The sequence below is a fragment of the Cheilinus undulatus genome, linkage group 2 (genome assembly GCF_018320785.1).
Source record: "Cheilinus undulatus linkage group 2, ASM1832078v1, whole genome shotgun sequence".
Lineage (NCBI taxonomy): Eukaryota > Metazoa > Chordata > Actinopteri > Labriformes > Labridae > Cheilinus > Cheilinus undulatus.
Window position 1 is genome coordinate 44,825,091 of NC_054866.1, and position 288,358 is coordinate 45,113,448.

The window sequence follows — 288,358 nt, forward strand, 5'->3', positions numbered from 1 at the left end:
ATTTACAAAAACATGACCTCACTGTGAGAGCATGTTCAGTGTACTTAATCGGGCCAATATTTGGTTAATATTTGGTCTCAGCTTTCATCGCCCCACCCTGACTCCCCTGTCACTGTGGTTCATGTGAGGTCTGGGGTACCGCAGCGGTCATTATAGGGATCTCCGATGATTCATTGCATATCAAAAATACCACATTATTGCACCGTGTGATAGCTGACTCAGAATGTGATGCTGCCCTTTGGACAAAATTTGAGTAATTTGATAAATATAGTTATTATTTGAGCTGCTTTTTTAATCAGCTTTTAACATCTGTATAGGAAAAATGAGGGACTTTACAAATCAAATCAATCTTTTGGTCACATATGCAGCATTTCAACAACTGTGAAAATTTACTCCCTACTCCCCTCTCTTACTACGAACAAAAACCCACATGTGGATTAAGATTCAAGCAAATGTTGACATTATTTGTCAGTGTGTCATTTTTTACTCCCAAGACCACCAAAATAAAAGTCACCCCTCTCTTTTAATAATTTACAACAACATGATCTCACTGTGAGAATATGAGCAGATGACTATGTGGTAAATATTTGATTTCAGCTTTTACTGCCCCACCCTGATTTCTTTGTCAGACTTGTGGTTCATGTGAGGTCTGGGATACCCCAGGGGTCACAACGGGGATCCTTGGTGAGTCACTGCATATAAGAAATGACCACATTTCCACATTAATGGGGCCCCGCCTTCCTGTAAGACTAGACTCAGTGCAGTGTTGTTCTTACAGCTGATAATTGGCTAACTAAGACTGAGAATACTACTATTTAAGCTGTCTTTGTATTTATTTTGTGATTGGGGAATAGGGGAACTTAACCAATAAAATCAAGCCTTTGATTAAGTTTTTTGAAAGAAGCATTTCGTTTACATTGTTAGAGTGTTAAAGTGTCAAGACTGTGACAGGATGGCACCATCACAGCAGCCCTGGGGGATATCCAGGGCAGCTTAGGCAGTGGCCAGCACAGAAGAAGCAAACTGTGAGCCTAAATCCATTCTGGAGTGGACTGTTTGTAAGATAGGAATCACCAGTTTGAGGATAGTTTGAGGGATGCACAATATTATTGGCATGATATTGGTATTTGCAGACAATAGCGTAAAGATTTAATTATATTTGCAGACATTGGTGTTTCTGCTGATATTTACAACTGATGTATTGGCAGCTAATATAAGCCTTATGAATTTACAGGTTTAAGGCAGGACACACAAACCTGCATTAGCTGAAGTCTTCATGCATTTAAAGGACTAAAGTTTTTGGTCTAAACTGCATACAGTGTATAAGCTATATTGGTATTGATATGTTTTGCTAAAATGAGTTTGTAATCATTGGAATATCATATATTGGAAAAAAAAATCTAATAATGTGCATCCCTAGATGTCAATAAATTTTTTTTTGTAGCTCTTATTTTTGCCCCATGTTACTTTCTGTTTCTAGTGATCTAATGTCTAAATAATTCAATTTAAAATGTGTTTTTGCCTTATCTTTTGATGCTCCTAATGCAGGGTTATCCAAACTTTTTCCACTGAAGGCCACAAACAGAAAAACACAAGTCCATGGTGGTGCTGCAACTCTAAAATTGAATGCAGTCGAGCACAAGCTTCATGTAAGAGGTTGTTCTATTTTTAACTCTATAAAGCAGGTGGTGACTCGCTTTGTGTACAAATGCTCTAAAAGTCAAAGTACCTTTCTTGTCTAAGTTATGTTCCATTACTGCTTTTAAACTAAATACTGGTGTTAAAGAGGTTTGAACAGTTTGAGAAATAAAGGAATTTGCTTTTAATCTCAATATGTGTCACTAGTGTGGGGCAGATAATTGAGTTTAAATTTAGATAAGGATTTTGGCTCCCCGTGATCATGAAAACAAGATAAATGAGATTAAACAATTACTGAGCCGCATGCTGTGATGTGCTTGTATTGTCCCTGGGGATGTTGTTATGTGTGCATGTTTCTGAGTGGTTTGCCACAATAGTTCATCGCCACTTTCAAAAGCGGGATTTTATTTGTTGTTGTAATCATACGTATCAGTGATGGGCAACTGGCAGCTCAAGGGCCACATGCGGCCCTTCTTCTTAGTCATTGCGGCCCTCAAGTTACTTTCAATAACTATGTCTGCCATGAATACATCATTTTTTTTTTTTAATAATTATCAGGGGAAAATCCCAAAATTTGTGAATTTGGCCATCTGGCAGTGAGAATAAAAATTACGTAGCCCTTCAAGTGACCAAAGCTGCCCATCTCTGATCAGGCCTGCCCTCAAAACTGGATGGGCCCCTATCAAACCCAGTAAATGGGCCCACCCCAGTCGTGATTTATTGATGATATCAATGTATGTGTGTTGGATCAGTAGCATTGGTGCCAACAGTTTGGAGCTAAAAGTGTGTCAATCTATTATTGGATCTAATCTTAGCATTATTTATCCACGCTGCTTTTTTTTAAACGCCTTTTTCCCCTCTTTTATCCAGATTGTGCTGCTTTACCCCTTTTATTTACAACTTCCGACCCATTGGCTTTCATACATTTTGGCACTTTTTGTCCCTTGTTTGCCCATTTTTTAGCCACTTTTATCCCTTATTTTTGTCCCTTTTTGTTGACATGTTTAACCCGTTTTGCCAGTTTGTCCCTTTATTTGCCACTTTAACCCATTTTGCAACTCTTCTCATATTTGCTACTTTATGCCCTTTGCTGCAATTTCTTCAATTCTTTTTTTTTTTTTTGCCAATTTTAGCCCATTTTCCCAAATTTTTTGTTAACTCTTTATGCCACTCCCCCCCCAGCTTATGCTGCGTTCTGCCATGCTTAACCCATATTTTCCACTGTCTGTCCTTCTTTAAACTTTCAACACATATCAGCACTTTTTACACCAAGTTTTGCTTTAACTCATTTGTGCTGCATTACACCCTTAATTTAAAACTTCCAACACATTTTTGCAGCATTTTCTCCCATTTATGTCACTTTTTGCCTTTTGATTGCCCCTTTTTGCCAACTTTTTTTTTTTTTTTTGCCTTTTTTGCTGCCACTTTGTGTACCAATTTTGCCTGTCTTTTCCCATTCTTGCCACTTTTTGCTCTTTTGGAATGATTTTTTATTGCTTTTATTTTTGCCACTTTATGCCCATTTGTACCAACTTTTTGGCCATTTGCCATTTTTCTCAAAGATTAGCCCATTTTGACACATTTTTGCAATATTTAACTTTTTGCTGCTGTCTCCTTTTTTTCCTCCTTTTGCCCTTTTTCACCACGTCATGCCCATTTTTTTGCATCTTTTCACAATGAATTATTTTTTTTCCTTTAAAATTTTCTCCGTTTTTTCCAGTTTTTCCTGTTTTTTGTGCAGATTGTGGCTTATCCATAAAGTCTGACCTTCTGTCTGTCACATCTTTACAGGCCAATCAGAGCAACAAAATACTTGACGTTGTAGCCCCTACTGAGGAGTAAACTCCATAGAGAACTGCATAACAGGAACCATGGTGACTATAGACTTTTGTCGTTTTTGAAAAGAAAACAACTCAATACTATTCTCTGTTCTTCTTTTAACAAAGAAATATCATTGAGTTCTGATAAAACTGGCGCTTTAGCAGCATCCACACTAATCTCTTCTGCCATAATTGTACCAGCTTCCTGTGCCCACGTCACGACTTGGCGGCGCCCGACAGCACTGCCCCTTGACACTGATTGGTCCTGTCACTTTCTAACCAGGCCCAGTCTTTTCAGATGGGAGCTTTGCAAGATGGATTCGCCAGTGAGAAACACAGAAACGAGCGACTCCATCTGCTTTGCAAGGTTACGTCTTTAACGTTACAAAAAAAAGTAACTGTTTTAGGTAAGTGGGTATACGTTTAAAAAAGGTTATAAACTACATAATAAATAAAATCCATTGATGTTGCTTTGATAAGAGTGGTTAATACTCAGGTACAAAAAAATAATATGATTATCACAGCTTAACTTTTTAAATGACAATGATTTTGCTGACCACCATCGGCCCAAGAAAGCCCCCCCTTTATCCCCCCTTATGGGCGGCCTTGTCCCTGATATGTAGTCTATCATTATTTTTATAGAACTGTATTTTGTTGCTTATCTCCACACACTGCTTATTTTCATGCTTGTGTTCAGGTTGTTAGTGTATTTAATTTGGATGAATGCTGAAAGATTTTAGTAAGCAATCATGTTTTAATCATTTAAAATAATCGTTATATGTGTTTTACCTTGTAATTGAGCAATCTTGTTCGTCACTTCTTCCAGAGAAGGCTCTGGAGGATTTCAACATGAGACTGTTGTTGCTCATTGCATTGTTTCACTCCAGCATGCCTGTACACGCTGTGTTGCTGTCCCACATACATCTTTACCCCGGTTTCCGTGTAGGATCTTAAATCTAAATATAAATATTTTTTATCTTTTTATGTAGCCTATTCTGCGCAAAACGAGTCATCCATTGATCTAAAAGTTCGAGTCACTTCCTGAAGGGGCTTCCATGCTGCTGTAGTTTTTCCAGCCGATGCTTTTGCTTTTTTTTTTTTTTTTTTTTTTTTGCAGGACAATCCAGGCTCCTCCCTTGTGCAACGTCACCCGATGCCGATCTCTCCCAAAGCGTCAGCGATAGTCAGCAACACACTGTGGTGGCAGATCAGCGGGGCGGTGCGCAGAGTGGGATAAAGCTACACTGTATTTCATCTAAAAGAAGAAGAAGAAAAGGGGGGCTTATCCCTCCATTTCCACACTTCTAACAACTTCACCGGCCTGCTGTTTGGATCTCTGCGGCTCTGAGTGTCTGCACAAACCGGGAACTTAAGGAACTATAACAGGGACAGTGCCAGCAGATTATCCGTGAGGTGCTGTGACAATTGCGCAGACGGAAGACGAGGCGACATTACCCCAGGGGAACTCTCCAAGTGTTGGAAACTTCCCAGCGCAGCATCGATCGAGGACCTCCCGCCCACTTCACCTCCGATCCACGACCCTGGAAGTGGGGAGAGAGAGAGTCCTGCAGCGGCTGCGGTGGATGGAGCAACAAAGGCTGGATGTTTAAACTAGAAGAGCTGCTCACATAAAGAACAAACTCTCCTTTCTCTCCTCGCCTGCTGCTCCGCGCACTCACTTCATCACCTAAACGGCTCATCTGCAGCCGCTTGGATCTCATTTCGAGGATCCGGCCAGGTTCTACTTTGTGCAAACTCTCCGCCAGAAAGGGGAATCTGCGTAGACGTGAAATTGATGCCTTTGCCACGGAGAGAAGCGCACAAACGATCCTGTAGTTCTGCAAAAGTGTCGTGCTGCTCAGTGAAGGAGGTAGATCAGTAGTTGGGGTCGAAGTGGGATTTGCAGAAGTTACATGCTTGGTCTTTGTCGTGACGAGTGATCCAGATCATCCAGAGTCAGGTTATCAGAGTAGATCCGGATAGTTGAGGAGCCATGGCGATGTGTGTGGGGATGTGGATCCTCCTGTTAGCGCTGCACGTCCAAGGTAAGCTGCAGAAACACAGACTTCATCATCTGCCTCATTTTATTATCACCTCCCCTGTCCACGGTGGGTCTGTGCAGCGTGATACTTGGCATGAACACAGACGTGATTAATGCACGAATGGGTGGATCGATTTGATTGCTTGCTGTGTGTTTTGCAACAAGATGTGCAAATGAGTGAGAGAGAATTGGAAATTGTTTCAGTCTTGGACTCAACCCCTTCTCAAACGGCTGCAGAATACTTATTTGGCTGCAAAATAATGAAGTTACTCCTGCAGCAGGCAGATGGCGATATGAGCGAACCGTGCAGACAGGCAAGGCCAGCACTCTCCAAGTTTTCCAATATCTCATTGCAATGGCAACTCGGAGCCACAGAGAGCTCCTGAATGATAATTGAAACCTGTGGCCTCTCCAGCCTCTGCTCCCGGCTTTTAGTCTGCTGTTGAAAATAGAAAATATAGAGATTGAGCACGCATTGTGTCCACAAATCCTTCATTTTAAAGTGTGAATGAAATCCTCAGGCCTGTGCTCCCCTTATACTCTGCTCTGGTATTTTCAGAGGAAGAGTGACTCAGGTTGTGGTGACATTTGTCTTTAGCTTCAGTCATCCTCTGAGAAAATATCTTGGATGTATGATAGATTTAAGGTGCCAGAGAGACAGAGAGAAATGGAGTGGGTGTGGGGTGAATTCAGGGATATTGGGACGATTTTGGTGTTGTCTCTGTCGTGTAGCAGCTTTCTTGCCATGAATTTAAAGAAAAGGCTGAACACATTGTGTATTTCTGTAATACTGTAGATGTTCAGGAGAAAAGAAGGGTTTCATCATGTTACACTTTTGTGGAAACTAGTGCATTTTCTCCAGTAACATTTGGGTGATAGGAACAGAACATTTGGGTGATTGGGGCAGGGCATTTAATCACTGACAAAGGCTACTGTGAGCTTGTTCTTCTCATATGTTTGCTTTAACGGAGTCCAAATAGCGCTTGACTTTAACATTTAATTGAACACATTTTATTGGCAAGGCCATGTTGCTGTGAAACGATGAAGCAGACTTCTAAAGGCATTGTTTCCTAACTAGCAGCAAGCACAATCCAGGCTATCCGTGAATATTTTTAGAGGTCCTGATTACAATTTTGGGTTTCCCACTACCAAAATGACAGGATTGGCATCAACTGTTTACATTTAAAATGTGTGCCAAAGGTTGTCATGTCAAGCTGATATATTAGGATACCATTGAATAAAACATAATCTTAGATGAGGATGAATACAGAACACTAGTTTATGTCTAGCCACTTGTTAGGGGCAGATATGGGTCAAAAATGCCTGTCCCACTCCAGCCCTGGCAACAGATGATGGACAGGGTATATATACAGTACAAGAAAAAGGTACGGTGTGTAATTTTTAGAAGCATTTCGCAGAACAAACTTGATATGAAACATTATATTTATATGTTGAAATTAGTGCTTAATCTAGTGCTGTACAATTAATCTGATTGCAAATGGGATATCAGCTGTGCAATGATAGAGCAGCCTGCGTAACAGCCTGCAGTTATCTTTATTTTTTTATGTTAAGAGTAGATTAATCAGACTTCTAGATTCTCATTATTCTCTGCATTGCCTTGATAACCAGGCAAGCAGACTCATGATATCATTTATGTGTTATGTTGTAATTGCAATCGCAATATTGCCCCCTATAACTGTAATCACACATCATCAGCAAGTCATGCAGCACTCCTTTGATCACCTGAATGTGTGAAAATTTGGGCTGTCAAGATTAATCAAGTTAATTGTGATTAATCAAGTCACACAATTAGTGCACTAATTTTATTTAATCTCGATCAGTTGCGTGCTTTATTTTCCCACTGACACACTTTGGTTAAGAAACATCAGCTTCTCCCTGCAACAATAGAGGTGTAAAGTAAGTTCACAACCGCTCATTAATGTCTAATTTTACTTAAAAAACACTCACTGACAGCTCAGTGGACAAGTGAAAAGGCATCTGAACCTTGTATGATCAAATATTTACTTTTTACTGCATCCTGATATCCTGTAAATTCATCCATTTTCTGTAGTTAAGTTTGTATCATCATCTTAAATCTATCTATGAAAGCATGTTTGTATCCAAACAGGAAGTCAGTTACCCTATGTTTTATACCATCCAAAATGGCGCAAAAATAGTTTAAAATACCAAATAGTGGTATTGCAAAATGGGATAAAAAGGGTGCAATTTATTTCAATTCACTACAGATAATCTGAGATTAATCACAATTAAAAATGTAATCTTTTGACAACCCTAATAAAATAGTTTTGTTTTAACAAATTCATAATGAGCCTCTAGGAAGAGCCTCCTCTATGAACTCTTCCATCTTACATTGTCATGTTTCTACAGTAGAAGGGACCAAATAGCAGTTATGCATTCTTTTTATTCTACTGGTTGCCATGTTTACCACCGTAAGTGAGCATTACAGTCTAGAGTCTGACTGTAGAAACTTTGGTTTTGGAGACCTGGGGTCTGGGACCCCCCTGACCTCCAACCACTGTGTTAGATGCTGCTATTGTTGCCAATTTTACACATTGTACCTTGAAAATCAATAAAGAAACGTGATTAATAATCTCAGAGGTGATCAAAATAATCATAGTAATTGTAAAAATAATGACAGCTCTAGTGTGCACACTCAGAGGTTGGAAATCATTCATTTGCAGCTTCCATAGATGTTTTCTAATGCAAAATTGACCATTTTCTTCAAATTAAAAGCCTTGTTGCACAGTCCAAATCACTCAAAATCATGCTGTCCTGTCCACCCAAACCCTCTTTGGATGAAAGGAGGAACATGAATTCAACATAATTCCAATAATCAGTGAATAACATACACATCTTTAATGGTTTTGTAGCAAGTTTGTAGAAAAGTTTTAGCAATTTATTACCTTTGACATTTTTATGTCCTTAACAAATGCTTATGTCATTCATATTGTCATGCCCCTGTGGCTGCCTGCCCCACCTGCTTAGTTAATATAAATGCATAAATGTAGTTTTTAAATCATATATGTCATATTCAAACCTGATGCTAAACCCTGTTTTCACTCTATATTGTGTGTATTTTTTGGGCAGAGGATGAGCTAGAGGGAAGTACTGCTCGCTGATAGATGGAGTGATAATTTGACATTGATCACACTGACATTAAAGCTTCCTAAAGAGGGCCTAATCATTTAACACATGCATAAAAGGTGTATCTGACTTTTATTGGAAGAAGCATCATTATTCTGGTTCTATTGACAACCTGCTAATTGGGAGACCAAACAAAGCCAACTACAAAACCCCATGTATTTAACACTGCCCATGCATGTGTTTGTGTCTCTGTGCTCTGTGCTATGCAGAGGAGCTTTTTAAAGCTTAGCTGAACTTTTCTGGTTTGTTTTTATCTTTGACAAGTAAATTCCATGTGGCGCCCTTATTTTCTGCGAAGGAACAGACAAGGGTCAAGTGTGGCCAAGAAAAGTCAGATCTTGTCTGCAACTAATTCTCTAAAATCTTCAGTTTATTTGCAGCATTTTTACTCCGTGTCCAGCCTTGTGCCGACCTTGCTCTCTGTGCTTATTTTCTAGGCTTAGAGTACTTTCCAAGCAAACACGTTGTCACATCTTAACTATTTTTCTACCTCCCTTGAGCTCTGGAACAACCACGATGTCGACCTTGTTCGGAGAGAGGCTCCTTATAGCATCATGTGTTTAAGACTGATTGAATACTTTGATCAAAAGCCTCTGTCTGATTTACATTGAGATGATCCCTTTGCTTGTGCAGAAGATCAGGATTAACTGGTTCCCTTGGGATTCACGGTGGAAATCTTTTGAAGCTGTTCAATCAAGGGGAGTGGAAAAATGTCTTAAAATTGCTCTTAAAGCGCCCTGGAAACGTCTCACCGGAGGAAGCGGGAGGTGTTTTCTGAGTCTAATTAGACATCATATGAATACACTTTGCCCTTATCCCTGTTTTGTTCAGCTGCTGTAGTTTATTTAAAACCAGAGTGTCTGCATAAATCATGCTTTCAGACATCTTTACGCAGGGAAAAGCTTGGAAATAGTTTTAATCCAACGCCTTTCTTTTCACATGTAAAAACAAGAATGTGCCTTTTCACCCTGAGGTTAAAGGGCGTTGCCATAAATGCCCAGCGCCTTTGATGGCTTAATTGATATACAGCATGCTCCAGACTCTTCCCTTATTATCCCAGCGCAAACAAGAGGGGGAATGGTCCTAACAAATGCAAGTGGCTGCAAAGCCTGTTGCAGTCATCCATTTGGGAAAGCCATTTGTGCTTGTCATTGTAATAGCCATTAGTGGAAAACACAAGAGTGCCAAATTCATAAACAGAATATCCCGAGCTGTGTGCCAAATAGATTATCAAAAAGGAACATGGAGAATAATGGATCTGTGAGTTATAACAGCAGCTCTGTTGCTGCTTTCCTATATGAGCTCTTGCTCTCTCCACCACTGCACACTGATATTTAATTGGGTGTGAATTGAGTTTGCAGCCAGGTGGTTGTTTATGGCTTGGCTCCGTCCTGGGGTCCTGCTGCTGTACGAGCCTGTATAGATATCACTCTCAGCAGTGGGATGAGGAGATTTTCCTGCTTTAATTCCTCATCCTAGTTGGATTTAACATTTGGGAAATGAATGGTGAATTTGTGGTTGAGTATCTATGAATGCACCATTATCGGGAAATGAAAATAGTGTTGCTGTGAATTACAATCTTTGGCAGCATGCAGGCTCTGCTTGAGATCTCTATTGTGCAGATCTGTCAGTCTTTTCATGCATGAGTGTTTGGAAGTAAGCATCTCTTCTACTATCACAACACAGCTGCTTTATTTTGTGTGTCACTGCCCTTTATCAGTGTTTATTTCCTGCGTGATTCTCTCCTCATGTCCCCAGAGAGACGTGAACCACAGGTGATGTTTCCTGTTTAGTTGAGATTGACAGCTTTATTGTTTCGACAGTTCAGGGTTAATTGAACAGCTAACTGCCCATTTCTATGCGCGAGCCTGTCATCGGAGCCTGAAACCCAACAGTTGGTTTTGACTCATGACAAACAGTCACATGCTGAGCCTCTGCAGCCTCATTTAAGACTACAGACTCATTTAAAGCACATAGAAATCAGTGTGAGAAATGTCACCCATCGCAGCTCGATTGAATGATTGATTGATTGAACAGCCAGGGAGCGTGAGGACAACTGCTTCATGTTCATGTAAAGTGCAGAAGCAGATGTTTGATGTCGAGCGCTGAAACAGACAGGGAACCGTTTCAACAGATGCATCATGGGACGAAAGCTGCTGCGAATTTGGAACAGCATCATTAGCATTGTGACTTTGCTAATTCTCTCCGTCTTTTGAAGGAAACTGTAATTGCTTCTCTGCGGCGTTTTGCATTTCATCGAGCTGACAGTGAAACGGAGAGAGGCACTGTGGGATTGTTGGGCCTTGATGGTTTGAGTGCGGATGCAAATTGCTCTGATCTCGACTCCTTTGGGGAGTCTCCCTTTGGTCCCTGCTGAGGTGATGGATGGAGAGAGCTGTGAGTCCTGGGAGACTGGCTTGAGGGGAGCTGACAGGAGATTAAGCTTCTCTTTTTGCCAGAAGAACTAATGGAGGCACTGGGCCACTCAAACTTCATCTCTTTGAGCATTTAGCTCATTGTGGTTCTGCTGTCAGCTCTTTAGCAAATCCCTCTCACAACACTGCTCTAAATGTCTTTTTAAAGCGTAGTTTGGCTCATTTTTGTCTGCTATGAGTCTAGAAATGGATCGGCCCTTCACTTTTTTAGAACAAGTGATTTTTCTATTCTTTGGCTAAAAAATGTGGATTAGTAGGGCTGTGTATTGGCAAAATAACCCAGAAAAACCAGTGTGATGATGTGATATGTTGGGGTAATATAGAAAGGTGATTATATTGCACTTTTTTGAAATATAGTCCATTCTCTTTTACTATAAAAAACAGCATCCTTCAGTAATGCTGCTATTTCCCCCCTGTATGGCTGTCATGCATGGCGCGTGTTTGCAGTGCATGCGCCTAGCTTCCTTTTATCAGTCATGTGATGCGCTATTATTGTTAACGTACGGTTTAGTGGTCCTTGATGTCTAAGTATTGCATGTCAAAGGGACTTTCATTGATGAGCCAAGAGTCCAACATCCCTGCTTGTACTTCTTTGTACTTTGAACTGGACGATTATATGGTGTCACCAGTAAAAGTTCAAGGTGAAGGTCCTGCTAAATCATGTGTCTCTTTTCATATGCTCTAAATACAGGCTGGATACTTAAATTTCATTTGACCTGCACAGACAGAGTGACATCTGGTGTACTGTGCTATGCAACCTTAGCTTTCCTAAACTACTGCAGTGCAGCTTTGCATCCAACAAGAGGCAAATTAAGTCAGCTGTATTGGGGCATTATATGGCAACAACAATCACAATAATTGTTACTGTAATGGCTAGTTAAAAGGGAGCTGTCAGCATTAATGCATTAATCACAACCAATTAAGGTTAATAAAGGGTGCATTAATATTTTAATCATGATAATTGAATGCTATATTCCCCCTTTCAGCAAACTTTGATTATGCCACTGCAGCCACAGTGGTGTAAAATAAGTCCACAACTCTCCTTAGTGTCTCACTTCCCTTAAAAAATACACTCTAAGGCAGCACAGAGGACACGTCAAAAGTCGTCTGTTTCTTATTTTGTCAAACATTTCTCTTTTTCCTTTTCCTCCCATTACAAGTTCCTTTTTCTGTTGTAAAGTTCATGACGTAATCTTCCATCTACCCAAACTATGTTCTTCTGAGTCAGTTACTATAAGTGTAAGATAGTTCGTGCAGGGTGCTTCATTCAGGTTCAAATATGATTCAAGACCCTGTTGAAAATGAGATGCTGTACATCAAAGGGCTATCCTATGATAAACTCAGTTACGATTTTAGCTTCCTGCAATGATAAAATGATGGATAATCAGGGCTTCCTGGTTGTTCCAAAGTCGAGACTGAAGACTAAAGTTGATAGGGCTTTTTCCATCAGGGCCCCTTGACTTTGGAACAACCTGTCTGAGGAGATAAGGCATGCAGAATAAGTGTCATCTTTTAAATCACTCTTTAGCGAGTGTTGGCAATATTGTACCTCAATATACTGAATGGTCATATTTTTGTGAACAGTGAATAAAACTTTCAAGTTTAGCTACAATGTAAGTGCACCTTAGCACTAGAACCGCTGCCAGGTAAAACTTTCCCCAGGTTGTTCTCTAATTGTGCCTTACTGCTATTATTTTAAAGTCTGTCAGTCTCCTTAAAGTTTGTTGTGAAGCAACCGGTGTCACAATATAATATTTGCATAATTCCAAATTGAATCCATGTTCATCTAGAACAACCATGTGGGTAAATTTTACCTCTAAAGAAACCATTGATTTTCTCTCTGTTTTATTTCACGTCAAAAGTTTAACAATGGATGCTGTAATGGAGCAACTCATTCACTCTACTGCTACATCATCATAGATCAACCTTCAACATAGATACCATAGGCAAAAATTGACATTAACTATTGTGAAATTTCAGGATGGCGCCGTCAGTATGGCAGTTTTGAATGTGACGGATCATCTTCCTATGGTGATCTAGGTCTCTTTCTTTGGTTAAAGAGCTGCTGAGTGTCTGAGTTTAGATAATTGTGTTCAATCAGTGCTATTTATGAAAATTAAGACACTCTAATGATGGGTAAATTTTACCTGTAGACTGTTGAGGCATGAAGAGACTCCCGATGGTTCTAGTGTTAAACTGAAGCGACTGAACAGGCATTTATGCTCCGCAGGGAACATAGAGATGAAGTGAATATATTCAGCATTATTTGTGATTACTTAAATTTAGAACGGGCCATGCTTGTGTGGCATATCTTGCAAATAACATGTCAAGGTCTTAAGTGCCCTTTTTTGTCTAAAGCCAGAAATAGTCAACACATCATCTCAGCTCTCATCATCTGGGATTCAGCCGTTAACTGGCTAATGCATGAGCTAGCTGCACACCGGATACACTCGTGAGATCTCACTGTTTAGCGAGAGAGGTCAAAGTACCGCAGAGTCAAATTAATGCCTGCTGCTAACTAGTAGTTGTAGGGTCAACACACAACCACTTTCAGGTCTGCATCTAAACTATGAAGTAATATGGATTATTACAACTCTGAAGAACTGATAGGTTCATACATATTTGTGTATTTGGTATTTGATTACGCCCCTGTGCATTAGCAAAGTCTGCATCCAAATCTAAGTCATATTGTAATTTTCCCTGCGTGCTCATAATGCACGTTTTCAGCCTCTGTGGTCTCTGCATACAGGCAGCGTATCACAAAATAGATGAATAAAACATGATGATAAGCACTGAACTTAAATAATGGAAAGGTTATGCCAAAATGGAGTGTTCTCTGCGTGCGGGAGACAGCACAAATAGTATTAAGGTTTGAATGAATGTAAAATTAAGCTCAGCTCTGCCATTGTTTGGAGTTTATTTGCAGGCTTGTAGTCATGATGAGAATAAATAAATGAGTCATGGCTTATTCTCCTCCAGCATGTCTCTGTGATGATGAAGCAGTTTGGATCTGATCCCCAGCCGCTGGATGGAACTATTTAAGGGGAAAAGGAAGTTTAGTCAAATAACACAAGTCATGCTTGTCCCAGACAGAAGCAGTCTAAAATTACCAGAAGGCCTGTTTGGTCAGAACACAGAGTTCAACGTCATTTATTTCTTTATTTCAGGGTCTCTTCGGTGTCCTCTCCTGCTCTGTTACACCAGACAGTCTCCATGATGGATCAGGGGAAAAAAAACGTGTACCAGCATCCAGCAGCTGCAATTTTATGCTTTAAATTCTTCTCTGTTTCAACTCCTATTGCAGAATCAGCAAAGTAAGGCAAAAGGAAATCAATAAGAGGGATCAAATCTCGCCCTGAGCTGTTCTGATTTGGCATTAATCTGTCGAGTCGTTCTCTTTCTTTTAGGCCGATCCTTGTCAAAGGGATTAAACGGTTAAATTCTTGTTCTGTGTTGACTGACTACACTTGTTCCATATTTTCCTTGGAGTTTGTCAGATAGCTGTTTCAGCATCTGAGGAAAGGCTTATTATGGTTCCTGAGTGGATGTAAATCTCCTCAGTAGAAAGTAAATAATCTCACATGTTGGAGGGATTTTGACCGTCTGCTCTGTTTTTATGGGGCACTATCTTGGCTTGTAGACTTTCTTTTTCGCTGTTTCTCCTCTAGTGCTCGGTTACTCTGTTACTACCTATAATCAGTCATTTCTGTTAAAGGTGACTCATATTTATGTCTGTGCAAGAGAAGCATCCATTTTTGTGTTTTTCCATGAAGGGAACGCTGCCTTTTAAAACATCATTAAAACATTCTTATGCAGCCGTCTTGTATTTTCAGCTCCAGCGCTTTAAGAGAAGAAGCCATATGGGAATACCATTCTTTGCTCATTGTGTCGGGGTTTACATCTGGGGCACTTAGTCATGGGCCGATCTGGGATTGAGGGAGTGGATAATACCTGGTGTTTTTGCTGAGGCTGTATGCCTTTAAAATGAAGCAGATCTGATCAGCGCAGCTCCCACCCTCCCACCCGCCGCCCCTCCTGTGCGACTGCCTGAACAAGTCAATTTACACCAGGCAGCTGGGCTGATGTGCCTTTATTAAGGAACAAAAAGTCCTGATAACCAGTTAGCAAATAACCCCCTGAGTGTGAGAGGGAGGAAGAAAATAGAGCATGTAAGGTGGAAATGCATATTCTTTCACAGTAACTGAAATGTGACCTGATACTAGTGCTTCAGGAAATCCATCAAGTGGAGTCACAGACGGGAAACGGTGCATTTTGTGGTGTCTGATTGGTTAGATTAGCTGTGAGGTTTTCCCACTTTTGGTTTGTACTCTCTATGCCAAACACTTCTCTATCTGTCTCAATTTTCTGAACCAGTCCACTTGGGCTGGAACTGATTCTCAACCTTGATGGACTAGTTGCCAAGCTGCTGTTAAAGTAAAAAAGCATTTAATCCAAAGTTTAAGGACTGAGTAGTGAGTATACTGAGGAGTTATATGATCTTCCTTTTGTAGCAAGAACAACTAGAGAATGGATCTCCAACCAGGCTGGTCAAGTGAAATCACACGTCTATAATAAATGATAATAACAGTTTAATAAATCTAGATTTGTCCACACTACATAAACTTCACTTTTAAAATAAATATTTTACAATCTAACAGAGCTGCAGTGACTCTTGAATATCTGTGGTAAGGTGGGTCTGCTCTGGCAAGAAAAAAGCAGAGGGTCAACCTCATAGCAAGGCAATACAGATAAATAATTTATTTATTTATGACAGGAGACAGTACACATTAATTTACATGTGCCAGATTGTAGCCATAGGCTTATTTCCATCTGTAGATATTGGCAGGTTGATGGCATACATATAAAAGTGGACATCCATCATGACATAATGAAAATAAAAAATACACATAAAATCAGACAGAACAGTAGGGATTGATAACCGATGCCATCAATGCAATCGGTTCCTCTTTATTATTGTATTGAAGGAAATGATATTTTTTATGTTATCCTCATATTTAATCAGTAAAATGCACAAAAATCAAGAAAGTAGGATTTTTGTAGACTATTCTAAAAAAAATGGGGCTTGAATGTTTGCGTGATATGTTATGTGTAACATCACTGCTGCTGCAAAAAAAGTTTTAAACCTGTATTTAGATTTAAATTTCAGGTTAAATAAATATTGCAACTTCTCTGAATTGAAAACTGCAGTTGGCCATATTGTGATTTAATCTATTTTTTGATTAATTTCTAAGCCCTAGTCTGTAAAAAGAAATTGAAATCTTGTGCAAAATTAACAGTTCTTGTGCAAAAAGATGCGTGCCTTGCATGAAATCACTGTTCAGCAGACGTTAACATTGCTCTGCTACTGCCATTTTTCGAGAAATGAGCCACACTTTTTAGCGCTTTAGCCTGTTTTTGTGACTGCCCATATTTACATCCTCGACTTTTCTGCTCTTGTTCGCCTTGACTGCCTCTAGCAAGACTGTGTTTTTGCAGGGCATGTGGAAGTAAGGAATTGATAAGCGAATCAGTAAGATTAAATGTAAATGATGTCGATGGATTTAACCACGTGGAACGGGTTTTCAATTGGAACCAATTCCCATCCTTCGAGAACAAACAAAATAAACAGTACAGTATTATACAAGAACTCACATAGTAGAATACAGAAGGTGGCTATAATACTTTGCTATACTGACCAGTGATAAAGTGACTATTGCAGCAGAATGTGTAAAGTGTTAAAGTGCATAAGGCGGATGGTAAAGTGCTACAGTGCTAAAGTGTTGATGTATTGCACTTGGTCTGCTTATTTAAATTGCTAACATGCTTGCACATTGCCCTAGTAAACAGAATTTGCATATGCAGATGTGTTAATATTGCACAGAAGATGTATGCATAGTTGTATGTAAGTAGGCCTGCATAGAAATAATGAAATGATTAAACATTGTCACCGTTAGGCCTTTATGGACACCCACAGTCACAGGCAGGAACTCTTACTCAGTGGGCAACTTTACTCATGGTGCAGATGTGTCTCACATCAAAAACAACAACAATTGTCAGCTGTTTTTGAGGTGTTTTACTCACATAAAAGTACAGTTACTCTGGTTAAAATTTATGTAAGTAGAACTTAAGTTGAATTCAGTGAAAGTACTGATTTCAAAATGTACTTGAAAAAGTAGAAGTACTCCAAAGAAATGACTCAATTTCAGTAATTTGAGTAAATGTAGTTACCTTCCACATTTGCTTTGCACTCTCTATGCCAAACATTTTTGTATCTCTCTCACCTTTTTGAACCAGTTGACTTGGCCTGGAACTGATTCTCAAACTTTATGGACTATTTGCCGAGCTGCTGTCTTTTTACAGTTTGACTCAGTTGAATTTTGTGCTGACTTGTGCAGACTGTTGACAGTAGCTGGCCTGCAGCTCTGCTTCCTCTCGTCCTGTGTCAGAGCGATGTATCAGCTGCCTGAATGTTCAACCACTAAAGCCCTTATACTAAATATTTGATACGAGTTCCTCTCTGACAGCTGTGCTGCACTGAAGTTGCCCTTTGCCGATATACTACAATCCCCCAGTTTGGAAGTAGCACCAAACAGTTCAATCACTTAACCTAAAATACACTTTTCAAAGCTTTTTAGTTTCTTTCCTTTCATTCTGCTTCAAGCAATTCAAAGAGCTATTTCATTCTAGGTTTCTGTGAAGATTTATTTTGTTTTTGGCACTCAAGTGCAGAATAAGTGGCTTTTTCATCTTGCAAATTTTGACATTTTTTAAATGAAAGACCTTAAACTCATAAGGCGTTGAAACTTTGCTGAAATTGTCTCTACATTAAAACTAAAACATCCGTACCAGCTTCAAAAACCATTCCCGTCAATCCCATTACAAGCCGTCCTGCTCCCCCAACGCACATGCCATCCACTGATAAATACCCTCCGGGGCTGCAGCTGAAATTAGCTTGAAAACACATTTGAACCAAAATATTTCTTAAATTTAGCTGCATTTTCAGAGCTTCATTATGGAAATGTTTAAAATCAAAGTGCTTCCTAACATGCAACACAAAACCCTGGGTTAAACAAGGACCTGATCTCCTGCCAAAACTTTGTATTTCTCTTTTTTTTTTTATTTTCAACAAACTTAGATGCACTCCCGCCCCCTGAATCCTCTCCTCTCCCTCCTGACTCCCTGCTCTGCCTTTGAGGACGCTGCTCGCTGAGAGTCGGCTTGGTTAGCTCTTGATACAAAGGGGGTCTGTTTCATGAAATGTTTCCCTTTTTAATGAGTGATGGTGTTCGCTCATTTAATATTCCGCGCTGATATCTCTCCGGGAGTTGACTGCGCTTCAAAGCAGCAACGTGGTTGTAAATGGGAGTGGGTGGTGGAGGTATAAGGGAGGGAGAGAGAGAGAGAGCAGGGGGGCTGCTTAGAAAAACACAAACACAGGTTTATTTATTCTCCTCGACATATAGCTAAGCTTTCACTCTGCAAAGCTCCTTAGTGGCCCCGTCCTGTGCGGAAAGCAAAATATGAGTGATAACAGGTCAGCTCTCAGCTGTCATATTTCTGTCAGTGTGCGCCTTTCATTCATGTCTGCACCGTCCCCCCACTGTGATCGACTTTAGAGATAAGTGTTCAATCAAAAGGATTTCTATTGCCTATGTGTGAACATTACAGAAATATTAAATGCACTGTTTCTTTATTCTCTCTGTGCTGTGCCTGACATGACAGTTTCCCCGTGCTCATCGTTACTCTCAGATTGAGGTCAACCTACACGGGTGCTACGAACTCTCCAGTTTGCCTGCTTTGTCGGTCGCACATGGTGTAACTGTGCTGTAAAAGAGATGAAGATAAACACAGAGAAAGGCTGCAGTTGGCATTGATCCTTCCATTTTGTTAGTAGGGTCTATGCCAAAGCAACTAATGTAGTCTACTATTGATTCCACTGTTTCAAGCCTGGCTGAATTTCCCTCCAATGTTGCATTGTTCTCACAAAGCCAGGTGTGCCAAACGGCCTCCCCCTTCTTCCTGTATCTCTCTTTTTAACTGCATGTGGCTATCAGTGTGTTGCTATCTAAATGGGTGAGAGAAAGAGGTGAGTGGGTGGGTGAGTAATCGAACCAATAGCCCCACCTCAGAGCGAGGAGTGGGATCTGTATATCCCTTTATCTCTAGCTGTAACTGACAGAGTCTGCGTCAGCACTGCACTTGTTTAAACTATTGACTTGTATGCATAAAAGCAAAGCTGTGGAGTGCAGCTTGGCTCTGCTTCAACTATATTTACTCCTCTAAATGCAGTACACTACATCACTAATACGGAGCACTGCATGTCAGTAAAGGCAGACAACAGGAAGTGTTTCATTAAATTCACTTCTTGTTATATCTTGCATTCATTAGGAAGACCTTACATGGACATGGACCAAAGGGATTCATAAATGCACGATGGATATACCTGCCACTCCTGACGTGTCCATCAAAGAAGTGCACTCAGGGCTGCTGCAGTGTCTCTAATGCATTATGGGAGGGACTGACTGTCTGGAGAGAGGTTCTTCCTCACTTCTGTGTTCCTGTGTGTGTCCCCTGTCAGCCTCTGTATCTGCTGTGTCCAACTATATGTAAGGATGAGGCCAATTATTCTTGAAAAATGTATGTTTCTTAATAAAACATCAGGTTGCAACGGTTCTGTTATTACTTGGACAAGTGACAAAAAGCTATGTCAGTTTCAACACAGATAAGAGTCTCTAGCTGGATATCTTACAATTGAAAAGAATGGAAATTATGAAATAAAGGGAGTTTTAGATTAACAATAAATTTGTAATTTAGAATTAAAGCCAAATGCAGTTCATCACATTTATAATCTAAGGTTTAAAATGAGATTACTTTGCATTTCATAATGATTATTTTAAGACGGTATGTAGAGAAATTATTTTACAGTGCCCTGATTTGTGAATGCATTTACTGCGAAATATGTGTTTTTTTTTTAGATTTACTATTTGAATGAGTGCTTCTCTGCCAAGCCACTAATTATTTTGGTACAATGAGGCATACGCCGGAGTGCATGTACAAAATGACTCAGTGAGGTCTAATGCCCCTCTGTTAAAGTGACACTATTTACATGATTACATTGGCATGGTTGCAGATAGTTTGCTTTCTCTTTACACAGTTAAGGTTAACAATGAGCTCTCTGAGACTATATGACAAGAAGAGACACAGGTTATTTAAAGTTAAATAACCTTTAAAGTTAAATAACCTTTGAACTATGAAGCCACCTTTTTTGTGCTATTCTAATGATACTGCCCATGCCTTTGTAGTCCGTACAGAGGCTTTTTCTACCAAGCCTGGAACTTGGGTGACATTTCAGGGCATTTGGGGTTAAATCCACACCGGTAACTAAATTATCCACTTTCAGTCCATTTTGGATTGTTTGTGCAGCAAATGCTATTCACCAACAACATAAGCCTAAGAACTTGCTATGAATAGAAAATAAAAAGAAAATAGCCAAAGAGAGTGGTTAAAAAGGGACATGTTTGATATGGAAAAGGAGCAAATTACATCTGACTTGTCTACTGAGCTGTCTGAGAGCAGTGTCCTTACTTTCCATTACTGCGAGAGCAGGTTAAATCCAGCTACTGCCCTGTTATGGTTATTTATCTACAGTGTACATAGCATGACATAATGGCTTGTGATTTATGCGGATTAAAGATTTCAATCCCTTTATTGCAGACAGTTGCATTTGGATTAATGCGTTAATGCAGAAAGCCCTACAGTTTTGACTTAAAATAAACATTCAGGACAATTATAGAAAATAATATTTTTCTTTAAATGTTTTGCTGTACCTCTCGTGGTGAAAATTTACACTCAAATATCACTTAATTGCAGATAAGGAAATATATGTTAGTTGGGTCTATTAAGTAGATTTTCCTATGACATTGGGTCACTGGATCAGATATATAGATTATGGTTCAGGGAGAAGTTGTCATTATTGCTAATCATAAGTTGCACTGATTTGTGTTCAGAGGAAATGTAAGACAGCAAACTTCTGGCAAAGGATACAGAATGCTTCCGGTAATAGCTGACCTTTGTCTGACTATAAGTCAATGTTTCGTCTTCATTACTCTACTATACATTATTTCCCCTGAAGGAAATAATTTCTTTATGCAGAATAGATGCATTTAAAAAGCCTGCTCTCCCCCCTACCCACCCTCCTCACTTCTCCTTGCCTCTTCCAGCAGAGTTACTTTGCCAGAGGTTTCCACATGGGAGCCTCCACTCTGGCAGCTCACGTCTTCCTTGGCTTCGTGTATGCGGGTGGAATTAACCAGTCAGGAATCTGGAGAGCGCTGTGATAGCAGGAGAAGAATCACGCGGGGCCATTTTGTAGTTCACAGCAATTGTCAATTGAGCCATGAAGATGCCAAATGTCACGGCGGGCCATGGAAACAGCAGGTTGGGAGGGTCAAAGGTTTTTTCCTCCCACGCCCACAAGTGGAGTGTATGAATTCAAACATTTCCATGATGAGAAGTTATGCAGATATAAGTGGCCACAAGAACACCCACTCACTGACCCTGCACCCACATGGCTCAGAGAGTGAACAGAGCTTTTTCCTGTATTTATTGATGTATTGGGAGTTCAATTTCTCCCTCCACCTTAGGCATATGTTGTGTTCAAATGTAGCACGGGCTTGGAAAATATTTGTTTGAAATGTATTCAGTTTATCCCGGCAGCTTGTACCTTCTTTGTCAGCATTATGGAACTGAAAATAGCAGCTAAAGAGGAACAAATGTTGAAATGGGAAACTTGATACAGAGTCTGTTTAATACCGCAGCAAAACTCTAAAATACTTTCCCTCTTACGGCCTGCAGACTCATACCCTTCACGATGCCAAGTTTCAAATTGTTCTGCGGAGTGAGTCTGAGGATTGTGCCCTCCTTCCAAAGCAGTGGGGGGGAGAAATGGCAAAGGAAAATAAAGGCCTTAATGTAAAGAGGAAAAGGGAAATGGAGATTTACATGCAGACCCTGCGGGGGATGGGAGTTTGCAGAGGGTCACGCTGTTTCAGAGCAAGGCTTCAGTCCAGGGGTGACTCGAGTTCGACTTGAAATGGTGTTCTTGGCCGAGGTTCTATGTAGGCACGTTGGGGCTGCTCGCTGAAAGAAAGGACTTAAGCAAATAAAAGTTCATTCAATATTTTCCAGCTCATTAGGCCTTTTTTCTCTTTTTGTTCAGGGAGCCAGCGGACCCCCCGTCAAAATACCAACTTATATTCTCCATTAAAGCTATCTTCAAACACGCCTGTTGTATAATTGTAGGAATATTATTACACATAAAAAAGTAAATTAAATTAAAAGCTCCGTAGAGTGCTAAAGATCATATTGTCTGCTAAATGAGTTTAATTAAAGCTTTTCTTAATGTGAGTAATGAGCGCTTCAGAGGCTCAATCAGATTTTTATAACAAGTGGGTCCAAGTCAAGATGAAATGAAAGGGTTTCAATAGACACTCAGTATGTGATGAAGGCGGTCCAGGGATGAAACTGATTGGATTTGCCCTGCATAGCCAACGGGTGCCTTTCATCCCTGCTGTTTGGGATGTTTTGTTTAACAGAAAAAAAGAAGCCATTCCTTATGAAGTGGTGCTCCAGTGGGAATAGGTGCCATGAACAGTACTTTCCCCTTCCTGGTGTCTGATGTTTTTGCATATACACTTAAAAGTTTCAGATCATCAAACAAATTTTAATACTGGACAAAAATAACCTGAGTAAATTAAAAATGCAGTTTTTAAAGGATGTCGCCCTATGTGAAAAAGTAATCACCCCTAAACCTAATAACTGGTTGTGCAACCCTTGGTGGTAACAACTGCAAGCAATGTGTCTTTTACAATGCTATGGAGGAATTTTTTGCCCACTCTTCTTTGCAGCATTGTTTTAATTCAGCCGCATTGGAGGGTTGTCATGCACCAGCCTGTTTGCATGCCACAGCATCTCAATCGGATCTAAATCCAGAAGGTCACACAAACCATACACATAATACAAATACTTAGATATTATGCAAAAATCCCATGGAATTCATCATCGATACACAACAGTCCAAAAGTGTTCTGTATGTGTAATATCAGCAGTGACTACAGCTTAGACTATAGCTTGGTAGATTTGGCCCTCCTGGCATAAGTAAAACTCCTCCCTGATGGCAGAAGTCTAAACTCTGCATGCAGAGGGTGCTTAGCTTGCCCCAGGATGGCCTTTGAGTTCTAAGTGGCCCTCACTTGAAAATCCCAGCCAAGATCATTTAAGACAAAGCCAACAATCTTTCTGCAAAGTTTAATATTTCCCAGTGTGTTTTTGTTAGCCACTCAGAGATTACCAAACCAACAGATCATTGCAAAAGCCATCCAAAGGTGGACTTGCTCGTGTGTTTTGGATCATTTTCTTGCAGCATACCCAAGCCCTTGAGCCTGAGGTCATGGACTAATGGCCGGACATTCTCCTTCAGTATTCTCTGGTAGAGAGCAGAATTCATGGCTCTATCAGTTACAGCAAGTAGTCCAGGTTTTTTAGCATCAAAGCAGCCCAGCACCATGTAACTACCACCACCACGTTTGACTGTTGGTATGATGTTTTTTCAGGAAGTACTGTGTTAGTTTTATTGGGACTCACGCCTTTCTAAAGGTTCATCTTTTGTCTGGTGGTTTTGGCCCTGGAACTCTCCCATTGCTGCCATTTTTGCCCAGTCTCTTTCTTATTGGTGAATCATGAACACTGACCTTGAATGAGTCAAGTGAGGCCTGCAGATCTGTAGATGTTGTTCTGGGTTCTTTTGTGACCTCCTGGATGAGTCGTTGATGCACTCTTGGAGTAATTTTAGTAGGTCAGCCACTTCTGGGAAAAGTTCACCACTGTTCTAAGTTTTCTCCATTTGTAGATAATGGCTCTCATGGTGGTTTGCCAGAGTCCGAAAGCCTTAGAAATATATATGTTTTTTTAACCATTTCCAGACTGATAGATGGCAAAGACTTTGTTTCTCATCTATTCCTGAATTTCTTTCTTTGCGGCATGATGTGTTGCTTTTTGAGATCTTGTAGCCTACTTCACTTTGACAGAAAGGTTCTATAAAAATGATTCAACAAGTCTTTTGGTGTTTTCCCTTAATAAATGAGGTTTTTACATATTTGCTTGGGTTACTAGGTAACCAGGTTTGTCTAATATTAAAATTTGACATGAAACATTTAAGTGTGACAAACAGTACAAAATCAGGGAAATATATTTCCACATCACTGTAATCTCAGTAATGGGGGAGGTTCTGTATGCTGTTACGTGGGATTTAAGGGGTTAATCCTATTGATTGGGTGGTGGGTTTGCTGGTGTCATTCTGCAGGAAGTTTTTGTGACTTCTCACAGTTGGAGAGATCTGTCGTGAGGCATTCAGGGGCAGTTAGTTCCACCACCGCCCGCACCCCCTCCCTTCATGCTCACAGTGCTGAGGCTTTGTGACCAGTGTGGGGTGGGTATTTGTTTTTGGTAGAAAGACCCGGGAAGGAGTTCACTGAGGCATGAACAAACGCGTGCGAGTGCGCAAGTGCATACGTCCGTGTGCAGGCCTGAGGCAGCTTCGCGTTGCCGGGCCCTGCTCCCCTCCCACCCCCGATCCTGACCCACTTTCTTTTCCCCGCTCGTCGCTCCCTCTTTAATTGCCGCGCGGCACACTGAGGCCATCTGCTCGACTGAGGCCCGTCGCCATGGAGATGCTGGGAGGCTTTTCGGATTTGCTGTGGACTGACCAACAGGGAAATAGAGGTCAGGGAATGGGGGTAGGGTGTTGGGCATTCACAGGGGCACCACAACTGTGTGAGGAGATACTAGTTTGTCAATAGGGCACTTGTAACATCTGGAACATCTGGAACAGATCAACCAGCACACTCTTTATTAGAAATACACGTAGCTGTGCAGAAACAGAAACACATAACCAGCTTTCAGGATGATCCAGGGATTCGAAGAGGCCTGTGAAGTTCTACTGAACTGGAGGGAAAGAAAATATTAATCCTTCAATTTAGCTGGAGACACAAAATTAATGAAATTTGGAAATAGAAGGATTGGATCCAGCATCAGTGCTGAACTAGAGTGCCCCTCCAACAGGACAAATAAAAAGTTTTCATGGAACTTCTAAGTTTTTCTTTTGAGTCAAGAGGGAAACAAAAGTTTTCTTTATATCACAAATGAGTCATTTCATTTGAGCTGTGAGGCCTTTTTCAGACAACAGGCTATTTGTCTGAGTTAAGATTACTGTGTTGCCTCGGACAGATGTGTATTTAGCGTCATCTCATCTGCCGGCTCTGATCATATTGAGCCATGTTCTTTTATCCTCATGAGTGTCTTTGTATATTTTGCTGCTCCTGCTTCTTTCCTTTCCAATGACACGCCTCAGTGAGGAAGCAGTTGTGCCGTGTTTCCAATTAACACTCAGGCGTATTTCAGAGCCGCGGTCTGCACGGATAGGTCGCCGCTCGCTCCTCCGGCTGTCAGCTTCCTTTGCATCAAGCCCAGCTCTACATGTGGTTTACACGTTTAAATATTCCATCCCTGTTCCATGGGATCATTTCACCAAACAGCAAAATGTGGCATTTTATTGCAGGAGAATGTTTCACTTAAAAGGCTCTAATTGAGTCTTGGTATTGACCTCTGGCACGTGAACAGAGCCGAGCTTTGGGAGACACTCCTTGTATTTACTCCTCCTTTAAAGGTCAATATTGGTAGCTGTCATTTCTGAAGTGCCATTTATAGGTCAATAGCTCATTAGTAATCTGCTGGAGTGTGGATCAAATGCAGCGGCTGTCTTGTCTTCGTCGTTGAGCTGAAACCATTTTTCACTTTCAAGTTCAGAGCAAAGAGCAAAAGATTCTGTTATAGTAACACATAAACAAAGGTAAACAAGTCTGAAATTGTATTTCCTATTATACCTTAATATGAGGGTGTTGTTTCAATTAGGCTGACCTTTAAAATCCAGGAAAATGAGGAGATTATCCACCAAAAATATTGTGGATTTTCTCAACTGGGGATGTTCCGAGGCCACTGATTTAAAATGTGTTTAAGGGCTTTCACACGAGGGGCCCGGCCCCAGGTCCAAGTGTACTTGAGGCCAAAGTCCGGTTCGTTTTGGTAGTTCGAATGCAAATGCATCGGGCCCCGGCCCGCATGGTGAGGTGGTCTCAGGCAAGATTCAAGTGGACTCGGACTCGGTTCGGATGAGATGTGAATGTAACCATGCCCGGATACGGGCCAGAGCGTCGTATCAGCTTTATGACGTAATCATAAAAGCTAAACTTCTTTTCACAGCGCGGCATTTTGTTCACATTCCTCAATAAAGGGCAGAAATCATTCGAATCCAGTCAATAAACAGTCTGTTGTGACTCACCTTACGGATGAACACAAGTTAAAGTCAGTGAAAAGAGGTGCAAAGGCAATAAAAGTCTCCTGTCAACTCAAAACCCACTGTATCTGCCCATTTAATCCTCTGAACTGTAGTAGGTGTTCAGATACGAAGAGCGAAGTTGCTGGTATCTGATTTTAAATCATCCATGGCTGCAAGATGGACTTTTTGCCAGGTCAAAACAAAAACAGTCTTCACTTAGGTCATGACCCCAGTGGTTGCTATGGTAGCTTTTTCTTCCTCCTCCTTGGCGGGGTTCTAAACCAGCCACGTGCATACCGCCACCTGCTGTTTCAGACTGAGTAAAAACGCATGTGGGCCCGGGCACGGTTCGATGTTGCTAGTGTGAAAGCAAGCCAGCAGGGGGAAGGGGGAGGGGGCGGGGTTCGAAACAACTGGGCCTGACTATGCTGAATCCATCCATGCTTCTTTCCTTTTTAAACTTAGAAGCTGTAATAGAAACTGCACTGTTTTTTACGTGAATGAATTTCACATATTCCTGAATCATTTACCTCTCTGTGTGACTGTTTTCTCTGATTAACTTTCTTTTTTGTTTGTGTGAATAGTTACAATTGTACATTTTTGTTTTGTAGCTCGTATTTCAAAGGGCTGTGCCTTTGGGCAACAAATAATACTCTTGGATGTGCTGGTACTGGAGGAAAATGTTAAAAAACATGGCAAAAGAGAAATCCAAACACCAATTTAAATTATCTAGAAAGCCACAAAAAAGTAGCACCGATGAAAGTCATGGACTGAAATGTTTTTCTGCTTGTTTTTTTACCTTTTTGCACCTGTGACCAACGATTAGCCATGTCTTAATAAAAGAGACTATTTTTGCATCCATGTCAGCCTGTGAACTTTTTATTGTGGCTTTTTGGCCTGTTTGAATTGGTGCACAGGTATCTCCTCTGTCATTATTCTGTAACACAACATCATTAAAAAAATGAGGGAAACCTCAAGGATGCTCAATGTTAAAATAAACACTGCCACTGCTTTTGCTGACTACTTTAGGTGTGACAGTCCCACAATGCCAACATTTTCTCTCATGTTTGACCATGAACTCTGATCAGCATTTGTCCAACAGGTCACATCTTCTGCCCACTAATAAAGCTCTTCTTTAAATCAGTATTTAAGGTTGTTTTCACACCTGATAGTCTAGGGTTGCCTTTTCATGTGGTTCGGTTTACTTTCACGCTACGCTTGATCAAACTAACCAAACTGTCTGGAAAATGTCACGCAGTCATACAGTTGTGGTGCTAATGTCGCAAACAAATGGTAATGATAAAGAAAAGAAGACGTAGAAGAAGACAAAACAGCTTGTCTGTTGGCCAGGACAGAAAGCGATAGTTCCGCTGGCAGATAAACAGTTGGGCATCACCAAATTCATGCTGACGTGGGATTTCAACTCTTGGTTTTGAGTTCATATAGTATATGTGTTAGACAAGAAGGCACCCAGTATGAGCAGCAAGTGAGGCAGCGAGCTGTCCAGCATGTTGTTCTTTTTATAAGACAATTGTCATCGTAGGCAACTTTTCAACGGATTAGACCATATATATATAAAAATCTGTAGATCACTGCACTTTTTTGTCAGTTCCTGTTTTCCGTTCACAAGTTGGTATGCTTTGCTTTCACATCTTAATCAAACTGCGCCAGGGTTTGTTTGGAAGCAAACCAAGACCCACATTTTTAAACAGACCAGAGTTCACTTGTTTGGTGTGCACCAGAGTTTGAATGAGCTTTCACATGACTCCAAATGGCCTGGACTATCCTGCGAAATGGACCAGAGAATCCAGCACTAAATTTTTCAGGATGCAATTGCTAAACTTGTGTTACTGACATCAGCTCATGCCCAAATTCGGGTGAAAATTGCAGATGTTCATCAATATGGCTAATACTAGCTGATACCAACATAAGACTGATAAGTACTGATTACATTAAAGGAGAAAAGCCGTTTAAAAGTGACATCCCTGTCCGCTTTTCTCCCTCATACTTAGCAGTTCATCCCTGAAACAGAACCAGTGGTTCAAAGTTTTGAAAATACACTTTTTAGAGTGTTTTTTTATTGAATAGTTTCTGACACAACCTCAATGCTGACCAGTCACTGTACTTGTTGGGTTATAAAGCACAATGACAGCATAGCAGTAGCCATTTACCAGAGCTTCAGTGGCTCATAGTGACTAGCAGCTATGTTACAGTTTAGAGCATTTGACCTGAGATTATTGGTTTGAACTGATTAGAAATATGAATAAGTAGTTTAGTCAATCAGTAATTCTGGTGCCAGCTTTAATGGTTTAGTCAGCTCATTGCACATGCCCTTAGTCTAAACCTGCTCCTAATATGCTCTTGACATTGCTTTCACTGTAGTTAGAAAATTAGATTAAAAAGGATTAATTGATGCTTGACAGGATTCCAACTTCTTCGAGTCAACAGTCCACCAAAACAAGTGGCATTTCATCTGATTGAAAGAAAGCAGGAAACTCGTAAGAGAGGCTAAAAGCATGAAAGGAGCTTGTTATTCTCTGCTAATGTGCAACACAAATGGTTATTGCATTGGTCAATTAATCTTCAGCTTTTAAATTGGATTAAGTGTCACATTGTTCCAGCACTATAACTACCATTAAGCTACATGGGTCGATTAATGCTGCTGCAGCAGTTTACCATATCTTTAGTGGATGTTAATGTGGCCCATTACGTGTTTTGCTGGTAGATAACATGTCATGGCAGGCATTTTAAAGCATAAAAACAGATCTGCTTTTATGTCTCTGGTGCAATATGTTTCAGAGTTACACTGCATTGCTATTAGATTGCTGAACAAGAGTCAGACCTCCTACGAAGGCTGTCAGAATCCGCCGCCTTTGATGCCGTCATATCTGCATAGACGCCTCCGACAGCTTATTCTGCTCCTCCATCACCCGCCAGTGACAGAGTAACACAGGAGGCTGTGACAGCAGAAAAGGTAGCTCTGTCAATTTCAACTCCAGTGAGCGCTTGATCTCTGAGCTGCCCAAATGTACAGTCTGAGCCAGAGTTAACAAGACAATGTACCCAGCGCCTGTAATTGGACCGAGCCCCTTTTCAGCAGCGAGAAAAGATAGAGAGAGCCCGTCTGTCAGCCTGCTCTCCAGTCAAGGTCATGATGTTGTACTCTGGGTGTGTTGTATTTGCTACTGTGCCCCACGTCCTATCATGGCTTATCCAGCTGCTGCTGTGCTGAGGTGGGGTGGGGACTGCTGTGCTCTGTGGGCAGCACACTAGATTATGTGCTGGGTGAGATTAATAAAATCCTGTGAAGTTATGCTATCAAAGAGTGACCAAGGAAAAATTTCATCCAGCCTTTCTGCGAGTACATATGTGCCCCTGAAGCTTTGTTGAGTTTTGCTTTGTTTGTCCTTCCTGTCATTGCCAAAGGAACAGAACATTTATATCAGGACATGAAGTGGTGCAATAATGAAAAATAAATAGCCTTTCTAGAGGATTATGTCATGGTGGAGCACCGTGGATAGATCTAGTTAGCTCAAGTGATTTTCATAGTCCTTGTTGTGCCAAACTCCTGATTGCAACTTGAATGGAGGCCACGCTAAAGGAGAGCTCTAATTACCTCTGCTCTAGAGCACATGCTGACTGTGCACTGGTGCCTTTTTGATTGGCTTAACAAGGGATGTCTGCGTGCTCTCTCCTTATGTGAACTGAGCTTTATCACTACTTTTAGCGCCGTGACACTGCGGACTTTCTCCTGCGTTTGTGCGTGGCTGTTTATGCTCAGAGGCCTGCACTAAAAAGCATTTCTTTCCCTTTTCTATGGATGGCGGAGGGGAAAGAAAGAAAGGCTGTTCTCTATTCAACAGAATGCTATCCGCTTCACCACTCAACAGGATATATTTATTTATTTATTTGCCCACCCGATGCCATTTTGGTCTGCAGAATCCCCTGGAGAGGAAAATGCATTAAGCCACTCACTGTATTTACTTGCGTTGGATTGATGCTGATGTGTGAGGGCAGGCCACAGGATGGAGGATGGGAAATTGATCATTGGTGAATGAGTGTCAAGGGAATCTTGATATCCAGAACTGCTTTTCACGCATTGAGCTTGAAGAATCCATCAAGCAGAAACTGGGTGCCAAATGAGAACACAGCTACTTACCACATAGATTAAGACGCTGCTGTTTTCAGCCCTATGTGCATCAATGGGGGTTTTATTGGACTATATGAGATAATTGACTCATCCAGCTTGTTTGTACCCCTCATAACGCATTTCAAGCCCAACCATAGACAGAGCTCTGCCATTTCTACTCATGTGTTCTTCTCACATCTTAAAAGTGATAACATGCTCAAAAAGCATGAAAATAAGGCCCACCCTGTGCAGTACAGAGATTTGCAACAAGATGAGGTGAAGCTTACAGCTGCTTGCAGCAGGCCGCCCTGCAACATCCTGAGAGCCTGTCAATTCTCGTGACTGCAATGGGGGGAGACAGTGTATCCTTTCCATTGGAACGGCACTTTGTGTTTTAGTCTCCACTCCCATTTTTCATGCCCGTCTTGTAGCTAAATATGACTTGTATAAGGGTAGAGATTGTGAGCTATTTGGTTGCCAGAGGATCCAGATTTTGTAGACTTCTATGGTTGCTTCACCAAGTGCCCAGATGCCTTACACCAATGTATGCCATGCATCTGAGGCCAGAAATATCTCTCTTTAGTCAGTATTTCCTAGTTAATCCTTGAAAAGTTGCATCACTTAGAGCAGTGGTTCTCAACTGGTGGGTTAGGACCCAAAAGTGGGTCATGGGGCCCTTTTCTGTGGGCTGCAAATGTGTTTCTGAAAGCAAAAACTGTGCCAAAACAGCCATGTAGATATTTTTTTAAAACATGCTTGTTTTGTCCTGTCTCTTTGATTCATCACTTTTTTTTTTTTTACTGTAGAAGGTCAAAACTACTATTTTTCATTAGATAGATGCAATTGGTCAAAAAATATCAGAAGTTTGGATGGCAGTTTCTCATTGAGGAGTGAATGGTGCATCCTGAGGCTTCTCTACCGGTTCTCAACTGGTCTAGCATCTAGAAGTGGGAATCTTTAGGCACCTCACGATTTGATTCGATTATGATTCAAAGGGCTACCATTGATACATTTTGATGCACTTTTTTTTTTTTTTTGTTTACATTTCTATTGTTCTCACTGTGTCAAAACTAACTAGGAAGCACCCAGAGAGCGCAGACCTCTGCCATTAGCCCAAGTTCTTCCTTATGCCATTTCTGAAATTTCCTGAAGATTTCATCAAAATCTGTCCGTAACTTTTTGAGAACAAACTTACTAACAAACCCTGCCAATCACATAACCTCCTTGACGAAGGTTATAAAAACATTACATTTGTGTTTAGAAAAAAAAGATCGACTAAATTTCCATCCTTTAATGGCAGATGTGCGTAAACTGGAAAGTTATAATTGCACTGAACCAAATGTAGCAGCATCCTTTCTTTGTAACATCTCTGAAATTACAAACATAAAAATGTCCTTTTTCACAGATGAACAACTGGTAATCTAAATCTTGCTGTCACTTGCTGCGTGTCAGAGTTCCACCTTTTTGTGCCTGCTATTTCACAGTATTAAATATTTAAATTATTATCAATTATCGATTATTGGACATTTATAAATTGATTCAGAACCTTCCACCTCCCCTCCACATCACCATGTATCTAAGTATTGATTTTTTCTCCCACCTCTACTTGCATCATGACCCATCATCACTTCCTCAATAAAATATGTGATCCAAAGTTCTCTAATGTTTCAATCATTTCCAAATTATTTTAATGACATATGGCACAGTTTGTCTTCATATTGAACAGATAATATGATGAGATGGAGACAAACAAAATAAAAGCACATTACGGACTTATTGATAAGATTCACTCAAAATGGCTTTGCTGCTACTTTTGGGTCCCGAGTTGGGGTTTACCAATATCATTTTTTCAGGGCCAATACCAACACTGATTATTGGTAGTTTGTGAGATCAAAAACCAGTATTTGGAACTGATATGCATTTGTTATGAAATACAACATGTACTTTATGTGGTAAAAGTAAAACTGCATGGTTGAAAATGATGGAAAATAAACAAAGTTTCTCTATCTCTTCCAGTTTTAGAAATGCTAAAAAGCAGCACAGTAGTGACAGGAAAACAGGAAATGATTCTGAACACTCAGTGTCAGTGGCACCCAGGCTTTATAGTTGACTGGCTAGTAGTCATGTGACACATAGCCAATCAGATTGCGTTGTATGGAGGACATATGCAAGCCATTTTGCAAGACTTGAGAAGACATATCTTTCAGTGCAGCCAAAGTAATGCACTTTGTAATAAATTAATTTTATCAAATATCAGTAAAGCTAATTTCTGATTGGGTAGACATCACACAAGTACTAGCCAATCAACAGAGGTCTTACTTCTGACAAAATAGTGCATATAGCATCCTTCCCTTTTTCTTGTTGCTACTGTGTTGTTGCATTTCTTGTGTCGACAGACCTAGTGCTAACTTGTTCATTTGGTTTTATTTATTCACTCCTGTAAATGTACTCGTACATTTTATTTGTCATAATTAATTACAAAGAAGTTCTTGGCCTCATGAACTTAAAAGGATATCAGCCCTGAAAAAACAATAGTCAGTCATCACCTTAAGAGACTAGCTGACATCCTTTCTGGGCTCTGAGGAGCTGATTGGTTATGGAACACGTGGCGTTTTTATGTTCTAAAACCAGCTGTTGGCAGCTTTACAAACTAAATTACAGACAACACAGTCAGGTGTCATGATTCAAGCTGCAACAGCTCAGTTCACACAGCTGCAGGTGTTCCCTGCAGAGTCCTAAAACATGCTCATTGGTCATCAATCTTTGGTCTGAACTGAGCTTAGGCCATCCAACTCTATCTAAAAATGTGTATTTGGAAAATAATTGCACAGATCGTTAACTTAGATGTCTTCTAAGAGTTTATAGCTCTGAGTATGAAATGAAACAAAATGTCCTACCTGTTGAGGTCGGTGGTATTTGCACTGTCCAACTGATTTGCAGCACATTTCTGTGCGTTCTCCTGCAGAGAAACTGTCTTTTCCCTTCATTTCTCTGCAGTATATCAACTCCAAATCAACAAACATTGCCCTTTGTCTGGCAATCACTGTCAGTCTCTGCTCTTTTGCCAAGCATAAACACGGAGAATGTCAAATGTCTCGATGTATTTCTGAGACAAACAGCAGCACAATTAGACATCTTCAATCCCCGCAAAAATCAAAATAAACAACCATCACAGCAGGAGGGTGTGGTGTAATTACAGCCGCCTGTGAAGATGTCCACATCTGCTAGTAAAGAGTGGTATCAGTCAAAATGGAAAAGTGATGAGTGGATTAGCAGTTAGTACACTCCCTCAAAGAGCTCTGCTACTTCATTTGTATGATCGTGTAATGGTGGATCTTTCTATTGCATATAGGGATGACAGTCATGAATTTTCAAGGTAATCCCCGGAGCAAAGGTCTGGTTTATTTAACAATTACACAAAGAGCGTCTCCAAAACTAAGCACAGCTAAGAGTCTGTATTTTGCAAATACAGTTTGAATAATGAATGATATCCTTTTAAAATTCTCTGCCAGATAAACAAAAGGCAGAAATGAAAGACGGCTTATCTATGTGCCTTTGAGGTTTGCCTTCCCACACACCTTGAAAGCAGTTTTCATTTGACAAATCATTATTTTTTTAAACTCAGAAGGCCTGCAGAAATGGAAAAAGAGAGCCAGTGAAAACTACCATTAAAGGCTGTGTTATATTTTGAATTAAAGCCATTTCAAGGATGGGTAGCAGGCTCTCCCAGGCATGGATAAGCCCTTTGTGCTGCACATGTAGACTCATTTGTTTAGCTGGTCTAGATGTAGACAGAACTGATTTTCATGTGGTTGAAAAGAAAGTGGTGTTTATGAATAACGAGAGGATTACAGGCATTACTGTTTCGTGATAGTGCAAGTTTATATAAATCCTCATAATTGTAGATTATTTCCCAATCTTCACAGGTGTGTGAAAGCCGCTCCCACAGGTTTGATCCTAAATATGCACGCTGCAGCCGCTGCATTTAAAATTGCCAAGTCATTAATGTAAATCGGATTTTGTTCTCAGCTGATTTCCCCGCTTGAACAAAGGTTTAATTAAAAATTAAAAGCCGCATGCTGAATTACTGAACATATTTTGTTGCAGTTGCTTTCACACAACTCTTAAAGTTAACATCGTCCTGATTCTGCAGCCAAGGGCAGCAGGGATGACTTCTAGTACTCGTTTATTCACAGGATTAATTAATTTTACTTAATGAATATTCTCGCCTGGTTATATCTTCCAGATTATTCACCAGCATGGCTGGAACCTTAGATTTATGATTAATATTTATCGAAGAGTGTCAGGGGCTGTCGGCGTTGTATGAATCAACATGGCTTTCAAAACTCAAGAGCGAGTTGATGTGTGATAAATCAAAGAAAAATCCCACCAAGATGAATAAGAAAGAGCCCATTTAGAGGCGTGTAACCTTTCTGGAGGGAGACTTACTCTGTGATTTATTAATGCAAAGCTGTTTGCTCCTCCCCTTCCTATTCTATGTTTTAACTATGGAAGGAAATGAAAATGTCGGAGAGAGTGAATGAGCTCAGGCAGCATGCTCACAGCTCATGCATTACAATGGAGTTCGTGCACGCTTCCCCTTTCATGCAAAGTCACATAGAAACACATGCATGCACAAGAGTGAGCCACTACTATGCTAGGCAAGCCTCTAGAGTGTGCTTGCATGTGTGTGTATTTTTAGCCGCACACACACAGTGGTTCCAAACGCGATGTGTCAGGACAGCATCATGTTAAAGATTCAGTCAGATGGTCCTTAATGCTGCGCCCAGAGCTCTGCAGAAGGGATGTGTTTGTACCCAGCTCCGGAGGGGGGTCACGTGCTGACCTCATTGTGTGCACGAGTAAGTGCACTCTGCAGCATCAGTGTGCAGCTCCCCTTCATTTTATAAGGAAGTCACTTAGCTCAGTGCATACATAACAAACAGATTGATTGAATCAACACAATTATCCTACAACAGCAATTCCAAAAAAGTTGGGACACTATGTAAAAAGTTAATCAAAACAGAGTGCATTGATTTAAAAATGTCTTGAACCCATATTTTATTCACAATAGAGTATGAGAAACATATCAGATGTTGAAACTAAGACAATTTAATGAATAATATTGGCTCATTTTGAATTTAAAGACAGCAACACTTCTCAGAAAAGTAGGGACAGGCAGCAAAAGGCTTGAAAAGTAAGTGGTACGAATGACAAACAGCCATAGGCTTATATTGATATTGATTAGGTTGATATGCAGCAGGTCAGCAGCATGACTGGGTATAAAAGGGGCATTTTAGAGAGGCAGAGTATCTCAGAAGTAAAGTTGGGCAGAGGTTCAGCAATCTGTGAAAAAAACATCTTAAAACTGAAGAATAATTTCAGCAAAATGTTCCTTTGCGTCATATTGCAAAGACTTTGAATATCTCAGTGGCTCCCAAGCTGGGGGTTGGGATCCCCATGGGGGGTCACAAGACTCTGACAGAGGGTCGCAGGAAGGAGAAATTTAGTGAGATCAGTGCTTAAATGCAAGTAATGTATGGAAATACTCCTTAAAATGTAAATTTTTACATGATACTTTGTGCAACATTGTACACTTAACACCCCCCCCCCCCCACCACCATCCTACCATCTACATTATTTGATTGATTAATAGGTAAATACAGTAAAAGACCAGACTATTGCTATTATTATGATTATGATTGTTTTTCTAATTGTTTTTTTATTCTTAAGATAGATAATTCATAACAATATTTTATTCCGCGGCTGATTTATTTAAATTGATATTATTGACAGCTCTAATGATCATCATCATTATTATTTCTTCTTTTTTATCAACATGGGATGGAGATGTTTCCTGTACCATCCCTTGTACTATGTGGTCTGTTGTAATGTATTCAGTCTTCTTCTTCTTTCTCCGCCCTTATGTCAAGGACCCAATACTTTGTTAGTTGTTATTATGTAGGTGATATTGCCAGGATTTTGTGTATACCACCATCTACATTAAATAATGTCATGAAAAGATTGAGAGACTCTGGAGAAATCTCTTTGGACAGTATTGGATGCTTGTGATCTTTGGGCCCTTAGCACTGCATTAAAAAAAAAAGGCATGAATCTGTACTGAAAATCAACACGCTTCACCATGTCATCCACAAATGCAAGATATAGTTGTATCATGCGAAGAGGAAAGCTGATCCAGAAATGCCTCCATTCCCGGTGCCAAAGCCCATTTTAAAAGGATTTAGGGAAATGGAAAACTGTTCTGTGGTCAGATGAATCTTAATTTGAAATTCTTTTTGGAAACACGGCCCTGTCCCAACTTTTCTGAGATGTGTTGCTGCTATTGATTTTGAAATGAGCCAGTAATTTTCATGAAATGGTGAACTGTCAGAGTTTCAACATCTAATATGTTGTTTATTGTGAATAAATGTTGGTTTCTAAGATTTGATGTACACATTTTACACAGTGTCCCAACTTTTTTGGAATTGTGGTTGTAGAATGAGACTGATTTTAGTTAAAGAGATAACGACTGCTGTGAAATAAGAACTGTACCCATTCTCAGAAAACAACTATGCCATATTTTTATCCTTTAAAAGGAACTGACAGAGTTTGTTGCTCTTTGCCTCATCACCCATCCCCATACACAGAGCAGAGAGCTACTGTAGTATGGAAAAGCACTTTGCAATGACAAAAACACATTGCTCCTTGGTAATCACAGAGGTTAATGTCTTATTTACAAGCTGCAGCCCCCCGCCTGACACATTGGCACAAATGTCTCACTCTCTTCCCAGTCCAGGACAGACAAATCCATCTTCTGCTGTCGTCTTCTCAGTGTCTTAGCCTCACAGAATTCCCATAACCCCCCTCCTGGACCTCCAAAGACTGCAGCTGGCCGGCTTCCTTCGTCGGTACATTAACTCGTGCAGCTCAAACAGCTTCACTGGAGCAGATGCAGCCAGAAGAAAACAAAGCTCGCAGGCCAGGGGGTTAATCACACTCATCTAGAGGTCTGTGGTGCTGTTGCCAGGTGTGTCACACTTGAAGTAGACTTGGCTTCCTTTTGTCACTGCACGATCTTTGACCTCTGCCTTTCACACCAAGAGCAGTTTGTGAGCACGTAAAAAATAACAGGATCTGTTCAACGTTCAGGGCCTGATAGATTCAGTTACAGCTTATATGTGAAGTTTATATGCAAGGCGTGCAGAATGGGCAGGAAGGGAGTTTATAAGTGCTGGGAGTTCTCTTTGTTGTTGTGTTTTTGAAGAGCTTTATTGAATTAGTCACGATGCTCTTAAAATATTTAGTCCCTGGCATTGAGTGAAGGTCATTTATAGGCCTCTGAATCCTGCACTGTGTCTCTGAGGCTCGAGTGGAGCAATCTGACAGCAACATTATTTTACATTGGCCTAAAAGGGATTACAAAAACCTTGGATTTCCTTCAGATATCTGTGTTTTAACTTTGTTAAAGTTGCCGTTGGTTTCAGGGAATATGTTTTCTGTAACATTTGATTGCACAAAGTGTCCCAACATGTGTCACTTCCATGTCTGGCAGATTGTAACCCAGTACAGGCTGTCTGCCTACGTGCGTATCTGTAGGAAAAAATGTTATCCTTCACTGAATCCTGACATTTGTATTGTAACTCAGATGGTATTGCTTGTGACAGATTGTGTTTCACCAAGGCCAGAATTGTGCATCAATATGCCTGTGAGATTTCCTGTTCCATTGGCTCTTGCCAAGACATCGATGTTGTCTGCATTTGTCACCAGCAGAGACTAAAGTTGCTTTTTTAAAGAATCACAAACAAGTCGTTCTGGCATCCTCAGCTCATTAGAGGATGAGTTTGATACCTTCTCCACAACATCAAGGTTGTCTCTTGGCCTTGTATTGTCACACAATACAATGTGAAATTTTCCAAGCACGTTCAAATTCTTGTAAAGTCTGTTGCATGCATCTCGTTTCTCTTGGTTCCCACTGATGCATTTGTGTGGTAAAATGCCAATTCCCTCTTTTGAGTGCGTCTCCTAAGACACAGCTGCCTGCTTAGATAGCTAATGGCTGTGTTTTGTGCTGCAGAGCTGTGAGTCGAGCGTGGCGTGATGGCATTTGTTCTGTCTGCCCGAGGCTCGCTCTGTCATTGTGTATCAGGCCGGCCAGTGGCTGTGACTCACACATGAACCCTCTGGGTGCTGCGGCTCACCGAGGAAGACACAGGAGTTTAATGTCCAGCACTGGGAAGCACATATGTCGGAGGGTGATGGGGGGGTGCAGGGTGTTAGTGAACAGTCTTTTCTCGCCATCTTGATCTCGGCAGGATCATCACCAGTTTGTTCTGCATTTGTTAGACTTTTCTTCTGAAAGCAAACAGCCTGTCCAGCACGGTGGCATCTGCTTACTTGGATTTTCTGTTGATTCTGTTGATCTGTTCAGGCACTGGCCTTTCCTTCGTCTGCTTAGTCACACTGCTGCTCATCTCAAACCCCCTAGAGCTCCTGTTTGTATTCCACAAATTACTGTTTTCTGCTTTTGCAAACTTTAACCTTACTACTTTCTGTGCTGCACAAGATTTTTTTCTCAGGAGAAAGAGGAAACAGGAGACATGAAAGCTTTCATGACCCAGGCTGGTTCTCTTTGTGTTGTATGAACTAATGATAAAGACCAGAAGAAAAAAAAATTTACATAAATGAAAAGTCACTGATAATTCCTCTAAGCCAGGCCCCTGTGGCCTTTTTCATGCCCTCAGCATGTGTCTCTGTTTCCTCTGACGGCTCCATCTCACACACTGACAAATTTTCAGAATCATATCCATCAATAGATGTCTGGCAGAGGCCCCCCCTCCGCTCGCTGACAAAAACAGTGGCCGTGGTTAAACATCATCTATCATCCTGCGGCCTTTGTTCAGCATCCTGTCTGGTACAGGGGCTGAGCAGCCAGTGAGAGGGTGGCATTCTGTTTGACGTGCCAGTGCAGATGCTAAATGACAGTGACACAAAGAGGAGGCCCACCACGCAGGTCCTGACAGGGCTGTTTTCCATAGAGCACAGGCTTGACTTGACTTAAAGGCCCAACCCAAAATCAGATTACAGCCTCGCTCTTGACACCTCTTTGGCTCACTTTCCGTGTTTGTAATTTCCCCTGGATAGGAAACACTTGTCTCTTGAGATGATTTGACTGCTGGATGACAGATTTGAAATCTTCTTTGAAGCTCTCGGGGGGGTTTCTTTGCCTCTGGGTTTCTTCTATTTTGCTTATGTTGATACTTAGAAATTCCCCTTTTTTGTTTAAATGGAGGGCTGGATGATATGATCCAAAATTTATCTCATAGCATTTGTATTTTTGCCCTTTGTTGTATAGGTATTCAGGTCTGCCCACAGAATTGGCTGGGCCCCTGAAAGACTAAGAAAATGGACCCTCCCCAGTTGTGATTTATTAGTGATATTAACCTGTTTTTGCCACCTGTTGTCCCTTTTTCTATTTAGTAACCCATTTGTACTACTTTATCCTGCCACTTTTTTCTGATTTTTGATGCTTTTTGTCCCCTTTAACCCATTATTTAACCATATTTTGCCACTCATCGTCCATTTTTGGCACTCTATAACCCTTTTTCAGTACCTTGTCAGGTCTTTTTGCTACATTTTGCCACTTATAACCAAATTTTTGCCACTTTTTACCATTATACCCACATTTATACCACTTTCAACCCATTTTGCAATAATTTGATCATGTCTCCTTTAAAGTTGTTTCAGTTCCTTCTATTTTCTTTTCTGGAATCTTTAAATTTGTTCTCATCATGGCTTTGCTGAAAGTCTCACATTACTTTCCAGTTGGTTTAGTCAAAGTGTTCATCTGCTTAGTTAACATTACCAAAAAAGGTAATTCTGATTTAAGAAATGTAAAATATCATTATCACAGATTAACTCTGTGGTGTAACATGATTTGGCTGACCTCCTCATGGGACTTCCCATTTGACCAAGCCCCAGAGAGCTCTACTCTTTATCCCCCCCTTATGGGGCGGCTTTGTGAGTATGATGTTTAAGTATCCCAAAATAAGAGATAATGCATTTAAATACATATTCAGGCGCTACAACCCCTCTCCTCCCCCTGAAACAAACCTGTTATGGCATATTAAAATCATACCTGAGTGTTTCAAACTGAAATTCATAGCCCCCCCCCCCCCCCCGCAGAAGCCCTCCATTGTGCCATTTTAATGACACTATCCATGCCTTTGTAGCCCTTATGGACTTTCTAGCAAGGCTGGAACTTTGTTGACTTTCCAGGGTCTTTAAAGATTAAATCTACACTAGTAACTCTGATACTAAATGTCTTTTATTCATTTTTTTTTTTTTAATTCAATTAATGTGGATATCACAAGAGCTGTTACAGCCAGTGGCAGGCTGTGCTGTTCGGGAGGAGCCAGTGGAGAGAAAGAGAGCCCGTGTTGTGGCCCTCTGTGTCACTGCGGACAGGAGCTGCTTTGTATTATGGCACAAATAGAGTCAGTACAAAAAAAGTGCAAGGACTTTTTGAGGACTGATTGTTTTTCACTTTTTTGTCCCCAAGAGATGGGAGAACAAGTCTGTGCAAAAAAAATCTTAGTCATTGTTGTTTACTGTGTGTCACACATAAATAAATTTGAGTTTTGATTTCTGTTTAGTTTTTTCTTTTGTCTTTATAGTCCAATTTTAGGGCTTGACTGTGCACAACAGGGTTGATGTTTTACAAAATGGTTTGAAAATAGCTTAGGGCTTGAAGGGTTAACGTAGCTTTAGTAGCGGTGCTGACCACTGTGACAACGGCTGCCTTTGTGACCTTGTTTTGACACCACAGCCTGCTTCTTTTGAATCATCGTGGATTTAAAGCAAGTGAATCATAAGTTGAAAAATCTTTTAACAGTTGTTGAGGTCACTGCAGGACTGGACTAAAGCTGAACTGTCTTGAGCCCCAAATAGGCCAACAGAGATGCTATGCAAAATGAGTACACTCACTACATACTGCTGTTATTACAGACATAACTTGGATAGGAGAGAACATACCAATTACCTTGGTCCTGTGATTCAAATCAATTCCAAATTGACACAAACAGGTGGGATTTGGCTTGTTACCTGTTACCTGCCATAGCAAAACATGCTGTTGACTTGACTCAGACTGAGCTGTTGCCTGTCACATAAATCCATTCTGTGGCAGAAATTTTACCGGTTATGGTTCTGATCCTGGTTTACCACCCACCACTATTTTAAAGGATTACGCTCTTTGTTTGTTTTGGAGTTCATAGCTGAACATCAGCTTGACTCGGTTGTACTGCAAGTTATCTAACATGTAACATTAACTGTTTGTCCTCCTTAAGTGTCCTTGAGGTAGAAACTAAGGCATTGTCTCTTCTTTTGTTGTTGTCAACCTGGAGAAGAGCATTCACCACATGCCTCAAGAGTAAACGTAATGATAATATTCACTTTGACATTCCAGTTAACTTGTATCAATTTCCCCTGATGCCTTGAAGCAGAACTGCTGCTCCGATCCCTTTTGTCATGTGTTGTGCATTCAAACCTGCCGTCTTATATTGATACGTGTTACTCCACTGTGGTCAGATTACAGTCTTACCTTTTGCAAAGTAGTCTTTCTTGCCAAGGTGTGTCGACACTTCTTCTGTGTGTGCTTGTGCAGTTACAGTTTCAGCTGAGGGCTGTAATCTTTCAGGATTAGTGTCTTTTAAAACCTTTACTGTCTTTTATACTGCCATCCTCGCTGCAGTTTTCATGTGACACCGGCTCACATGTCCGGAAAAAAGTGTCCCAGAATATCCAAACGTATTTGGATGATCAAAAGTTCTTTTGGAGAGATATGTCACAATGTGTTGCAAATGACGTCCAACCTCAGAAAGAGAAGAATTACATTAATGGCCTCATTTCAAAGCTTTTTCTGGGCATCTTTGAAGTCCGGTCAGTCTCAGTGTGTAGGATCCATTAGCAGGAAGGAAAGCTTGCCTTGATTTGCTTCTAGTTAAATAAATGAAATATAAATGTGGGGTATTTATAGATCTGAGGTGGCTCTGTGAAGATGTTCCTCTTTGAACCCAACAGTGGTGAGAAACCAGATAAAAGCAGAGGATGTGCTGTGTGACACACTCGGGTGACTGATTGTCCACCTGGAGCTGACACGTTGATGCATGTGAAAGCTTCGTCATGGTCTGTTGGTACTCAGGTTTGTTGTCTGCGATCATCTATGTAATCTTAAGATCTGAGGTCACTTTGAGTTTCAGTGAGGAGTCAGATTTTAAAGGTTTCACATTCATCTTAAGTGGTTAAGGCTACAGGGGAAGAACAAATTAGTCCTTCTTTGTGTGGCCCTGAATCAAGTGTTTAAAAAAAAGATTAGATATCACTGATGGTGATTTTTAACACTAGTACTATAATCTACAAAACTTGTACCTTTGTTTGAGTGGAAAAAGCCATTTAGCCTTAATAAAAACTCTTTGTGCTTTCTAGCTGAAGCAAGATAGGGAAGTTCTTGACATTTATGTACTTAAATGGAGCTGCAAAGAAGTAGAGTTGAACATTCATGTGGAACCTTAAGTTTCTAAAAGTGTCTTGGACTCCCTTACTTTACTCTCTCTTCTCTTTTACAGATAAATAAAACAGAAATAAAACCTCTTTATCAAAATATAAAAATATAAAAACCTTGGTCACCATTTACACAGAACTAGTCTTGGTTTGGATGGACGCTCAAGGCCTACCAGCTCTACCTCTCAGACCAGGTTCACATCTTGTTACAATGCTACAATGTTATCTAGAAGATGCCTTTATCAAAAGCAATGTAAATATGAAACAAAGACAAGTATTCATGATGTTATGGGCCTTGACCAAGGATCCACACTTGATCCTGATTGCCCAGATGCCCATGTACCACGGTTGGTGATTTAAACCACTCGCATTCCACTCTCAACTCTCACCCAAGCCCCTACTGTATCACCGCCCAATTTGACCAGGGCTTGTTCTTAGGCAACTATTTCCAGCCCTGTTATTATTTATTGCAATGAAAAGATAAGTCTTAAGTTAAACACACAATATGCAAATTCCACCACAAGGGGGCTCTGAATCAAAACAATAACCAAATATATGGGGGACGCTCACAGGTCAAATGAAGTGTGATCGAACTCCCAACTATGACAGAGAATAATCATGATTATCACAAGTAAGAAGCATGCAACATGAATGAGGTACTTCCAGGCAGGCCTGTCCACAGAAATGGCTGGGCCCCTGAAACAAGCCAAATAAATGGTGTCCTCCCTTCATGGCCTGCTAATATCATTGTACGTAAATCAGTAGAGCTATAGCATCCTTGCTTACATTTGACAATTTGGCCATCACTGATCAGGTTTTTGTAGTAAACAAGTATTCTTGGGGCCAAAAGCCCATAGATGTGAATAATGAATGATTTTACTCTCCTTTCTTTTTGACTTTCTGTTTTTCCCTACAAGTACTCTAACATTACTGGACTAATACTTACATGTAATGGCATGCCTATTATGTAATAATGTAAATAAATAAAGGGTTACGACCCTGATGAAGGCCACAAACCAAAACATGTCGGTGTAATAAACTTTTCCTCTAAACTATAAGTGCTGCTGGAGCTTTTTGTCTCCTTCAAGACTTTATTCATCCTCCTTAGAAGTTGGTGAAGTTGTGCCAGATACACCTACCACAATAAATAAATGGTAACACCAGCGGAAGAAGAAGTGAAGTGGCTTGCCACTGGATTGATGGCACAATCTGTATCCAGTATGGGCAAGGTCCTTAATGCCATGAAAACCTGTCTTAGATGTGCATTGCCATTGACAAAGGTGTCTGCTTAATGATGTTGAAATACTGTACTTTTTTAGACAGACAACAGTAAATAAAACGTTTATTTAGTTGCTTTATTAAGTGTGAAAATGTTGTTTTTGGAATAAAATTTGGTGAGCATTGCCTATTTTAGGATGGATGTTTTACTAACAACCATGGCCCCCCTTATTCTATTGGACCCTGAATGGCTCCCGCCTTTCCCACCCTTATGGGCAACCCTGCTTCTAGGTAGGGGAGCATTTTGGCAATAGGCTCTGGCTGCTGCAGCTACGGTGGCTACTAGTAGTGGATGTCTGGGTTACAGTGTAGGCATAAAATTTGACCATTACTGTGGGTCTTCATTAAAGCTGGCCTGATTAGTTTGACTGACTGGTAATTCTGGTGCTGACTTTGTTTAACCAGCTAATTGCTCACATTCCAAATATAAATAAAGGCAATCAGCCCAAAAGTAAATCTTAAAAGAAAACTGGGTATGTTTGCTAGAGTTTGAGTGAGCATTTTTGACTCACAGCACAAAAAGAAAAACACTTTAAAGGAGTGGTACTAAGCTTTTGAAACTGGGTTCTTGAATAGTGACACAAAGGCACTGATGGCTTTAAAGCCACTAGTCATTATCTCAAAGAGCTGGGGTAGCCAATCAGGAGAGGAGGGGGTGTACATTCACAGACCAGGTTGTTTTAACTCAGCACAGACAGAAGGACTTCCTTTTGTTCACTTCTGAATGGATTTCCTCGTGTCTTGAAAGGTAGACTACTTTTGCATTGGTGGAAAATCCGACGACTGTCTCTTTCCCTGGTTTTAAAAAACATCTTTCTGCCCTATTTAACAGCAGCATTTCTGAGTATGACATAGCCACATTTCTGCTCAAAAGGGCGCTTCACTCTTGCCATTAGTTCAGATATGGATTTAGTGTGCAGCCTAGCGATCCACTATCTAGGAAAACGCCTCAGTATCTCCAGAGAAGTGCAGAAACTGCTGGTGTCAGCTTTAGCTTTTAGTTGCCTAAACGGCTGACATTTTCTGTAGCATTAGCTGCTTCTGTAGCTTTGGGGACTGTAGGGGTATAAAACAAGAGATTCCGGATGCTACAGGTCCTGCCATTATGTGACTTTGTAATGAGGAGTTGAGGAAATAAACTAAACAACGCTAATATCCTGCTCACTGCAGGGAAGGCTGACTCATCTGAAGAGGGCTCAGTTTCCTCCTTGGGGTAGTAGTTTTACAATTTTATTCACCAGACCTTCTGTCGTTTATTTATAGCCATAACCCAGGGAGACTTTGTAGTCCAGCTTTTTGTCAGCCTGCACCTGATCCTTCAACTGTAACAGCACCCCTCCACGCACCTTCATTCTCTGCTGCAGAGCTGAAATTTCAGCCTGCCTTTTCTCTAAGAGCACTCTGTGCTGATCCTTTTTTCATGTGCTGCTGCTTCCCTCCTCATTTGCATAAAAACGACAGAGCAAGTGGTAAATGATGTTTTCAAGAACAAACTATTAGTGATTACGCAGACATCTTTGAATAAAGGGAGTTTTTCTATTTCAGGAAATGAAGATTTTGTAAACTCGTGCCGCGGTTCGCTAATAGGCGACAGGTGAGAAGCGCCCGAGAAGCGAACGCAAGCTGTTTCCTGTGACAGCTTCATCTGTGAAACCATATTCTCTAAGGGCTCAAAGCCTGCCCAGGGATCACTGAGACCGTTTAAGATTACATGTCTGCTGGCAGGGAGCAGCAGATAGGTGAAAATAATTGGCTTCGTCACTACGAGCCTTTCCACCTCCCCTCCCCCCTGAGTTTTACTCCAGGTGGCAACAAACAGAGGCACACGGTGAAGTAAAAGAAGCCCACCTGAGCAGCTTGTGGAGTCTGGACTGGACTTAGCCAGCTCCAGTGGTTTATAATCAAGAGAGGGGACCCTGCTGCCCCCCGTTGATTGGGTGTAAAAGAGGTTGCAGACCTAGTTTCATGCAATTAGTGGAGGAATGCCAGACGCTAATGGAACACAGAAGTGTTGGCAAAGCATTATGATGGGAGTGTGGGGGCCACGGTGAGCAAAAAAAAGAGGACATTTGCCCAGAGGAAGAGTAGCACTGTACAGTATATGAAACAATAAAGTGGAGAAGACGTGGGGGAAATTACCCTCACACAGCAGGCTTTTGGGGCTCATAGGGGAGTGGCATTGTGGGAAAGTGAGGCCTCTCAGTAGCATGATAAATATTATTGAAGTAATGCAGATGGTTGGGCGCAGGGGAGCACTCATAAGAGGAAACAATAGTGAATGGGTTTCTTTCCGTAGCAATTAAGCTCTAATTTGTGGTGACGGCGAATCGCTGTTGATGAAGACTCCCGTCCAAATCTGATTGGTGACAGCAGAGGGGAGGAGACCTTTTGTGTTGACACAAAGCTTCTCAGAGGGAAAAATAAAGCTGAACATCACAACCTGGGAATTTATTTTGAAAGCTCTAAATGTCATGTTTTGAATATGTGAAGTGAACATCACAGAAATATGCCAGCGCTCTATTTCCCGTTTTAAAGGCTCCTTTAAAAGACCCGCCAGGTTGCTGCTGGATTGTGTACAATTACTGCAGGAATACTCATGTGCAAGTAATTTGGCTTGTTTATGTACTTTAGAATTAACAAGGCTCCCCGTTGAGTTTGTTGGGCAATCATTTTTTATTTCTCAGCAAACTTTTAAGTTGAATTTCAAGGGATACAAACAAGAGCAGCAACAAAGGGTGTGTTTAGTTTCTGATTTAGATTAATCAGATTAGGGGAGCTCATACGAGTGGCAGCGTCACCTCAGGAAAAGACCGCAGACGTCATCTTAATTCAGACAACAACATGCTTTTACTGACTTTGTCTAACAGAACAGTACAAAATGAGAACCCTACAGTAAAGACAACTGAATTACACAATGTGATACGTTAATTAAACTCCCAGCGAATTTATTAACATTAACATATTAACCAGGCTGAAAAAGTGTTAAGCCTATTCAACAGGCTAAACAGTGGCTAATAGTCTAATAAATAAAAAGGCAATACATCTCACAACAGTGACTTTATTCTATTAGGGATTCTAAAGCATTTTTTTCATATATTGGTAAGAAAAAAACAAATTCCACCTCTAATGTACAGAATTTATTCAAGTTTCTCTCATAAACCTACATTTCCTTTATTATTATTTTATTATTAACATTATGATGACGCTTTATTTACCTTGAAATAGAGGTATAAGATATCGTCATTAAGTGAAATTCCTGCTGATAGTTCAGCTGATAAATCATCTGTACATATCGGCAGACTGTACAAATAAGTCTAATGGAATAATATATAAATGAACTTTAAAGCAGAATCATTAGACCTACCTCAGCACAAGTTTTCTTTTCATTCTCATTCCTTAAACTTTAAAACATGTTAAAGGAACTAAATTCAAGGTCTGAACCACTGCTTCTTTACATTTTTGTATTTGATAAGAATGCAGTTTTGTGTTATTCAAGCACTTTTGAATTTCTGTTGGTTAAAAAAAAAAATCTTGTTATGAAAGAGAAAGATAATTGAAGATACTTGGAAACGCCACTTTTCATTCAGTGCACCATAAAGCTTAGTGTCTATACAGTGCTGTATGTAGGCCTCAAAAAGACAGATGAAGCCTAGCTTTACTGTTGTTTTAGATAATGAGCACAGTTCAGGTATAAAGTAGAATTTCTGTTCATTATAATAAATCATGTGTTTGTTTTTAGGTTAGAGATGCACCGATAGCAGTTATTTTCTGACTGATTAGAAGTACTGAACATTTAGCTAATCATTGGTACCAAGTACAAACATGAATATTTAATAATACTTTTACAACTCTTAAAATGAAAATGAAACATTTTAGAGGCAGTAGAGCTACAGATACATCCTGTTTTCACAGATGTACTTATAGTGGACAAATATGTATTTTGAATCTCTGACAAAAACTAAGTTACATTTAAATCTCATTTTAGTAATCTTGATGAAAACTAAACTTAGTTTTTGTCAGTTCTAGTCATCAAAGATCTATTTTTAGCTCATCTTTCTTATGGAAAAAAGGTAGTTAGCGAACATTTTTAGTCAGTTTAGTCGACGAAATTAACACTGGGATGCAGAATGTAGCAATAGTTACAAAGTAATTTTAGCTGACTCAGATATTCATACAGATATTTAGATGTAGTTAAGACTTAAATCTTGAAGCAAAAATGAACAGCTTAACAAAGTTCAGGCTTTAAAACACTTTAAGGTGTAAGGAATAATGATGATGAAGTAAAAGACCTCATCTGAGTTAGGCCCTTTGGCCTAGCCTAAAACTCTACTTACATATTTGATCATACAGCAGATATTTACAACGGATATAGGCAGACTTTACAGCCAAAATATTGGTCGGAAATATCAGCAGAAATTGTCATATCTACTGATTCTGATAGTGAACGTTTTGAGTTAATATCTGCTGATACTGATATCATGCCAGTAATACCATGCATCCCTACTGTTTGCAAATATTGACCAAATGATGTGACATGAACAGATATCAGATACAATCGTTGTGTGCAATCAATTTTATGCTGGCATCTTTTATATCTAACTTCTCAATCAAATAAGGGTTTTACAGGGCAGACCAGTTTTGGAACGTCTGATCTGTTTTTATGGTCAAATGTGGGAGAAAACTTAGCTGGAGGCATTCACCAAAAGAAGTGATGAAAATAAACATCAGCATCAGCTGAAATGTTGTGTTAAACAACAGTATTGGTATCAGCCCTAATTTTCAGTCCTTGCATGTCTATTTGATTATGTTGAAACACAACCATGGCTTGCCATCATGGCTGTACAGTATCTGCAAAATTACTTTGAAAGCAGTGTACTTTGGTGTGATAATCACAGCCAGTACTGGTATTGGCATTCCTAAGTCTGTATTGATATTTATATTGACCACAAGAGATTTGAAATATCAGTGGATCTGATTTTGCTATGAATCCAGCATAAATGAACAACTAGTTACTTCACCAACCCAACCATAAACATATTGTTAAATTTGCTAATTGTTTTTTATCTTGCTAATTTTGCAGGTATTTCAATGCTACATTACTACTGTTATGGGGGATCTTATCAGGGCTGCTTGGAGCTGAGTAAGATGATAATTACTGACCTACAGCAGCAGTATTGGGCGAGTTTACAGAGCTCTTTCCAAGCTGAGAGTTAAAGGTGCTTCATTTCAGTTTAATTTGATTCACAGTGCTGATGTTCATGATACTTACTGGCTGGATATTAGCATATACTTACACTACACCACACACTGGGCCTCTCTCGACCATAGACACCAGAGTATTAACCACAGGTGATCGCTTTTGCTTATTGGTGGCTAGTTGTATTAATTCTGATCTACTGATCACATATATTTAATGAAAACTGGCAGGTAGTGATTGTTTGCAGATCAATAGTGGAAATCTGTAACTGAAACCATATTGATTGAGCTCTAGTAAAGTTGACACTAAATTGTCTGTCAGTAGACTTATTGCTGTAGCGATTGTTTCAGACCTCAAGATGCAGGATGTGGTTTTCTGAAAACAAAAGTCAGACCCTCCTGCCATATTGCAGCTTGGTTATGAATAGCATTACCTGTGTGTACTGTTGATAGATGCTTAAATCTGCTATGTTTTATTCATGCGACGTCTATCAACAAGGAATGGTGCAATGAGCAGGCCCTGCAGAAATAAAGATGCACCATGGGACAGAAGTGGCACAGTGCTGGTTCAGCAGGAGTTAAGTTGAGGAGTAGATATTTGTTGGCTCGATTGTGTCCCTTTTAGCGGAGCAATTAGAACAACATAGCAACCAGGAAAACATGAAAGCTGCAAGGATAAATTGGGAGTTGTGTGTAGGTGTAGCAGATGTTCTGAGTGAGAGGGGATTGTAATATCACCACCTCTGCACCTATAGGGACATCTAAAGGATTCCTCCAGCAGCTCCCTCGGGTATCCTCTTGCTTTTTCCTCTTTGTTTGCCCTTCCCCCTCAAGAACACAGCCCTGCCAAAGTGTCACTGGGACTTTTAAATAAATAATCACGATATGCACTTATCAGATGACAGCACTGCATTCTCTCCACCCTCCCTGACACTCGTCTCCTGGAAGTTCAGGTTTGAGCTGTGACAGGAAGGACAAGTCCCAGCCTGTGCCTACATCACCAACTGTCTCCTAGCCACTGTTGAAACAATTACTCATAATTCCAGGAGCTCAGCCCACTGAATAGAACTGTTGTTCAGCTGTTGCCATGTGACTACTCCTCTCATGAATCATGCTTGTACTTCTTGCACCTTGACATTGGTTCACACTGATTTTAAAGGAAGGAGGTCAGATCAAACGAACTGTCATCTCAGAAAGATGAACAATAAAGCCATTTGTGTGGAATGAAACCAAACAGATGGGCGAGCAGCGAAGAGAAGGTGCTTCCCCCCACATATCCAGGCTCCGTTATTGCCTCTCTGTTTCCCTACAGAGGCACAGTGTCCTTGGTACAGATGTTGAGACTTCATGTGTGGTTTAGAGCATTTTCATTGCCTTTCAGACACAATGCTCCTGCAGGATAATGGTGCAGGATGGGCTCTGAGTGGCTGTCAAACCTTGAAGCTTGTTTGCAAAAAGCAGAGACTGAGACGCGTTTGGCTGGCAGTGGCGCTCGCTGGGGTTTCAAGCGTCTCATCTTGGCCGTGTCGCGGTTAGTGAAATGTGTAGAAATTATATGTGACTCTGGCCAGAGAGTAAGCTGCGGCGGAGGTGGCCACACCCGACTCGCCCACATGTCTGCACCAAACCAAAGTAAAAAAGAGAGCGTGAGAGAGAGAGTAGGGTAGTAACAGCAGGGTGACATCAGCTGTGGAGCTGTTTAACCGGTCTGTGGATGGGTAATGTAGAAAAGCCGTTAAACTCTTCCTCAGGTGGTTTGGACTGGTGTCTGTGTACGTTTGTTGAAGATGGAGTGTTTGTTTAGTATGTATGTCCATTAGGGAATTGTTTGAGTTTGGGAGATGTGTATTGAGCATACCATTTAGACTCCATGCAAGGGCGGGGGATTAGTTTGGTCGAGTTTGCACAAGTGGACCTGCCATTGCTAAATAGGGTCACAATGTGTTGTATTATAGAGGGGAAATGATAAACCTTTGTGTAGTAAGCCTACTGTTTGTCTTTAAGATCATCCTTAGTGAATCATGGTTAAAAGAAGCAGAATAAGTATATTAAGGCACAGAATTACCTCAGTAAGACCATCTTTTACTCTAATAAAAGGCGATTGAATGATGAAGGTTGCAGAAAATGACTTCAATGCCTACAGTTTGTACTTCACACTTAAAAATTCTTTTGAACCAAATGCAGAGCATTTCTAAAAGAAATGTCTAGACATCTTTTGACCTGCCAATCATCAGAAGTGAATGCTGCGTTAGCTCTCACTCCCACATGAACACACCAACTTTCCAATTTCTGTTCAGCAGCTTTCATTAAACAAGAAACTTAAACCATTCAAGCAATTCAAAAGATGCATAATTTTTATTTCTTTATTTTCAGTAGCATATGTGACATAGGGAAGGTAAAGTTCACAAGATGGCTTCAGATCTTAACTGATTTTCAAAACGTGAGATCGTTTAAGTAAGGGCAGTTTTAACTAGAGATGGACAGTACTGGATTTTTTGCTGATATCCATTCTGCTCTTGCTCAATGCCAGGCAGCTGCGCCCTGAAACTGGTCAATAAAAGGCAAGGGGGCAGGCTAAATGCTGGATTGTTTGTCTAGTTTTTATGTGAACCAGATGCAGCAGTATCAGACATCTTACCTGTTGAAGGTGTGTTTTAATCCATATTTCACATTGTTTTAGTCCTGGATAGATAAAAGAAGCAGACTGTGGCTGTTTCTCTACAAGCAGAAATGGTTTAATCCCTCATGTCTGTTAGCCTTGCGATGCTAAAGTTCAGTAAATTATCCATTAGCCGATAATGATACCAGTACTATTATATATATATGCCTAGACAGCCAATAATACCTGATGCTACAGTTGTGCATTTTCCTTCTGGCTGTTGCAATGACATGGTCCTAAATACCTGCTGGGGGTCAGGAAGTGGGGGGCGGCCATTAGCAATGGATGGGACCAATTGCAAATTAGATTGCAATTCTAAAATCTTGCTGATAATTAGCATGACATTCTGACAGATTTCCTTAAACTTGGTTTGGAGTGTGCCTCTGGAAAATCTTTGTTTCAAGTGCCGTATACCCCTAGGACTTCAGTGTACCCCTCCATTCCAACAAGAATCAGGACACCCCACCCCTGGATGTCAACTCACAAAACATAAGGGAGAAAGGATGAAGCCACTGTCAGCACGCTTTGCACTCATGATATCCCCAGGATTTCATCTTTTTCAGTATTCCTTGTGGCAGTTGTGTTCACTACCAGATGCAAAAAGCTTCATTTATCTGGTTTGTGATGCTTCCTAGTCATTGGCTGTTATGAATATTCTATCAGAGGCACCTCAATCTGGAATCATAACTATGAAACGTGTTTGATATTTACGATTTAATATCTGGGAGGCTCTGGCTGGTTTGGGAGGAGTTGTAAAATAGTTTTGCTGAAACTGCACACTTGAGGGTTATTTGGACAAACAATTTGTCACAAGAAGCCCTCGAGAGACAAATTAGGTGCCAGAATAGGGCCTGTGTGAGGCAGACCTAGGGGCTACCAGAGGACTTCAGAGGAGATGCAGTGGAAGACCATAAACCAGGCAAAAGGTGATTTGCTTTGCTGTGCTACTGCAGTGGTATAATAGATAGGCTTTTAGTAACTACAGAGGAAGGAAGATAGATCCTGGGATGAGGAAGAAAAAGGAAATAAGACCATGACTCAGGATCTTCCTGGATCGGTTCTGATGATGGCCACCATATGTAATCTGCAAAGAAGTGCCAGCTAATGACAGCAGGAAGCCATGTGAAGTGTCATATTGAGACTAAGGTTGGTGGCCACGCCAGGGAAATTTTTTTGACAGGAAGTGGAAGGAAATGCCATTTCTGAAGAAAGCAACTGAGGCATTTAGCACCGTAAATACCAAGGCAGTTGGGATTTTGGCATTGACCATGATCAAAAGCAAGTAGCAGGTTAAACTTAAGGTGGAGAATGATCTGCACTTCCTGTCCACATGCAACCTGCATCAATTGCTCATGCACGTTAAAGACAGACTCATTTAGTTAGTATCGCTGAAACCAATAAACTAATTGCCTCAGAAAGACTGTTTTTTTAAAAGAATATGCAGGTAATGATGTAAGATATCTTATAAAATGCGTAAAAATGAGATAGAAAAGTTCAAAATAGTTACAAATGTCATGTTCTTTCAGTGGAGGCTCATACTCCCACACTTTGAAAACCCCTGGCCTTATGTGTAGCCAGCCAAAGAAAACACCTTTTTTTCCTCAGGTCTGCAGAACAGCGTCCACTGTGAACAAACATGTCTTAATATGAGAGCAGGAGGATCAGGGACGAGCGGCTGCATTTTAATAGAACAGTTAAAGTAAAGCCAAAGGCAACAGGAGCACATTAAGTCACTTCATTATATCCTGTCTGCTGCTGATATGTTTACCTGAAACATTCATTTGGACAAAGTGGCATGAAAACACAATGGATGTCCTTCAGCGTTGAAGGATTTAATAGGGAACTCTTTCCTTTCCAGGACTGGCGACATGTTTTGAATGCTGCTGTTTGCTGTTTTATTTTCACTCTTGAATTTTTCTCCACACCTGAGAAACATGCATGCCTTCCTGAGGGATGAAACTTTCACAGAACACCAATGTCCCGCCAACACCTTTCAATTTTGTGCTCGAACTTGAAAATCACCATTTTCATACCATTCTGAAACATCACATCCTTAAACCACAGACTCTGAAGCAGCCATATCAGAGCAACCAGCCCTCTCCTTCTGCTGCTGGTAGGTTAACACTTCTCTCCCTTTCTCATTCATAAAGTCCACTTTAGCTTTATTAGCCCTAATAGAAACTCTTTACATCTGATGTATCATTCTGTCTGTAGGCTGTGTTGTGAGTCTATGACCACTTCCTGTGTTACGATGACCCCCATGTGTTGCTTTATTGACCTCCGCTAAAGCAAACACTGTCTCATTTCAGAGTTATAAAACAAGGACAGAAAAAATAGAACAAGTGGACATGCTTCTGTAGCTGTTTTCACTTATGTACTTGTAAAGATTTCTTCAAAATTTCAGATGCACTGCCCTTGAAATCCTTCTGGGATGGTTGCATACACCTCACAGAGGGAGAATGTCCCATTTAGATGGGGGCATGGTCTAAGGGGGCAGCAAATGACAGAAAAAGAACATGTGAAAGTGGCAGCAGTGTCCGCTGTATGACACTATAATGAAGTCTTGGTAGCACTATTTTATTGGGCCCTAATTACCTGAAATTCCGAGATGTCAAGTGTAACTGGCAAGTAAATTCTCAAGAATAAGATGGAAATTACCATTTAATGTGCTGGAATCTTACAAGTAATAACTAGGATATACGGTTAATGAAGGGGAAGTATTTACCTAGTGGTAATGTATTAAGAATCAAGTAATTCCTTGTAATTTGTGGCAGTTCTCTGATAATTAGGTGGTAGGTTACCCTTACCATAACCTTCTAACCCTAACCGTCATAATATTGTGATAGTTCACTGGTAACTTGTTGGTATTTTACCCTTACCCTTTCACCCTGTCCCTAACCCTCATAATATTGTGGCAGTTCTCTGGTAACTCTATGGTATTTAGCCCTAACCCTACCCTTAACCCTTTCCCTTGCAATACTGTGGTAATACCCAGGTAATTAAGTGGTACTTTACCCTAATTCTTACTCTTATAATACTGTGGCAGCTCACTAATAACTCAATGGTATTTTACCATACCCTACCCTACTTTGTAATACTGTGGTTTTTCCCTGGTAATTTGGTGGTTGTTAGCCCTAACCCTCATAATATTGTTGCAGTTCTCTGGTAATTTGGTGGTATTTTACCATAACCCTCTAAACCTGACTCTAACCTTCACAATATGCTGACAGTTCCCTGGCAATTAGTTGGTAATTTCCTAGAAATGAGATGATAATTTTCTATATAAGCTGCTTGATTCCCATGTAATTTTGTTATTTTAAAGTGAGTCCATTCTGAATAATTTTCAAGTTGTTTTTAGGGTTAGGTTTAGGGGGTTATGGTAAGTTTAGGGTAAGGGTAGGGGTAGGTATAGGGTTAGAGGGTTAGGGTAAAATACCACCTAATTACCAAAGAATTGCCACAATATTACAAGAAATTCCTTATGATTAATAAATTGTTACTAGGTTAGTACTTCCTTAATATTACCATGTTCCCAAGACATCACTTTGGTAAAATGCCAACTTAATACAGAGTAATAACCACCTAATTTTTGAGAAATTACTAGATAATTACCACTTATTGCGATAAACTTTCTAGGTAATTCGGGCCTAAAATAAAGTGCTACCAAGATTTTTTGTCCTTACATCAGTACAATCCTCCGCGCTTATTGTTCAGTCCTACTGTGCAGTCTGTATACTCTCAGTGCTTGGGGGCTGGCAGGAAAAAGAAGTCTTTTTAAATATCCAGCTGTTTGCATTCACACATGAGCTCACCCAGAAAAATTGATGAAATCTTCAGGACTTCTTTGCTTGTGTGAAATGAGGTTTCCGTGTTTTTTTTTTTTACACTGAGCGCTGTTTTTGTTCACACATTTTATTGGACAAAATTATAAAACAGCCTGCCTGCAGTTTAATAAACATGTTTTATGCATGTGAATATTATAATCCTGTGGGCTGTTTACTCATTCTTTTTACACCCACATTACACAGTGCAATTTGGTCTCAATGGCACATCTGTTGTGTGCATCTGTGAGGCGGGTGCCAAGGCTGGGAACCAGGTGTGCTGCAGAACAGGACCCAGTGTATTATTCAGAGAATTAGTTCTCATGTCTCAGACTGCTTTCATCCTTCCATCAGCAATGACTGCACAGCCTGTCAGCAGGAAATGCTCTAATAAGTCAACATGTTGACCTTTAGTTTTGAAAGGAACTCTGATTTTGTGGAATCAAGTTTCACCAAGGTTGATAAAGACGGGTTGTCAAGACAGACAGAAGCTTGTAAAATGTCAGTTTAACCTTTTTCTTCTTCCATGTTTGTTTACTGTATATTTGGTAGAGGTCTGAGCAGTTCACACAACATGATAACATACTCATGGCATGGGATGTATTTCACATCCATCTGGGCAGCACCCCATTGACAGACCATGCATTCATTTCAGGCTGTTACGACCAGCTCGTTGTGGGTAAAGGAAGTAACATAAAACCAGATGTAGTTGGTAATTTAAAGATATTTATTACAAAAGTAAAACTGTGCTTAACAAAAGTGAGGCAAAATGAAAGGACCGATGAGTGCTGTTCAACTAATAACCAAATAAAACAGTGTCTAACTAGTGTTTTAAAACTAACTAACTGGTGATACAAACTGAACATAACTCCTAACTAACTACACTAACTAACCAAATCTAATAACAAAAGAACAGCACCCCTAAACCTAGTGTGACTAAACAAATAGCAAAACCTACATGTGAATGTGTGCCTAACTAAACTACAACCTGGCCCAGTGCATCAAACAAGTGCCTCAAACAGAATCTTAACAGAAATTCAAAACACTAAACAAATCAAACACAAAGAGGCACAGTGGCGAGCTCAAAACTAAGGTGAAGCTGCCCAGACTGAAGGATGGCCAGGCTTTTATCAGGGATGGGCTGATTGGTGCTGTCTTCTCATTGGTTGATTGGTTTTGCTGCAGCTGTTCATTGATCACCTTAGCAGCAGCACAGGTGTCAGGAATCAACCTGGAGGAGCACAATCAGCAGCACCACTCTCACACACACACACACACACACACACACAAACACTTCACAAATAAAATTAGTTGCACCGGGGGGGGGGTGAGGCTTTGGCCGTAACACCCCTCCATTCCTCAAGCTCCCAATCACGCAACCCTCAAGTGCTCGGTACTACCTTGTCTTTAAACCAGCTGTGAAGCGATCCTTGGAAGCACTGCAAAGATGCCCAGGGAAGACAGGGCCACGTGGAAGTCTAACTATTTTATGAAAATCATCCAACTCCTGGATGACTATCCAAAATGCTTCATCGTGGGGGCAGACAATGTGGGCTCCAAGCAGATGCAGACCATCCGTCTGTCTCTGCGAGAGAAGGCTGTTGTGCTGATGGGTAAAAACACAATGATGCGCAAAGCCATCCGTGGTCACCTGGAGAACAACCCTGCCTTGGAGAAGCTCCTGCCCCACATTAAAGGAAATGTGGGCTTTGTCTTCACCAAGGAAGATCTGGCTGAAGTTAGGGACATGCTGCTGGCCAACAAGGTACCTGCAGCTGCCCGTGCTGGAGCTATCGCCCCTTGTGATGTGACTGTGCCTGCCCAGAACACTGGTCTGGGTCCTGAGAAGACCTCTTTCTTCCAGGCTTTGGGTATCACCACAAAGATTTCTAGGGGAACCATTGAAATTCTGAGTGACGTTAATTTGATCAAAACTGGTGACCCTCCCAACACAGGCCAATCAGAGCAACAAGACATATGAAATAGCAGGCGTGTGACCCTGCCAATGGGGATACGGCAACAAAGTAAGCAGTTGTTGTCGTGTTGATACATGATTCCTTTGCCAAAGCTGGTCAGAGGAAGAGCTAAAAACATCATGTTCTCCAAGAAAAACTTTAAGTGCAGTTCTTCAACACTCTTTTATTCATTGGTTCCCAACTAGGGATATGGTAGGGACTGGTTAGGCTTTGTGTGTCTTAGCTAAATTATATTTGCACAACTTATCTCAAATCATGATAAAACACTTGTTACAATGTTTGCATAATGACCCTTGGGGGTTGGCAGAGTCAAGCTTGGACACCTGGGCCCTTGGGACATCCACAACATGACCAAGTGCTTGTGGCAACCCTACTCGCCTGGACGGTACCCTAGGCTGTGCTTACTCACCACATCTACCCCTTACTCCATCTTAAAAGTGTGGACTTTGTCATTCTTTCTACAGATTATTTTCCCATGCCCCTGGTGATATGCAAGGACAACCAGAGCACGACTGGGATTGTGCCAGTCCTCCTTTCCATCCTAAGGTGCCCTTAGGTGGTTTATTTGCCAACTGTGCATTACCTGAAACACAGTTTTTGGCCTGAACATGCCTAAAAGTTCTGCACAGTACTGTATTTTTATCAGATTTTCAAAAGGCACGTCAAAACAACATCACATGATTCTTCTGAGGAAGACTGCAGGAACTAAACAGTCAAAACATGTCAAAGTAACACAAAACTGCTTGTGTGTCAGTAAGAAAACACAGAAAAAAATGCTAGTTTAGGAAAATGGTATGAATTTATTTGGAATTTTTTCCACACAGAAAGGCCTTGTTTGACAGGGATTAGATAAGGAACAGGAAAGTGGTAGCACTAACCACTGCATCACCTTGCAGCATGTGTGCTAATCAGACTTTTCCAAAAAAGTATGCCACTTCATTGTTTAAGAGAGTGGCACAGATTCAATAAAGCCCACCTTTTTCTCCTTAACTCTTAGTGATTGGTCTGGCCATTCTCTGACAGGGAACATTTGTAGAACCTGGAGGTTTTTCCATATGGACCCGTGTGATGACAGACATGGATTCTGTCCAGTTCACCTGCTTTTCAAGGTTACCGTTCACCAGCTACCGATGTAGCTCTTCTTATTTTTATAGGGCCAAGTTTGATGTTTCTGTAAAAGTTATCCTTGAGATTTGCCCTCCTTGTACATCGTAAAAATTCCTCCAACATTTTCTACATGTCTCAAATAAAAGCATATCGAGGGAAAGCATGATAGCACTGTTGCTGCTGGGTTTGAATCCACAGAGACTTGTGAACTATGCCAGTTAGCTACATTGCTAGCAACAAGGCTGCAGTTTCATGGTTTGCAGCATTGAACTTTCCTTACTCTTTGCGTCTGTGCTCTTGTTGTCTTGTTTGTCACTTGTGCATGCAAGCATCATGTCTGATCTTTTCATAACATTGACCCATGTGTGAAAACCAAAAGCTATTACTCTCACAGCTACGCGCTTAAAGAGGAATTGGTCTTTTTGCTGTAAGTCTGCTCTGTTATTTTCAATCATAAACATTCAAAAGGTTTTTCTTTTTGTTCAAAAGGACCACACATGTGAATGTGAGCCATGTTTACAATCAACAACTCCCACAGTCCTGACATGTAGGAGCTTTTTGGCGATGAAGTCTATGGAGACATTCCAGCACATGTTTACCCAACACAACAATGCTGGAAGATGTCTCTCACTAAAGCTGAGCTCCTGCGTATTATTGTTAATATGTGCATAAAATTAATTGAAATGTAGGTAAAGATTGGAATATAATGCCAGTGTAATTGTGCACACATTCCATTATAAGCACATATTTTGCTTGATGGCCCTTTACTGTCCTTTAATTAGCTTAATTAAATCATTCAACTATGTTCTCCGTGCGCTCTATAAATACGCCACATTTTTATTCAGCTGTTCCTCAAGGATATTTTCTGCTGCTTTGGTTCCATAATGCATTCCTAAGCTGTGCACTGATGCTCGTATGAAAATTTGATGCACTACACGCTTGGTTCTCCTCCATCGCTGCACAGGGGCAAAACAAGCCTCGCTGCCTCTCTCATCCCTATTTGATCTGTCACCCCAGATGTTCCTCTGCTCCCCCGTCCTCGGCTGCATCCACCTCCTGCTTCCTCTCTCCATTTTTCCTCCATTTTCACCCTGCTCGGCTCCCTTTTTTTTAACTGTGCAGGAGTTTTAACTTGCAGGCTTATGTGCGCCTCGGTGTGGTACTTGCAGATTTCAGGAGGGAGCCGGAGAGAAGCACATGTCTCCCCTTCATGAAAAATTCACCCTTGAATGACCTCTGAGGTGTCGGGATCTGTAGAAGTGCTGGAACATGGTTGCTGGGTGCTTTTAAGAAACTACCCAGGGGAAACTGCAACACTGTCCTAAAAATGCACTTAGTGTTGTGCTGTGGTGAATTTTGGGACTATTTTTTCCCATTAAGCATTGATTTCTGTGCAGTGGCGGACAATAACAAGTAAACATACTTGAGTACTGTACTTAAGAACAATTTTGGGTATCTCTACTTTACTAGGACATTATTTTAGGGGGCTACTTTCACTCCACTACATTTGGAAGGCAGCAGTGTTCATTTTTTGGCTAGAACTATGTCTAAAAATTGAAGCCTTTTTTTCATCAAAGAGACTAAAACGGATCTTAAATGTTGGAACTCATCTTGGTCAAAAGAGGCAATTGGACTTGACTGAGGATCTTATAGACATTACATTTTTTCTCCAAAATGTTTTGGAGGATTGAGTGGACTTTATTAACTAAAACTGGACTAAAACATCATTGAGTTCCCGTTGACTAAGACTAGACTAAATCTCTGGAGGTTTAAAAGTACTGAAATGTTTAAGAATATTTAAATCTTAAGGCTAAGACTAAAATTAAACACTAAAAGACAATAAATTGTGTTTGAATAGCTCTTTGTATGGTTTGTTTGTGTGGGTTTGCTATACCTCTACATTGATCTCTATGGACCCCAGGAAGAATAGCCAATGCTTTTGCTAGTGCTAATGGGGATCCTAATAAAGAAAGAAAGAAAGAAAGAAATGGTTGCACTAAGCAGCAACCTCCATTGTTTAAAATAAGCCAATGCAAAGTGCGAAAAACTGCTGTCATTCAGTTGCAGAAGCACCAGGAATCACTTGCACACCCCATGATAAAGTGTCAGTTTTGCATTAAAAAAACAACATATTTATAGCCTGGTTCATAAAAAAGATTTTGGTCAGAATAGTCAATAGCCTTTATGGGCACACACTGTAGAGCAGGTTTGGGGAGGAGGGTTGTGGGGGATTTTTATATAACTCATCCGTTTTGGTTTAAATAAGGATATTGGGTTATGCATAATTAGAGGCATGGCTGATGTAACTGCGAGCCGACACGATGTAGCCGTTCGTCAGGAGGCTGAAGGCCCGCTTCAGTTCCACCTCTTTGTTTTTAGGTTGATCTAAAGTTAGTTTGGGACTGTGTTTTTACATGGATTGGACTCAAAAACCTCATTCATTACTGAAATGTGTGACATCACTCAGCCCTGTCCAATATTTTCTACCATCAATGGTTGGAACAGAGCAAATGCAGAGCAAAAATAACTCAGATCAGGCAGTTCATGTAGTGGTGGTAATAATGGCCATGGCAGAGAAGGATGATGATACTCCTTCTCTGCCATGGCCAGAGCTTAAGCCCACGTTTGAGGTTTTTGAAATGATGAATGGTTCATATCCTTGTTAATGTACACTCTGTTTCATATTTCATATTATTGCCCTGTATAATCACATTTGCATATTATTACCACATTGTGCAACACTAGCTTACAGGCAAGACTTCTTCTGTGTGGCATTTACATCCACAAAGCCAACTGGCTTTAACTAAACAGCAAGAAGCAGATTTGTGGCCCAAGTTGAAATGTTTGATTTATTGATTCTTAGTTTCACTATAATACAGGTATCAGTGCAGAAATAATTGTTAGAATACCATCAAGGGAACTTATGTCATATGTTAGGGTGCACAATATTGTTGGTGTGATGTCAGTAGCGTCAGGTATTGGCTTAAAAGTCAATTATTCGTTTTCATACATATTTAAATATTAGTTGTATGAAATCAAACATATAGCATTAGTCCAGTCAAGTGCTGCCATATAAATAGAATCAGCTGATCTCACGCAAGCCCTCATTAGCTGGTGGCCAGCTGATTTGCTCCAAGCATGCTATTGGCTAACAAATACTGCCATGTTTAAACTGCTGTCTCTGATTTCTGCTCAACTTTTAAGCTGATTTTGCAACCCCCCTCCACCCAAGCTCCTCCTTTACTCTGCCTCTGACTGAATCAGTGTCATTCTGTTGTCATTGATGCCTGCTCTGCTCTGGGGTTTTTTTGATGCTTCTTTCCCTGCTCCAGGCTTCCCTTGGAGGCACAGGAAAGGCAGGAACGTGTGCTGTTCCTGCTTGATACTTTCTTTCCACGTAGGCTCCCTGAAGGGCACGGGGGTCACAGGACAGCAATACCACCAGATGTAATTTTGCACCTTTGTTCATACTTAAACATTTAAGTTTGTTGTAAGGATTAATGTTTTATGTCCCTATTTATTACTACAAATAAGAACTAATACTTTGACTTAAATAATGAAGCTGTGCATTTTGTTCATCGCTGTTTCTGAGGTGAAACTGACTTAAAAAGAACAATCAAATTAAAAAAAAAGAAAAACTGGCTTAATGATGCTTAACACATTCCTCATTTTCTAAAACAACATTGTCAACGTTTGTTACTGCTTTTTATTATAGAATGAAAAATCCCTCACACTTTCAGCTTGCCTGACACCTTTTCCTTCATCAGGAACTTTATTGTTTACAGTGTGGGCGTAGCACATTCACAAGGTAGAGTGCAGTATCTCTCTAAACACATAAAAGGAAACAAAGGAGACGGCAAATAGAAGCGGTGTCTGATAAAATGAATCTCTGAGGAATGAAAGTGCTCATCTGTGTCTTTCTCATCCCACCGTTTGTCTATTTTTGTGTCTCTGCCTGCCTTTTCTTTTAAAACTCCCCCGCCTCTTCTCATTGTGCCGTCCCTGAGCTGTTTAATAGTAGTGGGCTACTCTTATCCTCCGATGTGACGGTGTTTGGGTACTGTGAATGAGATTAAAACAAAGATGTTCCTCGCAGAAAGAAAACAAGGAGGTTTTTTTTACTTTTGTTTGTCTGTACTTTCTCTGGTTGTGCTGTCAGGAGCCCCTCAGAGGAGCTGCTACATGGCTGTGAAGCATGCAGAGCAGCCCGTATATTCAGTGTAAACATGTCAGAGCCAAATCTCAGGGTGGTAGCCCCCCTGCAAGGTCAGTGAAGGACACGCACACCTTACCAAGCAGTAATGCGACTGGTTTATCCTGCTCACCTTGTGTTGAAGTTATTGAATATTTACACTTGATGAAATTTAAATGCATGGCACTGTTGTTTTTATTCATTAGCAGCTCCAGGTTTAGAAGTGGGCCATTTAAGGTCAATGAATTCTAATAGAGTAGAACCTTATTTTCTCCTGCTTTAATCCTGACTGTAGGTGTTTGAATCCAAATGAAGCTTTCACTAAATCATGAACCCAGAGCAGAGTATTTCACTAATTTCTCTGAAATTAAGCACAGTTAATCTGCAGAGAGTATTTCTGTAATCTGTGTCCTTGAATGTTTTTCTTTTTTTTTTTTTTTAGACGGTGTGTGTTCAAGGGCATCTCTGTAAGATCTTCAAAGACAAATTGCATCAATTCTCCCAAGAAAGAATAGAAATAATAATGAGCCCCTCGGTTCATGGCGTGCTGCTATGAGAAGGAGGAAAAATGTGGAGAAAGTGTCATGCAAGTGCTCGACAGCAACATGTCGGATCGCTTCAAACGTCAGTGTGGCTAAAATAGAAATGTCAGCTCGCTGTGTGTCAAATTGTTGCCTCAGATGCGGGGCGAGCGCCAAATGCTGCAGCTTTCTATAATTCATGGCACAGTTTTGGAATTGTTATTACTTATAGTAACATGTTCTGAACTAAAGAGAGCTCATGGCTGCACTGAAATGTCCCACACTCCACTTGTTAAAGTGCGCCGATTCTCCCACTCAAAAACTCTTCAGACTTGGCTCACTAACTCAGGATCCAGCACTCAGGGACCGAGCAGAGCCGGATGATTAAAACGCCATCATTAGTTTGGCATTGTGATCATCTTTAGAGCATTTAAAATGGGAAGCTTTCATACTTTATGACTTAGAAATTATATTCTTTGGAGTTAATTTATCCCTCTGGCATTTTCAGTCTATAGAACATTTATATCCTTCAGAGTGCAGGAGGAGGTGCCTTTTCAAAATAAATGCCTCTGTATAATTATGCTCTAAGCCTGTACCTTTAACTGTATATTACCAATTCTCTATGGGTTCATGGCCCGGGGGATTCTAACACTTTTCACTTACAGGTGAAACAATGCTAAATCATAGTCAGTTTACAAGGATTTCAGACATTTTTACCTTAAATTCTCACGCAACAAACCTGTCTTGGCTGTGATTAATCAGTCACATCAATGCAGAGCCAAATAAGTGGAAAAAACATTCCTTTTTTCGTGTTTTGTAGCCATGCATCTCACAGTAGTTTATTAACAATGCAAAGCTTCATGTAAAGTGTGTTCTCTATGTAAATTTTATTGCCAGAGGGGTCTCAGTCCAAACAATAACAAAAGATGACCTTCATGGTTGCAGGGAGTCATGTGAGGGATTCCCTACAACTCCATCCCCTCTTGGCCCCAATGACAACAAACTCAGAAAGGACCATAGCCAAGAGAGGACGTCAGAACTCACAGCCAATAACAGAGAATAATTGCAGTCCATTATGTGTAAGCAGCACAAAACATGAAAAAGGTACAGCAACAGAACAGCAGCTTATAGCTGGAGTTCATGCTTTTTACACAGTCTTTGGTGTAGCATCTTAAAAGTCAAGCCATCATGGCAAATGTGGCAGCTATAACAAGACACATTCCATTGCCAGAGATGCACCAAGTGTCGACATTGACAGCAGTGATCTTTCATTGCTTCTTATGTTCTAACACTCGGACTTTGTGAACACTTTCTGTCATGTTTAACTGTAAAGTCAGACCAGAGTTGTCCCAACAGGTGACTTCTTTTGCCCAGTAAATCATCTCTTTATTTTATTTAGCATTTACTACTGGTATCTATTTATGCATTATTCATTGATGGCCAGTGTTTTTCAACAAGGCTGATATCAGCTAATTCAGTGTTTAACCAATGCATTGGTACATCCCTACCTGTTACAACTTTAAAAATCAGGATTTCTCCGGCCTTGCAAACTGTTGGAAACATTTGAAGAAATGTAGGTACCTAACTAAATAATACATAGCATTGGATTGTTTTTAAAAAATCTGTTTCGACATGATGAATAAATACTTAAATCATTCCAAGGTTCCTTTAGATCCTTAAAACGTCTTCATTGGACCTTGTTAAGTAAAGGCCATAGAAAGACTTAAAAAGTCTTAATTGGTCTTAAATGTTAGATGACTTAGATGTCTTTATCCAATCTTTATTTTCTTCCTACATTAATTCTATTCTAACTGTTCTTTTTTAAGCATATGTTTGTTGTGTATATTATGCTATCATCACTATGCCATATATATTGATTCAAACAAGGCATTAAATGTGACAGAAACCATCAAATTTGGTGGCTATACCAGATAATTAAGCCAGATCCGGTTTATGTTTTTGCAGCTCAGGTCTTAAAAAGTCTGAAATTTGATATTTTAAAGTGTTTAGGAACCCCGTCCTTCATGTAATAAATTTACTTAACATTCTTTATAAACTGCTTGAAAAAAACTGAAAAGCAACTTCACAACCAGTATTCAAGTTTGACAATTAAACTCTTGGTTTCTGTTACCTCAGGTGACATTAATGTAATATTTCTAATGGTTAAGTGTTTATAATGATGGATGAAGTCATACAGTCCAACCAAATAACAATGGTTGTGCAACAGACTTTGCTACCTTAAGTTAGCTTATGCAACTGTTGTCCTTCCATGCATAATAACAATTGACAGTATTTTACAGTGGACCAAGCTTCTTGGTCTCAGCTAAAAATTACAGCCAGTGTCTGTTGTGCAACCACTGTGCGAGTAGCAAAATGACATTACTTCATAAAATGAACGCTTGATAGAAATGTTTGTGATGGCTAACCATCCAGACAGACTTGAGCTTTGAGAAAAAAATTCTGTTGCCTCAGGTGACATTTATGGAATATTTTTAATGGTTAAGTGTTGTATAATGATAGATGAAGTCATACAGTCTAACCAAATAACAATGGTTGTGCAACAGACTTTACTGACTTAAGTTAGCTTATGCAACTGTTGTCTTTCCTACCCCTGACGGTCTAATACAGTGGGCCAGTCATTTCGGACTTCTGGTCCATGAAGCCAGAATTCCCCTTCAATGGGCACTGAAATTTTGTGTAAGTTACATAATCTTGGGCCAAGAAATGTACAGGGGACATGGCTGGAAGTGACACCACAACCTTTCTATTAACTGCAGCACAACTCAACTCATGCATAAAATGTCAGAGAGCCCTCAAAATGGTCCAGTCTACAGCAGACCTAATTCTTGAGTTGGTTTGGAGCAGAGTATCACAGTTCTGGAAAATTCAGTGACTGTACTTGTAAGTTTTTAGTTTCCTTTGTCTTTCATCTTTCCTCTTTTGATTTGCTGATCCAGTAAGAATGCTGCAAGAAGCCTAATTTGTCAACAGACTTGTCGATCACAGTGCTACATCTGGGCTTTTTTTTCTTAGATAGACCTCAAGTTTGAGAAAAATTTTCTAATGTATTGTTTAATTTTGTAGTTTTACCTGTGGCCTATCTGTTAACATAGAGGAGGACAGGTTAACAACCTATACTGCAGCCAGTCAGCAGAAGAAGCTCTAAAGAGCTCAGTGGTTCTTAACTAAAAGGGCATCGGGAGAAACTACAACCCAATTAAAAAAAAAAAACGCTCAACCAACAGGACAAAAGAAACATGTTCAAAAAGCACATCATTGCATAAGGACACGCATACATCTTATTCTTCAAATTTGGAAATTTCTCACAGGAATTCCTCATTATCTTTGGCTGTGTTATTACAATTAAAGAAGATAAATGGATAGAAATCTCAAGACAAATACTGAAATTTACTGGTCATCATAGGAAAAAAATCACGTCTGGCTTCACTCTGAGGCAGCTGTCCATCTGTCCATGTTAATATACAGTCTTTGATGATAACGGTTTCCCTTATCTGTGCTGGTTTTCTATTGATTTTTTTGTAGTTTATTGCCAGTAGAGAGGAGATGTGTTTATTTGAGCGCCTTCACAGAGTCCCCTGCCTCTATCAGACACATACATTATCACATAAATACATACAGTAGGCTTGTACATGAGACGAAGATATCAGCGGCCCCGCTGTTATCCAATCCAATTAAACTGCCACCCACCCTGAGGCTAATCAAACTTTTAATTCTCTCATGGTGCCTCATTCTGTAATTGGTTTATGTAGTGAAACCAACAAACAGTTCACATCTCGTGGAGTAATCCCCTGACAGCCGCACATGCTGAGTCCGCTGAATTAGATCTCAACAAATAAACAAGAAACTTCAGAAAAAACTTTGAGGATATCCGACCCTTGTTAGGTGGATGCGGAGGGCCGGCGGGGACCTGTCACTGACTGTTTGCAGAGGAGTTTACGGGAACGCAGGGATGAAGGACTAAGCTGGGAGAATAATTATACAGTTATACAGAAGGCTGCTACATAATTGGCTCTCTGTGTGATTTTCTTACTGTTTGCCTGGTTTGATTGTAACAACCTAGTATCCAGGAGAAATTAGTAATTTTCTTTCTTTTGAAGATAGGAAAAGATAATTTTAGTTATTTACCTTTTATTCACTCTGAAACCATGATTTTTTGCCTCTTGTAATCACCGGAGTTGTGCTGAAGTTGAATTTTTGAATCCAAACAACTTGCTTCCAGCTAAATCTTCATGGACATCAGTAGGAATGAATGCTTCTTGGTTTTGCACGCTTTACCTGAATGCAGTAATAGCACAGCTGCGAAATGGGTCTTAGCTGTTAAGCCTAGATGTGCTATCTTTATTGGAAATGGAAAGCAACAACAACAAAAGCAGTAGTTTGCATGAATTTTACTCTTCCAAGACATCAGCTCACAAAAACAGCCTCAGAAATGTTCTCTCCGTGCCGGGACATGAACAAGAATCCATCTTGTGGGAATTCATCATACCACTTTAAGAGCCTTCTTTGTATAATAAGCATACAGGGGTTTGGCAGCTTCATTCACTGTGGGATTTTTCTCGAGGTCTCTGTGAAAATGTACAGTTGCCTCACTGATTGCTTTTGTGTAGCAGTTCCCCATGACCCCAGCAGGGTGTTGGATTCTATTTCAGCAAACGTGAAGGCGGTTTTAAGTATTCTGTATGTTTCTTACCTGCAGAGAGGTAAAAAGAGCAGTGCGAAATAACAACCTTTCACACACAAGGGGCCCTATGTCACACCTCTCAGTTTGAGGTGAAAATAATCACTAAACGACCGGTGGAGAGAGCTACAGTCTGCTTTAAGACCCATAAATGGCTCTGATAGGCTCTTTTGGGAGGTAGAAATGGCACGTATGAGTGATCTGAATAACGATTTCAAAGACTTGAAATGTTTCAATTGGAAACTTTTCTTAAGAGGAGTTTCAACTCTGGTATCTGCCATCACAGGACTGACTCATTTTAGGTTGTGCAAGGTAAATCATGTCTGGGCAGGTTTGTGACGTTGTTTATGCTCCTCTTCTTGTATGGAAACACAAGCAGCTGGCAGTACGAGCTGCTACTCTTACATCCTGACAGTGGGGATCCTTCAGATGCTCACTGGAGTGTGTCACGGGTGCAGTCGAGCCAGCTGATATGAAGGTTGAGAGCCATCAGCGGAGTTCTACAATGTCTCACACTCTGAAAAAAAAAAAAGAGCAACACAAACAACCTTGGAGTTGTGTCCCGTCACAGTCCATCAGCCAAGCAAAGTCAAGCCGGCTGAGCTGTGGGAAAGAGGGGCGCGTCGCCTCAGCCTGTCCGGGCCTGCTCACCCTGCAGGGGAGTGGCAGCACATTAACAACAAAAAAGAAGTGGCTGACTTGGCCTCCTCGCCGGTTTGTCCTTCAGCCACCTAATCAGCCAAGGAGGAGGACACAGACCTGGCTGGCCCCTTTGCCCCGCTAACTAACTGTCAATAAGGAGCCCTGTGCAAAGTATCATGCTCTGCGCAGCCGTTTCTGCTTGGCTAGTCTCTTAGATAGAGGGCGAGCTTCGTCGTGTGGCGTTCCTCTAACTAGGTCACAACAAGTTTCATTTTAGTGCAGCAGAGCGAGATCAGCTTGTAGCTAGAAAATGGGTGTATAAATATTAAACAGTTTTTTTTAATTCATGTACTTTTTTCTTGCCACAACAACAGGATTAAAAAAGGGAAGAGACATTTGTATTCATAAAGTAAATTGCATTTCAAACTATAAAATTATGGCGAGCATGATAATTGCTAAATAACTAACTGTTCTGGGAATAGGAAAACAATACACTGTTAATTGCTGCACACCATCACTGTTCCCACCTCTCAGGAAATGAATGTCTTTGATCATAGCTGGAATAAAAGAAGGATGCAGTTACATCTAAATGCATCTGCTATTAATACTAGTTTGTTAGTTAAATCTGCTTCCATTAGAAACAATAAGCAGGCATATTACTATGCTGCTGCTGCTCTGGAGAGTCACAGAGGATCAGGCGTGAAGCCATGACTTTCCTTTTTTTTAAATGTCTCCTTCTTAAGCTCCATGAATTAGACTCCACCTAAAACATCCCTCAGTGTGACCACATTATTTACACCTCACATACATTGATTTTAATAGGTGACATGATTTCAAACAATAAGATAAAACATCAGCAATCATCTCAGAACTACAGCACCATCATTAGCCACCACCCTTTAATTATATATGTACATGTGGTCACCGGAGAGGCCGCTAATTAGCATGAACCATTCAAGCTTCATGAAACATCGCAAGAAATGTGTCTTATTGTCTCTGCCCAGCTACAACCCTTGGCCTTGAGCAACTGCAGTTCCACGGACACCGACACATCTATTATGTATGAAAGGCCAGCTGTGTCACTGTACAGCATGTGAGCATACATTTCAGTCATGCTGGAGTCAGATAAAAGCAGCTTTTAGAGCCCAGTCCTTCAGCTCAGCACTGGCCCTCATCTTTCGTTGGGTTTTATTCCAGGACAGTGGTAGCTGTAAAGGGTTTGCACGTATCCTTGCACTGTAGATAGTATTTTTTTTCACCGTCTATTATGCACAAGTATGTTTTTACACTTGTGTATTACTATTCAGCTTAGATAAGCGATCCTCCAGTCAGATTTTTCTTATTCTATATTAAAAGCAGCTATTTTTTTCATCCGCCCTGCTGTTGTATGTAGCTTAAGTCCTCTTTAAAATAAAATGATTAATGCTTTTATTTTTCCTGTTTTCTTTCCCTATCCAAAACATATCCATCATTCTGAAATTAATACAAGCTGTAATTACCGCGTTGATATGCATGACAGATTAATGCACCACACGGTGTAAAATTTTAAATAACTTTCAACAAGATTAAACACAAGATTATACCCACAAGGGATACACCTGCCACAGCTCACTGCCCTTTATTTTACCCTGGCCTGCATGCGGCCATATGTCGAGGCGAGTTCCTGGCATCTATGTGTAGACCTCTCCGAGTTCCAATGCACAAATCTACAGTCTTAAAGATGCCTGTTTTCCCACAGCTCTGCAAGTGTGGGATAGCTGGTGAGTGAATCCGTGGAGGGTGCAGAGAAGATGAGAAATTGTCACCAAAGCTGCAATTATTTGTAGGTAACAGATATGTGCTCTATCTTGTGCACTTCAGCTGAAAAACAGCAGCATTTATAATCCTGGTGGCACAAAGTACTCCCTGAGCATCCATAAAAATACCCAGACTGCACTGCAAAGGTGTGATCCTTAACTAATGAGAAACTATCTGTGTCTCATTGTTCTAATTGTCACTGGTGTAATTACATTGACTGCTACAAGCGATGGTAGAGATAACAGTATTCCTCGATGGTTCTATCAGGTAAAAAACACACAAAAGTAGCAGTACACCTGCTTGTCTTTCTTCTTGTAGCATCAAAATTGCAAAATGGCAGATCAGAATATCAGTCAGGAATATACTCATTCATTTTACTGCAAAATGGATATAGTCTTACTTGGCAGGGAAGACCCTGCTTAAAAGATGCTCCCTCGGTTAATCAAGCAGCATGCTTTGTCTTTCCAGGGAACATATAGCTAGAAACCCCCATACTGATAGATACATTAATGACAGTGCACTCTAAATACATTAAAATTAGTTCAAAAGCAATTAATCCATAGTGAATCTCAATATGAGAGTGCAACAAGCTTTATGCTATAAAGGAGGAGGCTGGGGTGGAGGTGGTTAAGCTTTGCCAGCAGCAGCAGCATAGTGCATCAGCATTAATGTATGCAGGGATTAGTTTGAAGTATAATGTTTAAATGGAACGCTGCATTGATAGAAAGAGCTGTGATTGGCTGTGGGAACTGGGAGGCGACAACTGGGATTAGCTGGCCGTCAGCTGATCATGGCTGGACACTTGACTACCATGTCCTACATGAACAAACGCTTAGGCTGATCAGTAATTTTAGTGCCAGCTACAAACTTAAATGGTTGAGCTAGTCCTAGGGGCTGACAGATTATCGACCCGGCTGATTGTTGATGCTGATATTTGGCTCTAGCTGATTATTGGTATCAGCATGTTATATTCCTCACAATCGTCCAGGATGAGTTAATTAACAGGTGTGCTACTTTCACTGCAGGGTGTGTCTACCCCTCTGGATTTGTTTTCACTGTATACAGTCTAATGTCCTGCCTTCAAGACTATCTGACTAGCTTGATGTCACACAACTATCAGCCAATCAGCACTGAGGCCTGGGTGGCACTGACACAGGGAGTGTATGGCTTTACTTCCTGTTTCCTGCTACTACTGCAATACTCTGTGCTATTTCTCAAGTTGACAGATAATACTAGATTGTTTACTTTCCTTACTTTTTTAACATGCAGTCTTACTTTTGCCACATTAACACATTTTCTTCATCATAATACAGTCATCTCAGTTCCAAGTACTGGTTATTTGTTGCACTATTAATAATCTGCATCAATGTTGGCCCTTAGCTAGTCCCATCCCTATTATGAGAACAGAATGGTATAAATCAGGGCTTAAGTGCACCCAAGTCTAAGTCTTAATATGAGATAGTTTCTCCTTGAGTGTCAGTACGATACCTTACTTTATTCTCTTACAGTAACAAGAGGAAAGTCTACAAACTTGCCATTGAAACCGGTCAATAAAGAAAAATAAGTAAATAAGACGAGAGATATTTTTCTTTAGCTCCAGGACACCACACATCCTCCTCCTTTTCTTTCTGACCTCTCATGAAAGGCAGCTCTTCTGAGTAAGAGAAAAAAAGCATACAAGAGAAAGGGCCAAAGAGCAGCTACAAATGGGAGATGTGACCTCGCACTTCACCAACACACTCACCCTTTCCTCCTGCAAACCCAGCTTCACACCTACGTGCAAACACTGCTGCACAAGTGTGAAGTCGCTCCTTTCACCTTACATATGTGCTACATCTTCATCAAATATCTAAATGTGGAAGCACAAAGCAAAAGTTGTGGTTCTCTGTGTTTGTGGCACATGATTGTGGTGGGTTACTTGGGAGGAAAAGTCATTTATCAGTTCATTAACAACCTTTAAAGAGCGAGATGTCACTGTAGATTACCTTTGTTGTCAATCAGTGGAGCTTTAACACTTAGTAGTAGATGTTAATCAAATAATTAATGGAGTCTTATCAATGCTCATTAGTGAAACAAAAACAAATTATGACACAAAATGCTCAGTAAAGGTTCTGTGTAGATGAGAGATGTGAGAACGTGAAGGTCAGAAACAGCAATAGTGCTCTTTGGCAGTGTCTTAAAAATGTCTTTGTTAGCTGAGCAAGTTTATTCAGCCACTTTATTTTCCCACAGCAAACACAAACAAGATTACAAAACATATTAATGTGATAAAAAGTGCAGCACAAAGCGCCTCTGTGCTCAGCTGCTGAATCATATCAAGACAGACCAGCCCGGTGAGTGTGCGGGGGAGGGATCTGGGAACCTGCGGAAATGGAAGTACTCGTGAGATGAAAGTAGTGATGAGTGGTGTGTGGGACACGGTTCGAGATATCTTTTGGTGAAAGTCACCAATCCCTTGAAGTCTTATCCCATGGCTAAAGCTGCAGTATTGGGTTTCATTTCACAGATAATTTTTGTGATACAATGTCTAAAGAAGAGCATTTTCTCTTCTGTGAAGCTGTGAGTGGAAGGGATGAAATCGGTAAGGTATCCACGGGAGCAGATATCTTAATTCACCATCATCCAAACTCTGGCTCAACTAAATTGAAATGTCCATTTCAGGATTACGACTCCAGAGAGCATGACCAGCAGTTTCAGCTTGTGATACCGTCTTTTTCTTAAAAGAAAAATGGCTACAGTGTGAGAGAAAACATGTACCCAGGACACCATAAACCTCTGTGATTCGGGTAACTTATTTGGAGAGGCTTCAAGTGAACTTCAAACATCTCTTTAATGATCTATAATCCTTTGGCAAATCTTCAGTGGGCAGTCCAGCTTTCAAAGTTATTTTTACTTGAATGTGGAAAGCCATGATGAAATTAGGTCTGAAGCTGGAAAAAATACATTGCAGTGTGCTTGTCGTCCTTCATTTTATTTTGGAGTTTTTTTTTTTGTTTTGTTTTCTTTAGCTAAACTAAAAGCTAGCTGCTGCCCTTGGTTGTTAGAAAATATGATCATCTCCCACAGTGAAAACACTTCCCTTTTTGACAGAATGAAAGAGAGAAGCACAAAAGAGGAAGACTCAGGTGAGAGGTTGTTTGCAAGCCAAAGTAGTGCTGTCAGGGGAGAGAAAAAAGAAGTCCAGGTTGAGTCTTAATGGAGCCATTGATCCTGCGCCAGCCGAGGACACACCCAGTAGGGGACTGGCTCACAGCGAGGAGACAGGTGTTCGCTCGATATCTGTCCCACTTCTCTGACCTTAAAGCTTTTAATCAGCTCTGCCAGGGAGCTTGTCAATCCTGTCAAACAATGAGCGGCTCACGGTATAGACACAGTAAGGGGAGGGCAACACCAGGCTAAGAGCTCCAAATAATGCTCCTGCAGCCCTGAGGAGAAAGTCTGCTCTCGCTGTGTGCAGCTATTTCAACTCGGCTCCCACTGGACAGGCCCTGGTGTCTCTGAGCTGGCTATAGCAGCACGGCAGTGTTAACTCTGTCAGCAGATTTCAAATGCTATTAATGTCAAAGTATAGGTACTCACGAGAGAGCTTTTACCTGGGAGAACTTTAGTTTGTGCCTACAAAAGGCTTTACGTTGACTTTTATACCATCAACCATAGACATAGGCATCATGGGAGATTGTTCCTGCACATTTTTACCACCAAAGTGTTCTAATCATCCATCCAATATATACTCTGCTTATCCCGTGTGTGGTTACAGTGATGGAGCCAACCCCAGCAGCTATTGTACAAGAGGCGAGTTTACCCTGGACTGTCCATCAGTCACTTACAGGGCCAGAATAAAGAGACTAGAGATGAGAGATGAGACCAATTCATTGATGTAACATGGTATTGGATGATATCAGTCATGTTGTTGCCTTTGGCAAATAACAGATATCAGTTTATCAGTTCATCAGCCAGTGTTTATCTGTTGAGTTCAATCAATTTAAAGCTGGCGTAAAGTACACCTAACTAATGATTCATTACTCTGCCAAAAATGTACTATGCCTGTTTTACAGGAAACTGTTATTATTTAAATACAGGGGTTTTAACTTTGATTGGAGCCATGTTGGTAAATTTAATAGGGATAAATGATTTATTGACACTATATCAGTAATTAGCTTTAAAAGTTAGTTTTAGTATCAGCAGATACATATTTGGCTAAATTGGATGTAACTATTAGCCTATATCTGCTGTAAATATTGGCCTATAGTGACTGTAAATATTGGCTTATATTAGCTGTAAATATTGCCCTATTGTAGCTGTAAATATTGGCCTATCTCTGCTGTAAATATTGGCATATATTGGCTGTACATATTAGCTTATATCTGTTGTAAAGATTGGCCTATATTAGCTGTACATATTGGCCTATATCGGATGTAAATATTGGCCTATATTAGTGGTAAATATTGGCTGTACATATTGGCCTATATCTGCTGTAAATATTGGCCTATATTGGCAGTAGATATTGACCTATATCGACTGAAAACATTGGCCTATATTGGCTGTAAATTCAACCTATATCAGTGGTAATTGTGAGCTTTAAATGTTGACCTATATTGACTGAAAATATTGGCCTTTATCTGCTGTAAAGTCAACCTATACAAGTTGTAAATATCAGCTTGTATCAGCTGTAAATATTGCCCTCTATTGGCTCTAAATATTGAATTTGTTAAGTTTAAGGCAGGACCAACAAACCTTCATCAGCTGATCTTCTTTCTTTATCCATATGCCCTAAAATTCATAGTGTTTTATGGACCAAAGTTTTGTGTTTAAACTAAATTCATGAATAACAGCACCAGTGTTGGTATAGCTTTTTTTTTCCACCGAGGAAAATAAAGAAATCAACATCACAATAAAGAAATAATGTCCAATTCTGATAAATCTGCTTCTATAGTTGGATCCATGCAACTGTCTTCACTGTCCTCACAGGCTTGGTCACCTGTAGCTAGGTGCCTCTTTCTCCTGAAATGACGCTGATCAGTCTGGTCACTCTCCACCCAGGAACAATGTTGGAGCTTTGAAGTTGATCCGCCTGATGACAGACATGGAATCTGGCCAATCCATCTGCTTTGCAAGATTACACATTCACACCTACGGCAGTTTAAAAAAACCAATTAACCTGGTGAGCTTTCTTTTGTCTGTGGGAGGAAGCTGGAGTACCCTGGCATGCATGGTGTTAACATGCAAGCTCCAAACAATTATAGCTTTGTCTAACAGGGAATCAATCAGAATCCTTCTTGCTGTGAGGCGACAGCGCTAACTCCTGCATCCCCACGCAGCTTCTGTGCTAATCAGACTTTCCAAAGAAAGTGTGCCACTTCATTGGCTGAGAGAGTGACAGAGATTTCAATATGGCCAAATTGAGTTGTTGAATCTCTCTGTGACTGCCTGCTTCACTTTCCCAGCCTCTGATCAATAGTAATACACTATTAAGATTTGTCAGCCGAATTTTTTTCTCTTTGTTTCATCAAAGCCCCACGAGTCTAAACTCGTTCTTTTCCTGCAGGCTCATTTCACAGAGCATCTTCCTGCATTTTTTTGAGTCCGAGCTGGCGCGCTGTGAAGTTTAACTACAGAATATCTTTTAACACACAGGGTAATTACGGTGCCGTTTTGATTGTAGTTAATAGCGCAAGCTGTCAGTGGAGCAGTCACACAGTAACAATTTGGCCACACTGAAATTGCATTGAACCGCACAATTATCTCCAGTCGCTGGCAGCTCTCTTTACCATTGTTCATTTTATCTGGATGCTACTTAGCATTCATTTTAAACTGAATTGTTCAGATTGGTAGCAAGTGATTGTTGATCCCACTGCTTGTAATTTCGGTTCAGAGTGTCGAATCCCACTCCGTTTTCAGCAGCTACATGTAGATAAAGCGGAGCTATGAGTTCATTTCCTTACATTTTTTCACCTCAAGCCCACAGCCCACCCACCGTGGAAAGAGGCCCAAAGACATTTCATGATTTTTACTCCTTTGATTGATTATGGCTCCTGTTCTTTCTCTTTTCAGTCACATTTCAGAAGATCTGCTGCTGATTTTCTTCCCTGTGTAAATCTTAGAGTATTCACAGAATGGTTTCTGTGTCCTGGGTCTTTGTGTCAATACACGTTGTTAGACTTCTGACGACCAGTGGAGACTGGAGTAACTCATACCAACCCCGGCTCAGCTCTCAGGCTGTTCTTTCCCCTTGCTGTGGCATTGTGGTTCCTACATATGTCTCCATTCCGGTTACTTTTCTTTTTAAAGGCCGGTTGCAGACCCTGCAGACGTTTATGTGCTGTTATTTCATGTGTTCTTTTAAATCTCTCCAGCAAAAATAGAGTCAAATATGAAGAATGAAAGGTGAAAAAGACTCTCCTGGAAATGACCTCTCCGGATATCATTAAGTCTTACAAAGTAGCTCAATTTTCCATCAGTGTTTACTTTGTCCTTATTGGTGTATAATCATTAAAGAAGGACGGGTGTGGTAGAAAAAGTCCAATCATTGTGGAGCCTGATGTGCTGAAATAACAATGTGAGCTGTGTGAACCAAATATGATGAAGCTGGGGGGCTGGTGGGAAAGACAACACTGGATCCCAGCTGGAAAGCACATGCAGCAGAATATGAACGCAGTCCTGAGATGTGGTGAGCATTCCAACAGCTCTATGTATGTGGAACATGAAGCCCCGCTCACATTGGAAAGATAGGCTGCGGTCGTGGTTTAGGAAATGGTTCAGGCCTGGTCTCGGAGTTCTGCCGAGAACCGCTGGATTTCATAGAGGTTTCTGATCAAAACACACATGAAAAAGGAGAATTTGGAAAAGGGCCGGAATCCAACATTTATGCTGAAACGCTGCGTGTTCCCATGTAGCCACCTCTGCCACATGTTAGTATCAATCTTGTCATTTTGTTTACATGTCAGACTTGATGTTGATGCTTGTACTGTGACCGTGCGTGTTGGGAGAAATCAGTCCGGAGGCTTGGTTGCAGAGAAGTCAGAGCAGAATAATCCTGAACAGGAAGTCTGACACCTCTGGATGATTGTGCAGCCTGTCAGTCGCTCTGTTTAACCGCATGAATGCTCAATGAAAATGTATATGCGTCACCCGTATGAAACGTTATTTAAATAACAAGATAAGATAGCATTTCCTGGGCTGAATACATGTAGTATCTAACTTTATCAGCTTAAGTAACTGTGCACATCCATTTCTCCAGTGAGAACATGATGCTAATCCATGCCAAAATGATGTGACTGCAGGGCAAAATTCATAATCGTGTTTATTTGTACTTAATTCCTTGTACACGTGCACAGACACGGCTGCTTGGTTATAGTATTAGGTTGATGCTTCTGGTGAGATGATTTTATTGCTGTTAGTTGCATTCAATGTTTCTGCTAAAGACCTTCACATGTGGTGAGCAGGTCAGTAATCAGCTGCAGAGTGGCTACAGTGACAACCCTTGTTTTCGGCAAATGTGCAGCATTTGTCAGAACCCCCTGGCGATCATGACTCAGACACATACTAAGTGTGCTTGTTAATTGATAGCAGACTGGGGCTTCAGCCCACTGCCCACTCCAGCTGGAGTGTGAATTCCCTCTCCTATATGTTAATGGAGCTGCTGTATAAATGGCCTGAACCAGCAATGCCGGAGAAAAATAGCAACAACAAGCGGAGCTGCTGCTCGATGCCCCTGCTGTCCTGTTTATGTCCCAACCACAATTAGTGATGCACTTTGATGACAGCCACTTCCTCTTCTTTTTTTCTGCACATCTTTAAAAATGTATGATGCACAACATTTATTTCTTTCAAGAAATCTTTGGGGGCTGTTTGGATATAATATGGAGGGAAAATGTCTGAAAAAGTCACAAGTGACTCTAATCAAATATTGATTATACTCTCTCTTTCCTTGCTTTAATAAGCCACCGGTCATGCAACAGTGCTTCTCACTATGCTTATACCGGACCTGTTTACCCCCCAAGGGCTTCCTCACTCCTGCATGCACGCAAGATATCAAGTGGCCTTTGTCAAAAAGAGGTGGAAAAATCTCACCACTAAAGGTCGACACAGGTCAGATGCCAAAAATGATATTCTCTGCTCACACTGAGTATTTCTAAAGGTCACCTTGAGCAAGGTGTGGAGATGTGATTTCACTCACCATGCAGAAGGTCTTCGCATCGCACGCTCACCCCTCCATCATGTGCAGCCAATATTTGATCGTCCAGTTTCGGCTGAATGCTTGTTTGATTATTGAAATCTCCATGTATCCAACACAAACACATGAAGTGCTCTGTGCTTGTACTTAGTGCAAGACTTATCTTTATTTGTGGACAATGGAACAGATGGTGTAAGAGAAGGATTTGTCATGCATGGTTGTCCAGGGCCAGACTCTTTCTCAGCACTTTTTGGCAGGACATTTCATGCTGTATTTACAGAGTGCAGAGTAGAGGTATGGGCTTCTGCTGCTGCTGTACAGGCTCTCACTCACTGCTTTTACATGCACTGTTAAACTGAGCAGCAGTTATTAAGATATGTTTCTAGACTACTGTTCTTGTCCCAGTACACGCACTGTGGAAAAACCAGTATATTAACTGACATCTAGCAGAGGTGGAAAGTAACTAACCACATCAACTCAAATCTCTGTAATTAAGTAGTTTTTTGCTTACTTTTTTGAGTACATTTTGAAATCTGCACTTTTACTTCATTTTTCACTGCACTTTTTAACTAGAGTATTTGTACTGTTACTTGAGTACAAATACTCTTGTACATTTTCAGCTGCTGGGCAAGGCCTGCGAGCTGCATGTTTCTGGTGGATTGTTGTTCATTTTTGGACACTTTGCACCATGCATGCAGCTGTCCACTGAGTGAGGACTCTGTATGACTTTAATTAACACTGTCAATTTTGCTGTGTATTTTACTTTGTCATAGAGGTGTGACTTTAACTGAACAGCCTGGTTGGATATTTATTCTGTTGTTGTTCTAGCCAATGAGGAAATATCATATTTAACTGTACAACAAGCATTTTTTTTCTTTTTTACCTTTACCTGAGTAGATTTATAGATCAGTACTTTTACTTATACTGGAGTAAATTTTAACCAGAATTACGGTACTTTTACTTTACAGTACAGTACAGTAGTCATACACTTTTTCCATTTCTGATGTCTAGCTCTGCTAGAGCTGACGTTATGACCTCTTTCATGTTGTAACTAACTATTAGACACAGTTTCCCTCAACCTTGCTGGCTTGGTTGCCAATTTGCATGCTAACATGTCAGGGCTTTCAGTATGCCTGATGGGCATCACATGCTCAGAGAATAGAGAATTGAAGGCAAAAGTGCAAAAAAAATGCAGGAAATGATAAATAGGTAGCCATATCTACCTTGTTTAAGCAGATATGTATGTCCAAATCAGTTGCACACAGGACAAACAGCACTTTCACACTTCTGGTTTATGCTTTTCAAATTAAAATACCTTTGTTTGGCATGTCGGTGAGAACGTGTTTTTGCAGAATATTGGTTTTTCAGGGCCAATACCCATGATTAGTAGGTTATAAGACTGATAACTGATATCTTGAACAGATATACATTTATTAAGGTGCACAAAATAAACTTAATATGCCAAAAGTAAAACTGCATAGTTAAAAAGTTAAGGAAAAAAACAGTTAAGCTCTATTTTTCACTTTCAGAATGAGAAACTGCACAGAGCCACGCAGTAGCAGCAAGAAACAGGAAGTGATTCCATACGCTCACTGTGTCAGTGGCACCCAGGCTCAAGTGCTGATTGGCTGATACTCATGACATTTAGCCAGTCAGATTATGTTGCATTTCATGAGACTGTGGAGATTGAAAACGGAGCCAGAGGGAAGGAGACACAACTTGAAGTGAAGGCAAAGTAGCACACTTTATTTTAGCAATTAGCAGTGAAGTAGATAATGCCAATAATCAGCCAAGTAATCAATAATTGACCGATCTGATGGTTGGTTAACCCCTCTATTAGGGTTCAGCTACAGTGAATCCAGGGAGATTTATTGAAGCAAGAGAGACAGGGCTGTGACGACAGAGACACAGATAACATGCAGCACATGTGTGGCATGGCTACAGAGCATGCACAGAAAGGTTTTGGTTGATCTCCAGCCTCATTTAGTTGGACGAACATGCTCAAATAAATTGTAAAAGTCCAGTTTTGGTTGGATTTTCACAATAAATCAACTCTCCTGTTCTATGTCCCACTCTAAGAGCCCTCTTATATAAAGTCCTACATATTTCATGGTTTGATGCATATTTATTGTAATTTTTTGTACTCACAGTTTGAAAAACAGCATTATTACTGACTCATACTGGCTATGTGGGCAACTGTCAAAACCAGTGGCGATTAATAATGCTGCAGCAAATGATTCTCTCATCCTGTCCAATATTTTCTGATGATTTTCTAATCTATTAAATGTCAGAAAATGCAAAATAAATTTTCATTTGAAATTCCCATGGCTGAGTAGGCTTAATCAGTCCAAAATCAAAATATATTAAAATCATTTCAACACAGAAAAGCAATAAATCCTCACTCAAAGGAGGTGGACCAGAAGATGTTTGACATTTTTGACGATAAGTGGCTTAAATTAATGATCCATGATTGCAACCTAGAATGATTTATTTAAAAATACAAGTGACGGAGGAGAAATCAGCTCATGCACCTTAAGGGACTTTGATTCCACCTTTAAATGGCGGAGTAATAGGAGCGTACATTTCCTCACACAGTGCATCATAACCTGAAGGTATGGTGTTGCTCCTGCAGTAGTTATGTTGTGCACTGACTCTAAAGCAGTGTGGATGAAGCCCTTGTGTCACCCCGCACTAATGCTGAGATTTCCACACGAGGTGTGTTGCCTGCAGCATCGTCTCGCCTCCGCTTTAATATCCTGAGTGCTCTAATCTGCTCACTGCGTCTGACCCACACACACTCTCACTGCTTTACCCTCCCCCGTCAACCCCCAAAATCCTCCACATCACATTAGTGTGACCCCACCCCTACCCTTACACCCCAACCCCCTCCAAGCTCAGAGCCCATCCCTGCAGCTGACGGGGTGCGGCCCAGTCTGGGACCATAATGCATCACCCTGCAAGACCCCTTTTTATTTATTGATCAGCACCCCCTTATTAAGACATCGAACAGCTGCCCCCAGTTTGAAAGCCTAGGGAAACTTTTAAATTATTAAAAAATAACCGGTGCATGAGCCTGGCTCTGTGGAAGAAAGGCTTTGTTGACTAATTGTCTGGTCTGTGCTCCACAGCCTGTTGGCTTGAGTCCTGTCTGATAAAACATATCATTATGTGGCTGCTTTTAAGACTCATCTCATCTGTGAAACTAGACTTTGTTCCCTCCAACACCTGGGTCTGTCCTCTGTTTTTAGCCCTCAGTTTCAGTCAAACAAGCACAAAGTAAAACGCTTACGGTCACTCATTTACCAGGCTAGCAGGAGGGCCTTTTGTTTACTGACAGTCGCTCTCTATCTAGTATCAGCAGGTGATGTCATCTCACCATTTGGTCAGGTAACGTCAGGGCTGTTTATTTTGTGTCATAGAACCGAAACCGTGATGGCCTTGTTTAGTTAAGCTGCAGGGGGGAGGGAGGAGGGTCAGAGCTCGCTGATACTATGTTTACACTCAATACATGCTCTACTCTCTGCCACTATCCCTCCCCTCTCTCTCTCTCTCTGTCGTCAGCTCTCTCTCTGCCGCTATCTTGCTAGTCCTCTCTCGCTCTCTCTCTGCTGCTGCTCTCTCTAGGGCAAATGCTTTATTTTTGGCCCAGCTTTATTTGTCACTGCTGCGGTCAAAGACAACTAAAATCCCAGATTACTTCCAGCATATTTCTATTAGACTAGGGCTGGGGAATATGTTGCGTTTTAAAGATGTATCAACATATTTTCACACAAGACATAGGGTAATACTATGTGAGGTATATAGAGAAATAGAAATCTATATATACATGCACGATGCACAATATTGGAACTGTGTCTATATACAGATATTTGCAAACTCCTTTCAACCAATACAGCAACAACAAGTGTTTACTGTGCTAGAGCTGCTGCAGGTAATAAAGAGACAAAGAGAGGCTGAGTCACTTTGAGCTGAGAGGGGAGTGGACAAGTAGACAACCTGGTATTTATTTTACATGTTGGGACTCAATTCAGGGCTCACCGTGGGACCCCTGGAGTGTATGAAGCCCTTAGAAACCTCCTATACCCAGAGCGAGATCTGATCTTATAGTTGTACAGTTTGCTGATATTTATGGCTGATATAAATATGCCAGTATTCTGGCTAAAAACATAATCACAATCATTTTGATTGGTTTTGAAATCATAATTTCCTTAGCACAATAACTCAGTGGCTTTACAACATCTGCATCTCATGTTTTTATCAAATTTAAGTGCTCTCAACACTTTGTAAAAACAAGCTATAGCTAAAAACTACACTAGCAAAATACTTTTTCTTTTGATGTCGAGAAATTCAACAATAAAAACTGAATCATTGTCCATGTTACAAAGCCCCTTAAGGGCCATGGGCTGAAGAAAATGAAAATGTAAGTGTATGTTGCACATGCAAACTTTCTTGTGCTCACCAGAAACAATTTCCTGCCCACAAGATCATTTCTGGTGAGCACGAGAAAGTTTCTTGGCAGCAGAGTATCTGGTGCATACCAGAGATGAACAAAATAAGTAAAAGGAAGCACACTGATTGTTTAACCACCATCGTCTGGTTGTCGTGATGTTTCCAAAATTGTGATTGAAAGTGAAACTCAATTAATTGTCCAGCACTAGCCGTATGCATGGAAGATGTATCAGCTGTGGATTTCAGTACAAATGCCCATATCTGCTGATATCAATATTTAACTTTTCAAGCATTTGTCTGCTGATACAGATATGATACATACCAATTTGCCTCCAATTAGGGCTGAATGATTTGCAAAAATAATGTAATTGCAATTTTTTCCCTAAATATTGCGATTTAATAAGCCATTATTCTTGGGTTAATCTTTTTCAACAAATTCAAGCAATAAGCAATTCCATAAATAAGACTATGTGTATTAAAAAAAGTGAAATTATTTCAGAAGCAATTAATCCATAATAGCATGAATCTGAATAAGGGGATGCAACAAGCTTTAAGCTATAAAGGAGGTGGCTGGGGTGGGGGAGATGGGGCTGGCTACCAGCTGATTGCAGCTGGGGTATGACTTCCATGAAGTAGTGCTAGTCTTTATCAGTTTTAGATGCAGATGAAAATGCAATGTCATTTGCTTTGTTTAAGGGCATTATGATTTTTATGTAACTCATTTTGATTAAGAAAAACATACATAAAATACAAAAAGGCAGATTTTTATAAACCATAAAAAAAAAAAATTGACACTTGAAAGTTTGCATAAAGCGTCTAAAATCTATGCCGCTGCAAAAAATTGATTCATTAAACTGCTATTTTGACACATTTCAGGTTAAAGAAATATGGCAACTTCTGCAATTTAAAAATTGCAGCAGGCCATATTGTGATTTAATCTAATTTGCGATACTGCCCAGCCCTACCTCCAGTGGAAGTGAATAATCCTGTATAAGCATGGCAGTGGTTGCCTGTGAAGCACACATTATAAAGTGGCAGAGTAATGAGTCATTTCCTTTTTAATCTGTAACAACTTCCTTTTTCTGTGGTTTAAACATACTATAAAAGCAGGTCTATATCCAAACAGGAAGCCAGTTACTTTTGGTGTCAGACAGTGGAAAAATCCAAAATGAAACAAAACAGTTAAAATTGCAGAGTAGTGGAATTTAACAATGAAATCAAAAGGTCAAGGATTAATATTGATGTGTATTTAATCCAAAGATATAGTAAAAGTCCACTGTGTCATCAGTGTTTGCTTCTTTGAAACCATGTGGTACCAAAATGGAGTGGCAGTGTTTTCCAGCATTTCATATGAGAATGAATCATTATCCTGCTGAAACAGGATGAGAAGCTCGGTTGCAGGTGAACTGATGCATCCCCCTGACATTTGAAATGCCTTAAAGCTGCGTGAGGGGCATGTGTGTGTGGGCCTGTGCTGTGAACCTCCCGTTGCCTCAGAAACGACGGATGCAGCTACATTAGGTGAGAATCGGTGCGTATGGTTGAGCGGCTAATGCTACGCGCTGCCAACCTGAAAGTTGTAATTTTATAACCCCTCTGGAAAACACACGACTACTGTGCTGCAGCGCTCGGTCATCATGCTTCTCTCCCCCAAACAAACCCTCGCTGGGAATAGTAGGAATAAAATTCACAGCGCCTTTCACGAAGCATTCCCAGATTGGGAGGTTGCCTAGCATAATAAATATTCCCGATAATCATTAACATTTACATCGCAGCAGATGTTACATTGTCTTCAATGAGCGAATGTGTTGTACAAAAGACTATTTCAAATTTGAACCAGATAGTGGAAAATTAGGAACAGGTCTACTAACCATCTGTTTCAACGAGCTTTTGCCTGCCTCTGCAGTTGGATGTTTGCTCAGGGAGACAGAGGGTGAGCTTTGGCAGGTACACCCATGTTTACCCAAGAGACCCGGCTGAAGCACCGTCAAATAGGGCCAAGCGTAGATTCAAACAAATTCTCTGATACGTTGTGCTCAGTTTCAAAGAGCTGAACGGTCAACAAATAGTAACATTACTCAGAAAATATGGCGGCTTCAGTTAAATGAAGGCTCTTATCTGGATGCAATAAAGCCTAAAACACAGTCAGACAGTTATCCCTTAGTGTAATATGACAAGTTATGTTCGAAAGCACTCAAAAAAAGCACTTCTTTCTGTTGATAACACATGCAAAAAGCCACTGGTTGAGCCCCTGAAAACAGAATAAAAATGTTCCAACAGGGGAATAAACAGGCTGCTAATGGGTGGGTTTTGTGTGAAGATTTGGACTCCCCCTAAACACCCCATGTGTGGTCATGAATAGGGGAGCACAGAGGCCTGTGCCATTGCCGTGGGAACTGGGGCTTCATTAAACAGTCATTATCCCGAGTGACTCAAGCCATGTTTTATCTCCCAGCATCCCACTTAAGAAACAAAGAAGCAAGCAAAGCATATCGGGCATGAGGAGATGAAGTGTCTTCATGGTGACGAGCTTTGAAGCTGCTCTTAGAGACATGTTTTCACCAAAATATGGCTGAATTATCTCTACAAACGAGGCCTGTAGTCAACCAAAGAGAAACATGGTCCACTGATAACCAGTTGAGGGTTTTTGTTTTAAAAATAGATGAATAAAAATGTGCACGTTATCTTAAGATCATTCTAATCAATGACAAGTTCTTCACTGCACTCTACTGATAGGCTGAATCAGGGGTGGACAACTTTACCAAGGGGGCCACGTCAGTTCTATTTTCACTGAGGGCCTCATTGTTATTAAGGCAACAATATAGTAACTTAAGACTTAACAGAAAAGAGTGAATATGCAGCTTTCTTTGACTCATTGTAAGTGCAAATGCAAAAAGAGTTGCTTAATTATGGAGTTTAGCATAAATTACAGTAGATTTAAGCTACTTTGTCAATGAAATGACTGTGATTTTACCATTTCCTAAGTAACTCACATTTCTTTTCCCCCCAAATGCTCCATAAAAGAGTTTTACAAAAACAATTACAGGAAATTCCCTTCATTAACTTATTGCAAAAAAAAAAAACATGATCTAGTAATACAGTAATCCAAGATGTTTACAGTTTTTTCATCGTTTCTGCTACTAGCAGCTAATGGTAAATGCCATTTTATATGCCATAATGCTTTGAGACAGGCTGTGACAACCAATGGCAGGCTGTTCTGTCATCACGTTTATGTCAAGTTGACAATCTGTTTCTAAGTTATTTGACTGTAACCACTGTGAAACTATCAGAAAATAGGGTCTATTCTACGTGTACCTCTCTGCACCTGGTTTTCCCACTGCTGTGCACCTGGTAGGTGTCAGCCCTTCTACACACCATGTTGTTAAAGCTCTCTAACATCTCCCTGAATCAGAAATTACTCCTAGACAAAAGTTGGAAATCTTCACAGTCCACAGAATGTGTTAAGTGTTCACTCCTCACTTTCTCCACCCCTTAAAAGCTGCTGAGAAGACAACATTTAAGTCCAAGAGGGATGCAGATAAATGACATCACATTACACATTTTCTGGGTTTTGAAGTCTTCAAACTTCAAACAGCGACGTCTCGCTGCCATTTGGGACAGACTCTTTGCCAAGTTGCCTGGTGCAGCTTTAAATAGAAGATATTAATGAGCGCCTCTTCTAAAATATGCATCGAGTCCTATTTAATCTTTGCCTCCCTCGCATTGCTGCAGCGAGAGGTGAATTATTCTGAACTTTATGTGACTCAGTCACAAATGGATTTCAGTTGGAGGAGCTGAGCCAAAGTAACGGTAAACGAGCCAATAATTGTCTTCTGAAATGTTGTTGGTTGTTGGCCAGTACAGCTAAGAGGAAAAAAGAAAATATTGTTACATATCCATAGCAAGATGAGCTGCCAAATAGCAGTAGTTTTATGGAAAAGAAGCTTCCCGGGCTTTAGAGGACAGAGCTGGGTTTTTCAATTTAGACTTTTATGGCTTTGTTTTGTTTTATATGTAGAACAAGGTCTGGTTTTATATTATACTGAAGAATATGTGGGAACAAACAAGATGGATGGATGTAGTATATTTAGCATGAAACTTTAATTAGATTCTCTTTTCTCTGCAGCAGAGACAAAAAGCAAATATGAAAAGTTAATGTCTTGTTTCTCATTCATTTTTGATTTGTTACAGAAAGGAATCAAGCATCCTTTTTTTTTAAACCCATGTTTGTTTTCCCATGAGGTTAATAAAATCTTTGATTGATTTAAACGCATTCACCCTCAGCATTTGTCAGATGAAGTATTTGCTGTGGAGATTACCCTGCAGGTTTATTTTCCTGGATATTTTCCACAAACATTAGGAAGGTTATCTGAATGAAAGCTGTTTTTCTGCGCAGCGTGCTCGTACACTGTCCAACGCGCCATATGCAAACAACACAAAGCACATGCTTCTCCTCGCTGCCTGACGGGCCAGATCTTATTACAGTTGAACGTTGTGTGCACAGTTCTGTGCCGAGGCCTTGTGACTCTCTTGCTATCAGCACAGGGCCAGACGGCACAGCAGCTGTTTTAATAGTTCCCCTTATGTCCCCCTTGATCCATACAGCTCACCTGGAGTGAATCGAGCCACTCTTCTTTTTTATATTCTGCCAGCCCGGGCATACTTTCTGCAGTGTTTGTTTGTCCTATTGCTGCTTTCCCTTCCAGAAAAAGGGCTCCTCTCTTTACTGGCATCTGTCAGAGCAGTGTGCCTCAGGTGTATTGGAGCATGACTGTCCCCCCAGTCACCTTCTTGTCAGTGTGAGAACAAAGCAACAGCAGCTCAAACGCCAACGCCGGCCAGACTCTACCCAACAGCACACCTACAAATCTCCCTAAAGCTCCGCCTTCCTCTTTGTCTCTCCCTCTCCCTCTCTGCATCTTCACTTCTTCGCCCATCTCTTTTTTTCCAACTGTTTTGCTCCTCCGTTTCTGCACCACTGCCTCTCATAACCCTCACAAAATCCACCAACTTAACGCCTCTTGCATGTATGTGACTCTGCTCTTGCATGGCTTTGCCGCTCCGTGGTGTAATCTGTAATTACAGCTCAACTGTGAGCTCAGCCAAGGACTCCTCCAGTCCTTGAGTGAAAGGGGTCCCGGTGGGCGCCCCTGGTCCTTCGAGGAGGGAGGGGGTAGGGGGTGGACTTTGTGGCTGTGTAATTATGCCTATTCCTCTGGTTTCCATTTGCGAGAGCTGCTGTTTATTTGGTTCAGTGTGAGCCGGGAGCATCAGCCTCAAAGGATGGAGGGCAGAGCGAGGGAGGAGGGGGGCTGGATCTTCTCACAGACTCTGCCACTATTGTTTTAACATTCAAGAGGGTGAGATATGGCCAGGTACATATAAATTAGGACTGAGTGATATGGACCAAAATTCATATCTTGATATTTTTCTGCTGAATTGCAACGTACAGTACATATCTTGGTAGATTTTGCTCTGGAGAAATAAAACATTTTGATTGTCCCAATACCAGAGTTATGATGTTATTGATTGTTAAATCTGGGCTAATGCTGATGTTTACAGCACTTGCTGATGGACACTAATGTTGGACACTGCAAAAATCCTGGACACCGAAATTGTCACTCTTAATGATCAAAATTTGAAGACAAACTCCTACATAAACAAGACGCCCATTTAGGTTCTCATTTATCCAGGTCATGGTTCAAATCTTTGTCAAGATAAGTCTTGATCCATTCTTGAAAGAACCTCAATCAAGTCCAGTTGCCCTCTTTACAAATGGGTCCGTCAAAAGCATTATAAACTTTTTTAAGGATATATAGGTTGTCAAAATGCTCTGTACTCTTAAATACCTTGTGTTTTAGAACAAGTTTTCCAAATTTTAGTATCTAAAACTACAGATATGCAATGATCTTCAGTCATATTTTTATCTAAAACAGAGGAAAAGAGGAAAAAAAACACTGCCTGAATTGCACAAATCGATTGCAACACTTGGAAAAGTGGGTAGAAGTGGTGAGAAGCTTGGAAAACCCTCACTCTCACCAGTTCAACCTATTTTTCCAAATGTTGCAAGTATATTCATTAGGGAGACAGGATATTGGATTATTGCCGATATCTGAAATGCGGATATTAATTTATTTTAAACCGGTATGGATATTTGTTCCAATATGGTTAAGACCAAAAACTTCATCCCTAAAACACACTTTATAGGTCTGTCCTACCTAAAACCCCAGAAATGTATTCATACATACATTGCTGTGCAGAAGTTTTAAGCAAGTTTGGGCCAGAAATCGAGGTTGAAGTAAGGTGTAGATGTGGCGAGTAAGCCTCCTGAGGGCACCATGGGGCAGGAAGGAGGATTGAAACAACTCTGGTATAGTGCTCTGGATATCCTTGCATGTTACCACAGGCACAGAAAAAAATAACAATCCACAGTTTTAGTGCAGAGTCAGAGGTGGATGTAGCAAGTAAGCATGGCCAAAGGTACCACCTGGGTGGGTAGAGGGGTTGTTCCAAGCCCCTGGTCATGCCGTGGATGTTTGAAGGGCCTGAAGACTGCTGGTGATACCTGGGGATATAACTAGAGTAAAATGGCCCGGACTAAAGAAATGCGGTCCAGCTTCTCCAGGCCTGTGTTGTGACATTGGCCCAGTGATGAATCCTGTGCGCCCTACATGTCTAAAACTTGACTGTATGTCCAATATTTACAGACAATATCTTCAGCCAAGTATTACAGTCGTAAATACCATCAGAAATGTTCGTATCTGATAATATCAAGCATCTCTAGTATTTGTGCAATTCAGATAGTGTGCGGTATAGAGAAAATTTTCTCCCAAGTTTGATCATGAAAACTGATCAGAGTTTCTCCAACAGATAACAATATTAAATCCTACTCTGTTTCAGCCATTGTGTGCTAAATGCCATCTTTAATTGGTTTTACAATCTGCAACCGGCATTGGTTCATGCCCACATTGTTTGCCAGTGGTCGATGTCTGGCCTGGTTGATGCTGATGTAAATCCAATGCATCAGTGCATCATCAGTACAGGAATTTTGCTGCAATTTTCAATCATGAAGAGCAAGAATTTACTCAGTACTGGAGGACTAGGGCTTCTATTTTATGTTGTAGTGGTATCAGAGAGGTATCAGCATCATTTTGACTTTTGCTAGTAATATAAAGATGTATATGTCTTGCCCTATATCTCATTTAAAATAAATTGATATTACTCAAATTTCACTGAACGGCCCAGCCCCAGCCAGGAGGATGATGGGTAGACTGAGGGATAGTGGAGCAGCAGCCCCTGCCACTATTGTTTTAGCATTCATGTGGGGGAGATCTGGCCAGGTACATATTTATGAGTTTCTGCAGTCCCCTCCCCTCACTGCCCTCCAACTTAAGATTAAACTTTAACTAGTGTTGTCACACAGTAAATTGTGTTTGCTATTTCGAAAAATATCATACTCTCACTGCCAGGATTGCTAATCTAAGCTGTGATAAAATGGAGTACAGCAGTGCCCCGAGGTGCACAAGGACACAGGTGTTTCTCAAGGTGCAGATGACAAGGTTGCCAGTCCTCCCTGTCAAACTGTATTAGTGAATCAATCTGTCATCGTCAAATCCCCCAAGTTTAAATCTCTATAGACGCATTCTTGCTGATGTGGTCAGACGGAAATGAAAGATGATGTGCACTCAGTAACTTCAAAAGGTTGTCACTTTGTTTTTTTATATGATTAGATGTAGGCAGGGGCGGCTCTACTCGAGTGAAAGCACATAACAATAGATAGAAATTGCTTCTCCGTGGTAATTCACTGCTTTCCAGCCTGAGCGATGTGAGCCAGTCGTGATAGATGCCAGGCAGTACATTGTTCTCCTTAATGGTCTTGTAGCCACACGTTGCGCCAGCTTCTTCCTCTCTGCATGCATGCGTTCTGCTCTCGTGTCCTTCGGCTGCCTACCTATATTTTCTATATAAAAACATTTTCATCACAGTTTTTGCTGCTTCTTCAACAGTCAGCATGCATGCACAGAACTCCCCCTCCTCCTTGATTCAGATCAACGTACAGTTGAAGATCGACTTCATCAGATACTGTATTCAGTGGGAGTATGCATAAATGGATCTCTCTCATGTATTCTTGCACATTTTAGAGCCCCCTGTGGAAACTTTATCTCAAAACGTAGCGATTATCCATCATTACAATGCTGTAACTCACCGTTAAAGAGCCAATGTGCCTGTGGCGCATACGTGCAAGCGCCGCTCTTTCACTCAAGGCCACAGCGTATTTTTCTTTCTCTTTATGACCTGATTCACTGGTGGCTTTATGAGTCTGATGTGATTAACAGAGGAATTTCAGTCTCTCTTCCTGTGGGTCCTGGCCCATCCATAGGAGATAATTATAGCTGAGGCTGGCTGTAAATACAAACCCAGCCAGGGGTTGTCCGACCAGGAAGCGAGACATCATCAAACTTCACCTGGGAAGGAGCATAAATCAGAGGCTGAGATAACAAAGATGTGTCAAAGACAACAGGATGCAAGGGGCCAGCAGCACTCCAGTAACACATCTGTTCAGAGTGTTTCAGAAGACACAGCAGCAGTAAAACAACTATGTTTGCTTTGTTTTGTTTTTCTCTTACACATCAGATTGAAAGAAATTGAAGGACAAAAAAACTGAAACATGTATGTTCCTTTAGAAATGCATTTTCCATTTTCTTTTAAGCTAAAGTGCACTTGTGATAAATAAATTTATTGATTAAACATGTTGGAAGGTCTAGATTTGAAAAGTGAAAATCCAGATTTTATCTTAAACCTCTGCCCTTGGGCTTTGCCTGGCTGAACTGGTGAAAAAACTTCCATCAGAATGAGAAACATTTAGACCACTTGTGCAACAGCTCTCTTTCCCCTTCTCAGCACATCCATGAATGCAAAAATGCATTTGAGCAGGTTTAAAGTAGTGCTGCACAGTTGATCTAATTGCAGTTGCAGTGTCAGGCTGTGCAATTACATAATCACATGCAGTCATTTTTGCATTAAGTAGTGCTCAAAAGGTTTACAAAAATGCCTGCAGAAAGACCTTAAAGTTTACAATAGCTCCACTATTGCACTTTATAGAAGTACCTTTTTTTTTTTAACATTTATGTTTTACGAGTTCATGGCAAATGGAGCGCTTTTAACTCAGGTGTCACGTTCTTACCAGCTACGTCATCAGATGTCAATGGAACACAGCTGAAGTCCCCGAATGATGACTTGGCACATCATTTTGGGATTTTATAGAAAAGTGAACATATTTATGATTTTTTTCATGGTACCAGTTTCAAATCAGTACACTGAAGAGGTCTTCTGAGAGGTTACAAGGACAATTGGAGCAACAGTGTGGTGTGCAAATCGAGACACACCGCTACTTCTAGTAGTAAGATATTGCACAATATTGTCCATTGTAAAAGCAATCGGGACAACTGGATGTCCCACGTAGAATATCTGTCTGGTATTAGGGATGCCTGATGGCAGATATGAAATTGTTTGCATTTATACACAGAAGATATATCAGCCATATATATGGGCATTACAAATTGTACATCCACCACAAATATCGGCAAAATGTTCAACAGTATCATCAGGTATACATGGCTGCAAAAGGCGCAACACTCTCAAGGGGAACCAGAGAGAGCCCTGAACATTTTGAATGTAACGTACAACAACTAACAGACTCTTAAGACCCCTGCTCCTCTATCTGCTCTGCTTGAATCAGCCTCTCTTTACACTGGAGAGGCTCAGTGCGTATGTACAGTATGTGTATGCATCCTTATTAGGATCAATGTCAGCTAAAATGAGTTAAGACATACTCGATATTGTACACTGGCTGTCTGCATTAAATATACTTACCACTGTTTTTCTTGCATTTGTTGCTATGTAAAGGAATTTGATCAAAGATGAAAGTTGGGTTTGTTGTGAAGTAGATGAAGGTCAAATCTGTCAGTGCTCACATTATATCACTCTTTCTCACACATGTAACTGTCAACAGTTCTCATGTTACCTTAGTGCTTGATGAACAACCAAGCTTTAATTTCAGTCACAATCTTATGGCTTACCACAATCATGATAACAAGATTATCCAAATTCAATGAGTACTACGGCACATGCCATACGGGGCCTGTTTTGCCCATCTTTTTTATCATGTGTGGTAAAATGGGGCCTCTTTCTTTACAGCTAAATGTGTGCTCTGCCTTTCCTATCAAAACAGGTCTCACTTTTATTTAAGTGAGGAGCAGAGGGAGCTAAAGGGAAGACGTTTGAAAAGAAAGAGAGCTGAAGGAGATGACTGAAAAGCAGCTGTTGGTTACCAAGATATGGAACCACTTAGGATTTGACTAGGGATGAATTGGTTTAACATTGGTATTGCCCAGTATTGGTTCACATCTGCCATCAACAAATATTGTGGATTCAACAGATGTCAGTCACCAATGTTTTTTTTTTTCTTTTTCTTTTTTTCAGTGCTGGTATTTTGTTCACCCATCTGTTGAGTCAAAGCAGAGATTTTTAAATTGGCAGAAGTCACTGGTCTGTTTTCATGCTAAAACACTAGAGACAATATTGGCATTTTGGGAGTTACACCAGAAGAAGTGATGAAAACACACCAGAATCAATTGGCTAAAATGTCTTAAGCACTTATTTTCACAATCAGTGAATCCCTAGTTTAGAAGAGTTAGACCTGAGATAATGCAAAATAACTTTAAGAGTCTGTGATACAGTTGTTGATGCCCCTCAAGGCAACATGACTAATTTATTTAATCATTTAAAATTCATGCAGTAGTGCAGATGTTGTAAAATAAATGACTTATCATGTTATCAGTATCAATTACAATAATCCTGATTTGGAGTTTTACTATAATCAAGCAGCACCATGTCAAGCCAATAAAAACACATTTTTAGATTGTTTTTATGGCTTCAACTATGGCCTAAAACCCCCAAATTTTCAGTTATGATGCCATCAGGAAGCAGTAATTCTGTGGCTAAAACAAGCAAATGTTTAAGTGTGAAATGAATGACAAAAGGGAGTGATTAATCATCGCATTCTTAGTCAAAATTGTTTATTTTCTCTCAGCTAATTGCTCCTGCTCTAAATAAAAGCAGACAAGCTAAGTAGGAAAATACGTTGCTGAAGATTGAGTTTAGCAAGAGGTCAATGTATTTATGATATGCCAAACCACAGGCGAGTTTAAAGAGGTCTGTCTTTAATAATTGACCTATTTTTTCTCTAAAACTCCTCACAGCTTGAGACAGAGGGGGCAAAGGGAAATAATTAGTGTTTTTATATAGCCTATGTGTGTGTTCTGGCTGTTTTGAGTGCTTACACCGGACTCCACATTGTTTCTCTTAATGGGAGCTCCAGGCAGTCATTGAAGTATCAGCAAGTAAAAAGTAATTAAAATTACAATGGTCCAGCTATAGTGTTGCTGGGTGGATGGAGGGCAGAGTAACAGACGATGACTTGGCTCAGGCTCACTGCCCTTGTACTCATTCATTAGTGATGCATTGGTTCTCGCTCGGGCCCTCCATCTCATCAGAAACCGGACCCTCGTGTTCAGAGACGGAGCTGTATGGATGTGCCCATTATGTTAATAACTCCCGCTGCTTTTCCACAAAACCTCCACCATGTAGCATCTCTTTATTCTGATGTATACGGAGCAGAGTGCAGCAAACAGAAGTGTGTGGCTGAATCCATGACTTTGACTGCAAGCACTGTGCGTGCATGTACTACCTACCAGGCTGAATTGACTCTTTGGCTTTCAGTGCATGTACTTGCTATTGACTTGAGTGCTTTGCTTGGCCTTGGACACTTGTTAATCGTAATTAAATGTTTTTTTTTTCCCTCTCTGTGTCTGTTACTTCTAGCTGGCCATGGACAGATGGTACAGATGGACTCCAGTAAGTCAGGCTTTGTGGGTTCACAAGTGGAGCTGCGCTGCATTTTCATCAACAGCAACCCGCCAGTCAAGATCTCTCAAGTCACCTGGCAGAAGCAACTTAACGGCACCAAACAGAACGTGGCCATCGCCAACCCGGCACTTGGCGTGTCTGTCCTGCCGCCTTTCAAAGAGAGGGTCAGCTTCAAGCAGGCGGCGGTCCGTCATCGCACGCCCTCGCTGGAGGACACCACCATTGTGTTCTCCAACCTGCAGCTGTCTGATGAAGCCGCCTACATCTGCGAGTACACAACGTTTCCTGCAGGGAACCGGGAGAACACAGTCAACCTCACAGTCTTTGGTAAGACACCTGTGCTGAAAAAGTGGAACAGTTAGCAACCATTTCAGCATCTTCAAAGGACAAAAAATTCCAATCTGTAAAGATACAGCTTCACAGTATAATCTTATTTCTCTGTTGATGTCATACAGCTTGTTGACTAATTGTGTCTTCATCACATTTATCTCCATGGAAGAAACAGCTGCACGTACAGCATGAATCTAAACTGACTGATTTCAAATGCACAATTTTGCCAGGGTTGGAAATTAACCCCCTGCCAAATGCAGGTGTTTTTTTTTGCAGTGTCAGGTTAATTTGCACAACCTACCAGCCATGATGGGATGGATTAAAGTGATGTAACATAACATGAAATATAAATTAAATACCGCCCCTCTACTCCCTAACCATAGAGGCCCTCCCCCTCCTCCAGAGCATGTGTCAGTGTTTAGATAGGCTGTGTGCTAAAATGACTCAACTTGGTGTCACTTGAACTCGGTGCAGCATGGATTTGCATCTTCATTACAATAAAACAAGAAATCTCACCTTTGATGACTCAGCTGCAATGGTTGCTCAAACCTGCTTCAAAATACCAACATAAAATAACAAGAAAAAATCTTATTTTATCTGTTAATGAGTGACAGAAAAGATGTCAGTGCTTTTTTACAAGCTGAAATATAACCATTTATATAATTGTCTTTTAGTTGAACACACTAAGCTTATTCATCACATCATATCAGGGATGCACAGTATTATCAACACGATATCAGTATCAGCAGATGGGAAAAATCCTGATGCTATTCCCTCATATGTATTGGCTAGGAATATATCAGCTGTGCAAATCAGTTTGGTGAGTTTTAAGGCCTTTGCACACTAAGTCAGTTTTTTTCATTTTCTGAAATTGCTGCACGTTAAAAAGAAAGGAAAAAACACTGAAGTTGCCAATATTTTTCCAGAACAGGTTTGATTTTTGCATTTTTTTCATATCCATCCAAGACATTTTAAAGGGTAGTTGTTTATTCAGAGCTGCAACTGCAGCGACCTTCTCTCTCTCTCTCTCCCGCTCCCCTTGCACTAAACCTTACTTTAAATACCATGAGGTATTACAGTATGTGGAAATCAACCATTAATCATAATAGATGAAGGCCAGAACTTGTTCTCACAGCCACGAAATAAAGACTGAATTGAAAAGTTAAGCTCCATCTCTCCAATTACACAATACTGCCTGTTAAAATGTAATGGCTGGTAGGTTTTCAAATCCACAGTGGAAGTTAAGTAAAAAGTTAGTTTCCAGCCTTGGTTTTGCCTTTTGAACTCAGTCAGTCATAATCTTTGAAGTCGTCACCCTTTCAGAGTGTATCTTTTAGGGCCTGTTTCCACAGGCGCTGTTTTTGCACCAGTAGCGCTCAGTTTCTATTCCTGTGGTTTAAGTGTTTAGCAGCCCGATTGCAAAATATGCCCCCTGTGTCAGCTGTTTATCATCGCAGCTAAGGATCAACCAATGTTGGTTTCCAAGGGCCTGTATTGATACCGATTATTAGTAGTTGTTGAGACCGATAACTGATATTTGGAACTGATTATGATGCGCTGAATTTAGCAAAAGTAAAATTGCACGATCAAAAATTAAGGAAAATAAATAATTGAGTCCTAGCTCTATCAGGATGAGAAAAGACACAGAGCAGCAGGAAAACAGGAACCCAGGCTGGTACCCAGGCTGAAGTGTTGATTGCCTTGAATTAATGTGACATCTAGCCAATCATTAACCTGGCACGCCAGATGGATTTGTTTCATACATTCATCTGGTAATCCACTCATTCACAGCTTTGGGGAAGGGGCAGAGCCTTTGAAAAAAAACTCGGAGGGTGATTGGATGAACATTTTGGCTGTCACATCTTTACACCCCAATCAGAGCAACAAAACACGTGATGTAGCCGCTACCGAGCTGCGCCCCTACCGTAGGAGTAAACTCCATAGAGAACTGCATAATGCGAACCATGTTGACTGTAGATATGTTAGTACATGACATTTGTCTTTTTGAAAAGAAAACAACTCACTGCTGTTTCTTGTTCTTCTTCTAATGAAGAAATATCATCAAATTCTGATAAAACCGGCGCTTTAGCAGCATCCACGCTAAGCTCTTCCTCCATAGCTGCACTGGCCTCTTGTTGCTGCTTGCTTACGTCATGACTCCGCTATGCTCAAAAGTGCTGCCCGTTGTCGCTGATTGGTCCTGTCACTTTCTAACCGGGCCAAAATGGTTCAGACGGGAGCCTTGCAAGATGGATTTGCCAGTGAGAAACAAGGAAACGGGCGTATCCATCTGCTTTGCAAGGTTAGCCAATCAGGACATTTGGTGAGACCTTGAACAGTGAAAATAAAGCCAAAGGGGACGACACACCTTGCAGTGGAACCACACTTTTAATTAATTGATTTTACAATTGTTGGTACTGATAATGGCCCGAAATGCTAAATATTGGCATCAATAATCGGTCAGCCCAATAATCGCTCTACCCCTATCACAGCCCTCACAGCTCTCCCATTTGAAAACGTTTTAACTTTAAGAATTATGTCCCATTAGTTAATATTACTTCTTCTCCGGCCAGTCAAAATCAAGAGGGGAGTGTGACTTTAGATACCAGTTTTGCCAACAGCAATGGCGAAGGAAATGCCAATCTGACTTGTCTTTTAGAGAGTAAAATGTCCAGGTCTACAGCTGCTGTAAATGCCAGGACAGGATTCTTTTACACTCTAGTTTTGTGCTCTTGACAGCATTTTCTTGAATAAAAGATGAAGCTTTATGGAAAATTATACTACAGATCAGCAGAGGAAAGCAAAACACTGGTGAGAATCATTCTGAAACTGAGGTCATGGGTACTGCCAGCAAAAAAAAAAACAAAACAAAAAAAAAACAACAGCAACTGTGGAAACAGGCCCAAAAACATGAAATCTAAGGGAGCTAAAAAAACAAACATCCAGCTTTCAACTTTGTGGTGGTATATTTTAACTACGTAGGGTTTTAAGTTGTTTATCTGGCTTAAAAATGAGAGTTTTCTTAGTCCATAAATGAAAACTTAATTCTCTGTTTGGAGTCTCATGGTTTTCTCCCGACAGTGAGTGAAAGAAATGTGAAAACCACAATCTGAACTTTTTGTGATGCAAGTTCCCACATGCGTTCATCTGTAATTGGTCATTTTCAGGCTCCTACATGTAACTGTTAAGATCAGTTAAGGAGTAATTTCCTTGGACATGTTACTGCTGGCTCAATGAGTTGTCAGAGGAAAGTATGATCTAGCTTTTAGAAATGGTTTCTCTCTGACTTCAGGCAGAGAAAGTTTAGTGAACAAGATAACAAAGGGTCATCGTTTTCTTTCGTGAAAGGCCAACAGAAACACTCTCAGCTCCTCGTTGCATTGCCACAGGCTGTTGTAAACCACTTTGAGTTCCTTTAAACACCTCGAACCAGATGTTCATTTCCTTTCTGTTAAAGCTGCAGCCTTAACTATGTTGTTTACAGTTTGAGAGCCCGCCTGTGATTGGTGAGCAGTCTGAAAAGCTCTCAGTCCACAGAGGACCTTGTCTTTAAGTGAACATGCTCACTGCTGAAGTGAAAATCATTTTGAGGAATTCATGGGGTGATGACTGGGGTGACATGTCTTTTAACACCACATCCTATTTGGCTTTCATAAAATGGGAGAAAGCTGCAGAGGGTGGTCAATAAAAATGGCAGGTGAGACTGAAATCAATAAGGCCACTTCAGCATCTGTAATTTGTTTGAATAATCTCATCTTGTGGGAAAAGAGGAGCGCTTGAAGATGTAGTTTATCTTGGAAAGAGGCAGCTTTGAAAAGGTCTTGCGCCGACTCTGATTAGAAACCTAATTAGAAATTAAGTGTTGGTGTGTTTTCCATTAAGTCGCAGTAAAGGAAAAAGCACTTTCCTTAAGTAGTCCCCGTTGCCAGGGCTGCTTGTCAGCTCCGAGTCCCCATTTTGTGTCACTGAGCCTCTTAGGTCTTTTTAGGCTTCTGCGGCTCAGTGAGCGGCACAAACCTGTGTGCAGATAACCAAGCAGCGGCGCTCAAAGGGGCCTCTTCACGGCCTATCTCTCTCTGTTGTGCATTCGCTCTAGCTCAAGCCTTCCTTTTGATGTAGCTAGAGTAGATTGCTAATTGGCAACTCACAAAGGATTCAAATTGGATGACTGTGCATTTGGGTAGGCAAGTGGGCTCTACATCTGTAAGAGCTTTGACAACCGCTTCAGCTTTGAGCAGGAGAAAGGAGCAAAACTTCCCCTGATTTGTGCTACAGCGCTGTTTTTATCTTTCATACCCTTAGTTTAATTTACATCAAAGCTCAGTGTAGGTGATGAAGACAGAACCACCAGACGCCAACATGAAAAGAAGAGTGAAAACACAAGATCTCTGTGTAATGAGCTTTAATTCACTCGTTTGATTGATTTTCTCTGTCTTCCTCACAGCTCGGCCCATGACTCGTATGACCTTGACGACACCCACCATTGTGGCCAGGGCTCAGAAACGCAAGATGACTGTCGCCACCTGTGTATCGGCCAATGGGAAGCCGCCGAGTGTGATCAGATGGGACACCAGGTTGAAGGGCGAGGCCACCTTCCAGGAGACTCGTAACCAGAACGGGACGGTGACCGTACGGAGCAACTACGTGGTGGTGCCAAGTCGTGAGACCCACAGACAAAAGCTCACATGTATCGTGACGTACAGGAACGAAAGGATTACAGACAGCGTGGTGCTCAATGTGCAGTGTAAGAACACACTCTAATACAGCTGATATATAACAGTGCTGGGGAGAAAAACGTTAAAAAGTTATCCTTTGGAGTAGCTGTTTTTAACTGCTCTAGCTTCATGACCCAATATAGGCTATCTAAGGAGAAATCACGATCCATATTTTTTGAATATATTTATTTAAAATGTATTTAATCAAAAATGTTAAAGTTTGGACTTGAGATGAAACAAAAAATAGTAAAAAGTATTTAAAAAGAGCGTTATAGAAGACAATATGAATGCCTACATTTTTAACCCATTTTCCCTCAGTAATGTGCCAATTATGGCAATTTTCAAGATATCTTGGGGAATCACCTCTGTTATGTTGAAAATAGTGTTTAAGCTCCAAACAAATGAGATAAATAAGTATAACTCAAGAGAAAATAACTAAAATATTCTCAGGCTTTCAGCATTAATACATTATTCATGATTTATTTAAGTTCATAGCTAGTGCGTACATTTTTTGTTCCCATAAATAAAATGTTAATTGTCCCTTTGGGTAAGCCACTGCAGCATCTCCCTGCAGCCACAGTGATGTCTACCACTGCTCCCTAATGTCTCATTTCCCTTTAGAAAACCACAGACAGCTCAGTGGACAAGTCAAAAGCTATCAGCACTTTATTTTATCATTTACCTTTTGAATGTTCTCTTATTTTCTTTTCAGTCCATAACAAGCTCCTTTTCCATTGTTGAGACCATGTTATAATGTCTGTATAGGTTCTCATTCATACAGGTCATAGTTATCCAAATCTGGACTTGATTGAGGCTTTTTTTCAAGTCCATTTGCCCCCTTGACATGTTTTGGATATCATGTCATAGTCTACCCTTTCAAAATGCACATTGGGTAAAATTTCACCACCAGGGGGCTCTCATCCAAAACAAAAACACAATTTGGCGAAAACAGACCAGCGCTGCCCATCTCAGCTGTTTACTTCTTGTTTTAAACTGAGGATTTTGTTCAATGAAAACATTATGTTTTCATTCATAAATTTCTCATATTTATAGGGAGAAATGCACGTTTGTGAATGAAAGACAAACATTGGTTTTCTGTTGAGGAAATAGACCTATGAGGCGCCGTTTTTATTGAACACAATCCTCAGTTCAAAACAAGAGGTAGTATTGAGAAGGAGGCTGCGGAGGTGGGGAAAACTGAGCAGCGCTAGTCTGAATTTGCTGTGAATGGGGGATCCATGAAACTCAGGGCAGGTTAGGCAAATGAACTTGCAACCTATGGCAGCCTCTGTTAAAGACACAGCCTATACAGTTATAAAAGTGGAGAATTTCTCAGTCTTTGAAAACTTTTTCTAAAAATATCTAACATGGTCGCATTTTAAATCAGAATGGGTATTTCAGTGCAGAAATTCTACTTATTATATCTTTAATTTAAGGCAGTAAATCCAAAATATACAAAAACAGTCGAATATCAAAACATTATCAAAAAGATTTATTGCAGTTAACTACAGAATTTCTAAGATTAATCTTCATTGAAACTTTTAATTATTTGACAGCTCTTAAATTTACCTATTACGATGTTGAACAGAATTAAATTATATGTATGGATGTCTGTCCACTTTGGACTTCCGTACATCATAGACTTTTAGCATTAATGTTTTTTTCTTTTTTTTTTTTCAGAAACATATTTAAACTGCTTCGTAACACATGTCTGAGTCTCAGCCCACCAGTTTAGAAACTGTTGGAGTGACCTCATTGCTTTTTATTATAACCAGTTATATTGTACAATGCATTACATCTGCAAGTCAACCAAATCTCTTATAGCCACTTTTTCATAAAAGGAGGTGATAAGTAGGATAAAATGCCACATTTCCCTTTTACTTTTTTTGCCAAAGAAAAGATAAGTAACTAAATAAAAGAAAATCTTTGAAACATCTGCACAGTTTCTGTTTCTCTCCAACCTCCCAGCAGGTAGCTGTATGCCGGTGGATGGTAAACCTTTAGGTTGGTGCTGATACCAAGCCTTGTACTCATAAATCGTTGCCAACTGTAGTTAAAATCATTTTAAAGCATGCTTCTTATTATTTAAACAGGTGGAAAAAGTTGGATCTGTGTCTGCATTTTTCTAAAGATTTAGTACAACAGACTGCAAAGCGTGCATTTCTATATTTTCAAGAGGAGGACTGACAACAATAAAACAGACTCCCAGAACAAATGTAGGAACTTTAATAATATCATTAAGCAATATTATTTGTATGCATCTTCAGTAAATTGCAGACATATCACAGACATCTCTGTAAGTATGCTCTCTGCATGTTTAATGTTAAACCCTTTCAGGGAAAACTATCAGACATTAGTTGTATCTTTAAATACTGGGTTGCAGCACATGGAAAATTGTTCAGTTCTCTATGCTTCTGTCCCTGCCAAACAAAGAAATGAAAATAAGGGCAAAAACCCAGAGCCATATCAGAATGCATGCATAGCTAGCCAATTCAAGTGGCAATATGGCAGAGAAGACAGCATTTATTTTTAAATTATCCATATTATGTTGAAAGGGGCCAAGATGTGTAAGAGCCCATATTGTATCGTTTTTCGTGAAATGGCCTTGTGTAGTACTGTATGTGTCTGCTCAGTTCGTTATCGGATTGTTAGCCTAGAAAGAACAGCGAAGGTTACCATGCCTGTAATTTCTGTTATGAGGCTGCAGAGATGCAGATTATGGGTCGTAAATGAAGCTGTGCAATGTCAGAGTCAGCCTGTTCAAAGGCTGACTCTGAAAGAACAGAATACACAACCTCCATTTATTTGACAGTGTGATACATCATTCCCAAAGTCCAAACTGAGTTGGGGAAGCAGGCTTTTAGGTTTACTGCACCCCTTGCTTGAAACAATCAGCAGACTGAGTATTAACTGCAAACTTTCTTACCCTACCCTGCAATCTGTATCACATGCATTATTTGCATATTAAATATATTGCATGCATATTGAACCTTAAAAACTCTTAACACATTGAGAAACAAAGATTAAATTAGAACAAATGAGTAAAAAACACAAATGTATTGAAAACGTAGGCCAAAATATAACAGCAAACACCGAAATCACCACTTTCCAAAAACGAGCGTAGCAGCATGTGAAAATTGAAACCCAAGTAATGCCCAGCACTGATCCCTTGTGAGCATTTTTGAACAGAAACTTTCTGTATGCATTGGTTTAGATCCTTGGTTCTTAACTGGTGGGCTGGAAAGCCATTTTCAGTGGGTTGTGGAAGCATGCCTGGAAAAAACACATGCCAAAAAGTCTATGAAACGCTTTTATTAACCAATCTTTTGTCCCATCTCAAGTCTAAACTGCCCCCTTTTTTCACTGAAAACATTTGGTTTTGATGGAAAAATTTAAGAAATTTTGGTAGCTTTGTATCTTTAAGGAGGTGATTTGGGTCCTGATGTTAGACCAGTTAAGAACCGCTGTTTTATATCAGCCTTTCTTGTGCCTTCTAGCAGTGTCAGGGGTGCCTTCAAGATGCTTTAAATTCAACCAAGAGTTCCCATAAGCATAGTTGCCTTGGTATAAATAATTAAAATAGTCTTTTATGCCTTTTTCCTGAAATTACATCGGTGTCAAGGTCAGCTGATGAGTAAGAGTACATCTATAGGCACTGTGATTTCACTTAGGCATGTTTGAAAAAACAGGTGTTTTTAGGGTCTACATGACCTTTCGAGCATTAAAGACATTTTAATTGTTTTAAAAGAGTGCCTTAGGGATTCATCGTGTCAATTCTATTATAACATCAGGATGCAGAAATTTTGTTGTCTAGTCATACATTTTGACTGGGGTGACTTTTCAGATATTGAAGGGTTGAGAAATGCTGTTCTAGATGATTTTTTTTGTTTCTATACTTGCTGGAAATTGTGATCTTTGAGTGTTTTTAATTTTTAAAACTGTGTATTGCTGCTGTTCTTGGTCGGGTTACTCTTGAAAAAGGGATCTCCAATCTCAGCGGGACTAACCTGGCTTAAAGGTTAAATTAAATTAGATTAAGTAGGTTTTAAAAGTAACAGTACCCAACATTGTATTAATGCTCTTTTTTCTAGATGAGCAGGTTGGTGGGAATTTTTCTCCCCTGTTAAGTTTCCAAGTGCCTTAAAGTACATTCACCAAGCTATTAAATAATCATGGAACATTACAAGACGGAGATGTTTTAAAGCTAAATGCAAAGCCGGAACTACACTTCAGGCATGGCTGCTGCGCTGTGTCACTCCGCTCAGTGGTTTACTCAAGAAATAGTTCCGAGTATTTGCTTCATGCATCGTAATGTTACATAATTATACGTTATTATTTCATAGCGTGGTGAATATGCAGGTCACAACTTGTCCAGGAGAACGTTTTGGAGTTGTTGGATTGTGTATTTGATGAATTTGATGAGGGAAAGCCGGAATACCGTCTGCTTACATTGAGTTGGCACAGCAGGTCCGAACTCGGCAGCGGCTGATCTAAAAACAGCTTGCACCGACAACTAAAGGTAACGAACCTGTTACTAGGACTATAGGAATTATGGCAATGGACATATTTGCCAAAATGTTGAAGTATCCCTTTAATATCAATATGTTATTATGCATTTATTGGCTATGAATGATAACAAGAACAGTACAACAGCATTATGCACTTATTTATGTGATGGTTATGTTTATGTAAGATAAGAGGTGTAGGTTTTAATAAGCTTTAGCTTCTGCCTACACCCTTTCAGTTAGCTTGGAAATTCAGAAATTCACACTTGTGAATTGTTTTATTTGTTGCAAGTGAACCGAAATAAATTTCTTTCATTCATTCATTCATTCATTCATTCATTCATTCATTCTTTCTTAACCCCAGCACCCCAACTTTTTCCATTCGTACAAAGTCAACAGGAAAAGAAAAATTAGCTCTGAATTTGCATCAACTCCTACTCAGAAATACAATTTCATTAATCAGATTTTTGCAAAACTTTCCTAACTTTTTACGTGAAAAATTCAACCCTACTTAATTCAAACCTTGACCTAAAGAACTAAGCTTTGTATTCTGTTTTCTCTCATCTGTCTTTTTGTAATAAAACAGTATTTTTTTCTGACTATACTTTATGAAAAAGCAGCACGGCTTAAAGTGTTACAGGGCTGGAAAAAAGATAATACCATAGAGGGATAAACTGACTCTTCTGTGCCTCTTTCCTTGTAGATGAACCTGAGGTGAAGATCGAGGGCTTTGATGGAAACTGGTACCTGAATCGTCAGAATGTTCAGCTGACCTGCAGGGCTGATGCTAACCCCCCTGTCACCATCTACCAGTGGAAACTGTGAGTCTGACTAAACCCTAACAAAAGCCCTTAAGGCTCTCATGACAAGAAAGCATGGCTACATGTTTTTTCTGGCTTAGAAAAGAGACTTTTCTGTGTTTGTGAAGAGGCCTTACTAAAGAAAAGAGAGGCAATTTAATAGAAAGGAGGCTGCCCCTTTATAACAGTTGTTTCAAAGTGTATACATTTAAAAAAGAGAGATAAAAACACACTGGCTTCCTCTGTTGTCTCCAGAAATGTGTCTCCTTTTAGTTGTTTGTTTATAAAACTTGTAATGAAGATAAGTCTTGGACCAGAGGCAGAGCACAATGGACCTATTAGAGCAGCAACACATACCCCTATCTGCCTGATGCTAGCAGATACCGGGAGATAAATGCAAACAGACCACAGCTCACTTTGCTGTGGGGATTTTGGCTTTGAAGTGTGCAGACCTGCATGCAGGTAAGAGGGCCAGAGAAGCATCATTGTTAGTGCTGTTGTGTTCTCAAGAGAGCACAGAAAGCAGCGGTTTGTCCCCCATACAGTAGAGGCGGCTGAAACTGAAAACTCGAGTAAGAGTGGTGGATTAGGGCGGCATACCGCAGGGCTGACATCAGTGCTCATGCCTCTGAGGCTATCACTGTAAATACTCCAACAAGAGGAGATGCAAACATGTATTTAAGGCCATGGGGAGTCACTAAATAACCGCGGGTTGATGTAGAAGTTGGTCATGCAGAAATGATCTTTGAATTCATGAGCACCAAGACATGAAAGGAGAACAACAACTAGATAGCAGAAATGTTTTGTACAATTTGTCTAGATCAAACTTTTTCTTGCATTTGATGCAAAAATAAAAGGCTGTGCAGCTCTTTGAATATTTAACAACTTTTTTTGAGCATATCAGAGTTTAAAATGGAAGTATTATACGGTAAAATTGGGAGATAAATGTAGCAATTTGTCCTGTAATTGCTCACTGAAGGATGGGTTGAGAAATATGTCATGGACATGAGTGGATGTGGATTAATAGACCATTGTGGCCTCATTGTATCTGCTTTACAGGCTGCAGTTGGATTTTAATGAGGCATGGGGAGTTTTTTTCTTCCCCTTTTTCTCTTTTGCATAGATTTACTTCTCAGGGCAGAAACAAGCAGCCAAAGACATCGAGGAGATAGAGGAGATTTGACCTGTTTGGGGTTTTCTTTTTGCAAGAGGCAAAAGGAGATTTGGGCAGATAAGGGAAGAAAGAGAGAGGAGAAGAAGACGAAGAGATGTGATCTGGAAAGACGAGGGCACTGTGCTGACAGATACGAGGGGACGGCCATTGCTGCACTGAAAATGAGATGCCAAATCTGTTGTGAAGGTTCCCCTGGGCTCCACTGTGGAGGTCAGCACAAGGCTGTGACGGAATGATCCAGAACAGGCCGGCAGGATTGCGTCACTGAACCACACTGATACAAACATATACGGTGCATACACACTTAAATATATGAGGTAGTGCTAAATTCGATTAACATTAATGCTATTTAAACAGATCCTCTTTTGAAACAGAGCTCATATTCTTCTGTGCTCCTGTAGATGCCAGATTTCTAGAGAAACAAACAATACTCTTATGTATTTAAACCATCTGCCTCCTCTTTTAGTGTTTGTGGACTGTGCAGAAAGCCTCTGCTTACATAAAGTCCTTAAAAGAAAGCATCCACACGTTTCCCCCTCTTTGAGCACAATGCTACAGATTTTTCCAAAGCAGTTAATATAGAGCTTTCAAAAAAAAAAAGGCTCAACTAAAAATAACGTCATCCTTTTTTTTTTAGCTTTGTTGATCATGCAGGTTTGCTTTTAGAGCATTTTGAAGTCACTATGTTCATTTATAGAGTTTGTTTAAAGTGCTTTTTGTAGTTTTTCAATGAGCACAAGAGAAGAAGTGAAGGACTTTTTGTCAGTAACCACAAATAACTTGTGTGCAAAGATTCTACACTCTATTTTCTTTTAATGACAGCAGTTTGTCTGTTGGTATCCTCTCCCTCTACATTGCTTGTTCAGTTATTGGTCACAGATGAAACATTTGACAGATTTAGCAAACGCATTTTTGCTATTTCTGCATATTTACCATGATAACCATAGAGTCAATCATAATTAGCAAGCACACATATCCCTCTAGAGTCAGCCTGGACAATATGGCCTAGATATATCATGGTATTTTTCTTGCCTTTTATGGTAGCAGTATTATTACAAACTAAAAAATGCCTTTACCTCCCTTCTTCCCCTGAAACAAGCCTGTGATGGCATAATGAGTTCATGTCTGAGCAACAGATCACAGAAAAATATATTTTTTACTTCTTTTACACTGGATTCAGTTTCAAGTGTCATTTTGTACATCTTTGTAATTTTATTGCGCAGTACAGAAGTAACATGCTGACATAGATTTAGCTTAGCTTTGGCTGACAAGTTTACACAGCTCCACTTTACAGCTGCTTCTCTGACCTTGTTGGATCTTTGACTCATTATAGACTTTAAACAAGAGAGTCAAACGTTAAAACACACCTTTAAACAGTCGTTTAAGCCACACTTTTCAGCCTGTAACCCCCAGAGACCAAGGACCCCCTCCATCCCTGGAGGTGGTTTAAGTGTGCAATTTTGCCCAAAGCATAATGTACAGATTCACATCTCAGGGCTCTTATGTACACTTTACTCACATTAAAGTGCAGATCTCACTTGATAAATGTAACAAAACCTGTAAGTTAGCACTGTCGGCCATCTTGAGCCAATGATTCACACCTGACATTCATCGTAATCAAATCACATGACCCACATCCTCCTAATTCAGTGGTCTACTTAAGCTGCAAGCTATCCGGACCCTTCTCTGCTCTGAAATTGCCAGTTCTCCACAGAATCAGCACTGCTTTCGTTTTTCAACCCACCTCCACCCCAGCATTTCACCTGTTGGCTCTGACTTGGGGTTTAAGATGTTACCTCATCACTCCTCAGTTGTGCATGTAAAACAAATCTGCAAGGAGTGATGAGCCTGATGGCAAACAAATTCTATGCTGCCATGATAAATGCTTGAACAATTGCAAACATGAGCTAACTGACTGAACTGGTTTCATTTAAAATTGAACCTATTTTAAGGGCATTTGGTACAATAGTGGATAAAATATACCACCTTTAATCCTTTTCAATATCTCTGTTTTTTGGAAAGCTTCCCCCAACCCTCCTTCAGTGTCTTTCTACCCCCACTTTGGGAGCCACTGGTTTAAGCTATAACAAGATGAATTGTTATTCACAGGTCTCAAGACAATCACAGCAGCTCAAAGCATGTGTTAAAGCCCCAGATGGGCTGACAAAGACACTGTGCAAAATTAGCACACTAGCTGTATGTTGCTGTTATTACAGCCATCAAACTTAGAGAGGAAAGGACACACAGGTTAACTGCTTACTGTGCTTATTTACAACAGCATGAGTGGGTTATGTTCAGTAAGGTACCCAGCTGCTCACAATCCTAGTGCAAAGCATGCTGAATATGGGACTCAGACAGAGATGTTGTCTGTCATATATCACTCTGCTACACCGACATTGGCACCTCATAAATGCACTGCAACATAATACATTGCACGTATTTTGTAGATACATTCCATGAGATCCAGACTTAAAGTGGCACAAATACAAGACATGCAGTCTGATTTTTGGGGGACTGCTATAAGGGGAAAAAAATTCTGCATAAAGAGTTCCATCTTGTCCACTATTTGCAGCTTCTGTACAATTTTATATCTCTTTGAATACCATTTGAATTCTCAGTGTGGAGTTTGTACTTCATCCTGATACTGGTAGTTGAGTTTTTAGCTAACTGTCACGGTTGTAAAGGAAAAATCCAAGTTTATCAGTGTTTTCCTTCAATGCAGATTAATGACCTTATGAGGGGGGATATTTGTAAAGAAAAAAAAAAAAGAACTGCCAGCATTATTTGCATTGCAATGTGTCCCTGCATGTTTTGAGCTGTGAAGCTCTGCAATACACAATAGTAGGGGTGTCTTTTAAGGGTGCACTCACACTAAGCAATTTGTACCTTGTCTCAGCACACATTACCTCCAAGGTCCAGTTTGTTTGGCCATGCTCAGGCATGGTTCTCTTCCCTTGTCCCAGAACGGATGGAGGGATGGGCTTGGTACACGTATGGCTCTGCTGCATAAATGTGGCCAAAAGTGAGTGAAGTTACTGTTGTGATGTTTGTTTATTTGACAATCGTGCAGACACTGAGAAACTTGTAAACTGCGTGTCATGTTACAACATGATGACATATCTGGGCTCAGGCAGAGTCTCAGCACTTTATGCTGGTGTATTGATCACACCGATTTATTGGATGCAGCTATTTTGAGCTCAGAGAATCAATTTTAAAGTGCATCAGATTTATGGTAGATTATAAAGCTTCTATTAGAGTGAGTTCATAGCTGTGGGAAGAAGGTTGTCATGATATCAGAAACTCTAACTTCACATATCCATACATTATCTACACAGCTTGTTTTGTCGGGTCACTGGGGCCAATCCCAGCCGTCACCGGGTGAGAGGCAGGGCACACCCTGAACTGGTCACCTGTCAATCACAAGGCTCTAATTTCATACGATACTAGTAAACCTCAAATGACATCAATGCTTGCTTTGATTCCAAAGAAACAGAAGTTGATCCACTAGATTTTCTTGTTTTTAATTACCTTAAAATGGCAAGCAAATGCCTGCACACTGTCAAAATTAGACTATGTCCTCAGTCGTTCCTAAATATAGCTTATAGATGCATTTCAGAGAATTAGATTGGAAATATCATTTACAATCTGGGACAACCATCCTCTGAATTTGAGTAGGTCACAACTTCTTTATCTGTATTTAACTTATATCAGCTTTTGGTTAAAAATATGACTGAAATTGTGAGGGGTTTTGAGCTGTAGTTTTTTTTTTTTTTTAAGTCAGTACTTTTCAAGTATAACCATAATAGTTTAACTGGGCTTAATACTGCTAGTGCTGTGCTCATGGTGATAAGCACTGGTCTTTATTATAATGGGCCAGTACAGTCTAGACATGCTAGACATGCTCTCTTTGTAAAGTGTGTTGAGACAACATTGGTTATGGTACTTCACAAACAAAGATTGATTGGTTGACTATGTATCGTTTTTGAACATGTGGTATTGTAAAGCACCAAAGTGTCAAAATTTCAGCCTGTTGATTAAAGTCAGAGTATTTTACGCCCTTTTAATGGTCTTTAAATCAGGTCAATCTAATGCATATTTACTGTAAAATACAGTGTATAACTCACACTTTAAATACCTTTATTTACATCTGTAAAATTGACTGCAGCTCATATATCAGGGCAACTACCAACATAAAGTGGTCACATCATTATCGCTACTGCATGCACTGTCACACATGGTACAAGACCTTACATGACTGAAAGTGTATCCCCACTCATTGTGCACTGCAAATGGCTGCTTCACTACCCAGAACAAGCTGGAATGTGTAACAACGCAGACCAGACAGGGAGCGTTTTTTAACTGCTTTTCTCCTTTTTATGTAATCACTGTGCATTTGTAGAAAACAGGGAGTATTTAGTTTAGTAAATAAACCGTGTTGGATACCCCTCAGTAAGTACGAGTGACAAATAGAGGAGGACAGAGTAATTCATGGGCTGTGAGTCTGTCTCATTACTAAAAACTGAAAGCTCAACCACCATACTATAACTAATAGATGTCCTGACTTCACACTGCTAAAAAAGATGGTGCTAAGAGAGCAAAAGGGCTGCACAGAAACTGCACATTTTGGACTTTGCAGAACAAAATGGACATTGTTGTGCAGGAGGACAGTTTAAGTCTTCGTCCCCTTTAAAGGATTTCAAAAACAGACTTGGACTTACTAGGGTAACTTATAGTCATGTGCATAAGTTTTAGGCATGTAGGGTGCTAAGGATTCATCATGGGCCTGATGTACCACAATTAAAGGCTGGAGAGAGAGTGGAGGGCAGCTAGAGTCAAGGTAAAGCCAAGGTCAGGCTCAATGGCATCTCTTGTTTTTCTGGGCCTTTTCAACCCTGGTGATACACTTACAAACTGACAATGGTTTTCAGGACTTTGGAACATCCACATCACAACCACGGGCTCATGGGAACACTATTACCTGTCAGGGTAGTACCCTTGGACATTGGAGATTTGCACAAATTGACTAAAACCATGATTGAACAAGGATTAATACAAAGTTATTTTGATAAGAAAAACAAGCATAGGTCTTTGTAACGGTTTTATCAGTGAAACAATTAGAATCAGCATTGGGTTTTTTACAGCAGTGTGTTATTTTTTCTCTTTTCCTGTGGGTCTTGCAGGAGACTCTGAGGTCTTTAAGGGAAAATGGCTGGGAAACACCTCCCTTGGCTGTGCTAACTCATCACATTCATCCCTTATTTTGCCCTAAAGGTGTAACTTTGTTACTTTGTTTTCCACAGATTATTTTCTCATGCCCCTGGTATTATGCAAGGACATGCAAAGCACGACCGGGGTTGTGTCAATCCTCCCCAAACATGCCTAAAGGTTCTGCACAGTGCCATGTATTCCAGATTTTATGGTTTTGAAAGCTAAATAGGATGATTCTTTCTTTTATTGGACTTAAGAGGTCATTGAGTACTTTTCATAGTGGCAGAAGCTCTTAAGAGAAAGAACTCCACATGAATATGAGACACTTTGAGGCCAATAAAACAGATGGACGTCTGATAAAGACCTTGTCCTTTATTGCTTCACATTAGTTACTTTGAAATCCAGAGAGCTGTGTTAATTTCCTCCTCTAATGAATATCACCACTCCCTCTAATCAGCTGCCTGTTTCATGTGAAGTCTCTTATTTTTAGACCTGATCATGAAAAAATAACAATTCAGCCCATAAGCGCACAGAGTATGTTTTTTCAGCCTCCTCCACACCATCATGCAGTTTAAAGTGAACCAGGATGCTGCTTTGATGTGTTGTGTTGAGTCCCCTCACCCAGCCCTCCACACACCCACATCTGTGCTCACACTCACATCAGCTCCACGCATGCACATGAGCGGGCCAGCCAGGCACCAAAGAATCTGCATCACTCTCAAGCTGTTTGTTAGTCTTTCATTTCGCTGGCCCTCAGGCTCCTTTCACACTCACACGCACGCTCTCTAATGTCTCATACAAATGCAGACATGGCGGCAGGATCTGTGGTGAATCGCAGTTTGCCTGCCTTTCATTTCTGCAGCAAATCAATCGGGCTTTGCAGAACTCAGCATTTGATGGCGGCTCACAAGGTAACTGATTATTGAATCGTGACATACTGTACAGAGGGTTGTTTGCAGCTCAATCGCCAGAGTGGCGTATGAGAAGCAACCCAACCCCGAGCTCTTTCTATTACTTTTGTTCTGCACTATGAACACTCTATAGCTGAGAAGAAATGTACTTTTGCACTGACTTGTCTGCTCTATAAAACGCATTCAATCACATATGGATCTGCAGCTTCTAAGTGACATTTTATGATCGATTAATTAACAAATTGCTCGTCACTGAAGCTTTGAAAAAGCCTGTTTAGTGCAGCTCAAGTGCCTGATGTGTGGCCTTTGTTAGCATGAGACCTAATTTTGTCGCCTCTCTGTAATGTCATTTAGTTTTTCTCTCTGTGTGATAAATGAAGCATCACATTGTTTTTAATGTTCTTGCACAAGAGCGGATCTTTAAGTGTCTGCCCTGAGAGGGAGCGAGCCGGGGAGGGAGGGAAGAGAGTCTCTGCAGCATCTTTATTGTTTAGAGCAATGGTTCTCTAGTGGTGTGTCGGGACACAAAAAGGCTCTTTCCAGAGGGTTGCAGAAAAAAAAAAGGTAACAAAACTGTTAAATGAACACACATCCATAATATACTTCACTTTTCAGTAGGGATGCATGATATTATCAGAATGATATCTGCTGTATCAGCATATATAAGCTGTAAAAATTGGATATCAGTGTTGAAAAATGATGAATTCTTCTGCTGATATTTATAGCTGATTTATTGGTCCTACATATTGGCAGTATAAATCATACATCAGCCTTAGATATTGGTAAAATGTGCAGCTTTACCACCAGGTATTGGTGGTTGTCTAGGCTCTGAACATTTTGAATGAAGCCCCAAATGTAAAAAAAAAATAGAATGTGTGTGTATATCTGTGCAAAATATGCACAAATGAAGCTTAGCATTAGTTTTTGGAAGCCTTTGCACAACCCAATTATCCCAGCTCTCTCAGCCAATCACAGCTCTTTCTTTCAGCATGGCAGTCCATTTAGATATGACATCTTTCTCAATAATCCCTGCTTGCATCAATACTGATGTACCACACTGCTGCTGGCAAAGCTTAACCTCCTCCACCCCAGCCTCCTCTTTTATAGCATAAAGCTTTTTGCACCCTCACATTCAGGTTCATGCTAGTATGGATTAACTGGAACTGAACTAATTGCATTATATTCAATACACATTTTCATAAATGCTTCTATCCATATGGGAGTTTTCAAACTTTTACCTCCCAGGAAAGTTAAAGCATGCTGCTTGACTAACCCAAGGAGCATCTTTTGAGCAGAGCCTCCTCTGCTAAGTAAAACTATATATTTCCATTTTGCAATAGATGGGTATAATGATTGTTCCTGGCTGTGTTAATCAAATTACGAAGTCAGGCTCTGCAGTTACATGATCAGATAGAGGGTTGCAATTATTTTTATAAGTAGGGATCCACAGTAAATACTGCTATTGGGTGTCTATGCCGATACTAAGCCTACTTGTACTCGTACTCATAAAGTGTTGCAGATTCTTTACTCTATCAATTTAAAGTATTTGTTAGCATGTGAGTATGAAGTCAAAGTTAGAGCCATGTCTGCAGTTTGGTGATATTTGAACATAAATGAGGATGACAAAAGTAGAATGCCATGAAAACTATGCACTGATGAGGAACATCTGATGAAAGTAAAACAAACTTTCAAATTAAGAACCGTTTTGGCCCAGATTTTTAATGCAGCACCAGGCAAAATCTTATTTTCAGAGCACTTCTCTCCGGTGTTCCCTTTTGCTACATTTCAGAAGATAAATCCCGCTTTCCTTAGTAGAATCTGTAACATTTTAAAATAGCTCTTTGTGCTTCACATGTTTGTATTTTAAAGAGCTATCACATAGAAGATATGAACACATGTCTGGAAAAATGTGATATTTGTCTTGTAGTAATTAGAACTTGACAGCTTTATAAAAATACCAGCAGAATAGCCTTTAACTTAACAATAGTACAACTATGGCACTTTTTTGGAAATATCTTTATTTTTGTTTTATTATAATTTTTTGGTAAAAGATATCGTTATTTTGAAAGCAGTAATAAACAATCTCAGGTTTTGTAGCTTCTGAGTTGTAAAATTTACACTTCAAACCTATCGTTATTCTCTGCATTTTCCTCATTAACCAAACAAGTAGAGTTATGATACCATTTATGTATTATATTGTAATTGCAATTGCATATCACAGTATTTTCCAGTATAAGTGCAATCGCACATTATTGCCAAACTGTGCAGCACTAAATGAAAATACATTTTGTGCATGCATGCACTTCTGTAGCCTTGCACTTTGCAAACATGTTTCAGTTCTGTCTTTTTGTTCAATCATGCTTCATCCATCCTAGCTCCAAATCACAGCATTTTTTATGAAAGGAATTTGACTGGTTGAACTGCTTTTTCAATTTTGGGTCATGATTTCTCATGAGGAGGTGGTTGTGGGTCCTGATTCCCGGCCAGTTGAAGACTGCTCGTTTAGAGAAACCAGATCAGTCACAGCAGAGAGCTTTTTCATATTCTCAGTCATGTTTTTGGCTCCACTTAGATCCATTCAGAGCAGCTGATGAAGCTGATTGAGGTAACAGGAAACGGCTAATTTTCACGAAACGTGATACTTGTTTCAGCCTCCAGGTGCCATAAAAAGAGTCCAGATAATAGAACAGAGGGGCTGCTGTGTCCGTGATGCGTGACCTCAAAGTGTGCTGACCTGATCAAAGGACACGAGCAGGTCTGAACGCGGCGGAGATAGCGAAGCATGAAGACAAACACCTCAGGCAGAAGAATGGGGCTCTGGTTCTCATTGACAGCCCAGTATTTGGTGGATTCTGTATTTATCGCTTGATCAGCTGCCTCTCTCGACAGCTCCCCTGAGTTTTGAGTTCAGCCATGTGAGCTGTGCTATAGCTGAGGAGAGAAACCCCCTCTCGCTACCCCCCTCATTCTACTTGCACTGTTTTTTATTCCACATGCCAGGAAGGCCTGTGTCCTCAGGCATCAGCTATGTCTTACCTGTTTAGGCCTGCTGGGATTCCCTGTCCTCATAATTTTGTTTGGACTTGATGGATGATGGCTGAAATATAGTGCTGTCAAATATTCCTGGTATTTATCTCACCTCGACACACATGCAGGTTTGTTTGGCACTAGAGACTGTATTTTTCCTGTGCTTTGAATTGCTCTGCCGCTCCTGGGAGAGGAATTCCTGTTTTTTTTTTTTGCTGTGGTCTGGTGTAATTCAGCCTCTTTATGGTGTCTGTATTATTGCCTTTTCTCTCTCTCACTACAGCTTGAACGGCTCCCTGCCCAGCAATGTGGAGATCAAGAACAACACTCTGTTCTTCAAGGGGCCTGTTACCTACGACCTGGCCGGCACGTACGTGTGCGACGCAACCAACGGCATCGGGACTCGCACTGGGATTGTGGACGTCAACATCACAGGTAGGTTGATGAAGGCGGTCGTTTCCATTTTCTGGCTCCCCAATAACTCTGGCATGGCTCGAATCAATACAGCACCCTGCTGAGGAGATTTTCAGTGCTATCAGACCCCCATTCGGACGAATAAAGACAAATCTCCATGCACGTTCACAGACCGGCTGATTGTAGCAGATTGTCTGTGTGAATTCAATACAGCACCCTCCGCTCCGGCTGTGCGGCCCCCCTGCTGCACCATGTGGCAGGTGAGATGGAGGGAAAAAGCATCTATGTTTGTGTATCAGAGCTCCACGTACACAGTGTGAGAACGCAACAGCCGCCCCCTTCCACCCTGCCCTTTCTCGCATTCAGGCGCATGTGTGGGAGCGGTATAAAGCAGGCCTATTATCAGCCCTTAAAATAACATCAAGGAAAAATGGGGGTTTGAGGTAAGGGTGCTGTATTGATCATAGTTTGCTCGCATCACGCTCATATTTCTCAAAACAGCCTCCTCTGTAGTCGAGCTCTGCGTTCGCTCTTTTGTCTCTTCTGGGGAAACAAAATGCTGAACAAAACTGATTCAGTTCCCTCGCCTTTCTCATAATTGCTGGCACACACGCACTGTGGTTCCTTTGGGTTCATATCCATAGGAGATGATATTTTGCTACAACACATACCAGATCTCACTTTGCTGTACGTGCGACAGAAGTGGGGATCTTCCTCTATTGGTCCCAGCTGTGTGTGCGGTAATGGGAGACTGTCACAGTTTTGCTCTGGTTGGACTGGAAAGACTTTTTCCTCCCTTACTCTTTGTGCTGCTGGCTTTCAGGGAAGCGGGGGTGTTCTAACTTGCATCGCTTTGCATGTTGACTCATGTTGTGTCTCTGAGAACGCTGCGCTTGGTGTGAAGTGAACAGCTGTGCCTTACTGTATCATTGCATACCTTCCTGTTTCCTCTCTTTCAGCTCACTTTTTATCTACTGTAAGAGTAAGACCGGGACAAAGCAGCTTTTGCAGGATGTGATGTCACTACCTGCATTGTGAGACGTTGCTCATCCAGAGTAGGCGGATTGGTAGTGGGATAATAAAAATCTCAGAGGGGCATGAGCAGTGTTAGTTATCACAGGGGGAAGTGAGGAAGCAATCTACAGTCAGGAAATCAGCCCGCTCCGGCTCGTGTGGAATAATTGTGCTGCAGAGCGTTTGTACTGTTTGACGTGAAGCGCTGTTTCCTTCTGAAAAGGCAAAACAAAGGCACCAGAGTCATTTTCTATTTCTGCTTTTTCATTGATTGCTTAAATTAACAAACCACATCGCTATTGTCCCTAAAGTCTTTCTGTTTATTCTCATCATTTGTTCGTATAATTTTATTCAGTGAGTGAGGTGAAGAATGCGTGGGTTTCATAATGTGAGTGCATTCAGCTACAATTTGTCTGCATACCTAATTTAAATCCCAGTATTTTTAGCTGTTTTTTACTCATAACATTTAGAGCCATGTAGAGGTTTGTGAGTGTTCGGGGCAGATTTCAAGAAAAGTAATGATCGATCCAGAAGTTGTGAAAACAATCTCGGCTCCCAGCAGCAGGAACTTGTTACTTCCTCTCAGTTTGTATGTTCAATGATTGCAACATTAAGTTGTTACATGGCCTTTAGAGACCTGTAATTACCACGTGTGGTGTAGCTGTACAGTCGTCCGTCTCTTAACTGGAAGGTCAGGGGTTAGATCAGGGTTTGATGGCTACATATTTAAAGATAGAGTGAGTAAAACTTGGAACATCTTAGTTGAATTTCAGCCGGCATTCGTCACTTCTGGTGGTAATTGTTGAAGCCAATGAAATTTAAAAAAGCAAAACTGTTATTTGGTCCCTTCTGTGATACCGTAGAATTCAGATATTTAGATAAACTCTAATTTAAAGAGTAACTAAACCGTCAGGCCACTTTTTCAAATTAAAACATCTTTACATTGGGCTTTTGTCATCAGTCAGTTATTCACTTTTTAGCATAAGTATTTAAATTCTACATTATGTGAAAAAACATTTGCAAAGCAACTGCCCTCTACAGGCTGAAAACAGCCACTGCAAATGACTTATTTTGAAAATTTTATATTGACAGATTTGTTGTAGTGCACATCTGTCCTCAACAGAGCTCAACACTTGCTACTCACTTTTTCCCTGACCGTTCAGCTCAACTTCAGCCTTCACTGGTAGCAGCTCACAGCTGAAATTTGCCCTCCAATAAGAGATATTGCTGTGACACTCAAGGATAATATAACTGCTTATGTCTTCTACATGAACATATCTTCATTTCCCTATTTAGACTGTCTTTTTGAGAAAAAAAAGTTTGATTTGCTTCAAGCAGCCTTAAGGAATTAAAAGTTGATATTTCATGGGTAAAGGGGGGAGTAGTCTGTCAGAGGCACTCCACACCATGTTTTTCCCGGAGTTAGGTGGATAATATACAGCTATGTATTTTACATGATCATGTATCTTTGACATACCTTTTATCTCCATTTTTCACAATTTTAATGTTTTTTTTCATAAAGCCATGCTTTTGGTCACCGCTACATCTGTCAGCGGGTTTTAACCTATTTTAAAGCTCTAGAAAGTGTTTAAAAGATGCTGACAACTATGAACATTCAGTTTTGAAATAAATGATAAAATAGATTTTTTTTTTCCATTCCATGAAAAGTGGTGATTTTGGAGATAGGAAGTTTTGCCCAGACACCAGTGTTTTGCTGTAAAATAACTGTTAAATGTACTTTCTGTGGGGCAACTGGATCAAATGTGAAATTTTTCCTCCTAAAGGTATGTTCAGCAAAGCAGGGACGATGCTGTGATATTCTAGGATCGTGGGTTATGTAGTGTTGTTGGCAAAGACTGCAAATAAACCATGTTTTTTCTTAGAACATGAATATAAAATACATGAAAATTGTGACTCCTACATGAGCATATGTCATCATTTCACGCTTAGGAAGCATAACACATGGTATATGTACTTTGAATGGTTACGAAATTATGGCTGATAGATCTAAAGAGCAGCATGGAATGAGAAATGTGGCTGATGAGGGACAGCAGGAAAGAAGGAGTGGGGTGTCTTATCCCTCCTCATGAACACCCTGTTTATGACCCTCTAAAGGCTTTTTTTTGAAATTCGAGGGTAGATGGATCTGAGCTAAAGCTCTATGATTTAGATACTCTTTAAACATAGGCCTACTTACAAATGTCATGTTCCATTTTTACTAAGTTTTTTCCTTAAAGGTATGGGCTACAGTTCACACAAAGTCTATGCTGTTAATGAAGATGTAGATTAAATCACGATATAACCAACTTCAATTTTAAAATTGCAGAAGGTGCATATTACTTTAACCTGAATATTTGTGTAAAGAAAAAACCTTATTAGACAATTTTTTGTAAAAGAGTTGTTATGCTCTGCATCAGGGGTCATCAGCTACAACTGTGCAAGGGCCAGATTTTGTCTTGGCAGGCGCTAATAGATAAATATTTTGGCCAAAACAACATATCATTGTATCTGTACTTGTGTTTTCTTTCAAAATATTAGTTATCTTTGAGGCATTAGTCATTTTTAAGCAGAGATCAGTCTCTGTTGCTCTCGAGCATGTATGTCTAAAACTGCCATGTTGTCATCACTAGGTTAGACGCTGATGACGCTGATTGGTGAAAAACAAACGACGGAAAACAGGTTTTTAGGTTGATTCACAGGAAAGAAAATCAAGCTCCTCAAGAGCCTGAAGTGAAGAAGTTGTCACAGAAAACTGCAGATTTAATCAGGACTGGACTGATAAGAACATGTTTATCCTGACAGCTTGATTTCTGTGTAAAAAAACAAACAAATAAAACATTAAGTCATTCCTTATGAAACTGTTGCAGTCTTGATAACTGTGGGGATTAAAAGACAAAAGATATTCTGAAAACCACAACATCTTTTTTCCTCCTCACATTTTCTGAATTTAATCATCTTCTGGGTTTTTTTTTGGGAGCGTGTCATTTTTCTTAGAATAGTTTGCAAAAACAACCTGATTTCCTTATATGTGTTTTTTTTCTTTATCAAAATTCGACAATTTATATTGCATTTGTCAAAACTATCGCATTTAGATTTTTTTTTTTTTTAAATCATTCAGCCCTAGTAATTAGCCAGTATAATCGGCCGTCCCACAACTGGGGTCAGGGGTTCAATCCTAAGCTCATGAAGTCACATGTTTAAGTGTCCTGATGCCTAACCTTAAATTCTCCCTCTGCTGCATCAGCAGCATGAAAATATGAATGGATTGGATTTGTTAATACTAATGAATACTTTACATAGCAGCCTCCGCCAACAGCATATGAATGTAATGGGAAAGGGTTAAGTGTGATCTGTGGTGTGAAAAGCACTTTGAGTAGGCAGATAACTAGAAAAGCTCTTTACAAGCTCAATCCATTTACCATCTATGCTTGTCAGTTTCCCTTTATGTGTTAGAACTTGATATTTGAAGTGATAATTCATACCATTATGGCAGCACATGCTGAATATTGAAAGCTACAAGGCTCTCTGTGGTCTGTTTATATCCTCTTTTGCCCACATTTAAGCTGCAAGTGTTCATTTCTACTTTTGGATGGCGAAAGTCTTGGATTTTGTTTAGGATACACTCCCAAAGCATCCCGTGCAAGCCTTAAAAGCATGTTGCCAGTTCCCATAGTAACAGTGACAAGTTAAAGGGAGAAGAGCCAGCCTCAGCTCAGTGCAGAGTTTCAGCTCCAACATGGCGCCCAGTCAAGCTGCAGAAGCTCTCAAACAGCTCCAGCTTCCTCCAACATTCTGGCTGTACAAACAGGGACAGAGCTGCTGGGCCCTCCGGTGTCATGCAGGTGTGACATGGATCTCTTACACAGGATGCTTGTTTGCTCTTTGCTGATGCTGTGAAATGCTAGCATGTTCCTCTCCTAATGCGGCCATGTCAGCACTATCTCCCATACAGCACTCATTAAGCTTTGAACATACATGTAAAGGAAATATTTTTATAGAGGACTACTCTGAATGTAGATCAGCTCATGGTAGCCTTATTATCAGTAGTGATGACACCATTAAAATACTGTTAGAGGTGAACTTGAGGGGCGGACATGGCATTTCCTGCTAATTCTTTGATGTACTCTGTGCAGCCTTGACATTGGCTGAGCATAATGACCCTATGGTGGAGGTATAGAAGTATGCTGATGCTTCATTAACTTCAAAGAGTATCTTTGTGCCTCCCAGCAGCCTCCGACGGGCCCGACTGAGATGAGGCAAGTTAGAGAGAGCCCACTGCTGGCTGCTGTTCAAGGCTGCAGCACAGGGCCTCAGTTATGCTAGCTAAGTGTTCTCTGCAGAGAAGAAAGGTGACCAGAGCTGATAGCAGCAGCAGCACATTTGTTCAACAACTCGCAGAGACACCAGAACAGTGATAAAAATGATGAGTAATTCTCACTGTTCCTGGGGAGAGTTTTGGTTTTTTGGAGCTCAGGAATCATAGCTGGCCTTTTCGTAGCCTGCAGCAAACTGTATGTGAGTGACAACACGTGTCGCTTTAACAATCTATCAAGCATTTCACACCACTGTTGTGCATGATTTTGTCTCCACCACAGAGATATAACCCAAGGCTGGCTGCACACTAGATGGTTTTTAGCCCAGTTTTGGGCTTGTTTTTGGGCTCATCACAACCAAGTCCTGTTTTAGGTTTCAATATGATTGTTTTACAGCTCCCGTTCAAGGAGGAGTCTCAGTTGACATTATTGATCAGGATGCCTCCAGTAGAGTATCCATAGGAGCAGTCCTACTGCAGCTGATGTCTTTTTCTTTATTAATCATCATTCCTTACACTGCAAAGCACATTTAAAGAAAAGAAATGTCAGAAATGTGATAAGTTGTCCATCCACAAATGTTAAATTGTGTGAATTGAAGACTGAAGTTTTAGGTCTGAACTACATTTCAATATCAGTGTCACTAAATACATTATTTTTGAAACATCAGCTTATCAGATATCTGCAAAAATACAATATCTTGCAGCTGTAATAATGAGTGCATGTTTTTAAAAATGCTTTTAGAGTGCACTGCACCATGGCAATGTGCATGATCTGCTTTAAAGCCAAACTTTAACCTTAGCAGGTCTTAGCAATACATTTTACAGTAATATACAATTTAAACCCCATTTACTGTGCTATCTGGACACTATGGATACTACATAGATGCACAGAAGTAGAGGAAAAAAGAGACAAAACTTCTTGTGACCAGCGGTCCTCTGTTTAGTAAAGTTTTTAAACTGCAGCTTTTGATCACTTTCAGTTCCATGTATTAGTAAAAGACACATTTGTTAAAGGATTGAATGAAACCAGTCACACCAGCAGGCGCTTGGTCTGATCTGCTTCTTTTTTAATATGATTTTTGATCAAATGGCTGTAATACCATCTATTGTAGGAACATTTTAGGAAGGTTTACAGAATTAAAAATGTTGCAGGATACCTCCCAATCCAAGTGTGCAGATTGATGATCATAATGTTTATTGTTACCACTGTCCTTCTGTCTTTGGCCTCCCACCATTTTAAAGACTCTGTAAAGTGAGAATAAATCTGCATTTAGGTTTGTTGTATGACGGGTCACTGTGTTATGAACCCCCAGGTCAAATATCAGTCAAATAAAACATCTTGAAGTTTATAAAATTAAGCTTTAAAATCATGAAAAATAAGGCAGTAAAATCTGCCTTAGGATAGTGTGGGCGTGTCAGTCGGTTGATTGAGATGAAGCCACACCCACTCAGGAGAAATACTATCCTCTCAAATTTAAAAAATTCTACAATGTGAATGGAGGAAAGCATTCACACCATAATCCTGCCCTTTTACCTTACAATGAACTCATGATCAGATCGCAGCTGCCTGGTGACATCATCAGCCCACATATTTGCCCCGCCTACATTAAACCCAGCCAGGAAAGAGGGGACAAACTTTCTAATGGTCTAAATCCAAAATTAGTTACATGTAGATCTCAGTGTTTACAAAAAACATACTCCAACATATCTGGTGTGTTAAGACAAAAATTTTGGATTTGACTTTACAGGGTCTTTAAAATCATCTGGTGTAGCCAGTATAGCTACTTGTAGCTGCATTGTGCATGGATTAGGTAGTAATACTCTTTGTTTCCATTTTTAAACTGATGTTTCGAGTGACACAGCAATATACACCTGACATTAAGACATCCCTGCTTCCTGTGTCAGGAAGATAAAATGTCCGTGACAACTTGTTTGTAGCACGGCGCAGCTATTTTCTCATTCATCACTGATGGAGCACTTTAGGAAAGCGCGTTTAAATCAAGGTCCTCAGTTTTCATGGACGGATTTGTGGGAGCTGAATAACTGTCACCTCGGCAGATAGCGGGGCCACAGAGCACCTTGTTTCAATTAGTTTGGGGATAGTGTTTGCAGCCGAGATGGCAGCGACGGCGGTAAGTCACGTGGGCCGGGATGGCTTTCTCTAAGGACGCGTGTTCAGCAGATATGGTGTCTCTTGTCACAATCTAATGAACCACTCTCTTTTAATCAATCCTGGCTCTGGGAAAAAAAGGGGAAAAATAAGAAGCGGGAGGAGAGGATCTACAGGAACAGAAATGAGCTTCATGTAGCATGCTTCTTCTCAACAAACACCCCTCTCATTCACATTCACAGTCCAGAAACTTCCTGAGGCAAAGGTGACATGTTGTCACATCAGATTAATCAGCAAATTATCAACAGGCATCAGAGGCGTTATTAAAAAATAGGGGCAATTAAAGTCCTGGAAATGAAAGTTATTTTGGTGATTTATCCTCCAGTCAAACAGTGACTCCATTTAAAATATTGCAGCAGAGAAAGCCACAGGAAGAGAGCTGAATAATGTGGTTTAACCTCAAAGATCCTCCCCAACTTAAGAGAGCACAATCAGTCTTTCATTAAGATAATCAGCTTTTCCACCATCGTGCTCTGTTTCTCTGCTCCAAACAAATCGATGCTGCTATTTTCAAGTTCTTTCAAATACATGATGAATGGCCTTTTTGTCAGGATGGCGTTACAATTATGTCATTATCACCCCTGAGAACAGAGTTATTTGTGCAGATTCGTTTTTAAGCATGTGGGAAAGTTTCTGCGACTGAATCGGCACATTCACAACCAAAATAATTTGCTTACTCACTCCGGTAATCATTGAAACTTGATTAGATATTTTTTAACCTTGACTCTGCCACACAGCAGAGCTAATCTTTGTGAAACGAAGGCCAGGCGGAGTCAGAGACAATGCATAATTCCTGCCACATTAGCCGGATCAGCTGTGAAGGATAATATCAGATCAGCTCGGGTCAACCAGCGTGTGAACCTTTCGGTGATTCCACTTTCACCCTCTTTTGTAAGAGCTGAGGCACCGAGCAGCTTTGGGGGAGCAGGGTTGCAGTCAGCTCTGCTACAAGGCTTTTTACCAGTCAGGTTAAACTGGATTGAGTGAGAGCGCTCTCTTCAATTTAGCAAGAAAGCGTGAGGATGGATCCTTCTATAAGCATAGGCATCCGGCGCCAACATCTGTTCACGCTCGCCTGAACAAGCAATAGTTCGCTCCTGTGTGGGCAAATGAAGTTCAGGGAGAAGGGGGGGAAAAATCCCAACCATGTAGTGAAAACGAGCTGAATTAAACATAGACTGTCCAGTGGAAATATAAATAAATAAGTGTATCCATGTGGCTGAAGAAGACGCTTCAGTGCGCCTGATTTGGGGGGTTTAGTCGAAGAGGTAAAGTGGATTTGAGAAACAGGCTGCCAGGCAAACAGAAAGAGGGAGTGCTGCAGAGACAGAGGTGGAAGAGAGGCCAGGATGCTGTTTACATGACTTTATGTAACAGCCTGTACCAACTCTAGAGTCTTCCCTGCCTGTCACTTCCTCCATCCTCCAAATCCTGGCGTACAATGAGTAAAGACAGTCAGACACAGAGGCAGTGAGGAGGGAGGGGTAACAATCTTTAAAAAAAGCACCCATGTTGACTTTTCACTGTTTATTTACCATCTAACTTTATCTTTGTGCTCCACACAGTGCGAGCAAATGAGGCCACAGCCGACAACATTAGCTGTGTCTATAAAATGATTCCAAATACTCGCCACCAGGTTGGCAGGCAGCAGCAGCGGGCTGTTGGCAGATGCAAGGGGAGCTTTCTCAGCATAAATTTGAATTACTGAGGAGGAGATGTTACTCTGAGCTGAGAGAAGATGTTTTAATTTTCCTAAAAACTTATTACAACTTGAACTGGAGACAAAACACACATTTTACTCTTGTTATATTGAATTTATGCAGCCATAACTACATCTTTATAAGACATTCATCTTTTCTGAGACAGATATTGGCCTCTTTAGTTCTTTTTTTTTTTCTCTTAAAAACTCTCTGTCTTTTTCAGAAAAAAAAAAAAAAACATCTGCACTTACGCTTGGAGGATCCCATGAAAAGGATATTTGATCATCCTGGAAAAACATAAGGTTTCAGCAGTCACGCCTTTTCCACTCATGTCGAATAAAGCTTCCTTTCTTTTTGACTCATAGCCAGTTTGACTGCATTTAAGTCAGGGACAGCTGTAGTCCAACTCCAACACAGAAGCCCTAATATTGTACCATTATAGAAAATGTTCATACTGCTGTCAATACTGGACATGCCTTTTTTTAAGTCATGAAACCAATATACTCATGGTGATTATTATTGCTGCTGCTGCTACTAGTAGTTTTAGAGTGGATAAGAGGAGCTGACAAAATTTTGGTGTGACATGAGCAAACTGTGCTTTGCTAGAGAAGAGTTTTACATTATTCAAAGCCAACAAAATCTTATGAATGTCCACGAATGTTTCCTAGTCAGGAAATTTAGACTTTTTTAGTGTGCTATCAAGATTGTAACCTGTAAAGCATTTTTTAGGGCTCAACCATAACTTGTTTAGGTCAGAACTCCTTTTGTGGACTCAGCTAAAGCCTGGCACAAAAGATTTTTACGATCTTTACCTGTTTTGAAAATGTGCAAGACCCCACACATTAGCAGAATTGGAAAAAATTGCACCTCTACTGGAGTGACTGAAATTTAACCTGATAGCAAGGCAATGTAACCTGACATGCCAGATGGATTTGTTTCACACATCCATCTGGAAAACCTTTAATAGACAGCATTTGGGAAAGGTCAGAAGCTTTGAAAAAAAACGTGGATGGTGATTGGATGAATGTTCTGTCTGTCACATCATTACGGGCCAATCAGAGCAACCGAGGAGTAAATCCGTACAGAACTGCATAAGTGAACCATGGCAACTGTAAACATGTCAGTACATGACTTTTGTTGTTGTTGTTTTTTTTTTTTTAAGAACACAACTCACTTAGGGGTGGGTAAAAACATGGATTAATCAATGCATTTCAATATTTCCCCCCTCAATTCAATATCAATTCAGCAAATCCTCTGAATCGATTCACCTCCTGGCCAGTGGTGGTCACTGTGCGTGTGATTCGCGTTGTATGGACGGAGGCCGCACTTGACCAAACAACAACCAACTATAACCATGTAATGTGAGGTTTATCATAATTCCCAAGAGGAAAGAAATATTATTAAAGTTTACATGCACTTTACTTTTTCATTGTTTATACAGAACTGGCACTTTTTTTACTTATGTACTCCTTGTGTACAAATAAGTTATTATTGTGCAAATTTATATTTTCAGATGTTTTATTGCTAAAAAAATGTAAGGTGACCTGCCACATATGTTCACATGGGCATGAAAATAATTATCAAAAATTGTCAACAGGTCATTTGTGTATTTCTGCTTCTTAATGAATCAACATCAAAGCATTTAAATCAATATTGAATCGATATTGAATTGAATCGCAACCTAAAGAATCGAAATCGAATTGAATCATGAGGTTCTTAGCAATACCCAGCCCTAAACTCACTGCTGTTCTTTGTTCTTCTTTTATGAAGAAATGTCAAATTCTGATAAAATTGACGCTTTAGCAGCATCCACGCTAATGTCTTCTGCCATATCTGCACTGGCCTCTTGTTGCTGCTCGCTTACGTCATAACACCACTGTGCTCAAAAGTACTGTCCCTCGTCACTGATTGGTCTTTTCACTTTCTAACTGGGCCCAGACAGTTCAGGTAGGAGCTTTGCAGGATGGATTCGCCAGTGAGAAGCACAGAAACAGGTCTTTGCTGATTTTGGTTGAAAGAGAGGACTGACCTAAAATTAGCATGATTATCTTGCAGTTTGTGCCCGCTTAAGTCATTCAAAACTGATAGGAATTTGAGTGTTGTTGTTATAGAAATATTGTAAATCCTCTTGTATGAATGCTCCTCCTAGCCCCTGTGCTGCCTGCCCTCATGTTTTCTGTTATAAATACTTGATTCCCCTCCTCTCTCTCCTCTTGTCAACCATGTGCAGACTGTAAATAACAGTAGGTGTTGATGGCATGCTTCATTTTTATCAGCAGAGGAACAGGCATGTTGCTCCCCCTCCATCACCACCAGGTCTGTTAGTTTCCGGAACATGATATCACGCCGATCGTTCCGTGTGATAAAAGTTGGGACACGGCGGCGAGAACATCCCTGAGTAAAACAAGAATCTCGCCGTCTATAAGTGACATCTAACAGCATTGCTGCTCCATGCAGCCATTTGTCTCTTTCTTTTCACTGACAGAGACAAGAGACATTATGATGTCGGCTTTGCTGAGGCTCCCCCAGCAATGTGAAATTTGTTTGTCTTCGCTTGTCATGGTGGAGTGTGTCTCAATCTGTGTGCTATAGCATATTGCTCTGTCGCCTTCTCACATCGGCGCCTGCATTATTCATGGATCCAAAGACCACACATGTATACCTTGTATATCATTACACCCTCACTCCTGGCTGTCAGGCAGGTTGAGGAGCGTTTTCAGTGTCGTGGTCTCTTGTTTCTCCTGCCAGCTCTTCATCACCTTTGAACTTCTTCAGACCTGGAAGCCTTTTGGTCTCCAGGCTGTTAGAGCGACTTTCTAGCCCCCTCGTCCTCACTACAGGAGGGGCTGCTCGCAGCTCAGATCCTGCCAAGAATACACCTCATTATCCAAATGAGACATTAGCATGAGCCGCTCCCGTGCTTGCACACTAGGCCGCCCCATAAAGCCTCTGCTGTGCCAGGGAAGGCAGTGAGGGGGAAGACATTGTGGCTGCAGCTCTTTTTTGCATAAAATTGAGGAAGGTGGGGGGATGCTCAGTGTATAAAGAGGTCTATTTTATTTGGAGAGGAAGAGATGGCTCGGCTGTGGGAGTGAAATGGGAATGTCACCAGGGGAGAGCATGCGAGAGCAGAGCAGCTGAGATCGTAGTGATTTATCTTAACATTTGTTTCTGCATGGCTTGCTGTTTCTGCTCTCTGGAGGATGTGCAGGGAAGAGGGATGTGGCAGACAGATGGAACGGGGGGATTGGCTGAGCCCCCTTCAGCCTGGCTCTGCTCCTCCTCCTCCTCCTGCTCGTCCTCACTGTCCACCCGTGTGGTGTTGGATCTGTCACGCCTCCCTGAGAGCCTGATGAAGTAGGTCAGACGCTGTCCCAGGGTCTGACCACTGGCTCCAGAGCTGCTGCCGCTGCTGATGCTGAGCAGTGATTCACTCATTACACAAAAACGGCTCCAAAATAACAACAAGGAATCTAAAAACAACTGTAGAGAAAAAAAAATGTCAGAGGAAATCTGATGTTGGATGGACTGGTAAACAAACCGATCCGTCCTCTCCTTGCGTAACACGCAAAAACATGCAGATTTGTTTTCGTGTGAGTCGGTTGACCTACTAACTCATCTTACAGTGCTTCCTCTTAACAGCACAGCCACATGCAGGCTAACCAGGAGATACATTAATAATGGTTCCTTATGAGCAAACATGCTTGAGAAAAAGCATTTCTGTTTGGATACCCGTGTAAATATTCATTGCTCATTAAAGGTGCATTAAGAATGGTTATTACAAACAGCATCGCTTTGAATCAGTGGTTCTCGACTGGCTGGTTGGGACCATAAAGTTGGTTTTCAGTGGGTGACTGCAAAATAAAACTAGAAAAAAGTCTTAAATGTCTGGAAGCTCTGAGTAGACTTGCATACGTATTTTTCAACTCCATTTTGCTGTGAGAACAAGTAGATTTTGGTTGTTTTCTCAGAATCTTGACTTATTTGTCAAATTATCTTGGGATAACAAAGCTGCTTTCCCATGGTAATGTGTGCATTTCTTTGTGTCTCAGCTGTGCCATGAGCCTTCATGGAAATATAATTATAAATATAGTTGCCTGTATGTGGCATGTGTTACTAGAGGAAACCTTTAGAAGGCACACTAGAGAGCTCAGGCCGTATACAACTGCCTGATGTGTTGTATGTAAACTAAAAACATGGTGTCTCTTGAGCAGGTTAGTATAACATTACTTCTGTGGTCAGAACTCATTTTATAGAAACATCAATGATCAATCCAAACTTCAGATCAGCTTAGACTGATGGCTTGTGGTCAGAACACATCACCCACAATGGGTTTCTTCAACAATATCCTCCACACAAGAACCATTTCTCATAGTCAGAAAGATCCTGGAATGGAAGCTTTTGAGGAATACTGTGAATCGAATGCCGTCAGAGGACTGTTGCAGGGTCATGGAAGCATTATGCTCTATGATTATATATACTGTATTGCATAATGAATACTATCATATATAATATAATTGTATGAGGATAGGATAGAATATCAGCCTGAACAAAGCTATTGGCGGTATTATGTCCTGTGTTCTGTACTGATCTTGTTCTTATGGAATCCTTTATTTATGGCATATTTTCCAATGTTGTGTATGAATTACAGGATAGGGGGGAGGGGATTGAAGTGGGGCAGGGTAGGGGAGATAGCTGGGGTAAGGACATCTTTTTTTTATACACTTTGTGTGTAAAGCACTTTGTTCTATGTTGTAGGACCTGACTCAGACAGATCTTTCCTAAGGAGGAAGGATGCTGGACTTTGAGAAACAGCAATGGACATAGCGGCAGTCCATAGTAGTGTTTTGGTTTAATTAGTGACTGTGTCAACTGGTAACTTTCAGCCGAGTACATTCATAGCTGTCATCATAACAGAAACTCATGAAAACAGTAGACCTAACAAACGTCACTTTGTTTGGTCTTCCATTAAGTCAATGTATACTCTTTAGGTACCTATTTCATGAAGAACTAATCTAATACAACTGTAGATGCACTTGGCTGAAAGTCACCAGTTTACACAGTCACTTGTTGAACTGAAACACTTATTTTATTATCCTTAAAGGTTTAAAGGCTGACTCATACTACTTTATCATATGCAGTACAGTGCATGTTTGGGCCAAAAATTGAAGCTGAAGTAAGTCGTAGATGTGCCGTGTGTGAGACGCCTGAGGGCACCATCGGGCAAGAGGGAGGATTGACACAACCATAGTTGTGTTCTGGATGTCTTTGCATATTACCAGAGGCATGGGAAAATAATTTGTTGAAAAAAATAACAAAGTGTACACCTTAAGGGTGGAGTAAGGTGTGGATGTGGCTAGTAAGCACAGGCTAGGGTACCCTTCAAGTGGGTGGAAGGGTTGCCACAAGCCCCTGGTAGTGCTGTAAATGTCCAAAGGGCCTGAAAACCGCCAGCAGTCCTTGGCGTATTACCAGGGGTGAAAGACCCATACAAAAAAGATGCCGTTAAGCTTGACCTTGGCTGCTTCCTGTTTTACTTTTGTGCTTCCTGCTGCGAATTCTGCTGATTTCAGCTGCCATCTACTATTTTGATAGGAGCTCAAACCAGCAAAAATGTATTCATGGGGGCTCTTCCGGGATCCAAACTTTAGTTTGTCTTTTCTGCCACTGATGTCCCTGCAGCTGTTTTGGTTGTCACACCTCTACCTCTACACTGCCTGTCATGTGAATGCCACCTTTCCAACCATGTAGCAGTTATTTGTGCACAGTCAAATGTGGGCACGTGGCAGCCGTGATGCATACACACAGTTAACAGCAAGTGTATATCCCCAGCCTTAAATGTGATGGTCGTGGGTACTGAGGCAAGACCAGTTGAGAATCACTGCTCCAAATGATCAATTCATATCTACAAAGATGCAGAAGAAATTTCTTCTTGTGCCAAAATATTTTTCAGAACTTTCAGCCACAACATTGATGTAGAATCTGAAGCCCTGTTCATGCCTACTCTGACTTTATTCTGTCCATAATGTAATTCAGACTGTTGATATTATGAATCCTTGGTCATCAGCAGAGGCCAAAAAAACCCTGTCAGAGATTACGTGCTGTTTCTGCTCCAGAGAGATGAAAACAAGAATCAGTCTGTTTCTCTGACAAGACAACCCTGCGAGTCGTTGCATGTTCCCGACATGCCACAGATGATGTCACCGGGGTTTTGATGCCAGTATTTCACAGTGTTATCTCCTGCTGCACATCCCGTGCCTCTTATCTGTTTGCTTTATAACAGGGGATTGAATTTGAATTAGTAGTCTGCAGGTTTTAATGGTTAAAGAGGCGTCTACATACATTTGAAGCGAGTTTCTGCTTCTCTAAAATGTCTGATAGCAAAAGAAAATGTGTTGACAAACGGAAAAAATGGTAGATATTGGAAGAGAGGGAGAGTGATAGGGTGAAAAAGAGCTTTGCCTCGGCTGCGGCTCCCCGGGCAGCATGTTAAAATCCTGTCAGTGATGAGCTTTTATTCGTTGTGGCAGCATTACATTTCCATGACTTCACAACCACTGGCAAATTCCGACAGGGGAGTAATGAGGATCGTTGGAAATCACCAAATTAATGCATCTTCACCGATTGTCCCCGCTCTCTCTCCCTCATTATGCCATCTTTTATTTGCCTTTGTCACTCTCCACCCTCCCAAAGCCTCTCACTCCATCTTCTTTTTTCTCTTCCTTGTTGCCACTCCTCCACCTCTCGGAGTAGCCTTTCATTTTCCTTTCATCCTCTGTTGTCTGCAGCTTGTTCCTCATTTAGTCAGATTAAAAACACCACTCCCTGCACCACTCTTTGAAATCCTCTCTCATTTTCCCAACCTCTGTCATAACACCTCACCAGGTGATTGTACCAAGCCTCAGGAATGTTTGTACCTGTCTGTCTCCTCCTTTTTTTCATGCTCAGACATGATCGAGCATACTCACAAACACTACCTGCAGACAGTCTGATACAGTTACTCTCTGTTTAAAGCCCCCTGTGCCTCAGACATTCCTAACCCTCCATATCTTCAAAGATTTTCCACAGCAGGTTGTTTTCAACTGCAGCTAAAATCAAAATAAAAAAAATCTGTTCTGAATGTATTTTGATTTCTTTACCCATAAATAAGAACCAGAGGGGCACCAGGGCGTAAGCTCGACATACTCATTCTTTCTTTAAGTAAACAGGTTCGACAAAGCCTAAGGCTTACTGTGTCCACTCACAGGCAGGTATTCTTGTTAACAGAGGTTATGTGTATACTTGGGCTTTTTATTAAAGATGAAGTTTAGGTCATTGGAAAGGCACCTTTGGAAGTATTCTTCAAGGGGGAAGAGTTTTAGAAACTCTGTTTACAACGTTTATGTGTAGACGGGAAGTGGAGCTGGAAGCTTGTAGCAACACACCATGTGCCGGTTTCTCCTCTGCTAAAGTCTCTGGTGTGTGGTGTTATCTATTTTTCTTCATACAGCACTCCAAGACTCAAACCATGCAGCCAACGTCTGCGGTTTTTGGTGGGACGCAGTTTTGGTTTGTGGTACAGTTAAGATATTTACAAGGGTGTCCTGGCAAAGATAGGCAGGCACATTTAACAAAGACTTAAAAAACAGAGCAGTTACAATCACAGAAAAAAAACAAATCTGAGTCACATGAGAAAGTCATAGATCAAAATATATCTGCAACCTGATGCATCTTCCTCTAATGCCTTCAATCTACCTTTGAATGTAAAGTAAGGGTTGTTTTTGAGCAACTTTGGGAACAGATAGCAAAGGTCACAGAGCGAAGAATGTAGCTTCCAGTACTTTTTACATGAATAAAATCACACAAGTATGGAAGCTGATTATATATAGCTTTATAAAGACTGATATAACAATGATTTAGCCTAGGTGTGGTCAATATAGGCAAACCAACTCAATTAAACAGACTGCAATGATGGGTTAGGGGCTTAATAGTATGCACCTATGTTAATTAATCGAATTAGTTGATTTTCTGAAGTGAAAACTTCACACTGTGCAATTCTTAATTTATGTGACAATATTGGTTACATACAGTTTATATAACCAGTATAACTATAATGAAGGACTCTAATTAGGTCTGATAGCCTTCTGCAAAGAAAAGTATGCAGAAATAACTTTCATATTTGGCTAAATCAAAGTCAAACTGATGCATTGGTTCAATAAATGAAGATGCACTACAGGTTACAGACTAGGGACGATACTTTTAGACTCACCAGTTTTATAATCTGTAGTTTTTGTGAAACCAGCTGTGTTATGAATACTTTTAAGGCCATTATGATCGAGCAATTAAGATGCTAGATGCTGTGCCCTCATTGTCCCCTACTGTGGGGAATATCTGCTGAAACTAAATGAGTGAAACTGGAGAAAAAATTAGGATGGGGGCATTAAGATGATACAACCAGTAGGCCTGTGTTAGTGTAACTGCACAGCTTTGGTCTTTACAGACGTGGTGTTATGATTTCTAAAGTTTCAATAAACAGGGGGTTGTGACACTTCAAAGCCGTTGCTCTGAACATAACCCAGTGCTAATCAGGCTAGACCATGAGGATCAGGTTAAAGAGGAGCACATTTCAGAACACAAGAAACTTTGACTTCATGCTAGACAGGCCAGGTTGATCCTCTAATCTCTCTTCTTGGTTCACCCTCTTGAAGAGTCATTTCCACAACCACTTCTCTGTCTTTTTTCTTCAAGTGTGCTGCATTTGTTTCCCATTTGTTTCCCTTAAAGACTTTCAAATGACTCAGAGGGAAACACTCATCGATTTGTGAAAGGAACGGATTTTGTCACTTAAATGTTTGGCGGTTGTAAATCATCCACTCCATCGAGTCAGATCGGAGTGTTCAAAAAGTATGATTAATGCAACATGAAATGCAGCGGTTAAATAGCCGCTGTATTTCATGTTTTTCTTCACCTGTATGAATTTGTCATGTCTCTGCGTTGAATTATAGCCTTTCATGGAACATCTTGGCACCTATTAATCTCAATCGTTCGTTTTTGTCATTGCAACTCAAGGTTAGCTTACTATCTGCATATTCCCAGAGTGGTGTTGGTACACACAGCTTCCTTTTGTTGCCTGGAACAGAAACATTGCTGCTGTTTTACTGCTTTGAGGTCTTTTTTATCTTTTCGTTGGCAGGTGTTGCTAAAAGCGATGGCGTGCCTGTGCAACGCCTCCTCCCTCCTCCGTGCTGTCAAACACCACTACGAACCCCAACCAATCCAAGTCTATTTATTGTTAGTGTTCCTGTAATATGATTAGACTGCACCACAGCCTCTATACTCTTAGTTTTTCACATCCACAGAGTACACAGCCAAACGAAGCTGCAGAAACTGAGAAATATTTAGCTGTTTTTGTTATCTTTCTATATGCACAAGGCCAGTGGGCTGAGCAGAAGGAGGGGTTGAGATGTGACCTTGCTGAGCTCTGAATACAGAGCAGGATAACACAGTGAGAACAAGCAGACCTCTTTGCCAAAACACCTCTTTGCAAAATAAAAGCAGTTTATTCCTCAGCCGCACTAAAGTGATCTGATCGCAGCCTTTCTTGATGTTTCAAAGCTGCTCCCCCTGCCTTATAAACACCTCCATTACAGAGGAACAGCACCACTCCTTACTTCTTTTCCCTCTGTATTAAAACATCTTAACAACTCTGTTAGAAACTCATCTTTCTTGTTTTTAGTGCAGCAGAATTTTACCACAAAAATGCCTGAAATTTACAGCAGCTTTCATGTCTGTAGTTTATATGGACTATTACACATTCTTCACTCTTTGGAGTTGACATTTAAATTCTTCAGAAACGGGTATCAGAGGTGGTGTCACTCGATCCTTTATAGAACTGGAGGTGACTGAGAGCACCTTTGAAGGCTTGCTGCAGGATCTTTACAGTCTCTATCTGCAGTTTTAATGGTTTTGCCTTGTGTTTTCACCTCTCTAAGAGGTAAATGTTAAGCTGTGGAAACCTCAACCTAATTAAAAGTAAACTCAAAGAGAGCAGGCCAACACCAAGGCAAATTCAAGTCTTCTAATATATACACATCTGTAAGAGAAACTACTAGAAAGGTCTGAATTTATACCCAAGGCTATTATTGGTAAATACATTTGCTTTTTGTGAAACATACTTTGACTGGCCATTCTTCTGCCTGCAGAGTTTAACCAATGACAGTAGTTCTGCTGCTTACGAGGGATGCACTGATGAATCAGTTTAGCATCAGTATCAGCCCTGTTAACAAACACTGGCCATTGGCAAATAATGTAGCAGTGTTAATATCGTCGACTAAAACCCGGACTGAAGATGTCCGTCGACAGCCTTGTTTTCATGACAACAAACTACACTAACAAAAATAAATCTGTGATGACTAAAACCGACAAAAACTGAGTTTAGTTTTCGTCAACATGACTGAAACTAGACTAAAGTGTAATGTAGTTTTCATCTGACACTCAAATCCAGGATATTTCTCCACTGTGGGTAAATCTGTCAAAAACAGTGCAGCTGTATCTATTCTGCCTCTCAACTGTAGCAGGGACCCCAGGTTTGGCAGAGTGCATAGACCACACTACCATGACTTTGTTCCAGATTTAGGCAAGAAAATAAACGCTTGGACCGAAAGTAAAGATTAAAATGTGAGGACTTTTTTTGGACTAAAACTAGACTGAAATGGTTTGTTTTCGTCAGCGAAAAATAGACTAAAACTGAAAAGGATAGAAATGACTAAAATGTGACTAAAACTAAAATGCATTTCATTTAAAGACTAAAAAAAAAAGGTTAAAATAAAAAATAGCTGCCAAATTTAACACTGTTATGAATGAGTATTAGTAGCCAATCAACTTGAGGAGAACGAGGAGGTGGTAGCTACAGGTGGGGTTTAGTTTTACTGGAAGCTGGTAGCAATTAGCTAGGATGTAGCTAAATTATAGCTGTAGTTTTATCAGATCTGAACCACATTTATTTATAAAATCAAGAGCAAAGAACTGCACTGAAAGCTTCTTGTGATAGAACAGGCGTTTTTGCTCTTCTGCCAAGCTGTTTCAGCATGAGTTTGCGATAGTTAAGGTTGGGGTTTGTTTGTACTGTAAGCAGGTGTATACAATGGCTGCAGAGGCTATAAGCTTGAATAGAGCTGTAGAAAAGCAGAGGTTTTGTCAGAATTGTGCCACATTTCTTTTGTAAAATAAGAGCAAGGTACCACACTGAAAGATTCTCTTGATGGAGAAGATGTTTCGCTCTTTTGGCTGAGAATTTGGCTGAGAATAATCGTAGTCTAATCACAAGAAAGCAGCATAAAGTTTGAATAAGATACAGCAACAGAAGGACAGCTTCCAGTTGCAGTTACCACTGCATTATGTAGCAGTCTTTAATGTAAGATCCAGCATTTCTATGGCGCAATAAACAAGTCATGACAGCCTCCATAAAAAGACATGTCTCTTTATGATTACAAAAATTAAGAAATTCTCTAGGTAGGGGAATGTGAACTAAAGGTTCTCAAGATATGCCATTGACAAGAAGATGATACAGGTTTTGAATCTTGAACAAATACAGTTTCATTTCAGATATATAGTCAAACAACTTCTAATGTTATAGAAAAGCACCAGCAAAAGTATTAATAAGGACTATGATATGAGTGAGTCATGTAAATATGAATAAGAGTTGACGATCCCTATCCCTACCAAACAAACAGAGGGCAGCATAAACATCCCTCCTCGGCTGAGATAATAAGGAGATTGATGAGAGCAGGTTCAGGTTGCAGCAGACGGAGGCAGTGAAAGGTAGAGGAGAGGATTACAGGAGAACCTTCTCCCTTTTCTCTCCCTTTCTCCTTCAATCCTCTGGATTTTCACCCTCTTTGGACTTGGTGGGAGGATGTGTTCCTGAGCAGGGGTGACCTGGCTCTGCTCTCTCATTCATGTGTGTAATGAAGGCCTGTGTCTGAATAATCCCATTAGGTGGTCAGATTAAAACCTGAGCTGATATTTGAGACTGTGCCCGGCGCTGCTTTAGAAATTGGAGAGCTTTTCTGTCAGCTCGGGGAGAAAGGGTGCGGCGGAGGAGCGGCTGAGGAGGCTGATGTGTTAGGGAGGTCTGTCCTTTTGGACTGATAGGGAGCCTTTGTAATTAAAGGGAGGGGGAAGACTTCAGAAGCTTCTTTACTTTGACCATAACATCCTTTTTTACTGGAGTTTGGCAGAAATGTGACACTTCCACTAAAGTCTCTCCTTGATACATGGAGTGGTTTAACTTGAACATCATAACAGCTATTTTGAAATTAATCTTTAAACTATGTCCTTTGATTTTGCTTGAGAACAATTTGTGATGTTATCACACCTTCCAATAAAATTAAAAATTGGTACAAATATTGATAGTTTAGATCAATTTGGCAGACATATATACAGTACTGTGCAGAACCTTTAGGCATGTTTGGGCCAAAAGCTGAGGCTGAAGTAAGGCCTGTAATGGCCGTCAGGTAGGATAGAGGATTGACACAAACCCAATTGTGCTTTGGATGTCCTTGCATATCTTCATGGGCGTGGAAGAATAATCTGTGGAAAAAATAACAAAGTACGCACATTTAGGGCAGAGTAAGGGGCGGATATGGTAAGTCAGTACAGCCTAGGGCGGGTACAAGCTCAGAGTCATGCTGTTGATGTCCAAAAGACCCAAAAACCACCAGCGGTCTCTGGGCGTATCACCAGGGGTGAAAAGGCCAACACTAATGAAATGCCATTGAGCTTGACCTTGACTGCTGGCATTTTCCAAGCTTCATTCTGAGGGCACCATCAGGTGGAAAAGAGGACTGATAAAACCCTGCTCATGCTCTGGATGTCCTTGCACATTAGGGGCATGAGGATATTATCTGTCCAAAAAATAAAGTCCACGCTTTTAGGGTAAAGTAAGGGGTGAATATGGGGAGTAAGCACAACCTGGGGTAGCGTATGGGTGGGTAGGAGGGTTGCCATAAGGCAAGGTCCTGTGTATTTATATGTTTCAGGCTCAACTCTAGCAACCCTCCTCCCCCCTCTCCAGCCCTGGGTGGTACATCAGAACCTGTGATGAATCCTTAGCACCCCACATGTTTAAAACTTTCATGAAACTGTTTATACACTTTTCTAACATCAGACTCTGTAACTGTTTGTTGGGGTCTTTTATCTTTTATAAGAAACAGTTTAACACGAGATGTAAAGATTTTTGACAAAGAACCTTTAAAGAGATATACCAGTACTGACCCACCAAAATTGAACTCAAAAGCTGTAACCCCTTTTCATATGTAAGGCAGCATCACCTTTTTCCTACTTTGTAAATGCATATAAACCAAAATTGTTAACACAGTCTTTTACCCACTTGTTATATCATCCCTCGCCCTCTGCTGTCGCAGTGAACCCTCCTTGAGCTGCACTGTTTGTCCAGATCAGCTGAAACTGTACTCTCTGTGTTGTTCATAGCTTTTGATACCACTGTCTCTCAAAATGTCATGCACTGAAGTAAACTGATAAAGCCTTCCCTGGTGTGTAATCTAAGTGTTTAGCATTTATCCCTTAGCATTGCACTGTGAGTTAACATCATAGCTCCACATATCTACAGTGAAGCTCAAAGATATTACATCCATTAACTCTGAAAATGATTGTTCTTATAGAGGCCAACCAGAGCGCCTTTAGAAAGTGTTTATATGATGACAAAAAGTACTTCAGTACCAAGTGTTTTACCACTTTTAAACTATTATTGGAAATTTCCTCTGCCTATTCAGTACAACTGACAGTTGAAGGCTCTTTCCATTTCCTTTCATTTCTGTCTACCTGCCTTCTTTGTTTGTTTAAAGCCATTGCTAAACCGCCACATCACAAAACAGTAGCTTTACAGAAGTTGCAACTAGTCTGGGAAGTTGATGGTGTAACAGGTGTGAAATATTTCCAAACTGCTCAGCCTTTGTCGTTGGCCCCCTCTCTGCCATGTTGCCTCCTGTTATGGATAGATTTCCCAACAAAACTAGGTCACAGTTCAGCCTGCTCATCAGGAAAATCCAGTGCACCTGTGAGGGTTTCTCCCAGCTGATGGCTGATGGTAATCAGCTGTGCTGGGAGGCTTTATAGAGAGGAGATTGGTGTTTCTCAGTGCAGTCGATTGTGTGCCTCAGAAAGGTCAGCACCCTCTGCAGACTTCCTACATTTTTATGTTGAATGTTTGGGTTTGGGTGTGCATGTGGGTATGGCCACATTATCCCTTAGTGGTCAGTGACTTCCACTCAGTGTACTTGTTTTAGGTCATGTTTACATTTATCTGTCAATTTGATTGAATTAGAGGATAATGATGGGGGTTTATGATCCTACTTTTTAGAAATCTAAGACCATGTTTTGTTTTGCTTCCTTTCTATAGTAAATATACAGGATTTTGTTACTGTCTCTAATATGCAACCCATTTTCTATTTTTTTGTCTCTGGGTTAATGTACCACTTAACCTTGCTTTAACTTCAGCATCCAGCCTTATAAAAGGCATAAAACGCTAAAATCATTTAGCGAACCCCATAGTATTTGAACTATAAGTGTGTCATTACATCCCTAATAAAGACTGCAGATATTCTAAGATTTGCTGCTTTTTGCAGAGATTTAATTCTATTAGAGTTAATAGCAAATCAGCAATGAGTGTTTAATATCTCTAAGGAACTTTTAGGATTGCTTTACAGAAATTTGTGCTAAAATGAAGCTCAATTATGATCAGTTAAATCCATTTCTAATCTAAGTCAGACAATTCCCCCTTCAACATGATGTTTACTAAATTAAATACGTTTCCTGCTCAGGGCGATTGTGATGCGAACCAATTTCTGTTTGTTACAGCAGCCGCCAATACCAACACATCCCCACTGATGATGTTTGCATACATTATTTATTATTAAAACTTATCTTAAAAATGTTGCAGTATGTTGTGTGTAGATGTACAAGAAATCAAACAGCTGTTACTATATAAACAAATGTCAAATTATTCTGACTTCTTATCATAAGCACTGGATGCTTTATTTGAGTGGGGTTCTGATAAACATCTGGCCGGTGAATGGGCCCTCCCCAGTTGTGATTTATTGATATCAGTGCATTTGTTTGGTTTAGTAGCATTGGTGCTAGCATCCTGGCTAACAGTTACCTCATTTTTGAGTTGAATAGTGAGTCAAGCTGTTGTGTTCTGATGTTCAAATGATTTTATTTGTGCCACTTTTGAACCCCTTTTAATCATATTTGGGCATATTGTGTCCCTATTGTTTTTTTTTTTTTACATTAAACCATTTTCGCCACTTTTAACCATTTTTCACCATTTTTACCTCCCACTTTCACTATTTCTTTTGCTAGCTTAACCCAAAATATCTGCTTTATTCCTTTTTTGAGTCTTTTAACCAGCTTTTGACAATTATTACCCATTTTTGCCACTCTTGGCTATTTACTTATGCCAATTTCTTATGCCAATTTAGACCAATTTTTGAACCTTTTTGACTGCTTTTCACCACTTTTAACAACCATTTTTGCCACTTTTTGCAATTTTTTTTCCTCTTCTAGCCATTTTTGGCATTTTTGATCAATTTTTCCACTCTTTTACCACTGTTTGACTTCTTATTTCAGCCAACTTTTGTCACTTTCAACAATTTTAACCACTCTTTATCCGCTTTTTATCGATTTTGCTTCCCATTTTTGCTACTTTTTTCCTATCTTTACCCATATTTGCTGCTTTAGCCATTTTTTGTTTCTTTCAGCCAATTTTGACACTTGTTACTCATTTGTGCCACCCTTTGACCACTTTTCACCACTATTTTCTGCAAATGTCTGCTCTTTTTAACCAATTTTTGCCAGTTTTCGCCTTTATTCTGCATTTTTAAAATTATTTTCCCTTAATTTCATTTTACTTCCTTCTACTTTATTTTCTGGTATCCTAATGTTCGTGCACATCATGGCTTAGCTATGAAGGCTATCATTACTTTCCTAATGGTTTAGTCAGTATGCTCATCTACATTGTTAACATTACCAGTTAAAGCTAATTCTGTTCCACAATAATAGGTTTATATTTTTGAAATGCTATATTGTACTATAGCATAAATAAGTAAAATCCATTTTTGTTGCTTTATTCAGCTTAAATGTAAAATATGGTTAACAAAGATTAACTTTAATATGGACCATGGTTTCCCTGACTTCCCTGGGCCCCCATTTGGCTGGGCCCCAGAATGCTCTCCCCTTTATTCCCCCTTATGTGTTGCCTTGATAAACATCACTCAGACCTGTTCTTTGTAGGTGTTTCTAAATCATTAAAAGGTGGAACTAAATCAGGTGAACATACAGCATGAATAGCATAAAGGCAGTAAATCCTTTTCAACAGTCTTTTTGTAACATATAGAACATGATGTAGGAGTCTGTGGTTTGACCTGTGTGAACAGGAAGCTCCTTCCTTTCTTCCTCTCCACCTTCTCACTACTGTCCTCTCCCACACCATTTGTTTAGTAGATGCTGTAACTCTTTGTTATTTTTTTCTGTAGAGGATTCAGCTTTTGTTATTGAAGTTAAATGTGCCTCTGCTGTGCAGGTTTAGACAAGCACAACCTGAGCGCCTCCAGGCTTTGATCACGTTTCAGATAAAGTCTCTGCGCTGGTAGAAGCTCTGCACGTTTTTAGGTTGTAGCTGTTATAGATGTTTATGTAAAGGACATACGAGGTTTAGTTTTACTATAGAGTATTGTGTATGCTCCTGTAAAGAGACTGGGTGCTCTCCAAAATGGTGGGATGAATGTGATGGCTCAGTTTAGCTTCAGATACGCTCCTGGCAGTTCTGTATTTGATAAAGCGACATATTTTTTTTTGTATTTGTGAGGAGAAATCCCAGACTTCAGACTGTTGCATCTTGGTTATTGTTTGTCTCTTGCAGGCTATTAGTCATTGTCACTCTGTTTTAGATTAGAGCTCATCTCATTTGATAATTTTCTCCTTCTCCTCTGCTGTCTTCTCTGAATAATATACACTTTCCTCTGGAAACAAATTCTATTTTTGCTGTCTGCTCTGCTGCCTGAATAGAAAAGCTCTCCTGATGCATCGTGGCTGTGAATGCTTGGCTGCTGATAATCATCTCTGGCAGTGTGCTTTCATTTCATTACCACCACACTGATGATGAAGGTGGTTATATGTCATGGTGTACTATTTCATGCTGGACTGTACTGCACTATATCATTCAATATGTTTGCTTTGACTAATGTGAAACCCAAGGAGTTGAATGTATTAACTAAAAGGCCACATGAATTAATTCTTCCACTGATGGTTTATTAAATAGTTTAATTTTCCTTCAAACTGAGAGAGCTGATGGTTAATGCATGCCGACAAAGCTTCACTCTCTTTAATCTCTTCAGTCTTTCTCTCTCTGATGTGTCTTAACTGGCTGTGTTTGTCGTGTCAAACTGCATGTCTGTTACTGACTGAGCCTTGCCACACTGTCCGTGAGGACTCTTTGGGGTTGGGGGGTTCTGTCGTGGGGCGGGGGTCCTTCCTTTCCCCTTTGCTTTTCCGTCCTTGTCTCCCTTACTTCATCTGTCTTTAAAAAAAAAAAAGAAAATTGCACCTGCACAAACGCACCTCCTCCCACCAGAGCACTGACACACTCCCTTCCATCTGTCTTTTCCTACCCAGAATTCCCTAACAACCCGTCATCTGAGGGCAATGAGATCCCGCAGGAGCAGCACAATGCAGGTGCCGCCATCGGGGGCGCAGTGGGGGGCGTCGCCCTGTTGGGCGTGGCCGCCATACTGCTCTTCGTATTCCTGCGCCGCCGCCAGCGCACCTTCAAAGGAGACTACAGCACCAAGAAACACGTGTTTGGGAACGGGTACAGTAAGGCGGGCGGGCTGCCTGCTCACCCTCCAATCCCCAAGAACCTGCAGTACCCTGACGACTCGGATGACGAGAAGAAACCCGCCCAGATCGGCGGCCCTGGAGGTTTTGAGGCAGGCGAGCGTGATTTTGATGGCGAGCAAGAGGACCTGAAGAGGCCCTATTTCACCGTGGACGAAGGCGAGAGCCGAGATTATGACGAGCGGACTCTGGCCTTTCAGTATGACCCTGAACCTGAGATAGCCGATGATATGATCTCTCAAACCGACGGCTCTGTCATTTCTAAGAAAGAGTGGTATGTGTAGGGGCATGCACCAAGCAAACCAAACAACCCTTTTGTCCCTCACCTGCATTCCACTGCACCCCTCACCTCCATCATATCCCCGCCCTCCCATCAGTCACACTGCACCCTTCACGGCCCCACTCCTCTTTTGGTCAACCAAGTACCCCCTCCCCCCTGACTCCCCCCCACATTAGACCCCATTCAACTAATCTCAATAGAAAATCAAGCGTCTACTTAAAGTGCTAGCAGCCTCACCGTGTCAACAGGACAGCTTTGATTTCAGTTCATCAGGTGAATGGGCAGAAAAACAAACTAAGGTATGTAAACGGATTCCAGTGAGTCCAGCAAGGTGATTGGTTGATTAATACTGGTGTAATATTCTTTTTTTGTGTATTTTTTCATGTTCTAAATGTATTAAATGTGTAAAAAGAGATTGCAGGTTGGGATGTTGCTGAGCACATTTGTGAAAGTCCTACACTGGCTGTGCAATTTGGTTTGTTTTCTTTACCATTGCCGTTTTGTTATTTTTATAATGTCTTTTTGTATGATTTTTAAGTGACCTGACAATTGAAAGTTTAATGTCTGACATAAATACCGATGGAGTTTTATGTGTTTGTAATTTTGTGGTCAAATGTTTCAGAGAAAGAGAAAAAAAAAAAAGCTCCACACAGAACCTGTGTTATTTTCCACTGGGGTTATCGTCCATAAAATTAACATTTTTCTATATTTACTGCATTAAAACCAGATATTTAATGCTGTTTTCCAAAGAAATGCTTACATTTTCTTAACCCCCCTGTGTTTATATGCTTAGAGTGAGTCAACTGAGCCATCTGGACATGGCTGTAACACAAGTGTCTTTTTAATTTTTTAATCACATTTATTTACATCAGCGAACAAAGGGGAGAGAAGGGCTGCAATCATATCACAAACAGATTCACCTTTTCAGTGGTGCATCCTGATCTCGTCGTCCACAGAAACCTTCAATAACGCTCTGAAATGTCATGATTGTCACTTGACTTGAACAGGTCTGTTCACCTGTGTGCACGAGCTCTCGATCTGACCACTATAATGAAATGTCTGTTTCTTGTGTTGAGTTTTCATAATGATGTTTTGTTCCCACCCTTCTGTCAGAGAAAAGTGTCAGGGGAATTTTCCCAATAATGACTCTGTCTCTCCTCATAATTGTGTGACCCTGTGCTGGAGATTGGCTTAAGCCGCCCTGCTTACTCTGACAGCATTTTCTATGAGGAGTCGTCCTGATGCAAAGGACTCGGACAGGAGGAAATTGTGGATTGATGCTCTGATTTTACGTCTACGGAGAACATATTGAACATGTAAAGGGAATTATGACGGTGGCCATGCTGAGTACGATACGTCACCTGCTGCTTTCATCATGTTTTTGTTACATATTTTTTTCTAAATGAATTTTAAGTGTCTGTTTGGGGATTTAAAGGAATGAATGGTTGTCCTTCTCTCTATGTGGGCATAGAAAACACCCAATGGGGAAACAATGACCCTGTCTGAAGGCATTATGTATTTCTGGCTTTATAAATCACTGCTAACACGTGCCAGTGGATGCTAGCATAGCAAATTACTTGTTTCTGTCCTCATCTTTGAGGTCCATTACACAATCAGAAAACTGCATTTGCTTCGAACAAAAACAACTTGAGTGGGATAAGCAAAGGCATAAATCTGTGGATATAAACAGCAGGCTCTGAACAGTATAAATACTATACCAAGCCTTATTTTATGCATGTTTTTGTGTTGGAGTGGATGTGCTATTTTTTCTGTATCAATTCACGTGTCTTTGTCCTCATTTGCAGCTCAAAAGACAACACTTTGTCAGTGTTGTCAGTAATGAAAGAGGTGTGAGTTTATGGGCTCTAAGTACCCAGCAACAATATTGCAGTTAACACACAAAAAAGTATATAAATATATAAATATATATAAATAAAGATGAAAAAATAGCATCTCTTTGAGAGCAGATCTCCCTGCCAGCTGGAGATGTGAATGTTTTACAGCTCATGCTTGTCTACTGTATGTTTTTAGATGAGCATGTTAATCACGAGCCTCAATTTATATCACTTTTTCAACACGGATTTACATCACAAAGAGTGAAATAACTTTTTTTTTAATTCAAGTCTTTTTGATTTCATTGTAATTTAGTTGAATTTTCTGTTCATTTTAGTCTAATTTTTTACTTCTTTATTTTGGTCTTTCATCCACAACAGTTTGGGGACGTTAAGTGAGATTTGCACCACGGCGTGTCAGCAGGAGGAATCTAATCGATGGTAGCGGGGCTGCTACTTTCAAATTGCAAAAGCAGATTACACTTTTATAGCTGTTAGTTTATTTTTCACCTGCCGATGAACTGCTTTGATGTAGCTCCTCAGTTTTGCGTCACAGCATGATGGAGGCAAACGTGTGAAAGCATGTTTTTACCTTTTTGTTCTTACATTCAGTGCCTATCAAAGTCAGGAGACCTGAGGTAGTCTGAACAGTCGCTGCTCCACAATTTCAGTGATTCATGCCACAGAATAAAAGAGAATACTGATGTATGACCTGGACTGCAAACCTCTTTCAGGGAGACCCTGCATATGAAGACATGTTGACCTTACTGGATTCACATCAGTGTGTTTGATATGTCTTGTTGTGCAAAGAGAAATTTTTAAAATAAGGCTGATCCACAGTGCCGTCTCAAGGCTGTGACGTTTTGCCTTCGCTGTGAACATTGTGGAGGCGTAATGCAAGTGAAAGCGATCCCCCTTCCTTGCCAGCTTCATAGGTAGTAACAGAAGTGTTACTGAGGTGAGAGCGGGATTGGGAGACCCAGCAAGGGAGCACAGATCTCATGTGCATGTGCATATGTCGAGCTCCTGCTGTGCCATGCTCTCTCATGCTCCCACATTGCTATCAAATGTCATAGCCACTGCAGAATGTCTTAAGGTGTCCAAAACTGCACACTTACTCCCCAGTGAACATTCTGCGGTGGACTATACAGTATTAAACACTTATTGGCACAATAAAAACAATTTTGGTCATTAGTACATCCTCTGACATTCATGTCATTGCTGTTGCACATTTAGAACCTGCAGCAGTAATGCTGGGGATTATGAATGAAGGCAAAAGTCACTGAAAACAAATACTGAATAAATGAAAAGTTAACAGAGCTTTTATAGTAAAATGATCCTGCTACTTCAGCTACACTGCTTATAGATGTTGCAAAAATGCCCAAAAATATAAGTATTCACCTTGGTCTCTCTTCTTATCCATCTACATATGAGAGCAGTTTCTGTTTGTTGAAGCTTTCAACCACAGTGCATGATGGTAAAAAAATACTGGGGACAGTGACCATCATCTGTTCATGTTTTTTTACAAAGCATTGTTGGACAATGAGTGCACTATAAGGGTATAATAATGCTCACTCAGAACATGAACAGCACCATACATTGGCACATTTGTTATTAAATGAACAATAATGTGCTTTTTGGTGCGATTATTAGACAAAGTCAGATTCACATGAAGGCTTCCAGACTTACTATTGTATATATCCATTGCATGGATATATTTTATATTCTTCTGGGAAAGCTCCCATAAAAAGTGTTTGGGAAGGACAGGACCTTTCATAAAATTCTTGGAAGGTGATTGGATAAGCGTTCTGTCATACTCAGTTCGGGGCCAATTAGAGGGACAAGACAAAATAAAGTAGTAGACGTGCAGCTCCAGTGCTAACCTCAGCTATACAGGCGAGCCCTGCCACAGTATTAGAATGGCAGAGCATAATTTTTTTTAATGGCTAAAATACATGACCACCCCTAGTGGAAGAAACATCTTGTCTGCAAAAAGAAGCTTTCAGTCTGGCTCTTTGCTCTTGTTTTAATTAAGAAATGTGGTTGGGGACTAATTAAAGTCAGCCTCACCCCCCCCAGCAATCACAGACTCATACCAAAGCAGGCTGGTAGAAAAGCGAAAACATCTTTTTTGTCATGAAAAGCTTTCAGAGCTGTTCTTTGCTCTTGATTTAATAAAGAAATGTGGTCCATTTTTGATAAAACTGCCACTATACTAAAGCTATTTCTGAGCCCACTGCAACACTGGCAGCAGCCATTGCTATCCACTCACAGAACAGCAAAACCTCACCCATAGCCACCAGCTCCTTCTCCTCAAAGGATGCTGATTGGTCAGAACCATTGGAGCTTATCAAGATAGATTTGCCCTATGACAGACATGGCATCTGGCCAATCCGTCTGCTAATTTATTATTGTTCAGATCAAAATATACCAACACTGCACATTGTGCTTCACCTTGTGAAACTCTGACATTTGAAGCTTTGAACGTCATCAGTCATGTAACAGTTGTCATTTGATGCAAGCTTCGACACAAACTAGGTGGTTTATTAGATTTCATTATCATCTGCCCATCACTACATATCCCCATTAGCCACTGGGATACCTGGCACTGGAGGCATTCTTATTGTGCTCTCTACTAAAGCTGTGTTTGGGTTAAAGAAAGGCTTTAAAGATGACATTTTACAGGAGGGAGAGCAATGCACACTGCACAAAAATGTCAGCCTTCATGTGAATCTGTTTCTCTCTAAAATGCAGAAATCTGATGTTTCTTTGTACAACTTGCATAAAAAAGAGTCTGTTGTTAATCCAACACGTCTTAGTATGCAGGGCTCCTTTTAAATCAGACCAATGATTTTTACTGGCTGATTATTTTAGTTAGTCTAATGAGGATGTTGCTCCATCCAAGCTCCAGCACAAAACTAACAAAGAGTCTGGTATTTGATCTCTGAATCAATTGATCTCCCAAAAGCTGCATTCATTACCATATTAAAGTTTGATGCTGGCTAAATGGTGATACAGCACTTTTTTTGTAATCCAGCCGATACTGGAGAGTCTGAAGTCTTAAAGAGATCGAAGTCTTGCAACTTAGTCGCACATCGCTGACTTTTCTAAGCACAACAATTGAAATCGAGTAAAAGAGATTCTACTTAAAAAATATTGCAACTTTGTCCCGAAGCAACGATCAACTACGCCCCCTTTTTAAAGCACAAGATTAAGGTTTTATTTCACTTAGTTCTGCATCAACCACTGCCACGCTCGCTTCTCAGACATGTCAGAGAGAGAAACACAGATTTGAGTGGACATTCTGTAAACTGGTAGATATAAACATTGTCTTCATGTTGTCGGGGTGTTATGAGTTTGTATTTTGTAATACTGACTGTAACTTCATTCCATCCTAATCTACTTTTTGTATTCAGTATGTTCGACATTCCACTGTAAATACTGTACATAGGGTTGAGATTATAGTCGGGATTTATTTAGGGGCAACTGCATAGGGACCCTGTTCATGTAAAATATTCCTATTTTGACTGCAAACCTAGAGACCCCATGATGATAGAAGAAGTGGATGCATAGCTTACTTCTAAAGTCCCACCTTAAAATGCTCCTCCAGTCTGTTTTTAATCTAGCGGCTTCACTGTCATACAGGGGGTGATGCATACAGTTTGTCGATTTAATGTTATTGAGAGAAAATCAAAAGAGAGAAATTGTCTGTATGCAGCCATGTGAATGTATATTTCTGAGGGTGTTACAAATATGAAAAAAAATCTCTTGTTCAATTGTGATGACCCAGTGAAGTAACTTGTATTTGTTTTAAGCATTAAATGAGTTCAATAGTCAACAATACTCTGTCCCAATTCACTGATGTGTGTTATCTGATTGAATATGCCCCATGACTGCTCCACATTTCTTATCTCTGTGTATTGATTTTGGTAATTGCAGCACTCTCCCAACAGTTTTAATCAGTAATGTATCTCTGTCGCTTCATGCAGGTGCGTATTTGGATTTATCCTCCAGCGTTATCACTTCCTGTGTGCCTGCAGGGAATGAAAAGGTTTAATCTGACTTTCCTTATATTGGAACAATTATAAACCTTGTTAGGACAATATTTGAGTCCAGATGTTTTCTGCTCCCAGAGCACATTTCTTTTGGTTAAATCTTCAGAGCTCAGCGCGGGCTCAGGCATCCAGCCATTAGACAGAGCCTCGGTTCTGCATTGCAGCATCCAATATTCAGCTCTACATTCGTTCCAGCTTTAAGAATTAAAAGGCTACAGAGGAGGCTGCGGTGCTAATGCAGGATGATTCTCTTTGGATTCCACCATGGCTTCCTCCATTGTTCTTGCCTGTTTTTCGTGCCTGAGCATGAGACCAATCCCGTCACAATGAAAGCAATACAATCCTTTACAACGCACTATAATGCAGACAGTTTATTTTAAAAGTGTGGAACATATGAGGTATGGCTATTAAATAAACAAGACTAATACTGTAATATAATTTTATTGAACACTTTAATGACTTTCTCCTTCAATAGATTCCCCTTCTGCATCAACACACAGCTGCATTCAGGTCTTCCACTGATCAAAGCGTGCAGTACATGCACACCACACTGCCCCTGCTGTGCTTTCATTTTAGCCAGAATTGCATGTTTTCTCATTTCAACAATTAGCATGAGTTAAAGGGATATTTCAGTATTTTTTGAAGTTGGGCTGTACAAGTTACAGCACTAGTAGTGGCGTTAGCCTTCAGTGATTTCAGTGAATATTGCTCCTTTCTGAAGGACTCGCTGGTTGTACTGGCCAGGAAGCTAGGCTACATGGTGTAACAGATGGGTACATTTTCTCCACAGAATTAGGCAAGTTTTTGGTAACAAAACAAAAAAGTGCCACAAAACAATGTTGGCTCAAGCCTACGCACAATTGAAACTTTTGAAGCACTTTATTTCTTTTTACCCAGAAAGCCTCTGTGTTTTTGCTGCTATTTTGCAATACAGGCTTTGGCTACTGGTTACATGGTCTTGTATTGCTAAAGAGCAACAAAAAAAACAGAGGTTTCCTCAGTATAAAATAAGATAATCATTTTTGATTGTGTGTCCGTTTGAGCTACCATTGTTTTGAGGCCAATTTTTTACCAAAAACTTGCTAAAATCCTCACAGAAACTGTACCGATCTGTGACAGTATATAGCCTAGCTGCCTGGTGAGTCCTTCTTTAAGGAGCAATCCTCACTGAAATCACTGGAAGGTAATACAACCGCCACTGTGTACTACGTAGCTCATATGACTCAACTTGAAAAATGCTGAAATGTCCCTTTAAAGTCTGCTTGAAATCCTCATCAAAATTCAGAGACGAGAGCTCTGTGCAGGGGAGTCTGTGAGTCTCCTTACACAACAGGAGATGCTGCTGCCATCACTACCGGTATGAAGCTTCAGGCAGACACTAAGTTACAAGAGGCCGATCCTGGGTGAGCTGATTTCGGTTTCAAACGGCTACTCGTCCTGGTGCTCGCTAATAAACGGAGGCTTCATGGCACAGACGTGACATTCAGTGAGTGCGCTGCTGCTTGAAGTCACAACAGTTAAACCTTATAAGCATCCATTGAACCATCAGTTGAACTTGTGTGCATGATCATGTTTGTCAAACTTAACTTTCAACATCATTAAAAATTGTTGATGGCATTTAAGGAACATACTGGCGAGTTTATTAGTAAAGTTGATGAGTCTCAGTCGGCCTGCTCTCTCTCCTCATCCCTCTGTGTCTGTGGGTCAGAGCTGCTGTGGCTGCAGAGTGTGATATTTGAAATCCCAGAATGACACAAAGACCAACTAAGAAAAAAACCCAACTCCTTATTTAAATTTAAAGGTGCAATGTGTAATATGTGGTCAAGTAGCAGTTAACCGGATAAACCTGGTAAAAATAAAACATTATATTCATAAGAAGGTCTGTCTAAATAAGTTTAATCACCTAAAAACAAAAAAAATTGTTTAATTAAAAATACCTTAGAATAAGCTTTATATTCAAACCTAGTGAGGGCCCCCACCATGGACACCACCATCTTTGTATTTTCCCTGTTTCTATGGTAACATAGAAAGAACCAAATAACAGAGACACATTTTTTTAATTCCACTGGAGAAATGAGCATTGCAATCTAGGACTGACTGTTAGATTTTGTTGGTATTCAATTTTACACACTGCACCTTTGATAAATACACATAAAAGGCGCTATCTGGTTTTATTTCTTTTCTTAATTTAAGAATATATATATTGCAAGTTGTCCCAAAAATTCTGACTCCTGACAATAAGGAAAACTCAAGCAAATTTGTGGAGACATTATGGAACAAAAAAAAGGAAACCTTAATTTTTTTTAGGAGGGGTGATTACATGCGATGAAACTGCCAATACAATCCTGAGTCAAAACGGTAGTTGATGCATCGGAAAACACCGTCGTCACCAAGGATGAAGAAAGCACAACAAAGCAAGTCCAAATATTAGGGCATGTTGTTTGTTTTCTTTGACATTAAGGTTTCCGGAAAGGTCAACGGTGAATCAACAAAAAGGTTCTAGAAAAACTGTGTGAAAAAGTCTGAAGTAATAGTGAAAAAATTGTTTCATTCTTCATCAAAAAATGTGCCTGATCACCATGTCTACTTGGTAAAGTAGTTTCTGGTGCAAAACCAAATCCTGGTGCTTGATCAGCCTCCTTAATCACCTGGTCTTGCTCCACTAGATTTACTGCACGCTTTGATCAGAGGAAGACCAGAATGCAGTTGTGTGTTGATGAAGAAGGAGAGTATAGTGAAGTATACAGAGGTTGAAAATGTTTATGTTCAATAAAACTGTATTACAGCACTAGTTTTGTTATATCACAGCCCTACCTCACAGTTTACACATTTACACTGTTATTTTTCACTAAAGAATCATCCATCATGATAAATTTCAAAAAGCAGAAGGTGTAATGTAATCGTACTGAGGTAATTATTTTCTGACAGGCTAACAAAAGACAAAACATACAATCCATAACAAGTGTCTGCCGTGGTTTTAACTGTAGCTTTTAGAGGGTTTTTTCCTTTTAATTGGGAGCAAAAAGCATCAGGCAGATGTTGGTGCTGAGTTCGGTGCTTAATGAAGCGACAGTGATATGATGAGAGAGGCCCAGTGCAGAGCAGACAGATCTGTCTCAGACTGTGGGACTCAAGTGCAGACATCTGCAGCGTGCACATTAAGAACAGCCCAGAGTTTGCAGCTGTTGCCATCCATTTGCTAAAAGAGCCCTTTGTAGCCCAGGGGGCTTTGATGGCACATAGGCTTTTAACATGCATGGCCATCTCGTTTTTTCCTCTTCTATTGGAGCCGCCTGTGGAAATCTACAATATTTCCTCTACTGGAGTACTCTTAGGATGAAATACGCCTGGATTCTCCCTTCAAAATAGGTTCCTCATGGAGTGCACAATAAAAGGAGAGTTTTCTAAAGGGTCTTGTGTTTTGTTAGTCCATGTAGCATAACATAATATCAGAGAATAAGCATCACAGCCGAGCCGACTAAAATGGAGACAAATCACTCTGCTTGCTGTGATGTTTTTCAGCAATAATCCTCACATCTTGTTCCCCTATAAATTCAGACAACCTCTCAATCCAGGCTTCTGCAAGTCTCCAAAAACAAAGCAGCCCTCATGAGCAGCTGATATCTTTCATTCTGAATCAGACTTTCACATTGAGTTTCTTATTTTTGATTTAATCGGCCACAGCAGCACGCTTCACTCTGGCCGGACTCTTCAAGCTTGTTAAAAGAAACTTTTACCACTGTGAAATGTTGAGCTGAATTTATCAGTTTTAAAAGCTTCAGGAGAGCAAACAGGCAGCCAATTCTACGAGTCGTTAAACAATAGTGATTAAATTGTTAATGGACTTACTGTATATGCGTGAGCAGTTCATTGGGCTGGATGCAGGAGGAGAGGGAGACTCGTTGCTGTGAGGCCAGCTTGTTTACACATACTGTGCTGTAAAGAAGTATTTACCCCTTTCCTGATTTCTTATTTATTTGCATATTTGTCAAATTTAAATGTTTCAGATCATCAAACAAATTTAAATATATGACAAATATAACCTGAATATATATAAAATGCATTTATTAAGGAACAAGGCCATCCAAACCTGCCTGGCCCTATGTGAAAAAGTGATTCCTTGAACCTGGTTACTGGTCATGCCACCTTCAGTGACGACAGTTCCATGCAAGCATTTACGATAACAGGCAGTGAGTCTTTCACATCACTGTGAGGGAATTTTGGCCCACTCTTCTTGGAGGGTTTTCAAGCATGAATTGCCTGTTTAAGGTCATGCCACAGCATTTTAATCTGATATAAGTCCAGACTTTGCCTATGCAACCCCAAAATTTTCATTTTGTTTTTTGAAGCCATTCAGAGGAGGACTTGCTGGTGTGTCTTGGATCATTGTCCTCAACATAACTCAAGTGTTCTTGAGCTTGAGGCCAGACATTCTCCATCAGGATTTTCTGGTAGAGAGCAGAATTCATGTTTCCATGAATTACTGCAAGAGGTTCAGGTCCTGAAGTAGCAAAGCAGCCCCAGAGCATCACGCTACCACCACCAGATGTTTTTGGCAAATGTGAGTTGAGCCATTGTGTTCTTTTTGGTCAGCAGTGGTTTTGGCCTTGGCTGCCCCACGATCTGTTGACGAATCGTACTGCAGAGAAAAATGTACTGCAGTTCCACTGCCTGAACTCCAGTCAGGCTCCAGTGCGTCCCTGAAGCGCCACTCCGCTCTGCATCATTGGAGATTCACTGTAGGTTTATTTTCGACACTGGCCACTGCCAAACCGTGTCAATACATATAAAGCAGACCGATTCAAACAACCCAAAAGATGTACAAAGTATCCGGTCAACTGCAAAACACAACATAAAGCACAGACTCCTGTGTGTAAAGCCTCACTATATAAACAGTACATCATATTCTGCAGCAGGAGCAAAAGGTAAACAGTAGTCAGTGGGTCACAGAGCCACAACGGCACCATTGATGAGGAAAAATTAACTTTTGAGGTAAAAAAGCACCCATGGGGGAAGCAATAAAATCATAGAATCAAGTCAAAATGACAACAACTCAACCTCAAAAGGCAAAATAAACTGCTGACATACTGTTCCTCTTTGAACCTGCAGTTCCTCGTGATCTCTGCCTTCTTTGTCTTGAAGTGATCAGGACTGCGCTGCACAGACAAACAAGGTCAAATCCAAACCGTGGCCTGCAGGTCTTCAGATGCTCTGGGTTCTTTTGACCTCCTGGATGAATCGTCAGTGCACTTTTGGAGTATGATTGCTCAGCCGACCACTCCTTGGAAGGTTCACCACTGTTACAAGTTTTCCCCATTTGTAGATAATGGCTCTCACCGTGATTAGCTGGAGTCCCAAAGTAACAGAAATGGCCTTGTAACCCTTTAGACAGATAGATGTAATCTTTTCTTGAAATTCTTTAGATGGCAGCATAATGTGCTGCTGTTTGAGATCTTTTAGCCTACTTCACTTTGTCGGACAGGTTCGATTTAAGGGGTTTCTTGATTCAACAGGTCTGGCAGTAACTAGGCCTGGGTGTGGCTAGTGAGATTGAACTCAGCTTTCCAAAAAATGTGGTTAATCACGGTTAATTCATAATTTAACAAGGGGGGTAATTACTTTTTAACACAGGGCCAGGTAGGTTTGGATGGCTTTTTTACCTTTATAAAATAGTAATGCTTTAAAAACTGCATTTTGTTTTTACTTTGGTTTCTTTGTCTAATATAAAAATGTGTTTGATGATCTGAATTTAAGTGTGACAAATGTGCAAAACTTATAAATCAGGAAGAGGGGAAAAGACTTTCTCACACATGCAGATAAAGATGAGGAAAATGCGATTTCTTAAATTAATGGTGTAAATATTTAGCATCTATACAACTCAGTAAGTTTTGATGTAAAAAGAGAAACCTTACGTGTGTCACAGCTTGTGAAAACCTAAAAAAAATACATTGTTTTGTCATGTTACTGCATAGATCTTTCTAACAACCTTTTTTATTTGCATTGCCAGATTGTTCATGGCTTTTTTTGCCTTTGTTTTCTACTCGTTTCAGTGTGTACAGTCCGAGCTCACATGGGATGTCCTGTCTATAATAAAAGTGTGTTACTGTAAGCCATGGTGTCCTGAAACTATTTTAAAGGTTTAATGGTAAATACTTCATTTTTTACTTATCCCTGAGGTGAGAAAAGACTCATCACTCCCACAGACTTCAGCCTTGTAAAGCATAAAAGATGCATTTCATTGGTTCAGCTTAATCAACTCCACCATCTTTAAGCCTTACTACAACTTTTTATAAGTAGTCTCAAAGTAAATGCTGTATAAATGTTGTAAGATAAAACAGGAATAAGGTAAACGATGATGTGTCCCTAGGTGTCTCATTATATAACAAGATTAAAAGCGCAAAGGCGTGCTAGCAGTGCAGTGAGGCTTTATTCTTGGAGGGTCAAACATACAGTACAGTAAGTTTCCACTGTTCTTTGACATTGTGAGAGCGTGGTGAGAGCTATCTTTGCACTGGAACAGAAGGATAATGGAGGTTTTCTAAACAGTTAAAGCCTGTTCAACTGCTGTGGATATTTTGATTGCAAGAGAAAAATACATTCTTGTTCTTCAGTTTGAGTCTGCATTTCGAATAGTACAGCATTAATAGGCTAGAAGCTGCAGGAGAGCAGGTTTGTACCAGGACTGTCAAATGATTGATATTCCTAGTCAGGATTAATCTCCTAATTTCTATACTTACTTGCAATTAATCTTCTTTTTGTTTAAAACCTAGGGTAATTAACTTCCTGTTTGGATACAGAGTTTAAACATAAATGAAGAACTCTGGTAAATAATGAAGACTATAGCATAAACTTAACTACAGAAAAGGGAACTTCCTGTGTGTTAATAAAATTAAAGAACAGTAAAGACAGAAATGTTTTATAACACAAGGTACAGATGACTTTTGACCCGCCCCCTTGCAAGGACATCTAGCGTATGACTAGGATTGTGTCAGTCCTCCTTCCCACCCAGTGGTGCCCTCATGTGGCTTGCTCACCACATCTACATTTTAATACAGCCCCTATTTTAGGCCCAAACATGCCTAAAAGCTGGGAACTGTTCTGTAGGTTAATGTCAGTTATATAAAATCAGATTTGAGCTAAGACCATCTGATCAGAGTGACTTTATCAGCAACTGTCTCACGTCTTTCTGCTTTACTAACCATGCTGCTGTCACAGTCAGCAGCAGATGCTGAGGTGCCACTGCAGTTATGGCTGCAACTCACAGGATCCACCGATAGGGCATTTATCTAACATGTAAAGGAGGTTGGATAGAAATATTCCAAAGTTCTATTTATTTATTTTTATTTATTTTGTCACATTCAGACTATTTCCAGGGGTAGAGATTCACCACTCAATTTAACCATCACTTTATGTTGCACTAAATCTTGCTATCAGGGTTTGATTCAACTAGACCCCCCTTAAAAGTACCAAAGAAGCAACTACTCTTCCAGGGTCCACACATGCAAACCAGAAATTTAAACCTGCGAAAAAGATGACATAAGAAAAAAATATGTGACAAAAATACATCTTTTATTACATTTATCATGCCAACACAATAAAAAGCAGAAGAACCAACTTAAAATTGCAGTCTCTATTTAAAACATTGCATTTAGAAACACAAGAGTGACTTAAAGTTCCTGTAAAGTGATGAAAAAAATATTTATTTTAAGTTTGTTGTATGACAGGCCACTGTGTTATGAACCACCAGGCCAAATTTCAGTCATGAAAAACATCTCTAAGTTTGTAAAATGAAGCTTCAAAATCATGAAAAATGAGGCAGAAAAATCTGCTTTAGGATGATGTGGGCATGTCAGTTGAATAAGCTGAAGCCACGCCCACTCAGGAGCAATACAATCCCCTCAAATTTTAAAGAATGCTTCTGATCAGAACGCAGCTTCCTGGCTCTGTGCCAGAGCAGAGACAGAAGTTTGGTGTTAAATTTACTGTTTTCTGGTACAAATCTTTGTTATGATACTTTTAATGACCTGTTAGAAACCACTGTGGTTGCACCGCTGCATTTGCCCTGCCCAAAATTCACAAAGTTTGGATGTCATTTTACAGGAACTTAAAGGATAATCTGAAGTGTACAGAAAAAAAGTTTTTTTCTTCTGACCAATGGAGACTAGCATCTCTAATCTATCCTATGAATACAGGACTGAGAAACTGAGGAAAATCTGTCAAATTCTGGTCAAAAATCATACCAGCATATTTTATGATGCTCGCTCAGTGATCACACTGAGCACGCTCAAGTAATCTATTTTAAATATCTCCTCTGTGGTCACAACTGGTTTCTGACTATTTCTCACCTGTATAAACCAACATGCAACTTTTTCCACAAAGCAGCTGTGTTGTTGTCATGGTTACTGGCAGCGTTATCCAACCTGTGGCCTGATTTACACACCTGATATGTAAAAAGGCCAGTCTGAGATGTTTTATGGTTTTAATGAACATCTGCAACCTTTCACAAACAAGTTCTGTTTTTCTGCACCTATGTTATAATATAAAACATTATGCAGATTTTAGTGTTCTTTTAGCTGCTGCACCAATGTATGCAGTCATACATTATTAAAGCAAATAATGTTGATGTATCCGTGTGCTCTGCAGAGACTTTAGATTAAATGTTAAAGAGAAGGATTTCCTCCGATGTGTTCAGTGCTAAAGTCCTCAAATAAAGAGAGGTCTGCAGCTGGAACTAAAATAATAAAAACATTAGATTCAATACTTCAACTTCTTTGGAAGATGCCAACAAACACAGAGTTATGCATATTAACTTTCCCTCCAGTGTAATTTAAGTTTGGACGTTTTCTGGATTGACCACAAAGCTAACATTTAGGAGCCAGTCTGTCAGATTTTCAGCCACCGCTGGAACATAAATGATGTGTTTGTGGTGCAAATGTCACCGAGGTCACTGCTAAAAAGAGGACAACTGAAGGTCTGGCACAATACATCAAAATCTCCTCACATAATAAAGTCAAACATAAAAAAATGAATAACTCTTTGTTAATAAACCTTTTACATATGAAAGCAGACAATGTGCCCCAGCTCAGTCCTGATCCAGTGTTGATGGCAAAATGAACATACTCACTGGATGATTACTCTTGTTTACAGATCTCCCGTGGTAATCTTTGAAGTGCAAATGGAAAGTTTAGAAAGGTTGAACTTCCTGCAAATCATGTTTGAAGAATTAAACACTGCAAGCTGCAAGAAAAATCTCAGCTACTACAGTTCAGTCCATCTGTGATTGGTCAAGCATTTATTATGGCAGCATAATGGCAATATGACTTCATCACCCCTGGAAGATTTTTTTTACATTCAGAATTTGAGGAGTGATGAAATAATGTCAAAGCCCGTCACAGTCTAAAAGGAGGACACTGGGGTGGAGGAGGGCTGACAGCGAGAGCGGGGAATTGACTTGGGAAAGATCTGGCAATTGCAGAGCAGAGGAAGAGAACAGAAATCTCGAAACTTAGAGCTTTCTGTCTGAACTAGCTCACAGGCATCGCTCCATGAGCATGGAAAAGGCTAACACTAATGCTAGCATACCTAAGAAGTGACTGTTGAACATAAATGGAGCAGGATGTAGAAAACAAAGAGAGTAATTGCAAATCTCTGTGTAGTCTAATGACTATATTTCAAAAAGAGAGCAAAAATAAGAAATGAGGTAAATAATGAAGGTGGAATCCTTGCTGGGATGATTATACAGTTGTGTTAATGTTTTAATAGCTTTTAATAGCTGTAAAACTACACAACACCAGGCAGGGTACACTACCCAATCTGCTCACTGATATTTCACTGGAGGCAGTGTGACCTAGCATTGCAAATATGTTTGAATTTTGGACTGACATCTAATGTGACAAAATTTGACAAAGTGCCCTTTAGGGGATCAACAATTGCTGGGATTGATGCTCCTTTTGGTGTCCTCTAGTAGGAGAAAATTAGACAAAGTGTACTCTAAGAGGAGAAAATTGGACAAAGTGTCATCTAAGAGGAGAAAATTGGAAAAAGTGTCCTCTATGGTGCCCTCTAAGAGGAGAAAATTGGACAAGGTTTCCTCTATGGTGTCCTCTAAGAGGAGAAAATTAGACAGTGTCCTCTAAGAGGAAAAAATTGGGCAAAGTGTCCTCTATGGTGTCCTCTAAGAGAAGAAAATTAGACAAAGTGTCATCTAAGAGGAGAAAATTGGAAAAAGTGTCCTCTATGGTGCCCTCTAAGAGGAGAAAATTGGACAAGGTTTCCTCTATAGTGTCCTCTAAGAGGAGAAAATTGGACAAAGTGTACTCTAAGAGGAGAAAATTGAACAAAGTGTCCTCTATGGTGTTCTCTAAGAGGAGAAAATTGGGCAAAGTGTCCTCTATGCTGCCATCTAAGAGGAGAAAATTGGACAAAGTGCCCTCTATGGTGTTCTCTAAGAGGAGAAAATTGGACAAAGTATCCTCTATGGTGTTCTCTAAGAGGAGAAAATTGGGCAAAGTGTCCTCTATGGTGCCATCTAAGAGGAGAAAATTGGACAAAGTGCCCTCTATGGTGTTCTCTAAGAGGAGAAAATTGGACAAAGTGTCCTCTATGGTGTTCTCTAAGAGGAGAAAATTTGACAAAGTGCCCTCTGTGATTCCCCTATGGTAGACAGCCGTGAAAAAGTACATCTAAGTACAATGTGCCCTCTTTCCGATTCACTTTAAGTGGTCAAAAGTCCGCTAGGTGGAAAAATTTTGTCCAGAATCCCTTTTGGTGCCCTTTAAATGAAAATTAAATCTTGAAAAAGACCTTTGAAGAAATTTGAAAAAGTGCCGTTTCATTGGACAAATTCACAAAGTGCCATCCATGGTGTCCTCTTAGTTTACACCATTTGAAAAGGTGGTCTTTTGTTTCTCTCTTAGTCTAGAAAATTTGAAAAAGGCCCTTTTGGATGCCTTGAAGTTGACAAAAATAATAATAAAAAAAATAGTTTTATGTGCCCAAGTGCTGCCTATAATGCCTTCTCTGTGGAAAAAGTTTGAAAAATGTGTCCCATATGTTGACATCGTAGAAGACAAGATATGACAAAGTGCCATTTTAAGTGCCCTGTATGTTATCAAATGTAGATTAAGTGTCCTTTTTTGGTGCCCTGTAAGTGGATACAATTTGAAAAAGAGCCCTTTTTGGTGCCTTTAACTGGACAAAATTTGACAATTTGGATAAATAACAATTTGTGATAAGCCTTGAAGCCCCTGGGGGGAGAAACTGGCATAAATGTGGCCTTAAAATCTTGTGGGTTTTTATTTAACATTGAACCACTGTTTTCCCTTTATTGTGGATGAATTTAACATAATGAGGGGCAAAACCTTTTAATAGTGGCTTTCCTTTTTAACACTGTTAGCATTCAGAAAGCTTCCTGAGGGCTCCTGGTGTGAGTCAGGAAGGGCATTTTTCTCCCTCATTATTTGAAATTCATTCACAAAATCATAAACAGAGCTTGTGGTGTACAGTTCTGGTGAAAAAGTGCTCAAAAAATATGAAGAAGTAGAAGCAGAGGTGGATGAAACTGAGAAGCTCATACGTAATAGTCATCTTTTATTATTTTGAAACCCTCCAGCTGTGGGATTAATATACTGTACATTTAAATAATTTAGTGTGAGTTAATCCAAACTGCAGCTTCACCCTGAGCATTGATTTTACTCCAAACAAAGCTGCAGCTCCTCAGTAATAATGAAGAGAGAAGCCGCTTGCTTTAGACGCTGATATTTTCCCTCTCGCTTTTGGTATCTCCATCGCTCCTGTGTTCAAAGATGTTGTCTAATGACTTGTGTCATATCCAACTCAAAATTCTGCGTTTTTCTTTCCACTTTGTTCTCGACGTCTCCTCAGATTTTGCTCTTGCGATTAAACTTGACACGTTTCACTGTGAGCTCCCTCCAAAGCTTAGGGCTCATAATTTGGAGGAAAAATGTTCCTGCTCTGACCAAAGCAGCGAAACAAAGTAAGAGGAAGGCAAATTCACAGTGAGATCTAAAAGTGAGATCACTCTCTGTTTTCATCTCACTCTAACTGCAGAAATGAGTTGTTTTAGTTCCTAATGCTGCTGGGTGAAACTTCTCAGTGAAACAAACACAGCTGTAAGAAAACATATGACAGGTGTCGATGCAGATGCACAGGCGCCGATACCTGACTCGGTCTTGTTTCTTTGTTTACAGCTGATGACATGCTGTCTTTGTTTCTCGCCTCTCTTGGTAAGCTTCTGTTGTCTTTGTCAAGTGTAAACAGAAATCTGAAGCTCATTAAGTCTTTAAAGCTGCCTACAAAGTTATAACAGAAGAATATAAAAGCATGTAGAAGTTTAAAGTGCCAGAACTGACCCACCAGCAGCAGGGACGTGACCCCGCTCCCCTCCTCCTCCTGAACTAAAGACGCTGCTGCTGGGACTTCACCCGGCTCCCAGGTGTGCTCCTCCTCTGTGGTCTCCTCTGTGCTGAACCAGCCGTGTCCAGAGCTTAAAATAAGTGTGAAAGCTGCTTTTAATACGCTCCAGACTAGACTCAGACGCTGAATCAAAGGCTTTGAAACAAAAATCTTCACTCTTTTGAAGGGTTGTAAAGGGATTTTTTTTTTCAATCACAAGTAATCACTCAATTCTGATGCTTAATCCTGATTTATCACATTTTAAATCACATTTAAATTCTGTCATTTTCATTTAAATGCACATTTCTAAACCTGTATCAAAACAATGTGGAACAATTCTTCCCCGTGTCTTGATCTGGATTTGCATGATTTAAAAAGATGTCTTTAACACTGCTGACTTTAGATAAAATATTTAAATGAGTGTTGCACCAGTGTGGTCCGAAACCAAGACTTTGAGGTAGGGCAGCTTCTGGGGCTTTTTCTGCCAAATGCAGTGTTAAAGACTGTTATATACTAATGAATATGCAGGAGCACTGGTGGACTTAGAGGGGACAGGGGCCAGTTGCCCCCATTAGCGGTCTGATGTTTGAAAAAGAAAAAGTAATAGTGCCCTCTTGGATGCCCCTATGGTAGATAACCATGAAAAGGTGCCCCCTAAGATTGACATCTAAGTACAATGTGTCCTCTTTTTGGTGCCTTTTAAGTGGTTAAAATTTGACAAAAAATCCTTTGAGATGCCATTTAAATTAACTAAATTTGAAAAAAAATTGCCCTTGAAATGGAAAAAATTGGAAAAAGTGCCATCTATGGTGGCCTCTTAGTGGACAAAATTTTATTTTGTGCCCTTTATGTTGCCCTTTAATTCTACAAATCTGAATAGATGTCCTTTTAGGTGAAAAAAGTGCTCCTTTTGATGCCCTTTAACTGGGCAAAATTTGCCAAGTGCCTCTTATGGTGACCTCTTGGTAGACAAAATGGGTCAAGTGCTGCATTGGATGCTTTCTAAGTGGACAAGATTTGAAATAGTGCCATATTTGTGCCCTGCAAGTTGTCAAAATTAGGTGAAGTGTCCTTTTTGGGTGCCCTCTAAGTGGACTACATTTGAAGAAGGGCCCTCTACAGTAGCCTTTAGTGAACAAAGTTTGACAAGTTGATCTTTTGTTGAACTGTAAGTGGAAAAAGTTTGAAAAAAATGCCCTTTTGGGGCCCTTCAAGTTAACAAAAATTGATAAGGTGTCTCTATGTTGCCCTCTAAATCTAAAAGTTTGAAAAGAATGCTTTTTAAGTGAACAAAATGTATAAAGTGCCATCTATGGTAGCTTCTAAGTGGACAAAATTAAAAAAGAAATGCCCCCCATGGTGCCTCTAAGTAGACAAGATTCTACAAATTGCCCTTCATGGTGCCCTGTAAGTTGTCAGAATTAGATAAAGTGTCCTTTTTTTGGTGCCCTCTAAGTAGACTAAATGTGATAAATGTGCATCAAGGGTGCCTAAATGGTAATTGTTTATATTTTTTTATTATGTAGTTATAGTTGGTATAGTCATGATAAAAACTCTTAACTAGGGTTTCTAACTATTGAACTGTAAATGTATGACAACTTTTTTTTGCATGCTGGTGCGCCACTGCATACAGCAGGTACTCTTTTTATTATTTTCACCCCTACCCCTCAGAAATCCTGAGTTCACCACTGTGCAGGAGTGCATGTACAAAATGACTCAACGACATCCAATGATCCTGGTTGATGCGACAGAATTTACACTTTCAAGGAGCTCATGTTTAGTTCTTTTCTCTTTGTAAGTAACCCAGTCAGGGTTAAAGACATTTCCTCAACTGTCATGCTTTTATTTTGAAATTTTACTGATGTAACAGATACATTACTTCCTGTTCAGCTAAAGATAGAGTATAAAAATACAAGTACAGACTGTCTTTAATAAGAAATCCTTAAAGCATGTAACACAATATGCAAGACAATAAATAAACTGTTTGCCAGAGACCGGTTACATCATCTGTGTTGGCACAGAGAAGCATCCTGTCTGTATAAGCCTGCAGGGCCATGTGTGCAAACAAAGTCAAACAGAGAAGTAAGGAGATGTCAGCAGACACAAATTTTAAAGATATTAACAATTGCGCCCTTGACTCTGAGCATAAATAATGTTTTAATCATTTAAAGCTGAGGTAGTGCTGCTCATAAGGCAAATTTAATTCTATGATATCGTGGGCGGCAGGAACTCGTTCTGTAAGGACTTGAGTCAGGAACCCAAGGTCACCAGTTCAAGTCCCAGTTGGACAAAGGTTTGCTAGCTGGAGAAGTGCCAGCTCACTCCCTGACCACTGGTGCCCTTGAGCAAGGCATCAAGCCCCCCAGTGGCTTGGGTGCTCTTTCATATGCTCCCTGACATCTCTTTTAAGTGCATTACCATAGGATTATGATACTATATGTATTTATTTTAGCTTACATATATGTAGCATGTTCAACAACAGAGTGCAAAACTAAATTTCCCCTGGAGGAACTAAAAATATCATTTTATTTTCATATTCAAAGCCAGTATTGGATGATATCCAATTATTTCATTAGTAACATTGAAGGCCATCAGCAAGCAGCAGGCAGTTAAAGAAAAAAAACAGTTAAATCTTGGGAATAACAGAAGAGAGACAATGATCATTTATCATATTTTTCATTACGGTAAAAGCTGGGGCTGTAAAATGTTGGGACGTGGCAAATTTATCATTTAAATACCTGTGTGTAAAGGTAGGTTTATTTTCAACATACACTAAGACTTTGGACAGATGTGCTACGTTTTCAGCTGTTCAATACAGTATTCATAAATTTATTTAGAAATCGAAAGGTTCTAAATTTAGAAAATGTGTTCTCAGATTTTATTTCACAGCTGAAGAAAACTTTGTTGAAACTGCGTTCCATGGATTTCAGAGCCAAATATCCTCCAGTTGATAAATGAGCCCCACTGAATCCATTTTCTTTTCAGGGAAACTGTCAGGACTGAGAACAACCCTCATTTGTATGACATCTGGTCCAAATTAAAGTAAATTCAGTCATAAAAGCACAAATCTAAAGCCCTGAGCTCCATTGATCCTTCACAAAATAAAAGAATGTTTACTGAAAAACCCAAAGATGAGTCATACATAAAACTGTAAAGAATATTGACTCGCTCCAACATGATGCTATTGTTATCATTTTTATCATTTAAAAAGTGCCTTTCTGCCTCATAGAGTCAAAACTGTGCACTGAAGTAAAGCAGGGTAGACGCTGCAAGATAATCTTGCTGGTTTTGAGTCAGAGTCACCGTCTTCCAAACAAAGTCAGCAGAAGACTTATTGCTGGATCTTTTTAAAGATTATCTTGAAAGATTTTCCTGGTGTGAGGACGTTTAAAGAGTTATTTTTCCTTCTTCAACCTGCTTAGAAGATCAGAACTGCTCTAACTTAAGATCATGGATATAAAACATGTTCAATATTTATGATCCTGTTGTGCAGGGCTAACACCCAGGACAGTTGTGCAGGCGTGAGCTGGCATAGTATGTGGAATGGAGTAATAACCAATCAGGAAGCAATGCTAGTCAACGCAAAGTATAAAGTTAATTAGCTGACAGAATTTTTTTTCTTAAATTAGGGTTATTGGTCACTCTTTTAATCTGTCAGTGGGTTTTAACCAATTTTAAAGCAGTTAAAAGTGTCAAAAGGTGCTGACTATGAGCATTCAGTGTTAAATGCTATATTGCTTTATACTGCGGCGGCATCTATTGTTGTCATTAAAAGTCTACAGCATCATCAACTGGTGGCCCGAGGGCCACAACAGACCCCCCACATCTTCCCATCCGGCCCCCAGAGCATCATTAATAACTTATTTATATAGCACTTTTAAACAAAAAACATCATTAATCATTAAATTCAGAAATATACAGGGGAAAAAATAGGTTGATGTATTAAAGGTAAATTCCCTACAGCTGTTAAAAAACCTAAAACAATTGAGATTGATAAAAATCATCTGGATTGGTTAAATGTTTAATCCATTTTACAGAAATCCACCTGTCACCCATTGTTAGCAAATATGATGCATGATAAACACATAGTTGAATAATTCTTGATTAAAGCTATGGGTTTCTTTTGACCTCAAGCGTTCACCTGCCTGAGAATCAACACTAAATATATTTTGTCTTCTTATGGCACCCCATATTAGCATCAAACTCAGTAATGGAGAACATAACAGCCTTGGAGATATTCAGCTAAAATATCTATGGTATAGAGACTGACTTACTTTTACCCTTACATTTACAGGCTAGAAATGGCATACATTTGAAATAAAATATTTTCAATGTATGTTAATTAGACAGAAAATGTTACTTAATTTAAGTTTATCTGAAAGTTCAGCCCCCAAAGCATCCATCAAGGAAACACCTGGTCCTTGTACAAATGTTAACCCCTGGTGTACAGTCTTCATTAGTGGGCATGGTAGACATTTCCATAGTTAACACAGACTCCTTTAATCAGAGATGTTGCTGTGATACTTTAGGACTGTGGGGATTGTGGTATTTATGGCTGGGATTGTGGACAAAATATGCTTTTCTCAAAAAAGAGGTTGATATATCAGGAACTTTTGTCTCCTATGGGAGCATTTGTTGATGGTTTCACACTTGGGTGGCTTATGGTAAGTCTAATTTAGGCACTTACAACAATATAATTACTGATCAAATCCACTATTGGGAAAATAAATAGCATTTTTACTTCTGGAATCACACTGTTGAGCTCTATAAGAGCATAATGGTTAAATCTGACAGTATTTAGTTACAAGCCTGGGGGAAACTAAAAGTCAGCCCCACCCTCCCATAGCTGAAGGTCCAATATTTAAGCTGTTAGAAAATTAAAAAGTCCATTTTTTTAAAGTGTGATTGCTAATAGATTGTGACCAACCTAAAAGATAAAGAATATAATCAAAACAGAATCTCTCTTCTTGTTAAAAGCAGCAAGTTTCTGATTATTCTTCAGATAATGATTGTATTAAAAACATGCACATGTGACACTTCTTCAGCGTAGCTGTATGGGGTATCTGAATCTCAAAATCAACTTTAAAAATGAGGAGAGAAACTACAAAAAGGGGATTTTTTGGGAAAAAGACCCCCTCTTCCACTAGGCTGACTGCTTTATGCAAAACACTTGACGTATTGTTTGGCGTACTTTGACAAAATCTGTTTTTGCATACCACCTGATCGATTCTTCATGCTGTTTGCACCACAATGATAGACAGAACAAGTCAATTCTATTTCCAGAAAATGTGAAATTATAATGAATTGGCAATTATTTGGATTAACCCCGGATCAATCTGCTGAAATTATTATTGCCTATTATTTTCTAAATGAGACACTCATAAACAAACTGCTTGGATCCCATGAATAAATTTGTTGGCATCTTGAGGGACGCCTGCAGTATAGATACACACATACACCATCACATCCACACACTCTGCTTTCACGCCCTCCCGTTTTTAGAGGCAGTAATGGCGTGAGCGGCTCTGCTATCCAGCTGCGCATTAGCGTTCTCCAATTAAACTCAGCCATCCCAGAGCAGAACGAAAGGCCTAAACCCTCTGGTGAGAAAAGTGCTGACAACCCTCATCTCAAAGTCCTGCTGGGAATTCTCCGTCCCTGTGACCATTTACCCAGCCTCAAAAAGCTGTGTATGAGAGATAGTGTGTATGAGCGTGTGGGTTTAAGACGGCCTGAGAGGGAGTTAGTGTGCATACCCTTCATCTCTTTGTTGACCGATGCTTTTTCTGCACTGAGCCTGAGTGACCTTACACACACAGTAACTCTTAAATTACAGTCTGAGCACACACTTTAGATTTCAGTGGAGAAATGCAAGCAGGAATGCGTGCTATTCTCTGTGAATTTTAGTGATAAAAGGGCTGCAGAAAACCATGAGTTTCACTGATCGGCTTGTTGACATTTAATGCATCATAAAAGTCCTCTCTTGTCTCAGGCTAAAATTAAAATCCCTTTAAGAGTAAATTCCTTTAGGAGGCAGATGATAAAACAAATTGTGACTGACAGTGCCCCCAAAATCCTCGATTACAGAGATGGATTTCAAGCACATGATGCTACGCTGCCTAAATTTAGTATGTATGGTGTTAATGCATGTAGGCACAATATACATCATCTTCATAGTTGTATAATGATGGAACAATGCGGTATTTATCCTTGTTTTTATTTGAAAGAGCAGCTTTGATTTCTTTAACACCAGTGTAGAACACTTGCAGCTTAAAACTTGAAATACCTCCTGGTACATATGTGCCTCTTTGAGATTTCTATTGATAGAGATTGAAAGTACAGCAGTAGGTCAAAAAGATGGCCATGGGCTGTTTCTGGATTAGATTGATATATTAAAGATTTGACCTATGGCCTCCAGAATCCAATCAGTTTATCAGTGAGTCAGTCCAAGAATTTTATATAAGGAACAGTTACCTTGATCCCTGGCCTCCAAAATCATTCGACATAGTGGAAATTTCTGCAGATTTTGAAGACAATCCCTCAAAGAAATCATAAGTTCAAGGTTGCAAGCCAGAAATTAACATAGTTCACGGTAACCTTGGCCTTCTGCCTTAGCGTCTAATCGGTTCACCCTTGAGTCAGAGTGGACATTTGTGCAAATGTTAAAGAAAATGCCTCTAACTGTTCTTTAGATGTATTCAAGCAGTTCCTGTCTGCAGTGACACACTGGGCCACATCACAGACTCTCTGTCTCTATTTCATTTTATCATGAGCTATTTATACCATTTCCATCAGGATTTGTGCAGCATAGACGTATGCAGTTTGACAAAGCGTGACTCAACGCTGGAGCAGAGCAGTCAGAGCCTGTCACAAAGCATTGTGGGATACAAAAATCATGTTCAGCACAGACTGTAGAAAGAATAAGACAATGCCTTTGTAATGTCAGCCGTCTGCTTACAATTGGCAGACTTAAACTGCTTTGGAAGCCAATCCGTGGCAGCTTCCATATTGAAATCACTGTCTCAACTGAACTTTGGATCAACATAACGGCCCGCCCACTGAGCTCGACTACCTGTCTGCTAGCTAGCTAGCTAGCATTCTGGTTGACAGAAAGGTAGGATCTGCCTGTCGAGCTATCTGTCAATCAAGTGAGACACGGCAATCAATGTGCAGTGAGGTTTTTCCTAAATATACAGTACAGTGAGAGCAAATGAAGACATTAGCTAATGAGACACGTTTGGTGTTTTTGAACCAGGCTGTAAACCTGTTTATTCCTAGTGTAAAAACAATGTTTAACACGTGTTCAGATGGGACTTCTGGTGTTCCTGCACCCAGTTTCAAGTGGACCCTTGTGGTATTGCAATTTTTTGCACCTCAGCATTGGCTTCATTTTTCAAGACCGGAGGTTGCCACTTGGTTCAACATTAGTTGCTAGCAACAGAAATTATGGAAAAAAAATTAAAAGACAGATAAAAGATGTTGAATATTGCAGTTACTGGTGTGGATTTATTCCTCGGAATTAAAGGGAAGTCACCCAAGGTCGTTAGAAAAACGTTCATAAGGGATTCACAGGGATGGATAGCGTCATTAGATCTGCAAAAACAGCTGGCTCTATGATATATGGTTTAAAAGTTATTTAGCTTTTTATAAACAGTGTTTCTTTGTCTTATGCAACAATGCATGTCAGAGGGTTACAATCTCATCAATTTGTCCTTGTGTCAGAGTGGACATTTGTGCAAATTTTGAGGAAAATCCCTCTGAGCTGTCTTCAGATATTACGTTTACAAGCAAAGGAGGAAATTGATGCCCAGTAACCTTAACATTTTTACCACAAAATCTAAGCCATTCATCCATGAGTCAGAATGGACATTTCTGTAAATGCTGAAGAAAATGCCTCACAGCTTTCTAGAGACATCACTTTAATGAGAATGAATTGGAAGGACATTCTTTGGGGCATAAGTATGGATGGAAAACCTGCAGACATGAAGACTTTGGCCTCAGCCACTGCCAGAATGTAGGCCTTAAAATGCACATGTTTCCTCCTAAACAGTTCTCTGTTGTTTTTATTACATTAGTCTGAAAGTTTGTTAAACATGGTGCTTACTATATGAATTAATTCTAATTCGCAAGTCTCCCTGGAGTCTACCCTTCTTCCATTAGGAAGACTGATACTCATGAACAGCGTTTCGACAAACATTATGATATGGTGATCTTATTTTGCAGAGGGGCCAGCCCTCTCACACATGCTATCAGGGTGCAAGATCGCACTGTCCCAATGGTACAACAGATAAAGTTATGCACCACGTCCTGCAAAACTGGTTTAAATTCTAAAAGCCTGCAGCCAAGTCTCACACAACACCCATCCTGTCACTGATAAAGACCTTATCCACCATCAAACCTGCAGAAAGGGCCACAGACAGCCATTGGTAAATCTTATCAGGACGTCTTTCTTCAGGCAAGGATCATGATATGATGGTCAACCTCCATGCTTTGCTTCACCCCCTTAGATACCAAAACACCCCTCCAGTTAAAGCATGACACCCTGACCAAGTCTTCCTGACAAGTTCATCACCTCCAGAAAGAGCAGGCAGTCCACAAACAAAGGAAGGATGACAGGCTCAGAGGTGGCAGCTGAGTGCAGAGAGGCAGGTTAGACCATAATCATGGATCCTGGCTGTAGAGCATCTTTGGCTCATCAGTATCCAGCTAGATCTTACTCCTTTTGCCAAATACAGTTGCTCAGTCAGAGGCCCAACTTGTCAAAAGATGACTCTGTGGGTGTCACATTAGCCTAATTTGTGGACAGTGTCCTCAAGCTTATTGTTTTAATGTGCCATTGAAGTCACATGACGTGGTTTGAGGATTATAAATGTCCTTTGGGTATGATGAAGGGGTCAAACAGACATGGGACATGGATAGTCAGTGTTGGCTTTTTTCAACAAGTTGACCTCTTCAAGTTATGTAATGTTAAGATGACAGTTATGTCACGTACACTGTAGTAGTGTATAGTTTTGTGTCTGTGTGGGGGGCTTTGCTGCCTTTCTTAGAGAGTGGATCTGGTGGGAAATTGAGGAGAGAGACTGTGATAATGACATGAAGGAATGGAGCCACGGATTAGATTTGAATCTAGGCCATCCACCTCAAGGACTATAGCCTCTGTAGATGGGGCAAGCTAACTTAGCCACAGGCATGTCAGTAACATACATAACTTCACATGCCAAGGGCATACAGTAGGTCTTACTCCAATTCTAATAGGGATGTTTTATTTTCAAACCTACCCATTAATGTATTGCTAGGCCTTGCCCTCTGGACTCAATTGAACAATGGTTCGTTAATGGTTTTCTGCTGGATATACTTTTACTACAATCTTCCTTTAAAATTAACTCTGATGTCTAGTTGACAAAGAAATACTACGTTAAAAGATGGTACCATGAGCTAGTGTAACACAGCTGAAGCTGGCAATAATAGTAACCTTTTTTTTTTTTTAAAGGTTTATTTTGGGCATTTACTTGGTAGAGGAGGATAGTGGATTGATGTGGAAACAAGGACGAGAGCGGGGGGAGAGACATGCGGTAAAGGGCATCAGGCCGGATTCGAACCCCGGCAGTCCACGTACATGGGGTGCGCCTTAAACCCCTCAGCCGCCTGCGCCCCTTAAAGTAACATTTTTGTATCAAAGTTTGCCGGAAGTTTAAAGTTTATATCAGTGGTTCTCAGGAGGTTTGGCCATAAGGACCCACCCCCACCTTTCACAACCCAAATTCAAAAACAACCACTCAGGTTTACAGTTCTATGTAGAACTTTAAGGCATGTTTGGACCAGATATCGAGGCTTAAGTAAGGTGTGTATGATGAGTAAGCCCCTCTAAGGGCAACATTGACACAACCCTAGTAGTACTTTGGATGTCCTTGCATATAACCAAGGGTATGAGGAAATAAACTGTTGAAAAAGTAACAAAGTTCACACCTTTAAGGCAAAGTAAGGGGTGGACGTGGTGAGTAAGCATGGCCTAGGGCAGTGGTTTTCAGTCTTTATTTGTCCAAGGTGCACCAAGATCAAGCCAAAGTCTCAAGAAACACAATGTTCAAATCCATGCAAAAAAGTTTTTAAAAACCAGGTTAAAGTATCTTTAGCTGTTGTTTTGTTGTAGTAAGAACATTTGGTTGTACAAATTCCCACAACACACTGAAACTTGTCCCAAGGCACACCAGCGTGCCTTGCTGCACCATTTGAGAAACACTAGTCGAGGGTACTGTCCAGGCAGGTAGTAGGGTTGCCATGAGCCCCTGGTTATCCTGTGGATGTCCTAAGGCCTGGCAGTCTCCAGCCATATCATCAGGGGTGAAAAGGCCCAGACAAAACAAATGCTGATGAGCTTAACTCTGGCCGCCCCCCTCTTCAGCTCAAGGTTTTGGCACATCGGGCCGAGTCAAGAGAACCCATATTTCATTAGTCATATACATCGCATATAGCTACTGCCACATCTACTTCTTTAGCCTTAAATGGTGGTTGGTAACCAGATTTCGCTCCCCTATCACCTCCCTTATACCCATTAAAAAACCCATTCAACATCGATTTACCTTAGAACAAATGTAGACATCCTAGGCTGAGGTTGGGCCATAACCCTGTAACTCCATTTTTCATTATTTTATTCTTTTCAGAAATCAGTGCTATTGGTCAGTCTTTACATCTGTTAGTAGGTTTATATAAATTTTAAACCAATAAAAAGTGTCAAAAAAGCCGGTGCCAAAACACTGACTCCATTGGGTCCCAAAGCTGTTGACAATACTTCTGAGCTTCACCTCCAGTTCAACGTGGAACTGAAAGTAAACGAACTGCCAGGTACCTGTAAATAAAAAGATGGTTTTTGGACATAGTCTCTGTGTTTCACACATGATAAGCTAATGTTAAACACGCCATTTCTTTGCTTAAAAACAGACTGTAAAGGCTACTGGAAAATTACGGTTGAGTGAAGTCATCTACTATGAATGATGCCCAGAGCTCTAATGTCCAATTTCAGACATCCAAAACCTTGTAACTCCATTTTAGCTTGATTTTTATGAAGTATCAACATCATTACACATCCTGGTAATTGCCTTTACGGACATGCATAATGCTGACTATAACCATTCAGTAATGAATCATTTTAAAAACAGGTTGCAGTACTTTTTCACTTCCTGAAAAGTGGTGGTCTTGGAGATAAGAGGTCATGGCCCAATGGTATCCCCTTATTAATTGTCTGATGTGGAGCTGCCACATAGCTCAATCTAAAAGACACACTTTGCTGAATTCATGTGAGGTTTATAGAAGATGGGGCCCAATACACTTCAATCTCCATCCTCTCAGGATACCCCATTGTTGTTCTACCTAGTTTACATCATTTGACTGTTTTTCTAATGCTGTGTTTACATCAGGGTGGAAACGACCTATATGTCACAACTGTACATACAGTGCTTAACAAATGTATTAGACCACCACCCAAAGTAAGGTTTATGCTACAGCTGCCCTAAATTAACAGCATTGGTATTTACCAAAATCATTTTTTATGTTTCTGCAATGGTTAATACACCAATATGTAGAAGCTCTTCAACCAGAATGATATTTTTAATGCTAAAATATAATTGTTATTGTTATCCATGAATTTTCAAATTTACTGATTTATAAAGAAAAATAACAAACAAACAAACAAAAAAAAAAAAAACGGAAAAAAAAGTAAAGCACGTTATTATTTCTTATTCATGTCAAATTATAGTTATTTACTTGCATTCCTGAACAGAAAAATAAGTTTTAGTGGTTGAAAGTTATGCTTCATTCATTTCTGACTTCTCAGAGAAGCCCAGTGAGCCGGCTCAAATTTGGGTATGAAAAGGTAAATTCAGTTTGAAATTCCTCATTCCTGTTCAAAATGGTAAAATGTGGAGAGCTGAATGAACAGAAAGAGTCCACATTAAAGCACTTCATGATGCTGGATGGTCTCTGAGGCAAATAGGGAAAGACATAAAGTGTTCTCACAGTGTGGTCAAGTATGCTTTGGAGTCAATTGCCCAGACTGGTACTTACAAAATGCACCAAGGAAGAGGCAGGAAACCAAAGTTAACTGAAACAGAGGTCAGACACCTCAAGATTTGAAGTACTAGAGATAGAAGGTAGACCACTGCTGATCTTCAGGCAGAGATGAATGCCTCTAGATCAGAGTCTGAGAAAGTCTCCAGAATGACCATAAGCAGGCGACTGATGGAACAAGGCTTAGAGGGAAGAATAGCTGCTAAGAAGGCATTATTGAGGCCTGCAAACATCCAGAAATGCCTCAGATTTGCCAGGGAGCACAAACACTGGACTGTTGATGACTGGAAGAAGGTACTCTGGACGGACCAGTCCAAGTTTGAACTCTTTGGTCAGCATTGTTGTGTTTATGTCCGCAGAAAAGCTGGAGAACGTTTTGATGCCAGATGCATTGCACCCACAGTGAAACACGGTGGAGATTCCATTATGGTATGGGGCTCCATTTGTGGATACAGCGTGGGCAAATGAGTTAAAATCCAAAGTATCATGAACAAGAACGTCTACCACAGCATCTTAGTGGATCATGGAATCCCTTCTGGACTGAATCTGATTGGTGGTGGGTTCATATACCAACAAGACAATGACCCCAAGCATACTTCAAAGCTGTGCAGAGACTATTTGACCAAGAAAAAGGAATCTGGAGTACCGGAACTGATGGACCGGCCAAGTCAAAGTCTGGATTTAAATCCTATTGAACAAATTTGAGATTTAGTAGATTCAAAGATTGATGACACAAAAGTTTCATCTAAAGCAAGTCTGTGGGAACGGCTAGAAACTATTTGGAACTCAGTGACAAAAGAGACTGTGGAAAAGACATAAAAAAAATGGCAGCAAGAATGCAAGCTGTTATCGAGGCCAAAGGAGGCCATACAAAATATGAAGTTTTTTGGTTATTATGTGTGAAAAAGGATTATTTAGTTGTTTCAGTTTGTTATTTGCTAAATAAATAACAATAACATTTTTAATTTTAAACAAGTTTTTGAAAGATTTCTAAAATATTTATGTCTTCTCGTTTTTATGACAGGTGGTCTAATAAATTTGTTAAGTACAGTATACATTTAATAAAACCACAGGATTTTCCAAATTTATAATGCATTCTGTAGACGCCTTCAAGGTGGATGTCTGAGTAAAATGTTTAGCTGCCAGAAATGTTACTGACTCATGGCGCTGAAGGGCAAGGCTTAGCAACAGGTCAACTGAAACGCAGTCAAAGTACTGCTGTTTTCAGCATCAACTTCAGGAGATTCTTATGCATCCAAAGGACCTTGTAGTTATGTACATTTTAATGTTAGAAGTGACCTTTCTGGCTGACCCTGTGTTAAAAAACAGTAGAAGTGCAGTCATGACAACAAGGCTCTAGATTATATTATTATATATATTATAGCAGACAGGTACTTTTGCTCTATGTTATTTCACTACTTTTTAGAAGTTCTGAGCCAAAGCACCCATGGTAAAATGCATTCTATAAAGACAAAATTGACAATACTTTACTCTTTTTGCTCTGAAGCCTCTTTGTTTCAGCACCAGCACATCAAAAGACCTGGCAGAGAGAGCAGAGAGGGGCAGGTTTTGGCCATGGCTGAGGAAAGAGGGCATGTCTATCAAACAACAAGGGCATTACATCTTGCTACATCTCTGCCAGCAAAATTTGCCATGTTGAAAGAGCAAAAGAAAAATGTTCCTTGATGATGATACAGCCTGCCTTATTTATTCTTTAACAGCAGGCCCAATTACTGTAGGTCTCTGTACTCTCTGTATTGATGTGTATCCACAAATTAGCTCCTCAGGCTGGACTACTTCTTCACCAGTGTCCTTGGTGAGCCTCATGCATGATTCTGCTGCTCTCACAGGGAGAAGAAATGCAGCACAGGATGAGTTAAATCTCATTCAGCATCATTATGTCAGTCTGGATTAAAATTTCCCTACCCTGGAGGTACTGAGCATGTCATAAGATGAACCTTCACCTGGTTAGAGTCAGTGAAGCCGCTGACTGTAGGGAGAGCACATTCACAATGATTCATCAACCCAGTTCCCAGAGAGTTCCAGTGTCTGACAAATGGGACAAATGGGGTAAATTAAGAATCCAGTGTCTCCCACCCCCACACTCTCCTCCCTGACTATTGACTCTCACAGCTTTATCAGTGTACATTAGTGTCAGTGCCAGTCTACATTTAGACTAACTGTGCCAGAGGAGGCAGCACATCAGCACATACAGGCATATCCGTCGTCATGCAGAGCCAATGACCCTTTGTCACAAACAATCTTCATCAGCAGAGCGGCTGAGGCTTTACTGTCCAGTCGTTGCAGCACAGAGACTGTACACGTCTCCAATCAGTGGGGTGGGCAGTGGATGAAGGCGAAGGAAGAAGCAAAGTACAGATAGTCTGATCATGCTCTTAGCTTTCCAAGCACCTAGACTTTATTATATTTTTCAACATTTATCAATTCTGGAGCTGAAACTTCAACATTTATTTAAAAAAATGACTAGTCCATGTTATATATATCACTGCCATCAGGCCAAAAGCTTGTACTTCCAAAATCACCACTTTTCATGAAATTAAAAAAACTGTATTTTTCATAGTCAGCATCTTTTTGATACTTTATTTCTTCAAAATTGGTTAAAATGCATTGACAGACATGATGGGTGGCCAATAGCAGCATAAGATAAAAAATAATAAAATAATGAAAAATGGAGATACAAGGTTTTGGCTTGATGCAAGCTATACACACTATTCAACATTATTATGCATATACTGTTTTTGTCCATTTTTCCTAAATAGGCTATATAATTGGCAGTCAATAGGATTTTTTTCCCTCAGCAATTATAATCTGGATTTTATTGGACAAAATTACCAATTTTTTCCAAATTATTATGAAAAACAGAGTTTCAAAGTATTGAGGAAATCCAAGGCACTGAGAGGGACACTCCCTCTCAGTGCCTCAGATCTCCTCAAAACTTTAAGTTGGATCCCCACGCTGAAGAGCACCAGAGGGACACTACATTTTTTCAAGCATTTTTAAACTTCTCATAACCCATGCAGCACTCCATGCAACTGTTTTTGACAGAGTTTCAAAGTACGCAGTAGTTTCTAAAGGATTGAAATCTGTTGTCATTTTTTGCATGAGGAGGTTTTTTTTTTCTCATATCAAAGCTATTTCAATCAAAACATCTTTACAGATCACAAGTTCCATATTAACATAGGAGCCCTTCTTTGATATCACCTTACAAAACATCACTCCACCACCCCCTTGCTGATATAGCAGCCTTGTGGGGATATGGTGGCCTTCCACCAACCATTCAGAACTCCATCCATCTGGACCATCCAGTGCAGCACAGCATTTATCAGTGAATAAAACTGTTCGAAAATTAGTCTTCATATATTTCTTAGCCCACTGCAATTGTTTCTCCACGTGTGCATTCGTCTGATTTACATAAATCAGCAAGCGTGACAAATGCTTTAACTGTAGCTGATGTGGTGGTTTTATCTTGAAATGGTTAACATGGTCAGAATCTGAGAATCTGAGCTTACTGGTGTATAACATGTTGTATTCAAATTGTCTAAACAACTAAATCATTGCAAAAAAAAAAAAGAGAGAAAATCTGCCGGCCTGCTAGTGGGCCCTTGAAATTCTAACATGCCTAGTTGCCATTGGCAACAGATGGGAAAGGTACCAAAATGATCAATATGTACTGTCCAACCTTTATGGTATCCTCTTGTTCAGGTATCAAGCGCACCTTTTCAACTCTGAAGGGCAGAGCTAGACATACTGATGTCTTACACCTCCGCCTCCTAATTAAGGGTACAGTTGGCTGCAGAAATGCAAGCAAGATATGGGTTTCTTGTACCAAACTGTACCAAACTTTAGTGAACCAAAGCAGGTCGCTTGGTGGAAATGCACCATAAGCCACACTACAATAGATAAAATAAACACTTTTCAGGGCTGATGGCTCCTGAAACCAGCTTCCTTGCTCACCTATTATTATGAGTATAATCCTTGGCCTCTTTAACTCTTACGTGAATATGCACTTTTACTTGAGTGAATAACATGTTTATCTTTAGAGCCTCTGGTAAAAGGAACAGGATTTTTATGCATAAGCTCAAGAAAGAATGGTCTGACCCTGGCCGTGAGATTCTGCAGGGTCGACCTGGATGTTGACATACTGACGACAGTGAATTTTCAATCCATTTACAGTAGGTTTAATTCTTACCAGCAAAGAAAGAAAAACACATTAGCCTCACATGTGCTGCTCTTTATTGAAATCCACCACACGTTCTTGCATTCACTTCTCTCAGTATCTCACTTTTGATGTTTTCCAAGTTTCCAGTCACTTCTGGCTGACATGGTTTCACTCTGCAGGCTAACACCTCCCTACATGTAGAAAGTGCTAATTAAAAATGAAATGTGATTAGCTGTTAAAAGTGTGTTCTTTCTTTTTAATAGACCTTTTTCCTCCTCTGTTGGAAATGAAACACACTGGCAGAGATGTGGAGGAAAAGAAGCAGAGGGATCTGATTATATGCTGGAGGGAAATGCACAGGTAGCTGCAGCAGCGGCCGACTTAACCACTTAATTATCTCTGGGCACCCGAGGTCATCAGAGAATATTTAATTGAGTCCAAAGTTGTGCGTTTTACACCGTGTCATGTCTAAAGGAATGTGTAGCTCTGGACTGTGGGCTCTGACCCCCAAACTGTGGTCTTTAAAGATTCAAAATGACTGCTAACTAAAATAAATCTTCTAATCTGCTACAAATGCAAACGCAGAGGCCGCCATTGATTAGATCACAGCGCTATTTGCAACTCCATCTCTGAAACGCTGATCCATGCAGGAATGCAAACAAACTAACTGATCCCCACAACACAGCCAGTCGGGACTAATTCTCCTGAAGTCTCGTGGCCGGCTGCCATGACGAGTCACAACCAATTAGTCGCCTTGGGAGGATTTGTTTCCCTCCAGCAGCAGGTTTCAATACTCAAACCTAAGGTCAGTCACACAGCGCGCATCAGCAGAGAAGATATTGCTTTGTTCTGAGAATGTGTCAGAGGTATTTAATCCTCCACGTGAGAGAAAAGGCCTAATGACTGGATCTATTTTAGAAAGTGAGAATGTAAAAGGATGAAGGAGCAAAACGCATCATACAAAAACAAATGATTAAGCCACCTGGATATGTTACTACCTGGTCTTCTTGAATAACCTGACCTGCAAGACAGACTGTTTTACATGTGCATGGCATGGGATATATGTTTCTCATTCATCTGGGCAACACCCCATAAACTAAGTTTGGGCAGGGCAGGGCAGAACCTTTGAACAAAACTTGGAAGGTGACTAGACTATTAGTCTGGCTGTCAACTAGATAATACAAGCTCCACAGGATGTAGGTATCATTGTTCTCTCTCAGTGGAGCCAGCTGGAAAGTGCTGCCCCCTTGTTAAATCATGAATTATCTGTAATTGATCACATTTTTGGGAGGTTAAGTTCAATTTTCTGCAGCCACACTCAGGTCTGATTACTGCCAGACCTGTTGAGTTTTTAAAAATCCCTTAAATAGAACCTCTCTAAAAGAGAAGTAGGCTAAAAGATCTCAAAGAGCAACACATCATGCTGGGAAAAAAGAAATTCAAGAACAGATGAAAATCAAAGTAATTTACATCTATCAATCTGGAGAGGGGCTAAAAGGCACATCCATCAAACCACAGTGAGAGCCATTATCCACAGATGGTGAAAACTTGTGGCCAGCCTATCAAAGTGACTCCAAAAGCGCATCAAATAGGTCGTTTCCACCAAGCGGTCCGGCTCAGTTCGGTCTGGTACGGCACGCATTTTTTTGCGTTTCCATAGAGTAAAAGTTGGAAAGGGTCCCAAAAAACCGACCCCTACTGTCCCACTTTTCTGCACCCTTCCATAGGGGTACCAATCTTACCTAACCAAACCAAAAAGGTGGTGCTACACACACACAACAATAGGGGCTGCACTGACGTCACGTCAGTGCGTGACTCAGCTGCTCGCCTCCGGGCTTCAAACACGGAAGTCTGCGCTGTGAGGAGAGGGCAAAAACGGGAGAAATGGACCGATATCTGCCTAAATGTGAAATATTTGGACTCAACGGAGATCCAAACTGTTTCCTAGTCTGTGGATATTGGTATCTGGCCACAAATCATGTTTCCTGACATTTATCTGGATGATTTTAAGAACACAAAGCAGAGCCCAAAGGCTAACATCAGCCTGATCCATCCGCAATGGATAAGAAACTAAATTAATGCAGAAGTTTTGTGAATATGAAGCCTTGACAATGATTAACATCATTCAAATGTAGTTTTTTTTTTAAAGCACTTTCAGCTTAAATAAAGCTGTTTACTGCTTATTCCCTACTGATTTCTGTCACTCTTCTTTTCTATAACTCTGCGGCTGGACCAGCAGACTCGCACTGTCTGTAACTTCACATGCATGCTTTTATAGCCCCACCCACCAAAGTGAGAGCACGGGTGTCTATGGAAATGCAAACTATTTTGGGGTTTAGCATACCAAACCATACCAAATCATACTGAATCAAACCGGACCCCTGATGGAAACACAGCTAATGACTAATGCCAGGAGGTCACAAAAAACCTAGAACAATATCTAAAGACCTGCAAGCCTCACTTGACTCAGTTGAGGTCAGTGTTCATGATTCAACCATGAGAAGGACACTGCTGACCAAAAAGAACCCAAAGGCTCATCTCATAGACAGAAACATCTTGATGATCCCCAAGACTTTTTTAGACTGTTCTGTGTTCATTAGGGCCAGGTAGGTCTGGGTGGCTTTCCCCTTAATGGATGAAATCATCATTTAAATCTGAATTTTGGTCAGGTTTTAGCCTCTTTCCTTGTCTTTTTTGTGAGATTTTGAACATGTGCAAGGCTGTTTTACATCACAACTTTAGAGAACAGGTCATAGTCAATGAGGGCCTTTCTCCTTAAACAGATTCCAGGTCCAGATTATGTTAGCGACAGAGGACAAAAACAACCCTGGACAACAATTTGTCTTTTGCAGTACTTTGAGCAGACAACCAAATTCTTAATTTTGCCATTTGTGTTTGACAAATGTTTATTTTTGCAACCTCTCCAGCAGCTTGTGCGTTCTGCTTCTGTGTCAGAAATCAGTTTGGCTTTAAAGAGAAGCAGACGAGTAATTACCACCATACTGTACTTCAGCAAACTAATGCTTTCTGCTTGATGTGACGGGAGATTTCAACATATTTTTAAGATTTAATTTGCTAATCAACATTGTAAATAAATTAGCATAATTAAATGCTGGCTACGACTGCAGACATGTTTATTTATGTGTGAGTGAAGATGATGAAAGCTGATAATCATTGAGGCCTTTGTGTTCTTGTTCTACTTAGAAGTTGGCAGGCTCCTGATTATATTTATTACATGTTCATCATTATATGCAATCTGCTTACTGTGATGTTTGCTTTGCATTAAATCCTCTCTGTTGTGACTCATTTTAAAGTTGGAGAAGTCTTTTTATCACTCCACAACATTTGTTTGCAGCAGAATGACATGAAATACAGCAGACGATTCTCAGCAGCTTGCATGATGACAGCAGTGCTATAGTGTTTGGAAATCTGTCATGCTTTCACTTACAGGGTCCTTTTTTGGGGCCCTGACTGCTTCCTCTAAAGCCAAGACAATAAGAGAAGTAATGACACCACGCAGGTATCAACAAAAGGACTTCCTGCCATGAAGTGTCTTGTCAAAGGGAAACGCGATACACGGGTGTTGATTTAACAGGTTTCCCTTCTTCTGATGAATAGCCTTGTGAGGTAAAAGCTTCCTGTTTGAAGAGAAGGCATTCACTAAGAGCGAGCAGATTCCTGGCTGATTGCTTCATGAGTAACCCGGCATAATGACGCCCTTGACAAGACAAAACACAAGAAAATAAAGCTCCACTTTACACATGAAATTAAACAGCAGCTTAACACATTCAGTGGATCCGGCTTCTTCATTGTCTTACAAACTGTGTCAGCACTGATTTATTCCTCCTGTCATTCTTATCCACTTCTAATAATTGAGTCAGACAATGATGTGCTCCGCTCGTATCCCACGTGTAAATATTTCTCTGTTTATTTGTACAAATCTGTGGCCTTGAGTTCCCAACTGAGAGCTTTACACAGTGCACAGTCGTGTGCAATTTCTACTATTTCAATGACAGGCATGAAGGATGTTTTCTTGAGCGTGACCCGGGGGCCTCAAACTGCGGCACTACATGTGCTCATGCTGATGAAAAAAAGAAATCTAACAAAACACATCTATCAGCGGGCTGCAGTGTAGGTTGGAGTGTGTTGAAACACAATTCATGTGGCCTTTTTTAAGTCAGAAAAACAGTTGAGTGATGAATAAGGCGACCGCACACGGAGCCGTGTCGTCACAGGACATTTCTATAAACACAGTTTTATCAGAGCAGAGGGGGCTGTTACACATAGAGAAGATGAGATATGGCAAAACATTTCCTGTTACAGGGTTTGGACAAAAACCTGATCTAAAAAAGTTAGAAATTAGCATATAGTTAGAGTAAAAGTGTGCCCTCTTACATGTAATATTCATCCTGTATCAAAAAGTATCTAAACCACCTGACCACTCGTGTTAGACAAAGAAAAACTCAGTTAATAGAAAATGCAGTTTTTAAATGACGATTTCATTTATTAAGGGAAAAAAACATCCAACTCTAGCAGACCCTACAAGATAAAGTAATCGCTCCTAAACCTAATAACTGGTCGTGCCATTCCTGGTGGCAACAACTGCAAGCAAGCATTTGTGATAACAGGTAATGAGTCTTTCCCATCACTGTGGATGAATTTTGGCCCATTATTCTTTACAGAATTATTTTAATTCAGCCACATTGGAGGGTCTTCAAGCATGAAAGGCCTGTTTAAAGGTCATGCCTCAGATTGAAGTCGAGACTTTGACTACGCCACTCCAAAACCTTCATTTTTTTTTGCCATTCAGACTTCCCGGTGTGTTTTGGAGTGTTGTCCTGCAGCATAACCCGAGAACGCTTGAGCTTGAGGTCACGAAACTGATTGCCGGACATTCTCCTTCAGGGTTTTCTGGTAAAGAGCAGAATTCATAGTTCCATCAATTACAACAAGTTGTCCAGGTCCTGAGGCAGCAAAGCAGCCCCAGATCATCACACTGTTTTGCCACCATGTTTGACTGTTGGTATGATGTTATTTTAATGAAATGCTGTTAAGAGCAAGAGCTTTTTGGCAAATGACAAAAGCCTTTGTGTTCTTTTTGGTCAGCCGTGGTTTTGGCCTTGGAACTCTCCCCTGTTGCCATTATTGCCCAGTCTCTTTCTAATCGTTGAATCATGAACACTGACCTTGACTGAGTCAAGTGAGGCTTGCAGGTCTTCAGATGATGTTCTGGGTTCTTTTGTGACCTCCTAGGTGAGTCCTAAATCGGCTATTGGAGCCATTTCAGCAGGCTGGCCACTCATGGAGTGGTTCATCGCAGTTTCAAGTTTTTCCATTTGTGGATAATGGCTCTCACTGTCATTTGCTGAAGTCCCAAAACCTTAGAAGTATCTTTGTAGTCTCTTCTAGACCGATAGATGTCAATTACTTTCTGATCTGTTCTTGGATTTCCTTGATGGCGGCATGATACTGCTTTTAAGATCTTTTAGTCTACTTCATTTTGTCAGTCAGGTTCTATTTAAGGGATTTCTTGATTTAACAGGTCTGGCAGTAATCATGCCTGAGTGTAGCTAATGAAATTGAACCCCACTTTAAAAAAAGGAATGTGGTTAATCCCAGTTAATTCATGATTCAACAAGTGGGACAATTAGTTTTGGATGGATTTTTCCCCTTAAGTTTTTCCCCATTTATTATGTGTTGCAAAGAGCTGCTTTGTTGCTACTTGTGCTACAATAAACTGGAATGACACAGATCAAACTGGCAGGGTTAATACCACCTCTTTCCATCCTTTTAGAGGGTACACTGATAAGTAAATAAAGCCGGTTGAGTGCTAGTTTAGTTGGATAAAGTCCTGAGGTAAAGACAAGTAAGTAGTGGAGGTGGGCAGAGCGACTTGCAGCTTGCATGTCTGGTAATATTATAATTATCACCACAGGCTGAGAGCTCAAGAACCATATTGTAGCAAGCAGGGGTGCAAACTCAACGGCAGAAACAGAGAGTACTAATAGGTTGCCCAAAACTGCACCGTCGTGGACTTTGCTGTAGACTTTTCAGTCACTGATTATCTTTATGTTAAGGAAACATTACTTCATTTGTCACACCCAAAAAGTAATCTAAGTGCTCTTAAAAATTATTTTGGAACATGTTACATCCACCGTACCTAGATAATATCTACCCCTTATCTAGAAGTGAAAACGTTCATTCGTGTATTCCTGAAAACGTCCTTACAGAACCTCCTTTCATTGGTTTTCGAACACCCAGGTGAGCTAAAGGTGAGATCCTCTCACATACTGGATGAAGACATGGACGGACAGTTTTCTTTTTTAGTGATAAAGAGGAAAAACATGGCTCAGTTTACTCCAAGAAATGAGAGAAAAACAGTTTAATTCAATAAACTTTATTCATCCCCACTGGCATAGAAATAACAAACACATGCTACAGTATACAGCCCTGCATCAACAGTACGCTCTCACAGATACAGATACATAAAGACTTCACCCTCCAGTGCAGAGGTAAACATGGTGTTGTGTTGATAAGAAATGAAGCTGGGTTTTATTTGATGTGTAAAAATGGAGGTTCAGCACTCAGGAGTGATGTTATATTACCATACATGAGGACAAGCTGTATTTTTCTGTGTTGGTTTTATTGTTAAATTGGTTTAAATTCTGTCGGGTTTTACAGATGTTGTAGCTCACATAGTTTCGGTGTACTGTAAGTATCTGTTACTGTTGTCTTAAGTCAGATCTCTGTTTTTACGAATAACTGCAGACAGGCTCGTAGTCTTCGCCTCGCTTCAAAAATTCCTGCTCTTTAACCTTGTCAGCATCATCTCCTATCATCATGACTGACACAGGTGAAAGCATGCTTATACCCACGCATTTAGACCTGCGTTTCTCTAAATACTCCACAAGCCTTTAACCAGCTCAAAGGTCAAACTACTTGACCAAACAGCCTCCCTTTAGAGAGTCTTGCCCCCGAGCAACACAGAGGTCAATTAACAAAGTAAAAGGCTGTCAAATATCAGCTTTATCTGGATGAGTAACATGACAGCAACCAAGCAGAGAAAATAGCAGGGGCAAACTGCTTTTTGACTTATGTGGTCCAACTAGGGTTCTGACCTATGGACAGGTGACATAAAGTTTAACTGCATGTTATACACACAGATAGATATAACTTATTTATCCCTCCGAGCTAAAGAGTTCACTGTTGGCTGCTAACAATACAGTTTAACTTTTTCACATAAAAGTATCACAGCAGAGAGGTAACTTGTACACTTTTTAGGTTTAAAACAAAAAATATATGAAACTTTTTCACCCTAGAATTCATAGCCTTTGACACCACAAACAACCCTCTGGTGGTTTCCAAGGTTTTTTTTTTTTTTTTTGCCCTTTGAGAGAGAGTCTGGCTGCAGACTCAAGGTCTCAGACGCCCCCTCTTGCAGATGTCGCTTTCATCAGAACAGAAGAGATGCAATTTGCCATTACAACATTTAAAAGGGTTTAATTATTCATCTTAAAATTTTCATAAACAAAGTCTGGAGTTACACTCATTAAACAAGTACAGTACAAACAGACTTCGCAACATTTCAGAAGTAAAAAAAGGTTGGATGTCTAATCGGAGATTAGATTATGTATAAACCCATTTTAGAAGTAGTTATGAGAATAGAGGCTCACTTTAGCTTTGTTAGCTTTAGCTAAAGCTAACAGAGCTTTAGTTTAGCAAGCACAACTTTGTTAGCTACGTAGTTAAAGCTACTATGCAAGCCCATGTAGCTGTGTTAGCTTTAGCTAATGAATCTAAAGTGAGCCAATGTTCATTTAACTACTTCTAAAACAGGTAGCTGTAGCAGACGTAGCATAATCTGACGTAGCTGTATTTGCTCTCACTTTGTTAATTATATAGCAACATTACCTACATAGCTTAAGTCACTTTATTAGCTTTAGATTTAGCCATGTTAGCGACATAGCCACATTACGTACACTCTACATGCATTAATAAAGTATCTATCTATCTATCTATCTATCTATCTATCTATCAGCTACATTAGCTGCAGTAGCTGCATCAGTGTTTTAATGGAGGACAATCTTTTCCTTTTTCTGTAAGCCAGAGTTAATTTCACTGACTAAAACTATGACTAAAACGTAATTTAGTTTTCGTCGAACATTCAAAATCTGTGATATTTCTCCACTGTGGGTAAATCTGTCAAAAACAATGCAGCTGTAGCTATTCCACTTCTCACCTGTAGAGAGCAGGGACCCAAGGTTTGGCAGGGCAGGTAGAACTCCATGACTTGATCCCAGATTTAGGCAAGAGAATAAATGCTTGGACTAAAGGAAAGTAAAAACTAAAATGTAAGGACTTTTTATGGACTAAAGCTAGACTAAAATGTTTTTGAGTTTTCGTTGACTAAAGCTAGACTAAAACTAAAAAGGATAGAAATTACTAAAATGTGAAGAAAACTAAAAGACGTGATCAAATGACTAAGACGAAGACTAAAATTAAAAATAGCTGCAAAAATTACCAATGCAGACTGCTTATTTGGCTTTATTAGAAATTCTGTAATCAGGTTTTGCAGGTCAGGCTTCTACTTAACTTTTGGCATCCTAATTCTTACCTTGACCCTTACTTAACCCTTAATCCAATTTTATTTTGAAAGTTGTAGCATGTACTTTTGTTCTGACAGGGGCAGTGTCTCACTATAGTGGTCTGCAGGGGGGGCGTCTGAGATCTGTGGTCTGCAGTCAGACTGTCTTGTGTCCTCCGGGCCTTTGCATGTCATGTGAAACCTATGGGTAGTCAAAGTCAAATTTAGTTGATGGTATAAAAACTTTTAACAGGGAGAATGAAGAGACTCCATTACCACAGAGTGCCTCAATCACCTGTTTCTGGCACTATGTAACTTTGGCACAGGCCAGGCCTCTCTTGTACGAAGAGGGGTGTCAAACCTACTCAAATGTAATCAAAAATAAGATGCAAAAAGTCCAGAGTTTTGTGTCTATTCTAACTTTATACCTCCCCAACCCGCTGATTATTTCTACCACAGAGCTGCTAATTGAACAGGAGCGTGTATTGACAAAGGCAGGATGACATGCTTTCATCAAAATCAGAATCCTGTGGTTTTATTCTGTTTGTAAAATAATGGCAACATGAACTACAGTGACAGCTCGTGAACTGAGCTACAGGGCCGTTTGAAAATACCTGCAGGCGTCACGAAGAGAGGCTTCACAAAAATAACAACAGGATGAAAGGACATGGAAGTCAGAAAGAATGAAAGAGCAGTCACACTATAAAAAATATCAAAATTTCAAAGGCTATCGTCCCATCTGTTCTCATTGACTATTCCCTTTTCAACAAACTATCCCAGTTTTTTTTTTTTTTTTTTTTTTTTTGTTATGAAATCAGTTTTTAGCCCTGGCTCTTCTCAGGAGGGGGACATCAGTTTGAGAAGACATTAGTTAATCATTGAGAGGGACAGGTGGAATTTTAAACTTAAATCAGTTTGATAGCTGAATGCTGATGCATCTGCTTGTGCTGTCACCTCATAGACAAAAGGTTTAAATCCTGGTTGGACAGGGCCTATGTGCAAAGCAGTGTGGGTTCTCTCCGGACTCACAGGCTTCTTCCCATAGACTAAAGACGCACTTTTAGGTTGATTTGAGAGGCTTATTGCACATTGGTGCAAGCGTGAGCATGCCTGTCATTTGTCTTTTGATATCAGCCCTGTGTTTAACTGGCTACCAAGTGTGCCCCACCTCTTGCTCAATGACATATTGGACAAGCAGTGGATTTTAGTCAGGGGTGAATTGCGGTAAAGGCACGTATACAGAGCATATTTTTTAGTCTCCATAGAGTATATCCACTTCTAAATCTCCTCTAAGATGACAAAAGCAACAAAAAAAGTCATATGATAACACTAATGCATTGCTTTGTATTGCTGTATTATGACCAACCCTGCTGAAAGATATGGAATAGTTCAGTCAGAATGCATTATTGCATAGTAGTCTGCAGCCTGTAGTTCATGGGCCTGTAGTAATATTTAATATTTGCTTTTGCTTGGTCAATACTTATACTAATACCAATGCAGAAATGAATAAATCTCCTGTGCATCCTGGAGCAATGTGTCATGTAAATGCTTTATGTAGTTTGCAGTCACGTTATTGTTAAAGAACAGTGGGTGTAAGCATTCATTGTTTTAAATCTCTGACTCTGTGAGTCAGTAAGGGATCACAGACTGGCTTATGGAGACATGGAAGGAAGCCGGTAGATGTCGTAGTTCTGCCAGTTCACATCTCTACAGGCCAATCAAAGCAACAAAACATGTGACGTAGCCGCTATCAAGCTGCGCGTGCGCAGCTACCGAGGAATAACGTGAAACATGGCTATAGACTATAGACATGTGGGTACTCGACTTGTCGTTTCTGAAAAGAAAACAACTCAATGCTGTCCTGTGTCCTTCTTTAAATGTCGTCAAGTTCTGATAAAACTGGCGCTTGCAGCATCCACGCTAAGCTCTTTTGCCATAATTGCACTGGCCTCTTGCTGCAGCTTGTTGCCGTCATGACTCTGCCACACCTGAAAGTACTGCCCTTCGTCGCTAATTGGTCCTGTCACTTTGTAACCGGGCCCAAACAGTTCAGATGGGAGCTTTGCAAGATGGATTCGCCAGTGAAAAACAAGGAAACGGGCATATCCATCTGCTTTGCAAGGTTAGTTTTGTTGTTCATGCTTCTTCTTTCTTTGCTGCAGAAAATGACAAAAAAGTTCCTTATTTTGTTCATACGGAAGATGGGACTAGGACAGGCTAAAAATAGATCACTGATAATTAAAACTGACAAATAGTAAGACTCATTTTCCTTGCAGAGATGAGATGAGACAAAAACATTAGCACTGTACTGACAGACATTTAACCTAACATACCAGGTGGATTTGTTTCATACGTTCATCTGGAAAACCTTCCATAGACAGCATTTGGGAAAGGGCAGAGCATTTGAAAAAAAAAAAAAAATCGGAGGGTGATTGGATGAACATTCTGTCTGTCACATCTTTACGGGCCAATCAGAGCAGCACAACATGTGACATCATAGCCCCCAAACCGAGCTACGCCCCTACTGAAGGAGTAAACTCCATAGAGAGCTGCATAAGGCGAACATGGCAACTGTACATGTCAGTACAAGACTTGTCATTTTTAAAAAGAAAACAACTCAATGCTGTTCTTTGTTCTTCTTTTAACAAAGTAATGTTGTCAAGGTCTGATAAAACTGGCGCTTTAGCAGCATCCATGCTAATCTCTTCCACCATAATTGCACCGGCCTCTTCTTGCTGCTTGCATATGTCACGGCTCCACTGCACCTGAAAGTACTGCCCCTTGTCGCTGATTGGTCCTGCCACTTTCTAACCAGGCCCAAATGGTTCAGACGGTAGCTTTGCAAGATGGATTTGCCAGTGAGAAACACAGAAACAGGTGAATCCATCTGCTTTGCAAGGTTAATGGACATTCATATTCTGACTATTATAGTAAACTGTATTGCATTTGAAAATTACATCCATTTAATTTTAAATAATAATTCAGGACAAGTTTCAGGTTTTGGCAATGGCTTTGCAGAACACTACAAGCTTGTTGCAGATTCAAAGTGGCGTTGTGAAATCGGATGCAGACTGTGTCATCTGCATAACGATGGACATTACATTTGTGTATTAAAGAAGTAATGTAATTTCTTTACACGGTAAATAAAAGTGGCCTGAGTACTGATCCCTGGGGAACTCCCTTTGTAATGTGGTGGGAAAAGGATGCACTGACAGATAATTATGAAACCATTTCCAATTATTGTGATCAAAACCTAATTCACTGCATATTTGCAAAAGCAATGAGTGGTCAAATACTATAGGTAAATCCACAAATAGTGCTGCACGGTGCTTTTGATAATCCAAGGGTGAAATCATATCATTGGTAGGTAGTAAAGTGGCAGAAATGGTGCTGTGTTTAGACCTGAAACCCTCCTGAACATGTGTAAAGCTTATAATAAAACAGAAGTGAGAGAAATGCTACTTAAAAGAAACTTCTTTTATTGTATTCCTTACTCTGTTATTGAGTGGGATTGCTTGCTATCATACATTTGTTCTTGTGGTATTGTCCACCCTCTAATCATGCTGTTTTTTTATCATAAAGACAACGACAGATATCAGAGCAGATGAGCCTATCTGAAAGAACGACGGCTCTCTGAATGTTTTTCAGCAATTGTCGGGGAGCTCGATTTGATTCTGTTCACCTAATAATTAAGTGCCTGTTCATCCATCAGGTAATGCCTTTTATTCTTGCGGGGCTGTGTTTCCATCTGTGTGGTAGCGGCCCTCTCCTGTCATCTATTTTCAGGCCAGAATGAATCGGCTTCTTGTGTCTTTTTTGTTCATTTTGACACCCGACAAAACTCATCGCCTCTGAGGGGATTGGAGTAGAGGGTCTTGTTTTGTTCTGGCAGTTCTTTCAGGAGCCGCCATCAATCAGCTGATGGATTGTGTTAGAGACGGACCCTTCTCTATTGAATTCACGACTCGCTGCAAAAAGCAGATGCTGCAAAGGTATTGAAAGTTTTCGAGGTACATTATAATCTAACGTGAAAGAGACGGAGTGAGAGACGAGGGGTTTCATGATGATTTCACTGCAGATTTATATGTCCAGTAGAGGTGACCCTGAAGATTGGGTCCAGACTTTAAACTTATTTTTTTATTATATCGATAAAGCATCATTATTATTTCTGCAGCTTAAATTGTTTGGCATGGAGGACTAAGCCAGGATGTGATGAAGCCACATAAAAGCAGTTTGGACCTCTTCTATATTGACTTTTTGATTAAAAAACAGCATCAACTGTTTTGATTTTAGCCTGTTTAATCAGCCCTACTTTGAGGTTTTTAAATATGATTGTTTAAGGGCTGGCTGCTGAGAAATGAGTAATCTTTTTCCATGCAGCAACCAAATGTTGATAGATCTGGGAGGAGAGGGAAAACAGAGGGCAGGAGGTGGTTTGGATTCGTTCACTTCATTTGACGCTCCGGCTGATCGATGAGAAGGTCTGGTCTGTGCTATCGTGAAAACATTTACTCTAGTTTCAAAGAGTGCGGAGTAGTTTGTAAGTCCTAATTTGCGGGCATTGTCAGTCAATGCTTGTGTTCTTCAGGCTGGAGCTGCCCAGACGGAGGATAAACAATGCGTAGGCTCCGTTTAGAGAGTCGTGATGGAGGGAAACCAGAAAGCAAACAAGGATCCAGGAGAAACTCTGACTCTGTGCATCAGTTCTGCAGATGAGAACGTTAGAGACAATGGTTGTTTGTTTAAGGTTAAGAAAAAAATAAAACAACTTTTATATGCAAGGCCTGCAGGTCAGTGATTCCCAAAACCATCTCTGTGGAAACCACAGTGATGTCAGAGACAGCTTCTCAGCATTGCTCAGCATCTGTAACACGATGCTGGGCCCCAGCAGACCTGATGGTGAACATTCAAGAGATTTTTTTTTTTATCTCTTAGAAAGTTGCAAATGCCCTCAGCAACATACGGTAACTTTTATGGTTATATCTATCTCTGAGCTTTCTTCTGTGAACAATCAACATTCTCAGTTCTGCATGTTGTTAAAAAGCTGTAAAGGTTATTGAGTCTGTTATTCCTGTTGTTAGGCTGCAGAGTTACAAATTATGGGCTGTAAATGAGACTATGGCATGACGACATGTTCAGAGTTAGGGGTATAGTAGGCTTCTGGATCAGCATGCGTAACGAGTCATGGCTTTATTATACCGAAATATTACTCTATAGCCCAGTTTAGACCAGAGATTTATTATTCAATGAGTGTTTTAGAACATTGCAGGGGATGGTTGCAGTTGTGTTAACTAAGCTGTTGGATCTTAAATCAGGCTGGCTGATGGTGCTGCCTGTGATTCAGTTTTTTCAAGCGGTCTAAACAAAACTGTGCTCTGCTTTAGTCAAAATACAATATGGCTGTAGCACCAGAGGAGGTAATGAACCAGCTCAGAGAACAGACTGTTGGACTGACTGACAGCTGACAGGGATCCTCAAAATATTAAATGGTAAAAACTAGCTGATGTTGGCCTATTAGCACTCATAATAGAATTGGCAATAGTTGTGATGATATGAAATGGCTCTCAAATGGGATCCGGCTCTTATCGTTCACATAAAAGAGCTGGTTCGTTCACAAATGACCCATCACTACTACAAAGAGAGTCTGAGGCAGGGAGAGAAACAGCGAAAAACCCAGAGCAATGCAGGCATCAGTGACAACAGAATGACACTGATTAAGTTGGATATAGCATAAAGGAGGAGCTGGGGTGGAGGAGGGTTGCAAAAAGCTGCCAGCAGAGGGAGCAGCAGAGCACAGCCAGGCTAGAGCAGTTTAGATACAAGTGCAGTTAGCATATGGTGTGTGTGGAGCGAATCAGCTGATGAGGGCTTGCATGAGATCAGCTGATCTCAATAATATGGCAGTGCTCGACTCCATGGCCTGCCTGAACTAACACTATACATTTGATTTATGACTTAGACTATTCTGGTTTTAGTCATTTCAAAGGTGTCCCAGGATCTTTGTAAAGGCCCAAAGAGGCAAAATATATGGTTTAAATACATATGTCTGTCTGCAGTTGTCAGGTGCTATAAACTTGCATCAATGACTTTAGAAATGACTGTATAAAAAGATATCAAGATATATATTTTGAACTGCCATTCATCTATAAATATAGAATATGATTCTTATTCCATATCTTTCAGTCTTATAAGTAAGGGTTAATGCCTGACAAAGTGTCCAATTATCAGGGATTAATGGATGATGTGGAGGTGTGAGCCTCCACGGATATTTTGTGTAACCTTGAAGATAAGTTGTGAGAAAGCATTAATATAAACTAAAAGTTGCCTAATCTTACTACATCTACTGTCCTGCAGTGCTGGGGTTGTTTATCTCCTCAGACGGCAAGCACGTGGCTAATTATATATGCACGATGACATCAAAGTAAGTCTATCTCTTGCTGGGCACTCTGCAGGGAAAGTGGAAAAGTTTGGCCAGAGCTTTCTCATAAAGCAGAATTTTAATCTAAGTGAGGTTTTCCTGGTTAACCAAAGGCTTAATATCATCAGTGATATGGAGGTATTTTATGTCATTGCTGTGAGTAATGAAGAGGCTGAAACAAAGGGAACTGTGTAGCTGAACGTTGTATACACCGATGCAGCAGCAGAGAGAGAGGGGCCTATATCTAGCAGAATAGTGGACTTCGATAAACTACCTATGACCAATCCTCAGATAAAGTTGGATTGTAGTCAACACAGAATCACATCGTGCAGAACGGCACGGACCGTTTGGAGCTTATAACGAAGGCTCTGTCTCTCTTCAGAGAGGTTACAGTGATATCATCATGAGGACTGATATTAGCAGCTGACGGTAAGACTCATTTTCATTTGAAATGTAGAGCTCTAACGCAGTGTCCAGTTAACAGAGCACCTTTGTTATGTGTTTGGATGCTTCGTTGCTGTCGGTGGAGGATGGTATTTGGCTGTTGTAAGCTGCAAAGTCATGATATTAGTGGCCGGTGTGCTAACAGGCTAACGATGCTGATGTGAAGCTAACTGTTGTTTTTTATGAGTTTAACGTGAGCGTGTAGTGTGTAAGAATGCGTGTGTAAGGAAAAGCACGCAGCTTTCATTTTGATACTTTAAACCACTTACACAAAAAAATAAGAGAGAGATTTATGTGTTTTGCTGCTGTTAATGCAGCAAAATAATGTTAAAGCAAATGTCCGGTAGTTGTTCTAAATGTCCGGATAATTACAGGACTGCCGGTCATTTTGACGGGGGACAAAAAAGTCAAGCGGAAACGCCTGCTCAGACTCAGAAAATATGACTGTCTCAGGTTGCTATGGTTACTCCTAACAGAGTAACGGCTAATGGCTGCTGCGCATTAATTTGGAACAGTGAGAAGATTTTTTGACCTGGACTACTTGAGAAGTTCGAAAGGTATCCGTATATCAGAAGTTAATTGACACCAATGGAATTTCCAGAGCCAGTCAGAATTGAGTATTCACAAAGACCATGGTATAAGGCTATATAATCCTGTTGGTGTTTGAAGTGTTCAGATTTTCTCTCAGTATTCTAATCATTTTTAAACCTAGATCACCAGCTATTTAAATGAAGTCATGTCCAGTAAAAGAATGACCCCGGCTGGGCTCCAGTGTTTGCCTATCATGACTCATTACAGACATCTGTAGTAAGCATGCCATTACCCACTCCTCCACCGCACAGCTGACAAAACTGTTCCACAGGAGACCTCGGAGCAGACACTGTGTGGGAGCCATGTTGGCCGGGCTGGCAGGGGGCGGGAGCACCACCATATTTTTTTTTTTTTCTAACTTTCTTCCAGTCATGATAGAAAGCTCTAGTAGAGTATCAGAGAGAGAGACTGAGCCTGGACCATATTTGAATGTCAGCCTAATGAGCAGCATGGCACCGGAGACGCGGACCGGCGTCATTATGAGGCTCCAGATAATTACAGTGCAGTGTGGAGAGGAGCGTGAACAGAATTTCAATACAAGGAAAAACCTGCAAAAGAGATAAGCGTGTCCCTGATCAAACAAATGTCTGTGAGTAAAAAATGAGACGAGTGAAGAATCAATAACCTGAGAGATGATTATTTTAGGGAGCATAATAAGCTGTTTATACAATTATAAAAGCTCCTTTTAACTATGTTTGTTGCTGGCTTCTGAAAGGCCAGTTCTCCCTGAAACATCTCTGGAAGATAAAGCTGGAAAGACAGTGAGAAAGACCTGTTCACTGCTGGCTAACATTACTTTTGAAATGTACCTGGTTCTGTTTGAAGATGACTTCTATTAAGTCACTTCTTACATTACAGTGTTGGACAAAACCATTAAAAATGATATTAAAAGGGTAAAATTCCTGAAAATTCATCAATATTTTATATTTATAATCAGATCTGGTCTTGACTAAGAAAATAATGCAAAAAATTATTTTTTTATGTATAGTTTTTTTTTTTAAGTTTAGTTTTTTTTTTTCTCTTTCTACTTTTGTTATTTATGTAAGATGTCCTTTTTTGGTCAGGGATACCTTAAATGTCCCAGTTTATTAAAATCTCATAGTTAAAATAGCAATGCATAAAAATCAAAGTTGTTGCTAATTTAAAAACATATTCAAGGCTTTGATAATCCCCTTCGATGAATTCCAATTTGCATGTTATATATATATTTAAAAGATTTTTTTTTTAATTAATTTAGAAGGTTTTTGCATTTAAACAGACATTGACAGGTTCAATTCTTGAAAACATCAATTAATATTTGATGGTTTTATGATGGTGTCTGATCTTGATTAAAAAAATTAATGTAAAAATGTGGATTTTTAAATATGTCGTAATATATTTATCTGTTAATTAATTAATTAATTTATTAATTATTTTGGCTATTTATGCCTGGTGTCCATTTTTTTTGTCAGGGGTTCCTTAATGTCACAATTTATTAAAATACTAATTTTAACATGATGCATAAAAATCAAAGTTGTTTCTTTTTAGTAAAACAGTCAAGTATCGATAATTTCTAAAGAATTTCTAAAGATTTCTAAAGAAAATCAAATTCTCATGTACTATATAAATAAATATTTACGTGTGTGTGTGTGTGTGTGTGTGTGGGTGGGGGTGGGTGTGTGAGTGTGTTTTACATTACAAACATCAGGGTATTTGTTATCAGGTCTGAGCTTCATTTGTGGTTGCACCACCTGATAATATTTTTGCAACTAATATTTGCAACTACTTTCAAATCAGACACCTCAACACCTGTTGTTAATAATGATAATAATAATAGATAATAGTATATTTGAAACACAAATATGTACATGTCATATGTCTTTTGCACCAGTGGTTCCCAACCTTTTTTTTCCATAGAGCTCCCATATGAAAAGCTAAGACTCCCAAGACCCACTTGGAAAAAGTACACATCAGTTTTTATAGTTTTCATTGACAAATCCCAACATAACAGGCCTACAGACACTTGTTCTTGACATAAGATATAATTGTAAACTATCCATTATAATACAAGGGAAATTGTTATTATTTTAAATTATTATTATAAGGGAAATGACAAAGTTTTGAAAGTCTGTAATCAATGAAAAAAAAACAATCTACATTTTCTTGAATAGTGATAAATGCAGAGAATCTGAGATTTTAAAGCTGAAAAATCAAGAAAACCACTGTTTTCAGTTTGGTTTGCTCTCAAAGTTTGACTTTACACTGCCATTTCCATTTTTTTCTCATAAATATCTCACTTTATAAACTTTAAAATTCTGAATTTGTTTTTAATAAATATACACCTTTATAAACTAAAAAAATGTGATTTCCCCCCAAAAAACTTTGACATTCTTTTGCTAAAAGAATGACAGAGTCTCTTTATTTTGATGGTTAAGTTATACATCGTTGTATATTATGTTAATAATCATGATTTTTTTTTTTTTTTTTTTAAGTGGACATCTAATTTTGACAGTGTCAGAGCAGACAGCCCCCCCCCCATGCGGATCTTTGGTGCAGACCCCAGGTTGGGAACCAATGTTTTACACCATCTGAGGATTAAAGGAGCTTATTTGCATTCAAAGAGACAGTGTTCTGCATGGTGTTGTAATGGTAGTTTAAAGACAGTCATCAAATTAACAAAACACGTGAATGTTAGGATGAGGAAATGTCTGCTCAGTGCTACAGCGTGCTTTAAACTGCAGAGACAGTGGAGCGGGGTTTTCTTCTCTGCAGAAATATAACTCAGGCTTGTCTTCAAATCAGTTAGTAGTAGTTAGGCTGGCATCATGTGAAAGCTTTGAATTGTTAACTCTGTCAAGGTTTCTCTCCCCTTTCTTCCTTTTTCTCCTAATGCAGTTGAGAATACTGTGAGGAGCTTCATTTGTCACAATTAAATATCCAGGTAAAACTAAACTATTCAAAAGGATAAATGTTTGGGGCCAAGGGTTGAGAAAATTAAAATTATATACATCCAAACTTTTGAGTTTGCATCTATGGAATTAAAAGAAGCTATACGGCAGCCTTTCATCAGTGGGAGCTCTAAAAATTCTGGCTTCACTCCCAGACAGTTGTTGTTCTGTCCATTATAATGTACAGTCTAGTTCCCATTAATGGGATGTGATTTAACTAATTTCTCCTTGAAAATTTTTAATGTTTACCCCTAATTTTTGTAAAGCTTAGATTTTTAGTCGCTGATAATGTTTTTACATGATCATTAAAGTAATATGATTTAGGGATCAGATTTTCACTTCTTATTGAAAACTACCTACAATAAAGAACTTGACACAGCCTAAATCTTTGAAACAGAAATCTCTTAGCTCAGCCCAAAGTCAGCAGAACAGAAGTGAAAAGGTAGCCTGTCTCTGTCCAGTTTCATTGATTCGTACAAACACAAATGGGAAAAATACCAAACTCTGAAACTATTCATGGACTTATGTGCCAGACTATACTTGTGTTGGCTCTGTGTTGTTGCCAGGCAACCAGCAGAGACATAAGTGGTCCCAGCCAAAAAGATAAATAAATCTTGGGCTCAGACCAAAGAGTCAAGTGGAGGTGCTTCAATACTGCCTCCTAAAAACTCTGACTTTGTCGTCTTCTTCTAGGTGTCCAAAGATTACTGCTTTAAATTCAAGGTGACATTTGTTTGCTTCAGTAAGTCTTGTTATTAGCCAACTATTACACCTAAAGCTCCATTGAGGAGTTTAATGTTGATCATGAAACAGACTAATATCAGTAGTGATGCCTCTGTATGGCCAAGAAAAGCAAAGAAGATGATGAATCATTTAAAATCTGGTTGAATGCAAATTTCAGTTTCATTTAGTTTAGTGGTCTGAGGTTGAATAAAACCTCAAGAAACAATGAAAACTGAGCAATGTTCCTTTAACACAAGATCACAGCGTCAGCAGATAAATAGTGTGAAGATCGGTCACCTGTAAGTGGATATGTTTGAAAAAGCACAGTTTTATTACAGTGTTGTACGGTTTGATCACACAATAAAAACATTTAACTCTAACCAGGGTTTCTTATTATTTCGCTTTAAAAGTGTGGAAACGTGTGTGCTGATGCCCCTACACATACAGCCGTTGCCTTTTTATTTTTGCCCCTTAAATATTGATTGAGAGTTGGCCACTGAAATATGTAATGATAAATAACACCTTAAATAGCATACTTTAAACCATAGTTGCCATGTATGACATTGTTTGTTGATGTTTACTCTTCCATCCCCCCCCCCCCGTCCCCCTGCAAGCACCTCCTGGTGACCCCACCGGGGAGCATGGACCTCCACTTTGAAAACAATCAGTCAGAGTTTGCTGTTATATGCTTACATTTCTACGTGAAAGATTAACAGTGAGTGACACATTTGACTGTTTCACATTACAACACACCTTTATACAGACAGGCCTGCCAGCAGAATTGTCAGGGCCCCCGAAAAACCCAGTGAATGGGCCCTACCCAGCTGCAACTGCAATATCAGTGCATGTGTGTTGGATCAGTGGCATTAGTGCATCCTGGCTAACAGTACATTCACTTCAGTGCTGAAAGGTGTGTCAAACTATTGAGTTTGAAGTTGAAATTGTTTAATCATGCCACTTTTTCACATTTTTCCAACTTTTTTTGCAACTTATATCCCAACCTTCCACTCATTGCCACTTTTAATCTATCTTTTCAATTTCTTAGATCACTTTTGATCAATATTCACCAGGTTTTTGCCTCTTTTAGCACCATTTCAACATTTTTAACACATTCTTGTCCATTTTTGCAACTCTAAACCAATTTTTGCCACTTTCAAACCCATTTTTGTCACTTGCTGCCACAACCCATAATCCCGACTTTGTTTGCCACTTTTAATCCATCTGTTACTTTGAACCTCTTTTTGCACATTTTTGCAACTTTTAACCCATAACCACTCCTCCTTGCCACTTTTTAACCCGTTTCTTTGCTACTGTGTAACCAGTATTTGCCACTTTTTACCTAACTTATAACTTTTTTGGGACCATAAATCAAATTTTAACCCACTCCAACCACATTAATCCATTTGGCTACTTTTTTTGCCTCTTTTAAACCTCTTTTTTTTTGCAATTTTTAACCCATTACCACCCCCTCTTGCCATTTTAACCCATTTTTTTGCCCCTGTTTAACCAATTTTTGCCACTTGTTGCCTATTTTGTTGCTTTTTTGTGACCATCAGTTGGCTCTCATTTGCACCACACAATCCATTTGGCTACTATTTTTGACACATTTCACCACTGTTAATCAAGTCTTGCCATTTTTTAGATCACTTTTAATCCATTTTTACTATGTTTTGTGTCTCTTAACACTATTTAACATTTTTAACAAATAACTGACCATTTTTTGCTACTTTTGAACCCATTTTGCCACTGTTTTACTGATAGTTGCTGCTTTGTTTGCCACTTTTAATCCATCTATACTACTTTGAACCTCTTTTTGCACATTTTTGCAACTTTTAACCCATAACCACTGCTTCTTGCCACTTTCTAACCCTTTTCTTTGCTACTGTTTAACCAGTATTTTCCACTTTTTACCAAACTTGTTACTTTTTTGGGACCATAAATCAAGTTTTAACCCACTTCAAACACATTATTTTGTTGCTTTTTTTGTGACCATAAATTGACTTTTGAACCATTTCCACAACATTAATCCATTTGGCTACTTTTATGCCTCTTTTAACCCATATTTTCCAAATGGTTTAATTCAGTGGACCCATCTGCATTGTTATCATTATGGACACAAAGGTAATTTTGTTAAAGAAAGGGGGTCAAAAGGCTATACCTTACTACAGCATTACTTAATAAAATTCATTTTTATTGCCTTGATAAGAAAGATTATTATTCAGATTAAAAAATAAATGTTTGTCACAGCTTAACTTTACAATGGATCATGATTTTGCTACCTTCATAAGCTCCGATACACATGGGCCCCAGAAAGCTCTCCCCTTTATCGCCCCTTATGGGTGGCCTTGTATACAGAGCCAGCTCAGTCATGGGAAAAAAGCTGCTGCTTTGTCCTCAGGGGGCGCCAAAATCATCCCAAACTAAAAGGAGCTTTAACAACAGCTTTTGGGCTTGAATTTCAGAAATACTAGAAGTAAAAAATGTTTTGGAGCGTGTTTGTTTAATTGACATCTGTCTCTGCCAATCAAAATCAGCTGCTCGCCCGTCTCCCCGCAGCTTCAGCTCCCCTGACTACACTTGGTGGTTTCAGTTGCATCAGCCTTTGCCAAGATATTGCAGGAGAGGAAATGAAACCTTCAGACATTCCTTCATCAATCAGCGGTTCAAGCAGGAGACACTTTGGTGCTTTTCTTATGTCGAGGTGAAAAACTTGACGGACTAAAAAGAAGGAGATTGGTGGCTATCAACGTAATGCCCTTCTTTTTGAGTCTAGAGTGAGATTAAGGAAAAGGTTCTCCTTTGAGACTTGTGAGATAAAGAGTTTTTCGCTCCCGATGCCCTCGAGAGACTCTGTGGTGATGATTAGGTTCATGTGCCACTCAATTATCTGCTCCCTTAAAGCCTTCTCTTTGAGGATGCAATTATCCAGGATGGATGTGAATGGCCATGTTGGACACTGTGATGCCGTTCTGGCCACTGGAGGAGCTTTAAAATGGCCGGATTAATAGATCACACATGTGCTGGCACTGATTATGTTTTCATTCACAAGTAAGCAGCCGTACACTTCATGGAAACAAGAATCGGTTTAAATGAGTGGGCAACATGCAGAGAGAATGACGTGTCACTTTTCCGTCTGTGCAATTAGTTTGTAATAAAAACTGCTCCTGATGCTTTTTAAACCACTTTTTCAAAAATGCTCTTCTGAGTCAATGCCACTGACCAGAAACAAGCCTGACCCTGCTGTTTTTCAGGTAAAAACCATCATGATGGTGTCGTTATGGCCTGGATCCTGGGTCTTTATGGAGAGGTTTTAACTGTACGCTGCCTGCCTTCTCCAGATCAGGTTTCCACTGTTCCCCCCGCTGAATCTCCCCCAGGCCCTGCTGCCTGGCAAAGCATTCATGATTAAATGTGAGACACGAGCCGTCCTGCCAAGAGAAAGCGGGAGGAGGGGCTGCTGGCTTAGGACGACCACAGTTTGGAATTTCTTTGCTGTTTGTCATACACACAGAGCAAAATGAAAGCAGATGTAGGAGCAGAGGGGGAGAGGGGGGAGACAAAGGGGGAGAAGCAATCATCAAAGACTCGATGTCTCTCAGGCAATAGATACTGTAGGAATAAATCTAAAGCAATATCTGAAAAGTAGTATAGGGAGTGTAGAGAAGAGCCAGCCAAATGGGGTTTTAATTATACAAGCATTTCTCAAGAGGCTAGCGCCGTCTTATTGGCTGGGCTAAACCATGGTGGGCGGAGCTGAGGAACCACTCTTTTTTCTGGCTAACATGCTAAGTTACATTAAAGCTCCACCAATGGTATAATTACACGGGAGAAGAGGAAGCAATATTTTTTAATCAGCAGTAAATGAAATATGGGTAATGGGTAAAGGATTGCTTCCATTATGATCCCACAGAGGATTATTTCTCAGTGTTCTCAAGCTCTGGGGACGTTTGGAGCATCCTTTAGCTCTTCTTGTTTCACAACCGAAAACTTCATGTGGGGTTCAGTCTCAGTGTCCTCACTGACCCCAGATCCAGCTTAAGTACATCACCTCTATGACGGCACCAACTGTACACAGAGATGTGAACTTTGACATCTATCAACAGAGAAAAATAGTAGTCTCTGCATATTTATTCATCGGTTTGAAAAGCATGGAAGTACTGGTTAAAAAATAACTATGTGATAGCCTTTCATGGGGTCCACAGCAGAGTGCTGCATTGGTAACCCTGCAGGTCCCACATGACTGAGCATAAATCTCATGGCTTTGACATTATTGTGGGCAGGACCGGCTGGACTAAATAATTGCTGTGGGTCCCAGATAGGAAAGCTAGTCCTTACTATGAGGGAATAAAGCAGATGATGTGGGAAATAGAACTCATATCAAAGACGGATATGTGGATGAATTTTCATATTAATGGCATAAGGCCAAAATCTTGCATCTCCATTTTTCATGACATTATTTGTCATAAATCCGTGCTATTGGTCATCTGTCAGTGGCTTTTAACCAGTTTTAAAGCAGTTAAAAAGTGCCACAGAGACGCTAACTCTGACCATTTAGTGTTGAATTAATTGAACAATTGTGTTTTTAAGTGGTGATTTTGGAGATACGAGGTTTTGGCCCAATGCCAGGAATATATAACCTTGCAAAGCAGATGGATTCACTGTGATGGATTCTGTGTTTCTCACTGGCGAATCCATCTTGCAAAGCTCCCATCTGAACAGTTTGGACACAGTTAGAAAGTGACAGGACCAATCAGCGACAAGGGGCAGTACTTACGGGCGCAGCAGAGTCATGACGTAAGCTAGCAGCGAGAAGAGGCCAGTGCAATTATGGCGGAGGGATTAGCGTGGATGCTGCTAAAGCGCCAGTTTTATCAGAACTTGACAACATTTCTTCATTTAAAGAAGAAGAGAGAACAGCAGTGAGTTGTTTTCTTTTTAAAAACGACAAAAGCCGTGTACTGACATGTCTAAAGTTGCCATGGTTGGCGTTATGCAGTTCCCTGTGGAGTTCAGTGCTTGGTAGGGGCGCAGCTCGATAGCGGCTACGTCATGTGTTTTGTTGCTCTGACTGGCCTGTAAAGTTGTGACAGACAGAACGTTCATCCAATCACCCTCCAAGTTGTTTTTCAAAGGCTCTGCCCTTTCCCAAACATCATCTATGGAAGGCTTCCCAGATAGATGTGTGTAACACATCCATCTGGCGTGTTAGGTTAAGGAATATATAACTCAGAGAGTAAGTGACAATACTGGAAAAAGCTTTGATGTATAAGTGCCTCTGGCATTACATGGCAGCACCTGTGTCTGGTCAGACTTTAAAGGGATATTCCAGTATTTCTGAAGTTGGGTCATATGATGTACCTAGCAGTAGAAGTAGCATTAGCCTCCAGTGATTTTTGTGAGCATTGCCCCTTTAAGGAGGTTTCACTTGTTGTTCCTGCCAGGAAGTTAGGCTATGTAGTGTTACAGAGTGTAAAGTTTCTCCATGGAATTTAGTGAGTTTTTTTCTGTAAAAAATTTATTTATTTTTACTTAGAAAGCCTCCATGTACCTTGACACTATTTTGCAATGCAGGCTTTGGCTACCAGTTACATGGTCTTGCAAGATGCAGAATCCAAGATGGATGAGTCTCTGGAGTGTATGAATACCAAGTTAATTGTGGTAAATGCTACTAGGCTAAATAAGATGACTTTTTATCCTTTATCTTTTCGGTTCTGAGGAAGCCAATCAACCCACTGGCAAAAAAGTAGTTCTCCTACCTGCAGTGCAGTCTTTTGACAAGAAACAACTACAAATCAGCCAACTACAGTCAGACATACACTGTGCAAATGCAGGCCATTCATTACTGATCTGGATTTGAAAAGCACAACTGATTACTCAGGCATAATTTAGCCTGAATTGTGTGTCATTTGTCGTGCAGTATGGGGGGTAACGAGGGCTGATTATGGTCAGATCTGCTGCTCCTGACTGGTTGGATCAGTTTCTGCCATGTTTGAAATTTTGATGGCCGACTGCATTCTCGCCACGCACCATGGGAGCACAACCATCGGACAACTTCCTTTTCCTGGATTACACTGATGCTAAATGGCAGAAAACTTAAGAGAACACTGGCACACACCTAGATCTGACTATAACTTCCACCTGCTGGAGTTTTCAATGGAAACTTTGACAACTTTTAAAGCTCCATTTCAATTTAACACATACAGTGTGAAAGTTAAAGTCATGTTTGGCAAATGAACAAAGCAAGCACATAATTGTGGGCTCTGTGTGTGCATTGTACATGATGAAATACTAAGCAGCACACTAAGCCTCCTTTATATTCCACTATGACATTTATACAATCAGACGCTGCATGTCTGACCTAACTCTACCCACCTAAAGGATGAAGTCTTTCAGGATAATTGATCTCCCCTGGTTTGACTTCCCATTACGTTGTTAAAGCTAGAGTCAGTGACTTTCTCTTTGTGTTTCTGCTTCTTTTGTTTTAATTTAGTTTCCAAAACCAAGCAGAGAAGCAGCGAGGCAGAAATCCAAACTGAAACAACAGTCACCAAATTGTCACTCGAGCTTGCTTCTCACTATTTTATTTACTTCTGTGGCAAAGATCACATGAGCACAGGGTTGGGAAATGTTTAGTTCACTCAGGCTTCATTCCAATTAAGTCAAATCAGTCACAGCTGTGTTGGCTCGTTCTGTGAGTGTCAACATGCAGAGACAGAAAACATTTCATGTGATGAGCTCTGAGGTCAAACATTATAAGGGGACAAAAGGTGTGTTACTTTTACAGAAACACAAAATAATGATAGATGGAATATATTAATGCTATCAAGTGTGAAGATTCAGATTAAGTTACTGAGTGATGGGATAGTGTGAGATTCCATCATGGTTTGTCATTCCTTCTGCTCTCTTTGGAGAATCATTTTAAGCCTCTTTTTTCCTCAAAAGACAGTCTGGAAATCTTGGAACTATCTTGTATCTTGTGGTCCTTCACTGACCACTGGTTGTTGATTAATGTTACTTTTTGTTGACATTAGTAAAATGCAAATTAATTTCTCTTTCGGCATCAGTAAGGTTGTCTGAATCTGAATCTGAAAGAGAGTGGGGAATGATGTGAGAAAAGAGCCTTGACTTGCACTGAAACCTGGGTTACTTGCTAGTCTATTCATTACATAGGGTGCAACCTAAGTGGTTGGCCAACATCAAGACTGAATATTATCATCAGGAACGATTGATTGTCTTGCAGTGTGACATAAATAACAAAGAGTCCAGGAAGCCCCACAGCCTACTTCAACAACACTAACATGTCAGAATGTTTATAGGGAGACCTCAGAATTTGATCTCTGCTGTTTACAGATGATGTGGTTCTGCTGGCTTCCTTGGATGGGGACCTCCAGCAGGCACTGGGACGGTTTGCAGCTGAGTGCAAAACCGTTGGTATGAGAATAAGCACCGCCTTGTCTGAGACCATGGTCCTCTGCTGGAAAAAAAGTGGATTGCTGTGGACCCAAGTGAAGGAGTTCAAGTATCTCGGGGTTTTGTTCACAAGTGAGGGTAGAATGGACCGTGAGATTGACAGGTGAATTGGTGCCGCATTCACAGTTTTGCAGACACTGTACTGTACTGTTGTTTTGAGGACAGTTCTGAGCCAATAGAAGAAGCTTTTGATTTACCAGTCGACCAATGTTCCAACCTTCACCTGTGGTTGAAATGATTCCTCAGGAAGGTGTCTGGTCTCAGCCTTAGGCCTTGTCCACATGGAGATAAAAACATTATATTTCTGTTTTGTTTTAAAAAAGTTTTCTGCCACAGAAATGCACCAAAAGAGAGGATGATCACAGAAAACTGACACAAATTGTCTTCTAGTTGCCCTTCTGGTTGTTCTCCGTGTATGATTTAAGAACATCTGGTGTATGCTGTTCATGGTGGTGGTAAAGGAGCATTAGATTTTACTGTAAAAACCATAATAAGCTCAATAGCTTCTGCTTCCCTGTTATCCGCCACTGTTATTTTGGTTTGACATGCACATGCAGAGGAGGCGGCTATGCTATGTGTGACATTATTGTTTTAAGACAGATGCAATTGGCTGTCCACACAGAGACGAAATGGTAAGCGTTTACAGTTTTGCTTACTTTGGGACCTGCTTTTTAAAAAAAGTAGCGTTTACACTGTCAGCATATCTATCTTATTCCTGGGGCCGCTACTGTAAATCTGAACATCTAGTACAGCAGCTAACGATAGATGCTAACAAAGAACGACAGTTGTTTTGATAGGAATTCAACACGAATTTGTAAATACTGATATATATTTGTAATCACATGTTCACACTGTTTGCATTGTAAGCTGTAAATAAGTAAATAATGTGGATATAACCTTAGTCCTGGGGGGTCTACTGTAGCTATGAATGTGGGTGGAACTTCCCATACAGTAACAATGATAGCAAAACGCAATCCTTCCAAGGGCATACTAAAGTGATTTAGCATCAATAGTGGTTGTACTGAAATAAATATTTGCTGCAATTAATACTGCTACATTTTTATTAAATCGATAAAGTGAAATAAACTGAATGTTTAAATTATATTTTATGTTATGCTCAGTACCTGTTGCTTCGATCGTGGTACTAGTTACGTGTCCAACTTAAATATATGTATTTAACAACAGTGTTTTAAACACGCTGTTCACTGTTTAAATGCATTTGCAATCTAATTCTTTCAAAATTAATTCATCATTAATTCAAAACTTGACATTTACCAAACTGAAGAGCTGACAACTTGATTCATGGATAATTTTATCAATATAATTCCCACATTTTAAGAGGGATTAGTTGGTGGAATAAGAATTTCAGCAACCTCACAAACTAGAAGTGTTATCTGAAGGTAGTGTCCGAACTCAGTTAACAAAACGTGATTGTCTATTACTATACTGATACGAAGCTAATAAAGCTAGCTAAACATGCTTGTCTAGGCTTGTCTAGGGCGGGTAAATAATAATACTTTCCCGTTAGAGGTGAAGCAGTGTTACATATTTTAATGTCCAAATTGCTCTAATAATCAAGTTTCACATCTTGTTTCAATGCAAAGTCACATTTAGATAAAAGGGACTGGAAGTTGTGCCCATATTTCACGCAAAAAATCATGGGGACTATGAATACAAGGACAGGGTCAATGTGGACGGGGCCTTAGAGAGCTTGGAAAGATCTTGAAGTAGAGCTGCTGCTCTTTCACATCAAAAGGAGCTGGTTGAGGTGCTTCAGGCATCTGATCCGGATGCTTTCTGGGTGCCTCCCTGTTGAGGTCTTCCAGACACGTCCAGCTGGGAGGAGACCCTGGGGCCAACCCAGAATTCGTTGGAGGGATACTATATATCTTCTGGCCCGGAAGGGCCTTGAAATCCCTCAGAAGGAACTGGAAAACGTTGCTTGGGAGAGAGATGTCTGGGTTGACCTTTAGGTGTCTGGGTTGATGAGTAGAAGAAGGATGGATGGTTTCAGATGTGCTAAATATGTACCAGCAGTAAACAGGCTGATTATCTTTTGCTGGAGGGCTTGCTGGGGCATAAAAAAACCAGAGAAGTCTGCAGGAGCCATTAAAGCACTGCCTGTTGCCAGTGTGGTGGTTTTGGGCGAGGCCGGTTCTGGTTGGTGGGAAAACTTTGAAAATGAAATGGCCATCATTGCGCAGGAATAGTGAGAAAATTTTCACATATGAAGGAAATTTTTGCTGTCTCTGAATGAGCTACTTTGCCTGTACAGTGAAAGACAGAGTATTGTTGACATGGCGTGCTCTTTACAGCGCATAGCTGTGTGTTTCTGCATTTTCATGAGGACAAGGATGTTCTTTTTTGAGAATGAAGCATGTTTGGACTGTATTTATTTGAAAATGGAAGAAGAAAACCTTAGTTTTCAGAAGTATCCGCCTACGTGTGGACTAGTCCCAAGGTTGTGCTCCTGCTAATGATTGTGGTTGTAAACAAATGGTTTAATTTAGAGTCTCTGTTCTGTTTTCTGCTAAAACTTACAAAACATCACTCAGTTTTGAGAATGTTTCTTGCCTTGCACAAAACTCAAGCTTTTGTCCGTTCTTTTCTGCAATTCAAAGTTTGTCTGGTTGAATTTGACATGAAAATTATAGCTTTTTCACTGATGTATTGAGCCTCTGTGTGCATTATTTGGCCTGGTCTTTAAACTCAGATGTGCATGTTGAGGAGAAACGGAGGAGAGAAGGAGACAAAGAGAGCGACAGAAGCCTTGGTTTCTGATTGAGGTGTTTGATCCGGGTCATGCTGCGGTCTAATCATCGCCGCTGTGGATACTCACTGTTGGTGGCTTGTTTTATAAAGGAGAAATGGTTGCTCGGGCCTTCTCTGGAGACCTAATTCAATTGAAGAATAAATGAGTTCTGTTGGTAATTTGGAGATAACCTGTGCAGTGGCCGAGCTTAAAGGAAGATAAGAAACGACACAGAAATGAAGACAAGAAAACGAGACAATTTTTCACCCTGCCTTTGCTAAATTAAACTTTTCCCAGCCTTCTTCAGAGTTTAATTAAAACACACACTTGCATGCACATTGCACACACAGGTTCACGCAGTTCGGCTGCACATCCAGAAGATAATCCACGAGGAGCAATCAAGTAGTTTGAAAGAGATCAGTAGACAGAGAGCAGTGAGCCTAACTGGAGTTTCTCCCCGTGTCCCTCTGTAGGTCAGATTAATCAGAGAGGTACACTTTCAAAGTCAATGGTGCTTTGAGTCGTGAAACACTGACGAGTTGTTGGGGATTTAGAAAGGGTCAGGTCATCCGCGGCACAACAAAACACGTCTCTTTCACTGGTAACCTGCCAATGAGAGTGTTGCTTTTATTCATGCAGGCTTGAGGGTATTCTTCTGAGATTACTGTTGTTAAATCAACACAGTGGAAGAATGGAAGCTTTGAATGGTTTTCTATCTAAGAAAACAGCAAACAGTTAAACTTTATGTCAGCAGAGCTAACAGACATTGCTTTTTTATTTCTTTAAAGGCATCTTTTGGACCCACTCAGCAGGAAAAGTTTAATTTACTTTTTGGAAAGGTTGCACACGTTGAGTTTTCCAGACTTACTTGCAACAGAAAACGAAGCTCCCAAAGTTAAAGTCCTGCTTGTGTCCAACTGTGACATGACAGCAAATGTCCAAGAGACTTTCGTTTTTAGGTTTGGTTGAGCTTGGACCAATGCTAGTGCTTTAGTGGTGTATGTGGTAAAATGAGCAAAATGACCCTTTTTTAAATAAGTGTAGCAATGCAATTTCACTGCACAAACATAAAAATGCTTTGCTGGCTCATTCTTGTTGTAACATAAGTTTTCCACAGACAAATTTATCTCCTTCAGACTTGAATTTCTCAGGTATTGAACTACAGAATGGATTTATCAAACAAAATAGACCACTTTTAATGAATATTTGTTGCCGATTTTTGCCTATCAAAATGGGCTGCTCAGTTCACACCCCTGCAACTGTCACTCACATTGTTCTAAAACTGTCCTGCTGCACTGGGATCTTTATTCTGGACTGAGATTAAAAAAAGCTGTACAGCCCCCCTCCTCCAGGACCCAGATCTATGATGTTTATTTTTGACATTCTCGGGTCTCAGAGTAAGGTGTCAAACCTTAGATAAAAAGGCATCAGGTCTGAGAAAAAAAATCTTTAATATGTCAGACTGCAGACAAAAAGGTCTCGGGGAAAAAAAGGCATTCTTTTCCCAAGTGGCAACCTCTGGTCCTGAAAAATGAAGCTAATGCCGAAGTGCAAAAAATTGCAATACGGCGAGTCCACTTGAGGCTGGCTACAGGATCACCAGAAGTCACGTACACAACACATGTTAAAAATCCATTTTTTTACACCAGAAGTAAACTGTTTTACAGCCTTAAGCACTGACTGGTGAGTCTCGTTTGACTGACAGATAGCTTGACAGGTAGACGGTACCTATCTATCCCCCAAAAGGCTAACTTTAGTGAAGGCTTTGTTGACATGGCGTAAGACCACTTTGCCTAAGTCAGATGCCTTTTTTCCTGAGAGCCTTGTCTTAAACCGATACCTTTCCAATGAGTCTGAATTATTGTTTCAATAAACCTTTCACCTTACTCTGATGCCATTTTCCCTGTGCCTGTTTCATCTGAGTCCGATTTTTTTCCAAGACTTTTTTTTGTCTGAGTCTAAAGCCTGTTGTCCAGGGACCTTTTCATCTAAAACATAATACTTCCTTGCGCCCTTTTCATCTGAGTGTGATGCCTTTTTTCCTGAGACCTTTTCATCTGAGTCTGTTGCATTTAGTCCACTGGCCTTCCATCTAAAGTTTGATGCCTTTTCTTTCCGAAACCTTTTATTCTGAAGTCTGACAAATGACAGTTTTTCTTAAGACCTGATGCTTTTTTATCTGAGGTCTGGCCCCTGACTCCGAGACCTGAGGATGTCCTATAATGGACACCCTCCACATGGCAAAAAAGAGATGCACTGCTGTCAAAAAAGAAAAGAAATTCCCACCACTGATGATACCTGAACACAAACATGCTCTTTCCAAAAGAGCTTTCCAGAAAATTTCCGGTAATCGTTTATAATTGTTTTAGTTTATCAAAGCAGGTTAAATTCTGACAATCCCAGAGCAGAACCAGCAGTGTTGACTGAGGATACAAGGAACCCTAGTCAGATGAGAACATTTCAAACTGAACATTTACCAAAGTGCTATAAAACAGAAGCGATGAAATGAAAACAGCCTAACAAAGAGTTTGGTCTAAGTTTGAGATGGATGTGCAAAATAGAAGCTAAGAACACATTCACAGCTGCTACTTGGTGTTTGCTTAGGAAAAGCTCTGAGTGTAAATGCTAAAAGGGTGATTTGATGGAGCACGAGAGAAGGAGCACATTTAAAAGTCTTCAGGATGGTTCAACCAAAGCATTAAGACACTTTCAGACGTAGCTGTTTGACAGAATAGTTTAACAGAAATGAACACTCACACGGTCCAAACAAACTATTTCAAATGCAAGCTAATGAAGCAACGCGACAGCAATGAGTAATGCTTTACTCATCTGACTTTTGTGAGTCACTAAACTGCACTAGATTGGTTTTTAAATTGTGTGTGATTCATGCAGCAATTCAAATGCCTCTCCTCTTTGCAGGTCAATGTGAAATCCAGACCTCTTAAACTTGTTGAAAGTCAGTGATAGATGCAGAAAAGGAGAAATTATTGTTCCGTCATGTCTACTAGAACTATTTATAGAGCCGTTACTATTTCCAAAAACAATCCTAAAGCTTCTACATCACAAAACCAAATATTCATGTCGAGTGAGCAGATCATCTGTGCATCTGGTGTTTGAAACAAGTTTCCCTCTGGGGTTCTCGCTGCCAGTCCTCCTTGAAATTATGCTGTTGCAGCTCCAGTGAAACTGAACAAAGAAACATTTGGTTGTAAATGGCGCTGCGAGGCTCCACATGTTTGCACTTTGTGGATTGGAGCATTTAGCAGCTCGTCTCTGAAGCAGTTCCCCTGATTCCTGCACGATTACCAGTCAAAGAGCCACTTTTGCAGTTTGTGTTGATCATCTCCTCTCGCAGTGTTGATGCTCAGTGGCAGCAGTGTGATCTGTAATTAATGCTGCTGCAGAGGCAGAACAAGACACGTACAGGCTTACCAAGTACAGCCCTTCCATTTGGCTCTGCTTTTTGTGTAGCCTTTTTTGAGGTATTCATTGCATGGTAGTCTATGATTTATTTCATTTCCAATAACATTAGCCATTGTTTTCATTTGTCACAAACACACTATGCTGCGATTTGAAACTCAGCATGAATTTGGAGTCCAGTTACATTACATACAGCATAATCCAAACTCATAGCACATTTTTCCATCTGCAGAAGCAATACATGAACAAAAAGGCTATTTTTCCTTGAAATGAAATACGAAGCAATGATGTGAGGAATCATCACACGTCTAAATCTTTATTCAGTCGTGATGGACCTTACTGAGCTGTGTCCCTGCTGTCAAGGTAGGGTTAAGGTTAGATGTGTTTTCTTTGGATTCTGGGAGGAACAGTGCGTGTGTGTTCGCTGGGCTCCTGGAGAATAATAAAGTATGTTTTTACTGAGCTTTGTTGACATCTTTTCATTTTTCTTCTTTCTTTCTCTTTTGCAACAACTGAGTGGATTCGAAAAGCAAGGCCGCCCATAAGGGGGCATAAAGGGGAAAGCTTTCTGGGGCCCAGCCAATTGGGGAGCCCGTGGAAGTCAGGAAAATCATGGTCTAAGTTAATCTGTAATAACCATAATCTATATCTAACCTGAATAATAACCACTCTTATCAAGGCAACAAATAATAAATTTAATTTATTTTTGCCGTAGCATAATATAGCCTTTTCAAAACAAAAATCCCCTTTTCATAAAACAGATGTACCTTTCCAGGTGTTGGAAAGAAATGTCAGACTTCAGCTAAGCATTATTTACACAAACATCAGGATGCCAGAGCTTAAAGAAGAAAGATCTGAAAAGATTTAAGAGAAACTGCAAAATGAGACAAAAGAGAAATGAAAAATGTCAAAAATTGCTTAAAAACAGGATAAATTGCTTTAAAAAAATGGTTAAATTGGTTACCCAGAAAAACTGGGTTAAAAGTGGCAAAAATGGGGTGCAGCAGCAAAAATTTACTGTGAAATGAATGAGGCAAAAATTGGCAAAATGAGATTAAAGAGCCAAAAATAGGATAGTGGGGAAAAAGGGCAGAGTAAGGCAGAAAAGGGCAAAAAATATGTGGCAAAAATGGTGAAAAAGCGGTTGAAAAGTGGCCAAAACGGGCAAAATGTGGCAAAAATGGGTGAAAAACACAAAAATGGAAAATGGTGGCAAAAATGAACTCAAAAGGCAAAAAGGGGCTAAAAAAAAGGAAAAATATGATAAAGGAGACAAACACAAGATTTCAGCAAATATGGGCAAAGCAAGGTATAAAGGGGCAAGATTAGTTAGAAAATTGTGAAAAGGGGTTAAAAAGTAGCAGAATGTGGCAAAAATGGATTTAAAGTGGCAATAATGGGTTACAGAGGCAAGGATATGCAAAAGGCTTCAAAAGTAGTAAAAAAGTGGCAAAAATTTAAAAAAAATTGAAAAATTTGCAACACTGGGCAAAGATAGGCTAAATAGAGCAAACATGGACTGGAAAAATGATGAAAAGTGGTTAAAAGTGTCAAAAAATGGGTTAAAGAGACAAAATGGGATAACAAACCCAAAATGAGTTAGGAATGGCAAAAAGGAGGTAACTTGGGTAGGAAAAAGGTGAAAAGCGGTTAAAAAATGGCAAAAATGGGTTAAAAAGACAGAAATGGGAAAACAGAACAAACAATTGGGCTAGGAAAGGCAAAAAGGGGCAAACATGGTCAAAAAACAAGAGGAAAAGCAGTTGAAAGTGTCAAAAATAGGTTCAATGGCAAAAATGCGCAGAAACAGTGATGAAAAGGGGTCTAAAGTGGCAAGAATAAATCATTTAAAAATCACTTCCCAATGATAGCTTGCCACATTTATCAGCTCAAAATGAAGTAACTTTTAGCTAGGATGTTAGCACCAGAGCTACTGATCCATCACACATGCATTGATATCATCGATAAATCACAACTGGTGAGGGCCCCTTAACTGGGTATTTCAGGGATCCTGCCAACTCTGTGGGCAGGCCTGCAAGAGAAACAAACTGAGCCCATGATGGAGAAATGTGTAAATGTTTAAACCTGTTAGCTTTTCTCTCTCCTTTAAAGGGGGGGGATTATTTTTCTAAACTCTGTGTGAGCATGTTTGTGCACATTTGACTGTATTTATATGAAAACAAGGATAAATCCATCCTTGTTTCGCACAAATTCCTCCTCAGCTAGAGGGAACAACAACAGTAATGCACAAGAAAAGCTTCTTTCTTCAAGTAGAAGGATTTTGTTTTCAAGGACTTGCACAACTTTTATTTCTTTGGAGGGTCTTTTCTTCTTCTCCTCCCCGCGCTTTCTTCCCCTCACAGATTTCCCACCACAGATAATTTTCAGTGACCGCAGCAGAGTCTTGAGATTCCCCGGCAGTATTTAGCGGTGAAAGTAAGTAGCCTCAGCAGCTCGATGAAATGCCTTTGAAACTCTGCTGTGTGTCTAAGCAGTGTGTGCTCGGAGCCGAGCTGCACTTTGGCTCGGGTGAGGAGGGGAGGGAGGAGGGGTGATGGTATGCGTGCAGAATCACAATAGTCACCCCTGTTACGTGGTCTGAGGCAGATCTGAGTTCAGGCAGCTTCAGTGAGGAGAGATTTTCTTCTTGTCTGTCATGAAGACAAAACGCCTCCTTCTTTTTAAGTCAGGTCGGGTTTAAATTAGCCAAACACCCCGAAAAATCAGCCTGTCAAAGGGAAATATGCATGCAAACTGGCATACCAGAGTGGTAGTGTCATCACTGTTGAATTTTGGGTGAAATTATTCTGAATTTTGGAATCCTTTCTTTTAAATACCATCTCATTTCAACATAAACACAAGTAGACTTTAATCCTCTGTTGAGAGATTGCTCAATGATTCTGTTGGCTGACCTTCATGGCACAAATTTCCAAAAGCTCTCCTCCTCATTGACCGTCATAGCCATAAACTGCGGGCTGTGGTGACGGGTCATATATGTCCCGGTGGTCACTCTTTGCAGAGTCAGCTCAGTTCCTAAATGACTGTAACCATCACTGTTCGAGGATAAAAACCTGTCAGATTAGCTGGTGTTCCTTTTCTCAGAGCAGAGCACAGATTTCAGCTTCATGTGGGGATTTGAAGATGGAAATAATAGCAGATTGGCATCATAAATATATTTTGCTCGCAGTGGAGGTGCGATCTAGAGAATCCCTCATGTGAATTTTAAGGGGTTTATTTCCTCTTGGAAAATTCAGAATGCACCCATACTGTGTTATTCTCTTTAGCTTCCTCCTCTGTGAGAGCAGGGAAGGCAGGATGAAAACGTTTCATACATCCATCGATTGCTGCCTACACCATGAGTGCCACATCATGTTTTCACTCAAGTGTTTGCCTTGAATCTCAAGTACTGTGGAAACAGCCAGCTGTGGACTTCTTATAGCAACCTGGCTTTCCATAAACCTCAATGAACCACACATTAGTGCCAGTCTGTGGAATCTGCATTCCAGTGGAGCAGTAGGGAGGATGTGCCTGCCTCTGTAGTTGCTCTGGCTCACTTACATCCGTCACATTCTCCTTATGTTGGTTGTGATTGCACATTTCTTTCAAAACAATATGTATATAGTCAGAAAAAGGTACATTTTATCAGCATTTAAAGGTCCCCCCTATGGACAGCCTTGCAATAACTCTCCAGCTGCAATTGTGTTCATTCTGCTTTCACAGAGTTTTCAGTGTTCCACTAATGATCCAGGATTTGATTCATTCACACCTTATGATAGTCCGCTGATTGATTCTTTCCTTCTTGTGCTTTACTTATAATCCAGTAATTCACCAACATGATTCACAACTCTAACTGTCAAGGTAGGGAACTCTAACTTCAACATGTGGCAACTCTGAAAAATGAAGCTAGTTCAAAGCTCCGTGTCACATGATCAGCATGGAAGTAAAAATAGTTAAGGACAAAAACAGCTACCATTGGTCTCTGCATTTGTAAACGTGGAAAAAGGAGATATTAATTTGAAAACCAGCATATAGCATTAGTTCAAGCAGGCCACGGAGTCAGGCATTGCCATATAATTGAGATAAGCTGATCTCGTGCAAGCCCTCGTCTGCTGGCAGCCAGCTGATTTGCTCTAAGCATGCTATTGGCTAATTGCACTCATGCTGCCAAATCTAGCCCGCCTTCGCTTTGCTGCTCCATCTGCAAACTGCTTTTTGCAACCCTCCTCCACCCCAGCTCTTCCTTTATTCTGCATCACTGTCATTCTATTGACAGAACAGCCACATCGCCAAATATGAATAATGGCACTAAGTGCAAATTAATAACTGCTGATAAAGGAATTAAAAACCCAAATCGTGTTTTTTCTTGACAAAGTGGTCCTGACTGAACTATAAGCTGTTGTCAGTTTGGACCATTATGCAGCATGCAGGACACTATTTAAATCACTTCAATCAGAAAAGTCCCAGTAAGAAGAACTTTTAAAAAAGGGAAATTTAGGGAGAGAGAATGGGGAAGGACATGCACTATGAATGTTGCATCAACCTGCGATAAGTGTCGATTGTTGCCTCTACTGACTGAGTAAAACTGGCATCCAACAAGCCCATGTATCTGCCATCGAGGAGATTCCTTCCATTACCTAGCCACCAGTCTACAAAAGAGTGGACCTTAATATACATTTAAGATGAGGATAAGAGTTAAGATGAGTTGAATGCAGAAATTCTTCATTGTCACAGTATAGGGGAATGTTAATTAACTAGCACTATGCTGGCACTGGGGCATATCCACTTATCTCCAAAATTACAGTACTCTTCAGGAAATGAAAAAAGAAAACCAATGTATTTTTTTCAGATTACTGAAAATTGATTAGTCATCATCAGCACCAGGCTTGGCACTTTTTATTGGTTTAAAATGTGTAAAAACCCATTGTAAAGGGTGACCAATTTGATTTATGAAAAAATAAAACAATAGACAAGATGTTATGACCCAATACCGACAAAGCTAGTTCATATTGATCAACAATATTTTAAGGATGACTGTCAGATGTCAGTCAGTGTTCTGGTGCTGTAATGTTGGTTTCAGACAGTCATATTTTGATAATGTCAACACAGAATTAGGAGAGGGATGTTTAACGCTGTCAATCAATCAGTTAGTCAATCAATCAATCAAACTTTGTTTGTATAGTGTCAATTCATAACCAAAGTTACCTCAAGACATTTTACAAAGAGGGCAGGTCTAGACCATACATGATTTAGCTTTAGTTCATGCAGGACATGGTAGTCATACGCCCAGCCATGATCAGCTGACAGTCAGCTGATCCTCCCAGCTCCCATAGCCAATCATAGTGCTTTTTCTCAACACAGTGGTGTATTTGAATATGACATACTTTTCACTGATCCCTGTATGAATTAATGCTGATGCACTACGCTGCTGCTGCTGGCAAAGCTTAACCTCCTTCACCCCAGCCTCCTCCTTTATAGCTTAAAGCTTGTTGCAATCTCATTCAGATTCATGCTACTATGGATTAATTGTTTCTGAAATAATTGAATTATTTTCAATACATATTGTCATAAATGTGTCTATCCATGTGGGGGTTCAAGCAATGTGCTGCCTGGAAAGTCAAATAATGCTGCCAGCTAACCCAGGGAGCATCTTTAGAGCAGAGCCACCTCTCTACATTCATGTTACTGAATGTAGGTTTAAATAGAGAATGATTTATTGCTTGTATTTGTTGAAAAATACATAAGATGAGGAACCTAATGATAATCGCACACTAAATCGCAGTAGCAGTATTAGGGAAAAATATTACAATTAGATTATTTTTATGAATAGTTTAGCCCTACTGGGGTCCACTTTTTGCCATAGTAGCATAAGGGTTTATGTGATGGAATACTGGTAACCTGGCTTGTAAGGTTGCTATATGGCTTATAATACATGACGAGTTGGACGTTGGAGACTCTAGACTAGTGGATCTCAACGTTGGGGTCGGGACCCCATTGGGTGTCGTGAAACATTGAGAGGGGGTCTCCAGATGCCTTAAAAATAACTTTAAATATTTTTCAAATTACAATGTTGTCACTCTACACCAATTTTGCTAAATTTTAACCAGTTTTCATCACTTTTTCCTGCTAATATTAGCACATTTTTGCCACCCCAAACCCATTTTTGTCCATTTTACATCCTTTCCACCACTTGTTTTCTGCCTGTTTTTGCCACTACTAAACCGAATCTTGCCACTTTACGCCTGTTATTGGCTCTGTTGACACATTATTGCCACTATTAACCCCTTTTACCACTTTTTTATGACAATTTTAACCAGGTTTCTCTTGATACGTCCATTTTTGCCAGTTTCACTAATTTCAGCCAATTTCTGCTCAGTTAACGCTTTGGTGCCAGTTTATATCAATTTTTCATCCTATGTCACCAAATTTCCATCTATTTTTTGCCACTTCAAAGCCATTTTAGCCACTTTTTTTTATCACCTTCTACCACTTTATATGCCCATTTTTGCCACTTCAACCCATTTTTGCCATTTTTTTTTGTGCTTTTTTTTGCCACTTTTTAAAATTTTTTACACTTCTAACCAATTTCTGCTACTTTTAAAATCCACTTTCAACACCATATTCACCTTTTTTGCCATAATTGACATATTTTAAGAAAAGAAATATTATATTTTATGAGGACGCCTTACTACACAAATGACTAAAAATATATTTGTTTCTTTGATAAAAGCGGTTATTATTCAGGTTAAATATAAAATATGGATACCACAGCTTAACTGTACATGATTTTGTTAGCCCCCATTCCGGCTGGGCCCCAGAAAGCTCTCCCTTTCATCCCCCCTAATGGGCGCCCTTGTCTGCACATGGCTATTCTAGAATGTGCATGGCGATGTCCAACCACCTTCAGGTACAGTGGGGGTCCCCGGTCTCTGACACCCTTATTTTTGGGGTCGCAGGCTGAAAAGGTTGAGAACCCCTGCTCTAGACACACATGGTCATGCACTTTTGGCTAGCTTCACCGTCTCCAACACTCTCAAAAACACCACTACAGTCCATGATTAATGCACCTGTTAAAATGCAAATGTCTTTACAGAGTTTAATTCTTTGCATTTATAATGATGTGGGAAATATTTCTTTCATAACTGCCATACCATGTAAAGTCCTCTGATTGATCCTTCACAACTCGTGCTTCATTTCTAGTCCAACAACACCCTAACATGATTAATATCAGAGCTGTAAAATCTCTTTGTCTTCTCTCAGGCAAACTTAAACACTCCTGTGAATCACACAGTTGTTAATTCTGAACTATTTTTGTTTGTTAATATTGCTGTTGAGCTACAGTTTTAAATTAAAACCTTCAAACAAAAAAGAGGCTTAGATGTTTAAACTGGTGCTGTGTTTGACTTAATCTACTCAGATTATCCACTCATCTTTTCATTTCTACAAGCACTCAACAGATTTGTTTCCAGATTTATGATAATATGACAGCAACTGTGTCGTCTAAAGCTCCACCGACTCCAAGTAGTACAACTAGATTATACTGTATGTACACAACCATTTTATATCACTGAAGGACTACAGACAGTAAAACTGCTTATATGAACTGCAAAAACTTTTATCTAGTCAAAAATATGTAACAGTTACGAGCTAGGGTGGTCCAGAAGTGTCCACTAGTGCCTAGATGGGGCCCAAAAGATCCAGCCAGATCCTACCTGAGTCCATGTACCCCAATGCAATTCAGGTCTATTTCTTAGCCTTTAATTCTTGAGCTGAAACCAGGCTTTTCAGGTGAATTTGGCTTATCTTAAAAGCAACAACATATTACTAACCAAAAAACAACATAAATAAACTCGCCAAGCGTTTCTGCAGCATTTTTCATAACAAGGTCAATGCGGTGTTGCATCTGATATGGAGGCAATGCAAATAAAGTCTGTTTCACACAACAGTTGTGATATTTTCCCCAGTATTTTGGCTGATGGAAGTATCTGGACTCTGGTACAGAGACTTTTATGTCCTCTGCAAGGCTCTCTGCACTATTTTTTAAATATGCATTGAAATAAGCTTCAGAACTGATAACACATTATGTAAAACTCTAAAAATATAAATGGGGTGAAGTCTGGGTTCGTACAGCAAAACATCATTAATATGTTCGATTACAGTTTTTAGGAAATGTGCTGCTGCTTGCAAAGCTTTTATGAGTTCCTGTGAAGGCGCAGCTCTTGCTGCTAAATTGGTCTTTAGGAAGATATCATTTTAGATTATTTGGATGCTCAGTTGCATTTCTCTTCTGGGATTTTTTTCAATTCAGACCTTGAGGAGTATCCGCAGACAGGTCTTGCCATGTTGGAGGACGTGTTTGTTTTCTTGTTTCTCTGCTCTGAAGTGTTGGGGACAGACGAGATGGTTATCTCTGAGGAGGTCATCTTCAGTGCTTTTCTCCGAGGAGCTTTGTCTGTTTTTTGTTATTTTTCCTGAAAAGTGGGGAAAAGTCACGACCTCAGGGCATGTTGGTGCTGGCAGCTTTGCATTCGTCAGTCTAAGAGTGACTTACATGTCTGTAAATGCATTTTGGATTACCTGTTCACCTGAAATTAGACTAATCTGCATGACTTTCTTGCAGAGTAACACTGAACAGCCATTTTATTAGGTATACCTGTTCAACTGCTCAAAGTTGAACAGGTATACCTAATAAGGTGGCGAGTGTTTGAGGCTTGCATGAGAGTTCAGCTGATGAAATAGTCTTTCTGACTGACTTCCCATATTTAATTAATCATATCACACTTTATTAGAAATTCATTCCACCTTTGGCTTCATTAATTTTCTCCTATAAGTTTAAGATAAACCAGGAGGGATGAACTCACACAGCAGAGAAAGCTTCTGTTATATCAAATCTCATTTACCTTCAAACGCAACTGATTCACTGACTTTTTGTCTGCAGCTTTTGAACATATTATACAACACATTTGTCCTTGATCTATCTCAGCAGTCACATGATTGTTCATTAAGACTTTCAGAAGCATACTGAGTGATGAACTTGATGATTCTTTATGTCACAGAGGATAACAAAGACCTATTCAACAATTGATCTACAAGTGTTTGACTGTCAGAGTAATGTTACTGCATGACAAAAAGGTCTAAATCACCAGGTATTATTAGAACATAATATTCATTTTTGACAGGCTGAGAATATTTAAGTGTAAGACCTTTGTTCTTAGATGATTTTAATTTTACTTTCTTCAATCATCTTGAGTGACAACCATGTAGCTTCAGGTAGTTTTATGAACTGTGTATGGGTCCCTTTTTAAATGGTTCACTCCAACATGTTCTCACTTTTAACCCATGATGTTAGTCAGCTTTGACTCTGAGCCCCAGTTTCAAAACAAATCCAAATAGTTACACGTCTTGCATCATACTTTGGGCTTTTTTAAGCTCTGTAGTGAAGTTAGTAAAAAGTGATAAATTGCCCATAACAAGTGGTTACAATGAAAATAAAGATGTTTTGGTTTTGGAGAGATTTAATGTTAGACAAAGACAACCCAAGTAAATACAAAATGCAGTCTTTAAATGATGATTAAATTCAGTAATGGAAAAAAAAAGCAATCCAAATCTACCTGGCCCTATGTGTTAAAAAGTAAATCGCTCCCATGTTAAATCATTTATTAACTGTAGTCAGCCACATTTTCTGGAAAGCTTTTATTTTACTTGCCATATCAAGTACACTCTTAAATAGAACCTGTCTGACAAAGTGAAGCAGGCTATACGATCTTAAAAAGCAACAGTTCATGCTGCAATCTAAAGAAATTCAAGAATAGATGCACAATAAAGCCACTGTCATCTGGAGAAGCCAGCCTATTAAAGTGACTCCAAGAGTGTGTTGACGACTAATCCAGGAGGTCACAAGAGAACCCAGAACAACATCTAAAGAACTGCAGGCCTCACTTGACTCAGTGAAGGTCATACTTGCTAACAGTTAACTCATTTCAACATCACACAGATGTTGGAATTAACATAAGAGGCACTTTTAATCCCTTTCATCACTGTTTCTGCCCATTTAGCCACATTTGTTTCCACATTATACCCATTTTTGCACTTTTTTAGCTCATTTTGCTACTTCTTAACCCCTTTCACTTTAGTACCTTTCCATTTTTGCCTCTTTCATCCCAATGTTGCCACTCTTAAACCACTTTTCACCATTTTTACTGCCCATTTTTCCTATTTTCAACCCATTGTTGCCAATTTTTGCTACTATTTATTATTTTCCTGTTTGGTACCCACCCATTTTTGCCACTTATAACCATTTTTTGCCTCTTTTGACTTATTTTGACCATTTCTACTGCCCATTTTACCACCTTTTTCCTTTCTTAGCCCACATTTGCTGCTTCCTTTCTATATTTTCCCCTTTTGACTTACTTTTTCCTACTTAATTCTGCCAATGTTTTGCCAATTTTACATTTGTAACCCATTTATAACACTTTTAGTGAATTTTTGCTACTTTTGAGCCTCTTTTCATTTTTGTAGCCACCCATTTTGCCATTTTTAACCCTTTTTTTTTTTTTTTACCTCCGCCAAGGAGGTTATGTGATTGGATGGGTTTGTTCATGTGCTAGTTTGTTTGTTTGTTTGTTAGCAGCATAACTCAAAAAGTTGCAGACAGATTTTGATGAAATTTTCAGGAAATGTCAGAAATGGCATACGGAAGAACTGATTAGATTTTGGGAGTGATCCAGATCATCATCTGGATCCAGGAATTTTTTTAAAGGATTCTGTACTATTGGGAGATAGGGCTAATGGCGGAGGTCTGCACCCTCTGAGTGCTTTTCTAGTTGCCCCCCTTTTTTTAATGACTTTTCCATTTTTTAAACAATTTTATCATTTTTTTTCCTTTTCAAACCCATATTTCCTGCTTACCCCATTACTTGCTTCTTTACACCTTATTTTGGCACTTTTGACCCATTTTTGCCACTCTTTAACCACTTTTCCCCAATCATTTCTGCCATTTTTTGCTACTTTTAAACAGTTTTTGTCTTTATTTGGCTTTTTTTTTTCCCTCTTTAAGTTATAGCAGTTCCTTCTACTCTGTTGTTTGGTATCCTGATGTTTGTGGAGATCATTACTTAGCTATGAAGTCTGGCGTTACTTTCAGGTTGAATATAAAAATGCTTTTCACAGATTTGCTTTACAATGGACCATAATTTTCCTGACTTCCATGGGCCCCAGAAAGCTCTCTACTTTGTGCCCCCTTATGGGCGGCCCTGAACCTAACTATTTCATGTAGGCTCTTAAAAACAATGAATATAGTGGACAAATTTAGCTTTTATCCAAGTCCTTGACTCATTTCACTGATCCTTGCTTTGAAATACCATCCAAAGAAGACATGTACACTATTTTTTTTAATGTCGTTTGACTTTGATGCCACATCAAATCATCATAGCAAGAGGACAGGATCCAAACATAGTGCCTAAGGGGAGCTGCAGCTCCATATTTTGACAAGGTGGGAGTGAGGATGCATTTTTAAATTGATGTGCTCATACAAAATCCAAAAACATGGAAAATATAAAAGCAAATAATAACATATCAAAAGCTAAACAGAGCAGCTGATGACTTATAGCCTGAGACAAGGAGTCAGTGGAGGAGAAATACAAAATCAAAATGTCAGCTGTGCTCTACAAATGCATGGTGAAGAGTGAATTCATAACCCTACTCTATATCCAGCAGTCTGTCAGCATGCATAAAGGAATCAATGTTAATTTTCCACAGAGGGCTAAAAGTCTAGCGCAGGAATATAAATATATATTATATTTCACATCAAAAAGTCAACCCCTTATAGGTCACTGGAGTGTATACAGAGCTGGAGATGACACACTTGTTTAGCTGCAGGGCACTTAAAGAGGCTGGCCTTTGGGATGGGATCCTTGGACTCACCAGCCTTAGCGTTGCTAAATTGAAAACCTGCTCTCGAACATATCCGGACCGACTGAGTCTGTTACTCTGTCAGCTTTTTAACCAGGCAAAGGAAATTACAGCCGTGACCTCACGCCGCTTGCCACAGAGAAACACTGAGAAGTAATTTTGCTTAGACCGAGAGGAGAGGCGGCGGAGGGAGGATGAGACGGGGACGCTGGGTACAGATCTGTATAAGCACTACGATTCCTCTAGTTTAGAGCTGGGAGCAGCCATTAAATTAACATTCAACACATAGAGGAGTTCAGCTGGGGCATGAAAGGGCTTCGGAGTGAGAGAGAGGCTGCTAAAAGAGACTGGGAGCCCTATCAGTAATGCTGCATGGCCGGCTCTTTTTATGGAGCCAAAGCTAGTTTTCAGATTAGTGAGAGGAAACTGCAGCAGAGTTTCCTCGTCATAAAACAGAAAAACAGCAGCCTATTTGATAAGCCACTGTATATAACACTACCATATATATTTTTTACTAATTAAAAAGCTGGAATACGGGCCAGTGGGCAGAATGGATGAAAAGTTATGTAGCTTTTAAAGTAAGCTATTACATCTTGACAGCAGCTACCGGCTTCCTGAAGTTAATAAATGAGTGCAATTCACTTCCTGGAGCGATGTTGCGGTTTATTCCCCCATTAGGAGGCAGTGGTCCACCCATTCCAATCATTCTTTAATTAGAACTGTTGTTATTTAGCCTGTCACGGGAGGTAATACCTCACGACAGCACCGGCATCAGTTTGGCAGCCTGCAATCTCGCATTCATTGACAGGGGGCTTTGGTGCTGCTTGTCGTCGCTTCATCTCCCCCCATCGGATTCAGCCATGCCCCACACACAGAGATGGTGTTTGTGTGGTTACAAGGAGATGTCTGGCTCGCCATGAGTGTCGTCTGGTAAAGCGTGGAAACATGTTAAGTGTTTTTTTCATTATTGAAGGCTGGTGATTACTTCCCCAGATTGCCTTTACGTACCATTGAGTCGCAAAATGTTTACACAGGACTGGGAGAGGGAAAAGTGAAACAGGATGGCTCAGCAGGCATGTATTCAGCCATGCAGTGACATCCATCCATTACTGTAGATTTGCTCCTTAACTGAGCCTAGTTGGGGAGAAATACAGTGCTGTGAAAAAGAATTAGACCCCTTCCTGATTTTTCATTTTTATGTATATTTGTCACACTTCAATGTATCAGATCATCAGACAAAATTAGACAAAAATAATGAGTTAATAAAAAATGCAGTTTCTAAATGATGACTTCCTTTATCAAGGGAAAAAGCCATCCAAGCCTACCTGGCCCTATGTGAAAAAATAATTGCCCCTAAACCTAATAACTGGTTGTGCAAACCTTGGTGGCAACGACTGGTAATCAGTCTATCACATCACTGTGGAGGAATTTTGGCCCACTCTTCTTTTCAGGATCCTTTTAATTCAGCCACATTGGAGGCCTGTTTAAGGTCATGCCACAGTAGCTCAATCAGATTAAATCCCCGACTTTGACTAGGCCACTCCCCCACCTTTGCAACGTAATCCATTGGTCGGCTTTCTGTGAGCCTGAGCACAGCTGGACTTAGATTCACACATGGGGCAATGGGTTCACTAAACAAGGCAGTGTGGAGGTCCTGTTGTGTTTGACCATGCAGACGAAAGTCAGACTCTTTGCTGGTCTAACCAGTGTTAATTTTGGCTGCTATTTTTAGTTTTAGTCTTTAAATGAAATGCATTTTAGTTTTAGTCACATTTTAGTCATTTCCATCCTTTTTAGTTTTAGTCTAGTTTTAGTCGACCAAAACCCAACACACTGTAGTCTAGTTTCAGTCCATTAAAAATCCTCACATTTTAGTCTCTACTTTTACTCAGAGTATTTATTTTCTTGTCTAAATCTGGTACCAAACTATGGTAGTGTGTTCTCTGCACCCTGCCAAACCTGGGGTCCCTGCTCTCTACAGTTGAGAAGCAGAGTAGCTACAGCTGAATTGTTTTTTGACAGATTTACCCACAGTGGAGAAATATCACAGATTCTGAATGTCCAACTAGAACTACATTACATTTTAGTCTAGTCTTAGTCATCTTGACAAAAATTAAACTTAGTTTTTGTCAGTTTTAGTCCTCACAGATCTGTTTTTGTTAGTGTTAGTCTAGTTTTTGTCATGGAAAAAAAAGCTGTCAACAAACATTTTTAGTCATAGTCATAGTCAATGAAATTAACACCAGGTCTTACTATACTCTTCTGAGGCTTGGATGTTGACTACTGGCCAGAGGTGCTGACTGGCCTCCTTTATGACAGCTTTCTTTGGTGCATCTTTGGGTACCACTGGCAAGACCATGTGTGTAATTGGCATCTGGCATGCTCTTCTGCACTGTATTCTGGGTACCCAGGAGCTGGTGGGCTGGTCCAGACCCCAGGGGCGATACCATGTGTTGTGGAGGGGGCAGCTGGAGAGATGGGGCATGGGCCTGGCACACGCCTGGAGGTTGGCCATGAGGAGGTCAGAGCCATACAGGACCAAAGCTGATGTGGTGAAACGCCAAACCGGCATATGCTCCCATACCTGACTTGACCTGACTCCTAAACCTTTATTTCGTTTTTTTTAAGCCATTCAGATGTAGACTTGTTGGAATATTTCAGATCATTGTCTTGCTGCGTAACCCAAGTTTGCTTGAGCTTGAGGCCATTAAATGATGGCCTGACATTCTACTTCAGGATTTTCTGGTATGGAGCAAGTTGTCCAGATCCTGAAGCAACAAAGCAACCCCACACCATCCATGTCTGACTATTGGTATGATGTTTTTTTATGAAATGCTATGTAAGCTTAAAGCCAGATGTAACCAAACACACACCTTCCAGAAAGTTTAAGTTTTGCCTCATCAGTTCACAGAATTTTTTTTTGCTGAAATGAGGCTTTTTTTTCTTTTGGTCAGCAGTGTTTTTTTTCTTGGAACTCTCTGATGGATGCCATTTTTGGCCAGTCTCTTTGTTATTGTTGAATCATGCACATTGACCTTAACTGAGTCAAGTGAAGCTTGCAGGTCTTTAGATGTTCTGGGTTCTTTTCTGACCTCCTGGATGAGTCGTCGATGCGCCCTTGGAGTAATTATGGAAGGCCAACCACACTTGCGAAGGTTCTGCATTGTTGAAAGTTTTCCCAATTTGTGGATAATAGCTCTCACCATTGCTTGTTGAGTCCAAAAGCCTTAGAAATGGCTTTGTAACCTTTTCCAGACCGATAGATGTTAATGACTTTGTTTCTCATCTGTTCTTGATCTCTTATAGTCGACTTCACTTTGTTTATTGAAGCGATTTCTTGATTCAGCAAGTCTGGCTGTAATCAGGCCAGGGTGTGGCTAGTAAAACTGAACTTAACTTTCTAAAAAATGTGGTTAATTACAGTTAATTCATGATCAAACAGCTTTTTCCCATATAGCTTGGTAGGTTTGGATGGTATTTTTCCACTTAATAAATGAAACAATCATTTAGAAAACTGCATTTTGTATAAACTCGAGTTATCTTTGTCTAATATTAAAATTTATCCAAAGATCTGAAACTTTTAAGTGTGTCAAATGTGCAAAACTTAAGATATCATAAAGGGGGACTACTTCTTCACAGCACTGTAAATGCCAATAAAATCTCTGAAAATATGGGAAAAGCAGATATATTTGCACTCATACTCTGGACTCAGGTTTTTTTCATGTTCACACAGCAGGAACCAGACAGTAAAGTTCATAATAGGTCTGGTTTCATCCTAATAAAAACATCCCATGTGTTAACAATTTGTGATTTAATGAAGTGCTGCCCTCTGCGGACCGATGTAGAAAAGCATTCACGTGCCGTCACGTTTCCTCTGCCCTCCATCGCCTGCGGCTCCGCTCCCCGTTGTGGCACATGGGGTCTGAGAGGTGGTGCAAAAACAGACCATCATTGTGAATCTAGGTGAAACGGAAAGCAGACCTGTCCATGGGGTAAACTACTGTGCAAAAAGGAGGATGACATCAGGAACCCTTAGCTCCCAGAGGAGACAGCTCTGGAAACATTGAACTTTAACAAGATTACCCACTCCGGGGAGGGGGAGACGAAACAGCATGTGCCGCTAAGAGTTGGCAGCATGAAATACAGATTTATGAACTCCATTAAACCACATTTCTTTCTCTTTATTGGGGCCTGCAGCATTTACCCATTGCGGAAAAAAATTCTCCTCTAGATAAATTAGTAACAGGCTGGGCTTTTACTCCCACATAAGGTAGCTGTAACGCTCATGAATAGAGAGATAAAAGAAACGAGACACCTCGACTGTTTCACTCTGATTGGCTTCTTGTGCGAGCCGAGGTAGAAACCAGTCACCGTGGTTTGGAACAGGTGGCCGTCTCAGACTGGCATTGGTGGTGTGGATCTGGCGTGGGTTAGTAGCCAGACTCTCAATCTGTCCACTTGAAAACTCCCCAGTATTGCTGGAAAGTATTACAGCCCCTGTGGAGGAGATAGCAATTACAATTTGTGATGGGAGAGAGGGAGAGCGCCAGGAGCCACATCCATTGCTGGAATATGATCAGACTTACGACTGGAACGTTTTTACAAAGCTCCACTACACAAATGTCCTCTTAATACCATCACTCTGATGCCTTATAGTTCCAGGCTTTCTAAACTCCTGCTTTTCACCCTCTTTTTGTCAGATTGCCAAGGGTGACTGCGCATTTAAAGACGTCATTAAGCCTTGAATTGTCTCTGTTTGATAAACCGCACCGGGCCCCAGCAGGTACATGGCAGCAATCTGCAGAGAGAAACCTGCTTCTATTTAAATCCTGCATCGCTGCATTGTGTGACAGATTGGATTTGGAGTGGGCAAAGCCTTGCTCCAGCTGGAGACAGCTCACCCTTTGGCCTCTCACCTGAACTCGTCCTGCTCCGGTATGTGTGACTAACATGTTCTATGGGAGGCTGGTAACACTAGAGCCCACATGTTTTGGCTGTCGGGTACAGCTGGTGCAGGAGATTACACTGTTTTCACGCATTTGGACGGTCCAGATGCTGAATTGCTGTGTCACTCTGCATCAAGTTCCATTTATTCAAAAGGGAGCCACAAGCAGCAGTGAGGAAGTAATCAATTTTCAGGCCACAGCTTCAGCTGATCAGTTGCTTTTGCTCCATCAGGAGGTTGCCAGATCTTCTCTGTGTAGTATCCACCCCCTGTGGGTAGCATACATATGAATCTGTAGACTCTGCTTGAGGAATGAATACTTAATGAGCACATGCAAAGCACTTATTCACTCTGTAGCCTGAATCCCATGGGACCTCCAGCTGCCTGCACGTTTGAACTCTGCAGCAGGCAGAGCAACCTGCTGAGTAGAAGTTGCACACGGCCAATGAAGCCTTCTTGATGGATCTTCTTGAAAATGAGATTCTCTGTAGGCTACCAGCTGACATCGCCGTAATGCTGCTGAGGCTGCAGAGGGCTGCGCGCAGGCCCCAAAGAGAAAAACAACGATCGCTCGTACACCTGCTGCAGCTTGATGAACACGGCGGACAAGATGTGACGAGAATGAAGATCCCCGCCACCTCGGCGAAGTCTATGGCCACAGATAGCCAAGGTCAGGTCTGTCAGCTCTGACGGGCCCCAGAGGTGGACTGACAGCGGCGAGCGAGCCGCTGCATGGATGGCTGCATTACACTTATTGAAAATCAATAGCAATCTTTTAGTGGCAGAGAAGACATATTTGAACAACAACCTTTACTCGATAGAGTTCAGGCAGATTTTATGCAGGTCTCCCACAGGTAAGAAATCAAAGGAGGTCAAAGGGTTACATCATTTTATGTTTTATGGGTATCCTTAGTTTAGGGGTCTTTTATTTGATAGGGGACTCTAAAATAATGTGACATTTTCATTTTTTGCCCTTTTAATTGAAGAAGAGTGCTTCCAAAATCCACATCAATGTATATCTGATGTTTAAATGATCTTTTACAGTCTTAATAAAAAAGTGAGACGACTGTAACGAATGCCAGGACGGCCTTTGGTGACGGGACACAAGCTGAGGATCTTGATAGTTGTCCATGTTTATTTTTATTCTAAATAATGTTAATGTCTAAATTAGGGGATTAAAAGATGAAAATTCATGTGAAACTGTCCACATGCCTGTGGTCTCCCATGGTTTTAAAATTGCTTGACTCTTAGAACTCACGAGGCACGGATCTGTGCTGCAGGCACACTCCTTTGCATATTGCTTGGTAATTTTTTCCTATGAAAGCTCTTTTATAATGATGTTCTTCATGCATTCGTAGCTCTTACAGAACATTTTCCAGTAAGCCAAGAGCTTGGCTGACTTTCTGGGGTCTCTGAGGACAGCGTTGTCGTATACAACAAGAAGTGGCAAATTTATAAAAATGTTAATAACTTTTGAACTATGAGTTATAGACACTCTGTTTTTCCTCTGAAAGCTGGCCTTTTTGTCGTTTGTTTGCTACCCCTGATGTCTCTGTAGACATAAGATAGCCGTTCTAGCGAGCCTGGAACTTCACTGACTTTTTGGGGTCTTTAAAGATTAAATCCACCTCATTGAATCCTAATAATAATTTGCTTTTTTTTTTTTTTTTAACCCATTTTTAATCTGTTTTCAGTCATTCACTTCCACTTCCTGCCATGGGCATCTCCATATTGTTACCCTCAGTGCATTGTGGGAGGGGCTGTTGCATCTCTACTGCTTTGAGGAACAAATAATCATTTGACACAAATGAATCTATCTGCAAAAAAGCCAAGAACTTTTTTGGTATATTTGTAGATAATTTGAAAACCGCTTGTGAAAGAATGTTTATTTTTTTCACAGTTTTTCCCCAAGAGATGAGAGAACAAGTCTGTGCAAAGAAAAGGCTTATTTTTGTTTACGGTGTGTTATTAATCAAAGATCTTATGAGTTTCAAATTCCAATTTGTTTTTTTCTTTTGTCTTTAGAGTCCTATAACTTTTTTAAAGTTCAAGTGACATTACGGTAGTAGATATATTCCTAAAGCCCAGGTTGTCCTGAATAAATTAAAGTATAGAGCTTGACTTTGATGTTTTAAAAGCTTTTAAAGACAAAAAGTCCAGATAAGACATGGTGGTGAAAAGAAAACTGTGAGGTATAAGGGTTAAAGACCCTGTAAGGTGAAATCCAAAATTTTTGTCTTAACACACTAGATATGTTGGAATAAGGTTGCTTTAAATATGTGAAAACACTGAGATCTACATGTGATTGAATTTTGGATTTAGACCATTAGGAAGTTTTTGCCATCTTTCATGGCTGGGTTTAATTTAGGTGGGGCCAATATGTGGGATGGTGATGTGCCAGATATTTATTAAGTGGGAGGCCTCAGCCACTAGTGAAATAGCACTGCTCTTATCTTTTTTTCTCCTTCTCGGTGAGACGGGCCAGCTGATCCCAATTATTGCCTTCCAAATCCCACAGCCAATCACAGCGCTTTTCTCAACACAGCGGTGTATTTAAATGTAACATTCTTCTCACTAATCCCTGCTTGCATTAATGCTGATGCACCACGCTGCTGCTGCTGCTGGCAAAGCTTCACCTCCTCCACCCCAGCCTCCTCCTTTATAGCATATAGCTTGTTGCACCTTCATTTTCAGATTTATGCTACATTTGATTAGCTGCTTTTGAACTAATTGTATTCTATTCAGTACGACTTGTCATTAATGTATCTATCCATATGGATGTTTCTAGCAATGGAAAGTCAAAGCATGCTGCTTGACTGACCCAGGGAGTGTCTTTACAGCAGAGCCTACTCCACCAAGTAAAGCTGTACATTTTGCAGTAAAATTATTAAATATGAGACCAGTGTTCCTGAATGTAAAAATACATCAGTGGGCTAGAGTCAGTACAACGTTACAAGTAAAAAAGAGAAAGGCTATAGGATTGATGCAATTACCTTATGATGTAGAGTTGTTAAGCTCAGTATAGTTTGAATCAATACAGCAAAGTAAAAGCACAGAAATGTGTTCTTAACTTAAGTATACTTCTTACACGGTACATTCAAAGCAATCAGCAGTCACTGCTTTAACTTTGATTTCTACACAATGCATATGTGAAACTTATAATAAATGCTGTGGTCTCTTGTTAATCATTTTAAATTATACACCTTACAATGCAGTGAGATGAAAGACTGATTTCCTCTTCCTGCTAACAGCACAGTGTTAATTTTTCTTCTACAGCCGATTATAGCATTGTTAGAGGTGGAGTAAATGATGGGGCTGCTCTTGGTACTTTCACTGTTGGTGGCTGTGAATGCAGCACGCAGAGAGCTTCAGCGTACAGTAACTCAGGCCCCATGCCTATTACTTTTGGCAATCCGCTGTTTATTCACATCAAGGACAAAGCCCTCTTCATGTAGCTCTGCCTGTTGTGTGCGGCACGGGGGAATTTTCTTAGATTACTTTCATAAGTCCAGAGAATACTAGCACAACAGAAACTGGAGTCGGCACTAAAGATTAGAGCTGCAGCACAGAGTCTAAGCGTGAGTGCAGAACAAGGTTAGGCATAAATATTTGTCAGTTACTCATCTGACTGTCACACTCGTAAGATCGCTGAATTTTTCCTGAACTCTTTGACATCACAACACTTGAAATCTGAAGGCTCTGCTTGTCTCCGAAGCTCCTGTCCTTGAGTGGTTTGAGCAGGTGTGCAGGTTCAGTCCATCAGAGAGCTGCTTCTTAAAATTATTTATGGCATCAACAATCTGTTGCAGGTCGGGGCGTGCTTTGGGAAGCATAGCTTTTATTTAATAGAGTCGACCTTAACAGGCCTCCCAATGTGTTTCCAAATTCTCAGCGTTTCATGTCCTTGAAAATGGCTTCCCTGCAGTAATTGAACCATCAGGCACCAGTTATCAGGTTCACTTATACTATCTTACTCACACTAATTGAATTTGAAGGTGTATTGTTGGCTGTGCATACTGTAGAAGGGGTTAGCTCTCCCATATGAGATAAAACGATCCCACCTCAGCATTATTGTTCACAGAGTTGCACTAATCTTTCTGCAGCAGTGTCCACAACATCCACTGCTTTGCCCCTTCTTCCCTCAGGAGCAGACCCAGAAGGGGTAAATATCCAAGGCCTAGCCCAAACCAGGGTCCAAGGGTTGTCTCCTGTAAGGCCCTATAATGTTCTAGTTTGAATCCAAGGTTTAACATGTCAAAAATCTGCACATCAGCAAAATTATGGTCCATTGGAAAAATCAAGCTGTGATAATAATACTAATTTATTTATTTTTTGCCTGAATAGCAACCACTCTTATCAAAGAAACAAAAAAAGAATTGAACTCATTTATGCTGAACAATATAGCCTTTTTTACATAATGAAAAGTCCTTTCCTTAAAACAGAATTACTTCTTTATTAGTGATGTAAATAATGTGGATGGGCATACTGAACTAATAGTTAGGAAAGCAATGTCAGACTTCATAGTTAGGCTATAATGTGCACAAATGTCAGGATGCATAAAGCAGAAGAAACTGAGATAATGCAAAAAGAGACAAAAATTAAGTTAAAAGTGCCAACAATGGTTGAAAATATTAAAAGAAATGCAAAAATGGGTTCATGGTGGCAAAAATGCGCAAAAAATGGTAAAAAGTGGTGTAAATATATCAAAAAGGGCCAAAAAATGGGCCAAAATAGGCAAAGAAAGTTGTAGAAATGGGCAAAAAGTGGCAAAATGAGATGTTTTGTTACCTTCAAAACATCTCCCACAATTAATCTTCTGAAAAAAAAAACACAAGATAAATAGACAAAAAGAAGTGGTAAAAAAACAATGCAACAATTTGGTGAAAAATGGTTAAAAAAAAAAAAATAATAATAATAATGGGGGGAAAGTGACATAAATGGGCCAAGGCAGAGTAAAGTAGCAAAAAATGTGCAAAAAAATGGCAAAAATTAACAAACTGTACGGAAAAAAAAAGGCAAAACACTGCTAAAATGGACAGAAAGTTGCAGAAACGGCAAAAAAACAAAGATTGGCAAAAAATCATTTAAAAAGTGGCAAAAATGGACAAAAAGGGGTAAAATATGGCATAAAGTGATTTGTAAAGAATTGCAAAAATGGATGACAAGATGTAAAAATTGGATAATAGTGGTAAAAAAAAGGTACCAAACATGGATAAAAATGGGCCAGAAGGGCAAAAATGGGCTAAAATTGGCAAAGGGAGTTGTCAAAATGGGCAGAAAGTGCCAAAAAGAAGTGGTAAAAAAACAAGGCAACAATTTGGCCAAAAACGGGTAAAAATTGGGGCAAAAAAGTGGGGAAAATCGGCAAAGGAGGCACAAAGTGGCAAAAAAATGTGTGAAATGTGGCAAAAATGAACAAAATGTGGCAACAAAAGGCAAAACACTGCTAAAATTGGCAGAAAGTTGCAAAAAGAAATGGGCAAAAATTGCATTAAATTCCCAAAAGGGGGAAAAATGCAAAAATTGGAATAAATTGTTTTAAAAAGTTGCAAAAATGGGTGAAAAGGGGTTAAAACAGTATAAAAGTGGCAAAGTTCCATGAAATGTGAAAAAACGGGCAAAAAGCAGTTACAAGTTGCAAAAGAAGTTTGAGTAATGGATGGAAAAAAGATGAAATGGGTGTAAAAGTAGCAAAAATAAATGATTCTTACATGAAAACCCAATAATAGTTTGAGACACTTTTCAGCTCCAACATGATGTAACTCTTATCCAGGAGGCGAGCATCGATGCTTCTGATCCAACACACACAAACCGATATCATCAATAATCACAGCTGAGTAGGGCCAATCCTCTGGGTTTTCAGGTTTCAGATTTATTGTTAACCTTACATGTATTTGGCAAGACTAAGCTTTAAGCCCCCCCATCATAACTTCAGGTCCCCCCGAGGGATCATGGGCCTCACTTTGGGAATCAGTACACCAGCTGTTGATGCTGCTGTGTGGTTAGCAGCTGATGTTTGTAGTTTTTCATTTGTAAATTGTGAATTTATTACGGTAGATAGGCTAATTAACCAGCTAGCTGTCTCATTTGTTCACCGTTGTGAGATGACTGAATGAAACTCATCACACTCAGTTTGCACACCTTGCAACATACTCCAGAAGTTAGGGGAAGGACAACAGATGGCAATGTTTCCCCATTTAATGTCATTTGCATTGATCTGACAGTGTTCAGCCAGGGAAAGACTGACGGTGGATGGCACAGAGTTTTAGTTTAATTACTAACCTGAGAGATTCTGGGCTTTAGAGAAAACATCCATGGCTTAAGCCCAGTAAGCTTCCCCCCGCTCTGCAGAAGCTGCCTCCTAAAACAACAACAGCAACATTTTGCAAATATAATTTCCCTTAAACAGTGCATCCATCTGCAGATTGGGATGCTCTAATGTAAGACTCATATCCTGACAATGGAGATTTTAATTTTTGATGATTCTCCAGCTCTAAGAGGCAGACAAAGCGCTCTCACTCCTTGCCAGATGGCTCGGCCTACCTTTATGTGTGAGGAGGTGACAGTCTAAATCCTGTGTGCAGAGTGCCTAAGGCTGCACAACAGGGAAATTGCATTCTGATCCAGTCCACTCCTCTGTGTGTTAGTGTTATACAACAGACTATTGTGTCTGGCATTTGCATTAGGGCCATGAAATTCAGCCCACTGGCTTTCTCAATGCAGCGCAATGAGACAACAGTGGGAGTTCTGGCTTATCTGTTGCCATGCTACGGCAAGATCACAGTCTTCAAAGCTTTTCTGCAGACTTTTTTATTGAAATAAATCACAAGAAAGAAGCGTATGTGGTCACAGAAACATCTTGACTTTCTTTGGTGTGTAAATTTGACATGATTAGCTTTTTAAGAAGCAGGAGACAGAAAATTAGAGCAGGAGCAACAGGCGCAGCGTGATGCAACAACCTGATGGACATGATAGAGGCACCCTGGCTTTGAAGTGGCATGTGGCGGTAAAAAGGTGGAGTAACGTGTCTGCTTTTGTGTGAGGCAGTCCTCTGTGTATCCATCATTATGGGCAGTGAATCAAGAAAGCAGGCAGGGGCTGTTGAGAGGAGGCCCCCTGGGAATGAGGCCTTGTCCTGTCGCTACCAGGGGGGACGGCCAGATAATAATGGAGCCATCATGAGGCCAGGAGATAGGCTTTCCTTTTCAAAGTGGAAGATGGTGAGAATTTGCAGGATCCCATCACAACAGGCACACAGCCATTGATTGGTCCCTGGCCTGTCTTAAAAAGGACAGCTTTAACCGTTGTTGTCAAAGAAAACAGATGCCGGTGGTGTCTGCCTTCACAATAAAAGCTCCATTATGCCTCTGAAAAGAGATGGCATCCCTTCTTCAGCATACAGTACTGGGAAAGGAAGTATCTGCCCAGTTTCTGGTTTCTTATTTTATTTTTTTTGGCATATTTGTCACACTTAAATGTTTCAGATCATCAAACAAATTTTAATATTAGAGAAACAATAACCTGAGTTAATACAAAAGGCAGTTTCCCTGATTTCGGCAGACCTGTTGAATCCACAAGTCACTTAATTAGATTAATTTAAGTAAGCTAAAAGATATCAAGAACAGTTGAGAAACAAAGTCATTGTCATCTATCAGTCTGGAAAGTTTGAAAAAGCCATTTCTAAAGCTTTGGAACTCCAGCAATCCACATTGAAAGCCATTATACACAAATGGAGAAAATTTGGAACAAGATGGAGTGAAGTCAACTTCAAGATATCAAGAGCAGATGAGAAACAAAGTCACTTACATCATCAGTCTGGAAAAGATTACAAAGCCATTTTTAAGGCTTTGGAACTCCAGTAAACCATAGTGTGGCCATTATCCACAAATGGAGAAAAACTGGAACAGTGGCAACCCCTACCCTGAAGTGGCCAGCCTACCAAAATTACTCCAAGAGCGCACTGACGACTCCTCCAGGAGGTCATAAAACAGCTCAGGATAAAATCTAAAATAACAAAGAGGCTGGGCAAAATCCATGGGATCCATAGGAGAGTTCCAAAGCCAAAACCACTGCTGACTAACAAGAACACAAAGGCTTGTGTCATTTGTCAAAATAACTCTTGATGATCTACAAGACTTATGGGAAAAATAGTCTGTGAACTGTCTTGTTACATCTGGCATAAAACTAACACAGCGCTTTATGAAAAGAACATCTTTCCAACAGTCAAACATGGTTGTGTGATGGTCTGGGGATTCTTTGCTGCTTCAGGATCTGGACATTTTACTGTAGTTGATGGAACCATGAATTCTGCTCTCTACCAGGAAGTCCTGGCTGCAGACCTCTATCGTGGGGTGTTTTGGGCTCATGTGTTGCAGACCTCTACCATGGGGCTGGAAGTAACTTTCTAACACTTGTTAGGTTTTCCTTAGTTTGTGTTGTGTTTCATTGAAATTTATTCCCCTGAGTAAATTTTCAATTTTTATTCACAAAATTCTGCTTCTGTACAAAATAGCCATTTACCATAACCCCTGAGCAAGCAGTCATTCAGTATGTCATTCTGGCTCCGGCCGGGGTAATGTCCATCACTTCCTGGCCCATGGTCAAGGTTGCCCCATTGTAGAACTCTGCAGCCAGATTCTCTTGTGTGCAAAATTCCTGCACAGTGATGCGAAAGACTCATTGCCAGTTATCATAAACGCTTGCTTGCAGCTGTTGCCACCAAGGGGGGGACAACCAGTTATTAGGTTTAGGGGTGATTACTTTTTCCATAGGGCCAGGTAGGTTTGGATGGATTTTTTCCCCTTAATGAATGAACTCATCACGAAAAACTCGTTTTGTACTCACTCATGTATTTCTTTGTGTAATAAGAAATAAGAAGAGGGGAAAACACATTTTCACAGTCCTGTACCTGGCATCGGTTAGGACACAGAAGGAGAGTTTCTCATGGGACATGGTGTAATTTCTCAGCGTTTTCTCTGCTTGACAACAGATGAAATACGTCTTCATGTATTCTGATCTCATACAGGATGACTCATTGTTGATATCAGATGAAAAAGCATAAAATCAGCTTGCAAAAGAAAAGGCACTAATTTGAAAGCATGCCCCGTTTCTTTCAATGTACGGAGCTAAAACGATTACAGGCAGGCATCCAAAAGTATTTATTTTCCAATATTTCTCCTGCTAGAGATGTTCCCTGGTTAAAGATTGCTTTTGACAGTCACTTAAAAAATGCTCAAAGACACTTCTAGAGATTGGCTCTCAAAGACACTTCCAAAAATTAAGTTAAGAAGGCTATCTTACCCTGCTGTGGCTCTTAAAAAATAGGTTACATCAATGTCTTGATTTTTATTTTCCTCTGAAATCCCTGCGCCTTTTTGGAGTTGATAGTCTCGGCTTTTATCAGCAGAGTGAGGGGACTGGAGTGTTGAATAGAGCAGAGAGTTCCATCTACAACCTTCAGTGTTTACTGCTTCAGACTGTTGAGTTTCCTTCACAAAGCAGTTGTCACTTTTGGAGGAACTTTTTGCTCCCAACAATTAGCTAAATTGTTTTACTTTTGTGAACCACATTCATTTTTCTTTTCAAACTGGAGTCAATTTTTTTTTTTTTAGCATTCTTCACCCCCCGCTGGCACAGACTTTGAAATATAATAGCTCTGCCGTGAGTGCATTTGGGTTTGCTGTCAAAAGCGAGCCAATTTAGGCTTCTTTTGAGTGTTTGATTGAGTACACATTAGAAATGCAGCAGCAGCTGCTGAGTGACCACAGCAGCGAGGATTCATGCAGTGCCAGGCGAGCAGGACAATGAAATATGTCTCTGAAAATAGTGTTTGGACGTGTTTTATGGCAGAAAGCCTCGAGCTTGGCACAGGCCATGCCAAATGTGTTTACATGTTCCTTCTTCTTACAATACTGTATTGTTTTGCACTTATTTTTGGATTCGTTGCTGCTTTCATTTTGAAATACTTTAACCAGTTGCTGATGCTTGTCCAGAAAATTGTGATTTATTGCAAAGAAGTTTTCCCTCCATGGCAGTAGAAAGCCTCAAAAGGACCTCATTGAAATGTAGCGTCTGTGTTTCTTTGTCCTCACCGCTCTTCGATTTTTTTCCTCCCAAGTTCAACCCAGCAGCATCAATTACTCAAAGAGCAGCTGTCCTGACACTGTTATTTCTCCTCTTGTCTGCAGAGAAGCCGATGCCACAGGGTCCCCCAGGTGGTGTTATCGGGATCCTTGGAGGTGTCGTTGCCATTGGACTCATCATCGGCGTGGCTGTTACTGTTGTCATGGTCCATCGGCGGCAGCAGAAGACCCGCACTGAGACAGATAATGACCTGTGAGTACCGAGCCTCAGCCTGAGAATATTGCAGAGGGCTGGACAGGCGGTAAGATTAGGTGTGCACTCTTGTCAGCCCACGAGAGAGAAACACTTTGAAAAGACAAAACACTTTTTTGGAGGGAGTTAATGTGTTCAGAGACAGAAGGAGACTCTGGGAACATGTTGCTGCCTGCCTGTCTTGTAGTTGGACAGAGCTCATGCTCTCTTTTGCTTTATATGTGAGAGAAATCCAATTGTTCCCAGACTTTCAAAAGCAAGTTTATCTTAGTATACTCTGCAGCAATCAGCCATGATCATTAAAGCAGCAGCTAATAAGTGCTTTCTTGATTGTAATGTGGATTAAAGTGAACCCATTCTCCATTAAAACACCATTGTTTAATCTGGTCTGATTGCAGGAGCTGCAGTCTCCTCCTGGGAAAGCTTTTCCTATATGAGGGCCTCATTCACCAATATCCTCCAAAGATTTTTCCTAGATTTGTCTTAGACAGTACTTCCCAAAGTGTGGGCCGCATAGGTGCTGAGAGGTCATTCATGATAACTAAAAATCAGAAAAACATCACATTTTAAACAGTCATTAAATACTTGATTACATGGTTATTTAAAGTCTCAAGAGTAACACAACACAGCCAGAAGTTTGAACTCATGTCACCTTTCTACCATGTATTTGCTCTCATGCATACAACTGGTGTCATGGTTTTACTGGTGTTTCAATTAATTGGTGACACTTTGCTAAACCTTCTACTAGGCCACTCAATTTCCAATTTTAAGAATTTATCAGTGCCTTCAGAGACATTGATGCCACTTTGGGATGCCATGTGCACAAATTTTGGGCTTGTATGACATTAAGGATTCATAATGAAGCCCAATGGGCTGGCTGGAGAAGGAGGCGGGGGGGGCAACACATGTTACACATGTATGTTGCTTGAAAGCCAAGGTCAAGCCCGACGGCATCTCTTTTGTTGGGCCTTTTCAGCCCTGGTTACACACCTAGAGACTGCTGGTGGTTTTAAGTAGACCATCCACAGCACAACCAGAAACTCATGGCAACCTTATTACTTAACTGGATGCTACTCTAAACTGTGCTTACTCGCCACATCCACTGCTGGCTACGCCTTAAAGGTGTGGACCTTATTATTTTTTTTACAAGATTATTTTCCCATGCCCTCGTTAATATGAAAGGACGTCTGGAGCACGACTGGAGTTGTGTTAATCCTCCCTTTCACCAGATGGTGCCTTCAGGTGGACTTCCTTGCCATAACAGCCTCAATTTATGGCCCAAACATGCCTGAAGTTCTTCACAGTATTGTTAATAGTACATAAGAAAATTGTGACTTTACAGATGCCTGATAAAAACACAATTATTGTCAGTGGGTCATTAGTTGTGCTTTGTGATCCCAGAACACATTCCAAGTAAAGCCAGGCAATAATGTTTGAAATTCTCTATTTCTGAACAAAAATATGATCAAAAAAAGGTAAATATTTGAATCTCATATTCAGGTTGTACCAGGGTTTTTGTAATGGGCAAAAGAAAGCAACACACACACACAACAATAAACTTCTTAAATGCACAAAAAAAAAAAAAAAAAAAAAAAAAAAAAAAGAAGACTAAAACTGAGAAGTCAGCAGCCAAAAATGTAAGCAGTTTTATTCAGGCAAAGCACAATGGATGCGTTTCTACTTGTGGTCTTGAAGTCAAAACATGTCCAAATGGACAAATGTATAGCTTAATTTCGCTAATTCAAAAAGGTACATAATTGCATCAGTTTAATGCATAATTCAAACCTTTTTCAACTGTTTTTTTTTAAATGCAATGAACATGATAGTAAATGGTTATATCAGTATATTTTACTTACATACTTAGTTTTTAACATGAAGGCACTAAATGATGGATATAAAATTGCTCACAGCAACAATTAAATCTAATTATATCTGTTAATATATACCAGTAATCTATTTTCATATGTTTATGGCAGATTTTATCACATTCCCCTAATTTTACAATTTAATTAACCTGACACTTAAGATGGATTTGTTTCACACATCCATCTGGTAAACCTTCCATAGACGGCGTTTGGGAAAGGGCAGATCCTTTGAAAAACAAACTCTGAGGGTGATAAGATAAATGTTCTGTCTGTCACATCTTTACCGGCCAATCCGGGCAACAAAACGTGACATCGTAGCCCCAAACTGAGGCTCGCCCCTATCGAGGAGTAAACTCCATAGAGAGCTGCATAATGCAAACCATGGCGACCGTAGACATGTCAGTACATGACTTTTTATAAAGAAAAACAACTCAATGCTGTTCTTTGTTATTCTTTTAACAAATAAATGTCATCAACTTCTGATAAATAACTGGCGCTTTAGCAGCATCCACGCTAATGTCTTCCGCCATGATTGCACCGGTCTCTTGAAGCTGCCTGCGTACGTCACAACTCTGCTGCTCCCTAAAGTACTGCCCCCCGTCACTGATTGGTCCTGTCACTTTCTAACCGGGCCCAAACGGTTCAGATGGGAGCTTTCCAAGATGGATTCGCCAGTCAGTAACACGGAAACGGTTGAATCCGTCTGCTTTGCAAGGTTACAATTTGTTGGTATTTGAATGAACTTGAGGACCGCATTGAGTTAGGAGGGCCGCATGTGGCCCCTGAGCCACCAGTTGCCCACCACTGCACTGGGCCATCTGCATCCTAGGTCTTTTTTTTCAAATAAGTGTATTACACATATTTTAGATTTATTCTCATAATTCAACATTTGTGTTAAAATGCAGTTAAATAGTACCTTGTGTCCAATTTAATCTAGCACACCAGGGCTAAATAATGCTAAAATTTAATATTTTATCCTGTCATATCAGCACTCAAATGTTCATGAGAGTGTTCTTAGATTTAGTTCTTAACAAATCACAAATAAAAAATGTGAATGTCAGAATCTTATTAAAAACTGTTCAAGGCTTTCAATAACAAATTTCTTCTAAAGAATTGTTGGTGAATGAGGCCCTTGATTCAAATATTGATCTGCTGTTATTATATCAGACTCTGAGCCTGTAGTTCAAGTTCAAACCCCTCAAAAGAAAGGCTCCTATGATTTAAATTACGCCAGGCAGATGGTCAGAGACCATATCTCTCCAACTTTATTCACTCCACTCCTCTGGCCAGCGAGGTAATTTGGTTCTGCCTGCAAACTGGAGGCCATGACAATGTTGAACACTGCCAGCTGCTGCCTGCTCACAGAGGGGAGTGCAGAAGTTGCAGAGGATGCAGCTGAGGGATACACAAGCAACAGAGCTGTGGCAATCAAAAATATATTTTCATGTTGCTTGGAAGGTGATAAAAGTCTGTTCCATCTGCTTAGGCTCAGGATTGTAAAAAAATCATTTTCCAGGACAGACAGAAACAGGCATTTAAGTTGCTTCCCACTAATTGTTTTTGTCTAAAACACCTGGCTGTGACAGATAGCTCTATGGATGCCAGGGTTTCAATACAGCTCTTGGCGATGCTGGATATACAAGATGCTAACCGCATCCTCATGGGAATGATGCTGCTCTGTGCAGGGTTGGCTACCTTCCTCCCTGGGAATATTACCAAAACAACAAAGGTTGGGGCTGTGCAGAGTCTGGCTGAGGGTCCACATCAGCCTTTAATCAACTCCTATGATGAGATTACAATGCTTATTTTAGAGCCCCCCCTCCAGAATCTGGTAATTGATTTGATATTCATAGCAGAGACGCTAACATCAAGCATCAACAAGAAGCTGCGCTGAGTTTTTGGCCTCTGTGACCTCGCCTGCTGCTTGTTTTAGAGCTCTGCAGGTCTACAGCTGAGTCCTCTGAGCCCCAGAAACACTGCTGCTACCTCTCAGGAATGCTTTTAAAGACAAATGAAGCACACAGACTCTTACCTCTCCCATTGCTTTCTGTCTCTTTCTCCCTCCCTGCTAATCTATCTTTCTCTCTCACTCTGATGCCAATGTAACTGCTCTCTGTCTCCCACTCCCCTCCCTCAGCACTGCTGTTGCTGCTGTTGCTGATAGTTGTGTGACACAGGCTCCAGAGAAGCCAGAGTCCCCCACAAGGAAAGTAGAGGCACCTGACCCCAGTCTATCCCCTACTGATCCCTGTCCTCCTGGATCCTCTATTCTGTTGCCTGCATGTAATGGTGGCCTGCAAGTGACATACTTGAGCACACCATTGTGAGCGCTGAAAGCAGCAAACGTCCTTCAGCAATAATTTATTAGGCATTCAAACTGGACCCAAAGTCACAAGAACTTTAAATTTTAGGATTTTTTTCGATCTGTAAAAAAATGTGGGCGTTTGATGTGACATTTAAAGAGTAACTAAACCCCAGAGCTTCAGCTGAGGTGCATCTATCCTGGGATTTCAAAAGATGCCTTTAGACATCATGGACAAGGGCTGGAAGCAGAGAGAAGACATGACCACCCACTCTTTTATGCCAGCACCATTAGCTGCAACATTAGTCTACCACTGTGTCAAAACCATTCAAGGCAGACTTACTAGATTTTTCCAAGTGTGAAACAACTTTGAATGACATGACCTTATATTAATAATAAAAACATGGTTTACTTGTCATCTCTTGTCCTATTCATAGCTTTCAGTTGCATGTAAAGAAGCCTGGAGGGCAAAAAGAGCTTAGGACAGTAGCAGCTAATGTCGACCACTACGATGAGCTGCAGCACTGGGCATTTAACTCTCCGTCTGTTTAAGATAATGCATGTTTGCATCACCTAACAACTACAGGAAAAGGAGATATTAATTCAAACTGTCCATTTTGTCATGTTAGACCCTTGTACTACACATGAGCCATTATTTAAATCTCTTAAACTAAAAAAGATCAATCTAGAGCTTCACTTTGATGATGTTATCACTATTATACTTACAGTTGAAATGAAAGTCTGCAAAACTATGGACATTTTTATGAATTTACAGTGTTTTTAGTCAATATTGATATTGTTTGGGAAGTGAAGGGCAAGTACTTCTTCATAATTACAATACATGGAACTGGCTAATATTAGCTAGTTCCCATTAGCAATGGCAGGGGGATCACTGATTCTCCAAGTTTTCTTTCTACCAAATGACAACCTCCAGTCCTGAAAAATGAAGCCAATGCAGAAGTGCAAAACATTGCAGCATGGTGAGTGTCCACTTGAGGCTGGCTGCAGAAACATCGGGTGTCACGTACACAAGAAAGGTTAAAAAGCAGTTTTTTACACTACAAATAAACTGGTTGACAACCTGATTCAAAAAACTTTTTTTTGTACCACAATTATTTCAATTATATTGAGGAAAAACCTAACTGTGCATTGATTGGCACATCTTATTTGATTTACAGGCAGACACTACCTATCTGCCAACCAGAAGGCTAGCTTTAGTGATAGCTTAGCTGACAGGAAGTCGAGCTCAGTGGGCGGCTCTTGTCTGTCATTAGACTGATCCAATGTTCGGTTGAGACAGCGATTTCAATGTGGAAGCTGCAATCGGCTTCAAAGCTGTTTGAGTCTGTCTATTGTAATCAAACGGCTGACGTCACACAGGCTTTTTCCAATCCTTTTTCCAGCCTATGGGTTCTACAGAAGTATTACCCAGCCTTTTCCTGTCATTAATACGTCCGTTAATACGTCCAGTTGAACAACAGCTTTCTTTCATTCAAGAAGAGTTTAAGTAAAGCTGGTAGATGGCTTCCAAGACTGTCAAATTTCCTATAGTGTGGACCTTTTGCACACATACCACTGTTTGGATGTCTCTTATAAGAGTGGACAGAAGAGGTCCTGCTATTAACAAGAGGTATACATGTATACACAAGCCTCGATGACGTAGTCGTCCAAACAGATACCTCTGTTTAGATGAAAAGTGCTGTCAGATGTCACTTCCTGAGTGACTGAATGCCAGTAGATTAGAAAACAGTCATAGCAACATGATTAAACACCATTGTTTTGTGTTTTGTGCAGCAAATTATTTAAAAACCCTAATTTAGGATATTTTTTTCATCCTCTAATGATTAAGGAGTGAAAAAGAAAGGCTCTGTGTTTTGGGGATGAATCTTGAGACTAGACTAGATGAAACTAGAGAGAAGTAAAATGGTTAAATGTGGAACTGGTGTGTTCTCCCTGGTTCTGAGCCAGCGATTGCTCTGTTAACAGCAGGAGCTGTAGTCTGCCTGACTGTTAACAGATTAAGATACAGCCCATTTAACATGGCTGAAATACTCACATAAGGTATGTGATGTCTGTTTATGATGTCTTCAGTTACAAGATGGGGTCGTTTTACCAGGTTGACAAAGAGTCAAAACAGACATTAATTAATGTGTTTAACTTTGAATATTATTACAGAGTTACAATGCAAATCCAATTGACCACTGAATTGAAGTTCCTAATCAGCACATTTATTATATTTAAGCTCTACAGTTGCTAAAGACCCAGTCTGTTTCGTTTACCACCATTTACTTTGATGCCATGTTTTCAACCAGGAAGGGGCGGGGCTTGTATTGTTTGGGAAATGCATCCGGATGGATTGCTCTTATTAAAACAGTAGCATGATGCCTTTCTTGTCCACTAGGGGGCAGTTTCAAGAGTTTGTGACGTCACATGAAAGCTATGGATAGGGCTCAACCCTAGCCCTATCTGAACATGACTTTTTTGGAAGCTCTGGTTCTGGAAGTAAAATCCACCATTTAAATCCCCCATAGGCATTTCGCAAAGTCCTTATTACCACACTTTAAATGCATGAACCAAGCTAACCAGCTACCTGGATACTCATGACTATTAAACATTTGACTTGGCGCCAAAACGGCATTTGAAAACTGAGAAACCGGCAACGGTATAAGACTGTGTAAATACAGTAGGTCATTATGAGGATAAGGGAACTACATATCCAGCAATCTGTTGGGTTTCATTTTATTTGTTGTTGATGGTGGCTGTTCAGTCTTTCAAACCACATATGTACCTCTTTATGTTGTAGTTTGAGTATTTATCGCTTCATACTACAACAACGTGTATTGTTGCCATCAACAGTCTTTGTTTGCAGGTTCAGTTGACATTTCGATGGTTAAAGAAGATCCCACCACAACACTAGCTAGGTTTCCAAAATAAAAGCTATACTTCTGAAATTTTGACTAAGTAAAATTGCGCTTTGAATGTGTTTCCGTTGAAGGGAGTGTTGGGCTTGAACCTCCTAATTCTTGTAAAATCTCATCTCGCGAGACTGTTGCAAGGAAGATAGATGCCCAAAACCTGTTACGTGTTGACAACAGATGATAGTTCAAAGACAAAGTCTGTATGTACGGCAAAAGCCATGTATAAGGGTATATAAGTATGATGTTAAGAAAAGTCCCGGCCTCCTCCTCTGTCCACACGTACCGTACCTTGTATCAGAGTAAACTGGTCATATAACACCGTATGTCACATCCTGTGACATGCAGAAAAAGTGCTTCCATTGAGCTTTTGCGGTACATTTCTATATAGAAACATCTAAAAAACCACCTCATAAGAGTGTAAAAACTTTTAAGGGTAGTGGAAACGCAGCTAGAGTTACACTTTAGGGTATTTTAGTATTTTTTGGCAGAGCTTGCAAATAAACCATGCTTTTCTTAAAAAGAGGTTGTTATCTTATGAACTGTTGTCTTCTAAAGACACTTAAACCATTGTTTCACACTCAGGTAGCTCATGGTAAGTCTAACTTGGATATTTCTGACAGTTTGGCTAATCACATCTACTATGGAGAACATGAATGGGAATTTTACTTCTGGAATCAGACTGCTGTGCTCTCTAGGCCAACATGCACATTTCTGACTGGTGGAAGCCGCTGTTATCATTAAAATGGTTACCAAACCTACAAAATTCAGCTGTTGGCTGCTACCCCTGACCTTAAAAGACAAAACCACTGACAAAAGCTGGCACCACAGATCAGCCTTCAACACAATGGCCAGGATTCAACATGCAGACGGAAGTAAAAATGCATATTTCTTACACAAGATGAAGATTATCCACACAGATGAAAAGATTTGGACGCTAACTGATCAACAGCCTGACTTAAACTCATATACATGTGTTCTCAGCTGAAAAAAAAATCTCTGGTGGTTTAGTTACTCTTTAAACATCTCTATTTGGTGCATGACAGACAAAGAATTAACCCATCCAGCTCTATGAAATAATGGCGATGCAGCTTGATAAACAAGTGAATGAAAACAGTGCCAAGATAAATCAAAGTTAATTAAAAGTCTTAAGATAAAATCCAGCTCCACTCAGAGTTGATCAGATTTGGGGAGCTTGGACAAAAACCAAGCACTTTTTTTGTGGAGATTGAGCATACATATCCAATTGTTAATCAGAGGGAAATCTGTAAGCTTATCGAGGCTTTGTTTTACATAAGCTAAAACTCACTGATGATGTCTTTTGTTAACAAACCACATTGTGCAACCTCCCTCCTCCGCCTCTCGCTCTTTTTCCTTTTGTGTGCATGATTGTCGTCTAATCTGCATGGCAAGAGTTCTGGTGGTGTCAGTGCTGTGTAACTGTTGTTGTTGTCCTCACTTGTAGCTCGGCATGTGATGCTAAATGTAGTGAAATGTTATTCAAAGCTTTAATTGTGCAGATAAATATTTATAGATGTCCATTTTGTCATCCAACATGTTCAGTGTCTTATGAAGAAATTGTCCACTTTTTTCTTGAAATGTCTGATGATGTGAATGCAGATAAGTTTCCAAGAATGTGTCAGGGTTTATTCTCATGCAGAGAGATTCATAGTTTTATATGAGTGTCTGATATCGGGGTAAAGGGGAAGCATTTAGCCACACTGTTTAATTCTGCATGTTGATGAGCTGTTAATCAAGCCTGGGCATTTGATAACATGGCTGACTGCACCGCCAGTCACGCCTCTGTTTGCCCTCACAAAGCAGCACATGATGTGACTCCAAATTGGTCAATCCTAATAAATCACTGGCCCTTCAGAGGCTGCACTGGCACAATAGTCAACTGATTATCAAAATAGATGGGCACTGTCAAAAGCGATGTTCTCCGTTATAATGTGTTCATCGCTCTGTCTTGTGCTCCGCTGTGATGTATGACCTCCAAAATGTCGAAAAGCACCGCCAATCGCTGCGCTGCTCTGTGGAAAAAAATGGATTCAATCGGTAGTGTTTCTGACATGCCGCAGTTTCTGACACAGTAACAAATACTCACTGGTATAAATCACTCCAACTTGCAAAGCCACATATCCGAAAGAATCACATGCAGAATGTAAAAGGATGAATTATGAGCTGGATGTCAACAAAAATATCACGACTTTCCTCAAGCAATGGAACAAATTCTTCTCCTTTTAGAGGGGTAGAAATAGTATTGTAGAAAATGTACTGTCATTGGGATGTTGGAGGACACTTGAAATTATAAATGAACTGACAAAAAGACAAAAAATGGGACGTTGCAGTTATTTATGGATGTCTTCTTTAGCAGCATAATTTATGATAAGAGCACACTGGGAGAATTGATTTGTAGGGATATGATTTGTTCTTGTGTATCTTTTGATTTATGAAACGGTCATCAGTGCTTTAACCTTTGCTGTGTGGAGACCTTTAAAATGTGATAAATGGAATTCAATGTTGGAAAACCTTCTAGCTTTAAGCTGTAACCAAAGTAGGACTGTCTGTCTTGTCTTGGAGTCATGAAACATGGACTGTTATGGTGTGAATCTGAACCATTTACTGTTGTTGTTTATGAGTAAAAAAAAAAAAATGGTGCTTGGTCTCTGTACAGAATGTTCTACATGCAGTACAACTGTCTATAAAAATCTCATTTATTTCATGTTCTTTTGTAAAGCAGTCTATGTAATCTAGTATTAGTACCTTGTTTCCACTTATGTATATGAACGGTGTCCATAGATCTGCAAATGCGTGCGAAATTCCTCCTCTAATGTCACCTGTCAAATGCAATGGAGAACGTAAACATAGGGAAGGCTAATTTTGGCTTATTTTGGTTGTTCAGTAATTTGTAACATATGTCTGGAGAGCTGCTGGTACAAAGGACCAATAGTATTACAAAGCAAAATAGGAGTGAATATCTTGGCCTGCAAGGATTACAACCATCCAAAAGACAAATTAACAACTGAATGACTTGTATGCCTGGACTCTTGTACCTTATGCTAACTGACCTGTTTTAGCCAATTAAATGCCATAACTTTCTACTTAATGTAGGGTGACCATATATTGACTGTGACCACGCTGTTTCAAGCTCACAGTCCTCAGGCCTGACTAAAATCTATAAAACACTGAGGCTTACCTCTTTCACGTTGGCTGCATGACAGCTGCGGTAAGTGAGTTGTAAAAATTTCAAAATAAAAACATTATGTACGAACAGGGAAAGTTTCTCAAACCATATGCCAAACTGGACCTTTGTTTTAAAAAGCACAATCCAGAAATATAACCATATCTTGCCTGTAACGTAATCATTCTACCAATGTGGATATATCTGCTCAAACAAGGTACATGTGGCTCTCTGTTTATGATATTACTATTTTAGCTGAGAGACGTGCACAACCCGCAGTAAGAACAGGTAGTGAGCGTTGTATTCTCTAGATTCCCAGTGCCAGAGATGCGCATATCATCCACATAAGATGCAGCACACACAGGAAGCCTGAGAGCCCAGACTTGTTAACGTGCGCACCGAAATGATAAATAAGTGGTGCCACAGCTGTTATGCAGATGCCACGCACCCAGTCAAAATAGCCATTAAACTGTATGTCCCAGTTTTAAACAGACCCTGTCTCATTTACAACCCAGTAAAATACAGAAGCAAAGCACAATGGTCACAACACTGATTTCACTGTATATGTGTAAAACAATGTTGCAAGACTACTACTGAGTTATCCGGCAAAAAAACTTAATTAATGCACCATGAGTCAAAATTTAGTGTTGATTTGCCTGTAAATGCGTCTTCCAAATTGCATACTTTTATCTGTTTACTCCCAAATCCTGCAATTTTTTTTTTTTTTTTTTTTTTTTTGCATGTACCAGAAGTGGTAACTGTTTACCCACCACTATTTTTTTTCTACCTCTACTTTTTTTTTTTTTTAAATTGAGTATTGCAAACAGATGTTAGGATATTAGAGAGAGATATTAGAGATCTGACAACTGTTTGAGCCACTACTAAAGTATTTTTACTTGCATTGTATTTAACATTTTCCTTAAAAGAAAATCGACTTATTTGGCCTCAGATACCATATGCATGACTGAAATGTGCTGCCATTTCTCATAGCATGTTAGCTAGCTGACGGATGCTGAAATTATGTAGAATGCTAATGGCAACAAATCCAATATGTCACCAATTTGGCATCCATTGAAGGAGCAAATTGTCTATCCTTCCACACTCAGTTCCTGGATTTGAAGTACCCCAGCAGTATACTGCATTTTTATATTCTTCTCAGTCTGCTCACACTAGAGATGGGAATTATGGCTCTTTTTTTGTGATCCAGGTCATTCAGGTCAGCTTGGCAAGAAGAGCCGGCTCTTTTGGCTCTCAAATGGTTTTTATTCTGTACCAGTTTGGCTTCATTTGACCTGCTAAATTTGACAATGTCATACCATATGACTGATATGTTGTTTTTCTACTATTTTATTTTCTCTAATTATGCCATTTTTTAAAATAATGAAAATACAGTGTAATCACTTTTGGATTTATACTTTCTTTTTTAAAACACCTTGCAGGTTAAATGAAATCTGCTCACTTGCTAGTCTGTGTGACACACCTGACACAAAACATTATTGTTGCACCATCAAGCATTAGTCCATAATGCATGGTGTGCCTGTAATAGAGTAGTGTGTAGAAAAGACCATCCCCAACCACATAACACAAAAGCACACACAAAATATATAAACATCCTAATAGTTATGATAATAATGGTATAAAATGGCCCTGAAATCAGATCCATTCACGTAAAATAGCTTGTTCACAAATCACACAATGTGCTCATGCTCTCAAAAAAAGTACTTAGTACTGATGCATGTAATTTGGAACACACCTGTATTGACTAAAATCTGTTTTAAAGAGTAACACATAAAGTAGGTAAAGGCTGGAAGTTGAAGCATTGTGACCAACTTCAGAAAGGCAAATGTCAGTGAAAGGCCAACGAAACAGAGTAAATATGATCTGTTATACCAACTCGATCTATGTGTTTTGGGTTTACTGTTATTGGTTACATTTTTACAGTAAGGTTTTGGTTCATTTTGGGAGATATGATTTTTCATCTGCTGAGGAGCTCTCCATGGTGCTGAAAGCTGCACTGATAATAATCCAGTTGTACTTTGACTTTATAGATGTGGGTTTACAGTGAAATTAAAGTGTTTCCTTTGGAAGGTTTGAAAATATGGTCACCTTAACTTAAATATATGACTACATATCAAACTATCATGGCAGTCTGACTGTTTTTCATCTCAAACTGGTAAAGATAATCAAACAGTTTAACTTCAAACCAAATTTTAGAAGAATAACTTTACAAAGATTTACTTTTTAGCATACAAACTCACCTGAAAATCAACATAGAGAACTGAATAAAAGGAAATACTCTGTTAGCTCAATTCTATAACAAAAAGGAAGAATTTCACTGACATATCAAGTATCATGGAGATTTCCATAGAAATGAATGGACTCCACTCACCTCCGTTCACATATGTAAGTGGAAACAAGGCAGGGGGTGTTGAAAAGGTTGGAAACTGGCCATGTATAAATACTTGTAAAGTAAAATGTCCTAAAAAGCCAAACTTTCATTTACTGACAGAAATAGTTTTTTGATAAACTTGTCAAAGAAAACCTGAAGTCATTTTGTTTTATTCTTGTTCTGTTTCTTTCTTCTCTTGTGAGAAAAGAAGCAAAAAGCTGAGCTCTGCAGAGTAATTGTTGTCCACCTTTTGAAAAGATCGGAGCGAGACAAAGCATGGAAGTAATTGCCTCCTAAAGATCAAATCACATTTATCCCGTCTTGCAATTAAAAGTATCATTAGCATTTAAATTGCCAAATAAGATTGTGATCAACAGAAATCAATGAGAGCACGGAGGATCAGCTCAAACACTTCACATTGTTTTGCAGGAGTGAGGCTGTGGTCATACTTTAATCCAAACGCTTCTGGGGATGCGACACTTCACTTTCTCTCACAGCCGGCAGATAGACAAAGAGTTTTCTAGCACAAACTGAGAAATGTCCCAGCTCTGATAATCTACAGCTCAAAACACGCCTCATTGTTGGGAAAATTTCTAATAGAAAGGCCACTTTTTCTTTGAGTGCATTGTAAAAGTCATTTTCTTTGCTGTAAATCTTCCCTCCCAGATTACTCTCCTCAGTTTAAGGATTAGTTATGTTTTCTCCTCGCTATCCCCCTTAAATCTCCCCTTAAGCTGCCCTGAGCCTTTTGTAGCCAACAGAGCGAGGCAGAGCGAGGTCTTCAAGGTGGATGTCTGAGTCGGAAACAGTGCAAACTTGAATGTAGCTCTCCTGCCCAGTGCTTTCTGCTCCCTGCAGGCTTGTGCTGCTTGTCAGCTTTCATTAGTGTCTGCAGCTCACAAAGCCGACGCCCACACGCTGCCTGCATCACAGCCAGCGCAGAGGAAGACTGTGTGAGATCACACGGTAGAGATGCACATGAGGTGGTCAGGCTGAGATGGACGACATCATTTTGTAAAAGCTTGATAATGATCACGCAGTGTGACACGGATACAGTTAATTCACATGAGGAGAAAAAGGCTCACAAACTGGAGAGTTTAATATTTCAGCAACCATATAGAAATGTACACAACATGGCAAAGCAGTGGCTTTGATAAATGATTAACGCTGCAAAAGCCTATCAGCTCTTTTCTTTACCACTGACTTACCGTTTATATCAGATGATACTGCCTTCAGTTCACATCTCTTTACTTCCACTGAAAATCCGGTCCAGTGAAAAGGTTAAATCTCCACAGTCCCTCGCTCAGATATGCTGAAACAAGAAAGTCTGCATACATTAATCAACAACTTTCTCACGAAACAGGAAGAAGGGGAAAATAAATATATATAATTTAGATCAAAGGCTAATCTTACTTAGCTTGAAAGCAGGCTTTGAATGGAGAAGAAGTCATTTAATTATTTAGCTGCAGTTCGCCGTGCTTCAGTATTATTATGAGGAAAATGCATTCTGTATTCAAATGATGCCGGCTGCTGCTCTGAAGCTTTTTCTAATTAACTATTCAGACAATAAAAACGTACATTTACATTTCAATCCTGCTTCAATTAGTCTGTCACATGCATGTGAATGCGTTATGTTCAACTATACTCTGGCTTTTGTAGCTCTTTCTGTGACCTACATGCAAACTATAAACTAACAAGGATATGTGCCGTCACTGAAGAAGAGGATAAAAAGAAAACAAGAAAAAGAAATGCACATGTGAAAGAGTAAAAAATACAATTTCTGCCCCTTTTCTGTTTTCTTAATTTTTTGCGTTTTTGTCACACTGAAATGTTTCAGATCATCAAACATTTTTAATATAAGATGAATATAACCTGAGTAGGTATAAAAAAAAAGGTTCTAAATAATTTCAAACGTAAGCCCTAACCCTAATAACTAGATATGCAAGCAAGCATTTCTGACAACCCACTCTTCTTTGCAAAATTTGAACTTTTGTCTCATCAGTCCAAAGATTATTTCTTCCCAAAAGTCTTGGTGGTCATTTGTGTTTTGGCCTTGGAACTCTCCCATGGATGCCATTTTTGCCCAGTGTCTTTCTCATTGTTGAATCATGAACACTGACCTCAATTCAGTCAAGGGAGGCTTACTGGTCTTGTGTTGTTCTGGGTTCTTTGGATCCTCCTACATGTTATCGTCAGGCGCTCTAGGAGTAATTTTGGTAGGCCGGCCACTCCTGAAAAGGTTCACCACTATTCCAAATTTTGTATTGTATTTTGTATTTACTTGAGTTATCTTTGTCTAATTCTCAAATTTGTGTGATGATCTGAAACATATAAGTGTGACAAATATGCAGAAAGATAAGAACTCAGGAAAGAGGCATATACTTTTTAGACGTCATATTTTGGAGTGCTGCACAAGAAATGTTGAAGCTGTTTTACTTGAAGTGGTGAAGTTGGTGTTCGTGCAGCCTCAGACCCATCACGACTTACATAAATTGTTAAATCTTTGAGAAAATGTTTCTCTTTTTCTCTGTAAAAGGGATCATTTCAGGCTCTTACATTTTGGCTCTGTTGTTCTCGGTTTTAGCTGTAATCCTTATCTGTAATATTCGCCCCATGTTTCTGCTGAGATTTGACAATGTGGTGATGTCACTAACAAAATATCAGATGGGACGAGAGCCACAATCTCACACTGGCCAAATTTAGCGAGAAAAAAGTAGCAGAAGGATAATGATTTAAAATTGACCAGACTGTTACACAACTAAAAAATTTTACAGACGTCAGTGTTTACTTTTGCACCACAGGACTTAGTGCCCAAAAATAGATTATCTACAAATGGAGGGATTTAAAGAAGTATATCAGTTGTGTTCACTTTTGGGTTTAGCTCTTTTTAAAGTGGGTTAATCTGCCTAAAAACTGTCGGTTTATTTAAAATCTGTCTGAACATCTGACCGCTTATTTTCTTGGCACATCACACTGAAGTGACGTTACCGTGTTTGCAGATCTCACATCTTACTTTAGTCAGTTTAGCATCATAAAAGCTGAGACAAAGATTTAGAAATCATATCAAATGTTGGACAAATGAATAATATTTGGATGGATGCAGGCAAAGATTTCATCATGCATGCAGAGTTTGCTCATGTTTTGGTTGTGCTGTTACTGTAGTCTTGCAGTTTGAGTCTCACAGCAAAGGTAGAAGCTTCACACCACTGTGCAAGTAAAAATACAAAAGCATCTTTTGTAAAAATACTAGTTATGAGTGGCATACTTTTTCAACTCTGTAGATGTCCTATATTAACTTTTTTATTATCAGGATATGATGATAAAAACACATTTGTACCATAGGCTATTTCAGGGTTGGGCAACTAGCATACGGGGTCACATGCAGCGCTCCTCCAAATCAAAATCAATTTTTAAACTTTATTGAATTGTAAAAACATGACAAATTCTGCCATGAGGGATTTTAACCTGAAGTATAATGCAGCACTATGCACAAATAACAAGTGCATTGAGGGCCAGGGTCCGCAGCTGCTGCTAGTGTTATCAGCACTCACAACCTCTTTTTGTAGTGTTTCTCATCAGTGTTTTATTCAGTGTTGACTTCTGATTTCCTCAATAGTATCTACTGTTTTTTAATTGTTCTATGCACTTTATGTTTTCTTTTTTTCCCACAAAACTATCACCAAAAAATGTGAATGTAAGGGAATCCCGAAATTAGCTGCTATGGTTGTACCAGTTATGCAAAGTTTTAAAATAGGAGTTCATACTTTAGTAATGTTTAAACATTGCCCCTGTTGAGGTTGTTTCAACCTAAAACCTTAACCTACAGTACCTCGTAGTAGGTGTTGAGTCTTCTGTAAATCATGGCTGTCTTTGTGATAGGTATGAAAGCTGAGACACCTATAACGGTGACAAAGAGCTGAAGATTTCTACGGTTATTTAGTGTAGTAACACTTCAGTTTAATGTGTGGAGAAAGCTTCTGCTATCCACCAAGAAAGTACCATTGAATGATCTCATTCAATTCACCCGTTGTGGGCTTTAGTTATCACTTAATCAAAATAGGTTGCCATATTTTGCCTACACTTTTAGGCTATTTAGAATAAATGGCAGTTGGGTTATTTTCAGCTGTTGAGGTTTGCACACCAAGTCCAATGCATTTTATTTGTGGTAACGGCTAAAATTCAAAGAACGTGACGAATTATTCTATTCTGAGAGGAGAAAGAGTGAAGATGATTCTGTGCCACTTTGTGAAAAATCACGCTGGGTCCACCCAATGAGACAAAGATCTTTGCACAGCATCTTTGTGCATCACACAGAGTCAAGTTGGAGAGATGTAGAGCAACTTTAAAATTCAGTATCTGTTACTTGGCAATGAACTTTGGCATATTGATTATGTTTTATGGTTGATATCCACATAATTCATCGGCAAATCACTGAGGTAAAGTGAGGTTTCAGTGTGGAAAAAGAGGCAAGCCAGGCACCAATTACTCTGTGAGATGGCTTGGATGAAAGCGACAAACGCAAAAATCAAACCTGTTCCAGATTAAAAAAAAAAAAAAAAAATGACAAAGGAATATTTAGGTTTTGGTGTGCGGATATATTTAACACAGCATGAGATTGTCTTTCTCTTTCAACATGCCAAAATTTCAGAGGGAAATAAACTCAGGTGTGCAAAGACTTTAGCCTGTTTAGTGATAATTACCCCTAAAATTCCACCAGATACATGTTCGCAATCTGTCCCGGCTCCGTTAAATTTTAGTCACTGAGAGTGCTTTAACCAGCTCCACTTGCATCTCTTTTTTGTGACGGGGCAGATGCGTTGGATCTTTAATTTTGCAGGATGCTGGACCCCTGCATCTAGCAGAAGAACGAGCAAAGCAGGAAGTTTCGCCGACACCAAATCAACATATCAGGTTAAATTTCATGGTAAAATTCAAGATTATATTTCACTTGCTACATCAACTTCATAATGGGGTGTAGCCAAACCCTGAGTCAACAGATAAGGGGGACAAGAAGAAAAGGCAAACTTATCTAAATTACACATCTCAAACACATTATTGTAAACTGATTAAATGCATTCATTACCTCCGCAAAGGAGGTTATGTGATCAGGTGGGTTTGTTTCTTTGTTAGATTGTTAGTTAGTTAGTTAGTTTGTTTGTAAGCAACATAACTCAAAAAGTTGTGGACGACTTTTGATGAAATTTTCAGGAAATGTAAGAAATGGCACAAGAAAAAACCGATTAGATTTTGGGAGTGATCTGGATCACTGTCTGGATTCAGGAATTTTTTAAAGGATTCTGTTCTGTTGGGAGATAGGGCAAATTCTGGAGGTCTGCGCTGTTACCACTTTACACCAGGAGATGGCGGACATGAATAACTTCAATCCCAGCAGCATTTTGGCTGTGTTTCTATTCAAAGTTTTGGAGTTTGTAGAGTTTGAAAGACGCATGCCTGGTCGAGGAGACGAGTCAGAGCGTAACAGAGAGAAAGACAGCAAATTGTAGCAAGAATACTCACAATGCTGGGAGGAATAGAGGAATATTCACCCTCTGCCATGACTTCCAGTCATCCAGAGAGACCATGGGTGAGACTGTCAGTGCATCTGTTGGCACCGGCAGGCAATGCTTCCATCATGACAGTCCACCCGTAGCAAAGCCAAGGCTTTGCCTCACAGCGTGTCCACCCCACCAGGGGAGGGAGTAATCAGCGAATGTCGTGGTGGGGGGCACATAGAGACGTTTCCAGCAATTATTTAAAGGATTCTTCACTAATGGGAGGTAGGGCTAATGGCGGAGGCCTGCGGTCTCTGAGTGCTTTTCTAGTTTATAAATAGGTTACTTACTCATGGTAGAAGCACAAAAATCCAAATGAGAAGGCAACAAAAGAGAAATGAAAACAAGTCCACCCTTCTCCAACTCATGCAGCTCATAACAATAGCTCCATGTGTGTTTATGTTTTTTAGCACTTCAGCCATATTTTCTCGCACAGTTGGTTGTGATTGTTAAAGTGTTCATTTGTTGGAAGCTCCGAAGAAAGACAGAAGGGAGATCAGTCTCAAGTTAACAGCATTTATTCTGGTCACAGGTAAAGCATATGCTCATCTGAGGTCTCAAAGGGAATGAGCCCCGATATACAGAAGAGATGAACACTTATCTTCTTGGGCCGTGCCCCGTACAATGGGTTGGACTCTAACGGTCCAGTTCAAACTAGGGCCTTCTTCTGTCATGGGCTGTGCCAGCCCCCAGCCCAAGCATTAATTCCTGTGTGTATCAAGATAGTGTGTGTGTTGTTTCAAGGTGTGTAACTAACGAGCAGTGTAGGAGTCATAGTTTCGGTGGATACAGATATTTCTTGTTATTCAGAACATTCTGTGCTCATTTTGTGCTTCTGAGGATAATACAGCGGAATAGTTTTTTTTTTACACAGGGTCAGCATCATTTCTACACTAACTTCACAGTACACAGGGGAGATACACAACAAAAATCCAGATATCCATCAGTGATTCTGCAGTAACTCCGTAAACTCCTACATCTTGCAGGTCAAGCAGTCCAGCGGTGCTGCTCTGTGCTGTGCACTGAAAATGCAGTCGTGTTTGGTCGTCACTCTCTAGTAGGTACAATGAAGCTAGCGAAAGCTTGCACTGTGATGCAACCTAACATAAGTTATAACAAAGTTTTAATGTTGGCTTAGCGTGGGCTTTATGCAGGAATATGTGTATAGCTGGTGCAACAGGCTGCAGGAAACACTACCTTTGAAAAGCCATGTCAGATCAATTTCTCATCCACTATTGCCCTCTACAAAGCTGCAATATTAAGTCACACCACTTTCTATTCAGATATGTCTGTGAGGGAGAAATGACCTTAATGAGTGCACTGCTGTTCCAGAAGTTGTACTGTTCCTTAGCAGCGTGCTTAAGGAGATATTACTGAGGGCGTTTTTAGCGCTCAGCTGCTGAGATCTATGCTGGACTACATTTGATTTGTATTGAAAATGAGTGCTACCATCACTGAAAACACTGGCTGTAGACACAGAGACTAAAGGTTTTTGCACATTGAGTCTGTTATTTTCAGATGTGTTTTTCAGGTCCACATTGATCAAGCGAAAAAAGGAGCAATTGATCACCCATTTTAATGACTTGGACCGATACAAAAAAAAAATGCAAAAAACTGAGCCTATTAAAAAAAAAAGACGGACAAAAATTTCAGGATCAGGGTTCAAACATGATTAACACAGCAAAGGATTGTGTTTTTTTTTTTTTTTAACATGAAATTGTTCTGATGAAAAAAAGACTTGGATTGCAAAGGCCTTAACACAGGGGTGTCCAAACTTTTTCCACTGAAGGCCACATACAGAAAATCTGAAGGATGGTGGGGCCACTTTCAAATACCTCTCCTTTATGATATCAAAGTTAGTCAATCCAGTCCAATTTAGGTAAAGAGTTTGAGTCATGAAAAGATGCATGTCAATGAGTTTTCGTGTCAAAATGTTTGTTTACAGAAGTAACACAGTACGATTAGTACTATGATTTTTTGGTGTTTTCTTAGTGACAGAAGAGATTTGTGTAACCTTCCTGGACGAGCCCCCAAGGTGACACAAAAATAAGAAAACACATAAGAATAAGAAAACACAAAATGACAGTCAAGCACGAGCTTCATGTTCTAACTTGCCATTTTTCATTTATGTTTTAGAGTTTGCTGCGGGTCAATTAAAAATGGACAAAGGCAACCAAGCCATAGTCTGGACACCCCTGCCTTAACACCTGAAAATTCCAAGTATTTCTGTAAAAATCTGTGCTTTATGATGTGATCTCTGCATAATACTAGAGCTACAGCTTGCTGAAATAGTTTCTGTAAAACTGTTCTATTTAGCATCAGTAAGTCTATATGAATACTAATGAAAAAAGTGTTTAATTTGACTTGTAAAGAGTCAATTGCAATGAAAAGGCAGCTTCAGTTGCTTGTTTTGCTCATTAGCTGCATGTCAGTTTAACTATAAATGTAGTTATATTTGATTTGCAATGAAGACTCTATATTTGCTTCTTTTGTGAGTAAATATTTTTGTTCTGGAGATAAATTTTCCCTTTTAATGTAGTTTTTTTAATAGATTGGAGTTTTTTTTATTGTTTTTGTAATAAATATGACCTTTGTGTTTGGAAATAGTTAAATAAACATAAAAAAACAAGTAATTATGAATGTCTTGCTAAGAGAATCCTACAGTTTTAACAATCTGTTCCTCTGGCAGTGAGAATAAGAACAATGTAGCCCTCTTTGAAGCCAGAGTTGCCCATGCCTAGTCTGTATGGAAGCCTGTAGGGACATAATTCTAGCGACTGAGCCCACATATCCTGTATGCCTGTCTTCATGCATGTATTCTGAGCTCACAGCAACACCGTGCTTGTGCGCTCTGCACAAACACGCCGCTTCATCACACAGCGATGACACCTTTCACCCTGTTTTTCTGCCGTTGTGTCACCCACTGGTGACAGTCTGAACACTGACAGTCTCCTGAGGCGGCTGCTCACGAATAACAGCGAAAAATTTCACCCATCAAAGGAAGACGGGGTGGCGACTGCGCAGAGGAAGGCACGGGACAAGGGAGTTCCTTCATGTTTCGTCAGATTTAATAAACTCATTCTGCACATGAGGCTCCATCACACTACCTGTTTGAACTGCCTCCTTCATATAATGTGCAATAAAATGCAATCATCAGAGGTCCTGTGGGATCAAATGTAAGTTCTAAAATGCTGCGGGGTTTGAATGCAAATAGAGCATCATCCATAAACATGTTTGGATTTCATCCTGTTTGTGTCCGGCGTGGAGATAAGAAAGTGATTTGTGTATAAATGGGTAAATATTGTATGAAAAGCTGGCTGTTCCTGCAGTTTCTTGTAATAAAATGCCAATTATGTGAGAACAAGAGGAATTCATTGGGTTTTTGTTTCAGCAAATTGAACAAATGTCTTTTTTGGCGTCTGAGTGTGCTCAAAGGGCACAGAAAAGCTGAAAATTACATTTCCTCTCTTACTGAAAGAAAATGATCATGTCTGCTGTCAGAGCATCTTTTTAAAGTTCTCACCCATATCAGAATCCAGTCAGTCATCAGCACCGGATTACAATACTTCATAATGAGAACACTACTGTACCTGCAGAAACCACACATCCACAAGACTCGTAATTATCTGTCTCACACAAAATGGATGCCTCTGCCGTGGAGGAGGTTATTGCAGGCGTAGGGAGCTGTGCTGCACGCCGCCTCTCTGTTCTGTTCACTGTGTCTCTGTGCTGCAGGCGGGCTGAAGAGGGTGCCACATGAATCTGGCAGTGGCACGGCAGCCCTGTCTGGAGACAAGGTGATACGGACTGGAAATAATGAGCGTGAAAGAAAGAGTTAAGGGGTGCACTCATGCACAAATTTTCTGCACATTAAAACGCCGGCTTGGCCTTGCGGAAAGGTCATGTTATTCAATCAGGACGTGAACCAGTGCGAATGGGAAGCGGGAGGAGCTGCAGATAATGCATGTAGGTACACAGCTCAGTGTCTGTGCTCCACTTCATTATCTTTGATCACTCTTGATATCATGTCAGAAGGCAGCAGATGACATCTGACTGCCAGCGTGTTTGAGGGAAGGGGTTTTCTTTGTAGCGATTTTGCAGCAACAAGCCTTCTGTTTCCTTGTCTGAAATAATTATCCGGATGCACTTCAAACAACTTCAACATCAAGCCCTCAATTACCGCTGTCTTTCCTGCTCTCTTTTTAATTCCCCGTTTTATAATCCTATCAACATCGACTGTGTGCCGGGGTGGCCTTTATTGCCAGTGAAATTTTCTCTGTTGATTCGAAGAAAATCGTTGTTTACAAGTCTGCTAATGGCGGCATGTAAATGAGCACAGGTGTTCAGCTGCCGAGGCTTTGTTCTTCCCCAGGTGTGTCAACAGAAGGGCGGGGTGAGGAGCGTCTCGGGATTTGGGGATGTTAGTTGCAGGGATGCTGGTAAAGGTGAAGCTGCCTGCCGAGCTCTCAGTCACAGCTCGTGTCACACAAACAGAGGCCGCACAGTAGGCAGGGTGTTTGTCCGCTCGGCACGCTTTCTGAGGCTCCATCCACCCTGAGGACTTGACTCACACATGCCCTTCTCCCTGCCCCCTATACCCCCTCCATCCCCACCCCCTCACCTCAGTGTCCAATTACAGCCCACTCTCATTAGCACAGTGTCTCTCCAGCGAGAGCCTTTGAAAGGGCAGGGGGAATGGCTGCCGCCGCAACAAAGCCACCAACACCAAGTCTTTCAAAATCCGAGGAAAGAGTGAAAAAGGCAAGTGCAGGCAGGACTTCTCATTATAGAGTGCTGTAGAAGGTGAGGGAAGGAAGGAAGAGGCCATCGCTCGCTGTGCTGAGTGTCATGTTATCTTCTCGCTCTCTTAACAGGACCGACCTCCCACCCGCCCACAAACCTGCCCCGCCCCCTCCCAAGAAGAAGAACAGTGACATGAAGGGACACTTGACATCCGATGACATCCAGGTAAGATGTCTGCTCCTCTTCCTCCTCTTTTTTACCCCGTACAATCTGCTTTAAACTCTCACAACTACACAGCCTCACATCTTTACATTTCTGCCATTTCTCTGTGAAATATTACTGCTCAAACCCAGATATCTATAGAAAAATGTTTGATATCCTGGTCAGACTATGCATAATTACAGTGCCTATAAAAATATTCACCCCTTGTATGTTTTACCTTTGTATTGATTTTTTAAATCAATCATCGTTAATATAATCCGGCTTCTTTAACAAAAAATCCAAAGTAACAGTTTTAATGTCAAAGTAAAAAAGATTTATATAAAGTAATGTTAATTAAATGAAAACGTGTTGTAAAAGGTTCACCCCCTTCTGGTCAGTATTTAGTAGAGTCACCTTTGGCTGCAATCACAGCACTGAGTCTGTGTGGATAGATCTCAATCATGCTTGCACATCTGGACACTGCTATTTTTTTCTTCTTTGCTACACTGCATTTTACCCTCTACCTTTACAAGCCTCCCAGAGCCGGCGGCCAAGGAGCATCCCCACAGCATGATGCTGCCACCACTGTGCTTCACAGATGGTGTGTTTGTGGTGATGTGCAGTGTTTGGCATCTTGTCTGATGGCCAAAAAGCCCAATTTTGGTCTCATCAGACCAAATTACTTTCCTCCACTTGACCACGGAATCTCCTACATTCCTTTTGGTGAACATGGTCGAGAATTAATGAGTTTTCTTCAACAGTGGCTTTCTCTTTGTCACTCCTACAGAGTAGTCATAGGTGTCTTGGTGACTCCTCCCACTAGTCTCCTTCTTACACAATTACTCAGTTTGTGAGGATGGTCTGGTCTAGGCAGATTTACACATGTGCCATATTCCTTCCATTTCTTGATGATGGATTTAACTGAACTCTGGGGGATTCTTAGTGCCTTTGATTTTTTTTGTATCCATCCCTCTACTTAAACATTTCAACAACTTTCTCTGAGTTGCTTGGTGTGTTCTTTTGTCTTCATGGCCCAGTGGTAGCCAGGAATGTGGATTAATTAGTGACCGGACCTTCAGTGAGACATTCACTGCATTCAGGTGATCCCTGCTTCACTAACTGCAAGACTACTACTGCGCACTGATCGTCTGGACCTCTGTTGGATTACGTCAGGCACTGTAAAGGGGGTGAATATTTATGAAGTCACTTATTTTACATTACATTACATACATTTTTAGTTAATTAACATGACTTTGTAGAATTCTGTTTTCACTTCGGCATTAAAGAGTTTTTTTGTGAGAAAAGCCAAATTATTTTGACTTTGATTGATTTTTAAAATCAGTAAAATAATAAAACATGGAAGAGAGTGAATAATTTTTGTAGCCCCTGAGCTGAGTTCAGATTCAGTAGCCTCACCCAGGCCTGATACTGCCTGAACAAATTTAAGATAAATCTTATTGTTGAACGAGACCCAGTGTTCACTCATTCACTCAAGGTCCTTTTCACCATCTCCTCTGCATGGCGAGGTCAGCCTTAATGTTTTAAAATTGGCCCACTTACCATTGCTTTACTTATTAAGTAGAAAATGAAGGAGCAGCAGTAATTACACTGTAATTACACAACATGTTAGTGGCTTCCCTTAGAGAAAGAGACATTTCTAAATTTAGAAATCCAAGCACTCTAAGCTAATTGTTCTCTAACTGGATTGTCGAAGGAACTCTGTGACAGGGGCCAGTCTGGAGAGGAGGGAAGCACTCAGACTTCTTTGCGAGAGAAAAATCTTTAACAACATGTGGAAAATATCTTCACATAGCTGACATTTCCTACAAAAGCTGCTAAGAAAAGTCAGTCAGAAAGAACTCATGTGTTCCCTGGATGCATGCACAGCTTTAGATAGAATTAATTGTTTATGAAACTACAGAACAGAGGGGTCCACTCCCTATTTGATTGGAATATTGCATTTCTGGTATTTGCACCAAACTATGCTAAGCCGGGTAATATCAGCACCCTTCTTTGGGACTAACAGGGTCACAATGAAACACTCATTAATGCTCTAACAATTCTTCAACTGATTTAAAATATGCTGAGCAAATACTAAGATACCTTATATGCAGAGTAGAGAAATAACATAGATTAGATCCAACAGTCCAGCTCCAACATTTTAGACTCATTTTAGTCTCCTAGACAAAAACTAAAAATACTTTTTGTCAGAGATTTTATCACCAGATATCTATTTTTAGTTAGTCTATGTCTAATCTCCATGGAAAAAAAACCATTGTTGTTCCTCTTTTCTTTTTGCATATTTGTCACATTTATGTGTTTCAGATCAACAAACATTTTCATATTAGACAAAGATAACCCAGGTAAAACAAAACGCAGCTTTTAAATGCTGATTTCATTTATTCGGTAAAAAGCTATCCAAGCCTACCTGGCCCTATGTGAAAAAGGCATTTCCCTCTATCCTAATACCTCTTTGTGCCACCTTTGACAGGACACAATTGCAAGCAAGTGTTTGCAACAATTAGCAAGAGTTTTTTTTCATTGCTGTGGAGGAATTTTGAACCACTCTTCTTCTTCTGCAAATGTGAGACAAGTCTTTTGTGTTCTTTTTGGTAAGCAGCAGTTTTGGCCTTGGAACTCTCCCATGGATGCTATTTTTGTCCAGTCTCTTTTTTTCATTGTTGAATCATGAACACCATCCAAAAACACAGTTGTCTTCTCTGGGTGAAAGCTCATTTAAAATGGAAAACTGTTCTGTGGTCAGAAGAATCAAAGTTTGAAATTATCATGGAACCCAGGGATGCAAACACAAGAGGAGAGGGACCATCCAGGCTGTTATCAGTGCATAGTTGAAAAGCCTGCATCTCTGATGGTATGGGGTTGCATTAGTCTGTGGTGTGGGCATCTTACACATCTAGAAATGCACCATCAATGCTGAAGAGTAGATAGAGGCTTTAGAGACATATGCTCCCATCCAGACAGGAAAGGCCTTTTATATTGCAGCGAGACATTGCTAAACCACATATCCTATCCATCACAACAGCATGGCTTCACTGTACAAGAGTCCAGATGATGGACTGGAATGCATGCAGTCCAGACCTTTCACCAAGAGAAAACATTTGTCGCATCATAAAATGAAAAACCCAGCAGAGATTATCCAGGACAGTTGAGGAGCTAAAATCCTACATCAGATAAGAAAAGGACAACATTCGTCTCCCATAACTCAAGAAACTGGTATTTTCACTTCCCAGACATTAACAGACTGTTGCTTTAAGAAGAGGGGATGCTACACAATGCTAAACACGGCCTTGTCCCTACTGTTTTGAAATGTTGCTCCCAGATTCAAAATGGGCTAATATTTTTCATGACATGGTAAAATGGTAATGGTCTACTTTGAAAGGAAAGTACATGCCAGTGAAAATGGCAATGTTTTAAAAAGTCTGAACTCTGGAGCCCCATTTCAAAACTTTCATTTTTCAGGCAACAGAAACAGTAAAATTGAGACATTAGGACACAAGTTTTGGTTGAAGTCATGGTCTTGTAAATGTAGCCTCCAGCAAAATCATGAAAGCTGTTCTTGAATATATAAGTCTCTTGAACCTGTGTTCATAGATTGATAACCGGCATGTCCTTGTAAGCTGAAAGTTGTCCAGTTTGATCCTAATAAGCAAACGCCTCCATTATGTCCGTATATCAGCAGGGCTGTGCTCAAACTCAGAAGTCTCACAGGATTGAAAAGAGAAATAAAGAAACTTGAGAAATGCTCAGATTGGAAACCAAAAACTGTTGCACAGCAGACAGTAAGGATTAAAATAATAAAGTAGTTGTGATGGGGATGCTTAAAATGAAACCCAGACAGACTGATTTAATTGTATATTTAGTATCTGCAGCAGCTGATTCAAAATACACTACAGAAAAATAAATCACTGTTTCAGATGGAGCTGTCAGCAGAGAAGTTACATCATTATCAGAAAACAACAGAGCAGAGAGAGTGAAAATCTCAATCTAAGGGAGACAGATTAAGATATAGCAGATATAATCTCTCTAGGAGAGACATGATCTTATCTCTGTTTTTGTTAGAACATGTCTCATATAATGGTACTTTAAAATTTGTAAATTAATGAATAATGGGACAAATTTGTTATTTAATAAGAGGTGCTTAAAGCAGATGTAGTTGTTGAGGATGTGTTTTATTTTTAATATGTATTTATATTGAATTAACTGCTCAGCTATATTTGTAATTCATCATTTTGCAGTTTATATCAAGCCTTACAGAATTAAATGTTTAAAACGTTGACAATTCATTCAAATGTTGCATGTTAAAAAAACTCACTTATATTTAATTCTACACAGGCGTATCAGCACCTAAACATGCATTGTTCTTAAATATGTCAGAGTCTTCTTGAAAACTGCGTGAGAGGGTTTTAAAGAACGCATTACTTCCAAAGAGCGGCCGGTGAATGCGGCCCACTGAGTGTAGGCGTAGATATATTCAGCTTGCCTGACTTGAGTCATTTTCTTTGTGCACCTTCTTTGTGTTGATTTTCTCTATTGTATTTGGACCACACCAGAGGAATGTTATAAAGATTATAAAGCACCAGCAGAGTCGGATAAACAGCTTCATTTAACAGCATTGTTTGTTTTCAAACCCCAGAGACTGAAACAAACTGAAATATCAACATGGAGTGGATTAGTGAGCTGAGTCTACTGATAGAACATTTCCTCACATCACTCATCTGTTTGGAAAGACAACATACTCACTGCCACTGCAAAGACTGACGTTAGATCTGTTACTGTTCTAAAGGATAATCAGGTCAGCTGTATCGTGACCAAAATGTGCATTTAACCCTCCTGGTGAAGGTGCTTTGGTGTGGAAACTTAAATGTCTGAACCACTCTGAAAACAATGAATCCTGCTGAGTATGCCACTGGAAGAGTGCACTTTTTTCCCTTGTTTAATTTTACAGCATTTTTAGTCAGTAAATAATTTAGTAGTATTGAAAAAAAAGTCAAACCTGTATCATTAACATGCTTGGACATTTTCCATCCAAAGACAAAGTAGGTAGCAAGGTTTCAGTGGTACAGAAAATTTTGATTTATCAATGTCATTTAGAGTTACTGTTGCATTCTGATTGGCTTGTGTAAAATGTGAAAAAAAAAAATAGTCAACTCATATGTTTAGTCTTAATTTCATTCTCTTTTGTCTTTTCATTTTGCATATTTATCACATTTATGTGTTTTGGATCAACAAACATTTTCCTATTATAAAAGTTATTAGCCCCTAAACCTGATACCTAGCTGTGCCACCTTTGATGGGAAACAACTACAAGCAAGTGTTTGCAACAACTGGCAATGAGTCTTTCGCATTGCTGTGGAGAAATTTTTGTGTCATCAGTCCACAGAGTATTTGCCCAAAAGTCTTGGGGATCATCAAGATGTTTTTTGGCAAATGTGAGACAAGCCTTTTGTGTTATTTTTGGTAAGCAGTAGTTTTGGCCTTGGAACTCTCCCATGGATGCTATTTTTTGCACAGTTTCTTTCTCATTGTTGAATCATCAACGTTAAGTGAGTCCAGTGAGGCCTGCAGGTTTTTAGATGTTGTTCCGGAAGAGTCGTTAATACCCTCTTGAAATACATTTGGTAGGCGAGCCACTCTTAGGAAGCTTCATGTTGGATAATGGCTCTCACTATGGTGCGCTGAAGATAGTGCTTTGAGTAGTCAGATGATTAGAAAAGTACTATGCAAGTTCTAATCCATTTACCAAGTGTTTTTACCATTACATTAACGTAATGCATCCATAGTTGTCATCCACATCCACAGTCCCTCTGTCTCCAACACTCCTTCTACTACTCATGTGCGCACTACTTCTTGTGTCCATGTCATATACATTTTTGAGGACATGCACAGCTTACTCTCCAAGCAGATGCAGGAGATGCAGAGCAGACATCATGCATATGTGTATGCATATTTAACAGCATTGTGTCAGCAAAAGTTTCTTAATTTCTCTCAAAACAAAAGAACTTCTTGTATTCAGACAGGAAGTAAAGTAGCCTTAGAATAACAAAGTAAAAGGTTACAGTTTACATTTCACCGTCTCATTCTCGTCTTTTTTATGCAACATATTCGAAGCGGTCATGCATGCATCTAAAGATGTTCATATTTGAACCACATCACTGTTTCCCTCTCCCTCCTCCATGGACTTGCACAAACTTGGATCAGTGAGTTTGGCATTAGCACAAAAAAGAGACACTTGATTTGTTTTACCGTGCTCCTGTTTTACATGTAAAACAAGTATTTTCAGGAACACCTGTAATGAGAGTGGTAATCTACAGGAAATGTAGTCATTGCTAAGCTAGCAGCAGTAACTACTTACAGACGAATGTAATCTGATTACAGTAACACATCACTTTGTACTGTTACAAACTCAATAAAGTGCCCTCTATGGTGCCCTGTGAGTGACAAAACTTGATAAAATCCTCTCTTTGGTTCTCTATAAGTAGAAACTTTTAGACAAAGTTCCCTTTAGGGTGCCTTCAAATTGGACAAATTTTAATAAGAGCCCTCTTTGGTGCCCTGTAAGTGACAAAAACTGATCAAGTGCCTCTTTGGTGACTTTTAAATGGACAAAATAGGAAACATGTCCTCTTTGATGCCCTCACGCGGTTAAACATTGATAAAGTGCCTTCTGTGGTTCCCTGTGAGTGACAGAAACTGACAGTGTTCCCTCTTTGGTGCCTTTTAAATGGACACAACTGGCAAATTGCCCTCTTTGATATCCTCTAAATGAACATTGGACTAAGTGCCCTGTTTGGCACATGGCTAAAAATTGATAAAGTGCCCTCTGTGGTTTCTTGTAGTAGTAAGTGCCTTTAGAATTGACAAAAACTTGAATAAGAGCCTTCTTTGGTGCATTTTAAATGGACATCATTTGCAAAGTGCCCTATTTGAGGTCCTCTAAATGAACAAAATTGGACTAAGTGGCCTCTGTTGCGCTCTCTTAATGGTTAAAAATGTGATAAAGTGTCCCCACTGGTGCTTTTACATGGTTAAAAAGTGCACTCTGTGGTTCCCTTTAAGTGACAAAACTTGATAAAGTGCCCTTATTGGCATTCTCTTATTAGTTAACATTTTAATAAGTTGCCCTCTTTGGCGTCCTCCACCCGGACAAAATTTGTGCTTTGGCATATGTCCAACAGCAGAGAAAATGCAACAAAGTTTCATAAGCTCATTCAGTTCATGTTCACTGTTATTGTATAGTCTTGTATATATATTGAATGGTTAATTAGTTGGTAATTTCTGTTTGATTAAAATTGTGTAGTCATTTTAATTGCATTAAAAGCATTTAATATTAACCAGGGTTTCTTTTTTTTTTTTTTAAATTATAAATCTACTAAACCTTTTGTGCTCTGGTGGCCCCCCAACATACAGAGGGTGCCCCTTTTACTATTTCCTCCCCTGCCCTTGAAACATCTTAGCTCTGCCACTGGTTTATAGTGTTATAAACAACATCATGCCAGTTTACTGTTTACAGAAAATCTTCAGGCTTTCTTTGTTTTGCATTAACCTTCCCAGTGGCTTTTTCCCTCTGCTGTCCACTGTAGATTAGTCTGTAAGACAAACAAACAAGAACAACATAGTACATGCTGTGTGCACATTAAATTACTGGTTCAGTGCACTTGAGTCTTCAGAGGTCACAGCGAGCTCACACAGACCTTTACTGTTCTCAAAGACTGTGTTGCAGAATAATTGGTCGCTCCAAATTGGGCTGATAACGTGTAAAAAGAGAATTATTAGAATGTGAATAATTGGAGATTCACCTAACCTCCGGTTGGCCACGGCGTATCAGCTCTGCTGAGATTTTAAATCCAACTTTATGATATTCTTTATAGCTTCAAGGTCAAAGTCCCGGACAGCTGGGCAGAGAAAGTAATGGAGGAGGGGAAGGTAATGTCCTCTCCTCCCTGCGCTACGGCTGCAGAGAAGTGCTTGGGCAAGGCAGCTAATGCCAGCCTCACTGGTGATTAGTAGAAAGATGAGGCTGTAATAGACACTTAGCAGGATTTAATGTCTTCACTTTAATAGCTGTAGTCTCTTTAAAAAAGCTGCATGCTCAGCAAGCTTACAACCAGAAAAATAAAAGTAAGCAAAAGGAAAAATATCACAGAAGGTTCATGACATGATGGGTAAAGTCTGCATGAATGAACAATAAGCAGTGATGCATAAACAAGAAGCGTCAGCGTTATACGAGAGGGCAAGTGCACAACAGAGTATATGTGATTACACACCAAACAGTTCTAAGGTCCAAGGTTTTCTTTCTTTTTTAGTCTGTGATGATATCTGAACAGGATGTCATGATGTAACACCGGCTGGCTCCTTCAAAATGTAGTCATCACTTATTTCATCAAAAAGCAGTTTCTAAAAGATTCAAAATGAATCTTTGTTAGGATATTTTGGGAGAAACATTTAAATCGTAAACCTGAAACAAAAATTTCTTCAGGACAAGCTCCTGCCCTGGAACCTGTCAGTCATCCTGATGAGCTGAGGCTTCCTGTGACACTGAGATAATCAGCATCTGTGGAACCAGAGGACATTTCCTAATAATAACACTGCTCCCTCTGATTGCTTACAACTGCAGGGTACTTTTTCTTCACTCTATCTTAAAGGAAATAGTTTCCACACCAGCTCTGCTTGACTTAAAGCAACAATATGTGACTTTTTCACCTTAAAATAGTAGTTTCAAAGTAAATCTGATTGTACGATAACTTTTGACAGGGACAATGGCATCTATTCCATTCCCACAGAGTGCCCCCATCGCCTGCTTCAGCATTATTACTTTGGCAGCGGGCCACAGTTCTCTCATGAGAAGTCTGTACAGCATTATGGCACTAGTTCACACACCAGCTAGTTAGTCTGTCTGGGTACAGTTTGATACGGCAGCTGAGGCTAAGAGACAGAAGAGGACGATGATGGATGGAGCATAGCTAAGAGAAAAAGGGAGGGTGACCAAGCAAGAAACCGGACTGGAGTAAACTTTGCACAGACTTTTACATGGTGGTGAAACAACATGCTGCAAGTCCAACAGTTCATGATGAGGTCTTGATGCTGTGAGTTGAGTCCCCTGTCCGCTCGTTCAGAGTTCAGCTCATCCCTTGAATTTGGTTGTGTTGTGGCCTAAATGCAGGGAGGGATGAGTTTAAGTTTTATGTAGTTGTGAGTGATGAAATAGGAAGTTGGTGGGAGGTGGCACAGAAATAAGTGGGAAACCTGGGCTAAACAGGAGTGTTGGCAGTTATGATCTGTGTGAAGGGGAAATCAGCAATCCAATGGCACAGTGTACATCCCTGTCAAATTATTTTGTGAGTCATTGCCAACATTCATATTTGCACAAAGGTCTGGTGATTTATCAGACTTGTACAGAAACCAGCACAGATTTGGGTGTCATAACCCTCATAAGACAAGGTTAATGTGTAATTGATGAAATGTGTGTATTTGGCCAGTCATGGTGTATGACTGACAAGTCCTTCATCAGTGCGTCAGCAGAAAACAATCCTCAGTTAAGTAACACACCCCTGTATTTTAATGGTTCAGCCGACCTCACCCATAGAAATTACAGGGGGGCAGGGCCAACTGAGACTTGGTGGTACATACTATGGCAAAAAAACTTAAAAAACATGCTCACCTTATTAAGGTGTCATTTCCAGAGCAACAATGTGTGACTTTTCCACCTTAAAATTTTAGATTGTACAAGAACTTCCTGGTTCAGCTGGCCTCACCCCCATGTCAAACGTGGGGGCAAGGCCAGCTGAGGCATAGTGGTACGTACAATGCCAAAAAAATTAAAAATAAAAACCTGTTCACCTTATCATGATGCCAGTTTCCAGGTTGCTTGACTAAAAGCAACAAATTGTGACTTTTCCACCTTAAAACAGTAGTTTTATTGTAGATCTGACGGTACAATAACTTCCCGGTTCAGCCGGCCTCACCCCCAGAGTTAACATGAGGATGAAGCCAGCTGAAACATGGTGGTACATACAATGGCAAAAAAAAAAAGCCTGCTCTCCTAATTAAGGTGTCAATTTCCAGGGCAACAATGTGTTACTTTCCCACCTTGAAATAGCAGTTTTAAAGTAGATCTGATTGTACAGTAACTTCAAGGTTTAGCCGGCCTTACCCTCAGAGTTTACATGGGGATGGGGCTGACTGAGACATGGTGGTAAATACTATTTAAAAAAAAAAAAACAAACCTGTTCACATTATTATGGTTTCAATTTCCAGGTTACGGTTAAAAGTTAAGTTTAGAGGATCTAAAATGTACAAAGCAGTGAAATTAATCATGATTTCACCATTATAATAACATGCTGAAGCACCATCAGCACCCACACTTACACATATGCTGTAATTTATGTAGAATGGATAAATAGATGAAATAGAGACAAACACAGTCTATAATTCATTCATTAAAACAAAATGTGCCGGTATTGTTTTTGTCCTTCTTGATGGTAAGTTTGTTTTTGCCCAGCTTGCAGTCCAGCAGGGTCTGAACATCAATGAAAACCCAATTTAAGGAGGCACTTTTTATTATAAATAAGACACTCACAGACACAGACAGTCGAGGGCTGATGCAGTTTATCACATAATTGTAATTGGGACCTGATAGAGTTGGATATTACAGCTTTATTTCAACATGGGTTGCTAGGTGACTCGTCTGGCCTGAAGAAATTGGCAGCATTATGGTTTCATCATTGCCCAATGCACAGAGCAACACCGGCAATGCAGCCAAAGTATCAACTTACACCACAAACCCTCTCTGTTTATTTCTGAGCGAGCCAAGAACACGACGACGTGCAGGAGGCCGACGGCTTTATGCTCCAAATGTAGCGGCTATGTACTCTCTCTTGCATTTTGTGATAATTCAGGCATAAACTTTCACTCTTGACACCGGCATGCTGTTTATTCTGATAACAACAGAAGCATATTAGGTCTCTATCAGACACTTTCACTAATTACCTCAAAAAATGTTAAAACATAGAAACAAATAATTTAGCTAACTGTTGGTTGACAAGGTACTCCATGGAGATTAATAGTGATGCTGTGATTGCAAAGAATAATAATGGGATCAGCCTCAAGTACCCAGTAATAGATCATATCACAGAAATGTTTGATTTTAGAGAACTCACTATTATATGAAGTGGCTAAAATGCACCTATTTCAAAGCACTTCAGCAGATTTGATTAGAAATCAACTTACCAAGAGGGCAGCATGTTGCAGACTGAAAACATGACACAGGATTGAATGTTCAAGCATGCACAGGCTTCAGCAGAGGGTGCTTGGGCCACATGAGGCACTAGTGCAAACTCAGAGTTTCAAGATTTGTTTTGGGGGCTTTCATGCCTTTATTCAGACAGGACAGTGGAGGGAGTCAGAAACTAGTTGTGTAGTTACATTATGAAGCAGGCAGATATTTTTATCTTAATAATATAAAAATAATATTACATTATAGAGTGGGTCAATAATGTGTGAATATGAGGAACAAAGGGGCCCCCAGAAAGAATATTACGCAGAACCCCTCTTAACTGGCTAGCCAAGCAGCAAATGTTTTTACAAATATCTCTGCATTTTAATGTCCTCTTTAACCTTAAGTTCTCCATTTATGAGCAATATTTTTAAGGAAGGAGCAGGACCCCCAGTAATTTTACTCTATTTGATTCTAATTTCAGTCTGTTGACCGATTCATTTAGTCACTTTCGATTCAATAATCACACTAAATGCTAAGGAAAAATAAATGAAAAGGGCCTAGGTGATCAGTACCCCCCCCCCCCCCCCCGTGCTATGCCCCTGATGAGGAATGATTTACATGGTGATTGCCACAAAATAAAAATGCAACAAAATGAAGACTTCATTTTTAGAAACTGTGTTGAAAATTGCCCAGAAACAAAGTCTTTTTACTTTTTTCTTTCTTTCTTTCTTTTTAGGAAGTGCCCTGAAAGTAAGTCTTCATTTTGGATCATTTTCTAATTCAGAAAGGGCCCCTGAAAAGTCTTTATGTCAGGGTACTTTCCCCTATCCTGAAGTCTTCATTTAGGGCTCCTCTCCCTTTTATAAGTGCAGTGAGAAATTCTAAACATAACAGGACTGCAGACACATGTATAAACTATCCCTTACTAAGATGGTCTGTTAGGCCACTCTAGAAAAAATAAAGCAGGTCTGTTCATTTTCAAGGGAAAACTAGAAATTCTCAAGTTTAAAAGTTGTAGATTTATGAGAAAAGAAATAGAATTTTTGAATTAAAGTCATAAATATACATGAACCAAAACTTAGAACTTTTGAGATTACAAAGTCAAAAGGTTGAAAATCCAACTATTCTTTTCAGTTTGGTTTCTTTTTAATTTTTGATTATACACATATTTTTATTACTTTGTCTTTTTGAGTTTCTAATGTCAAAATTTAAGAGTATTTAAACTTGGATTTAAACTTAGTTCAGGGCCGTTTGTCAAATTTGACAAACTATTAAGGGCCAAAATGCAATGGCAGACTTTTTTTGTCCCAGTCTAAACCTGGACGTTGGTAAGTAACAGGATAAGTTTTACATATATATAATAAACAATAAGCAATTAAAAAATATGTTTTTTTTTTTTTTAATGAAAAACTATCATTAATAATCATGATGTGAATATTGATCATAATAACTGGGATTGTCATTTTGGCCAAAGTCATGCAGCCCTGACCTCTAGACTAGGCCATGGGTGTTTGTAGAATACATTTTTAACAGTAAAGATGCAATCAAAGTAGTAAATTATGACAAATGATGACAAGTGGGGGCGAGTGGAGTCATTAGCGCTGATACACAAACATCTCCTCCAGCTAATGAAGTGGGCTGCTGCTCACCATCATTCGACAACTGTGCTGCTTCAATCATCCACTTTTGATGTGATATGAATGAAATCATTCACATCAACTAGCTCAATTTTCCTGCCACTTACACACATTTTTTTAGAGCTATAAAAATGGGGATCAAACAGCATTTGGCAGCCTTTTGATCCCTCAAACTGAACAGCACTGAGTTGTGGAGAGGAAACACACTGTTCGATATCTTTTATATAAATCTCCCACTTATTACGCCCATGACTTTATTGTTCTCAGACTTTCATTCATTGCATTCACTTTTGTTTTCCGTCTTTTGTGCAACGTGCACACCTGGTGAAAGTATAATGAAGCTTTTCTGAGCGTTCATTTGTCATCAGAAAATGAAATAATTCCAACCTGTCATGAAAAGTGTATGGAGCCTGTTTTGAACATACCGTAAAAACCTTTAAAAAGGTACTTTTCTGTCAGCGGCGTCAAACGTCTTATTGTGATTATGACATTATGACAAGGTTTGACAGATGAATTGGGAGCATGCTGTGCGGAAACTTTAAGACTGGCCACATGCAGAAAGAAAACCATAGCGGACCACTTTGACCCCCTGTGGTTTTGTAAATGCTGCAGAAATCCGAAAAAGTCTACCTTGAATTTTAAACTGAACTTTAGATTTATGCCTCAGCTCTCTAACTCTGATGATGCTTATTAAAAAAGCAGCATGTGTCACCTCTTGTTGTCATGTCCCTTTATTTAAAAAAAACAGAGCCTTGGGTTAAGTATATAAAAATATGTACATGCAGTTTCATGGTCTGACTCATGTTGTTTTGATGTATATATTTAAAGTGAAGCAGGATTAGTTCCATCATCTTCACCCTTCATTTCTTTTTAGATGTGCCTGCAATCTTTCAACATGAATACGTCGCTAATTCACAGCCTCATATTTGTTTTAAAAAGTTTTCTATCATCGCTGGAGAGGAAACTTTTCATCTTTTAGGATGGAAAGCAGAAATATTAAGAAGATGTGCAGTTCTTTGTGATTAACACTTAAGTTTCACAACAAGGACAGCACACGAAGACCAGGAATAACAAGCACACTTCATCTCATCATGTAGTATTTTCTCCTGTGTAAAATGAAAACATTACATCTTCATTTGTTGAAATGTTCATCACTTTGTATTCTGTTTGAACTAATGTAGTAGACTTTCTTACCACTTAGTTCCTTGGTTCTATCGAGAGAAAATAACAAGCGTTTGACATTCTGAAGAGTCTTTTTTGCTTTTCAAATTTCATATTTCACCTCTCGAGTATCTGCACCTTGAGAAAATATGCCTTTTGAAAATGAAAAAGCCAATTTACAACTGGTGAGAAAATATCTATTCAGATGACTCTCTGCAGGTGCAGGACTCTTAATTCCCCCAAAAATTGGTTCAAAAATTGTCAAATGACTCAAATGAGCCTGAATAGTGCAGCAAAACTGGGATTTTTGAGGGAGGAAGCAGGATATTGTTTCTTAAATATCAACAGCAACTCTTTACAACAAGGCACAGATAAGTGGGTATAGTAACAAGGTAATTAATGAGTAATTTACTGGTGGTTAACCAGGGAAAATATGTGGAACTAACTGGGAAACATTTTATGATAACTATTGTATTAGTAAAGCATGAATAAAGCATTAGTAAGTACTTTACTCTTCATTACTAAAACACATTTAACCTTCTTAAACCGGCATAGTCACAAGCATCAAAGAGATACAGGTTGTTAAAGTTAAATAAATTTCAGCTATGAATCATAGCTACTTCCTTTTCTCCTCATTAAAGCTTGTCATTGTACCATTCTAATGAAACTGTCCATGCCTTCATAGCCCATAAGAAGCTTTTCTAGTGAGCCTGGAACTTGGGTGACTTTCTGGGGTATTTAAAGATTTAATCCACACCAGTCACTTTGACACTGAATGTCTTTTTATCCATTTTTAGTACATTTTTGATTGTTTCTGCTGCTGTTAGCATGCTAACAGCAGCTGATGTCTTTACACTTGGATCACGCAGACGGCCTGAACGGCTCCTAATGGAGAGAAAGAGACACAGAGGGGCTGTGATGTGGCCCTCTGCATCACTGCGGATGGGAACTGCTTTAAATAACGACTCAAAAACAGCAAAGAAAAAAGTGCAAAGTAGTTTTTATAAACATTTGATTATTTTGACAATTTTTTGTCACAGAATATTTTTTTTTTAACTTTCTGGTCTCCTACAGATGGCAGAACAAGTGTATGCAAAGAAAGTCTTAGAAATTATTCTGTACTGCGTGTCACACATAAAACTCTTTGAGCTTTAATTTCTTTCAAGTTTTTTCTTTTGTCTTTATAGTCCCATAACTTTTTTTCAAATTGAAGTGGCATTAATGCAGCCCAGATATTCTTAAAGCCTAGGCTGTCCTGAGAAAAAGGATGTTTAGAGCTCGACTGTGCCATAGGGTTGATGTTTTACAAGCTTTTAAAGACAGTAAGTCCAGGCAGACAAATGGTTAAAAAAATAACTTAGTGCTTGAAGAGTTAATGTCATTTATAGATAGCAATAAATGCTTTATCTGTCACATCGTTGTGAATGAATTTAGTCCACTCTTCTTTCCAGAATTTTTTAACTTCAGCCACATTGGAGGTTTTTGTGCGCATGAATTGCCTGTTTAATGTCATGCCACAGCATCTCAGTTGGATCTAAGTCCAGACTCTTACTAGGCCACTCCAAAACCTTCTTTTTGTTTTTTAAGCCCTTCGGAGGGGGGCTTGCACACATTCTGGTGGCTGGACATTCAGAGCATGGTTCATAGTTCCATCAATTAAGAAAAGTCATCCAGGTCCTGAAGCAGCAAAGCATCCCCAGACGGTCACACTACCACCGCCATGTTTGACTATTGGTATGATGTTCTTTTGGGGAAATTCTCTGTTAGTTTTTCCCCAGATATAATGGTACGCGCACCTTCAAAAAGTCCAACTTTTGTTTCATCAGTCCTCAGAATATTTTCCCAAAAGTCTGAGGGATCATCAAGATGTTTTTGTCGTGAGACGAGGCTTTGTGTTCCCTTTGGTCAGCATTGGTTTTGGCCTTGGAACTCCCCAGTGGATGCCATGTTTGCTCAGTCTCTTTCTCATTGTTGAATCATGAACACTGACCTTAACTGGGTCAAGTGAGGCCTGCAGGTCTTTAGATGTTCTGGGTTCTTTTGTGACCTCCTGGACGAGTCGTCAATCACTTTTGGAGTAATTTTGGTAGGTTGTCCACTCCCATTGGAAGGTTCCCCACCATTCCATGTTTTCTCTGTTTGTGGATAATGGCTCTCACTGTGGTTGGCTGGAGTCCCAAAGCCCTAGAAATGGCTTTAACCCTTTCCAGTCTTGTAGATGTCATTGACTTTGTTTATCATCTGTTCTTGGATTCCTTTAGATGATTTCTGATTCAACAGGTCTGGTTTGATTACTGACAGACTTTTTAGAACCAGGAAGGTTTGGAGGCTTTTATCCCTTGATAAATAAAATCTATTGATAATTTAAAAAAAAAAAAAAAAAAAAAAAAAAAAAAAAAAACAGCATCTTGTATTTACTCAGGTTGTGTGTGATAAATATGCAAAAACATAGGAAATCAGGGAGCGAGGCCAATACTTTTTCGCCAAACTTTGTGCCAATTTTTGTGTAACTTTATGTGAAGTGTTAGCATATTAACATAAATAACCACTTTCAAAGACCTACTCCCGTACATGAACAGCTTGTATTTGCTGAGCTGTAATTAATCTTTACCACAGCTGTTTTTGAAATCACATGTCACCTTCACATGCATCAAACTCCCTGCTGTTTTTTATTTCCCTCAGTAGCTGTGTAACACAGTAGCCAGTCTGTGCAGCTTTACAGAAGCTTTAGCACTTGTTCTCCTCTGTTACAGAAGTTTGCATCAGACCTTTGTGTGATATGGAAGTGATTAATTTGACACAATATCTTTGACGCACATATGGAGTTCAGCAGACCGGCTAAAGTTCAAACTGCTGTCAGGGTCTATTTCTTGTCAGATTTCACAACTTGTTTCGGCTCATTACTGCTGAAAAACAAATGTAAGAGCATGAAGTCAAAAACTTTTTAAATAATATTCTTCTGCTGAGGTGTTGTAACTCCAAACTAAAAAAGGCACCAGATTGAAAGAGTAACCTTTCCTGTATAAACTGCTTGACCAGTCGGGTTTGTGGATATTTTATAATCTCATTACGAGACTCTCTGAGCTCTCTGTATTCCCCTGCAGGTGGTTCACCTGGACAAGGACGAGGAAATGCAGAAGCTCCCTCTTCAGCCTCCTTATTATGACATGGCGCCCTCTGAGTCGACCCCCTTCACTGATAAGCCGGTGAGTGATGCCATGAACGGGTTCAAAGGAGCTTCTTTATGAAGGGGTCATCCTCTGCCGCTGCCGTCGGCCTGCAGTAATTGCCGGTGAAAGGGTTGAACTTTATGTGTGCCGTTCTGCTCGGAGGTGTTTGAGATGAAATTTACAAATGAAATGCAGTGCTGTGACACTTCCTGAATGTCACCGAGGATCTTTGGGCGAGGCTGATTCTGTCTCTGCTGCTTGTCTGGTGTTAAAAATGGATGGGAGCCTTTTCTAACAAGCTGACCAGTAAATCCACTGGGTGCTCTGACTAAGCTCCATATCATTTACATCTGCACCACTCACCTTTCTATCTTACTCTGAGCTGGCCGACTTCCTCTGTGTGTATGTGAAGTGTATTTTTACATCATGACCCCACTGTCATCACCTACGCTGCCCCCTGCCTCCCCTCCCCTCCTCTTCCTCTAATCTATCATAATTACGCATGTGTTTGCATGGCAACCGTGTGCAGATAAATTGCAGTGTGATACTCGACAGTACATCATCGCCTTTGAGTGCTAACTGTTGACTCTGAAGTGTTTGCCTTGTTGTATCAGAGGCCTCTGCTAACTGTGCTGAGCCTCCCTCAGTGCCAGAGACGTTGGAGTGTTTCTCAGGCTTTATTTGCTTTGGCTGGAGTCTCGGCTTTGAGTTAAAGAAAAATAAAACTCTGGGACTTTTAGACAGCTTGTGTGCATGTGAGAGAAGCCCGTGAGTTTGGTATGTGTAAGCGAGCAGAGAGAAATCCTTTCAGATGTGTCTCAGGGCGGAAAATGCAGCACGGATACAGTAGCAAACAGGAACAGGCTGTTTCAAATTAGTATTGCTATCGTTTCCTGTAATGAAGGTGAGAGTGTTGTGTAGCCTGTAACAAGGAAACATCTGCTATAAGTGTGAAGAAAGTGAAGCAGAGAGCGAAAGTGCAGAAACTGACAACATTGACACGTGGGTGTTAGAAACACTCCTGCATTACTATAAAACTGTTTACCTCCATGCACTCTCACTTTTAAAAGAAAGATATACACTTAAATGTTTCAAAATGCATTCGGAAATTTGCATGAATGATTGATGGTGCTGAAATATGCGAGAAAGGCTGGGGTTATTCTCTGTTTTATTGTCAAAAAATCTGAGACTAACGTCACAAGAACTTGTTCTTTCTAGAGAGAAGCCTAGGTATGCAACCATACATTGTTACTACAACTATACAACAACTTAAGACACTGTTGCACATGTTAAAGAGGCTATTTTATAAATATGTGCCATGAGATTTGGCTTGTTTTTAGATGTGCCTGATTGGCCAGATTTCATGTCTGTCATCAGGCAAATCCATCTTCCAAAGCTCCAATCTGAAACAATTGTGCTAGGTCTGAAAATGGACCTGACCAATAACCATTATATGAAGAGAACAAGGTGGTACCTTCAGCTGGGGTTTAGTTGGACTGGAAGCTGATAGGAATGGCTGCTGCCAGTGTAGTTTTAGCTTGGATGTAGCTGTAGAAGTGGTTTTCAGTCTTTTTTGCCCAAGGCACACCTAAGATCAAGCCAAAAATTTCAAGGCACACCAAAATCTTTTCTATACAAAATAGCCTCTTACATGTTAAAGTAAATCCAGGCAGGCTAAGGAGTCAAGCGCTGCCATATAACTGAGATCAGCTGATCTCACAAAAAAGTGGTTTACACTGAAGACAGCTGATGGAAATATTAGGGAAACTGGCGTGTTAAATATACGCATTCCGAGTGAGAACACATTACTTGTTTGCATAAAGTATTTTTTCCAGGGGTGCACTGATGCATCGGATAACTTGATGACAGCAATGATTTATCAGAAACTAATATAGCATGAACCAATATCAGGAGCCAGTATTTATGTTAGGTGTCCAATCAATTTGCTGTTGTCATCCAGTACACATCACTGCTTAAAAAATAAAATGAAAAAGTTGTTTGATTTGTCTGTGGTGTAAATCAAGTTAAGTTAAACTTCCATATATTCTAGATCCATGTCATACAAAGTGAATTGGAAGACTTTTTAAATGTTCACAGCAAAAAGAATGGATGTACCGTGTGCTCTCGTTGTGTGGTAAACTCCAGGTAAAAGCCAGGTGCTCTTGAAGAATGACACGTAAATTGTAGAGAAAAGGACAATCTTCAGGCACACTTGCTCAAGTCAAGGATTAGGTTAAAAAGCCTATAACTCATTGAGTGCCAGCCCTTTTATAAAATGGGGAAGTGGCTTGTGCCAGCGTTTTTGGCCATTTTGAGTCATCTTTCAAGACCCACAGAATATTTTCTACTGTGACTCTGACAACACAGAATTGCTCAAATGAAGGGAGAAACTCTCTATTTTATCATGGAAAAAAAAAAGTTTGTTTTCACCTTGTTCTGTTCTTGATTTATCTGAAGTTGAATAGAGGCTAGTTTCACCAAAAATACCACTTTTTTTTCTAGAAAGCTGAGAAAAATGCATTTTTTTAAAAGAGAGTCTGTCAAGCAAAACATGATATGATACAACAATGACATAAAATACATCTGAAAATTGTACAACAAATGTGTTTTATTGCAAAATAAATAAAATAGATAAAAATAAATACAAAATACAGCACAATACAACTGGATAGCCGCCACGTGACCCCCTATACGCCCATGTCCTCTCCTGCTTGCATGTCCCCTGGCACTACCTGCAAATTATAGAAGTAATATAATCTATAATATGTTATATATATATTATATATAATCTATAATATAGATTTTTTTTTGTTCTTACCTCTTTCTCTGCCAACAGACGGTGTTGCAGAAGTGCATGGGGCTTGCTCTTCTCTCAAGTCTGCTTCTGAAATCACACGAGTGAACGCATGAGTAATGGTTTTATTCAATAAATGTGGCTGAATAATCAGGGGGTTCCTAACGTTAACTTACCTCCATCACTCTGGGACGGAGAATAAGGCCCGCTCTGCTCACTCAGCAGCCATTCCTCAGGGTCTGGGTCGGAAAAGTCCATCTCTGAAGTGTCGCTGTATGCATCCAGCTGGCCAGTGGATGCCTTTTTCTCTGATGCACAGGGGAGACCTGGTGGCACTCTTTAGCCTCTTGGCCGGCCGAGGCAGATGAATGAAAGCGCTGATAGTGGATTCACTGTTGGTTTCAGTGAATATCCGATTTCCCACGCAAAAGTTTAAAGTTTCTTCCAGCGTCCACCGGTGAAACTGGCCACTTGATCCCTCAGTTTTTTGGGGGGCATTTTGTGCCGATACTGACTATTTTAGAACTTTTAACTTAGATTACCTCCATCCCTGCATCTCCACTTCCTGCTCCGATCTCAGTGACTTTGATCTACCGTTTTCTGTGTTCCGACTACATATCCCAGAAGCCCCAAAACTACTCACAGGGAGTGTGAGAGCGCCCCCTTGTGCCAGCCACCAAAAAACACTTTGACTTATATATCGTCAATGGCACTCAAGCGTTGGATTTTAAATGACGTATATATACTACAGTGACACTCAATGAGTTAATGGTTCAGGGCATATCTTATAAAACAGAAAAATCACAAAGAAAGCCGACAGGTTTTGACCAAACAGGGTCTTCATCAGGGCGTGACTTCATCACCGACAGCAGCCGATGACATGGCACCTTAAACCATAACTGACTGTGGAAATTGAAAATCCTGCATTTCAAGTACCTTGTATTTTACACCTCTCAGATCTTCCTCCAGACTCTGGGACTTTCATTTGCAGTTGTGTACACTGATTCTATTTTTAGATATATATATATATTTTTTTTTTTTTTCTTTATTTTCATGAGCTTTAAGTGATAGTGGTGAAAATTCAAACAAAAAAGTCTGAAATCTTTCACTTTGTATGAGATATATGGAAATTTAACATGGGAAAGATGCACCTGTAGTAGAGGTATAACACAAGAGAAGTGTTGAAGAAAACACCAATTTAGGTATAGACCACTGGTTACATTGTCATTTTAAATATTGGTATCTGGTAATGTCAAATTTTCACTGTGCATCTCCAAATTTTCTGTTGTTCAGGCTGATAAATTCAGACCTTTACAGTGTGTTTTATGCAACAGGTAGTATTGCGTTAATGATAAAACTGAGATTTATTTTGCAGTCCTTCCATAATTTTTGAATTTTGCAAGTTAGCTGCAATTTTCAAACCTACCTTGACATCTTTTCATGCTTGTCCTTAAAGTAGATTTTTAGACTTAAATAGGCAAAATGAAAGGAAATTGTTTTTTGGTTTAATCTATCAGACAGGCAATTTAGCTTTAAAAGTTTCTCTTTTTATCCTTTTTTTCTGAAGAAAATAACTCGGGAGCTTAAAGCAATTTCTGTGTAAAAATGATTTATTTGGCTTGCAAATGGCACTTACAATTTCCAACTTCATCTCAAATTGTCAGCAAGTGTTGTGCTTTTCTGATGCTCTGCATTAATGCTGTGCTTTTTAAATGACTCATCTTTTCTTACCAAACTCACAGGGCTAACTGAATTACCATCAGTCTTTTCCCCCAACAGATTGATTTTGATTTTCTGTGTATTCACTCAAGGATATTAAACTATAATCTTTAATTCAACCCTCAAAGGAACCGGATGTTTAATTCTGATAATCTTTGGACAGAGAGAGTAGATTTCCCTGAGATTTATTCCTTATCTCTGATAGCATTCCACTTAAAGTGAGGTTCAGAGCTGCTCTTAAGATGAATGGAGCATCAGTGAGGCTCTTAAAACACTATTTGTGAGAGACATGCATTGACTGCTGAGCGTCGAGTGTTACTAATGATGATTCTCTCAAGGCAAAACACTATCTGCCAATTTTGGAGCGCGATGTGGCTGTAATTTTCCCCCTGATTGCTCCCTGGTCATGACAAATATCACAGATATTTAAATATCCAGCGAGTGCAAAGGGTGAGTGCTGCGTAAATATGCAATGCTGGGAGAGATTGCACAGTAGACCTGAATTATTAATGTGAAAATCTGTAAAATGTTCAATCATTTCTGTGTAATCCTTTCTCAGGGGAAAGTAAGGTACACAGATGCATTGGTAGGGGGGCAACAGGTATCATCTCATGATATTTCCTCCCCAACCCTCTCACATCGTATGTACAAGACAGCTGACATCTCAGCTGTGCATTTACAGCCATAACTCCCTCACTTTTACACCGTTTTCATTACCAGGAACAAGGCGACAGGCCGGCAGGAGAGATATAACCATTTGATCCAATCACTGACTTTCTCATGCAGCCGTTTTGACTCGCAGAAAACATAAATACCCCCAAGCTGCAGCAGCAAAGTAGATTCTGAAGGCTTAAGCTCCTGAAACAATATAGCCACAGAAATAGACTCACGCGCTATCTTTCAGTTCCTGTCATCATTCAGCTCTAACTCCAGTTTGTCAGTTTTACACCTCAGTGCAGTCAGAGTCCTGTTGTCCTCATCTGCACTGGAGAACACTTTGGTTTTGTCCAGAATCACACCAGATTCACTAGTCAGTGCACTACATGCCATTTTGTAGAGATGTCCAGATTTGGAGGGAGCATCGTTATACCAACTAGACTTGACTCAAAGTTTCCAGAAACACTGAAATTTGAGCGATGTACACTCACTGGTCAGTTTATTAGGTACACCCTTTTTTCTTTCAGAGCTGCCTTAATTTTAAAGGAACAGATTCACCAAGGTGTTGTAAACATTTCTCAAAGATTTTGGTCCGTATTGACACACCATCATCATTCAGTTGCTTCAGATTTGTTGGTTGCACATCCATGATGATAAAAGATGCTCTGCTGCAGTGGTTCTCAACTGGTCTGGCCTCAGAACCAAGGTTACAATAGTTAACTTAAAGTTACATAGCATAACATGATAAGTTAAGAGTAGCCTGTTTGAATATGCTTATAAAAATGTGATGAAAATGATGTTCGCTCAGTCCTGACATGTATCTTAAAAAACTAAAACTAACAATAAAACTAATAAAAACTAAACTAAAACGAAGCCTTTTTGCAAAATAAAAACTAAACTAACAAACCAGCAGTAAATCTTTTAGAATTGAACCCAAAATTAAACACAAAAAGAGAAAATGAAATGAAAATAAAAACTAATGAAAAATCTAAAACAATTATAACCTTGCTCAGAACCAATCACCACGTCATTAATGAGAAATCACAGCCTGAATTTTTCAACAACTCCAATGCATTTAATTAAAAATGCTGCAATTTAGACCCTTTATAGTACAAAAATAAAAACAGGACCAAGAGTGTGAACAAAACAAAAAACAAATCATTAATTAAAAGTTCTGGAAATTTACTCTTTTTTTCAAGGATAACTTGTAAGTTCTGTGCATTCCAGAGAGCTGGATAAATCAACCATTATCACAGAAAAACAGCTAAATTATCCCAACATATTGAGGGGATTGTACCAAAATCTCAAAAAACCACACAGGTCTCCCTTGATCTCTTTTCTCAGTGGGAAAAACCTTGTTAAATAAAGTTTTGATACATTTTTAAAAAATGTAATTGTCATTGCAAATGTGAGTAAAACATAATAGACTTTTTGCCCTCCCTCAGTTTCTTCAAGCATATATTCCTGGCCCTCTTAAACACTTCTGCAGCCTGCTTTTAGGTCCTGGCCCACCATTTGAGATCCACTGCTCTACCAGATTGACATCTAGAGACTGTGGAGGCCATTTGAGTATTTAAAGTCATGTTCAAGAAACCAGCTTGAGATTTGTTGAGCTTTAAGGCATTGTGTGTTATCCTGCTGGAACTGGGCCTGACGTATCAAGAAAATACCGTCAACATGATTGCACAGCCAAAACCAGCCTGAACCGATGATAGAAGGCAGGATGGATACACGTTTTTATGTTGTTTATATTACATTCTGACTCTACCATTTGAATGCTGCAGGAGAAATTGAGACTCATCAGAGCAGGACACATTTTGTCCAGTTTTCTATTGTCCAGTTTTTTTTTGAACACATGTAAAATGTAGCCGCAGTTTCCTGTTCTTAGCTAACAGGAGTGGCACCTGCCGTGGTCTTCTGCTGTTTGATGTGTTGTGTCAAAGATGCTCATTTGTAATGAGTTGAGTTACTGTTGACTCTCAGCTGAAACCAGTCTCGTTGTTCTTCTCTGACATCTACAAGGCATTTTAGCCTAAAGAACTGCTGCTCACTGCATATTTTCCTTTTCCTCATCATTCTCTGTAAACCCTAGAGATATTTGTGTGTGAAAATCCCAGTAGATCAGCAGATTCTGAAGTACTCAGACCAGCCTATCTGGCACCAACAACTATGCCAGAGTCAAAGTTACTTTAATCACCTTTCTTCCCCATCTGGATGCTCCTGCTGAACTTGGACAGATCAACTTGATCTGATAAGATTTTGTGTAAATGAGCAGTTGAATAGGTGTACTTAATAAGGTGGCTGTGAGTGGACTGTCATATATTGCAATATTAAGTGTTAAAAATAGAAAGTGATGCTCGACAGCTGCCAAACACAGTAGATACACAAGCGGAGCAGGACCAGCGTAACTAAACCTAGCACAAAGAGTTAGGACATTAGTGTTTGGCAACTCGTTTCTTTGTTATGACAATGCTTCTTGGCAATACATCTTGCAAAGCCTGTTTATTTACCTTTTAAATGATACCGTATTTCTAAAGAACATGCATTTGTGGGATGAGCAGCAGAGCTGGCTATGTGGGTTGTGCCCATAAAAAATGGACATCTCCTAATGCTGGTCACCAGCCTGCTCACAAACTACTGTGGGATGGCATCCTATTCTTCAACCAGCATTTGTTTCAAGTCAGCCAGTGGGGTTGTGATGGTCACACTGGCACAATCAGCAAACTCAAGCTGATCTCCAGGGTGTTCAATGGGTTTGAGGTCAGGACTGCTGGCAGACCATCCCATTCTCCCCACTCCCAAACTCTGAAGGAAGTCTCTGATAAACCCCACTCTGTGGGGGCGAGCATCGTCATCTTGGAGGATAGAGTTGAGTCCCAGACTGTGGAGGTATGGGATTGCCACTAGTGCAGAATCTCATCTTGATATCTCTCTGCATTGAGATTGCCTCCAAAGATGACAAGCCTTGTTTTCCAGTGAGGAAGATGCTGCCCCACACCATCATATTGCCTGCCCATGCAAGAATCAGCATAGCATTCTCCACATCTTCTCCACACTACGATCCAACTGTCATAGGCAGAATCTGGACTCATTGCTGAACATATTGTTCCACCACATGTTCAGGTTCCAGGGCCTGTGTTGCCAACACCAGCGCAAACAAGCTTGACAGTGAGGGTAGTCATGGCAGATCTCCTGGCAGCCCTGTTGAGAGTGGCTGTGTGAAGTCTGTCCGGGATTGTCTTGGCAAAGAGACATTGGCCATATCTTCCAGCAAACCTTGACAGCAAATCTGTTGAAGACAGATTATAGTTCCTACGTGCTGACAGGGTGAGGAAACATCTTCTTGGGATGTAGTCCTTCTGGGGCAGCTCACTTTGTGACCTGTCTCTGACATCCCCCGTTATATGGAACTTGGCCTTCAGATTAGAGATGGTACTAGGGCTCACTCCAAATGATGCCGCAACTTGGTTTTGTGGACTTCTAGCTTGAAGTTGCCCTATCACACAGGCCCTATCCAGATCAGTGTCATGCCGATTCTTGGAGCAGACACACATACTCAGCTCTGCTGCTCATCCTACAAATGCATGTTCCTTACAAATGTGTCACCATTTAAAAGGGAAATAAATAGGTTTTCCAACATTATAAGATTTATTGCCAAGAAGTATTGTTACAACAAAGAAATAATCTACCAAATACAAATTTACTTAAA

General features: G+C 40.1%; 1 protein-coding gene across 1 annotated transcript; it reads left to right on the forward strand.

Moving 5' to 3' along the window:
* Positions 1-4,666: 4,666 nt before the first annotated feature.
* On the forward strand, positions 4,667-144,654 carry nectin1b (nectin cell adhesion molecule 1b). The gene is made up of 6 exons (XM_041801728.1): positions 4,667-5,503; positions 95,568-95,939; positions 100,387-100,686; positions 105,866-105,983; positions 116,566-116,717; positions 143,563-144,654. The coding sequence occupies exons 1-6, from the start codon at positions 5,452-5,454 to the stop codon at positions 144,066-144,068; spliced, it is 1,500 nt and encodes a 499-aa protein (XP_041657662.1). The 5' UTR covers positions 4,667-5,451; the 3' UTR covers positions 144,069-144,654.
* The last annotated feature ends 143,704 nt before the right edge of the window (positions 144,655-288,358 follow it).

Coding starts and splice junctions, on each gene's coding strand:
- nectin1b (XM_041801728.1), top strand. CDS start 5,452: ATGGCGATGTGTGTGGGGATGTGGATCCTCCTGTTAGCGCTGCACGTC. Junction 100,687..105,865: donor CGTGGTGCTCAATGTGCAGT/GTAAGAACACAC, acceptor CTTTCCTTGTAG/ATGAACCTGAGGTGAAGATC. Junction 116,718..143,562: donor TGTGGACGTCAACATCACAG/GTAGGTTGATGA, acceptor TTTCCTACCCAG/AATTCCCTAACAACCCGTCA.